This window comes from Struthio camelus, chromosome 1 (genome assembly GCF_040807025.1).
Source record: "Struthio camelus isolate bStrCam1 chromosome 1, bStrCam1.hap1, whole genome shotgun sequence".
NCBI lineage: Eukaryota > Metazoa > Chordata > Aves > Struthioniformes > Struthionidae > Struthio > Struthio camelus.
In genome coordinates, this window is record NC_090942.1 from 208,174,703 (window position 1) to 208,444,233 (window position 269,531).

The 269,531-nt window shown below is 38.5% G+C and overlaps 2 protein-coding genes and 1 long non-coding RNA gene across 8 annotated transcripts; 2 read left to right on the forward strand and 1 right to left on the reverse strand.

Annotated features, from left to right (window-relative positions):
* Positions 1–35,720: 35,720 nt before the first annotated feature.
* Positions 35,721–226,912, reverse strand: DYNC2H1 (dynein cytoplasmic 2 heavy chain 1). Of its 6 annotated transcripts, none has more exons than XM_068930371.1 (90): positions 226,454–226,912; positions 224,624–224,794; positions 223,518–223,653; positions 223,043–223,161; positions 222,366–222,510; positions 221,326–221,558; positions 220,943–221,077; positions 220,735–220,848; positions 220,420–220,531; positions 220,123–220,247; positions 218,568–218,743; positions 217,212–217,407; positions 215,875–215,970; positions 215,052–215,204; positions 214,228–214,326; positions 211,964–212,103; positions 211,646–211,874; positions 211,067–211,194; positions 209,948–210,063; positions 208,682–208,809; positions 205,720–205,869; positions 204,780–204,985; positions 203,960–204,115; positions 203,753–203,867; positions 203,155–203,325; positions 202,569–202,951; positions 201,674–201,806; positions 201,459–201,576; positions 201,180–201,292; positions 200,970–201,089; positions 199,399–199,549; positions 197,680–197,882; positions 196,922–197,104; positions 195,893–196,075; positions 195,506–195,729; positions 194,553–194,668; positions 192,336–192,535; positions 191,396–191,660; positions 190,808–191,015; positions 190,327–190,456; positions 188,880–189,035; positions 187,602–187,861; positions 186,309–186,555; positions 185,227–185,378; positions 184,552–184,696; positions 183,212–183,314; positions 181,528–181,674; positions 181,268–181,392; positions 180,659–180,757; positions 179,833–180,081; positions 178,937–179,045; positions 177,734–177,847; positions 176,741–176,883; positions 174,448–174,529; positions 173,945–174,099; positions 171,918–172,055; positions 170,290–170,403; positions 168,846–169,006; positions 168,558–168,681; positions 167,694–167,815; positions 166,903–166,989; positions 165,498–165,624; positions 163,512–163,653; positions 162,867–162,976; positions 160,647–160,745; positions 159,096–159,219; positions 156,105–156,268; positions 154,724–154,843; positions 151,682–151,816; positions 150,457–150,600; positions 148,383–148,472; positions 141,919–141,984; positions 138,368–138,418; positions 134,506–134,583; positions 133,207–133,338; positions 131,180–131,252; positions 124,023–124,183; positions 119,312–119,437; positions 115,889–115,999; positions 113,986–114,141; positions 111,739–111,814; positions 109,526–109,737; positions 107,855–107,959; positions 85,975–86,091; positions 75,588–75,797; positions 71,472–71,561; positions 50,407–50,516; positions 49,981–50,062; positions 40,056–40,172; positions 35,721–37,066 (listed from the first exon to the last, which is right to left on the reverse strand). In XM_068930371.1, the coding sequence occupies exons 1-90, from the start codon at positions 226,640–226,642 to the stop codon at positions 36,908–36,910; spliced, it is 12,987 nt and encodes a 4,328-aa protein (XP_068786472.1). In that variant the 5' UTR covers positions 226,643–226,912; the 3' UTR covers positions 35,721–36,907. The 6 variants fall into 6 exon arrangements, with proteins under 6 accessions (XP_068786472.1, XP_068786471.1, XP_068786474.1 ...); XM_068930370.1 differs by having other exon boundaries at positions 181,528–181,695; XM_068930373.1 differs by having other exon boundaries at positions 181,528–181,695; positions 226,658–226,849.
* A 1,796-nt stretch (positions 226,913–228,708) lies between these two features.
* On the forward strand, positions 228,709–245,409 carry DCUN1D5 (defective in cullin neddylation 1 domain containing 5). The gene is made up of 8 exons (XM_068930377.1): positions 228,709–228,931; positions 231,659–231,750; positions 233,381–233,451; positions 233,818–233,909; positions 239,959–240,067; positions 240,162–240,266; positions 241,311–241,413; positions 242,149–245,409. Exons 1-8 carry the CDS (start codon positions 228,852–228,854, stop codon positions 242,202–242,204), a joined length of 708 nt encoding a protein of 235 aa, XP_068786478.1. The 5' UTR covers positions 228,709–228,851; the 3' UTR covers positions 242,205–245,409.
* Positions 245,410–249,495: 4,086 nt separating this feature from the next.
* LOC138065613 (uncharacterized) lies at positions 249,496–251,263 on the forward strand. Its single transcript, XR_011138713.1, has 2 exons — positions 249,496–249,628; positions 250,635–251,263. It is a non-coding gene; the product is annotated as an uncharacterized lncRNA (long non-coding RNA).
* Positions 251,264–269,531: the final 18,268 nt, after the last annotated feature.

Here is a 269,531-nt window from a genome sequence, read left to right on the forward strand (position 1 = left end):
TCCAGCACGCCCACACCCACATACTTGCTAGGCCAAGACTGCGCAAACAGCTGCTGCCCGCACCTCACTCGCCGCCTTACCTGCTTTTCTTTTGCAGCAAGGCTTTGCAGCCCTGGCGAGCGCGCACGCCACAGACACCGTGCTTGCGACAACCCTCCCCAGGCTCCGAGGCCGCTTCACTCTTCCTGGCCTCCAACAGCACTGGACGACAAGCAAGACACAGCAAGAGCACATACTTGGTTTCGCGTGCTCCGCTCACAACATTCTCGCCAACCACCCGTCTACCAGCACAAAACAGCTCTCCTTCATTAAATTTATTCCCAGCAAATACTGAGCACTCTTGCTTGCGTGAAACCCTGCCCACAGCACACGTCATGTTCCCGGGACGCCAACAGTCACGTGCACCCACCCACACAGCCGACAAGGCGCCGCGCAGGGAGCCCGAATGCTCTCCCTCCCTCCCCACCCCTCCCTCTCTGCTCCGCCTTCTGCACCATGACTCCCTAGACCTTTTCTCAGCCGACACACTGGCCCACCTCTCGCTTCACAGCCACGCCACCTACAACCCCTCCGACACACACACCGGCCTCCGGCCGATTGCCAACAAGCAACAGCCTCTCCGCTACCTCCGCCCCTTCCTCCACCACTCCAACACCTTTGCCCTGAACGCAAGCAACCTCAGCCACAGCGTGAACCAACCCCCTCTCCTTGGCACCCAAACACCTCACGGCGCAACTTTCACCCTTACAACTCGGCCACCCGCTCGAGCACTCCGCCTCACACCTCAAGCACATCTGCCACAGCACCCAGAAAGCACTTCCTCCTGCCCCACTAGCACACCACCCCACTCTCACCCCAATCCTTCCCACACTCCCACCCCACTTCCCTACCACCAGTCTCTTCCACACTAAGCACTGCCTCCACAAACACCTCACCACCTGCCAGCCTAGCACTCCTGCCTCCGCCCTGCCCGCCATCCCAAAGAACATACCTCCCCCGCTACACCCCACTCGCCTCCAACACTCCTTTACCCTCCGCCTCTTCTACCACAGGCCCCGCCGCAAAGGCGCACAGGGCACAAGCAGCTCCTCCAGCATCCCCCTTTCTTCCCCTTTTCACACCCAACACCTCCACTCTCTCACACCTCCTGCTTCCGGCAAGCGCTGGCTCCTCTCCGCCCAACCACTACTTTCGCCTAACAGCGCTCGCTTCACAACGCCAACCCACCTCCACAAACAACTCCCACTGCCACCCACAGCACAAAACACACCACACACCACAGCCTTCTCACCTAGGACCATTCCACAACCTGCCGGCCCGGGCGCTGAGGGGGGGCCACCGGGGGGGTTAGGGACACACGCACACACACACAAGGCGCAACTGGTATCCACAGCCTCCTCCCTTCCCTTCTCTCACACAACCACCCCCCGACGGGGCACCTTCCAACACAACCACCACCAATCACCACCCCCTTCCCTCTACTACTCACACCCTCACCACTACCCAGCAGGCAAACACATCCCCAAAGCACCTCCCGTGCCTACCAAAAGCGCACAAGGCAAGACTGCTCTCCCTTTTGCACCCAGGACCACCCTTGCTCTCCCCCTCAACCGCAAACAACACCTTCTCACAAGAAACAACACACAGGCCCACCTTCTGCAGCGCCATCTCCTAGCCCACAATCTGCCCTCACCTCAGCCTCACTCCTCCAAACGCTGCACCTAGCCTCCACGCCACGGCCACACTGCCTCTCGCTCACTGCACTCCAAACCAGCAGCACGCCTGCTCCACACACCGCGCTCCCCGGCGCTCTACCCAATCTCCTTGCAAGCCACTTCACACAGCCCTTTCCCCCCTGCCCTTGACACGCCCCAACACTACTAACACACTCCCAAACGCCCTTACCGGAACACAACCGGCACCGACAACACCTATTCCCTCCCCACCCTCCAACCCATCTTTCCACACCCACCTTCACAACTCAGCAGCCACTTCACCTTCACACTTCAGCACCTCCTGCACCCGCAACACTTCTCTGAGTAAGCGGTCGAGCAAAGCGGGCAGGAGACCTGCATGGAGGAGCAAGGAACTCCTGCAAAACTCCAGCAGAAAAAGGAAGTCTACAGAATGTGGAAAAGGGGACAGGCCACTTGGGAGGAATACAGGGACGTTGTCAGAGTGTGCAGGGTTGCCACGAGGAAGGCCAAGGCCCATTTAGAATTAAATCTGGCACGGGATGTCAAGGACAACAAGAAGGGCTTCTTCAAATACATCAATAGCAAAAGGAAGACTAAGGAAAACGTGGGCCCGCTGCTGAATGGGGCGGGTGCCCTGGTGACGAAGGATACAGAGAAGGCAGAGTTATTGAATGCTGCCTTTGCTTCAGTCTTCACTGCTAAGGCCAGTCCTCAAGAATCCCAGACCCTGGGGACAAGAGAGGAAGTCTGGAGAAAGGAAGACTCTCCCTTGGTCGAGGAGGATCGGGTTAGAGATCGTTTGTCCAAACTTGACATCCGTAAATCCATGGGCCCCGATGGGATGCACCCACGAGTGCTGAGGGAGCTGGCGGATGTTATCGCTAGGCCACTCTCCATCATCTTGGAAAGGTCCTGGAGATCAGGAGAGGTGCCTGAGGACTGGAAGAAAGCCCATGTCACGCCAGTCTTCCAAAAGGGTAAGAAGGAGGAGCCAGGGAACTACAGGCCTGCCAGCCTCACCTCCATCCCTGGAAAGGTGATGGAACAGCTCCTCCTGGAGGTCCTCACTAAGCACGTGGAGGGCAAGAAGGTGATCAGGAGTAGGCAGCACGGATTCACCAAAGGGAAATCATGCTTGACCAATCTGATAGCCTTCTCTGACGGAATGACTGGCTGGGGAGATGAGGGGAGAGCAGTGGATGTTGTCTGCCTGGACTTGAGCAAGGCTTTTGACACTGTCTCCCATCACATCCTCCGAGGTAAGCTCAGGAAGTGTGGGCTAGATGAGTGGACAGTGAGGTGGATTGAGAACTGGCTGGATGGCCGAGCTCAGAGGGTTGTGGTGAATGGCGCAGAGTCAAGTTGGAGGCCTGTGGCTAGTGGTGTCCCCCAGGGCTCAGGCCTGGGTCCAGTCTCGTTCAAGATATTCATCAATGACCTGGAGGAAGGCACAGAGTGCACCCTCAGCAAGTTTGCTGATGAGACTAAACTGGGAGGAGAGGCTAACACACCAGAAGACTGTGCTGCCCTTCAGAGGGACCTGGACAGGCTGGAGAGCTGGGCGGAGAGGAACCTCCTGAAGTTCAACAAAGGCAAGTGCAAGGTCCTGCACCTAGGCAGGAATAATCCCATGCACCAGGACAGGCTGGGGGCTGAGCTGCTGGAAAGTAGCTCTGCCGAGAAGGACCTGGGAGTGCTGGTGGACAACAAGTGAAGCACGAGCCAGCAGCGTGCCCTTGTGGCCAAGAAGGCCAATGGTCTCCTGGGGTGCGTTAGGCAGAGTGTTGCCAGCAGGTGGAGGGAGGTGATCCTGCCCCTCTCCTCAGCCCTGGGGAGGCCTCACCTGGAGGACTGTGTCCAGTTCTGGGCTCCCCAGTACAAGAGAGACATGGCACTCCTGGAGAGAGTCCAGCGGAGGGCTACCAAGATGATTAGAGGGCTGGAGCACCTCTCCTAGGAAGAAAGACTGCAAGAGCTGGGCCTGTTCAGCCTGGAGAAGGGAAGGTTGAGAGGCGATCTCATCAACGTGTACAAGTATCTGAAGGGGGAGTGTCAAGAGGATGAGGCCAGCCTCTTCTCCGTGGTGCCCCGCAACAGGACAAGAGGCAGTGGGCAGAAACTGAACCACAGGAAGTTCCATCTGAACCTGAGAAAAAACTTCTTCACTGTGAGGGTGACTGAGCATTGGAACAGGTTGCCCAGAGAGGTAGTGGAGTCTCCTTCCCTGGAGATATTCAAAACCCGTCTGGATGTGATCCTGGGCAACATGCTCTAGGTGACCCTGCTTGAGCAGGGAGGTTGGACTAGATGATCTCCAGAGGTCCCTTCCAACCTAAACGATTCTGTGATTCTGTGAACACCAACAACGCCTACCCACAACACCACTCCCGCCACATTTGCTACTCCCTTCTCCCCCTCCCCCTACACTCAAACCTCCTCCCTTTCGGCACTCCTTCCAACATACTCTCCACAACCTCCCGCACCCAAGCAAGCACACAACTCTTGCACAGCTACCTGGCAACAGTTCTCCTGACTCCTATCTCCTAACAAACCCCAGGCACCCTTCCCACTCTCCTACCTTCATCCACCCTCTCCACTTACCTACCAGCCACACGGCCGCCTCCCAACATACCTCCTTCTAGTCCCAAAGCAGAGGGCAACGCTCCTGACAAAAAGCACAAGCCGCCACTGTAAACCTCGCCGGGCTTTCAGGCTGGCCCGGGACATACCCTGAGGCGCGGGAAGCTTTCAGTGCAGAGCACCTTTAGCAACTCTCGTGACCTTCAGCCAAACAAAGCACATCGAGTACACAGCATGCTTTTTGCTTTTTTTTTTTTTTTTTATTTCTTTATTTTTCAGTCCAAACGGCCTTATCACACAGGCTAGGCTACGTTCTGGGTCATCGGAAGATACTTTGTAGTCACTTCTTAAGAACCTCTCGGGCAACAGCGTGCAATCAGTAGCAACCAGCCAAGCTGCTTATCACTTGCTCATGGAGAAGTCTTGGCTGTTGGAAAAATCCAACGTGGCGACATCAAAACACTTCCCGCTCCAGGTCCAACATCCCCTCCTGCACCTTGCACGCTTTCAACAACATCTACGCTGGCATGCCCACAGAAAACGAGCCCCGTCCTTTTGCAGGCTCTCAAACCTTCTTCACATCACAAGTCCCATCACGGAAGGGCACGAAAACAACAACTACTCATGCTCTGTGCCCCGGGCCCCATTTCTCACCCCACACCTCCGACCCCCTGCCCCCCCGCCACCCCCCACACCTTTGTGTTGTCACAACGGGCCAGCGGCCACACGGCCTGCCGTGCCCCCCTCCCCGACCACTGCAGCCGGCAGCCTGCTCCGTGCAAGCACACCCGCTGCGACTCTCACACCCACCTTGTGGTGTTCGCTGCCCATATGGCAGGTTTCCAGGACACGTCCAGCTGGTGTCCTCCCCTCTCTGGGACTTGCCCAGAACCTCTTCCGACAGCGCCGCTCCCCGGGGCTTTGAACTGCTACAACCTTTTTCATCCGGCCGTCCCACGGATCCTCATGACCATTCTCCTTCAGCTGGCAGCAACCAACTTCAAGAAGCAGCAGCAGAGGAGCAACTTGCCGTTCCAAGTTATGGCAGACATCGAGGCAGAGCTTCCAGCCTTCAGCCCTGCCCACTGGACTCTCCTCTTCACCAGACTCGCTCTGCTGCTCCTCAGCGCTGCCCAGGAGAACCTTCCCACCTTCCTCTCCCACCTCTCTGCCTGCGACACGTTCAGAGCCCTGTGAGTATACAAGGCCGCCGGCGCCTTTGCTCTGGCCAAAATACAAAGCGCGGTGCTTAGGAAGCGGCCAAGCCACCTGCAGCGCTCCCTTGTGCTCAGCAGCAGCCCCGCAACACACTACTATTTACAGACGTGCTCCAGCAGGCACCTACGGTCACATCTTCAGTCCCTTCACGCAAACTACGGCCAAGCACAGCAACACGGTTCCTAACACGCTAGCCTCACTTAGCGTCTCTGCCAAACACAACACGGTCCACCTCGGCCGACAACGCTGCCGCCACCACCAGCAACAGGAAAACCTAGCAGCAGCAGAGCACAGCACGTAGGGGGCCTCATCAACTCCATTCAGCTGTACAACACACTCCAAAGGGCAGCGCTGCAACCAACCCGCACACACACTCCCCTCTGCCCCACGCACGGCAGTGAACAATACGCCGCCAACAACCCTCCTGCTTTGCACCAACCCACGAAAGCACGAGCAAAACGCACAGCAGCCTTGGGCCCACAAACAACACTCCCAAGCTCGACCCAGCTTCCCCCCTTGCCCACACTTTCATGCCCGCGTGCGGCCATGGCACAGCTCGCCTTCTGCCACCTGCACCCCACCGCTCTTGCTCTGACAAACGCTTCCCACCCCGCCGCTTCTGCTGCCTACTCAGAAAGCTGCCCACTTGGCATTTGGCAGCACCGCCTCGCCAGCGCGTAATTACCCACTGCCTAGCCTCTCCAGAGCCTTCAGTCACTCAGCAAGCACAAGACTCCAGCACTAGGGCACTTGCACCACCACCATCTCTCAGCACTTCTAACACCACCCTAGAGAAACCTCTGCCGACAGATAACCCTGCCACAGCGCCTGCCCTGCCCTCACCTCTCCAAAGCCCTTGCCAGCCCGCCCTTTCCCATGCAAAGCACACCCCACTTGTAAGAAATGCAAGCACTCGCCCACTTCCAAGCAAGCAGGCCTTCCCGTCCTTCTCCGCTGCCCTCTCTGCGCCCCTCTTCTCCCTGACAAAGCAGCCCTCCCACCCCTAGCACTACCGCCACCACCTCAACAGCAAGAATTACCTCTTTCCCATGTCACTTCCCTCCCCAGCGTGTCCTCCGTGAGCCAGGCATACGTAGCCCTCTTGCCCGGGGAGCTGCAAGGCATCTCTAGCGCTGTCTTCACCTTCCTCCAAAGCCAATGCACCGACGCAGGTAAGACGGACCTAACCCTCCCACAGCCCACTCGGTGGCCCTCCTCGCCTTTCTAGCCAGCCGCAAGGAAAGGCCACCGCCTCACTCTTGGCCTCTCTTCTGCCCCAGCCTCTCCGTCTCCTTTGGACCACGGAACATGCCTCCACTGGCTGCAAGACAACTTGGGTGCATTCGCAGCTATTGCTCGCTATGAAGATCTCCTCACCTTAGTGGCAGATTTCAGTGGGGTTAGTGTGCCTCCACGCTCAGAAAGGACCGAGACCGCTGCGCTCGCACAGCCTTACCAGCCTGCTCTACCACCGCCCTTGCCATGCACGAGGCCAACGCCTCTCCTGCCTGCTCCAATTCAAGGAGGACACAGCCCCCCTGCCTCAGCCCCAGCCCCAGCCCACCTCATCCTCCCAAGGCCCGCAATTCCGCCCACTCCGGGGGGCTTAGCTCTCCCTTTGTCAGCAACCTTTGGCTTCTCTCTCACGGGCTCCCTTTTCCTTTGCAGGTCGATGTCACCGACAACCTCACCGCCACCCAGCTAGCCCACCTAGTTTTTGGCCCCGGAGTCCGGCAGGACATCTGCGTGCTTGAAACCCTCTTGCTCTCCCTGGAGACACGCACACCTTTGCGCCTCTCTGCCTTCCTGGACGAGGTTCTTGCTCTTGCTTCTCAGGTGAGACGCTCACCCCCAGGCGCCTGTGGCCGGCAAACACCACGCTTTCTGCCCATCTTCTTTTAGCCGGAAAACCAAGACTTCCTTTGCACAGACTGCTGCTCGCCCTTAGCCCAGACCACTCGCTGAACGGCTTCCCAGAGCCCGTTGCCCTCGCCCACCTCCAGCACGCCCACACCCACATACTTGCTAGGCCAAGACTGCGCAAACAGCTGCTGCCCGCACCTCACTCGCCGCCTTACCTGCTTTTCTTTTGCAGCAAGGCTTTGCAGCCCTGGCGAGCGCGCACGCCACAGACACCGTGCTTGCGACAACCCTCCCCAGGCTCCGAGGCCGCTTCACTCTTCCTGGCCTCCAACAGCACTGGACGACAAGCAAGACACAGCAAGAGCACATACTTGGTTTCGCGTGCCCCGCTCACAACATTCTCGCCAACCACCCGTCTACCAGCACAAAACAGCTCTCCTTCATTAAATTTATTCCCAGCAAATACTGAGCACTCTTGCTTGCGTGAAACCCTGTCCACAGCACACGTCATGTTCCCGGGACGCCAACAGTCACGTGCACCCACCCACACAGCCGACAAGGCGCCGCGCAGGGAGCCCGAATGCTCTCCCTCCCTCCCCACCCCTCCCTCTCTGCTCCGCCTTCTGCACCATGACTCCCTAGACCTTTTCTCAGCCGACACACTGGCCCACCTCTCGCTTCACAGCCACGCCACCTACAACCCCTCCGACACACACACCGGCCTCCGGCCGATTGCCAACAAGCAACAGCCTCTCCGCTACCTCCGCCCCTTCCTCCACCACTCCAACACCTTTGCCCTGAACGCAAGCAACCTCAGCCACAGCGTGAACCAACCCCCTCTCCTTGGCACCCAAACACCTCACGGCGCAACTTTCACCCTTACAACTCGGCCACCCGCTCGAGCACTCCGCCTCACACCTCAAGCACATCTGCCACAGCACCCAGAAAGCACTTCCTCCTGCCCCACTAGCACACCACCCCACTCTCACCCCAATCCTTCCCACACTCCCACCCCACTTCCCTACCACCAGTCTCTTCCACACTAAGCACTGCCTCCACAAACACCTCACCACCTGCCAGCCTAGCACTCCTGCCTCCGCCCTGCCCGCCATCCCAAAGAACATACCTCCCCCGCTACACCCCACTCGCCTCCAACACTCCTTTACCCTCCGCCTCTTCTACCACAGGCCCCGCCGCAAAGGCGCACAGGGCACAAGCAGCTCCTCCGGCATCCCCCTTTCTTCCCCTTTTCACACCCAACACCTCCACTCTCTCACACCTCCTGCTTCCGGCAAGCGCTGGCTCCTCTCCGCCCAACCACTACTTTCGCCTAACAGCGCTCGCTTCACAACGCCAACCCACCTCCACAAACAACTCCCACTGCCACCCACAGCACAAAACACACCACACACCACAGCCTTCTCACCTAGGACCATTCCACAACCTGCCGGCCCGGGCGCTGAGGGGGGGCCACCGGGGGGGTTAGGGACACACACACACACACACACACACACACACACACACAAGGCGCAACTGGTATCCACAGCCTCCTCCCTTCCCTTCTCTCACACAACCACCCCCCGACGGGGCACCTTCCAACACAACCACCACCAATCACCACCCCCTTCCCTCTACTACTCACACCCTCACCACTACCCAGCAGGCAAACACATCCCCAAAGCACCTCCCGTGCCTACCAAAAGCGCACAAGGCAAGACTGCTCTCCCTTTTGCACCCAGGACCACCCTTGCTCTCCCCCTCAACCGCAAACAACACCTTCTCACAAGAAACAACACACAGGCCCACCTTTTGCAGCGCCATCTCCTAGCCCACAATCTGCCCTCACCTCAGCCTCACTCCTCCAAACGCCGCACCTAGCCTCCACGCCACGGCCACACTGCCTCTCGCTCACTGCACTCCAAACCAGCAGCACGCCTGCTCCACACACCGCGCTCCCCGGCGCTCTACCCAATCTCCTTGCAAGCCACTTCACACAGCCCTTTCCCCCCTGCCCTTGACACGCCCCAACACTACTAACACACTCCCAAACGCCCTTACCGGAACACAACCGGCACCGACAACACCTATTCCCTCCCCACCCTCCAACCCATCTTTCCACACCCACCTTCACAACTCAGCAGCCACTTCACCTTCACACTTCAGCACCTCCTGCACCCGCAACACTTCTCTGAGTAAGCGGTCGAGCAAAGCGGGCAGGAGACCTGCATGGAGGAGCAAGGAACTCCTGCAAAACTCCAGCAGAAAAAGGAAGTCTACAGAATGTGGAAAAGGGGACAGGCCACTTGGGAGGAATACAGGGACGTTGTCAGAGTGTGCAGGGTTGCCACGAGGAAGGCCAAGGCCCATTTAGAATTAAATCTGGCACGGGATGTCAAGGACAACAAGAAGGGCTTCTTCAAATACATCAATAGCAAAAGGAAGACTAAGGAAAACGTGGGCCCGCTGCTGAATGGGGCGGGTGCCCTGGTGACGAAGGATACAGAGAAGGCAGAGTTATTGAATGCTGCCTTTGCTTCAGTCTTCACTGCTAAGGCCAGTCCTCAAGAATCCCAGACCCTGGGGACAAGAGAGGAAGTCTGGAGAAAGGAAGACTCTCCCTTGGTCGAGGAGGATCGGGTTAGAGATCGTTTGTCCAAACTTGACTTCCATAAATCCATGGGCCCTGATGGGATGCACCCACGAGTGCTGAGGGAGCTGGCGGATGTTATCGCTAGGCCACTCTCCATCATCTTGGAAAGGTCCTGGAGATCAGGAGAGGTGCCTGAGGACTAGAAGAAAGCCCATGTCACGCCAGTCTTCCAAAAGGGTAAGAAGGAGGAGCCAGGGAACTACAGGCCTGCCAGCCTCACCTCCATCCCTGGAAAGGTGATGGAACAGCTCCTCCTGGAGGTCCTCACTAAGCACGTGGAGGGCAAGAAGGTGATCAGGAGTAGGCAGCACGGATTCACCAAAGGGAAATCATGCTTGACCAATCTGATAGCCTTCTATGACAGAATGACTGGCTGGGTAGATGAGGGCAGAGCAGTGGATGTTGTCTTTCTGGACTTGAGCAAGGCTTTTGACACTGTCTCCCATCACATCCTCCGAGGTAAGCTCAGGAAGTGTGGGCTAGATGAGTGGACAGTGAGGTGGATTGAGAACTGGCTGGATGGCCGAGCTCAGAGGGTTGTGGTGAATGGCGCAGAGTCAAGTTGGAGGCCTGTGGCTAGTGGTGTCCCCCAGGGCTCAGGCCTGGGTCCAGTCTCGTTCAAGATATTCATCAATGACCTGGAGGAAGGCACAGAGTGCACCCTCAGCAAGTTTGCTGATGAGACTAAACTGGGAGGAGAGGCTAACACACCAGAAGACTGTGCTGCCCTTCAGAGGGACCTGGACAGGCTGGAGAGCTGGGCGGAGAGGAACCTCCTGAAGTTCAACAAAGGCAAGTGCAAGGTCCTGCACCTAGGCAGGAATAATCCCATGCACCAGGACAGGCTGGGGGCTGAGCTGCTGGAAAGTAGCTCTGCCGAGAAGGACCTGGGAGTGCTGGTGGACAACAAGTGAAGCACGAGCCAGCAGCGTGCCCTTGTGGCCAAGAAGGCCAATGGTCTCCTGGGGTGCGTTAGGCAGAGTGTTGCCAGCAGGTGGAGGGAGGTGATCCTGCCCCTCTCCTCAGCCCTGGGGAGGCCTCACCTGGAGGACTGTGTCCAGTTCTGGGCTCCCCAGTACAAGAGAGACATGGCACTCCTGGAGAGAGTCCAGCGGAGGGCTACCAAGATGATTAGAGGGCTGGAGCACCTCTCCTAGGAAGAAAGACTGCAAGAGCTGGGCCTGTTCAGCCTGGAGAAGGGAAGGTTGAGAGGCGATCTCATCAACGTGTACAAGTATCTGAAGGGGGAGTGTCAAGAGGATGAGGCCAGCCTCTTCTCCGTGGTGCCCCGCAACAGGACAAGAGGCAGTGGGCAGAAACTGAACCACAGGAAGTTCCATCTGAACCTGAGAAAAAACTTCTTCACTGTGAGGGTGACTGAGCATTGGAACAGGTTGCCCAGAGAGGTAGTGGAGTCTCCTTCCCTGGAGATATTCAAAACCCGTCTGGATGTGATCCTGGGCAACATGCTCTAGGTGACCCTGCTTGAGCAGGGAGGTTGGACTAGATGATCTCCAGAGGTCCCTTCCAACCTAAACGATTCTGTGATTCTGTGAACACCAACAACGCCTACCCACAACACCACTCCCGCCACATTTGCTACTCCCTTCTCCCCCTCCCCCTACACTCAAACCTCCTCCCTTTCGGCACTCCTTCCAACATACTCTCCACAACCTCCCGCACCCAAGCAAGCACACAACTCTTGCACAGCTACCTGGCAACAGTTCTCCTGACTCCTATCTCCTAACAAACCCCAGGCACCCTTCCCACTCTCCTACCTTCATCCACCCTCTCCACTTACCTACCAGCCACACGGCCGCCTCCCAACATACCTCCTTCTAGTCCCAAAGCAGAGGGCAACGCTCCTGACAAAAAGCACAAGCCGCCACTGTAAACCTCGCCGGGCTTTCAGGCTGGCCCGGGACATACCCTGAGGCGCGGGAAGCTTTCAGTGCAGAGCACCTTTAGCAACTCTCGTGACCTTCAGCCAAACAAAGCACATCGAGTACACAGCATGCTTTTTGCTTTTTTTTTTTTTTTTATTTCTTTATTTTTCAGTCCAAACGGCCTTATCACACAGGCTAGGCTACGTTCTGGGTCATCGGAAGATACTTTGTAGTCACTTCTTAAGAACCTCTCGGGCAACAGCGTGCAATCAGTAGCAACCAGCCAAGCTGCTTATCACTTGCTCATGGAGAAGTCTTGGCTGTTGGAAAAATCCAACGTGGCGACATCAAAACACTTCCCGCTCCAGGTCCAACATCCCCTCCTGCACCTTGCATGCTTTCAACAACATCTACGCTGGCATGCCCACAGAAAACGAGCCCCGTCCTTTTGCAGGCTCTCAAACCTTCTTCACATCACAAGTCCCATCACGGAAGGGCACGAAAACAACAACTACTCATGCTCTGTGCCCCGGGCCCCATTTCTCACCCCACACCTCCGACCCCCTGCCCCCCCGCCACCCCCCACGCCTTTGTGTTGTCACAACGGGCCAGCGGCCACACGGCCTGCCGTGCCCCCCTCCCCGACCACTGCAGCCGGCAGCCTGCTCCGTGCAAGCACACCCGCTGCGACTCTCACACCCACCTTGTGGTGTTCGCTGCCCATATGGCAGGTTTCCAGGACACGTCCAGCTGGTGTCCTCCCCTCTCTGGGACTTGCCCAGAACCTCTTCCGACAGCGCCGCTCCCCGGGGCTTTGAACTGCTACAACCTTTTTCATCCGGCCGTCCCACGGATCCTCATGACCATTCTCCTTCAGCTGGCAGCAACCAACTTCAAGAAGCAGCAGCAGAGGAGCAACTTGCCGTTCCAAGTTATGGCAGACATCGAGGCAGAGCTTCCAGCCTTCAGCCCTGCCCACTGGACTCTCCTCTTCACCAGACTCGCTCTGCTGCTCCTCAGCGCTGCCCAGGAGAACCTTCCCACCTTCCTCTCCCACCTCTCTGCCTGCGACACGTTCAGAGCCCTGTGAGTATACAAGGCCGCCGGCGCCTTTGCTCTGGCCAAAATACAAAGCGCGGTGCTTAGGAAGCGGCCAAGCCACCTGCAGCGCTCCCTTGTGCTCAGCAGCAGCCCCGCAACACACTACTATTTACAGACGTGCTCCAGCAGGCACCTACGGTCACATCTTCAGTCCCTTCACGCAAACTACGGCCAAGCACAGCAGCACGGTTCCTAACACGCTAGCCTCACTTAGCGTCTCTGCCAAACGCAACACGGTCCACCTCGGCCGACAACGCTGCCGCCACCACCAGCAACAGGAAAACCTAGCAGCAGCAGAGCACAGCACGTAGGGGGCCTCATCAACTCCATTCAGCTGTACAACACACTCCAAAGGGCAGCGCTGCAACCAACCCGCACACACACTCCCCTCTGCCCCACGCACGGCAGTGAACAATACGCCGCCAACAACCCTCCTGCTTTGCACCAACCCACGAAAGCACGAGCAAAACGCACAGCAGCCTTGGGCCCACAAACAACACTCCCAAGCTCGACCCAGCTTCCCCCCTTGCCCACACTTTCACGCCCGCGTGCGGCCATGGCACAGCTCGCCTTCTGCCACCTGCACCCCACCGCTCTTGCTCTGACAAACGCTTCCCACCCCGCCGCTTCTGCTGCCTACTCAGAAAGCTGCCCACTTGGCATTTGGCAGCACCGCCTCGCCAGCGCCTAATTACCCACTGCCTAGCCTCTCCAGAGCCTTCAGTCACTCAGCAAGCACAAGACTCCAGCACTAGGGCACTTGCACCACCACCATCTCTCAGCACTTCTAACACCACCCTAGAGAAACCTCTGCCGACAGATAACCCTGCCACAGCGCCTGCCCTGCCCTCACCTCTCCAAAGCCCTTGCCAGCCCGCCCTTTCCCATGCAAAGCACACCCCACTTGTAAGAAATGCAAGCACTCGCCCACTTCCAAGCAAGCAGGCCTTCCCGTCCTTCTCCGCTGCCCTCTCTGCGCCCCTCTTCTCCCTGACAAAGCAGCCCTCCCACCCCTAGCACTACCGCCACCACCTCAACAGCAAGAATTACCTCTTTCCCATGTCACTTCCCTCCCCAGCGTGTCCTCCGTGAGCCAGGCATACGTAGCCCTCTTGCCCGGGGAGCTGCAAGGCATCTCTAGCGCTGTCTTCACCTTCCTCCAAAGCCAATGCACCGACGCAGGTAAGACGGACCTAACCCTCCCACAGCCCACTCGGTGGCCCTCCTCGCCTTTCTAGCCAGCCGCAAGGAAAGGCCACCGCCTCACTCTTGGCCTCTCTTCTGCCCCAGCCTCTCCGTCTCCTTTGGACCACGGAACATGCCTCCACTGGCTGCAAGACAACTTGGGTGCATTCGCAGCTATTGCTCGCTATGAAGATCTCCTCACCTTAGTGGCAGATTTCAGTGGGGTTAGTGTGCCTCCACGCTCAGAAAGGACCGAGACCGCTGCGCTCGCACAGCCTTACCAGCCTGCTCTACCACCGCCCTTGCCATGCACGAGGCTGACGCCTCTCCTGCCTGCTCCAATTCAAGGAGGACACAGCCCCCCTGCCTCAGCCCCAGCCCCAGCCCACCTCATCCTCCCAAGGCCCGCAATTCCGCCCACTCCGGGGGGCTTAGCTCTCCCTTTGTCAGCAACCTTTGGCTTCTCTCTCACGGGCTCCCTTTTCCTTTGCAGGTCGATGTCACCGACAACCTCACCGCCACCCAGCTAGCCCACCTAGTTTTTGGCCCCGGAGTCCGGCAGGACATCTGCGTGCTTGAAACCCTCTTGCTCTCCCTGGAGACACGCACACCTTTGCACCTCTCTGCCTTCCTGGACGAGGTTCTTGCTCTTGCTTCTCAGGTGAGACGCTCACCCCCAGGCGCCTGTGGCCGGCAAACACCACGCTTTCTGCCCATCTTCTTTTAGCCGGAAAACCAAGACTTCCTTTGCACAGACTGCTGCTCGCCCTTAGCCCAGACCACTCGCTGAACGGCTTCCCAGAGCCCGTTGCCCTCGCCCACCTCCAGCACGCCCACACCCACATACTTGCTAGGCCAAGACTGCGCAAACAGCTGCTGCCCGCACCTCACTCGCCGCCTTACCTGCTTTTCTTTTGCAGCAAGGCTTTGCAGCCCTGGCGAGCGCGCACGCCACAGACACCGTGCTTGCGACAACCCTCCCCAGGCTCCGAGGCCGCTTCACTCTTCCTGGCCTCCAACAGCACTGGACGACAAGCAAGACACAGCAAGAGCACATACTTGGTTTCGCGTGCTCCGCTCACAACATTCTCGCCAACCACCCGTCTACCAGCACAAAACAGCTCTCCTTCATTAAATTTGTTCCCAGCAAATACTGAGCACTCTTGCTTGCGTGAAACCCTGTCCACAGCACACGTCATGTTCCCGGGACGCCAACGGTCACGTGCACCCACCCACACAGCCGACAAGGCGCCGCGCAGGGAGCCCGAATGCTCTCCCTCCCTCCCCACCCCTCCCTCTCTGCTCCGCCTTCTGCACCATGACTCCCTAGACCTTTTCTCAGCCGACACACTGGCCCACCTCTCGCTTCACAGCCACGCCACCTACAACCCCTCCGACACACACACCGGCCTCCGGCCGATTGCCAACAAGCAACAGCCTCTCCACTACCTCCGCCCCTTCCTCCACCACTCCAACACCTTTGCCCTGAACGCAAGCAACCTCAGCCACAGCGTGAACCAACCCCCTCTCCTTGGCACCCAAACACCTCACGGCGCAACTTTCACCCTTACAACTCGGCCACCCGCTCGAGCACTCCGCCTCACACCTCAAGCACATCTGCCACAGCACCCAGAAAGCACTTCCTCCTGCCCCACTAGCACACCACCCCACTCTCACCCCAATCCTTCCCACACTCCCACCCCACTTCCCTACCTCCAGTCTCTTCCACACTAAGCACTGCCTCCACAAACACCTCACCACCTGCCAGCCTAGCACTCCTGCCTCCGCCCTGCCCGCCATCCCAAAGAACATACCTCCCCCGCTACACCCCACTCGCCTCCAACACTCCTTTACCCTCCGCCTCTTCTACCACAGGCCCCGCCGCAAAGGCGCACAGGGCACAAGCAGCTCCTCCAGCATCCCCCTTTCTTCCCCTTTTCACACCCAACACCTCCACTCTCTCACACCTCCTGCTTCCGGCAAGCGCTGGCTCCTCTCCGCCCAACCACTACTTTCGCCTAACAGCGCTCGCTTCACAACGCCAACCCACCTCCACAAACAACTCCCACTGCCACCCACAGCACAAAACACACCACACACCACAGCCTTCTCACCTAGGACCATTCCACAACCTGCCGGCCCGGGCGCTGAGGGGGGGCCACCGGGGGGGTTAGGGACACACGCACACACACACAAGGCGCAACTGGTATCCACAGCCTCCTCCCTTCCCTTCTCTCACACAACCACCCCCCGACGGGGCACCTTCCAACACAACCACCACCAATCACCACCCCCTTCCCTCTACTACTCACACCCTCACCACTACCCAGCAGGCAAACACATCCCCAAAGCACCTCCCGTGCCTACCAAAAGCGCACAAGGCAAGACTGCTCTCCCTTTTGCACCCAGGACCACCCTTGCTCTCCCCCTCAACCGCAAACAGCACCTTCTCACAAGAAACAACACACAGGCCCACCTTCTGCAGCGCCATCTCCTAGCCCACAATCTGCCCTCACCTCAGCCTCACTCCTCCAAACGCTGCACCTAGCCTCCACGCCACGGCCACACTGCCTCTCGCTCACTGCACTCCAAACCAGCAGCACGCCTGCTCCACACACCGCGCTCCCCGGCGCTCTACCCAATCTCCTTGCAAGCCACTTCACACAGCCCTTTCCCCCCTGCCCTTGACACGCCCCAACACTACTAACACACTCCCAAACGCCCTTACCGGAACACAACCGGCACCGACAACACCTATTCCCTCCCCACCCTCCAACCCATCTTTCCACACCCACCTTCACAACTCAGCAGCCACTTCACCTTCACACTTCAGCACCTCCTGCACCCGCAACACTTCTCTGAGTAAGCGGTCGAGCAAAGCGGGCAGGAGACCTGCATGGAGGAGCAAGGAACTCCTGCAAAACTCCAGCAGAAAAAGGAAGTCTACAGAATGTGGAAAAGGGGACAGGCCACTTGGGAGGAATACAGGGACGTTGTCAGAGTGTGCAGGGTTGCCACGAGGAAGGCCAAGGCCCATTTAGAATTAAATCTGGCACGGGATGTCAAGGACAACAAGAAGGGCTTCTTCAAATACATCAATAGCAAAAGGAAGACTAGGGAAAACGTGGGCCCGCTGCTGAATGGGGCGGGTGCCCTGGTGACGAAGGATACAGAGAAGGCAGAGTTATTGAATGCTGCCTTTGCTTCAGTCTTCACTGCTAAGGCCAGTCCTCAAGAATTCCAGACCCTGGGGACAAGAGAGGAAGTCTGGAGAAAGGAAGACTCTCCCTTGGTCGAGGAGGATCGGGTTAGAGATCGTTTGTCCAAACTTGACATCCGTAAATCCATGGGCCCCGATGGGATGCACCCACGAGTGCTGAGGGAGCTGGCGGATGTTATCGCTAGGCCACTCTCCATCATCTTGGAAAGGTCCTGGAGATCAGGAGAGGTGCCTGAGGACTGGAAGAAAGCCCATGTCACGCCAGTCTTCCAAAAGGGTAAGAAGGAGGAGCCAGGGAACTACAGGCCTGCCAGCCTCACCTCCATCCCTGGAAAGGTGATGGAACAGCTCCTCCTGGAGGTCCTCACTAAGCACGTGGAGGGCAAGAAGGTGATCAGGAGTAGGCAGCATGGATTCACCAAAGGGAAATCATGCTTGACCAATCTGATAGCCTTCTCTGACGGAGTGACTGGCTGGGGAGATGAGGGGAGAGCAGTGGATGTTGTCTGCCTGGACTTGAGCAAGGCTTTTGACACTGTCTCCCATCACATCCTCCGAGGTAAGCTCAGGAAGTGTGGGCTAGATGAGTGGACAGTGAGGTGGATTGAGAACTGGCTGGATGGCCGAGCTCAGAGGGTTGTGGTGAATGGCGCAGAGTCAAGTTGGAGGCCTGTGGCTAGTGGTGTCCCCCAGGGCTCAGGCCTGGGTCCAGTCTCGTTCAAGATATTCATCAATGACCTGGAGGAAGGCACAGAGTGCACCCTCAGCAAGTTTGCTGATGAGACTAAACTGGGAGGAGAGGCTAACACACCAGAAGACTGTGCTGCCCTTCAGAGGGACCTGGACAGGCTGGAGAGCTGGGCGGAGAGGAACCTCCTGAAGTTCAACAAAGGCAAGTGCAAGGTCCTGCACCTAGGCAGGAATAATCCCATGCACCAGGACAGGCTGGGGGCTGAGCTGCTGGAAAGTAGCTCTGCCGAGAAGGACCTGGGAGTGCTGGTGGACAACAAGTGAAGCACGAGCCAGCAGCGTGCCCTTGTGGCCAAGAAGGCCAATGGTCTCCTGGGGTGCGTTAGGCAGAGTGTTGCCAGCAGGTGGAGGGAGGTGATCCTGCCCCTCTCCTCAGCCCTGGGGAGGCCTCACCTGGAGGACTGTGTCCAGTTCTGGGCTCCCCAGTACAAGAGAGACATGGCACTCCTGGAGAGAGTCCAGCGGAGGGCTACCAAGATGATTAGAGGGCTGGAGCACCTCTCCTAGGAAGAAAGACTGCAAGAGCTGGGCCTGTTCAGCCTGGAGAAGGGAAGGTTGAGAGGCGATCTCATCAACGTGTACAAGTATCTGAAGGGGGAGTGTCAAGAGGATGAGGCCAGCCTCTTCTCCGTGGTGCCCCGCAACAGGACAAGAGGCAATGGGCAGAAACTGAACCACAGGAAGTTCCATCTGAACCTGAGAAAAAACTTCTTCACTGTGAGGGTGACTGAGCATTGGAACAGGTTGCCCAGAGAGGTAGTGGAGTCTCCTTCCCTGGAGATATTCAAAACCCGTCTGGATGTGATCCTGGGCAACATGCTCTAGGTGACCCTGCTTGAGCAGGGAGGTTGGACTAGATGATCTCCAGAGGTCCCTTCCAACCTAAACGATTCTGTGATTCTGTGATTCTATGATTAGATGGAGAATGAGAAATTTTGTCTTTCAAGAAACTTTGAAGTACTTATATGTAAGGAGGAAATTATTAAGAGGGAACATCATAAAAATGTATAAAGTAAAGAACATAGAAAGAAAAATCTGAATTTTTACGGGGTATCTCTTGGGTCTAAAATTTTGGAAGACCAAAGAAGGATTGCACATATATATATGTACATAGCAGGAACATGCAGATATATAAGTTAAAATAAAGAGCCTTGGAAAGGAGGTGAGATCTGCTCTTCTGAAAAACTAAGATGATCTTTTATTTGTAGGAATGAGATGGAAACTTATACACCTATATTGTATTACTTTTGTCTATTCCTGGGTGTATTTTCATTCTTCTGTAATATCTGATACTAGCCACTTTTAGCTTCAGTATATTGGAATATAATTCTGACCCAAAATAGTGATGTTCACGTTCTACCCAGGGCCTGATTGTATATTTCCTAAATTTGACTCATCTTTCCACATTCTACTGTAGCACAAGTTTTTCCAATAACTGAAGACACATCACTCTTTAACAAGTTGGGTTTTTTTTATACTGTGGATTAAATTCCACTCTTCAGGGCAGCAAGCACAATGCTAGTGGAAGACTAGGTCCTCAGGCAGTTGCTACATCACACTCAGGCAGTGAAGACCCCTCCACTATTCCTTAGCAAACATGATACATTCACTCACTGTAATTCTTTAATTATTTTTCTTTTTTTTTTTTCATTTCACTTAGCTTTGATGTTTTTATCTGATTCTGCTTCTCTGTCTACTTTCATTGATTTGTTAATTGTCAATTTTAATTTGGTTTTTTGAAGTTGTAGGTCAAATTTCTGGACTCCAATTTAGAATAGTTTCTAGTTTCATTGATTTGGACCTGTTCATTTCCATGCAACAAAGGTATTAACAGTAGAATAAAATATATTTCAAATGCCTTGTTTTAGCTATTTAAAATGAGCTATATTGGGATTGATTACACTGGCAACATAGACACAGGTCAGAGTAATTTTGATTTGCCTGTGGCAGTACAAATTTCACATCTCATCAGTTCATGCCTAGAAGCTGCTTTGTATTAGGAAATGATCAACTTGGAACTTTCAGGTCTGTTTCTTGTTACTTCAGAAGTCCATCAGGAAGTGCAAGCAGGATACTTTTATTCATATTAATTCTTAAAATTATATTGTTACTGCTCAGGGCAATACCTAGCAGGCTAATGCAGTCTATTCTTTTATATGAACTGGATCATAGCTGTCAATATAAAAAAAAAATTATTCATTCTCCCCTAACAATTACTACAGGTAAGTTTTCCCTCATTTTAACTTTCCTTAATGGCCAGCCAGATATCTGACAAGTTAGTGGAGTGAATACACGGATGAAATGAACACATGGGTCTATCTTCTTACTGTGAATATGTGATCAGCAGCACAGAGTCTAGTTGGAGGCCTGTAGCTAGCAGCGTCCCCCAGGAGTACTGGGTCCAGTCTTCTTCAATTTATCCATCAGTGACATCGATGAAGGGACAGAGTGCCTCTCAGCAAGTTTGCTGATGAGACTAAACTGGGAGGAGTGCCTGACACACCAGAAGGCTGTGCTGCCATTCAGAAGGACCTAGCGAGGCTGGAGAGCTGGGCGGAGAGGAACCTCCTGAAGTTCAACAAAGGCAAGTGCAAGGTCCTGCACCTAGGCAGGAATAATCTCAGGCACCAGTTCAGGCTGTGGGCTGACATGCTGGAAAGCAGCTCTGCCGAGAAGGACCATGAGCCAGCAGCGTGCCCTTGTGGCCAAGAAGGCCAATGGTCTCCTGGGGTGCGTTAGGCAGAGTGTTGCCAGCAGGTGGAGGGAGGTGATCCTGCCCCTCTCCTCAGCCCTGGGGAGGCCTCACCTGGAGGACTGTGTCCAGTTCTGGGCTCCCCAGTACAAGAGAGACATGGCACTCCTGGAGAGAGTCCAGCGGAGGGCTACCAAGACGATTAGGGGACTGGAGCATCTATCTCTCCTATGAGGAAAGACTGCAAGAGCTGGGCCTGTTCAGCCTGGAGAAAAGAAGACTCAGAAGGCATCTGATCAATATTTACAAATATCTGAAGGGGGAGTGTCAAGAGGATGAGGCCAGCCTCTTCTCCGTGGTGTCCCGCAACAGGACAAGAGGCAATGGGCAGAAACTGAACCACAGGAAGTTCCATCTGAACCTGAGAAAAAACTTCTTCACTGTGAGGGTGACAGAGCATTGGAACAGGTTGCCCAGAGAGGTAGTGGAGTCTCCTTCCCTGGAGATATTCAAAATCCATCTGGGCACAGTCCTGTGCAATGTGCTCTAGAGGACCCTGCTTGGGCAGGGGGGGTGGACTAGATGATCTCCAGAGATCCCTTCCATCCTCAGCCATCCTGTGATTCTGTGATTCTGTGTGATACCGTTCATATGTCTTTGTAGTGATTATTCAATAAAGCAGTGTCATATGCAAAGCAAAAATTGGTTGTTCACCTCAGTAACCCTTCAGGATGATCAGTTATTCAGGATTAGAGAGAGAGGCACAGACAGTACAAAGGATAAAAGATAACCTACCCTTTGGGGACAGCGTGGCTGAATTCCAGTAACACTTACTTAGCGGGCCTCTTTCATTGTAAAAGTATAAAAATTCTTGGGGCTATAGTGTGTCTGGATTAGTGATTCTAATTGAATGATCTAACAGAGGCAGTAAAATTAATGCAGACTTCTCCTTGAAGTAGTATGCTATTGTACTGAATAGGGAAAGTAAATATCCTGGCCTGGGATTCCTGTTTTGGCAGAAATACATAAGAAAGTGGGGTCAGATCTTCAGCTGGTATAAAATGCCACAACGTTCCTCTCTTTCTCTCTTTCTCTCTCTCTCTCTCATATGCTTTCCCTTTTATAGCTTCATTCCTTTCTTCCAACATCTTCCACATTTTGCAAGTCCCTATACACTGTATCAAATGATTTTCATGACTACTTCAAAGAAGTTTAAAGCTTTTTGTAAAAGTTATCAATAGTTCCTCTAAAAAATCATGCTGACCTTTTTTTATTTTAAAATACTTCAGTGTCCAATCTTATTGTTTTATAGTTTCAATAAATTTTGCAAGCATGGAAATAAGCCTTTAGAGAGGACTATTACAAAAATGATGTCTCACTGGTTACCTTTCACTCTGCTAGGACCACAGCCCATTTAAATGATAGATTATACATCACATTGAGTAGGGAGGCAACATAACACTTCAGTTCCTTTAGGACTCTTGGATGAAAACCACCTGGCCCTGGTAAGTTGTTGCTATTCATTTTCTCAATTTGTTCTAAAACTTCTTATTTTGATAGGTCAATTAGAGATGATCCCTAATGCTCATTCTCTGTTAAAAGAAAAAAATATTTTAGTGTGGGAACCTCCCTCAGTTTTTCTGGAGTGAATACTGATGTATTTAGTTTTGTGTTGTGGCCTTACCTTTCTTGAGTGCTCCTTTTACGCCTCCACCATCTAATGACTCAATATTCTTCTTGGCAGGCATTCTGCTTCTGATGTGTTTAGAAAATTTATTTTTATTTTTATGCCTTAAGTGCACAGTTTCTCTAAACTGTTTTTGGCCAGCTCTATTATTGTTTTACACTTCATTTGTCAGTTTATTATGTGAACTGCTTTGTTTTCCATTGACTTACTCCTGAACATGTTGCTAGCTTATGAAGCAGCAGTAAAACTGAAGGATTGGCAGGTCCTCTCTACATAGAACACAAAGTGGAAAGAGCAGAGTGCCATTATTTTCTTCCTGTAATTTATAAACCGTTTTGGGATAATAAACATGCAACTAATCTGCCATTCTTTTGTACAGACCAAGTCATACAATAATTCAGTTAGAAGAGACCTTGGAAGGTTTCCTGTCCAAACTCCTGCTCAAAACAGGGTCAGCTCTGAGGCCAGACCAGACTGCTCAGCATTTTATTCAGTCTGATCTTGAAAACTTCCAAGGATGACCCCTACACAGCCTCTCAGAAAACCTACTCCAGTGCTTGATTGTCCTCACAGTGAAAATTTTTTTGCCTAAATAGAGTTGGAACTGCCCCCATTCGCTGTCCTGTTGCCATGCACCAGTGTGAAAACCATGGCTGTACCTTCTTGACAACCTTCTCACAGGCAATGGCAGGCTCCTACTACATCCCTCCCCCAAGCTGTCTCTTCTCCGGACTGCGCAAGCCCAGTTCCCTCAGCCTCTTCTCACAAGGCATGTGATCCAGGCCCCTTGAGCATCTTGGTGGCCCTCCATTGAACTGTCTCCAGTTTTTCAATGTCTTTCTTGTGCTGGAGGACCCAGAACATTCTTGGAATATGCATTCCTGTCTTGTCCCTACAAACCACCAGCTTGTACCAGTCTCTCACATCAGTCACCCATATTTTTGGTATCTGAACACTGTTCCCTTTCTGCCACTGCAATCTCTATGTTGTCCATGGTCTTTGCCAAAAATGGTCATGGAAACCATGGCTATGTGTAAATTAGAGGAGCTAGAAGTGCTCCCCAGTTACTACGTCCACAATCCCACTCCCTAACAGTGAAACAGAGGTAGTGCATCAGGCACTCTCCTTTCCTCTTGATTTCTACAGAAAAGAGCAATGAACTGCAATAGCAGGTTGCAATATGGCATACCTTATTGGGTAAGTGCAGATTAAACTCATATATGAGAGTATGGACTCTCCTACATACATATGAGAGTATGCAATTCCTCCTGTATGCAGCTGCTGGAAGTACAACTCCAAAGGGTCTAATAACTCAGTTAAAAGAGAATGCTAGCTGCTTGCTAACATCCTTGCAATGCTTGGAAGAGCAGTCACAACATTGCTTCCTATGCTTTTATTCAAAAATTTTCATTGTGGGTGCTTAGCTTTAAAGTGTGACTACCAGAAGTGAAGTGCTTTCCTTAAACAATCCTACTGATAGCTTTCTGTGTTTTTACATGTTATTATGAAGTATACAAAAACATGATCCCATTTACTCAGAAGTTCATTTGTTTCTGCTGATGATTCTTCATCGAACTCTGACCATAAGAGGAATTATCTGTGGGAAATCTTGCTTTAGTGTACATATACTTTTTAACAACAAAGAACAAATCTCAGCATTTAACTGCAGATGCCAAAAGGGAAAAGGGAAAAGTATAATCTCTCTTCCCCATGAAGAACCTGAGAGGATCGTGCTTCATGAAGTCCAGCACTCCACAAAGTAGCTAACCCATGAAGTTACTCTAAAATAAAGGCTTGAGGGAAAAGTTCCTTCATTCTCTCCAAAGAAAAGAAAGAAAAATTAGAATCAAAAAGTTATATAAGAAATCTTATATAGATTATATTGAAATACAATTGGTCAGTGCCTGCTTTCATTTAAACTTTATTGAAACAGTAGCAGATCACAGTAGTGCTTATGATAAATGTGACTTTTACTCCTTCACATCCCATTAATTCCCACCCTTCTTTTTAACTGTTCAGAAGAATACTTTCCAATGTTCATGTAGCAATGAATGAAACTCCTTTTTGAACGGACATAGGCTACGTTATCCAATGCATAACACTATGTTCAAAGAGTTGAACAGAAAGCATTCCTCGATAGAAGACAATCAGGCATGCTCTTACAAGGGACATTCGGCAGTTTCTACTGTAACACAGAGCTTCCAGCTTGTGCCCAGAAAGTCCACTGACTCACAGCCATGCTGCTTGAAGTAGAGAGTCAAATCCTAATCTGCAAGGATTAAACAGTAAAGTTTGCCCAGCCATGCCTAAGGGTGAGTAAGCAGGAGCTATTAGCAATAAAGAAAAGTAAAAAGGCTTGATCCACAGTCAATCTCAAATACTTCTGAATCAATTGGACATTCTTCTATGCCAGCTCAGAGATCACAACACCTATAGGCATGGTCATGACATGCTGCAGAGCATGTTCCCCAGTGGCTGTTGGAGGTGCTGCATCAGCTGTGTCTGAGGCTTCAACCCAGACAGACCCTCAGACAGCAGATGCAGCCCTGCAGGTGTCAGGCTGCAGGGAGTGCCTGGGGCCTCTCTGTGGGGCCTGGGCTGACAGTCAGCTCTCCTGTGCGAGGTGTGCTGTGGTTGACCAGTTGTATCACGAGATAAAGGAGCTGTGGGAGGAAGTTAGTAGGCTGCGTAGCATCTGAGAAGATGAGCAGGAGACTGACAGGGTATTCTCAGAGACTGTGCAGCTCCAGGAGCCCCCAGCCCCCACTGCAGTGGAGTTGCTGGAGGGCTCAGCACTGTGTGTAATGGTACATCGTAACGCTGTTGAAGAGGGCTGGAAGCTGGTGACCTCTCATAGAAGGAGAAAGGCTCTTGCTCCTCCTCAAGATTTACCCTTGAAGAACAAGTTTAGTGCCCTCCAAGCTGAGGAGGAGCTGGGCATGGCTCCAAGGGAGGCAACTGGCCTGGCAGACCCTGTGCCGTGCAGGAACACCTGGAAGAAGCAGCGAGTGATTGTTGTGGGTGACTGCCTGCTGCAGGGGACAGAGGCACCTATCTGCCGACCTGACCTCTTGTCCAGAGAGGTTTGGTGCCTGCCAGGGGCTCGAATAAGAGATGTCATGGAAAGACTGCCAAGGCTTGTCCATGCATCAGACTGCTACCCTCTGCTGATCTTCCATGTGGGCACTAATAACACGGAAAGATGAGGGAAGGGGAATGGTATAGTGGGATGGTAATCAGTAAAACACCACTCAAGTCAGGATGCCTCCAGTGGGTGCATACAGCCAGGGGAGACAGCATGCAACATGGCTATGGAGGATCCTCTTGCACCTCACCTGAGAAGCTTACATACTCGATTGGCTTGCTGAAATGCGTGTACACCAATGCGTGCAGCATGGGGAATAAGCAGGAAGAATTAGAGACCTGTGTGCGGTCGCAGGGCCATGATCTCATGGCAGTGACAGAGACATGGTGGGATAGTTCACATGACTGGGATGCTGTCATGGATGGCTACGTGCTGTTTAGGAAAGACAGGCCAGGAAGGCGAGGTGGTGGAGTTGCTCTTTATGTGAGGGAGCAACTGGAACGTATGGAGCTCTGCCTCGGGGTGGGTGAAGAGCAAGTGGAGAGCCTATGGGTAAGGATTAAAGGGCAGGCTAACACGGGTGACACAGCTGTGGGGGTTTACTACAGGCCACCTGACCAGGAGGAAGCCGTCGATGAGGCCTTCTGCAGACAGCTGGAAGTAGCCTCACAGTCACAGGCCCTGGGTCTCATGGGGGACTTCAACCTCCCTGATATCTGCTGGGAAGACAGCACAGCTAGGCACAAACAGTCAAAGAGGTACCTGCAGAGCACTGAGGATAATTTCTTGACCCAGGTGGTGGAGACGCCAACAAGGAGAGGTGCAATGCTAGACCTTGTACTAACAAACAAAGAAGGTCTGGTTGGAGATGTGAAGGCTGGGGGCAGCCTTGGCTGCAGGGACCATGAGATGGTGGAGTTCAGGCTCCTATGAGGAGGGAGCAGGGCAATGAGTAGGATTGCAACCCTGGACTTCAGGAGAGCTGACTTTGGCCTCTTCAGGGACCTACTTAGGGGAATCTCAAGGGACAGGGCCCTAGAAGGAAGAGGGGTCCAGGAGAGCTGGTTAATATTCAAGCATCACTTCTTCCAGGCTCAAGATCGGTACCTCCCTCTGAGTAAGAAGTCCAGCAAAGTGGGCAGGAGACCTGCGTGGAGGAGCAAGGAACTCCTGGCCAAACTCCAGCAGAAAAAGGAAGTGTACAGGAGGTGGAAAAGGGGACAGGCCACTTGGGAGGAATACAGGGACGTTGTCAGAGTGTACAGGGTTGCCACGAGGAAGGCCAAGGCCCATTTGGAATTAAATCTGGCAAGGGATGTCAAGGACAACAAGAAGGGCTTCTTCAAATACATCAATAGCAAAAGGAAGACTAGGGAACACATGGGCCCGCTGCTGAATGGGGCGGGTGCCCTGGTGACGAAGGATACAGAGAAGGCAGAGTTGCTGAATGCCGCCTTTGCTTCAGTCTTCACTGCTAAGGCCAGTCCTCAGGAATTCCAGACCTTGGAGACAAGAGAGGAAGGCTGGAGAAAGGAAGACTCTCCCTTGGTGGAGGAGGATCAGGTTAGAGATCTTTTGTCCAAACTTGACTTCCATAAATCCATGGGCCCTGATGGGATGCACCCACGAGTGCTGAGGGAGCTGGCGGATGTTATCGCTAGGCCACTCTCCATCATCTTGGAAAGGTCCTGGAGATCAGGAGAGGTGCCTGAGGACTAGAAGAAAGCCCATGTCACGCCAGTCTTCCAAAAGGGTAAGAAGGAGGAGCCAGGGAACTACAGGCCTGCCAGCCTCACCTCCATCCCTGGAAAGGTGATGGAACAGCTCCTCCTGGAGGTCCTCACTAAGCACGTGGAGGGCAAGAAGGTGATCAGGAGTAGGCAGCACGGATTCACCAAAGGGAAATCATGCTTGACCAATCTGATAGCCTTCTATGACAGAATGACTGGCTGGGTAGATGAGGGCAGAGCAGTGGATGTTGTCTTTCTGGACTTCAGCAAGGCTTTTGACACTGTCTCCCATCACATCCTCCTAGGTAAGCTCAGGAAGTGTGGGCTAGATGAGTGGACAGTGAGGTGGCTTGAGAACTGGCTGGATGGCCGAGCTCAGAGGGTTGTGGTGAATGGCGCAGAGTCAAGTTGGAGGCCTGTGGCTAGTGGTGTCCCCCAGGGGTCAGTCCTGGGCCCAGTCTTGTTCAACATATTCATCAATGACCTGGAGGAAGGCACAGAGTGCACCCTCAGCAAGTTTGCTGATGATACTAAACTGGGGGGAGTGGCTGACACACCAGAAGACTGTGCTGCCATTCAGAGGGACCTGGACAGGCTGGAGAGGTGGGCGGAGAGGAACCTCATGAAGTTCAACAAAGGCAAGTGCAAGGTCCTGCACCTAGGCAGGAATAATCCCATGCACCAGTACAGGCTGGGGACTGACCTATTGGAAAGTAGCTCTGCCGAGAAGGACCTGGGAGTGCTGGTGGACAACAAGTTAAACATGAGCCAGCAGTGTGCCCTTGTGGCCAAGAAGGCCAATGGGATCCTAGGGTGCATTAGGCAGAGTGTTGCCAGCAGGTCGAGGGAGGTGATCCTGCCCCTCTATTCAGCCCTGGGGAGGCCTCACCTGGAGTACTGTGTCCAGTTCTGGGCTCCCCAGTACAAGAGAGACATGGCACTCCTGGAGAGAGTCCAGCGGAGGGCTACCAAGATGATTAGAGGGCTGGAGCACCTCTCCTAGGAAGAAAGACTGCAAGAGCTGGGCCTGTTCAGCCTGGAGAAGAGAAGATTGAGAGGGGATCTCATCAACGTGGACAAGTATCTGAAGGGGGAGTGTCAAGAGGATGAGGCCAGCCTCTTCTCCGTGGTGCCCAGCAACAGGACAAGAGGCAATGGGCAGAAACTGAACCACAGGAAGTTCCATCTGAACCTGAGAAAAAACTTCTTCACTGTGAGGGTGACAGAGCATTGGAACAGGTTGCCCAGAGGGGTGGTGGAGTCTCCTTCGCTGGAGATATTCAAAACCCGTCTGGATGTGATCCTGGGCAATATGCTCTAGGTGACCCTGCTTGAGCAGGGGGGTTGGACGAGATGATCTCCAGAGGTCCCTTCCAACCTAAACGATTCTGTGATTCTGTGATTCTGTGAAGTGAAGCACGAGCCAGCAGCGTGCCCTTGTGGCCAAGAAGGCCAATGGTCTCCTGGGGTGCGTTAGGCAGAGTGTTGCCAGCAGGTGGAGGGAGGTGATCCTGCCCCTCTCCTCAGCCCTGGGGAGGCCTCACCTGGAGGACTGTGTCCAGTTCTGGGCTCCCCAGTACAAGAGAGACATGGCACTCCTGGAGAGAGTCCAGCGGAGGGCTACCAAGATGATTAGAGGGCTGGAGCACCTCTCCTAGGAAGAAAGACTGCAAGAGCTGGGCCTGTTCAGCCTGGAGAAGGGAAGGTTGAGAGGCGATCTCATCAACAAGTATCTGAAGGGGGAGTGTAAAGAGGATGAGGCCAGCCTCTTCTCCGTGGTGCCCAGTGACAGGCACAATCTGAACCACAGGAAGTTCCATCTGAACATGAGGAAAAACGTCTTTCCTGTGAAGGTGCCAGAGCACTGGCACAGGTTTCTCAGAGAGGTAGTGGAGTCTCCTTCGCTGGAGATATTCAAAACCCGTCTGGAAGTGATCCTGGGCAATATGCTCTAGCTGTCTCTGCTTGAGCAGGGGGGTTGTACTGGATGATCTCCAGAGGTCCCTTCCAACCTAAACCATTCTGTGATTCTGTGATCGTCTGCCTGAGATGGGGATACATGACCATGCAATTCTCCTTGCAGTCCTGACAGTACAGCGTCCTTTTGCGGAAAACTTCCAAGACCTAGGAAGAGCCCAGAAGACCTTCTCTTAGCTCTTGAAGCTGCTGCTCTGGGTGGAATTTCCAAGGTAGTGCCTCTCTGGCAGCTCCCTTGTGTTTCCAGGAGCAGCAACCACCTACCGCACTGTAATGCACCACTAGAAGGGCGTCCGAGATTCTTTTGGATTCCGGGACTAGTTGCACTGAACTGAAGAGATCATCATTTGTCAGATATAAGAATTTATTAGAGCTAAGCAGTTCTACACATATGACAGACACTGGACAACACTAAACAATGAACAGCAGACAATCTACAAGCAAAGCTAGAAAGTATAGTAAAGAACTAAAAACAGAATACACATATCAGAGCTCTATGGTTAAGACATGGATGCACAGTACAATGACTGCTCTAGGATGCACAGTATAATGACCGTCCTCACTCCCTCCTTGTCCTTATGGGCCACCCCTCCGGTATAGTTTTCCCCGGATTGTTCTCACCACGCTCGAGCTGCACCAAGATGATTCACGTTCTCCCTGGCAGTTGGCATCAGAGGCGTCCCTGCTGATGGGTGGGTTGTCAGGTCCACAGGCCAGCTGACGGTGAGTCCAAGTTCCCACAGAGGTATGTGGTTTACTTTCTTTTATCCTTCCCAGGCTTAGTTCTTTATTCAGTTGATCAATGCCAGACCACAGTTGGACAATGGAACAGATGGCCTCAGTCGATAACTATGGATACCAACAGGATGTTCAACAATGCTCAGCCGTAAGGTCAACAGCTATCAGTATGTATAGTCAACATCTATCAGCATGAAACTCAACAGCTATCAGTACGCATATTCTACATTACCTAGATGCTTACGGTGTGAGTCTGCAGTGGCACTTCTTTGCTGACTAGGCTTGCTCAGCACTTGTGGGGGTCACTAGAGGACTACAGCAACCCCGCAGTGTGGTGGTGTCCCAGTCCGACCCAGAGGGGTGGCACCCCAACCAAAAGGCATGGTGGGCCGCGAACTAATCAGATTCGAGGTGGCGGTATAGGTGTTTGTGTGTCAATGAATGGATTTACAATACCGATAACAAAATAACCCTTTAATGGCAGTTTAACAATTAACAATAACAGGAACAATTAAAACTAGAAACCTTGAAACTTTGATACCCAAATATATGCACAATATTTACAGCAGGGGTGGATACATAAAACAATATAGGGATACACATATACAGGGCATAACAAATCAGTTCAAAGGAAAAGCTGAGGTAAAATATATATAGGGGTATATGTACTGCTGCTACTACTGCTACTACTACTACTACCAACAAGGGCATCCAAGAGGCCGTGCAGGGCAAACGCGCCTCCCCCGGTAGCTGTGACCGTGCTGTGGATCCGGCCGCACGGGCGGGGGTGTGCCGTCCCCTCCACGCCACGCTCTCTGGTGCGCCATCCCCCGGTATTTGACCCATTTTGGCTCTTACGTGTCCGCTGGCTCTGATGTTGCGGCTCCTCCGGAGGCTCCTTCAGCAGCTCCTGGTCCACTGTCACGGATCAGGATGGAGAACCGCAGCCCCAGCCTCTCCATCCGCTGTCCCGCGGCTTCTGGTGAAGGCCTTGAAAAAGGCCACTTGGCGCCTTCCAGCCTTTAACAAGGCTGCTGAGCTGCAGTGATCCAGCTCTTCTGGCTCTGTCCCACTCTGCCGTCGTTACCACCACACACACACACACACCATGCAGCTGCAGCCCTTTTGCAGGCAGCCAAATGGTGACTGTAGGCAAACCTTTGGGCACGTGGCGTGTGCTGGTTGCTGATCCTTCATTTGAATGCGGACCTGTTGGAGGGCTTGGATGTAAGGTCCTCCAAAATAGCAGAGCACCCGGGGTAGCCCCTTGGCCAACTAGGTTGGAGATACTGACCCTGGGGTCACATAAAGGCCAGTGTGATTGACGGCCACAGTTACTGGAACCGTCTCTGGGCTGTGGAGGTTAAACAGCTACAGGTGGCTCTGGCTGTTGGCCAGAGTTCCTAAACTCTGGGTTGGCTCAGGGTTCCTAAACTGTTGGGGAGCACCCCAGAGCAAACCCCTCTTCTATGGGCTGCACCATCCTGAGTCCCGCACTTGCCTGTGTGGTGCCTATCACATGCCCCTGATTCAGCCCAGCATTAACAGCAGTCTGTTATTCCCTGTGGCTACTGCCCCAAACAGAGCTTTTATGCAAAGAGTCCCTTTTGATTAACACATGTACATCTAAAGGGACTCCTTAAGAACAAATCTAAGCTTTTCCTATGAGTATGCATTCTGCACATAGCAAGACACAGAGAGAGAAGTAGGAAAGAGAAAGGAAAGAAAGCAAGCACGTCCAAACCTGACAATAGGGACCTTGATTCCACTCACCGTAACACTTAAGGACAAGTACAGTTCTCACTTCATTCATGTGAGAAAGTGCACACATGCTCTCTCTCTCTCTCTCTCTCTCTCACACACACACACACACATACACTCACACATACCCTCTCATACTCTTTCTTTCTCTACACTTCCAGAGACTTCTGTCTTTAGTCAGTCATCTTTGTTTTAAGTTTCTTTCCTCTAAATTGTAACTTGGTAATATTCCAAATTCTGGGAGAATTGGCACCTCAGGCACCTCTGGAGATGGTCTTGTCCAACACCTCTCCTCAAGGCAGGTTCCTTAGGTTTATGTCCAGCTGGGTTTTGAATATTTCCAAGGATGGCGACTCCACAACCAGTTCCAGTGTTCAATCACTCTCACAGTGAAAAAGTGTTCTCTTATGTTCAGATGGAATTTTCAGTGTTTCAGATTGTGCCCATTGCCTCCTGTCCTTTCAATGGACAATGCTAAGAAGAGTCTAGCTCCATATTCGTTACTGCTTCCTATTAGAGATTTATACAGATTGATATGATCTTACCTGAACCTTTCCTTCTGCAGGCTGAGCAATCCCAGCTCTTTCAGCATCTCCTTGTAGGATAGATGCTCCAGTTTATTATATCATCTCTGTAGTCCTTTGTTGGATTCGTTTCAGTATGTTTATGTCTCTCTTGTACTGGGGAGCCTAGCACTGGACACAGCACTCTGCATGTGGTCTCACCAGGGCTTAGTAGAGTGGAAGGATTGCTTCTCTCAACCTGCTGGTGATGTTCCTCCTAATGCAGCCCAGGATACCATAGGCCTTCTCTGCCACAAGGGCATATTTTTACTCCTTGTTGTTCTTTCTTTAGAATAAAGAGACTTAAAATCTACAGAAACAGCTGCAAACACGTCAGAGCGGTCAGTCAGTGCCTTATGCACTTCAACAAATAAGGAATCTCTCAGGTGGCACTGAGAAACTCATTTTCACTTTTTTATTTCTAAAAAGAACTACATTGCAACTAACTGTAAGTATTTTTAAGATATAGCTGCTTATTCAGCAGTGCTGATAAGAAAATTTCCCTTGGAACAGACTGTTGATGCAACGTTATATATCCTATAAATTGTTGTTACCTTCCCTCTCCAACATTTCTGACTAGCTGTGCCAGTCATCCCCAAGATTCTATGTCACACTACCATCTAGTGGCATACATTCATATGACATTTGCCATCACAAAGTTGCTGTTAACCACTGACATTTGTTAGCAATTTCAGTTGAGAGATGAAAGTGTATGAAACAACTTCTTATGCCTGGAAATAATCCCACACGGAAGTGCATGAAAAGAATTTACCTTGCCATTGACTGAGATAAGGTAGACATCATCTGACGATGAAGCTGCCTATCTGGTACGCTTTAAGCATGATTACTACCTACTTTTCCTAAAGGAGAATGAAACTGTTAGGAAGATTCTTTTTTGCTGCTCTGAAGAAGGTATCCAAAAAATAAGTTAATGTTAACAGTGCACAAAGATATTAAGAATATCTCTCATATAAGGAAGACTTGTGGAGCCTTGGACTTTCGCCTGAGATGCAGAGCCAGTAATATTTCTGACATACTCTTATTTAGCCACTGCTCCCAGTGAAAGGATACAATATGCATCTGATTACTGCTATTTAGGTAATTTCCTTTAACAGGATCATCAAAAAAAAAAAGAACAATGGATAATATATGTTTATGTGCTCAAATTAAATGTACTCTCAGTTAACTTACGTGTTGAGTGAGAACACAGTAATACAGATGGGTTTGCTAACAAAACAATAGAATAGCCATGTATTGCAACATTATGAAAAGCCCTTTTTTTTTTTTTTTTTGCATTGACTAGTGTCTTTAAATAGTTGTTTCATACCTATAAAGCTGTTCTAGAATCAGACGGTACAAAGACCCTGTCAGGTAAATCTGTAAGCTGGAACTATCCCTCAGGCAAACTGCAGTCCATACAAACAGTTATTGTCATGAAGCTATTCAAATAAATAATACCAATTTTATTCTTTGATTTTCTAAAACACAGTAGTGAAAAGTTTGTCTGTTTCTGGTATATCAAATATGATGAAATCAAGAAAAACCTGTTCTGTTGCTTTCCTGGCATCTTATATACAGGTTATGAGAATGAGAAATGAGAAATTTAGATCTTTAACAGAGGCATTCCTTCAAATATACCAGCTTACTGAGTTTTTCTGTAGGCAACCAAGAAAGTACATTTTGTTATGAAATCCTTATTATAAGAACTATTTTTCACCAAAAAGCAAAACTAAAAACAAAGAATGCTTTATAAAAAATATACTCCTCTGAGGAGATAAGAAGAGAAGATGGGCAAAGGAATCAGAAAACAGTACCGCAGTTTCAGTGGCTGAAATGAAGAGGATATAGGAAGCTGTGCTGAATGATGTAGCCTCACACACAATAGTCCATGAGTTGAGGCAAAAGAATACGATCTCTCAACAGGCAGAGTTTCCAAGAAAGTTACTCATGCGTGGAGGACTCAGGCACACTAATGATGTTATGTACATTTAGAGGTGAATAAAGAGCTTAAGGACTCATACAGCATCAGCTTATGTTCTCAGCTGTGACTCATTTTTTATTTGTTTCTTCAGACTCTTTCATTCATACCTTTTGCTTCAAAGTATTAAAAACGCATTTGTAAAACTTCTGAAATGATTCAGTCTAAAATATAAAACTTTCTTACCCTAATCAAGCTTGCACTTTTTCAGTACAGTAACTGTTATTATGTATATTTCATGCAAACCTGTTTCTGTGGATGAAAGATACTGTATTAGTTTAAGAGGTTATATAATGATTCATATGCAATGCTATTAAGCATGGAGTTGTACTTTTTTCCCCTTCATTTCCAAGAATAATATAGGTGTTTTGGAAGAAATTACTGCTATTCTGAGTAGTGTTCTCTGAAAGGTGAAATAAAGAAATGAGGGCAAAAGACTGATCTTGCAGATCAGTTCTATTTGCACATGTGATAACTTCCCTTCCACAATAACTTTTGGCATTTTGTGAAATTCTAAGCCTGTTCTGGAAAAATTCTTAAATCAATACAAGGTACAGGGTTTCACCTTATTAGTACAACAATTTGATGCATTCTGCTGCAGCCATAAATCACTTCTTTGGTAAAATAGAATACATGCCTTTAGCCATGTAACCTACTCATATGACTTTTTCTATTCTGCAACTTTTTAACTAGGAATTCAGTAGTCCGTGTTGAGGTTATAAAAAGAATGACGAAGAGCAAATATTCGTCTTCTGTTGTAAACAACAGAGCATTTGAGAACAACTGAAATGTGCTTCTTGTTTCTGAAAGCCAGTTTATCCCAAATAACAACAAAAAAAGACTGCAGTGGGTTTGACTCTTCAATAAACATATTCTTCTATATGGGAACATAACAACCTCTGTGACAGTTGACTTGTTTTTAACTTGCTAGATGCACCAAACAGCATGTCTTCTGCCAGATGACAGCACCAATAAACACTTTACACTTTACTGCTATAAAGCGTAAAAGGAAGAAGCTATTTCCTGTAAACATGATAAATGCATTTGTAAATAATTTTTCAATTAATTTATTTGTTTTAAATACATTCATATATTACTGTACAATCTCAGTTATTTTAAAAGTTTTTATATTTATTCATTTAAGGTTTATTCATTTTACATTTTCTAATTTTGATTTCTAATGATAGCAATTTGTGTTTACTCAAGATATGCCTCTTTTTCACATCTTTAAGAAAGGGAATTTATAAGGAAGTAATTTGTGTTTTCTGCACTCTCTCTTTTCTTCAATCTTTCAAGTTTTTGTATCCTTGAAACTGAAGAGCAGAACAGATGAGTTGAAACACCGGTCTGAACACTGAGGCATTTCTGCTGGTTTTATTTCTTATGTTTCCTGATATATACTTCTCACTGGCCTATGCATGTGATACAGCTATGCTTTGATGGTAATAAACGTTCAGCAGTTGTCTTTTACTATCAAAAGTATCATTCACTTAGACTACAACATTGCATAGAAAGAAAGCACATCATGGAATTGAGACAATAAATCGTAAAGAAAGAGTAATCTCTCTTGGTGATTATCTAAAGGCAATCTCTCTTGGTGATTATCTAAAGGCATTCGAGATCTGAAGACTTCCAAATATCAAGATTATGACTACAGAGATTTAAGGAAGGAAAGATTAGCAAACCACTTTGCCAAAACAAATATCAAACCTATCGCTTAATACTCTGTAAACATATGATCTAGATAATATACAGCTCTATAATTTTTTGTGATATTACATCATTAAAAATTTACTAGATTTCAAGCTGCTAGACTTGCTTGAGATATATTAAAATGAATTTTTTGCCCTCTGCTAAAAAAAATGACATACTGAAAAATCCAATTAAAGACTAGATCCTCTTGTCCAACCTCCTTGCTCAAGCAGGGTCACCTAGAGAACCAAGATGGCAATCTCTTTGAATTATTAACCCATATGAAGTTTATGAACCTCCTATGACTTAGTAATAATACAAAGAAATTTGATTACAGGTAAAAACATCACTAAAACAAAATGAAACAATTGTCCTGATTTTTAAGTTCAGTAAAAAATTCAATTTCAATTCCAAAAGGCAAGCTTTATCATTTTCTTTTATTAAATAACTGAAGTGTGAACAATAACAGTTCAAAAATAATATTGAAAAAAGAAGAAAACTTGCTGGATTTGCATTTATATTCAATATCTATGGAACTGCAATAGCCATAACATAAAAGGTTGCAAGAAATTAGGGAAAGAAATATACCACATTGCAATCTAGAGAAATAGCCTAAATTAACAGTTTTCTGAATAGCGCCATGTTAACTTTTACAACATCTCATAAAGATACAATGAAGTTCCAATTTAAGTAAAATTAATTTTATATACTTTAAAAAAATAAAAAAATGGGAATGTATAAACAATTTCTTTAAAACTATATAATAAGTAATGAGACTAAAGTTGTTTATTAAGAAACAATTGACATGTTTAAATGATTCTTAACTTAAAGAGTTAATTTAATACAGTTGTAGTTTACTGATTTTTTAAAAATAAAGCAGCTCCACATTGAATCCACTGGTCTTGGTTTCCTCCACATGGCACATCAATATTTGCCACCACATGGTCTCTCTCCACACTAGTGTAGACTGGTAAAGATATGCATTCCTCTGGAGAATATGGACCACATGCATCCTGTCAACAAACCACCACTTAGTTACCATTTTAAATGGGAACAAAATAGGAGAAAAGAATGATCTCCAGCGATATAGTATCCAAATTTAGACACTTTGATAAACTGCAGAAAATAGTCTCTCTTGATCCAGGCTACAAAGGAGAAGGAATACCAACCAAGTAGAGGCTTTAGAAAATTCTTAAGAATACTACATAACTAAGCTTCTACATTTTCTATCCAGTTGGTTAAAATGAAAACAGAATACAGTATGTAACAGAGCATACTTCCCAATCCTATGAACTGCATACCAAAATCTTCACACAGCTAAAAAATAAAATCCCATTCCACACGCTTCAGAGAACCGTGGACAAGGACACTCTCAAACAGTTCCCAGCAGGGAGAAGGGTCCTGGGGAGTGGCAGTGCTGTTCTGCAGGGCGCTGCTAACCTGCCATGCTGCAATCCCAGGAGAGTCTGGGGTTTCGGCAACCTCTGCCAGCTCACCTCCTCCGTCCCTGCAGATTAGCCCTGCTGCTCCTCATGTAACACAGCCTGATTTGTGATCTGCATCTGGGCTCTTTGCAAGGGGGATATTTCATCAACTGCACTTTGGCTATCTCTGACATAGAATGATCGCATCAGAGATCTAAAGTAGGTAGAATGACGAATCTTGCCACACCTATCTCAGTTTGCCACTACAGACTTTCTAACCTTTGTTTTTAGTACAGTTTGTCTTATTTAAGTCCTTTTAATAAAAAGATTCACTCATATACGTTAACTGGTGTTATTTAAAAATTTATTTTCTTGCCATGCATGTAGCTAGAAACTGGAAGAAAAATTAACTTACTTTAAAATGCATGGATAGTAATTTCTATATTGTGACATATAGGTGAACAGCATGGTACTATGTAAGAATAACAGCTCAGCCTTCAGCTGCATTAAATGGCTTCACTCCTACTTTGGCAAGGACAATGGCTGGAACTATGGCTTTACCTCTCAATCTTTATCCTGGAAGGATGCACTCGGTTGACAAGTATAGGCTTCTGTTTTAAAATAATTATATTTTTTCCCACACAAAGACGACTTCCTCTGCTATTAATTTCAAATACGAAGTATATTGAAGGCAGTTTAATTAACTCTCACTTGCCTGTGTTTTCAGATAAATCTCTTTACTGGTGTCACATATAACATCTGGATCTTATCTCTGAAGAGAATGTTATTCAGAAAAGCACTTTAAGAATTTGTTTGATCTCTAATATAAGATAAATGCTTTTCAAAATAAAGACAGAGTTACTGATAATTCTAATCTTGAGGATGCATTTGGTGTTACCATTACAAACAGCATATATTGCCATTCTCCTCCTCCCACCTCTGTGTATGTATATAAAAATGTCTGATAATTTCTTATTTATTTCAAGTAGCACCTTTTGGGTAATTAGGAACCTGTTTATTTCTCTGAACAAAACAAACCTTCTAAGCTATTAAAGAACTGAGCACTCTTTCATTGGTCTACTTTATAAATGGTTTTGGTTTTATTTTTTAGTTTCCAATTTCTTATGATCCATCAAAATTGGGAACAGTAGTGCAGACATTTGCTATTATTTAGCTGCTGTGCTCTCAGTCTAAATCTGGACCATTAAACTTGTAATACACCAGTGCTGGAAATAACAATGAGAACTCAAAAAGAGTGCTATTGGGATACAGCAGTGTGGTAGCAATGGAGCTCCTTGCATAATATCTATCACAAATTACCACAAATCTCATCATTACTGTGTGCTTGAAAAATAAGGATATATTATAATTGAAATGTCAATTACTTGGTCTAGTGTATTTTTTTCTTTAATAGTCTTCTAAGTAAACCTAACATTCTCAAAAGCAAACTCTGAGAGTTCTCTAGGTTACTGACAGGCACATCACTGTTGCCAAACAATAAACTCCTCCAGTTAACAATTTCATTTGTTGGACGGGAAAATGTGTACGGGACCAGATAAAAAGTGGCATCATTTTTCATTTTTTACATACTGCTGATTTTATTTGTTGTAATAGAGAAGTGAAAAAAAAAATGCAGCCACCCGTACTTCTCATTTTCTATATATTTGATTTTTGATGTAGATATTTTTTAATATTTTCTTTTAGATCTCTATGTGGGATTCTCCTCACCTAACTTTATCTGTCTCAGTTTGTGGTCTAGGCTCTCTCTACAGTCATGTCTGGTCAGAGGTTGATTCCAGCTACCTGAGGATGGAATTAACTTTTTGAGATGCCTATCTTTTTCTGAGACTAAAGAAGGAGCTAAAATAAGTAATTCATAATGTGCAATTAACTTTTAGATAGCTACATTTAGACGAGATGAATCCTACAACAAGTTTTCTTTCTAGCTATACAACTACATGAATTGCTAATGCTACACATACTTGAAGAAGCTGCTAGGCAACTTTTTCCTTTATTAACAGAGATTGTTGTTGTAATCAGAAAACAGTACCAGGAACAATTCTTACCGTTTGGATTACTTAATGACACTTTCATCTAACACCATTTACCAAGTAGTGGCAGGAGAGGTAAGGCTTTTTTTGCTTACAGAACACATCATGTTCTCTGTATCTCTTTACTGATGTGACATTTTAATATATTTCTGTTCAAAATTTGAAGAAAATATATTCTATGAATGAACTTCCAAAGTCATGCATATATTTACTAAATATATTTTTGAAAATATGTTACTTTTTTATTTTAAAAAATTAAAACAAGTATATAACTGAAATAAAGCCCTTATCTTTACCTGCAAAATAATAATTAAAAACATATTGACAAAGTGACAAAAATTTCTTGGGTTACATAAAAGAGGCAACTGCTTTTCCTAGATTTTTCCTAGGAATCCCTAAGATCATAATTTTTATTTTAAAATGAGGGGGGAAAAAACAGTTCAGTAACATCCTATTGAAAAGCTATTACTCAGAAAAAAAGAAAATTATGGGTCTTGAATGTTTAGGGCTTTTTAATAATTTAGTACCTGTGGAATCCAGGCCATGTAACAAGGGAATACAGATGACACACTGGGAGAATCATGTAGATTTTCTGAAAGTCGATTTCCATCAAAACTGCAGCCTTCCAGTTGCAAGCCACTGATCTGCCATGGAAATATGGAATATTCAAATATACACTCCGTCCTGAAATATCAGTAAAATTACACTGTGCTTTAACTAATTATGATCCTTTTCACTGTGACCAAATGCTTAAATTACAGGAAACTAATTATTGTAATGTTATGTGCGTAGGAAATATGATTTAAAAGCGATACCTGGACCATGCTTCCACATACACTTCCTCTGGTTTGTATTCACATTCTTTGAAATGTTAGAGAAAAATACCTGTAAATGTCATAATTTATGAAACTGGAGTTGCCTGGCATTAGACTAATGGAAATATAATAGCAACAGCCAGGTATACAATTATTACAATGTCAAGAAGAAGAAAAGAACAATCACTGAAATAAGCATGACTTCCTGCTTGGAAGTCTGAGCACAGCTTTCAAAGAATGGAATGAGCAATTACATATTTTCTGCAGAGGCAAATAGAATATGTTGAAATAATGTCAAGGAAAAATGTTATTTAATATAGTGTAGGATTTCTTAGTTAAAGTATTGCTTGGGAAAATTAAATTAATAGAAATCACAAATATTTCTATAAGTAACTATGCAATACTTTATGCATAATGTTTTAAATGCTTACTTTTAACAAGTTACAGTCCAGTGAATACTTTCAGCCTCTAAAGTAAAAAGCATTCTCCTATTTTTAAATTGAAGTCCTGAATAAAATAATGACAAAGATATCTACTCTGTATTTATTCAAAATGAAATCTTCAATATCTGTTGATCATTTTATTTTGCCACAGTAAGGAATTTATGAGTATGAGAAGAACAGCACTCTAATAGTTAATTTGGCCTGCTAAAGTGATGGCTTTAATTTCAGTAAAAATAAAAGTTAACTCAGTAATGATTTATTGCAGCTCTCCAAAAGGATGAATCTAAAAATGGAGCAGATGTCTAACAAAACCTACTTTTATCTAAAAACCACCTCTTACACTATCATACTAACACACTGAGGTAAATATATAAAATTGAAGAAGGCTTTCACAAAACAGAAAGACCATAAAGTGGAACTAGGAAATACAATGCTGTTGGAAACCCGAAGAGCGACTGTGCAACCAAAATCAGACACAAAAAATGGAGAAAGAATTCTACTCTATTTTCAACTGTCAGAAGTATAACAGTGTATGGGGCACTAAAGAATTATGTTAAAATGCAAGTCTGTAGTATAGAAGCTGTAATAGAAAGAACATGCTTAGCTAATTACAACGTTATAAAATTATTTATTAGCCAATTTAAGAAAAGTTGCAGTTAAACAGTGAAACAATGGGGGTTCACTCTCATGTTTCAAAGCAATCTGTCTTCCCTTTCAAGAGTTTTAAGAGCTAATACTCTACCAACTGAATACTAGCTAAGGTTATGTTTTGCATTTTTAATAAAGAATTATTGTCTTCATTGCAGACAGACATACTGTAGTCTTTATTTCAAAAATCTGCTCCTTTAAACTCATATTTGTTTTAACTCTGGGCTGAGGACTCTTCCTTACAAATGCACAAGGTACATATACATACAATATATGTATATGATACATATACATAAAATAAAAAAGGTTATAAATGACTGCACTTAAAAAAGCAATTCAGAAAGCTGTATTTCGCTTTGGATAAGATAGTGACAGAAGAGGTGACAACACTCTCTGAAGCAATCTGCACTACAGAAGGGACAGAACTCTCAGTCAAGCTTTCACAGCTGTGGGTAACCAGAATGGAATATACTTAACCAACAAATACCCCAAACGAAAATCCCAGAGAGCAGTATGACTTTTCTCTAACTTTGATAGTATCTACAAATTAACATAACAAGGCCTCTTTGAAATGAATTAAAAATTTCAGACTACCTACTTGGAACCACAAAAACTTTTTTCCTCCTTCAACCACTTGTCAAAAGCTTAAGGTCTTCGCGCTTTGTTATGAAAGTATGATTCTCTTCTTTCTCCTGCCAGCTTTTTCTGATCTTTCCTCTGAATCTCACCATTCAGGTCTGTAACTTTTAAAGTATAGTGCTAACACTTGATATTTTGTTCTGTTTCCACCTTTTCAAGCTCCCAAACTTCTCCAAACAGAGACACTGGAGGAAGCTGGCTTTATTTAGGGAAAGACCAATTTAAGTGACCACAGTCTCATGATAGCCTATAAACTTTCCAGTGCCATTTCTTCTGCCTTGCAAGGACAAAGAATATGAAGAAAAATATTGTAAAAGATACAAAAGGAACAAAGTCTAATGAATGACTATACTGAGGCTTTACCATACACTCCTTCCTACTGCCTGCTGTTGTTAACATCAACACTTAAGGCCTCACTTTAAAATACACACAGGTCCTAGATTATACGTTATTCCACTACATTTCTGACTGACTGTTTTCAAAGCTCTTATTTATCCCGATCATGAAATTATTAGAGAGACTCAGGCCTCCTGCATGTTTTTCTTTCTGCTCACAGTCTGCAGGGAGTTTTGTTATGGAATTTCATTTGTTAAACATGTGAGTGTGACGAAGTTGCTGAGGGAAGGTAGATCTGATGAAGTTGTTTTAAAATTTACTGTTAGGGTGTACAAATATCTCGCAAACCAGAAAATCTCTAAAAAAAGTTTCTGCAGAAGTCAGCTATTAAAAATTCTCTACTGCATACACATTTCTTCTTTTGATATTGGCAGTTTCTTTGATATTGTAGTTATGTAAAGTAACATCATCTGATCTCCTGGAAAACTTCAACCAATCAAAGGAACTCCTTTGAAGAAGACGACCAAAAGTTTGATTTTGATTCAATATTAAAAGCCACTGAAAAAAATAAAACATTGGCACAATGTACTTTCAGACATCAGTTAGTTGAATAAATTCATAGCTATGTTCTCATCTAAAATTCCATTCTATGATAAACAGTGTTGACAAATTACTACTGCTACAAAGGACAATTTTCACAGTAACTATAATTAGGGTGCATAGTATTTTTGTAACCAAGTTCTAGGTAATGGCTGGAGTTGACTGTGGTTTTTGAAGTCTTAATTCTTACAAAGTAAAAGCACTAAATATTTTGCAACTATTGGTACTAGTATTAGTTTCAAACAAAGCTATTGTTACATATTACAGCTCATGTTTCTTTAAAATACATTTGTAGAAAGTGTGCTGATACCAAGGTCCAAAGCATCTCTGTTTCCAAAAACTTCCAATTCTCCACAATTAATTTTTCCTCACTATTTAATGTTATAATTTCCCATGGAATGATGCAACCTACAACAGACTTCAGGAAGTTAAGTTTTTACTTACTACATTATCTCCACAGGCCTCCATCTTTAATTTCTTGATGTTTAAGGATGGAGGTATACTGTTTAAAAGGCCTCTCTGGATGCCTTATATTAGTATTTCTGTCAACTGTTAAGAGCTTATCTTTGATATTAATGCTGATATTATGTATTTGAATATGACACTCCTGCAATAAATTTTTGGTTTTGACTATTTATATTAAGCTCCATCCAAGTTTGTAGCATTTACTTCCCAAAAAGTCTCTCACCACGTTTCTTTTTTTCTTTCATTCTGTTCTACAACAACTGAAAATGGGATTCTAAGTCAAAAGGAATAAGACTACCTGTTTTTGTATGACAGAGCAATCAGTACACACAGCAAATAGGAGAGACATATTTGCACATCAATATGTAATTATACCGTAGTAGCTATATATTTTCAGCACCTTTTGTTAAAGCAATCCTACATATTGTTATGGAAGGTGTAATTTTATGCAGATTGAATCTACACCATTCATCACATCCTATTAGGAAGAATCTACTACTCATCATGTCTCTAAACTATCTGCTGAATTAACACTGGTGATAACTTAATATCAGTTTTGATAAACCACCTAGATCAATGTGTATTCTTGGCTTGACTAAGAGTTCCTCTGTTTACTTTGCAGCTAAATAGACAGCTTTAGCACATCATATCATGTTTCAGAGGATTTCAGGGTATATTATTTGAAATTTCTGGCACACAAAGATTATTCCAAGTGGCTACAATTGCTGAAGCATGATGATCTATTTGTAAGTACAAGAAGGCTGAAAAAGCTTTTTCATCATACAGAACATAGTGAGAACTCAATCTTATTTTCCTCTTTTTTTTTTTTCCTTATCAGGACAAATTCCAGGCCTTCTAAAACTTTTTAAATTAAAGATAGGAAAAAAATTCTCAAAGAACCTCTTCAAAATAGTCACTAACTAACTGTGTGACTAGAGGGTTATATATGTGCGAATCTAAGGTTTAAAACCTATGTTCATCCACACTCCTAATTGTTCAAATCTTTCAACAAAGGTGCACTAAAAAAATAATTAAATATTCATTGATTCAGGGACTTCAGCATGACTCTCCCACATTCCAAAACATAGTTCCCTAACTATCGCAACAGAGAATCAAGCGTTGTTGGAAAATGTCACATAAAGTAAACCAGCTCCTTTAGCATATTTTGAGATAGATAAACCTTAAAATAGCCAATATCATGATCTGGTTCTTGTAAGTGATACGGGAGATCCAATTTCAAACCTGTAGCCTGAACCATGTAAAGAATGATACGCAGCATCAGTTCCAACAAATCAATATTTTCTGACCTCCCCAACAAAAAAGGCATATTTACCAATTCTACTAATAATTTTATCATAAGATTTCTGAGAGTTTGAAGATGATTTTTTTTACATGAGAACAGAGTAACTTGACAAGGAGAAATCCAAGCTTATGCAACTTTGATAATATAACCTAAAGACCTCAGAGGCACCAAATGGGAAGAAAACAGCAGGAAGTGTACAGGAGGTGGAAGCAGGGACAGACCACTTGGGAGGAATACAGGGACGTTGTCAGAGTGTGCAGGGTTGCCACGAGGAAGGCCAAGGACCATTTGGAATTAAATCTGGCAAGGGATGTCAAGGACAACAAGAAGGGCTCCTTCAAATACATCAACAGCAAAAGGAAGACTAGGGAAAACGTGGGCCCGCTGCTGAATGGGGCGGGTGCCCTGGTGACAAAGGATACAGAGAAGGCAGAGTTATTGAATGCTGCCTTTGCTTCAGTCTTCACTGCTAAGGCCAGTCCTCAAGAATTCCAGACCTTGGAGACAAGAGAGGAAGGCTGGAGAAAGGAAGACTCTCCCTTGGTCGAGGAGGATCGGGTTAGAGATTGTTTGTCCAAACTTGACACCCACAAGTCCATGGGCCCCGATGGGATGCACCCACGAGTGCTGAGGGAGCTGGCGGATGTTATCGCTAGGCCACTCTCCATCATCTTGGAAAGGTCCTGGAGATCAGGAGAGGTGCCTGAGGACTGGAAGAAAGCCAATGTCACGCCAGTCTTCCAAAAGGGTAAGAAGGAGGAGCCAGGGAACTACAGGCCTGCCAGCCTCACCTCCATCCCTGGAAAGGTGATGGAACAGCTCCTCCTGGAGGTCATCACTAAGCATGTGGAGGGCAAGAAGGTGATCCGCAGTACTCAGCACGGATTCCCCAATCTGATCATGATTCCCTCATCTCATAGCCTTCTGTGATGGAGTAACTGGCTGGGGAGATGAGGGGAGAGCAGTGGATGTTGTCTCCCTGGATTTTAAGCAAGCCTTGTGACACTGTCTCCCAAGCAAGCTCAAGAAGTGTGGGCTAGATGAGTGGATGGTGAGGCGGATTGAGAACTGGCTGGATGGCCGAGCTCAGAGGGTTGTGGTCAGTAGTGCGGAGTCTAGTTGGAGGCCTGTGGCTAGTGGTGTCCCCCAGGGCTCAGGCCTGGGTCCAGTCTCGTTCAAGATATTCATCAATGACCTGGAGGAAGGCACAGAGTGCACCCTCAGCAAGTTTGCTGATGAGACTAAACTGGGAGGAGTGGCTGACACACCAGAAGACTGTGCTGCCCTTCAGAGGGACCTGGACAGGCTGGAGAGCTGGGCGGAGAGGAACCTCCTGAAGTTCAACAAAGGCAAGTACAGGGTCCTGCCCCTCAGGAAGAATAATCCCAGGCACCAGGACAGGCTGGGGGCTGAGCTGCTGGAAAGTAGCTCTGCCGAGAAGGACCTGGGAGTGCTGGTGGACAACAAGTGAAGCATGAGCCAGCAGTGTGCCCTTGTGGCCTAGAAGGCCAATGGTCTCCTGGGGTGCGTTAGGCAGAGTGTTGCCAGCAGGTGGAGGGAGGTGATCCTGCCCCTCTCCTCAGCCCTGGGGAGGCCTCACCTGGAGGACTGTGTCCAGTTCTGGGCTCCCCAGTACAAGAGAGACATGGTGCTACTGGAGAGAGTCCAGCGGAGGGCTACCAAGATGATTAGGGGACTGGAGCATCTATCTCTCCTATGAGGAAACACTGCGAGAGCTGGGCCTGTTTAGCCTGGAGAAAAGAAGACTCAGAAGGCATCTGACCAATATATACAAATATTTGAAGGGAGGGTGTCAAGAGGATGAGGCCAGACTCTTCTCTGTGGTGCCCAGCAACAGGACAAGAGGCAACAGGCACAAACTGAACCACAGGCAGTTCCATCTGAACATGAGGAAAGCTTCTTTCCTGTGAAGGTGACAGAGCACTGGCACAGGTTGCCCAGAGAGGTAGTGGAGTCTCCTTCCCTGGAGATATTCAAAACCCATCTGGAAGTGATCCTGGGCAATATGCTCTAGGTGACCCTGCTTGAGCAGGGAGGTTGGACTAGATGATCTCCAGAGGTCCCTTCCAACCTCAGCCATTCTGATTCTGTGATTCTATCTTACTCTATTTGACTCCTATGTACATTCTTCCACTGCTGAATTACGCTCTCTGTAAAAGGCTGAACACTGATTCTAGTTGGAATTTCCCAAAGAAGCATTCCTGCTATTTGATTTTGTTACACTTTTTCTTTCTAGATAAAAGATCTGTGTATTAGAGGAAAGCTTCTCACCAGCACTGATACTTTTATGTAATGATGGCATCATCTTTAATAAAGTAGATAAATTGTGATCTTAATACACAGTAATGCATAGACTTAAAATAATTTTTGTATAAAATCTAGAAAATCTTTAAGTCTTTGCCCAAACCCCATGAAACCTCTTTATTTAAACTTGCAAAATGTGATAGGATTAAAAAAAAAACCACAAACTTTTAACTTGAGGCAATTGAGCAAAATTACTATGTTAGGAGCACAGTAACTGTAGGTTCTCTCCTGTCAGTGGACAAAGATATGGATCTCCTGAAAGTGGTTTAGGTCCTCTGAAATTTGAATTGTCTTCAAAAGGAAGGTGCCTGTCTGTCTTTATTGACAAAATGAGGCTGGTAAACCCAGAATTCTAATTTAAGCATCATAAGTCAGATGGCATACAGTAGGGCCTTAGCCACCTCACCACAGCATGTTTTTAATCATTTATCCATTTTAAGTATCGTTTCTTTTCTAAATTTTTTTCTCAGTCCCCCCTTTCCACAGTATAGTTCCTCATTCTCTAAGTGTAGCTTGAAATCTTGAATGCTATAGATACAATATTAACTTTACCTGCATTAAGATTCATATTGCTCACGTGAACCAACCTTCATCTGCAATCTAGAGGATCCTTATCCATCAAGAAGCACTTTAGTGGATGATATTGCTGTATCACTGACATTTTTATGCCTTAGTTACAGGGCATGTTAAATAAACAAGATGCTTTGTATTTAGCAAAAATACTAATGTAAAAGTTTCTCCCCAGTTTTTCATGGTCACATTGGGAAGGACTCGCGGAAAAGAATTTAAATGTTCAGCACAGCCAGAGGTTGCAAACCTTGCTGTACATCAAAGACTTGATGGAACAGTGAATATACTGGTGAACACATACTGATGCAGATTCACTGAATTTTGCTTCTTACTGAGGAAAGGTAAATAGTCAGAAGGAAGCGACCAATCCTGAGAGGATTCTTACCTTTTGCTAAAGGTAATCACTCTCCTAACTGCTTCAGCTATTCACATGGCAGGAAGTTTGCTCTTAAATAAAATTCTCTTTTTATTTTTGATTCCTTTTGGAACATGACATTCAGTCTTGTACAGCAATAGTGAACCTCTGTTAGCCTTTTTGCCTACAAATGATTGACTGCTAACAGTGTAACCTAACTAATATTTCCAGAAAAATCTTAAATCTATACATAACAAAGACTTTAAAGCTCCAAAACACCTAAACAGGAGTGTTGTTACAGAATTCTTTTCTCTAATTACCCTTTAATTCTGTATTTTCTAAGCAGCTATTTCAATCTAGCAACAGTAAAATACTGTAGTAATATTTAGCATATAGAAAACACTTAGACATTATCATTCACAAATAGAGTTGAAGCCAAAATCAACCACATTTTTGCATTATTTACTAGACACCTGAGTTTAAGGCGGTGGCTGTTACTCTTCTGAAGAAAACAAAGCTAAAAAAATCACATCTGCTTTTACATCTTTCACAGCTTTGAGACTGGTTTCTGTAGAGGTGGGTATATGCACTTTATTATTTCTGTTTATGTAGTTCAAATGAAAGGAATCACATTGACAGTACTGGAGACAAAAGCCTTCTATTTAGCCACAGAACAGATGCACTGCAGGCAGCACTTAGCTATAGCATGCATTTATTTAAACATCTACTTTTTGAGAAAGTTATTCTCCAGTTCCAATAGGAATTAATTCAAGAAAGTTCAACAAACTGTATTCTATACAGGTCAGACTGGATGATCACAGTTACCTTTTCTGGCCTTACAATCTGTTAATATTTTACAAATATGAAACTTTCATACATTCTATATTAATAATTTTAAGTAGTGTCAGAAGCTGGCCCAGAACTCCAGTATCTCACACAGCCTTGCATCTGCCTGCATTATCAGATTAAAAAAGCTGCTCTCCCACTTGCTTTCTCTCTTGTAGAGAGCAACAAAGCAGTCTCTTGGTTTTAGCAGCACATCAGCATCTACTCAGATGTGGCCTGCATAATTCACCTTTGTTTCCAAATGAATGCAATTGTGAGTGCTATACTCTGGGCTGAACACAGAACTTTCAGCTGTGTAGTATTATCATGGGATCAACACACTTATTGGAAGATATGTCACAAGTAAGAAAATTTACTTTGTGAACTCCCTACGAATTTTCGCACAACATAGGTGCAACAGGTTAAGTGAAGCCAAAATTGCAGTGTCATCTGAAATGTTAAGAAGCAAAATTAAACCATTTGCGGATTCATTTCTACCTTGCTGTCCAGGGAATCAGTAGGGACTTTATGGCTGTTGCAGTAGCCCTAAAATGTCCATTAGCAAACTGTTGGGTCTTAGTCATAACAAAAGCTATCAGCTATAGTTTAGTTTTGTTTATTTACTTCCTTAAAGTCTCATATCAGTGATTCAGGAATTGCTACCACATGGCCTTGACTTACAGTTTTATATATCTATTTGATTAGGTGCCACAAGTCTTTTAACTATTTTCTAGACAACAGTTAGATATTAGCTAATGGAATAGCAGCTTCCATTTTTATCTGAAAGGCAGATGAAGAGAATGGAGCAAAAAGAGTTTTAAATTTTAAATAAGCACTGTAACTAGAGAAAAGTAAAAAGATATCCCTTTTCTTCCTTCAGGTACTGTAGAATTTTTGCACTAACTTTTTTGTAGTTGTAAACTGTTAACAAACATTTATATCTCAGGTACATCTATGCATATACAGCTCAGTTTTCTGGAAAGTTTATGAACAGATGGTTTGGACTACGCTAATAAAACATACTAAGGAAGTTCTATAATATCAATTACAATCTTTCTTTTTCCTTTTTATACGTGCAACATATGGGAACTCAAGAAATGCAGAGAGAAATATTGCTACGCACAATACCTTAACTTGGAGTTTGCCTTCCTGTATTCGCCCTTTCCATGAAGCTGTAAATTTAAGGCTGTCCACAGAACAGCTCATTACTCTGCAGGGGAAACACATATATATTTAATGTTAGGGACATTTAACAACAAAAAACTGAAATACAAACCTGAAAATAATGTATTTACAATATGTACCATATCACATTAAGTCTTACTGTGCAGGAAAATATAACATTTTGAACTTCTTTTAAAGTTTAAAAAAATGTCAGGATTTAAACAAGTAACTCCTAACTATTCTACTTCAGTGCAAACAAAAAATAATAGATTACTAATGAGAGAAACTGACATAATTTGTTAGGTCTGTGTCCTGAAAATGAAGTAAAGGTATTCATAAAGAGGACTAATGGCATGTTAGCATCCTATTGGTAGAATACTTTTTCCTCACCTTGCAGTCTCCTGGCGTAAGGCATTGAGAAAGGTTTCTGGATGAAACAGGTCTGAGAGGTCAAGGGTGTCTGACAATAGTTTCTGTTTTTCTGCTTTTTCTACCCAGTTCTAAAATAGAACAATGGGAGAACAATGAATCATGACATTATTGCTTGATTATCGACGTTTTCAGTTGTTGTGGACTTGTCAACTGTTGTGATTAATGACAAATGTTTGCTTAAACATACTATAATCTCCAAGATGATATTAATTTCAATTATTTCAAACTGGTAAACAAAAAATTGACCCCATTTAAAAGTATGAGGTAAACCAAGAGTTTATTTTTGTGTAATGGAACACAAGCAAATAGACTATGCAAGATTCTTTCCCAAATCCAGAAAACTTGGAGGAGGGGAGGGTACTCAAAAAAACCCAGCCCGCTACATAGAAATGAATATCGTTTATTCAGAATGAATACTACATCCTACTATATTCTAGGTTCTACTACATTCTTGACTTTCTTGGGCAGAAACTTGCAGGAGTTGGCTGGGTTTGAGTTAAGAGCATGTGATACCTGCACACTCTTGCGAAAATGTTAAGCATTAAGTGTCTGTATGAAGCAATTGTAACAAAAATCAATGTATATAGAAAAACCACGTCATTTCAGTTTGATGCTTTTCATTTGAAGTTTGGTCTTCAATTTGTAAAACATTCACTTAGCACTAGCTATCATTTTCTCATATTTCATACTGTCACTCTCCTTTTTTTGAACAGTGTTATCCTCAAAAACACTAATAACCTCAGACTAAAGAAATTACCTTCTGAAGAGCTATTTAGGTACATGACTGGTACACTCAAAATCCTATGTTTTGCAGCTTTGAGTCTTACAACGCACATCATTCAATACAATTTCATTACGCAGTATAGTTGCAGCCTTGACTATGTTACTGTAGTCCAAATATTAAATTACTGTATACTCCACTCTGTAAGTGCAAGCTTTTGCACAGAAAGATTAATACTTAATACTAAGCCAAAGAAAACTCAGAGACTAAGATTCCTCACGCTATCACTGAAAGAAGACGACAAATCATACTCCTTTCTAAATATCATCTACTGTAAGATTATAAGTCTACCCTCAATACTAAATAAAAAACTTGGAAGCTGCACTTTCACTGCAGAAAGTACCTATCATATATCTTGTTGGAAAAGGATTTTATTGTATTCTTTGAATTGCTAATAGATTCCATAAAATTGTCTCAGTAGTGAGAAAATCATTCAAAGTACATGGAAATATCACTCAACAAATTTTAGACTTTTTCTTTGTCAGTATGTCAAACACAGCTGCATAATGTTTCTACCACACTCAAACATTTAATTGGTGACCTTTAAATCTGTCACATCACAAATTATGAGCCCTCAACCCAAATGATTAAGATTCAGCTAGATTTTTGCTTTCCATTTTCATTAGCTAAATGTAAAGAGTTAATTGCTCTTGTCTGCATGATTCTTTCAAAGCCTTTAGATAGCAATAATCCCTTGTATCATACAATAGTTACTATGTACTCAGGTTAGGACAGATTTTGTAGATTGTTTAGTATAATACAAGCAATCACAACCATTTCAATTTGCATCTAATACGATCAATTTATTTTTGTCATCAAATAAGCTTTTAATTTAACTGTTAAAGAGTAATACTGTCAGGAACATAGTTGCTTATGTTCCATCCATTTAAAAGATTGATATGGCTGGTATTAATTTCTGAATTCACATAATTCAGTAATACTAGGAAACTCAAGAGCAAGTTTGCACTTGCTACCTACTGGTCTACTGAAGACACAATTCTTTCACATCTTTTTAATAAATAATTTAGATTTAAATGCAATAAAAATGCTAATAAAATGTATTTTACCACAGCTGTAGAAATAGCTTTCTTATCTTTATTATCCTTTTCCTCTTATATGACCACGGGGCAGAAAATCAGCGAAGTGACATGGTCTGGTCTCAGCTCACAACAGTACTCTTCTATTATATGTTTCAGTTGTCACAAGTACATCCACCGACATAACACTTAGAATAGATCAGTGAAGGGCAAGAGCCTTAAGCTGAGCTATGGAAAGACTGAAGTGATGTTTCTTGAGAGGGAGAAATCCTTTAATAAATCAGATATAATATTTTCATTTCCCTCTCCTACCCTATTCCAGTAAAGATATGCATTGACTTCACTTGTCAAATTGATGTAAAGTTGTTTGATTTCTTATTGATCTTGGATGACCATGCAGCATTTTAGTCTAAAGTACCTTCCTCCTTCGCCAGCTCAGTAGAAAATGTTGCCATTCCTGCCAGGCTGGCCAAAATAATCCAAGCATTTGCCACTTGCCAGCTGGACCACAGTAATTCAATGATTTTAAGGCTGAATGAGAAGACAACATCAACTCCAGGACAGTGTACAACTTAGCTACTTCCTTCTGTGTGGCTCAGATCAATACCTATGCTCTCCCTGCTGCCTCCTCTCCTTTGTTCCTGCAGTAAGGTCTTTTTCAGTTCTGTTGCATTTAAGGATTTGTTTTTCATCTTCAAAACAGTTAATAGTCAAGATCTAAATTATTAAAATCAGTTTTCAGCCTATGCTATAACCGTGATTTACTGTGTTAGATATAGTAGCTTATAATAACCAGGAAAAAGCATATGAAAGCTGAAATCAAAGCATTATTGATTGATAGCATTTGCCTATGAAACAAAATTAAATGAATCCTGACTCTAACTGTCTTGGAAATAACGTGTAACTTATTTTTAAAAATGCCTTTCCATTATACCAATAATGTGGTTTACAAGTCCAAAGATCTTGCCTCCAAAACCATTTATATCACAAAACAAAAAAAAGTAATCTATACTGCACTCTTCTTTGTAACTGTTAAATTACTAATATTTTAATTTTTCCAGAATCCTTCTCACAATGTTTAGTTACTATGAAGCTAGAATTTTAGGTTTAAACAGTTCATGATACATTAATTTAGCACATGATGATTATAAATATAGTATCAAAACTTATCAGCAATACCAAAGGAGCTTTGCAAAGCAATTCCTAGTAGAATACGTTAAAACTTTAACTAACGTGAGCTTCTTCTTGGTATAATAAAAGGATTTTCTTTTTTCCAAAATAAGAGCTCAGGGCAGTAAGTATGGTCTCAGGTGGTTCAGGCTGTACTTTTTCACGTATCTTAACATCCAGGAAACTTCCAGGTATGTTTTCCTTTTTCAGGAAGAAGTTTTCTTTATCTACTATAATCCCAAAGCAAACTGAGCACCTTATATTGAACAGTGGAAAGAAAAAAAGAGGCTGCTGGATTTTCACATTATCATTTATACAGCTTTAGGTTCAGAGAAGTCCTCTACAATGAATCAAGTGCTTTCCTTCACCTGTTTTAATTCATTCCAAATGTATTTGCTTCTATAGTATTTTCCCCTTAGTGTGGTCCCAGAAGAAATTTTTTATTGAAAATTATATAAATCACTATAGAGGTGATTTCATTTTTATGCCTATACAGAAAACTGTATTCAGTATTATATGAATATGCAGAGCTAGAAATCACATATAGTAAAATTCTGTTTTTCCACTAGTTTTCAATGGATTCAATGTTACTAGAAAAAAAAAAAAAAGAAGGACATTAGGTAAGTCCAAGAGCAAACAATGGTGAGTAATGCTGCTAAGGGAGTAAGTATTCAGTTAACTAGAGTTTAGATTAAGCAAAGGTCAATTAAGCAGTTATACTAGAGTCTTGTTTTCCTTCACGATGCAGCAGCTGCTCCATATGTATGTGCTTAAGCTATGTCATTTCGTGGTAATTGCAAGCTAGAGTACTTGTGTTATAATGCAAGGAAATGAAACAGAGGTATTTTTTTATGGCACTAAGCGGAGGGTGCAACATGTAGTTACCCAGCAGCAACCGCCATATGATGACTGCTGTCCTGTGGTAATTTGTTTGTATGTGAAATCCTTGAGATATTGTAGTTCAATGAACATGAGAGTACCACTGTATTTCAGGTATACGATAAGGTGTGCATACTATCTTTTAAATGGCAAATCATACAGGAATTAAATTTGGAGATATAAACTTATTTTTCTTTAAAATAGTGCTCTAATTTCATTTTGTCATTTTAGAGCATTTAGACCAAAACTGCTCAGTGCTTTAAACAAAATACTATTTCTTCACTTCAGCTTGACATGCCTCAGAAACTCCATGTTTGCTCAGTAAGTCTGAATACTAACATAATAGCACAGTGTTTGAGCATATAAATTCTGAGTCCATTAGGATCAACATGTAGCTAACAATGTACCAGAAGCAGATGTGCTGTAAGGCATAATCAAGGGAAGCATTAGCATTAGCATGAGTAAAAATGTGATCTCATTTCAATTACTGTATTCACTTATTTTTATCAAAAGAGGAACTTAATTTTCCATGAGTTGTTCTTTCCTACATTCAGTAAGGATAGCAAAATGATGACTCTGCGTAAGAACTGTAAGTATTAGAGAAGCTATTCACTTTAAATATCATACTAACAGGTTATAGACTAGCACATCCTAAATTTCAACTTTAAAATATTTCCTATACTACCACTGAACAAAGAAAGCAGTTAGACAATACTCCTTTGCTTTAGGTGTTTCACTCCTTTGTTTATCCTCAACTAAATATACCAGACTGTAAATAGACTGTATTTGCAGTTCCGTAGAGCACACATGGGTAAAGATGGGTTACAGCTGGAGCTATTCTGTGGTAGAACCAGGAATTACAAGATGTACAGAGCAACAGTAAAAACTATTTAAAGAAATTTTAATGTCCTTCCGTCCTGGCAGAGATTATGATCATACTTCCCACTTTCACTGATAAGAGGCTGCAGAAAAAGAACAAGGAAGACAGTGGCACATAACACTCATTCATGGATAACAGACAAGACTGCCTACCTAAACCCGAGAAGGAGTCCTGACTTTGTCAGTCATAATTCCTTTGGAGGAGTCTGGAGCAGGGTGGTACTGAACTATATGGAGGTGTAATGGTGCCAGGGGGATAAAACAGCCATGTAGAATAGTCAATATAATCGGCACTACTAACGCTGGGATGCACAGCGGTAAATTGCTATATAGTACCACCTTGAATGCTGTGTTAAGATAAGGGGAGCCAGCAGAGAACTGCTTCCTTTGCTGCTAATGGTTCATTTTCCCTGGTCAACAGTCCATGAGATCTGGAGTTTCCATTTAGCATCTCCCTCCCAGTCCTTGCTCCTCTTCTGAAAAATGACACCTTGGGTTGCAGTCATCACTCTCTCATACTTTTTCTTACCAGTTACTGTGACAGTTACTACAGTTATTTATTTTCTGTTAATACCCTCTCTTGAGGCTAGTAAAATATAGAGAAAATCTCTCAACTATGCCTGTGTAAAAAACTTTTCTCTACTATTATGCTTCTTCCCAGCCACGACTAACCTAACTCTCAGATATGCACGCAGTGTTTACCAGATGCAATAAAGCAGTCTAATAAGAAATTGTTTATTTATATGGGAGATATATCCTAAAACACCCCACAATGGAAAAAAGGAAAATTTCTTTTACAAAGAAAAAGAAATCACAGAACAGAAACAGAGGATGATGCAACCCCACTCTAAACAAAGGAACTAAAAAACTGCATGGCCATGTCTTGTGCCACAGCATCCTGTGACATACCATGTAAGCTGATGTTAAAGCTCCTGGACTCCACAGAGCAGAACCTTGCACCATGAGATTTCTGCTCATAATATCAAGTGGTTCATTCAGCTGAGTAAAACTTAGTGTAGACACGACAATTAATTAAGATTTTTTTTTTAAAGTTGGTATAATAAACTGGTATGGATCAATATTTCTTCTACACAGTAAAGTCAAAGTCTTTAGCGTAAAGATACCCCAGTTACATCTTATAAGCTATTTGCAGCTCACAAAGCCTTTTGTTTAAATTAGGAAAGGATTATCTTTTATTGTGGCTAACCCCAACAGAATATGCTGTTCATCCAGCCTGCAGGCTGAACAGAAGATCTCTTTTAGCTGTCATGTTACACTTGAGGGCAAAACTCCCTGGCATACTTTTACTTACTACTAGGTATCTCTCCAGGTGGGACAATGCTAGGAACCTGGGAAACTGAAAAAAAGACAGGTTTGGAACAGTCTGAGTGTTGTATGCTTTTTTAACCATGTTACACCCATTAAATGAATGAAATTTTGGGAAATCTTACCACAGAACAAAATAGACTGGTGAAATGTCACCCTATATATGTGATTTAAGAACACTCACAATGTCCTAGTCATAGCCAGCGCAGCTCCAGTAAAGATTAAATGCCAAAGAATCAATTGAAAATAGAGGTATCATTGATTTACCTTCACTGCTTCTTTCTAGTATCATCAAATTACTGTTTGTATAACATCAGCAGCTCTTTAGCCCTCACTACTGTACCTTCCTAACATACATAATACCAATCCTGGACTGGATGAAGATGGCCACAAAAAGAAAATGTAACTCATCTCCCCTACCCATGTATCTTATCCAGATATTATATGAAAATTTTCAAAAGCAACAATGTGCAGTACTAAGAACCCCCTAAAAGAATGCTGAAGAGAACGGGCATAGCATCACTTCATTTCAAATCTGTTCTCAGGAAGCAACCTGGAGAAACAGACATTACAGAGTAATTTAGGGAAAAAATATTTCAGTTTTTTTTTTTTTTTTTAAAGAGAATGCATTTTTGTTTTTTATTTAAAATATATTTTTGTTTTCTTTTTAAATCCAATATTATTAGTTTTAAAATGATTTCTGCTATATATATAATTCATTCCAAAAAAATATTTGGTAGCAATGATGTCTGCGTGATTCTGATACCTACTGCATGAAGTTTTAAAGTGATTTTGGTACCTACTGCATAAAATTTTGAAGTGTCTTATCATAGAATAACTAGAGTTGGAAGACCTGTGGAGATATTCTGGTCCAACTCCTCATCCTCAAAGGAGGGCCAACTTAGATTAGTCTGCTCAGGGGCGTGTTCAGTGATATTTTAAATGCTTCAGCACTGGAGATTCCACAGCCTTCTCCAGCTCACCTATTCCAGTGTCCAACCACCCTCATCATGACTTATTTCTTCTCAATGTTTAAGCAGCATTTCTGTTGTGGCAACTTCTGTCTGTTTCCTCTTGACTGAGCTTATTAAGTGCCAATATATATGCTTAACTAGTACATGAAACATTTGAATTTTTCAGGGTATATAACTAGAGAGCACAGCTAGGTATGCCTTGTTAAATATTTAATGCTTAAGACCAGAAGTACAACTTCCAAGTGGTACAAATAGAGTGCATATGTATTAGAGCTGATCTGACACTCTCAAACAAAAATTATAAATTAAGAATTCAAGTGACTGATTCACTAGAGAAAAATCCTTTCTGAACCACTAATTGGATGATCGTTTCAAAAACGGGCACTACAGCCAACCAAGCAGCAACTGTGCAAAAAACAGACAGTCTCTTGTTCAAAATCAGTTGGTGCTGCAGTTAAAAATGAGTTTTTAAATGAAATATGCAAAAAACCCATCAAGGTACGATGGACAGGTTCTAAATCATAAAATCATAGAAGAATTTAGGCTAGAAGGGGTCTCTGAAATTCACCCAGTCCAATCCCTGCTCAAAGCAGGCCTAACTTCAATGTCAGACAAGATTGCTCAGGGCTCTGACTAGTGTAGGTCTCAATATCTCCCAGGATGGAGATTCCACAATCTCTCTGGGCAACCTGCTCCAATGTCTGACTACTCTCGTAGTGAAGAATTTTTTTCTTCTATTTAATTAGAACTTCCTGTGCTGCAATTTGTGCTTGTTGCCTCTTGTCCTGTCTTCGTGCACCTAAGAAAAGGTCTGGTCCATCTTCTCTACAACACAATCACTAGGAGCTGAAAAGAGCAATATAATCCCCTTTATATGGGGCTGAACAATACCATCTCTTTCAGCCTGTCCTTACACTCCATTTGTTTAGCTACTAATGACTAATGTTAGTGACATTCCACTGGACTTGCTCCTGTTTGTCAATGGCTTTTTTTTTTTTTTTTAAACTTAAGAGCCCCAAACTGGACAAAGCACCAAACGAACTCAGAAGTACAGAACAAGAAGAAATAATAATTCCCCTTGACCTTTAATAAGGTCCTTCAGAATTTTGTATTTCTATGATATCATGGATGGCATATATTTTAAAGAAATTTAGTTACCAAGCAACATGTCATTTATTCTACTAACATCTGACTGTATTTTTTACTTGACAAATTCTTCTGTTGATATATTCAGACCATCAATTTTGACTTCCACAATCTGATGAAAATGAAATACATTAATATAAATGACTGAATAAATCTTTTTTTTCTAGTAACTTGATAAGCTACACATCTAAATAATGAACTTTAGCTTTAAATTACTTGTTACATTTTACTTGCTATGCAAATAAGTTCAGTTGATTAATTTATTATATGGGATCATGGAATAGTAGAAATGACATGGAAAATGGCAATAATATAAAACATATAAGAGGAAGGCTATAGAAGACTGTATATCAGTACAAACCTGATGGAAATTTGAAACTCAAGCCCAGATGAAGAGAATAGATTCCACAGTGTATTCTAACAGATCATAATAACTCTCCAAGTTCACAGTTGACTATATGGAAATAACAATATAAAAATATCACTGCCTGCAAACAGGTTCTTTGGCATTTTCCTCAATGTTATTACACATGTTCTAACTAATTCACCATTTACATTATTCAGTTAAATAGACTGAGAAATCTGCTATAGGCTATTTAACCCTTCTATCTTTATGCATATCATTCACATGCCTAAAATCAGGATCTAAGCTTCCTATCACTTTTAAGAACTCTTTTTCTTTGACGTAAATCATTTTTCCCAATTATATAGCTTGCTGAACATTCAGGGAAAAAGGCCACACCAAGAACTGTACTAAAACAAACAAAAAAAAAGAACCTAGTCTATTGAATAACACTGCCTCCTTGTTTAATGAAGTTTTTATATATTGTCATGATAACAGAGTGGCTAAGAGCACCTGCAACCTGCATTAGTTGCTTCATTTGAATTTGAATCCCCTAGAGTTGAAGTACTGCACATACAATAAATAGTGATTTAGGCGAGACTCACTCTCATGAAATTCAACTTTTTCTTCACAAACTAAATTCTGAATGAGAGCTTCTTTATATCTGTATCGGAACACAATATGAAACTATGCTATTTTTCAAACTCCGCTGTATGGAATCCGTTTCAGAAAGGGAAAGATAGGCCAATATGCAGCCTTCTCCCAAAGAAAAGCCAACTAAACTGCTAATTAGTGGTGATGCTTCCTTGTGAAATGGCAATGTGTCTCTATTAAAAAGTGGTGGAGTTCTTCTTTTAAATATATCTGCAAATACCATCTGAGGATAGTTATGCCATATTATATTGACCAGTAAAAATCTCAAGCCAAGAGATGAAATACTTTGCAAACTTCTTCATCAAACCAATTCCCATCAAAATATCTACTATTCAAAACAGAATCATGAGCAAATCTATTTTTAGTTACAAAGTTGTCTTATGACTGTAAGAAAATTATTTCTATGTACGTATGAATATGAAATCAAAATTATAAATAAAACATTGAATTATTGCCAATAAATTGCTAATTAGCAGTAGAACTAATATTTGTGTCAATACAACGATAACGAGAAGAAGAAAAATTAGTACAACTGAGCTGTATTTGAAAAAAGAAAAAAAGATTGATGGAACATATCTGCCAATTGCTATACGAGCGTTTGTTGCAGCTTTCTCATTTACTAATGGCTGGAAATTAATATTATCAAAGGATTTGAAAGTATAACATAAGGGCAATCATTTTCCTGTGCAAATATTTAGAAAAGTCCTTTTGACTAATGCTACTGTAATTAACCTTCTTTCACTAGAGGGTTTGTCAGACAAGACTATCAGTTTTACTCTTTGCCTTATCCTTTGCAGAACAAATTTGTCCAAGATGAAGGAGGAAGATACAGTGAAAAATGTTATTCAAAACTCAGCAACCTACACTTTAAATTTAATAATTTAAATACATACAGTTTAGTAAGAATGGATTGTTATATCTTTTCAGATATCTTCCTGTACATTGAAAATGTATATAACAGCTTAAAGAGAAAACCAATGAATGTTGATTATTTTTATTAGATTAAATAAAATATACAAACTACAGCTTTAAACCACAGACATATATGATCTATGGTACAGTTTCTTGTAAGCTATGGAGTATAAAAACAGTAACTTGCATCCCCATAAGCAATATAGAACACTAAAACTTGTTCCTTTAAATTAACTAGGATGAAAAAAAGATTAGTTTCTTCAAAAATACAGTAATTTCTCAGAATGTGCGTACAATGATGGGCTTTTTTTCTGTTTTATGCTAATAAAAATCTTTTTAACAGTGATTATCTTCTGCAATCAATTTCCTACAATCACAAAATTGAATGACTATTTAATGGTATGATAAAGGATGACTCTCAGTCAAAACTCTGCTTTCAAGGTGGTATTTTATAATTAAAAGAAACTAGCCATTTTCACAAAATAGGTTTAGAATTTTGACAGTTTAATGAAGAGGAGCTGAATTCTGTTGGAACAGATTACATTTCAAAGCACACTTACGGCTGAAGTTTACAGAAAAAAGCCTGTGGATGCCTCAGTTAACAGGGCATCCAAACGTCATTGGGATTAAACCTCAATAATTCACAAAGAAGCCAAAAGGATCTAAGTAATAGAAAGGAGAGATTTCACTACTTCTGAAAGATAAGGTCTTGAATTGAAGAAAGGAAGAAAACGTAACTTGAGGAAAACTTAAGGAATCTTTTCATCATGGCACCCACGCATCAACACAGCTTCCTGTAAGTTACAGGAGTATTTGAATTCTCTGAGTATGGGAAATGCTTCAGCTTCCACTTTAGCTTCCTTATAAGCTAGACTTTTTTTCAGCCAGGAAATTCCTACGACCATACAAAAGCCACATACTCTCATCTTACACTCTGTGGCACCATGGTTCTCAGACCTTCTGCTCAGACAGCATATCTGTAAATCACTGCTACCATGTACAGGCCACTACTTAAATTTATATAGTGTAACAGAAACAGTGATTAAAGAGGGCCAGAATATAACAGCAGGATCTATCAGTGCTTCAAATATAGATCATAGCCTACTCCACGAAAGAGAAAGAAAACATCTAAATTTTCATTCTGATACTTACAAATTTCCTATTCTTACAAAGCAGCTACAATTTAGAAAAAAATTCTTGAAAGTTGTATCATGGCTGATAAATTCTGAACAAAGTGAAATCATGCTGCAACATGATGAGAGCTGTGGGAGCCAGTTAAGATCATACACAGCATACTCAGTTTCTTAGCAGAGAACGTTAGGCTGCAGTTGTACTTTTGATATTTGTGAGAGCTGAAGAGAGGAAGCCAAGAAAAGGGACAGAAAAAAGAAAATTCTTCAGAATAAAGTGGATACTTCATAGCATTCTGAATTGTCATTTAAAATAAAGGAATGAGTGGTTTTAAAATACAACTTTTTAAGAATCTATGTGCTTTAATATTAGAATGTTAAATCTGAAGTACTCTGTATTATACAGATATCTGTATAACAGCTATTCACATATAGAGGTAGTGATGAGAGGAACACGGGCAAGGTGGCAAATGTGGCCAACCTAACCCACCTTAATCAACTATTCTCAAAACCATAAAACATGAAGCTATTGTCCCTGCTGTGAAATCCACTAGGGCAATTCATGAGAAGAAACTCTCTGAAATGCTATGCAAACTAAGGGGGACTATTATGCAAAGGGGTATAGGACTTACCATGGAGTGCCTGGGGGAGTGGACTTAGGGACTAAATGAGTGAATTTGGGATTGCATAAAATTTATTACGGGATGTTTAGGGGAAGGGTCAAAAGCAGGAAAAAGAGGAGTTAAGGTAGACTGGGGAAGAACAAGCATGGGAAGATAAAGAGAAGAGCTATAAAAGAAGCAGGTCATGTGTAAGGAGCAACCGCTAGTCAGCACACCTGTTTTGCCAGCCTTGCACCTGATGCCCAAAGTCTGCCCTATCTTCCTAGTAAGCTCTAGTTTTAGTTATTTTTTTTTGTAAGTGCGCTCTCTATTTAGGGAGCGGGGGAAACCAAGAGTAAAATCAACCCATACTAGGCAGTGGATAGGATGGGAGATCTGGAAGCTGCAGGCTGCAGAGACTGAGGGATTGGAAGCCAGACAATGGAGAAACCCAAGCATTTTAATAACATTTATAGGGAATCTACTTTTTTTCCTTCTGTTTCTCTGATTTTATCTGTATGTCATTCACTGTTGCATCAAGCCTGATTTATAGTTTGGTCCTCAGAGTTCTTGAGCTCAGTGAAAACTGAGGGGAACTAGTTGGCTTCTTCGGCTTACTAAATGCAGACTTGCCCGTTATTAAGGCATGAAAATTGAACCGCTTTGCCTAGATGCCTTGGGTCTGAAGGAAGAATCTGGGGTTCCCTACTTCCAGAAAGTTCTCTGGTAGCTTCAGCATGCAGTTTCCAAGAGTTCAAACCTCATACGTCACGTATTCAATCTACCTCTTCAGGCAGTTCATAGATGAAACAGAGGTACAGACTTTACAGGAGTTCAAAAATTCAGCCTTTCTACCTCAAAAAGAATAAGAGTAGTAAAATAGCAAAAATCTTATACTAAGGAGTCAAATGGGCACTGAAATTAAATATTACCAGCCTAGATTTCATTCAGCCTCGATGGGAGTGGACAAGAAGGAACAAAGTCACAGAGAGATACATACAAGTCTCTGATAAAACATGAAAGATAACTTTATATTATACCATACTATTAATACTATATAGACACAAACATTTTCAATAAATACTTTCATAAAATCAGTATTCATAAAGCGTTACCTCAATTATAACACTGGAAGTAGTATTTAGGATTCAGAGATCAAAGAGAGTGATTTTCAGTAGTTGTTGTAAGCCTTCCAGCAGCTGTCTGACCACACAACCATTCCAATGGACGTACTGTTTTTACAGATGACTTAAAAGAAGCATAGCCCAAAAAAATAGTTTCTTTTTATCATTTTCTGCACTGGCAGCAAACATCTGGACAATGCAGCCCTTTACTGACAACCTAAGTATATAGTTACTGCAGCCTTACTAGATGCAAACTTTTAGTACAACTTTGACATTGTAATATTTCCAGTGGTGAAGGTAAAAGTCAATAGCTGACAGTGAAAGAAACAAGGGAGCGGTATGAGTAATTCCATGTAAAAAACATTATGATGATGGAGGTGGTCATATAAAACTAAACCAATCCGAAATAGGACCTTTATTGAACAATAAATCTGAAGATAGTTCCCAGAGTGATGAAAAAATCTATGTGCCTTTATTAAGTCCCTTAAAAACTAAAGCTACAAGTAACTACTGAAGAATTACATTTATAAAATTAATAATGAAAAGTCACAAAAAAGGAAAGTTAATTAAAAATAATTAAGGCAAATCAAACTCTTGGTGTAACATGCACAAACATGAATTGGAGTCACATTTAAGGAAAATATGATTAAACTGAGATGCATAATTAGAAATAATCAACATTAGCTGGTAAAATTAATACAAGAACAAAAAGAAATTGCATTTCAGATGTGATTTTACTAGCTTCTTGAGGAGTAAAACAGTGATAATTTATTATTAAGAAATGTTTCATATACAATAGTATTATATATTTAATATCACAAACTCATTTAAAAAGATAATAGCCAATATTCTGTCACCTGTCACTAATTTCTATTGTCACTGACGAAAAAATCAACAGAATTTACTGCTTATGGATGCAATTAAAGATGTACTGTAAAGCTCTGCCTTAATAAATCTCTCTCCTACAATAAATTAATTTTTAAAATTGTAACTGATTTTATCATAACTTTACATAGTAAGTAATCTATATGCACAAGACTGTCAGTAGTTTGAAAAATGACAGAGAAAGATTACTGTTATAATAATATAATGCAGTACATTTATCAATAGTTGACTGGCAGAATATATGGAAATAAAAACTTTTTGAATATGCTCAGTTTTAAATAATCTATTACTGTTGCCTAACACAAATTTCATCCTGTTACACTCTGCTATACATTATCTCCACTTCGCATAGAAGGCACACTCCATATAGAAGCTGCACTCTAATCTTAATTTTCTATTTAAAGAAAATTCTCATAAGTGCAGAGAATGGTATGCAGTTTGCACACAACCGAATAAAAGTAGAAGTCAGAAACAGAGAAGGAACACTTGAACATAACAGTTATCATCACCACTCATAGTTAGATGATCAAGTTACATCTGTACCTGTAGTATCACTTCTTGCTACATATTTTTACACTTTATTATTGAGCTTTTTCTACAGGAAAAAAATAAAGAAAAAATAAGCATTAGTCCAAATAAATGGCTTTCATAACAAGAATCTATTGAATGAATCTTATGAATACACTGGAAACATCTATTAGATTATAGATTATTTCTTTAGCACATCTACAGAAAAACATAGTGGAAAAGTAATGTCAAGAAAATACGTTCCTCTCAAATCTTCCTTTTGAACATAACAGTCATCACTAATCTTCACTGAAATCTTCTTCATATCCCACTGGGCAAGACTGCATTAATCAAGTTCAGAAATAACTGCTCTCTATTTCTGTCCCTCCTAAAAAAAACTATTGTCACATCATCTCTGAAAGGTTTTCCCAGTTTCTTCTCTATGTATCCAACATACTGAAATCTGTTCCCTCAGATAGTAATTAATTGAGATAAACGACTTTCTTATTTGTCTGCCTGTTAGTTTATATACACCTCTTCTGTTGATCATAGCATGGATTTACCTTAACTAAAAATTATCTTCTTCATTCTCAGACTGTAGACTGACAGATTTTGCCAGACGCTGGACACACCGTTTTATCCCCTTGTAAAAGTGCAGAATGCAAATATTTCCCTTATTTGCTTCAAAGACTAGTTTTCCGTTAACATCTACACTACCTCCAGCAGAATGACTTCTCTTTTTTCCTTCTTCTTTTACCATTTATTTTTGGTCTATACATAAGTGTCTTAATTTACGGGTATGTATCTCTTTGTACTTAGCTCTCTGCACTTAAGGAATTCGTTACCTCTGTCTAAAAAATGAATGTGTAAGTATTCCAGGATTTTGAAATGTAACATGGATAATGAACCATTCTCACAAAGGTACACACACAGTCTTCTGTCCTGGAAAAGATAATACTCTTGATGGCAGGAGTAAATTCCAAATCAAGATAATTCTTTTGATATCTAAAATACTATGCAAGGAAGATGACAGCCAGTTTAAGGAGAGAAGTACATGCACTGCTCCAAATATAACTGTCCTTTGAGTTATTAATATGTGCAAATATATATACAATGGCCCGTAATAAATTACGTTCTCCTTTTAATAGAGGATTCATTTTAGAAAGCTGACATTAAGTAATTTAGCAAGGAATCAAAATGGATGCCTGAGGTCTTGGATCTAAGAAGACATTTAGAAACAGATTACATAGAAAGACAATAGATTATACTTAGAGTAAAAGATGAATGGATATACAGATATATAGTTTAAAAAATAAATGTATTTTTAGTCCTCTGGAATGCCTAATCTGGCAACAATAGATCTCAAAGTTACACCTGAACGTTGGCTAAGCAAAATTTGAATAAAGTTTACAACGAGTTATTATATTATCTCACATAATATACGTAGGCTCTAAAAAGTGGTCTTTAAAGGAAATGAAAAAGTCATTGACGAGAACAGTACTGTTTGTGTGGAATAACTAGAAAATACAATCGGACATACACTAGTAAAGCTACATTGAGTTTAATACCATGTTTTCATCCTTTTTGACAGAACTGCTACCATAATTCAGAGTCTGATAAGCTATTAGGACAGTTAGCGCTGGAGTGGGACGAGGATTGTTAATCAGCTTGGGAATCTGTGATGGAATTCTGTTTGTGTCCAGCAACATGCCAGCCCTCTTTTCTCAAGGACTAAACACACAAAAAATTTGATCTACTTTCCTTGCTTGCAACCATGATGCTTTTCAGTCAGGATCCAGATGCAAAAGGCCTCTCTCTGTGCCTTTCTTAAGGCGTCTTATCTGCCCTTGTTCACAAGATCCTATAACATCCACCCTAAATACTTAAGTATGCTCTCTCCAATATCCTCCTTTAAACTCCCTCCACTCTTCCCCAATCCATGTTTAGGAAAAGTCGTTCCTCCTATGATATCTGGACTACTGAACATGGTATTGTCTTTATTTTAGGTGGAAACATATGCTTAACCATACTGTATAGCTATGTTAAATTAATGGTGGTGTCAATCACAATAAATTTAGCCAATAACATTACGTTCATAGGTATACATATACATGTTATCTTAGCCACCTACAAATTGGTATCTTAGGATTAATACTCATATGATGATCTAATATACGTCTACAAATCATGCTATACTACTTATCATTACAATGAATACTAGTTTGCAAAAATTGCTTCCTCTTATTCTTCATGACTTTGAGAAAACTGGATAACATACAATTCTCAAAAAGTTAAGGTAAGTTCATGCCAAGATTTCTAGTGCTGCAATTCAACTCCTTCTCATAGATCCATTACCTGATACATGTATTACTTACAGGTAATTTGACTTGTGAGTTAAAATTCTTATAACTTGCAATTAAAATTCTTGGTTTAAAAATGCCTATTACTTTCTTAAAATATGATTACTAATACCCAAAACAGGTAGTGAATAAACTTGGGAAGAATTTGAAAATGGACAAAGACAAAGAACAGGTACTGACAATGAAGCTTTATTTAACCTTTGAATGTGGTAGGTTACCAAAGCAAAAATAAGTCCTCTCATATCCAATGAATATTTATGGCAGGATATGAAAGCAGATAAAATGTGAACTAAAAAAGTCTTAGTCTGGTAGAATGTAAAGCTAAAACTCTCCATTTCTGACATGAAGTAAAATATTACTGTTTAAAGTTTGAAAAAAGCAAGGGAAAAGCTGTAGCAGACTCGCAAAATTAAAGAGACTTCTAAAGGATAATGGACTGAGAAGCAAGAACACAAATCTCTGAATCATTAGAATCAATGAACATCTGAGTCTGGTCATCAAGTATGATCCTGCATATGCCAAAACCTGCAAACAGCAGATAAAAGAATGTATCTGTCTCCCAGATATACTGTATCTTTCAACCTGACTGAATCACAGAGTGGGCTTAATTGTATCTCAATCAAAATGAAATAAAAGCACAATCTCTCATCAGTTGTTTCTGCTGAGAAAAAACAGTTACAATTGCTGATAGAGTTGGTTCACACAGTTGTAGACACTGGATGATAACGGACTTTCTCAGGCTATAGTATCAAGATATTCTTGTTTTGGGACATATGCTCTGAAGAGAAATTTATGCAGAAGATTATTGGGAGTAATGAAGTAAACAATCAGCCTCTGAAATACACCCATCCAGGGAAAATGCATCTGACTAATAGCAATTCATCCCCTGTACACCAGTGTCTGTTGAGCCTGAGAGCTGTGGCGCTTTAATGCTTCACTAAGTAAAACAAACAACTTTCATTACCCAAAGTGGACAAGCATGTAACAAAGCTCTATTCTGGGCAATATCTGATGAACTGTATTGAAATTACTACTGTCAGAGAATTCAAGACATCCAATATATACACGCTGGCAGTGTTCAGAGGATCACAGAACCATTCCAGGTGAGAGGGTACCTCAGGAGATCTATAGTACAACCTCCCAGTTAAAGCAGGGTCAACGCTGAATTCACACAAAGTTGCTCAGGGCGTTATCCCATTTCGTCTTTAAAAGATTCAAGGATGGAGATACTACAGTTTCTCTAGGCAATCTATTCCAATGCTCATTCTTTTTCCTTATAGGGAAAAACTGTTTTCCCTATCTCCACTCAGAACTGTTTCAATGTATAGCCATTGCCTCTAACTCCCCCACCATGCACCTCAACGAAGAGCCTGGATTCATCTCCTTTGTAACTTCCTCTCAGGAAGCAGAAGGCTGCTATTAGGTCCCACATAGTCTTCTGTTCTCCAGGCTTTCCTGAACTGAACTAAAATTGTATTTTTAATTCCTCTTTCCTTGTTACCATACTACTTAGGGGATGATGCAATTCATTGAGTGTACGATATATAAACATGTATAAAAATAAAATGAGTAAAAATCTACAAAAGTTCTTGGGTTATAATTCGTTATGTAGAGTTATCCTCTAGTATTCTGTTACTGTGGTAGTGGTGAAGCCTGAACTGGTCAGGAATAGAATGCATTGATGCTGCCTGACTTTTAGATTTTTTGTTAGCTTTGTGAATAATATAGAAGATGCAGCTCAGAGGCTAAAATGGCTGTAAGCCAGTTTTGCCCTCTCTTAATCCTAGTACACGCCAGTAGTGTAAATTCAATAGCACTTGTGGCTTGTTAAATTATATCAATCATTACAGCCTTTACAGGCCCTTCATTGCCATGTAGCGCCCCAAATTCCACTGTACTTTCATGTAAAGGTCTGGAAAAGGATTTTGAAGAAAAAAACATTATTGTCCTCATAGTTCCATATGTGTCCATACTGAGAATCTGCCCACTAACTCAACAGCTAGTACTTTTTGTGAGGAAAGAAAAAAAAAGCACTGTAAATGTACTACTGTTTTACAGAAAAAGATTTACAGCATAACCAGGAACACTTACTTGATACAGAACTCTAAGATAATAACTCATATCAATAGCTTGAGGAAATTTTTCTTTTACTATTCTTATTTTCCAAACTGTAAAAGGGCTTTCATATATTAATTAAAAAAAAGAAAAAAGAAAAAAACAGAAAGAGTTGCTAGGCATACAAAGATTTTCAGCATTTTTGATAGCTGTTTTTAGTTAAATATTCCCCCGTTAAATAATGCTCAAAATCCAGTCACTGAGAAAGCTTTAAAAATAAATTTCCTTTTAAGCAGCTTACCGAATCACTTTCAGTAACAAATCCACATGAGAAAAGAAATACTTACATCGCATTATACATTATTAAAAATATTGTAAACAATTTGTTCCTGCTATTTCTTGACTGCTAGTCACAGATTCCATGGGATATTCACACAGCAGCACTCATTAATGGCAGTATATGTTTTGCAAGAAAGTTGTGCCTCCTTGATGAGCCCTATAGCCCAGTCCCCTTGATGGGTCAAACAATTTTTACACACACACACGTGTTTATATATGCACATATACACACATATCTACATATCTATATATAAATATTTATGTATTTATATAAATAAAAGGAATCAGCAGTTAATGCTTATTGTATTGATATAACGGATAAAAGTAAATATACATGCAAATAGACTCTGTACTGATAAAAGAAATACTTTCAAAAGTGCCAAAATCATACTAAAGGATTGCCTCAGCATACACTCTTTCAATTACAGCTTTCAGTCTAGGACTCTTAATTGGTCCTGCCTGTTGTTCATAATTTATACCACAGAATTGAACATAATTCTCTATACTGCAGAGAAGTCATTACAATATCACTGATACAGGTACAGTAAACTATAGTTATAATATCCATGTGTTCAAGGGTAGCTGAATAAAAGCAAAACTGAGTAAAAAAATTAACCATAGGAAAAATTAAAGTGAAGTTTATACAAATATGCTCTGTGACTAATGACAAAAATTTGATGGAAATTTGAAAAATTACACTTAAACATGAAAAATAAGATAGGGAAAAAGTACAGCTAACAATAAGGTCTCTGTTCCTTTTCTTCTCATACATATATACATAGAGAAACATATATACAAATATATATGTATTCAAAGCTCTGTATCTCTGCACAAACTTCTATTATCTTACCTGTACATTTAACTCTATGCACTCCCCTTTTGTATAACATGTAATAGTCTAGTCATCTGTTAACTGAACACTTGAGCAATATTTAATGCTTACATGAAACATAACGGTTAAGTGACCCATGTTAGCATTTTAATTTAAGAACATCTTCAGAGTCATGTGCCATTTCAAAAACATGCCAGGTTATATGATACACTCTGAAAAAGAAAACCTAGAGGTCATGCTGCAACTAGAAATAAATCGACAGTTTAAAGTGATTTTTTCTTCAGTTCACTTTTCGCTTGGGCTTTCTTTCAAAGCAAACAGTACAGAAATTAAAGATGAAATTAAAAATAAGATTTTGAAGTCACATTTGGGAGAAACAGATTACATTTGTCCAAAGAAAACAGTAGTACTCTTCTCAAAATCATTGCATTTAAAAGTTGAATTAAAAAAAACCCTACTACCTACACAGTAGTGTCACTGCATAGGACCAAAATGACAGAATTTTTTCCCCAACTTACCCATATATTTTACTCAAGCATCACCTTTCAAAAGAATCTTGGAAAGAACTTGAAAAAAATTTGAATTTTTATATAGATACACTAACTGAAGCATAAATGAGAACTGTTTTTCATCAATTTGGTCAAAACAAATTCCAAATAAAACTAAAATTTTGTCAAAAACTATCAAATATCCCACTACAATCTATTCTTCCCATACAAGAATATTCTATGTTACTATTGAGGCTACCCCAGATTAAGAATGTGACAGAATTCTTAAGGTAAATCTAGGTAAATAAATCTAATTATCTTTTTTTCCCTCAAAGTTTGTCAGAAAGATCAATGACTAAAATCTAGCATGTACAGCTATTGCAGTAAAGTAAATATGAAAATTACTGCATATTAAGTTACTGACTTCAAATTGTTCAGTCTGCAGTCTTTACCTTATTCATTCACCCACAGAATTTTAGTAGCCTTTTTGCGTAACTTCTAAAACTCTTTGGGACTTTGGTCTACTATAGTGTAATTGCACACAACATACTGTGTCACTGAACATTAAAGTACGGAGGAAAAATGACTGTTTAAAATTACCTGTATAGCAAGTGCTCGAGCCACAAGACCTCTAAGATACTGTAAAGGATCTTCTGGACCTTCCCATTTGCTTTGCCACGTGAGGGGACACTGAAACAAAAATGTATTTACTGGAAGTATCCATTTCAAAGTCATCATCACTACATTTTAATCTGTCAATTTGAATGAAATTAAAAAATCTATATATCAAATATATCTACAAAGAAAAAAGACAATACAAGTAATGTAACAATCAAAGCATTAAACCTCTAGTGGAATTCCTTACTCTGCTGCACATTCTTTATGTAGCCTAGAAAGATACAACGCTGATGAAGAACTTATAAGAACCTCTGCTATTCAATGAAGACACATAATGTAGGTCCCACAAACACTTCGGACAGGCCTAACTTGACCCTTTCCCTGAAAGCCACACTTTACCAGCTCTTCAACTACAGCCAAGGCTCCCGTGCCTTTGCTACCACCTCCTAGAATATGCAGCTGTGCCGCTCTATGGTGAAGTGAATCTGCCACCATTCCCCTGCAAGATTATATTTCCCTTGTCTTTGTTTGCAGAATAACATCTGAGAATGGCCTTCTGCAAGACCTCCATATACAGATTTCTCATCGACTTCAAAAAGAAAGGTTTAAAGGATCCTTTTGTTAAGTTTCCTCCTTTTAAAATAAGCAGAAAAGCTTATTAATTGTATCTACAACACAATAATCTGCAAAGCATACTGAAATTTGATTCTGCAAGAAGTCCCTACTTACGCAAAAGAGAATTGAAGTAATTCATTACCAAGGCAAATATCACACAGTACAGAAGAAGCTGAGCATCTCAGTTTATACTGTTCAACATTTATGGTTAGATTTTCAAGGAAGCTCACAATCTAATAGCATATGTGCTGAACAAAATTTCAAAATCTGACCATAGAAGTTCACAAGAAAAAATGTCTTTCAAAGTAAGATGTATCTTTCAAAGTAAGCCCCTCCATGGCTACCTTTTATGGATAAAAAATAGAAAAGTTTTGGATCTGCGGAAATTAATCAAACATGAATTGAATAAAGTAGAAAATGTTCAGAACAAGTAAATAAAGCACAGTTAATTGTACACTTTTTTGCAGAATTATGAAACTTTTTTGAAAATATTTTTGAGGTGCTGGTAATCTCGCTGAATTTAAAGTGCTTGAAATTCTCAGAACATAGTGGATATGACTACACAGTACCTGTGGACTGATTCTGAATAGTCTAAAAACCAAGTCTGCAGTTTGTAGAGACAATGGGCCTGGAAAAGATGAAGTCAGAAGATGTGCAAGAGTAGCCTTGTCAGACACTTCAGGAATTTACATATCTCTGGTTAAATGTAGATTAGTTTTATCAGGTACTGACAGAAACTTTCTACTAATTGCAGAAACTAATGAGGCTTTGAAATGTGAAGGACACACTTTGAAATAACAAGCAAACATGTTCATATCACAGACTAAGATTTTCACAGAAATGGAATACCCATTTACTGACAGCTCAGCGATCTACCGCTTAGAGGGCATTCACCTAGAGATGCTAATATATCACTGTAGTTAATTGTTAGTATGGAGGCATATGTTGGATGTACACTAACATACTGATTTTGCACAAATAAGGTACATTCTTGAAACCATCAGAAGTCATAAATATGTATGTCGCATTTCTATTGAAATTCTAGTAGCTTCTTCAGGAGTTATAATATTAAAAGAACTATAATCTTGGCGCTTTCAAAATTTAAATATTTAAAAATAAGCACTTTATTACCAAATATATGACCATGTGAAACTAAACTAGAATAACGTATAGAAAATACCTGAAACAAATAACTTTAAGATAATATATATGTTAAGGTTTAGCTGCCACGGTTATAAGAGTGCAGCATTAGCCTCTCCTAAGGGTTTCTGAAAAGACTGCTTTACGGCCACAATCCAATAAAGTGACAAGATAACTGGGTAAGTAAGCAAATGAGATGCTAGAAACACTTTGCTCAATGTATCAGGCAGGCATCAAACTGATGTTTTTGAGAGATAAAAACACACAGAAACTTTAAATACATTTTTGTGATCATGACTGGCTTCATAGCTCCTGCTGCTCTAAATGTAAGTGTATTGCTTAAAGCACACAGGCGAGCCATATTCTTCTGCTCAGTAACAAAAAGTCAATTAGATTGCTAAGTCAAAAAAGCTTAAAAAATCAATTAGATTGCTAATATGAAAATGATAACTTTCTCTAATTGTACTGAAATTTTGCTAACAAAGAATGTTAATTCTTATTTTGATTAGAAATTTGATAGGTCAATAAATGCATAACAATAGTTGAAATAGTACTTGTTCCCTATATTAATATATAACAAATATGTTAACTGAGTTTCAAATTCATGTTTGAATCCAATTATCCAGCCATTTATGAAGAAGCATGTACATCTGCAGTCATTAATAGCACTAGTGTATAAACACACCCAGTTTGATACTGGAAAATATGGAGAAAACCCATGTAAGAATTTTATTTGCTTTTCTCTTACATCAAGAACATGCAAAAACTCATGCAGTGCAATGAGTTTAAGTGCCATCTTAGATAGCTAATACCAGCTCCCAATATGGTTAGACACCTCCCAGACTGTTGTTGCAACCTTACCACTCTTCCTTTGTGGAAGGACTGGAGTAGAAAAAACAGAAGACTGCATATTCAGTAAAACATTAGAAGTCTCAATTCCATTCCCAAGTCTTCAGGGATGCCTTCTTCAAAATTCATCTTGCCTATGTATTGGCTTTCTATTTGATAAACAGCTACACTAGATGTTTATCAGTATTCAGCAACTTAAGCTTTATTTTTGAACCTATTCACTCCATCATAAGAGTTTGGTTGTCAAAAGAAAAATAACCCGCCTATCCTATTTATTCCAGAACAGACTTCAGTGCAACCAGGGGCCTAAATCCAAACCACGCCTTATCAAGGATACCTCACTCAAAGGACTGTACAGTTCAGTAATTCTAGTATAATAACTTAGGGTCATGACTGTAGTTAGGTGTTGAAATGGATGTTCTCATACATGATCAAGAGGATTCTATCCTGAGCTCTCAAACACCTACACTCTGCTGTGATTCAGTGATGAAAAGGAATGCACATACAAATTCTTCCTTAGTTCCTCTTAAAAAAAGTGCGTGATTTGTAATACTTGTTACTTCCTCATCATTGGAGGTAAGTACACCTTGTCTGGTATGCTACGGCAATAACCCGTACTGAATAAATGCAGAGTGCAAATTGCTGTCATTACTACTGCAGCGAAACTGAAATTTTAAAAAACTGCAAAAATGGAGAAAAGTCACAGATTTACATGTTTTACAGGCTAATATACTTGACTTATCTAACATGACTTGGCTTTTGAAATGGAAATACTATTCCACAATTTCTAATTTTATCGGATTTGTCCTTAAGAGAGCTTGATGAAAGTATATAATACACTCAGAAGCTTCTGCAAGTACTTGAAGCAAAGTTCTTCTGGTTTTTCATTCTAGAAAATACTTGGTTCAGTTATGCAATAAATTAAAAATACACATATTAGATAACTGGGGGCTTGTTTTAAAGATTGTCCTTTCATTCCAATATCAAGAAAGCATTCTTATTACTCAACACGCATTCAGAAGGGTTCCAGATGACGAATTTACTTAGCCCGAAACAACATGTCTAGCAGCAATTTGTCAGGTATAACAGCTGCACAGCAAATGTGCCTGAATCCAAAGCTATAAGAAAAAAGCTTTGTTTTAATATTTGAAGCTGCTTGTGACTACGTAATAATAGTTGTTTGTAACGTAGGCAGCCCTCCACTGAAGATGACACAAATAAATTTCTCTGTACAAAGACTGTTGACTGGCATTTAGACACTAACAATCTTTTGTTTGACATCTGAGAATTAGTTTTGAACTCTAACCATAATCACCCCCTGAAAGATTCCATTAAAGATTAGGATCCTCTGGAACTCATTAATCTATGTTAGACTCACTATCAATAAAGAACTTAGAACAAATAGGGATATGAAAATATGTATCAGTATTTTGTTCAATTTCCTCATTTTCATTCTTCATTGCTTATAATGTTAATTCATGAAAAACTACTTACCTTCTGATTCAGCAGAGCACTGGCTAGTCTTTGTACTTCAGAACTTAATAATGAGGTGCCTCTGATAACTTTACTTAAAGAAGCAAGTGACTGATGGACACTCTGAACAAGGAGAATGGCATTGAATTGTTCAAGAGTAATAAAAGATAAGATTGGAGAGCCTTGTCGCTCCATAGGAGGAGACACCTTCTGATGAATCAGGTTAGAATTCTAGAAAAGAACAGCAATGTCCCGTTAATGAACTCAGGGAAACTACTATGATATACCACATACTCCTTGTTTAATTCATAATACTTCACATGGCCTTGCTGTCTTTGAAGCAAGTAACATATTCCCCCATTTTGACACCGAATCACAGCTATAATGATAGTTTCAGCATCATCCCTGAGATATTACAGCAAAGGCATCACTCTTCTGAAACTGTCTACCCTATTATTTTAGAAGTAATGGAATCCCTGAAAATTCTTCATGTAGCCGAATGAATCATTGCTTTTAATATTTGTGCTAGTGCGTCAGCACAATAAGCAGTAGTATACTTATTAGAGCAAGACTGTACTGGGCACTATAAAACATGTTGCCAGATACAGCTCTTGCTTTGATGAGCCCACTTTAACTAACCACTTCTGACAAAGGATACAAATTACTACTCAGTGGTATCATTAGGTTATGGAAGGCAAGGCAGAGAACACATACGCCTCATTCCAAAACTAGTATCTGATTAACTGGACCAGGGCATCTCTTTAACACAAGATATTACACACAGCTAATTCTATCTTAGGTATATACAGTCCTACATGCTTTATTTTCTTCTCATGTTCATTTTAACTTGACATCGGACTTTTATTACCTTGCTAGAGAATGAAAAGTTTTATTTAAAAATTTATTTATGGTAACATTAAAAAAGAAGCAACCTTTCTTACAGCTAACAGTCCAGATAGTGGGGCTGTTCTATTAAGAAACAAACTCTGCCATTCTTTTCAAAAAGTTCAGCATCTTCCAAAAACTAAGCTATTACTGATTTACTTTTTCTGTACTCCCAGTGATAAGCATGTACTGATTATGAATTTTTTTTTTATTACCAGTAATGATTAAGCTAGTCCAGTTAAACACTGTATTCATCTATACCAAAGGGAATAATAAATAGTAGGAGGGCTTATATTACCAAATTGTCAGACAGAAGTATTTTATGTTTTGAGCTGTCAGTTACTTCACGGCTACATGACAGAAGTGGAAAGTTCAGTGATGTTTCAAGAAGAGTAATCCCCTCTCAAGTGATGAAAAAGAGCCACTGATATCAACTGCTTAGTAATTTTAAGAAAAACTGTTTGATGAGTTATTAATCAAACATTAAGGGAGAAGAAAAAAAAAAACTTCTGAGGGACAGAAGCTAAGCAGACTAAGCGTAGATGAATACAGCTTTTCTATTACTCATACAATTGCAATAGGGATTGCAGTTTTAGCAAAATATTTCTCCTTCTCCTTAGCTCAGCTCAATTTGAAACAAAAGGACAAGCTAGGCTCAAAAGTATTTATTCCAGGGTTGATGGTCTTCCACCGATCATGGTATTTGAGAATGTTTCGATTTGAAATTTTGATCTTAAGTGTGATTGCAGCCTGCACTTCTTTTTACTTTTTCCTCCTGAGACTTTTGTAGAGTTTTCTAGCTAAAGATTTCTGTCCTTGAGTTACCACAGTTCACAAATACAGCTTGTAAAAGCAAAATAAGAAAAATTAGAGAAACCCATATCATGAGAATTATATGCTTTAAACTGCAAATGCAGATTTGAATTAAAGCAGGTATTTCAAAAATGTTGTTTTAAACAACTCATTTGCTATTTCTCCTTGATACTAAACTTTCTTAAAGTTGGACCTTAGCAAATCACTCTTAAGTAAACATATTAGCAAAAATTTACTCTGACACAGTTTTCTAAGTATCTTGATTTTTTGAATTATGTCATGAAAGCATATTACCAGTGAAGAAAAAGTAGAAAATGGAAATAGCAAGTTCAGAAAAAAGCTAAATCGTAACATTATTTCAGTTGGAATGTTATCATCTAATGTGCAGTTACAGGTAACAGCAGATATTTTAACTAGCTAACACAGTACACAATCGCTCTAGATGACATATATCTGTCCATTTCACTAAAAACAATATGTTTGACTGACTATCCAAGATATATTTGAAAAAAAACACTTTTTTTAAAGTTTGCTGCATGACTGAAGAGCTTAATCAATCTTGAAACATTTACGGTTCACTCATACAAAAGGAAATGTATCAGTAATAGGGACATAAATGTATAGGATTTTATAGCTTACAACATGAAACAACATATATAAGCAGTTCATTGCATTATACCAAAAATATTTAAAATACTACATTTTATAGAACTATATTTTATAGAACCGACGTAATCCCAGTTAGTTATCTTTTCTTTAGAAGATGAACAAATCTGTAATCTCAATGTTATTTTCAAACCTAGCTTCCATATTATATACAAAGAGTAAATATTTCTGATATAGTACTATGTGTAAGTTCTGAATCACTAAGACTCTAGAAGCTACTGCTGCTCTCCCTTTCCCATTGTCATTTTTATCACATTCTATTCCTTTACAACCACTGAAAATCCAAACTTACTCATTAATTTAAAAAGATGGTATCCTGCAAGATGTTGCAAATGCTAATCACAGCTTATTACATAAATATATCTAGCGTGTATTCTGAAACTGCCAACTAGACACGCGAAAACATGCTGCAATGAATTTCAGCTATGGGATTTACACCTTCACTGCAAAATTCTACAAGTTACATATGTCAAAAATTCCTATTTTTCAGAAAAATGTTTTGTCGTTTCAATTGCTAGTAATTTATTAATGGGAAATCAGATTTTACCTTCTATGAAATATCTCTTCTTAAAACAACTGATTTTGATTTTTTTCAGATTTAATGAACTTCTGATTTGTTACATAGCATCTTGCTTTCCTGAACACATAGAGTATTTGTCTCCATAACCATGTACAGACACTAAGTTTGCCAGAACTTTCAACTGCTTTTCATTTCAAGCTCATACTGCACTCACCTACCATGCAAAAATATGGGAAAGGCTAAGTGAAAGGCCATGGCCAAGGGCTGCGCGGTAAGAAAGCAGCAGACTATAAGACACAGGCTGGTTGAACTATTCTGATGGCCCTGCCCTGGCTTACAGGCTGCGGTGGGGCATCCATCCACATTAGGGAACATGGTCATGACATTTGTTTGACAATTTATTCAGTGACAGCTTCATATTCTTCAATAAACAATCTTTTGTGCAAGCTTATACTGCATATCTGAGAGGATTTTTTTAAACTTAATGGTGGGTTCATGCAAGTTTAATGTTAATCTGTTATTAAATCATGCTGAAAGGCACTGCAGAAGCAGTTTTAGGACAGCATTCATTATCAGGGTGTTCTTTAATGGCAAGATTTAAAATGTGTATTTTCAAATAAGGCTAATGTACAGTAAAATCTCAAGAGATTATGGAGTTTTGGCTTAGTGCAGAACAGCTAAATAGACAGGGGAAGTGTGCTTGTGTAACTCTGAACACATCAGTGTGCTGATTTGAAGCAGATTTTAAGTACTTATTTCATTTAAAGTAAAATTCAAAGAAAAATTCCAGTCTGCATTCTGTTTGGATTAATAAACAGTGAATGAAAGAGAAGCAGCTTCCATGACTATGCTGTTACAGAAAGACAAAGAATAATAAACCCTATCTCAGCAGTTTCAGATTATATGAATAATTGGTTGTTACATTTAACAGGCCTTTATACTATGTGTGCCACCGAAAGGAAAAATGAAAGTGTTGAAAATGTTCAGAAATATCTTTGTAAAAGTTAAAATATATAATTCCTCATTATTAATATATAACCATTATTTCCCACTTCAAAATATCTAAAATGAAAATACTTAAATTTCTAACAATTTTTCCTGTTCGGCCACAACGATCGTGATAGCTCTGAAAACTGGGCAGGAAAGAGTACTGTTCACAGAATCACAGAACAGCTGAGGTTGGAAGGGACCTCTGGAGATGTTCTAGCCCGACCCCCCTTGCTCAAAGCAGGGCCAGCTAGAGCAAGTCGGTCAGAGTGCAGCTAACAGCCACAGCAGTTGGGGCAGCAGTTTGCACCGAAGGGTGCATAGAAGTGCCCAGCAACACTGCTCAGGGCAGTGTTCTTGTTCTCAGCTATGGTAGTACTTGCCACAGGGCACGGTTCCTGACAGTCGTTGGAGCATGCCTGCAACATCAGAGACTTTGACTGAGATAGGAGGACAGAGCTCTGCAAGTATCAGGCTGTAGCGAGTGCCTGGGGCTTCTTGCTGAGGCTGCAGCAAATGGTCTTCTAGACTGTAGGAGGTTTGCAGTTGTTGCGGAGCTGTGCTGCCAAGTGAAGCAGCTGCAGAAGGAGGTCAGCAGAAGGCATAGCATCAGAAAGGATGAGAAGGAGATTAACTGGATCCTCTCCAAGACTCTGCAGCTTCAAAAGCCCAAATCTCTAACTGTAGTGGAGGAGAATCTGTGCCTGTCAGGGTTGGAAAGTGGAAACTCCCATGATGGTGAAGGCTGGAAGCCAGTGACTTCTGGCACCAGAAGGAGGGCTCTTGCTTCACCTGAAGACTTGCAGCTCTGGTATAGGTTCACTGCCTTCATAGCTGATGATGAGCTAGGAGCACTGTCAAAGGGAGCATCTGTGCCAGTTGAGCCTGAGCAAACCAGGAGCACTGGGAGGAAACAGTGAGTGCTAGTAGTGGGAGACTCCCTGCTGCAGGGACAGAGGCCCCCATCTGCTGACTGACCTGTCACTGAAGAAGTTTGCAGTGTGCCAGGGGCTGGTATGCAGGCCATTGTGGAGAGGCTATCAAGGCTTATCTGGCCGTCACACTATTATAGTCTGCTGCTCTTCCAAATAGTACCAATGTTATTGCCCAGGGAGACCGGGAATCTATTAAGCATCACTACATGGCTCTGCGGTCCAGGCAAAACTGGTGAGGGATATGAAAGTCTGAGACAGCCTTGGCTGCAGCAACCATGAGATGGTGCAGTTCAAGATACTACAAGGAGGGAAACAAGCAAATTGCATGATCATAACCCAGGATTTCAGGAGAACAGACTTTGGCTTGTTCAGGGACCTCCTTTGAAGAATCCCAAGGGATATGGCCCTGGAGTGAAGAGGGGTCCAAGAGAACCGGTTGATTTTCAAGGAACACCTCCTCCCAGCCCGAGAATGGTCAATCTCAGTCTTTAAATCTTTGAAAAGTTATGGTGATTGGGCAAGGTTTCTAAGGGCTGGAAGAAAGTAAATGCCACTCCTTATCTTCAAGAAGGAGAAGAAAGGGGATGTGGGGAACTACAGGCTGGTCAGCCTCACCTCGATCCCCGGGAAGGTCACGGAGCAAATAACAGTGTCTGTATTCCTCCCAGGTCATTTGTTCCTAGTTCCACCTCTTGTATGCTTCCTTTTTATGTCTGAGTTTTGTCAGGAGCTCCTTGTTCATCCATGCAGGACTCCTGCCACCTTTGCTTGGCTTCCTGCAGGTTGAGATTGACTGTTCTTGAGCCATTTAGTCACACTTCATACGTTCCCGGTCACTCCTGGCTGCATCATTGGTGCTATGTCAAAAAGCAGCAGCAGGTAATAGTCTGAGGGCTGGACAAGACTCAATAGGCTCTCCACAGCGTCCCAGATCCAAGTCTCTGCAAACCTCCCCAGACAAGAAGTCACGCCAGCACGGGGCCTCCATCCCTCACAGCAAGGAGTCACCCACTAATATCACTCACCACTTCCTGCCAGTGCTCTTGTGTGGCTCGCTCTTGTGTGGCTCAGGTCTAGCCAGCTTGGGTGCTTCAGTGCTTTATCAGACAGTGCCCCCAGTCCCTCATCAGATGCAAGGGCACTGAATCTGTTCTGTAATTGCAAATCTTGCGGTGGAGCAGGAGCCTTCCTGCTGGTGCCAGAAGTCACCAGCTTCTAGCCTTTGCCATCATGGGATTCTCCACTTCCCCCTCTACCGCACACACATGCTCCCTGCCCTTACTACACAAAAGTTGTGCTCTTGAAGCTGCAGGGTTTAGAAAAGATGCAGTAGATCTCTTTCTCACCATCTCTGGTGCTGTGCAGCCTGTTAATTTCCTCCTACAGCTTCTTAATTTGGCAGCATAGCTCCTCAGGGAGCACATATCTCTTGCAGTCTAGAAGTCCATCATCTCTCACTGCCTCAGGCTCGGCAAGAGGCCCTCGGCACTCCCTGCAGCTCAAGACCTCCATTCTTCTGGAGCTCTGTCTGGGTAGAAGCCTCAGATGTTACTGTTCCCAGTAGCTGGGAAATGTGCCCTGTGAGGCTTTACCACCCTTGCTGAGGATGTCCAGAGCTAAGCAGAGCTGCTGGTCCCCTTCTGTGCACCACTCTACGTGAACTGCTGTGTCAACTGCTGCATCTATTCGCTGCCTGTTAGCTGTGCCCCATACTATGGATCTAACACACCGTAATTTGCATGCATGAAAAAATATGAACATTATTTTATACACCTGGATGTGGTGCAGTTCTTCAAATGGGCACGCCACTGAGAACTTAAAATAGTCCAAGTGTATATTTGTGCAAAATTGGCTAAATGGGGTAAAATATGTGTTCTATCATTAATTTCACTGACTATATAATTCTACAGATGTTCTGTCAATGCAGCCACATTATATGCTCTAAACTATGTATATTGATTTTACAGGATGAAATATTGATATTCAGTTCAGAGAAATACTGGTATTTATTGTTTTATCTAAACTTGGATATTAGCATACAAAATACAAATGTGATCACTGTATGGAAGAGTGTACAGATAAACACATGCCCACATTTAAAGATTCTACTGAAATAATTAATTTATAATTTCTACAGGACAAACCTATGACACACAGTAAATTTTGTTATGCTTCAGAATCATCAGCACTTAGGTGATGAAGAACTATTCTCAAGGCATCTGTAAGATAATTCTTTTTGAATTAAACCTTGATTTATGTTCTTAGCATTGGAAAAAAATGTTTAGAAACTTAGTCAATCTCTGTCTACATTCTAGTTTTCACTAGCTTCTGAGGCTTTCTTGCTTTTATAAGCAGCACTGCATTTATAAATAATAGATACATCAGCCAGATTCCACCTAGATTTATAGTGGATACTTCCTGAGTTTCAGCAGTTTTAATACTTCACCATAAACACATTTGATAGGTGGAAGACTAAATTTGCTTCTTTTAAATGAAACGTAAGGTATTGCCAGCATCTATCCTATCTGCACCTACTTTACTATTATCTGTAACCAACAGATAATTGAAAGAATATAATAATAAAGAGTCTGCAGCTAGGTATAAATGATATACTTGCAATGATGTACATGATTTTACTTCTTCATAAAAAGTATGGGTTTTAACTTGAATAGTAGTCCAACTATTTTCTCCATTCCACTTCCTAAGTCTCAAAACAAACATGATACCTTCACTGAGCAAGGAATAAGGAAAGAAAAATAATTTTTAAATGGCCTAATCTTGCCAGTTTTGTCTACGTATATTTACTGAGTGAAGAGCTTTTGCAATATTAAAATTGCAAATCTTAAAAAACATGTAATATTATTCTCTCTAAATCAGACCTTTCTCTGGCCTTACATCAGGCCAGAGGCCATCCTATTTTAAAGCAGATCAGCAAATAACAAAAAATGAATCTGCTAACAGCAAAAAAATGCTAGAAAACTATACAAAGTTCAAGATAAAACAAGGTCTTTTTTTAAGATATTACAACCAGGAAAAGGTAAATCAAGTACAGATTCACTGCTAGATGCATATAGTGACACTGCAAATACTGGGAGAGGAAGGAACACAGAAATATAGCAGCTATTTTTCGTCTGAATTTAGAATGAAGCTGGAGAATAGATAGGCATCACAGGCTTGCCTAAAGATAGGCATCTAGTGACATTTGAGATGTCTCACTCTGCCTCTAGATGCTGCTTCAGCAGAGCACAGGTCTCCAGCAGGTTCCTTGTTATATCTGCCAGGCCATGAATATTTGATGGTTTCTGAAATAGTGCTGGAAGTCTAATTTCCAGTCAACTGAACTGAGCTGTTCTGACAGCGCAAACTGAAGAGAATGTTTTACATCCTTAAGGAGGTTCTGAGGCACACTCTAGTTAAAACAAAAATTTTCAAATCAATAAATCCAAGAGTCCAAAAGAAACTAGCTGTTGAGTTCTCTGAACTAGACAAGCTCTCTGGTAACTCACACTGAGAAGCTGAAGAATGGGAGAATGGTCAGTAGTAATAGATTCTCCAGAGATTACCCAGACATTATTAATCAGTCAGGCTGATGCTAATCCTTACTGAATAGTATATTTTTGTAGCCAAAGCAGAGGTCTCTTGCACCCTCAGAAGTAGTGCACACTAAGCAGGATTTAACGAATACTAGCTTGTTTTGAACTCAGCTGTAACTACACTAAGTACAGCAATCAATATATAACATTTTTGTAACCAGTGGCTCCAAAAAAATAAAATTTACATTGCTGAGAACAGGCCACACTAACTACACCTTATGCTAACAGTGCAAGGTCTCAGTACTGGCCTTACAGGATTGTTACCAGCTTGCTAAGAGAGCTTGCTGTGTGAACTGCAACTTCGTACCAAGTGTCTTCTTACGATGTACAGATGAAGCATGGGATAACAACCAAGGCCTTGAAATGCTAAAAAAGAGAGGCTCGAGAACTACCAACAGCTAGCTGACGGTCACCTGCTGGTCACTGAAGAAGGGCAACCTTAAGAGCTGGGAAGAGATTACTTTTGCTTTAAGACAGGCAGATGAAGCTAAGCAAGAAAGAAAAACAGCTGAGAAGCACAACACCTGCCACAGCCTGGAAAATAACCCCTCTAAGCATCACGCAGCTTGTAGTTCAGGGGCAGGGGCCACAGGCTAAGAATTACCCAGAGAGTGAAACCTCTTACGGAAGGAGGTGATCTCAGAGGGGAGGGGCCAGGGCAGGAGGCTGGCCGCCCTTGTCAAAGAGCTCTCAGGCCTGTCTCCCTGTGCCTGGGGGACTCAGGCAGACCATCGAGGACCAGAGCTATCAGCACTGGCTACGTGGCACTGTATACTCACAGCTAATTTAGGATGTAAGTTTCAATGATTAACTGCTTTGAATATGTAGTGCTAATGACTAATAATGATAAAAAAGTAACCATCAGCAATGTGTGCTGTTAATGAGTATTAATGTAGTACAGTTGTATTTTAAAGTTTACAACTGGCCTCATTTATCAGTCTTCCGAACATAGCTAATTCCCTGATACACATGTATACACCCTTAGTTTTAACAGTTTCCTCAGACCTCTTGCACGGAAGGATTGCAGGCCTAAAGGGATGTTTAGCTCTAGTCAGTATGATATAACAGAAGGTGTCATATTGAAAAATATTGTCTTTTCTTATAAGATCATAGATGTGGTTTACACTAGCAAATGTTCAGATGACTCAAAATTAATCATAAAGTTATTTAGTACCATGAGATATTTTGCCAAAAAGTTGGTGTTAGCGTACACTTAGCATGGATTAAAGGCTGATTTAACAATGTGCCACTTATGTCACTTCTTTGTATAGTGTTATTTAAACAAGGGAAAGGTTTCTCCCATTCTAGTGCTGTTGTCTAAAAGATACATTTTTAGGCCACAATGTCTCTGATCTGTTTCTTACCACTGAGCAGAACAACAGGCCAAATGTCTAGCTAGATACCTAACATTAGGTGAGAGGAATCTTCCCCTAGCAGCTGCATTGCAAAAAGAGAATGGGCATATACCACAGTTAAAAGGAAACCCGCAAAAATATTTCAATGGTTGGAAATCAAGCCTTACAATATACATTAAAAACATCAAACCAACCGAGAACAACAGAGCAAAACAAAAATCCTCAAAGGAAAAGATACTGTCTATTGCAAATTTTGTAGCAAGGATTTTTATGAATCATCAATTTAAAGCTAGTGTCTTATTTCAATATCATATAGGAAAAACAAAACTAAAAGCCTTAAACATTGACTCATGCATACTAGAGAAATGAACAGACTAAGTTAAAAACTAAAATATATTTTTGCTCTTTTCAGAAACACATACAAGATGTCAGTCACGTGTCCTTGGAGAGTGCTCTCACTTCTAAATGAAGAAAAGGATTATTATCCTACGTATAGACTGCACAGCTAATTACACACGGTATGTACTTTCCACCACAGATGCATTTCATTTACTTTTCCACTTCTAATCTTTCAAGATAATTTATTAAACATTACTTTTAATATAGCTAATGGAAAAAAAAAAAGTTGTCTTTTCAAATTAGCTACTTTCCTACCTGATTAAGTTTTTTCCATAGGTTGAGAACAGGAGAAAGTTCAGTAGACCATACTTCTCTGTCAAATTTGCAGCCAGCAGTTACTGACCTACTCAGGATCCGAAGCTGTGAAATGACCTGTGTAATGAGAATATAATATAAGAAGGTGGAAAAATATATGCAAACACTGAAGAAGGATAAACAAACTCCTTTCAGTAAAAAAATGCATTACTATAGCATCCACTTTCTGATTTAGCTATGGACTCTACTTTTCTGTATGTCTAATTATTAATCATGTTCTATTTGAAACACAAACAAACCTATATCCACATATATTACACACTTGAGCTTCATTCATACTAAGCACAAAACCAAAAAACTTGCAAATTTTTCTTATCTTCTTCAGTCACTGCTTGTGTTCCACTGTAGTTTCAAAACTAATGAGGTGTGTAATTAATTAAAAAGACTATTTACTACAGAATCTATGGAAAAAAAGTAAAGCTCTACCTTTAACTAAGTTCCATCAATAAATTAAAGAAAACCCAGAATATGTTACTAAATAAACATAGCATCTATCAGGCACCACACCTGTAAGACAGCTATAACCAGTTCACTCTGATCCATTACAGAACCAAGGTGTATGTCTACACTGCAAAATAAAAGAGGGAGCAATGACTGCCCATCTATTCCATAATAATCTAAAGATGAAAGGATAAGATTTTGGTCCTTGAGTCCTTTTTTAACTTCAAGTAGTTCAACTATTTGCTTTAATTCCCTAATGAGTGCTTTTACTTTCAGGTAGGTAGAGATTAGTTTTGCACAGTTGCATGGTTCCTGCTCCTTACCCACTCTCCCATAAAAGACTTCATATATACACACACACACATATTATGAAAGTATATACATTAAGAAAGAATACTGCAATTAAACTCCTTTAGTGACATTGCAGTATGTATGTTTCTTAAACTGCACATAAAAAATTGCCATGTTAAACAGAATTTAGCTTTTTTTAAAGGTATACTTTTTGCAAAACTTGTTAGAGAAGTGCATACTATTTCCATGCTCTTTTGCTTAACTTCAAAGAATTAAGCTTGATAACAAAAATACATTAATCTTTTAGAAGGACTGGACTATTTAATTATTAAACAGAAAAAATCAAGCACTTGAAGTCGAGTTCTTTCTGCTGTTTTTGAGTTATTTTCTAATCTTGAAAGATGTTCGATGATGTAGTGTTCCCTTTTCTTTTGTTTTCTGATAAATTATTTTCATTTTCTTTAGCTGAAGTAAATAGCAGCTTCTAATTTATCAGCCTTGATAGGGAGTACTAGATGACAGCACACTGAACTGTTCTTTTAAAATATTCGCTATCATTTATTTTCATACTAAATGTGTCATACAAGACATAAAACAAGATTTTAAGATATATATATATAAATAATATTTACATTTATAGTAATATATAAAATATAAATATTTATTTAGAATAACAAGTTTCAAAACAATTTTAATTAGGCTAAAATAGTTTTGATTTTCATGACAAACTCATTCTTGATATAATGTTAATTCTGAAGAAAAAGACAAACACTTCACCCAGGGATTTTATATAGTGGCTCTGTGAATGCGGAGGATTGAAACTATTGAGGATTTTCCTCTATTTCAAGTGACTTCATAGGTATAAGCACTTAGCTCCATAGAGCTGAAATGAATTTGAGAAGTAGTGATCGCAAAATCAAGAACTTAAAGTGATAAAGTATTTTCTAACTCTACTGTATAGGGTTAGTTGTCCAGTTCTAATTTTCACCCTAAATTTATGGCCAGTATATACCAAGTGTTCTTAGTGCCAACATTGCATTGTATCCTAAATAGCGCTTCTCCTCCCAAAGTTTTTTCCAAACATTCTTTCACTTTAAGAGGCTCAGACATGTTTTCCAAAGTTCAGTGAGAGCAGTTCATCTCATATACCTCAACATATACACATCCGATATGTTGCCAGAAATCCTACCAATATACATGGAGAAAGCAACATTTGCAGGGTTAATAAACTTAGATATCATTTTGCAGTGGGTCTGCTGCCATGCAAAATAGGCAGATTTGGGTGAACTACATCGTGATGAAATATCTCTCAGTAAACAGGTAGGGTGAAAAAGGGTAAACTGAAGGCACTGCAATGATCATCAGGACTGTAAATTAGTAGGGACTCTGCAACAAACCTGCTGTAATTACACTCCCCTCAATTTATTAGCAGTAGCAAACTTCTGAGAAAAACTGCTGAACTCAAACTTCTCTTGCTTTTGAATCCGTTTCTGATGATGAGTTGACGGGACTGGGGACTGTACTGATAGCTTCCATTCTGAATCCCTACTTAAACTGATCTGCTGTGCTCAGCGACAGCAGTAGTAACTCCGTCTTTGAACTCCTAATGCAAAAGAGGAGGAAGAATTAGAAGAGAAGAGTAAGGAGCGGCAGAAAGAAAGAGAAATAAAGGAGGATGAGCTGCCAGAAATGCAGAGGAGGAGTGAGAAAATACAATATTACAAGAAGTATTTTAATTTAGCGCTCTGTTCAACAGGTCATAAGAAATCAGGACAAAGAGATAAAAATATATGAGAAAGGATATAAGTAAAAGTGTCTAAAGTAAAAGTATCTAAAGATAGAAAACTGACAGAAGAATAGACTGAGTTACTGTGTAAGCAGACTCTCTCATCTCTTTAAGAGATCCCTATGTTAAAGGTCATACATGCTTCAAGGTGATGTTTGTTTCTAACTCAAGCCCCCGCCTTCCTCATCAATTTTCATCATTATCTACTTTTCCAAGCTCGCGCTTCATTGTCGTAGAGTTTCTCTCAGGACATTATCTGCCCTAGCCTGCTTTTCTGTCATCACAGATAAAAATTCTGCCATTTTATCCTTTTTTGGAGGAATGTTCCCCACCCAACCAAAATGGCTCACTGACAGTTATTTTCACCCTTAATGAAAGGTCTTAGCTTCTAAACTTTTGGCTCTCAGAAACATTTCCGCATCTACTGTGAAGTTAATTTAAACTGATGCAATGAACCAAGACTCTTAGGACATATTTAGAAATTCAGCACCTACATTCCAGAGAGATCAAACCCCACTGTTTTTGTCACCTAACCTCATTTTTGAGACCATCTGTGCCTAAGATTTTCTGAGATGACTAAATTTGTGTTACTACTGAAGTGCAGCTGTCTTGGCTGAGATGATCATCAAGGCATCCATCTCCTGTTTTAAGTCTTTTGGGATTGAAAAAAGAGTAACTCTTTGGCCACATCTCATGAAGTGAACTCTTCTGACCAGTCCTTTTCTGTCCCTCCAGCTGAAGTGTAGGGGCAACCCTTTCAGCTATTAAAGAGACCATTATATGAAAGCAAGTGAGAGATCCTTTCTCTACGTAAAAGTACACTCAGAGCAGGTGGAGACATAAATGGGTGCCTTCTCAAGCTGACAAGGTTCAATCCTGCATCTTATACTACCTACATAGACAGATCTAAAGTGGACTAAATTGTCCTTCAGAAGTCTTTCCTATTGATTACACAGGGAGGCTAAGGCCCTTACGTAGGTACGTCAGATAGATGGGTCTGTATTGTGAAAACCGGAATGACAGTTTTTATTTCTTAGAAATCTAACTTCAAACTTTCAGTTCATCTTACTATGCTATATATATGTGAGGCAGTTACTATCAGCTCACATTATAGTCAACATACAGAAAAGATAATTTTAAGGCATAATTTTACATGTTTACTTCAGGATGAGATTAATTGTGCCTTGAACAGAATACTTCACTGACCATGAAGAGAGACTAGAAGTGACCAGAACAGATGCAGACATCTATGTTAAGTCAGTTCAGTTGTATCCTTTGCGCTCTGATTTGGCGACATATTAAGTAGCTACAGCTATAGCTATAATATTAAGCAATTTGAAAATCTAATTAGATAGTGAAATAAGGCTATTCCAAATCAGAGTACTTTTAACATACGTAATTTTCAAATGCTCCCCTTGGTTATCTTAATATACACTTTTAATATATTACACGCTAAAAGCTCTTATACGCTGTGCTAGTCCAGTCCAAATACACATCTTAACATTTTGAATAAATGATAAGAGGGCAAAGATTACCGTAAAGCAGGAAAACAATGCCATGACTAAAAATATCACAGAGAGATGGAAAGAAAGTTAATCCAAATACAACTTAATCACCAATAACATTGTTTTAACAGGAGTGAAAAGATTATTCAGAATCATTTATTTTCATACAAGCAACCTGTTTTAGGTATGGAAAACTAATCATAACAAGATTTATACTGAAAATTCAATACAGTAATTTATTTGTGAACAGTGCATTCAATAACTGTGGACAGTATACAGAAACTGCTACTAAATATTTTTCCCATTCTTAGCAAGAAATTCTTACACTGTATGTATCTTTGCATCGTCAGCACTGAAAAATGTAAATTGAATATATTAATAAAGGTGTGGCAATCAAACTTAAAATGTCAATATTTGTTTATACAGCTATTAAAACTAACTGCATCTCAGCTTTTTCATGTACTGCATACTTCATTTTATGGGTTTCTGTAGATATATACCACAGCATTACTTTTAAAGAAAATACAGTTGGAAAAATTAAAAGAGATAATGAACAGAATGGAAAAAATAACAAAGATAATGAATGAGCCCATGTGGCTCTTTAGACTTGAAAATTAAAATAAATAAATAATTGAGGAATAACTTTTCTTTCCCTGGAGTACTGAGAAAAACAGAATTCCAGGATCATAAAATCTGTTTCTATTCTCCACACATGCATGGGATGAACAAGAAGGCTTGGCTTCACTGACTCACTACTACTGCAAAAAATGCTACTTGACCAATACAATACATAGCAAACACAAGCTAGTATCTAAGTCCTCTATTTATTTCATAAGTAATATACACTAAAAAATTATACAACATAATCAAATAGCACACACAGTTTTGCAATTCAAGACAGAGTAAAGAAATAAAGCCACAGATGTTTTGTGAAATTCCGTGTTACTGAATCAAAAAAAGCTAAACAAAAACAAGACAAAAAAATTTAACAACTTTCCAGGATTGGTTATTTCTGAACTATTTCTGTTTATTTTTCTAATTTTAAGAAAGCAAAACAGAAAAGATTTGCCAGTCAGATATCTACTATTTTTTTTCAAAACTATAGAACAGATAACAAGATTTTTATTTTTGAATAAAAAACTTTCAAACTCCCTCTCAGTAAATCTATAGAAAATATCAAGCAGATACTCTACTGCCATCTACCAGTTTTAGAAAGACACAGCCTATTAAGAGAAATCTCTTCTTTGTTTTATATTCTCTGAATGAAACAATAAATTCCTTTACAAAGCTGTTGAGGAGATGTTTCTGTTTTTATAAGACTTTACAGCTTAAACTAAAATATGAAGCCATAGTATAATCACGTTAGTAAATATCAGCAACTCAGTGTATTGCAAATGATCTTCATTGACCTTAGTGTGCCTAGACAGAGAACGGACTTCCATTCTTTTTGACATAACCACATGCTTCATATTGTCCCTTGTAGTTTGGCTGCAGTAACCCACATTGCCATATAAGCAGCCTTAGACTGAGCTGCCAAGAGAACCTTTGCGTCAGTCTCTCTGTTTCCCCTACCGCCTCTGCAAGAACAGGATCCATGGAGCCTGTTACGAGAAGGGTACTTTTAAGGCCATTCATGAGCAACCCATTCACACTGCACGTGCATGAATTTTTGCTACGAAACAGTACGGGTCTATGCTTGCTCTTTTGTTGTTCTCTCAAGGTCACCTCAAAACTGCACATTCACACAATAAAGATGTGAAGTAGGACATGACTCATTCCAGAGCTATATGCCTCCTTGTGCAAAACACAGAGAAGAAGAAGGAATTACATTGACACCACCAGTATCTTTTATATAGAAGAGGATCATGCACCTTTGACACCAGGAAGATTCTTTTGTAGAGCAGGGGGTTCAACAGAGGAAGAGAGAAAGATCAGCAGGATGCTGTAGACAGATAGACTGCACAGGCCCAGTACTGACCCAGCAAGTATTCCAGCTGTGCCTTTTCCCAAAGGACAGCTACGAGTTTGACTTTGCAGAGGTCCCTAAGATACACATTAGCTGGAGAACAGGAAGGCTAAAGGGAAGGGCAAAAGATGTGGATGACCTTAACTAATTACACACCCTGAAAAATTTAAGAAATCTGGACAACTGCAGCCTGTTCTTGGAGGAGAATAAACTTCTCATACACATAGCACCAATATATTCTCATATAGGTAGTGCCATTCCAGCAATACACTGCAATTGCAAAGGGCTATGTGTCCCATTACAGCACATTGCTGTGGGTTCTATTCCATTACAGTGGCACAACATATTTCTTTTATGGGTATATAACCAGCATGGGTACCCAATGGATATATAAAACAAGGTATTGAATACTCTCCATATTTTAAAAAATCTTGTTAAGTTTAAGCACTTAAATTGCTTGATCGCTGGATAATAATAAATACATTTGTACATAAGTCATCAATTTCTGCCGGAGCCTATTAATCATGTATTTGTGATGTTGGACGCGCTTCGTAAATGCCAGTTACTATATACTCTGCACGGTTGATACAAGGGATATATAAATGCTAAATTATTTTAAGGAAATAAATTTACATTCATTCTGACATCAATAGCAGTAACTTAACAAGTTAAAGGAATAATTTCAATTGTATGCTTGCAGTGCTATTTTTTCAATAATTATACCCATATTATTCAATGGAATGTAATTAGAATTATGGGGGAGTGGGAGAGATTCTATTAGATATCAGTGCTGCAAACCCCATTAAAGAGCGAGGCTTTGAAAAGGGATAATTTGGTCTGTTGATGAATACATGGGAAACTACAGCTATCTTTATATTACAACTGCATCTTAAAACATAACCACAAACCTCAACTCCACTATTCTATATACAGTAAAAACACTGCAGACAGATGATTGTAATATTGGGCGGGCATATTCACACTAGCTTCACTGATTTGGGCAGTAACAGCTGCGGGGACTTGGTGTATAAGCTTGAGTGTGATCCAGCAGTGTAAGCGTTCCAAAAGTCCTTGTACACTCTCCCCTAAACTGCTTAACGTGGTATCTCCACAGCTGTCCTGAACAAGTTAAAAACCAGCATAGGAACTGTGGCATAACTATACATCTGACTGCAATTTTCAGCAGATGGTGAGCAGTTTCAATCTAAGCAAACAAGATCTGCAAGGAACAGCAGGAAGAGGTACAGATTCACTGGCTTGCTGAAAGTAAGAGCAGGTCAGAATAAATCTGAAAAAAGAACCCAAGGATAAAATTCTATTTTATTGAAGTTGATGAGATTATTGCAGTTACCTTTAATGAGGCAAGATACACTTTGAGTTTCTTATTCTTGATTAATACCTTGCTTGTCCTACTATATTGCTTGATATTGTTTTCCATTATTCACCCACTATCCATTTTAACTCAACAACTATTAGCCACAGAACAAAAAAGTGGCTATAATAAAAGATAATAGCGGTTTTCTGTACAAATTTCTAAGTCTCAAGCACAAGCAGACAGCTAAGCACCAGTAATTATTTTAAATAAGTACCACATTCAGCAGCCATCCGAAGGTATGATGAGCTATTCCTTTTCACTTCTAATGGATTTTTTAAAAGAAATTGTTGCTTCTCTTTAAGCAATCACATATATAAGAAGAAAGCATTCAATGTGAGGACTCTGTGCTTATACAATTTTTGTAGAGTGCATAATTGGGCAACATGATTTTTGTCTAATTTTGTAAATCGCTGTTCAAATATCATAATTTACTGAAGTCATTCTGAAAAAATGTATGAATACTATTTCTGTATGTCGAGTTTCTGCTAGAACAACCTATAAGTTTTTAAATGAGTCAGCTGTCATTCATGATAAGTAAAAAATATCATAGTATGAATATATGAACATAGATATGACATACAAACACAGGTCATTTCTACACAGTTTTAAATACTCTCTGTGTGCATTCAAACTTTTAAGGCAGTGTTTTTGAAGATGAGATTTTTACAGAGCATGAGAAAAAAAATACCCAAGCTTTATACTAAGTCAAAGAACTACATCAACAGATTTGTCATGGGAATTCTATCTTAAAAACTTAACAAAATTCATGAGGGACCTGCTAGCTTATGCAATTTTAACTTAAATTAAGTTACCTTTCAGTCACAGAAGCCCTTTCCATACCATCATTTGTAAATATGCATCCTTATATTTCAAAATGTATGGGAAAAAAGTACTTGCTACACTATATTAATGACATTACCAAAGGGAATTTCTAAAGATCTGGTTAATGGCTAAATTTGCAAATGTAAGTAGGAACTATTATTTACATTTATGTACACCTATGCTGAGGATGGGCATTAGGCAAACAGTGAGTTAAAATTTTGGACTTTAGGAAAGTAAACATTAGTTTATCCAGGGAACTTAGCAGAACTTAGCCTTGGAAGTGCGCATGACTAGCAAAAAAGCTGGCTGATTAAAAGGAGGAAAATAATTTTTTTTTAGAGCTTCAGAATAAACCATCTTATTGTGAAGAAAGACCACAACTTTCAGCAGAGGGACTGTTTGGGTGAGCAGGGAGTTTCTCAATGGACTAAAACACAAGAAAAAAGGAGCATACAAGAAGTGAAATCAAGGTCAAGCAACAAACAAGGGAGGATTAAAGTACTGCTTGTGCACTTCAGGATGAAATCAGAAAGGCCAAGTCCAGCTGGAGCCAAGGAACAATTCAGGGTGAGATGGGTTTCTACACATATGCAAAAGTTAAAAAAAAATGTAGGACTGTTGATGAATGGGAGAGAACATAATGAGGGATGGTACATAAAACCTGAAGTCCTCAATAGCTTTTTGCCTCAGACTTCACAGGCAAATCCTCTGCGGCATGGTTTAGGAAAGAAAGGGGCAGCTAACAGTGGGAGAGAAACAGCTGTAAACTACTTAGAGAAGATGAACATATTCAAATGCATGGAATCCAGAAGGAATATACCCAAGGGTGCTGGCCAGTATGATAGCAAAGCTGCTCTGTACTACCCATGAAAAATCATGACAACCAGAGAAAATCCTTACTGCTGTTAAGAAGGCTAATACTATGCCCTCCTTAAGAACAGGAAGGAAGATTCAGAGAATGACAAACTATTCAGCGTGACCTCTGTCCCTGGAAAGATCAATATGGAATCCACTTACAAACACATGAGGGAATAGAAAGCAGTCAGGAACAGTCAACATGGCTTTACCAAGAGCAAATAATGCTTGACCAACCTGATTGCCTTCTGTAAGAGGATGACACGAGACTATTAGAATCAGCACAATAATACTGAAGATATACCACAGAACACAGTCCCCTGCACTCGCTGGAGTGATCACTCCTGGCAGGTTAGACACCACAACCCAGATGGAGCTCCTGAACGGGGATGCAGCCATCTGGATCATGGGCTTCATGGAGTTCCTGGTGCTCCTCCCTAAGGCCAACATTTTCTCATATGCAGGAATTCTATTCTGGCCAAGTCATTGAGGTGCAAGGTAAAGGAGCTGAGACAGGAAGGTGAGGAGGCTACAGAGCATTAGGGAAGTCCAATAGGAGATAACAGACTCTTTGCAGAAACCTCACAGGATCAAAAGCTGAAACCCTACAACGCATGGAAAGAGGGACAACTAAAAGCTGTGCACGATGGAGGAGGCTAGAAGTCTGCGAGTTCCAGCGAGACTAAAAAGGCTCCACATGCATATGTGCAATTGCAGAATAGGCAGTAGCAGGTAAGGAGGAACAAAGTCTATAGGGGAGGCATCTTGGGACACCTGAACCTGATCCATGGATCAGAATCAGTGCCATTAAGGAGAAGTGGCAGATGAAGTGGATGGGGGCTCAGGTGGCGCTCTCCCTGATTCTGCTAGTGAAGGGGATGGGATAGGAGTGGATGCATCTCATGGGTCAATGCCTGTTGCACAGCTGGGATGTTGCAGGCAGGACTTTGGCTTTTCCTGTGGGACCTTCTTGAGGAATAAGAACTGTATTCTTCTGTATCTTCTCTATCTTCTTAGGGATAGATACAGTTCATCCAATGAAATGAAATAAGAGTATCTTTGTGAACAGGCTTACTAACCTAGTAAATAGGGCTTTAAACTAAGTTTGTCAGGGAATTATAACCAAAGTCCAAAGAGAACTGGAAGGACAGAGGGCAGGAAAGGAACATCCACGGTACAGATTGATGGGAGAAGCTCATGCATTTTCCCTGAGAAATCTGTGTGACTGGAGGCCCTTCTCAAGTGTCTGTAAATGAACACGCGCAACATGGAAAGCAAATAGGAGTAATCAGAAGTCTGTGCGCAGCTACGTAGCTATGCCCTTATTGAGATCACCGAGGGACTGTACAGCTTGCATGACTTGAGTGCAGTGGTGGATGGTATAGGCCCTACAGGAAGGACAGGCAGGGAAGTCAAGAAGAGAAGGTTGTGCTCTATACAAAAGAAGCCTGAATGCATAGAGCTTTGCTACAGAACAGGTGACAAGCCAGCTGAAAGCTATGGGTTAGGAAAAGCCAATAAGGGGGATCCCACAGCGGTTGCATGCTGTAGAATGCCTCATTAAGAACAGGAAATGGATAAAACCTTCTTTAAACAACTGAAAGAAGCCTTATAATCGCATGCCTTGGCACTCAGGCAGGACTTTAACCATCCTGACATCTGCTAGAAAAGCAACACGTTTGGGGAAAGCATTCTAGTACACTTCTAGATTGCATCAAAGACAATTTATTCATGCAAGTGCTGGATAAGCTGAATATAGGAAGCAGTCTATCTGATCTGCTGCTCACAAATAATGAAGAACTGGTCTGGGATGAGACGGATGATGGCAGCCTTGGCTGCAGTGACTATGAGACAGAGCTGTTTAAGAAGAACCTCAGAGAAGTGAGGAGCGACCTGAGTGTCGTAGAATAATGACACTGGTATTCAGGAGAAAAGACTTTGGCTTGTTCAGGAGGATGGTAGATGGGATCCCACGGGAAGGTCAAAGGGGCCTGGACCTTAACGTTCAAGGAGAACCTCCTCAAAGCACAAGAAAAGTTCATTCCAATTTGTAGGCTGTCAAGCAGGCCTGGCTTAAGACTGGCATGTACAGGAAACTCCCGACTGAGCTCATATCCAAAAAGGAAGATGGTGCAAGCAGGGATAAACTTACCTTAGAGGAATATAGAAATATCACCCAGGCAGGAAGGAACAGAATAAGGAACAACAGAGCTTATATGGAGCTGAAACTTATGAGGAAAGCACAAGGCAACGAGAAGGGCTTCTATAGATACACCATCAACAAAAGGAAGATCAAAACTAAGATGGTCACACTGCTGAATACTGAACAGAGCTTATATGGAGCTGAAACTTATGAGGAAAGCACAAGGCAACGAGAAGGGCTTCTATAGATACACCATCAACAAAAGGAAGATCAAAACTAAGATGGTCACACTGCTGAATACTGATGGGGCAACCTAGGGACAAAGATGTAGAATGGATTAATTTAGATCCTTTTAATAAAAACCAGAAATACAGTGTTTTTCTATATATATTACATTATCAATTCATTATCAACAATTAATAACTGACAGTCAATAAAACTGATAACTATTAGCGCTATGACATCAATTACTTCCATTTATCACATACAGCGATAACCTTTTTCTTAGGAATAACACATATTGCTATACACTACATTAGAAAACTCAAATTTTACAATAGCCATGTTATCCTAACACTATAGGTTCAGATAAAGTTCTGATTACAGAACAAAGACAAGGAAGTTTTCACGTAAAATAATAAATAAAAAAATATTTAAGATTTTATTCAATAGAATGGAGACCATTAAAAGAAAATTAAATTAATAGAAAGAGTAGACTTTCAAAATCAGTTCTTGTTCTTTGGAATTTGTACTTCTAAATCACTTTTTACAATTCCATAGAATATGGTAAAAGGGAAAAACATTATGATCGTGATCAACTGGAAACTAAATTAGCACCAAAATATTACTAATTATTAATTAGCACCACAACCTCTAAAAACTAGTCACATCCAGAATAGGAGAATTCACATCTTTAAAGACAGATATAGAGAATTCTAATACATAGGACAGACAGAGGTATCTCTGCTGTGCAGGGAGTCATCAAAGATTGTTTTACATTTATAAAATGTAAAGCCCTTAAGCACTTTGAAGAACTTTAAAAAGCAACAGTTTTAATTATGCATGCACAACTTCCTCCACCGGTTCTAAAAAGTGAACTGTAAGGCCACTGGTTTGCCTTCCACTTCCCATATTTGGGATGGTGGACACAGAGGAATCAAGACTTTGTGCTCGTATTTAGAGAGACTGAAATTACCCTTTATCCTTGCATGATAAGCAGGAGAAAAGAGCTCGTTTGACCATGAAAATATCAAAAATAACCTATTTTTCAATCTCACTGAGATTTATATATCTCATATGATCAAGTCTAAATTCTTTCTGTGAAGCATTATAAAATCATATATGAAAAAAAAAAAGCTGAATGCCTGATGCAGAGGCATCATTAACGTTATCATACATACTATTCTGCACAAAAATTAACATTATGCTAGCCATATTGACTTCTACCGGCAGTCACATTTGAAGAGCCTTAGATTTCCTGCCAATTACTGAACAAACAGGCTTCTTCATAAAATGCTTTCCTATATTATCGGAAAACCCTTACCTGTATCAGCTGGCTGATCATACGTAGCTACTTGTTATAGGCTGCAGTCATTTGCAGGCATAGCCGTTCACCAGGATTTGATGGAATCACACAACAATAACAGAAGGCTCTAAAATGTTACTCTCTCTAAGAAGTGCCACAGGCACTTCTGTAATGAGTAAGGTTTGCTGTGCAAGGAGAGGAAGAAGACAGAGCAATGGTTCTATATTTTCATTTCATCTTCTAGGGTGGTAACTAGGCATGCTAAGTCCTGCACGGAACAAGATAACTCTTACTGCTTTGCTAAGGTGTAAGAATGCATACATAGGCCTGTATGTTTCAGTCTGGAAAAACTCTATTTATCATATATGTTGTGCTGATTAAGACACTTTATATATATATGTAGTTCTATTAAAAATATAATAAAGAATGAAACAGGTTCACAGGTATACCTAAAAAATAGAAATGTAATCCCAAGAATAAGAGACAGTTCTGTATACCAGAGTCTACAGCCCACTCTGCAAGGTGACTAGAGAGAGATCTAGATTATAGGCCCTTCGCATCAAAAGTCTAAAGTAAATCTCCACATATTCTAGTAGACTGCTCTAATCACTGGGTTATCGGCTAGGCTGGGAGATTAAACCACCTGAATATAGGTCAAGATGCAGGCAACAGTACAGTGTCTATCAGATCAGAAGGAAGGAGCGTGATTGTAACTTAGTGGCAGGGACACTTGCTTAGAGTGGGGAAACTTAGGTTTCAGCTATACAGAACATCCCTGCCTGGTGTAAAACAGGCAGGACAAGCTACTTTGAGCCCTGTAGCTGCACTGTTAGCTGTATTCTCCCTGCACTGTTCACAGAGAAAACACAGCAAGAGATGTGAGATTATTTATGACCATATTCAACCTAAGGGACATTATGTCAAAGATATATCTTGTAATAGTAAAGGCAGAACCAAAGTCACAGTGAACTCTACAAATAGGATCTCTAAAAATTTACCAAGCTCTTCCTACATAAAATGATTCTAGACAAAACCTAGAAAAAATATAAGTCAAGTTACTGAAAAGATCACATCTATTTAAGCTAAATATATTCTTAAAAAGAAAATGACTCTTACCAGTATTTAGTATGCATGCAGTACTAATACTCTCTGAGCTGCCCTACATAGCATCTTGGAACATAATTTCTAATGATTCAATTAGTAATTACCAGTACTAAAATAATACAAGTAGCGGTATTTAGCACTTAAATTAGAACTGAAGAAGTTCTCTGTGAAAAAAGAAGCTATGAATATAATATGAATCAATATTGGTGTGTTTATTGGAAAAAACTGTTTTCTTTTAGTGCTATGCTTTAGGCTTACACCAACATTAGCAATGCAGTAGGTAACAGAACAGATCTCTGCATGACTGCAAAATACTGCACTGTGCTTCAGCAAATCTCTGCTACAGCACAGAAACGTCATGCTGCAGCAATACAAACTTTCTATCATTCCAATGAATGAAAAATAAATAACATTCGCAGAAAGTCTATATACAATCTACACTTCTGCTGATCTGGCTGTCTTGTGTAGTGAAACAATTTCATAAAATGGAATCAGATTTCTTACAAAACAATTTTATCACTATAACTTCATGCTTAGTTAAACAAATCACAGTATTATCAGTTTAATATCTATTTTAAAAGATTTTGAAATGACAGAAGACTGATGAAAATAATTTACTTTAACTTAATGTATATCTGAATGATTATTTTAAATCTCTGAGATCTAACAGAAGGTTTCCTCAGGTTTAATACATGATTTCAACGTACGTATGTTTTAAAAGAACTCCTGCTTCCTCTAATTCTGAGTTTAGCGGGGGACACAGTAATATTTTGTGACTCCCTGCATAAGGAAGGAGATGTTAGTAAAAAATGCAGACTGAGAAAGGATAATGTCTAGTAGGTGGGAAACTATATGGGATAGCAGACATAAATGATAAGCGTAAGAGAATATACCACACATTTTCCACAGACTCAGTGAAGCAGTGGACATTACAGGGTACTAAATTTGATCTCTCTAGTGCTAGGGACATGGTGAGTGTTTGAGCTGGTGGGTTCCCACTTTCTCATTCATTCAGCTTTTTTCTGCTTTGGCCTGGTAATGAACTTAGGAGAAGAAGTGCTGTCAGAAGGCAACCATTCCATTTCAGACTGTGAACCACGGAATCATCTACGGATCTAAGACTGCCAAATTGTCAGTAACTGAATGGAGGTAGGGTTCATAGTTAGAGACTTTATGAAAAGATCTCCCATTTATGCTACATAAATTGCCACAGGCGCTTAAAGAAGTAATGCAAGCTACTATTGGAAGAATGAGGCTCTCTCTTGTATTATAAAGGCATATCACAGAATTGTAACAACACTCATATTTTCAAGATTCAGATCCACAGTTTAGAGTAAAACACAGCAGTTCAGTAGAGTGTGAACCTGCATGTAAATGAAAAGTTCACCATGCATATTCCTTCACGCTCTCCTGAATCTCTTCCGATTTTGTGCAAGTTAACTAAGGATTTATTTCCAAATACTAGCATTTTTAACAACTTCAACTCTTACTAGATTATGTAAAGTGTAGATTAAATACATAACATACAGTAATCAACATGGTCTACATTCCAGAGTCTACTGTATGAGTATCTGACAAAGATAAAAACAGTTAAAGTAAGTTCATGTTTTTGCCAAAGGATTGTAAGAAGTTTTTAAAAGATAGAATATATTCATCGTTAAATACAAAAGAAAAGAATAAACAAGATATTTAGAACATTTAGACAATTTTTCACTGAACTGAAGAATGATTGAGGTTAAAAGGGACTTCTGGAGATTGTCCAGTCCAACCCCCTTGCTCAAGCAGGGTCAGCTAGAGGAGGTTGCCCAAGATCTTGTACAGTCAGGTTTTGAATAGCTTCAAGGATGGAGACTCCATGACATCTCTAGGCAACCTGTTCCAGTGTGTAACCACCCTCATGGTGAAAAAGTGTTTTCTCATGTTCAGATGGAATTTTCTGGCATTTGCCGGGCACCACTGAGAAGAGCCTGGCTCTGCCTTCTTTATTCTCCACCATAGGTATTTATAAATATTGGTAAGATCTTGCCTGAGCCTCCTCTCCTCCTGGATGAACAATCTCAGCTCTCTCAGCCTCCCTTCATATGGCAGATGCTCCAAACCTTTAACCTTCATTGAGGTCCCCTGATGGACTCAATCTAGTATGTCCATGTCTCTCTTGTATTGGGGAGCACAGCAATAGACACAGCACTACAGATGTGGCCTCATCAGCGCTCAATACAGGCGAAGGATCATCTCCCTTGACCTGCTGGTGTTGTTCTTCCTAGCGTAGCCCAGGATATCATTGCTTTTCTTTGCCACAAGGGCACAATGCTAGCTCATGTTCAGCTTGCTGCCCATCAGGGCTCCCAGGTCCTTACTGGAGTTCTACAGTGGCATCAATTTTGACTGCTGCCATACGCTGCTAATGACAGCCCTCTAGCTGGAATTCATGCCACTGATCATGACCCCCTGAGCCTGGCAGTTCAGCCAGTTTTCAGTCCACCTCACTGTCCACTTACAGAGACTGAACTTCATCAGCTTGTCTATGAGGATGTTATGGGAGACAGCGTCAAAAGCCTTACTGAAGTCACAACAAACAGCATCCACTGCTCTCCCCTCATTCACCAAGCCAGTCATCTAATTGTACTATTAGGCTGGTTAAGCATAATTTCTCCTTCACAAATCCATGCTGACTACTCTCCATCACCTTCTTGTCTGTCCTGCATCTGGAAATTTGACAGTATGTTTACTGCCATTTTGCCTTCTTTACTGATGACTACAGACTACCTCATTTTCAAGAAGTTTCATTAGAATCTAAGAAATCAGCTGAATCAAGAAACTTTCTTGATGCAACCTCAAAGAAATGTATTTGACGCTTGTTTACCTAGTATTGATATTAAAAACTAGTAGCTATTGTAATATGACTTTTTTGTGTATAAAAAGAACCTTTCGACTCATTCTCGTCAAGGGCTGTCAATAGAAGCAGTTATTTCAGTCAGTGTATTTAGAGGAGCAATAATAATTAGCTGAAGAACCAGTATTTTTTCACTTTTTTTTTTTTTTTTTTTGGAAGATAGGCAAATGTTACAAATACCATAAATTCTGTGCTTCCTCAATACGGCATACCTATTCTGAAACTGATCCAAAAAGCTCAGGATTGAAAGGCATTATGAAGAAAAATATTCAAAGTTGTGTTACTATAAAGTGACATTGAACAAGCCATTCAAAATCAAAATAGTGCTAGCATAGTTGTAATATACTAGTGTACACTATACTATTTAGGGCATGGAACAGTGTTTTCACAGGTTTTCAAATCTGATCGAAGACTAACATTTTCTTTCATCTTGTATGGAAAATATTTCAAATAGAGCAAATATTAAGTATGCTTCAAAACAGCATGGATATTTGAATTGGGTATTATACAAGCAAGTATTTTGAAGTTATTGACTCTTTCATCAGATCAACAGAAACAGATTTAAGTTGAGTCCTGGTGCAAGCTTTGGCTTTATAACACAGGAGTCCTTGAACTCCAAGTTCAAGGTGCCTATGCACCTTCATCCTACTGATACACGTTCATATTGTGTTATAGGTTCATGTGGTAATAATAGAACAAATCATTTGAAAATATAGGTATGCCTATATTTTCAATATTCTGAACGCAGAACCATCTAAACAAATCTAAACAAATTTCCAGTATTATATTTGACATTCAACAAACCCAATATTCAGAGGTAAGAATTTCTACAGAACAACGGTCTCACATCAAAAAGAAGTTTTTTCCATTAAGCCCTTTCTGGGTGAGTGAGAGCATACATTTTTTAATAAAAAATACTGAACTTCTATTTCAATTCTTGTAATTATAGTGAACCCACTGCACTTCCAGTTAAATTAATCCTTTTTCTCTCCTTGTAACTTGTTCCTTTCTAAGGCAGCATGATAAGGCTGGGCAGGCAATTATTAAAGTGAGTTCCACTTGATATATGGACCAGTTCATTACACCACTGATATAAGACTTGCCATTCAATCAACTTTTATGTCGTCTGACACAATTAATTTACTGATCAAATAAACTATGCTAATCACTGGTTAAAGATTTGTACTGTTTAACTGTGCTTATCCAGCGTTGTGTCCTCTCACCCAGACTTTTTTAAAACTAAAACCAAAGAAAACAAGAACTATTGAAAAAACATAAAGAATTAAAGCTTTGCCCTAAAGTTCTAAATTGGCTCCACAAGACCTAAGTGATGTCAGAAATCCCAGAGAGCAAACCTAAACAAACAAAAGGTTTTCACCTGCCTGTGAGCGTTACCTATTTTCAACTCAGGCTGCAGTACAGTCATTCCTTAGTCCAACTTAGTCAAACTCCTCCCTAGCCTCTAAGCATTAGTGGCTCAATTCAGTTGCCATACATAATGCCATTTGGCATTATGTACCTATGGATAACCTGTAGGGTATCCAAGAAAATGTCACAGATAGGCATATATGACACAGGACTTCCAGCAGATCCACACTGTACTGGACTAGGTTACACCAGCAATGGGAATCAACTGCTTAAACACTGGCATCTAGTTCCATTTTACCCCTGACTTCCAGCTGCTGGTCCCAAGCAGAAAATGAATTCCCTTTGATCATGTGTCATATCTGCTAGATCCTTGTAGACATCCTGAATACACTAGGACAACTCAGATGATACAAAATGCCTATTTATAGGCATCTGAATTGACACCTAGGTGAAAAGAAATGATAAAACATTATCAACTGAAAAGCTTAGTACAACAAACTAAACAAAGTGTTTATATTCAAGACATCCACAATTCAAATTACTTCACCAATCCCCTTCTCCGACTGACAAAACAGAAGTTACAAGAGCAACAAGAAACATTTCCCAAGACAGACACTTAATATTTTCTGGCTCCACAAAGCGGAATAAGAATAGCTGTACCAGAGAATCTGTTAGCTGTACCATTAATTAGGTTCAACAACAGTATTAGAAGCAGACAGCAGATTGTTGTTGTACTGAACACAACATGGCATTCACCCAAGTCGGGGCACACATGACTCAGACCAATATGTGACAAATCTCTGATCATCACCTGTTCTTGAAGTACTACAACAATTGCATTCTCACATATAAAACATACAATCAGATCTGAACTAGACTGCAGTTACATGATAACTGAGAACTCCCAACTATAATATAGCCATCTGTCATATCTTGCTGCTACAGCAATAAGTGAGATATTTAATACCAGTGATTTTTTGAACAGAGACTGAAAAAGACCCCAGCACTTTATTTTCATTAAATTGAGAAACAATTAATTTCATTATTATGACATACTTAAGTAGACATATGTTACTCTGCAGTGAGAATAACTCTTTTTTTTTTTAATTTCTCATCTCTAAATGGCAAAGATATCATTTTGATGACTGAGAGAAATTAAGAATTCTTCAAAAGTGTTCACTTTCAGAAAAACATAAGCACAAAATATTACCCATCTTCTCTCTTCTAAACTATTGGTTTCGAATTTGCGGATCGAACTAAAACCTTAACATTCAGTGAATAGCAGCTATAAAAACTATCGCATTAATAGAAATTAGATTAACAATGCAAACAGAACTAGCTGAAACTACTTGGATGGATGATAACCAACATCAACTGAGTTATTTGATCAAAAAAGTCTCTCAAGAATTTTGTGTTTATTTAATTCCTAAATGATTATATTTATAACTGAAGATAATCATCTGAACAAATTTTTCTTACTATTTCAGTGACGATACTAAAAATGACTTTGGCATAGAGCAAGCTGGGAACAAAGAAAGATACCGGATAAGGTACTAGATTTCATGTCTTCATGCCCTTTAACATAGTGCAGATTCTATATTCAAAATAAGTATCAATGGTAGAAAAGCATATTTTACTTTCAGTGAGTCTGCATGCATCACTAAAAAGTAAAAAGCTGTGAATACAGAAAAATATCTTAGTATTCTAAAATATTAAAACACTCTATATCCATAGGTACTTAATTCATTAAACATATTATGGAAATTTAACAATCTAAGATCAAATAAAATATTGTCTCTTCTCTAACGAAACAACCCCAGGAATGGGAAACTGAAGAAAGTGTCAATAAAATAGAAAATAATAGGATGAGATGTGTTCTGTTCTTAATCTCAGCATCTCCCGCAGGTCTATGACAGAAAATTATGACAAATCTTGAACATAAATGAAGGATAGTGAAACATGCTGACAAGCTTTGATTTCTTCCAGAATAGGCTCATAATGTCTGTTTTGACCAATTCCAAAACACACAGCTTACAATGCCAGACCAGACAGACTGTTTGGATGTCTGAAGACCCTACCAGTAGTATAAAAGGACATAACCATAGAGGCTGAACTTCAGGTCTTAATACAGAGCTGTATTGCATTTCAAATCATTGTTACGGGTTCAACAGAAACAAAGAATCCTTTTTGTAAAGCACAGAAAGAGACCTTCCCTTCTATTAGAAAGGAATGAGAAGTCCGTATAACCATAGACACTGTAAGGTCTAGTCTTAGTTAGATAATTAATTTTCTCCTGAATTTTTTTGTGTATAATAAAGCAGTTCTCCTAAAGTAAGTCTGTAAGTTCTCTATCTGTATCACAGAGAAAGGTAACTGTTTTTGAAGATCTCCAGAGGTACAGCCTATCCACTAAAATTAGATGTGTGAATTTAGGCAGATAAAATCTTCCATTACTCTGTCTTCATGGCAACTGAGGCACATACATTATGAAAACAATTTCACCAGCTACCTGAAATATAACAGCAAATGAAATATCCGAATTTGAAGGCTTAAATACCATTTATAATTATGTCTCCTCCTGAAAAAGTTGTTAATTCTATGATTCAGAGAACATACTGAAGGTGAGACAAACTGACAATTCAAAGAGATGGTGGTGCAAGACTTTAAGGATCAAAGGTAAGAAGCTAGCTGGAATTTTGATCAAATGAATGTGGTTGCTCTGAGAAATTCTGATACATGAGGATACTGGTAAGGGATCAGATGATTTTATGTGAGAGATATTACCAACGGCTGACACGTGACATACGATGACGTTTCATTATAACCTTATCTATATAGTCCTGAAAAAGGACTAAAAGAACTGGAATTCCAGAAACCTTGTTACTTCCATTTTTGCTAGTACATACAAAACTGTAACCAGACCCAGGAGTAAACTTTTGCAGTTGAACTGCAATAAAGACAATTCTTCTTACGAATCTATGTGTATTTATGTTCCTTCTCTATAACAATCCTGTTATTGAAAACAAGCTGGATGTGGATGAAAACAGGAGTAGTTCACTGAAAGCATTTTTTGTCTTGCACCATTCACTATTGGAAGTGGACTATTTTAACGCTTTCTGGTCCTCCAAGTTTCTGTCTTCAAAGAAAGAAACAGTTGTGTAAGATCTGAATCTGGCTGACACGTATTTGCCTGTAGTCCTCTCACCTAATTCTTCATTTGATAGGACTTGTATGCTAGAAGCCATCTTTTGAATACCAGAAGCAACGCTAACCACCCCTAAGTGCTACCGTGGAAACTGAAGTTTTAAATGTAAGCTGAAAAAGTGACTGTGGTTAGCACAAGCTAAGCTGAACTAACAGAAAATCAACAGAGTGATAAGCATACTGTATCTCTTAGAATTGCTGGTAATGCAAACTACAGAAAATCAAGTATCAGAACACTGCAAAACAATATATTAAATTTATTAGTAATTTGATTTAAATAAAATATGCAAGAATGTCTTGCTGTTAATTAAATTAAGTAACTCTAGCCTGTATCAGAGATACCTGTAGAGTTTATTTTGAAATTTCTTTTACATCCTGAAATTGTAATGTTTATTACAAAGAAGTGTTCCACAGATAAAAGTCAACCTATTCCAAAAATCCCTCTGTTCAGACTGACTTTTGTATGCAAATTCATATTTCTGAACAGGTGCTTCAGGTCTCCAGCCAAAAGATTCAGAGGTCAATGCAAAATATAATCTTACCTGGGAACTGATCATACGTTGTGATGAACGAGCAATATTAGCGGGTAGGCCAAAAAATTCAGGTTTATCATCTTCTGGAAGGCTTTCAATAATATTACGATAATCCTACATTAGAAGAAAAGAAAAAACACAACTGAAAGAACTCTTTCTTCGGCTCATGAAATTAACAGCATACACTGAAAAGAATTTCAATAAATGCACTGCATGACACAAAAATTAAAATGACTATATAACACATCTTGGAATTCTATTTATAAATTTATAAATGTTATTTTAAAAAAAAACTGCAGTAAAAAGAACAGAAAGCTGAAAGGGCAAAAAGCAATTCTGATTACAGTGATGTTATCAGTTAGGAAAAAAAATACGCTAAGAAGTTTTCTCTGAAAAGTAATTACAACACTTCAATTGAATAGATAAAAATAAGATTACCTGTAATATAACATACAAAAAAAAGGATTTCAGCATTTGGGATTTGAATAGCATAATATAATGTATGTTTATATAAGGAATATAGGCTTCCTCTCTAGGAAGATATTATTATATAAAAAAAATGAAATTGTTTAGCTAAAAATAGGTTTGCATAATTATTAGAGACACAAAATAGTGGGTCTAGCGTAATAATCACTAGTGAGGCTCTTCTCATACGAAATAGAAAGAGGTCTTGCGGACCAGGGTACACTAATGGTCCCAGATGTCTCTTATTGTGGCTCTAATGGCAAAAATATTTGGTATATGAAAGTTTGGCTGCACCTTAATGCATTATACCATGTGCACTTTGTCCTTGATCCTGAACACATTCATGTTTGTGCTCTTACTTACTATCGTGAGTAATCTTATTGAGTGTTTGCAAGATCAGGTCCCAAGGGTATATGACATACTTGGACATGAACCCTTAGTTCCAAGGTAACCGTAACAGCAGATCACCTCACTGAACACTGAGGGAACACTATTTGGTGAGATATATTATGCCAATTGACTTAAGTAATTGCAAATCTAGCTTTATTACTAGTGTTCTATTCAATAACACTACTAACAGAAAAATATTTAAGACATATATATGGAACTCTTACAGTAATAATCATGAAAATACTAGAAATAGAGAGATACTAATAATATGAGAAAGGATAGATACCAGTTCTTCAGACTGAGCTGAATGCCCTGTCATTACACTCTTGAATACTAAAGGTGAAGGAGAATCTATATTTACCTCCAAATATAATCACATATAACATTGAGAGCAAATTAGCAAATTTTGCCAGAAGGTTCATGTATTTCACAAATATGGACAAATATTTAGATTTCCCTGTTCCATCTACAAGATAAAGAATATTCAGCATTCTGTACAAGATTACTGCTAGGTTAATACACTAAGTTACTAAAAAAGTAATGATGCCCTCCTTTGTCAGAAGTAAACTCAAGTTATTTTATGCAGTTCTTCATAGCTATACCATTTTTCACCATAATCCCATCAGATAACATAAAATAAGGACACTGATCAAATAGTCTAGGAGAATAGTTCTGACAACGCAGCAATTACTGTTCCACACAAAAGAATTCTCAGAGAAACTGAGGTATCATTTGCATTGCATCTCCGGCTTTGTTTGTGGATATAATGCTTCTGGAAAATAGCTTGTATCATTTTCTATATTAGATAACGAGATGCATACCTACCAAAATACTGCAGGAATTTGGTAAAGAGATGGAATATGGGAATCTAGTCATCTTCTTGCCTCTACCATTTAAACTGCCAATGATTCTTGAATTGAAAAGCTGCTCCAAATAGGACCGAAGAACTCTCATATCAAAGTAATTATCTATACGGCCTCCATAAATTGCATTTTCAAACAAGCCATGCACAAATTCCCACTGAAAATCTTTGGAACCTGTAAATTTATTAATATTAGTTTTACATCAATTGTTAATAGTGCATTATAAGCATTGCTTGTTGTCAGCACAGGTATTCTTCAGTAAAATACAATACAAACACACCCAATAATTCATTTCTAATCGTTTTTCTTCTCTATTACCAAATAATAAAAGTTGCAAAAGCTTCACTGGATTTGTAAATACTTTTCAGTGATAAAATTAGTAGTTACTGTGTTTCAAATCAAAGTGAATTTTCAGAAATATAACACAAATCTTAAAGAGCTTTTTATTGTAGATATGCCAATGGGTTACATGCATTTCAGAGAGGATGCAGTAAAAAGTTTAATTATGTCCTCCTTTGTCATGAACAGGCAAAATTTTACATGTTCAAAATTGTATACAGTATTTTGTACTACATTCCCATCTGATCTCAGAAAATAAACTAACCGATTGAAAAAAACTGGATAATGCTCTAAATATATAATATTATTGGAAATGCCATCTTTCAAATACAATGAGGTCCAGGCTATACTTTGTGATCATTACAGATCACACAATGTAGTTTATAAAATTAAGCACTTTACTATTAATTTCCTGGTCAAATTCCTGTTTTGTAATTACTTGTTTCTGGCTTATCAGGTTTAAAATAACTTGTGTTCCCTCCCTTCTATCACATTTGCCCAAAATAACTACACTGGATTAATATCCTGTTGCCTTCCAGTGTAGGTTAAAGCTTGATCAGAACCAGCTATTCTAGGAATAATTGTAGTAGCGATCAGATCTCTACTACTAAAAGTCACTGGATGAAAGGAAGCAGCAACTGTTTTAAGGCTTTTCTTGTGGCAACCAGTGTATTCCAAATGCTTCTATCATTCCTTCTTAAGAAAAGTTATCTTCATTGCAATAGTTAATGATTAGATTAATGATTAACAGTCAATGATTCAAAGCTCTTTACATCATCCAGTATGTTTCAAGTCGGTATAGCTAACGTTCAATTCCATAAAATACTCATTTATACTCATTCATAAATCTCATTTAAGTCAATGATCTTAAATTTTCTCTGAATATCAGTTTCTAACCTCACTGTGAAACTATATAAAAGGCAAACATTAAAAAAAAATCTATCTTTTTTATATTTACTAAGGTTAAGTAAACTATTTACTACCCTACTTAACAGAACAATGAAGTGGGTTCAACCTAACAATGAATTTCAGTATGAGGGAGCTCATACTCAACTCGTTATTCAGTATATGAGGGAGCTCACACTGGGAAGGAATGGAGGCAGAAGATCTCATCCACCAGGCATTCCTATATTTCCCATTAATTCTGCTGGGCTCAGGAAGCCTAGAAGAATAGTTCCTGGCATACACAAACTACTGGTTTACCTGACCCAAAAAATTGAATCATTATGCACCTCATATTTCTGGCTTGGCTTATGGGTGACAATACTTGCAGCATCTCAGCTGTTATCTAAGTGTTTTAGAAAGATCAACCTCTTCAGGCAACATTTCTACCAACAATAGAGGCCCCTTATTAGAACCTAAGGTCAGGTGGCACAAAACAGGAGAATGCCAATTGGCACAGGCCAAATATAGGAAAAATAAATCTGATCATGGAACTGTTTTGAGGCTGTCTACTGCCCCAACCAGCTTACTAATACAAACATAATGTCAGAGTCTGTATCTAAGTTCAGTAAAGTCTGATAAGCCTAACATGGCTGATTTGGGGTCAGGCTAATTCCCATATTAACGCAGTTACCCGGACACCTGGCCATACGTATATATATTTGTGCAAATCTTCTACAAGTGCTCCAGTGAAGATTCAAACGCAAAATATGAATGCTTTGAAAGCTGCCATGAAACAGAACAGGCCTACTCCAAACAAAGCAATCATTCAAAGTAACTATATATTTATAAAAATCACTAGGAAAGTATTTAATATACAAAAATTTTAAACGAAAACCATTCAGAAAGGTTATGCTACAGAGATGGGTAAGTTTCCCTTTAAAAGTGACTTACCCTCAAAGAGTCTATCAATAATGTCAAAACCTGCACGGAGATCAGATAAAGAAAATTCATAAAACTTGGTCCAACCCTAAAGTTTAAAAAGAAATCAAAAAAATTTAGTCACAAAACGATGGTTATGAAGTACAATGAAAATATTAAGTGGTTCCTGAAAAATGTAAAACACTTAGCGCTGAGTGAAAGAAGAGACATCCTAGCTCCTGTAAAGCGCATCTTTAGAAACATTCGGTTGAGGTAGTGCAGCAGAAAAAGCTCTAACAGTGTATTTTACACAGTTACACAAGTTAGAATCCACTGAGTATGAGGAATGTGAACTTAAGATTCTTTTCTTCCCTAACAGTGCTACTGCAGCTAAAATTTGCTGACAGCTGTGAGTAGGTCACTCATTGAATTCTCATTTTGTTTCCGGTGGCTCTTTCGTATTGCAGTTTCCTTTGGATTTTGATAAATAAGTCTGCTTTTTCAGACTTAATATAGACGATATTATACTTTGATCAGTTTAATCCTTATTTCCTGTCACTTCTACACTGACTGAAAAAATCACAACGAGAAAAGCAATTATTTCTACTCTTACAAGAGGAACACTGAGTGCCATATGCATGTTTTAATCATGTTAGTTTACATCTCCTTTCTGTTTCAGATGGCATTATTCTTTATGTAGCGTTAATGAGTACTACAAAATTCTTGAACAGATAAGAAAAGAAAGTGTTCTTCACAAAAAAATTCCCATGTAAATGGATAAATACAAATAAAACCTGAGATATGATATAGTACTTAGGAAATCCAAATGTCAAAGGTATCTCTTTTTGCTATATCTTCTTATGTAAGACCTAATAGGGTCATGTGGTAAGAATGTACCTTTGCATATGGATCATATCATATAAATAGGTACATATGGGTCATGTGAGGAGAAAGATGCATACGGGTCAGATAATATGCACATATCCAGTTTTACTGGAGCGGTACTGCCACAGGTCAAGACTGCAATTGGTCAGAAAATTACCATCAAGCTATGTGCCAGCTGCCAATCACCATAAAGATCATAGATTGGGAAGACGTTGCAGCCTCTCCAAAGTGTTACTGTGTTTGACTTGACAGATCTGTACCTGCACTCCAAACAACCCGAAATTCATTAAAAAATAGAAGAGTTTCTAGCTGGCATTAATTACAGTCCAGCAATGGTAGAAACTGATAATCTTAAGCAAAATATAAAATCATCATTGTGTAAGTCTGCAGACGAGACAAACACAGTTAGAGTGGAATTAAAGAGGAAGAAATATCCTTATCTCAAGTGATGCAAGTCACTTGCATAACTGGTGGCAAATTAACATGAATTTGAACAGAGCCAAATGGCAGGTCATGCATCAGATCAGTACTTTAAATGCTTTCACCTGTTCCACTTCTTGAACACCATATTCAAAATTAGACTTTTTTGTGGAAGAGGCAGACGACTCTACATATCACAAACTAAAAAGAAGTAAAAGCTCTCAAAAGTTCCAGTCTCTATCAGATCAAATCAGATCTATCAGAAGGCAAGTTATTTTCATCACTAGTCTAAATAAAAAGAAACAAGCCACAGAAAGAGTTTTCATTTCTGTTAGTTTAAGTGTCCACAGCCAGAAAGTATTTCCTTTAAACAAATATTTAGCTAAGGAAAAAAAAAAAATGTATGGTCTGGGAAATCAATTTTAATCCTCATATAAAATGAGCAAATTCTCTTGTTCTTCCTTTTCCTTCAACAGGATTTGGATCTAGAAGGAGAGAAGACAATCTTGCTTCCTCCTTCTCAAAGAAGCGTCTCTTCTTTTGTAAGGCTTCCACCATTTAGAAGGCATAGTTGTTACTTGCTATCATTCAACTACGTATATTTCCAAAGTATGTTTAGAAACCAGTTTCTACCTTGCTACCTAAAGAGGAGGTTCATTTTTTTCCCCCGTTTGGAGCAGGAAAGATTCAAAGAATCTTTTCCACGGAACCTCACTCCTGCATCAGGATGGCCTAAGAGACAAATCACACAATATCCACAATGGCAGGCAGCAGCACTTTCCAAGGGGCAGGAATTCCGGCTATCAAGATCTCATTTTACAATGAGTTCAGAAGCGATAATGAAAGCAAGCAGCGGAAACACCCAAATCTTTCCATGTCTGAACATGATCAAACATATACATGAAAAAAAAGTCTTTCAAGTATAAAAGCTACTAAATGAGGAAAATCAAGAAAAAAAAAGTGAAAAAAAATTACCTGAGGAATATAATTTCTTCTTTCTTGGCATACAGCATGAAACCATGCTAAACAAAAGAGAGAATGGGCTCGAGACAAATTGCCCTTTTTATTAATTTGCTCTGGCATCCAAGATTCATAGGTTCGTAACAGATTCTTTTTGAGGCCTGGAGGTGCCTGCATTAGAATGAAAAATAGTTTGTTCTGTGCATGCAATTTTATATTTTCATTTATTGTTTTCTTAAATTTTAACTCCTAAATGACAAATAGTATTTAACTCTTGAATCTATCAAATGAAAGTGAGCAAACATGAAAAATATCAGCTTATTTTAAATAGCCTAACAACAGAATGATCTTATACTGAAAATAATGTAAACACACCGAAGAAAATTACAATCAGAATCAACTGTTAGGAGGACTTAACTATATAGTAAAAGTATTTAGTGAAGAATACTACACGCTATCAAAATATTTACATTTAAAAATAAATCCTTTTTTCATTTTATTTTTTTGCAAACGCATGCATTTTTCTTCTGGTTTTACAAGCTCTACTACCAATTATTATTTCTGTGATCAGTGCCAAATGGCCCTGTGCCATCACAGCACTCTGTTAGCTGGTGAACAGATACAGTAGATATACAGAATAAAATATGAGTTCTCTGATTTATTGCTGGAAAGAGACAACCAGTAGAAATAACCACAGGTAAAGAGTACATAATAACAGAGATTACGGTACTAAAAAGTAAAAACAACTGATTAGATACCCAACCATTTTCAAATGATTTGCAAGTGTGAAGGCAGAGATAAATTTTAAAGAGATTTAATTCACATTTTCATAAGAGTATTTTTCCTTTCTTTAGAAAAATGTTTGTTAATGTTTCCACAGGATTTCTATAAATAAAATAGAGTTGTAAAACTAATCTTACAACAAATGTAAAACTGTGTAATCAATGATCTTCTTTTAAATAAATATCTACTTCTTCATCAGTAACAGTTATGGGGCATATCACAACCATAAAATAATCAACTATTATTAGTCAAGTCATTGGCTATCATTGCTTTCTCATGATAATGAAGTATTTGCTTTACATGAAAAGATAAGGAAAGGAATTAGAAAGCTGCATCAGTGCAGAGTTCCAGTTATTCTGAAGACAGTGGGTCCAATAATTTCAAGGAGCTAGACGAAAAAAAAGCTGCAAACCTGTATAGTCCTATAGTTTTTGCACTACTGAGGACCTCATTACAAGCAAGAAGGTTAAAAAAGCCCTCTAGTCAATATAAAAGTGTAGTAATTTTGGCTTCTTGAAAGTCAGTAACATTGGACTCTTAAAATTATCACACTTTCTCAGTTTAGCTATAGGCAAACTAACAGTACACTCTGTGGCCAGCGGGAGAACAAGAAGCACCCCTACCCATGATTTCCATAACGGACAGAAGCGCATAAACTTAGAGCACTTAAGAACAATCTGAGAGAGCATGGTCCAAGTTATTCCTTAGTCATTTTGAAAGCAAAAGCTTTTAACCATATGTTAGGTGGTATGGGAGGATAGCTATTTTTGTTGAAAGGGTCCAACGAGTATAAAGTTATAGGACCAAAAGGAAAACTCCTTGATAAATTTATGTTCTCCATGATAAATTTATGTTCATTTCAGGCTTTCAATTCGAAAAGATATCTAGAAGGAAATCTCAACCTTCCATTTAAAGCACAGCTTCAGCAAATTTCAACATATAGACCACAAACGATCACTAAAAATCTTTCAAGATAAACTGTTAGTATTTTTATTCTAATTAACAAAAAAGGCAAAATCAGTTATACAAATGGTCCACGTTATCTGAACTTTATTCTAACTAGACGTATAGTTCACTATGCATTGAAATTCATTTTTTGTAAACATGCAGTAAAAGCTCTCCAAACAGATCTTACTTCATAAGTTATTTTCAGACTTGATTGAAGCAAAATTGGAGTAAATTTTGGATGAACTTCTGCAGTAAGCCAAAGGCGGAAGTTTGGCTGAGGCTGTAGTGTATTCAGTTCCTATTGAAGAGATGTTATATACTGAAATATTTTTTCAAATGCACAGGTCAGAATTTACAAAATGATATTCCAGCTAGCACATAGCAGCTTCTCCTTAAGTACAGGATGCAAGATCTCAAAAGAGGAAGGGTTGGACTGTGGGTCACATAAGAACAACAGATTTCAAAGAATTTGAGCAATGGTACAGTTACACTAATTTCTTTTTCTTCAAGTGTCTATCCTATTCACAAATCAGGATTTCCAGAAAACTGAAGATAGGAACATGGACTTCCAAGAAGTCAAATGCTATTTCAAATACAAAAGCTTCACAAAAAATATGAAGTCATTGAATATAAGAAAACATACTCCAGGTGCACTATGTGCATCTGAAACAGACATTTTTTTCACAAAAGCTGCCAAAGCTGCTTGACAAAGCTGCTTGACAACTGACTTGAGAACAAACTCAATAGCTTTGTGGTTATGACTCTTGGGAAACACATACCTCAAAATGCTCACACGAGATTTTCACACAATCTATTCACTTTGATTATCTCCAGGACATATTCATGTTGCTTTCAGTAGTTTCAGTAAACAAGTAAATAAATTGTGCGAAGACATGAATGGTTCTGTTCTATAGGCAAAATGTCAACTGTATCTGGTATACAGAATGACAGCTGAGGTTGGAAGGGACCTCTGGAGACTGACTAGTCCAACCCCCTTGGCTTGTCCAATCCAGTCTCCAAGGATGGAGATTCCACAACCTCTCTGGGCAACCTGTTCCACTGCTCTGTTACCCTCACAGTATGAAAGCTTTTTCTTCTGTTTAAACACAATTGCCTGTATTTCAGTTTGCCTCTTGTCCTACTGCTGTCAGCCACTGAGAAGAGTCTGGCTCCGCCTCCTTTACTCACCCCCATCAGAAATTTATGGAGAGTGATAAGATCTCCTCCATCCTCTCCTCCTAGACGAACAACCTCAGCTCTCTCAGTCTCCCTTCATACGGCAGATGCTCCAAACCTTTAACCTTCATTGAGGTCCTTTGCTGGACACAATCTAGTATGTCCATGTCTCTCTTGTACTGGGGAGTCCAGCACTAGATACAGCACTCCAGATGTGGCCTCACTAGTGCTCAATATAGGGGAAGGATCACCTCCCTCAACTTGCTGGTGCTGCCCTGCCTAATGCAGCCCAGAAGACTACTGACCTTCTTTGCCACAAGGGCACATTGCTGGGTCATGTTCAACTGGTTGTCCATCAGAACTCCCAGGTCCTTCTTTGCAAAGCTGCTCTCCAGCCAGTCAGCCTCCAGCCTACACTGGTGCTAGTTTAGGACTTGGCACTTCCCTTTGTTGAACTTCATGAGGTTCCTCTCTGCCCATTTCTCTAGCCTGTCCAGGTCCCTGTGAATGGCAGCACAACCTCGTGTGTCAGCCACTCCTTCTGGTTTTGTATCATCTGCAGTTGTGCTGAGGGTGCACTTGGTCCCAACGTTCAGGTCATTAATGAAGACACTAAACAGTTCTGGCTGCTGGGGTACACCACTAATGACCAGCCTCCAACTGGACTTCATGCCACGGATCACAACCCTTTGACCTTCAAGGGTCAAAGGTATCTCAAGGGAGGGTATCAAGAGGATGACGCCAGACTCTTCTCCGTGGTGCCCAGTGACAGGACTAGAGGCAACGGGCAGAAACTGAAACACAGGAAGTTCCATCTGAACATGAGGGAAAAATTCTTTCCTGTGAGGGTGACAGAGCACTGGCACAGGTCGCCCAGAGAGGGTGGAGTCTCCTTCCCTGGAGATATTCAAAACCCGTCTGGGCGCGATCCTGGGAAATACGTTCTAGATGACCCTGCTTGAGCAAAGGGGTTGGACTAGATGATCTCCAGAGGTCCCTTCCAACCTCAATCATTCTGTGATTCCGTGACCCCAGCAGTTCAGTCAGGTTTCAGTTCGCTTCACTATGGTACTGTTAAGTCTGTACTTCATCAGCTTGTCTATGCGGATGTTATGGGAGACAACATAAGATATGAAAAGGATCTAGAGTCTCAGAAGTAGGACATCAAAAAAAGAAAACCAAGACATTTACATGCTGGTTCAAGTAAAATCAGCTGCAGTGTGTGTCCTTAAACATACCATGTTTGGCTAGAAGAGGGCTAAGAGAGGTCAGTTGTAAACTATGAGGCTTTAATCTTCACGTGAGAACTAAATTTAAGCTCCTGGATGGAACTGGACTATAAACAGGCAGATCTCTCTTAAGAGGGCCTTTAAACCCATGAATTACATAGCCCCACAGCGCTAATAGCATGCACAACATGCAAGAGGATGGGATGAGTCATACATCAGCAAACGTTAGTCTCTATTAAGTTCAGCAAGAATTTTAACACCTTCAGTAGCATGTTCTTGGGAAATAAGAAACTTCTGATACTTATCCACATTGTTGATACTTACAAGATTTTAAATTTTATCCTTACAATTATTTGCATAAGACGCTTACAGTTTCTTATTGTTTGGAATAGATGAAACAAGTCAGTGTTATCATGCTTTGCCCTTCCACATTTTCAAAATGGATTGTGCGAATGTAAAAGGCACATGCAGGCCACGTGGTCATTGCTAGACAGAAGATTCCAAATTCATCTACACGGAGTCCACTTTATGGACAATCATTAGAACCAGCAGAAATTAGATTGCAACAACCATGAACAAGAAACCTGCAACTTTCTATTTTTTACTTAGTCTGCTTTGTAGATTTCTCAGTAGTATATTTAGAAAGTCATTTTGCTCTAGTTAGTAAGCTAATGATTTTACACGCAATAAGTAACAGTGCATTTCTATTAAAAAACCAGACATTTTACTTTCAAATTAGCAAAAATTTGGTGAATCAGAAACTGGCTTCACTTAAAAATAAAAGGAGAATTAATTGAAATGAAGCCCTAGAACTGTAAAACTGAGTAATTTAAAAAAAATCCATAGATCTGGAGCTCAGCAAACATGGGCAGTATCCCATTAAGTATCAGAAGTCCTAAATAGTATAAGAAGTCCTAAATGGATCATTTATTCCTTCATTGTGCCAAAAATAATCTATACTTTATAAAAACTAAACAGTTCACACAAAGGAGGAAGCTGCTCTTAAATTTGAAGAATTTCATCTTATTGATGCAAAGTTTTGGTTTATCATCTCATTTTTTCAATTGTTGGAATTTTAAAATATCAGCATTGAAAAGCCTGAATATTTCAGAAATATTGCAGACTAATCTTGTCTAGTTTCTGATTCTAGACAACAATGTCACAATGATTCTGACAAGTAGACATTCATGTCCAGTTACCCTCACCTTTTCCAATACAGGAAGCCAAGATATAACAAGATGCAGGTTCTTTAAACACAGCCATTCTCCATTGCGTGCACATTCTTTTAAAGTTTGAATGGCTAGCTCAGCTTGGCCTTGGCCCATTGCAATCTGAAAAGAAAGAAATAGTTGTATCAGGAATTTATCATACTTTATTTAACAGCTAAATATAATATTGTTTTCCTAAGTTAGACTGCATATGTAAAACAAGAAAGTGTTTTAATTGTAACCAGAATTTTCCATATGTTTCTCCAATGTGATAGGCTATACTAAGGTAGGAAAAAAACAAAAAACAAAAAACAAAACTTTTCTTTTTAACATATCTGACTAGAGCTTTTTTTAAAAACATTATTACTAAATCTTGCTATGAAAAGAACATATATCACTTGCTGACAGTGCAGCTATTCCCTAGTAACTCACAGCAGTAATTTAAATATCAATGCCTGAACTATATTACTACACAACTGCTGATACAACAAAAATAAGAAAAAATGGAAACAAATTTCCTTTTAACTGTAAATTAGGAGAACTTCCTTTGAAGAGAAACCATCAAACTATCATACTGAGATGTGAAGAGAACTGTTGTTCTCTTTCCAACTGGCAGATATGAATAACTTAGCAAACATTTTTCTAGCACCATAATGCTACTAACTACATTTGGATCTCCAAACGTAAAGACAAAGATCCAAAACTGAACTTTCAGAGGAATTAGTGAAGACTGATAATAAAGAAAGATCGCTTTCTGTGGCACCATTAGTACAGCAACTCATTTGAGAGCGCATTCACCTTAGTTCTTCCCTAAAATCTAATTGGAGGGCTGTATGCAACAAACAACCCTGCACCAAACCGGCTGAAAAGAAAGTGATCTTAAGGGGTCTGAAAAGTCCACTCTTGGCTTTATTGCTATGACAAAATAGAAGCAGGCTGTAACCATTCTTTTGTGATTATTATGACTTCACTAAATATTCCTTAACAGGAAAGCCCTTCTGTTTTTTTATCCTAGTACTCTAATGAATCAAAGACATTTGGGGCCTTAGCTTTATAAGATGATGAGAGACGTCCTTTGCTTGAGCCACACTTGGCATACAATCTTCTAATAACTAGAATGGCCAAAAGAAGATAAGTGAAAGAGAACAGAGGTAGCAGACAACACAGTCATACACAACACAAATTCAGTGGTCTGGTTTTTACTCCATATGAGAACTGATTCATCAGAGAAGAAGAATATGAGAGTGTGTCTGTTCTACTTAAAATGCTTGAGAAAGATGAGGAAAAAAAAATACTAAAATATTCTCATTAATGGTAAATCGTGTGAAAACTGTCCTACTAGAGTATGGCTCCTTAATCAAATACCTACCCTGTTACATTCTATAAAAAGTCCAATACATGAAGGACCTTTACAGATAACCACAAAAAGATAGTAACGGCAGTGTCAGAGGAGGTGGCACGAATAAGAAACATGCATTCTTAAATATTCCCAATTAGATAGGATGGCAATAAGATCTAAATCTTTATAATTTGATGAGAAAAATATATTATATTAGTGCATATTCAAAGAAAGGAGCAATTTCAAGGACTGTTTACAAGGAACATTTGAAAATCACTTTATTTGTAGAACTGGAAGGGACCTCCAGGGCTCTCTAGTTCAACCATCTGCTCAAAGCAGTGTCAGCTATGAGAAATCAGACCAGAGGCTAAGGGCTTTGTCCAGTGGAGTCTTGGAAACCTCAAAGGACGAAGACAGAAAGATTTTTTCAGGGCTACCTATTCCACTGTTTGATCGTCCTCATGGCAAAAAAGTTTCTCCTTATATCCAGTCTGAACATCTTTGGTTTCAACTTATGTCCATTACTTCTTACCATGCAAACAGTTTGGCTCCATTTTCTCAGCAATCTCCTCGTAGGTATTGAAAGTCTGTTGTTAGGTCCCCACAAAGGCTTCTTTGCTGCCAGGGCACACTGCTGGCTCCTGTCCAGCTTGCTGTCTACCAGGACTACCCAGCTCTTTTCAGAGCTGCTCCACAGGCAGTCAGTCCTCAGCCTTTGCCACTGCAGGAGGTTATTCCTTCCCAGGGGAAGAACTCTGTCCTTGCTCTTGTTGAATTTTGTACATTTCTGCTGGACCTTTCCTCTGGCCTGTTCAGGTCCCCTCTGAGTGGGAGCCCTGCTGACAAGCATATTGACCGTTTCCCCTACTTTGATGTCATGTACTAACGTGGTGAGAGTGCACTCTTGTCAATACCTCCAGGCCACTGATAAAGATCTTAAAGAAGACATATGTCAGGACAGACCTCTGCAGAACTCCATTTGTCACAGGCATCCAGGTGGAGCACAACCCATTAACCACTATCCTCTGAGCCTGATCACCCAGCCAGGATTTTTACCTATCTAGTTGTCCAGCTATCTGGAGTATAATGTCCTGACTTGGATACAAGAACATTATGGGAAACTGTATTAAAAGTCTTGCTAAAGTTGAGGTGAATGACATCCACTGTTCTCTCCTTGCTCACAAATCCAGTCATTTTATCATAGAAGGCAATCAGACTGGTCAGGAAGGATTTACCCTTGGTATAAGAGTACCAGAATTCTGTGTACCTGATCTCTGAAGATGAATACTTTGAAGCAGCTGGAGAAAGGCTCACAATCACTGGCTTTGGTACTCATGGGTGAATTCAACAACATGGGTGTTGTATACCTCGACTTTAGCACAGTCTTTGACGCAGTCTCCTATAATCTTCCTATCTCCCATAATCTTCTTAACTGGGGACATATGGGCTGGATAAGTGGACGATACACTAGGCAGAAAAACAGGTGGACTGCTAGGCTCAAAGGGCGGTCAGTGGTGCAAAGTCCCGCTGGCAGCCAGTGGCATCTTCAAGGATCAATACTGGGAAAAATACTTTTTAATGTCTTCTTTAATGACCTGGATGATGAAACTGCATGCACTCTCAACAAGTTGTCAGACGATACCAAATTGTGGGGAGCAGTCAATATGCTGGAGGGCAAGGCTACTCTTCAGATGGACCTGAACAGGATGGAAAAATAAGTTGGCAGAAACCTCATGAAGTTCAATAAAAGCAAATCAAAAGTCCTGCATCCGGGATGGAATGACCCCCACAGCGCTACAGAATAGGAGGCTGCCTAGGAGGAGCTCTACAGGAAAGGATGTTCTGGTGGATAACAAGTTGAACCTGAGCCAGGAACGTACCCTTGCAGCAAAGGTGGCCAAGCCTATCCTGGGCTGTATTAGCAAGGATGTAGCGAGGTGTCCCAGGAAAGTGATCCTTCGCCTCTGAGTGGCACTTGTGAGACCGCATCTGGAGTACTGTGTCCAGTTTTGGGCTACCCAGTACAAAAAAGATATGGACATACTGTAATGAGTCCAGTGCAGACCACCACGATGGTCTGGGACTAGAGCACAGGACATACAAGAAGAAGCTGAGGGAGCTGGGTTTGTTTAGCCTGGAGAAGAGAAGGTGAAGGGGAGACGTTGTTGCTGTCTTCAGCTACCTGACTGGAAGATACAGAGAATATGGAGCCAGACTCTTCTTGGAGGCACACAGTGATAGGACAAAAGTTAATCGGCATAAGTTGGAACATGGGAAATCGTGACTTAATGTTTGGAAAAAAAATTCCCGTGAGGGTGGTCAAATACTGGAACAGGCGGCCCAGAGGGGTTATAGGATACCCATCATTGGAGGCATTCAAGACACTAATGGACAAAGACTTGAGCAACTTCATCTAAATAAATCTGCCTTGAGCAGCAGGTTGAACTAGATTACCTCTGGATGTTCTTTCCAACTTAAGTTCTTTTATGAGTCTAATATCTATCTATTTCTTTCTTTAAAAACAAGGAGTTGTTTTCAACACCTCGGAATATATCCAATTTGAAACAAAGAGATATAGATACTATAAAGTGATTTCTTCACAGTAAAGCTGCTTTTTAAAATCTACTTAGAAAGAATTATCCTCACCAAAATCAGTTCTGTGTTGAAACCTATGGGAAGAAGTTGCACACAATGAGGAAAACCAAACGTTAAATTGGCTGGGCAAATACTTTTGGTGATGTATATGTACTCCTGAAATCTGAGGGCTTTGCCACATTGTCAGTCTTGAATATTTTTAAACAGACTTGAAATATCAAATTTCTGTTCTAGATCTCCTATTACGTATTAATTATTTAACATTTACTTGTAAAATTTTTCAAATCTTTTACTGAAATTCACAGAATACTAAAGTATTCATAAACACTGAAATTCTGATTTTTTCTGTTGAAAAAAGAAATGTACAAATTCTCTGAGCACAGGAATTATGAAGTCCAGTTTTCATTGGCTTTTTTTCTCATGTTTGGATTATTCCACACTCAAATGATAAAGAGAACTATTATGAATGCCCAAGTATTTTTTTTTCGTCTCTCTTCGATTTACGTTCTTCTGTTTCCCTTTTCCCAGTGAGGGGAATCCCCCTTGGAGGGATTCTGTTTCTGTGTGGACCACTAAGTATGTTTCTTCCCCATCCAATTTTGACAATAGGTTCAGAAGTTAATGGCGAGAGAGGTGGGAATAACAAACACACAGACACCAAACCATGCTTTTACGTGTTAACTTCCTTAAAAAACAACGTAAAAAATAGTTGATTCTTTTAACATTTTACATTACACATTGTTTTTTCTATCATTATGCTTATCTAAGACTGACCTGATGATAGCATTCAGTATTTTTTTCAATACTTGCAAGTTCTTGCAACTCCTGAGAAGGATCAGCACCAGGAGAAATAATTATCAAGATGGGTTCAATTTCCAGAGTCTCCTTATAGAGACGTTTCAGATTCAGAGGCGACGGAGATAATTCCTTTATTCCTATAATGAGAAATATCATGGTAATGGTATGTGTAGGATGGAATGTTCTTTGGAAGATTTTTTCCTAGTATTCAAATAACATCATAAACTGCTGGAATAAAATAAGTTAAGCCTAAAGACTTATGCTGTTTCTGCTGTGGCTTTAAGCTTAGTTTGGTTGTGGGTTGTTTTGTTTTGTTTACAACTGACATTAAAAGCCCTTAACATTGCTTAAAAAGCAATTTAACATTTAGAATGTTGACCTGGTATAGGCAAGGCATTTATACACTAGCTCAAAACTACGTGTATAAATGTATCATAAATTCAAAGAGTTTTAATCACGTATTTTCAATGGCTTTTTAAATTGGTCCTTAAAGATATCAGTGACATCTGTGCCATAGATATTAGAAGATGCAATACACTTTTCCTTGTGGGCACGGTCTGCTTTCAGACTTGCATTATTATCTCCACGCAGAACAATACTATGTAAAGTGGATGTAACAGCTCAGGTTGGCAAAGGTTATTATGAGGTCTGAGATCTCTACATCAACCTGTACAGGGACCCTAACAGATGCAACTAGACACCAGATAAAATCACTATCAATCCAAATGCTTAACAAAAACTGAATTAACCAAGACTAATATTGGAACATATTTTCATTTTGCATTCATTAGGAGTGTAGAGATTCTGGTAGTGAAAGTGCAGAAAAATACTTAAATTGAAGCCAAAAGACATTTGATCTGGGCAGCCTCCTTGATGAGTTCTGCTGCTCACTGCCAACAAACCTTTAACCCCAGTGGAACCCCAACACGCAACCGAAATGAAAAAGGGCTGTTCAGCACTGGACTGAAGCATGCTTAGTGAGGATAGACTATTCAGGGACTCTTAACTGCTAGACACCTGACAATGACTGATAAACACACACGAGTTGTTTCTCAATGAATCATGCAATGGCCAAATTTGGATTCATTTTCACAAGCTCCGGAAAAAGCTTAATCTTGCAACAAAAGCTGCCCAACAGACTAAATTTATAGTGATTCCTCCAGAATGTGCATATGGTAACATTTTTCATAAAGACAAGTAACTTCAGATTTAACATTTTTTCACTAATACAATGAATGGAAATAGCTACGCTGTTTTGGCCAAAAAGGAAAAAATTAAAAATACACAAACAAATTAGCCAAGATAAAGAGTGAAATTTGATATATATGTAGAGATTGTTTTTCTGTCCACTGCAGCCCTACTTCAGGCTGGTTTGAGTCAATTTAAACAATAAAAGAAAAATAAATATTAAAAAATAGAGCATGATAGCATTCCCTAGAGTAAGAATGTTTATGTTAGTTAAGTTTTTATGCAAGAGTGCCTACAATGCTGAAAATGGAAGACAGTATTATTTCTGTGATTATAAGATCTAACATCAAATGTTTTTCTTTCTGTAAACCAAGGTCACAAGGAAGAGCTATATGTGACGCATTTTGGAACTGGACCATACACCAAGGCTTTGCAGCTTAAGCAAGTTTCATATTTTCAAATCCCTCCTTACTGATTTTTATTCGCTGTAATTATACTTCACTGATGAAATATCAAAATGCAAACATTTTAGTATGAAAATAAATGTTAAAATATTATATAAAGGATTATTAGAACTTAATCATTACCTATCTAAATGCTAAAGACTGAGAATCTAGGATCTCAATTATTAATATGATTAGTAATATTAATGAGAATCTTAATATCAAATTTCAGATTAAAAATGTAATCAAAAATAAGGTTTCAGAAAGTAAAATTTAAGCTTTATTAAACTCTATTTTATTAAAGAAAATCATTTTGAAATTATTCACTGGTGTTTCAAATCCTATGAAAAATACGTTTCTAGAAACATCAGTTGGAGTCTGAAGGTAGCAAGCACAAAACAAACAAAAGGAGATCCTTTCTGATCATATATTAAAGTTGTGGGACCGACTGTCAGACAATGCTGTGGATACTCATTCTTCATATGAAGCTGCAGAGAGCAGTTCTACCAACTCATGGAAGAAAAATCCATCAGGTCTTTTAAGTATGCTGTCATTACTTCCAGTTGAGAAACCCCGAGACATAAAACACCAGACACTGCAAAAGATATTACTGTAGGCTTGCAATGTTCTTATACCCTTCCATTGGCATTTGTCATTGTAATGTGCTAGACATACGTCTCTTCTTCCTTTGCTCAACTGTTATCAAGTTCTTAGGCCTAAACCTGCTTAGCTTCTGCAAATAGATGCACTAAATATACTACAGCCAACAAACCGGAGGCTACTGGCAATATTATTACTTTCAGCAGTGCGAACAGAAGGATCCCAGATTCCTGAGAAACTTAAGTTTCTTAAGAGTTTTGATATACTATGTAACACCGTAGGCAGATTGACTTTGTATTAACTGAGTAACAGAACAAAAGACTATGATTGCACTTTAGACTTGAAGGCATGTACACTTGCAACTGTTGTCATGCTAGGCATTTTTTACAGACTTCTGCAACGTAAGTTGCAATATTAATGCATTTTGGACAATGATAACGTAAAAGAGGTGAAATTGTAAGTGAGTAACTGATTAGCCAAATATATTGTAACAGTCCTAAGAGACGTGATTTAAGAAAATGAATACACCAAGTGTACTTATATGGGCTAGTTTTGCTCGTTAGAAGGCTGGACACAACGTTAAGAGAAAGCATAGCTATTCTGAAGGTGCTTTGTGTGCTCAACAGAAGGGATACACAGAAAAACTAGAATACAGCCCTGTCTATTTCTGGGCAAGGGAATTAAAAGCTACAGTCAGGATTATATTTAGAGAACTGAAAAAATGACTCCAGCATAAATCAATAAGCACTCATATTCCAGACAACAGCTAATACACCTTTCTGCCTCTGTGTTCCCTTCTGACAGAATACGTTAAATCTTATTACCCCAACTGATGTCCTGGCACGAGGAGAGAAGCGTATTTGAAAGCAAATGACTTTTCACAAAATATCTAGAGCAGAGAAGAAAAAAAAGTTCAAAGGGAAAAGAAAACGACTTGACATATAAGTACAGAATTTGACAGAGTGGACCAAATTTTACATTTGTTACAAACTTATGAAGTTTCCATACAATCAGTGAAAATTTTTCATAAGATTTCTCCACTGAAGTTAATGCAATTAATCCAATTTACAGCAGTAGCAACTTGAATCAAAACACTTTCAAAATTCCTCTGTGGTGATCTGTAGGTAGATAAACAATTCACAGAAGTTCTATAAAGTTATTAATACTATTTATATTTGTGTACACAATTCAAATACAAAAAGCAGGGAAGGTTAGTTTTGGCCTAGATATAGGCCAAACAGTTCATGCCTGGTCTACTTTTTGGAAAATAGTCTGTAAGAATAAGATAAAGTTTTTGTTTAGCATGCATTGATTTTAATTCTCAGTATCATTACTGCTTTCTTGAAGAATATGAAAATGCAGATAATTAATATCAAACCTCTAAGTATGATTTCTCTTGTAGCCAGATTTAAAAAGCTAGTAAGTTAAAACACACACACACACACACACACACACAAAATCAACAAGCCATATGGAATGGTTTGTGATGTGATTTTTTGCTAACATGATGCATTTCAGTATAACATGTAAAATAAAGAGGTAAGCATACTTTCAGTGCCACAAGATACATTTATAGAAAATTCTTATGAAGATAAAAGCTTTCTTTTTCAACTTATTCAAAAAATTAATGATTTTAATTGCTCTTCACTAACAAATTTAAAGAATCAGGTAAAAGATGAAAAAAGAGCAAAGAAACATGTCTGGACAAAGCAGAAGGGGAAGACTTTCTTGTCGTCCACTAGAGCTCTTTTGGAACTTGTTTTTCTCCGAGGAAAACAGCCAAAGGAGATAGGGAGCTTAAAGGCTCCCTTTTTGAACTAAGTGAAGCAGTTTGTTCAAGAAGTTTCAAGAAAAGAGCCCTGAAAAAGGCATGGCACAAGAAATATGGTCATCACTTACAGCATGATCTCAAAATAAACATCTCACTAATGCGCATGAAAAATCTGTGGAGGAACTGGAATCAAGATAGACCAGGTCAACTTACACAATATCTTAAGAGCTGGAAGCCAGCAATCAGGTGAATAAAGTTCATTATGAATTCACATCTTTGCTGGACCGTGACCCACTCATACTGCAGATCACACTTGTCATTTGATTCCAACAGACAGGGACATTCTCATTTTGCGGCCTGTACATTCACCATCATGAAAGCCCTTCTCCACCTACTAATGATGTTTAACAGAGCAGGCTAACCTCACTACTCAAAACACTGGCATTGTTGGCAGACCCGGAACAAATCTGAACTAAAAAATAAGGTCCGAAGGCAGAGCATAAAAAGAGAGTCAGATATACTCACACATAAATGACATTAAAAATATAAGAATCAGAGACCTAAACTTCACGACCACTGAAGAGCTGTTCAGAGGAGCAAGTTGCAGTACACTGGTTCGAAGTTACAAAGCTCACATAAGAACAGACTAGAAAGCACAAGCTTAGTTAGCTGTATTGAGACTTCCATTACCTAAGTTCATGAAAAACTAGTAAATAAATAACACATAAATACAATTTTTTGTGGAAGTACAACTTTTTACAACCTTTCAAACTGCAGTCCACATGTCAAAGAAATGTAGGTATTACATTAAAAAGCAACTTCAAAAAGTGCTAAGTTACTACTATAAACTGCAGACATCAACACTATAAAGGTTAAGAAAATGAGAATGAATTCTCTCAAATCCACAACTGAAAGTAAATATGGAATTATACTGCGACATTATTATCATACTGACAGAGACATACATCAACATTAAGAAAATAATTATGAGAATATGGAATGTAAGAGCAGTACTAATTTTTTCAAGTTTCTGTTATACAACATAAATCAGTAACAAACCAAAAATCTTGTTGGGGATATACATTTTGAACATATTCTGTCTGCTGTCTTGCTGCATTTTTTTCCAGTATTTTTTCAAATAACTTCCCCGGAAGAAATGGAATTACTGCCAGTTCAGTTATTTCCAGATGACTGATAACTTCCATTCTCGAAGCCAGATAGTATTAGCTAGACACAATGAATCATATACATTTGCAATCTAAAAATTTCTTCCGTGAATGGTGGAACTAATAAAGTCCATTTACTTATACATTTTTTCCCTCAACGTTTCCCATTTCAGTGTACACTCAGCTCTTCCTCTCTTCCACTGCTATCTGACTGAGCACATGTTACCACAGGCTCAAAGCTATGCATGCACTTAGCTGCCAAAAAGAATTCACAGGATGAACTGGTCAATATGTTTCCACTTCCCAGAATTGATGAAGACCTGATTTAAAACTGCTTTTCCCTTAGCATAAACACAAATGTAAGTCTCTTCTTCCCAGTTTCTGATTTTCATGAAAACCAGTAATCTTAGTATTTTAAGATCTCTGCCTAACTGCCAACTTTGCTCAAATAGCTAACCAGTTACGAATTACATGCAGGATCAACAAGCAGATAGCAGTACTGAATCATCCTTTTCTTAGATATCAGGCTAAAAAACTTATAATCGAAGCAACTAATATTATTAGGAATATCAAATATCTTATACTAATAAGAAAAAAAAGTATTTCAAGGATTAGAAATTATGACAGCCAGTGCTTTTTATATATGACTCAACTATTGCGTTATCATGCAAGATCTTCCATCTCAAGACCATTCAAACTGCAAATTTTCAGAAGTACTGGAAATGTAAGTCCAGTTATATTATCTTGACAGCTTATGAGTCCGTTTTCAAGGTTCCTTTTCCGCCACTACAGAAACAACTTTTGCTATTTACATTTAAGGTCTTTCATGATTTAGACCCTTTCTCTTCTGTTAATCTCACTTCTGTCTAACATTCTGCAGTCTACTCCATCTGTCTGACTAATATTAGCGTTTTCTTTTACCTGCTTGCCTACTTCTTTCCAAAATACATTTTTCCCATTTTTGGTGGTGTGCAGAACTCTGTCACTGAACTGATTGCATAGCATTGTTCTTAAGTCCTTGACCATCTCTTCAGAAGATCCATCTGTACAGTAAGTTACATTAAACGGCCTAACATTAAGAAATAAAGAAACAATCTTATGGGCGTTCACTAATAGCTATTGTCCTTTTTTCTTTAATGAAAAATCTGAAGTCCCTAAATTAATTGTCTTTAGTTAAGAACACATGTAAGTTCACATTTCTAATGCTAGTGCTTTCTTATCACATTGTTCTGCATGACAATTTCTACCTTGTCCCTACATAAGGCAGAGGGTGACTTTTAGAACTACAGTGTCCACTCCAATAAGACACTTGCAATTCATCTACCATATACATACTGTGATTAACCGCCAAAAGCTAAAGCAAGGCTTTGATGTGCTGTATTAATTAAGATTATTCTGAGTTTAATTGGACCCAAATAATGGATATTATAGATCTCAGAGTCAGAGGAAACAGACATATTAGAACACATAAACCATCATAATAGTGAATGAACCCAAATCATGTGCATCTCTAAAGATATTAAAAATTGTTTTATATTCCAACAGCCTCACGTAAATGACAGAAAATATGGAATGAACTTTTGAGACATAATTAAGAACATCCCAAACCTAAGGGGCTTTGAATAGCCAATAACATTAAATGACATTATCTTTTTTCAGAAAGTTTAAATTTTAAACAAAATACTACAGGACAAAACTTGCACAAAACCATCCTTTCTTAGTTACTGTAGTGCTAAAGAATCCATTAAGAGAATCTGAGAAATCCTTCACCATATTTAAAATCACCAGGCAGCATAGGCAAAACCATGTAAAAAGCACTGTGTAACCATAATTGACAAGAACAAAAATAACAAAAACATTTACAGCATTTTTTCCAAATTCTAACACATAAGAATTCCATAAAAACTATAAAATAAAATATAAACACTGTTTGTGTGGAAACATCCCAGTGAAAAATTAACTTACCTAGCGCTTTACATGCAAAAAGGGCCATGGCACTCTGTAGTCTGTCTGGTCTGACAGCCTGGACCACAAGTACCTTAAAATAAAATATATTCAGGGCAGGTGACTATATAAAAGTATATTGTGACAATAAAAAAAGTAAGATTCTTCTAACATAACCCAAATTCTTTAAGCTTCTCTCTAGAACAATCTTATCTTTTCCAAAAATATAAAGCTATCTGACCCTCCTTTCCAAGATAATCTAAAATAATTGCGCTTTTGCAAATAGTCTGTCTTATGAATAGGATCAGAAGACTGTTCTACATCTAATGTCTATTTGTAAGATGGAACTGTTTCTACCCTGTCCTAGGAAAAAAGTATATACTATGTGGGTAGCTGGAATGATAGAAAGCAGACTTAGCTTTATACTGCTCATCTATAATTTACCCATGTATTTAGGCAGTAACTTCTTACCTGAAATACTAAAGGCCCTGTTTATAGTGATGCAATACGGTCAAATAATCAGTTCTGAAAGCACTTCCTTTGTTCAAGCGCATCTTAAGAGGTTTATACCACTTCTAACATTTTTCTTCCTGAGACATTCTGACTTACCCTTATGTTGCTCAAAAGACTACAGAATATGAACAGCTAATCAATTCTGATACAGAATAAATTAGCAATTCCTCTACTAGCTTAGAGCTTGCTCTACTAACTCTTTTTCAGTTAACTTCCTGCAAATATCGAGTGCAGGAAACTGGAGGCAGCTAATTCTTTTTCAGTAATTTGTCAAAATCACTGACCCTTTCTCCCATCCACTTACCTACAGGTCTGTAAAACACAATTCTGAACCTACCACCACATTCCAATTCCCAAGTCTGTAACTATTTTTAGTTAGTTTTGGAGGATACCAGTGCTTTAATTATTTTTTTAAGAAAGTACTACTTTTTAAGTTGAGATTAAGTCTACACCATTTTTAAGTTCAACATAAGTTAGTTTCTTTCAAACTGTATCACTGGCACATAAACGTGACCAGGTAGTTTCAGTACCTTTTTATCAGAGCAAATATACTTTCTATGCAATGAACTAGGCACAGAATATGCTGGTGATTCAGATTTATTTTCCTATAAACATGCAAAAATTGTGATGATGACACATTGCACATGCTAAGAATTGCTGTTCTGCATTTCATCAAATTAAATATGATTCAGATCAATCCTTTACAAAATGTTTTGCTCCTGATTTCTGTGCATCTTTTTCTTTTCTCCACAACAACTGCTAAACAGAGAGCCCCTAAGAGCTAGCCAGCATGAAACTTCATTGTCTCATGCCCCATCCTCTCCTTGGACATGGACGGCCTTAACTTTATTTGGAGCTGCTTCAAGTGAAAAATCACAGCACCTTTTGAAGGTAAGTAACCACAACCTTTCCTCCATAAATACAAGAGGGATGACATTTTTCTCTTCCAGGGGAGAACGATCCCTGGCTGGAAGAAGGAACCTCCCTCTCCAAAATTTTAGGCAGTTCTTGAATCACCGAGCTTTCAGAAAGAGTAATATTTCAAGACTAATTTTCGAAAAAGCAGTGATCACTACAACATTTTGTCGTTTTCAGTCAGACATGTAAGCTTATGTGCATGTATTGCACATTTGCACATGTTGCACAAAATATGTGCATTTAATAATAATCTAAGTTAATGATGCTCAACAAGCGGAGAAATTCAGCAGTAACAAAGCAACCATGAAATAATTTTAATTCCTATTCATAAAATTAAACCTGTGAATATTAATAAGGAGCTTGTTATCTTGCAGGGTATGCTCTGTTGCAGCCAATACACTAACACAAAAAAGACTCAGGTAAGAGAATTAAACATACATTGCAGAAGAAAAATCCTTAAATCAAATAAAATATTTGAGCTAAAAGACAATGCAGATATTACTACTGCTTAAAATTCAACCAGCCTGAACCCTACATCCCTAAGATGTAAAATTTATTTCAGTTTTTCAATGATAAAATCATAAATATTTTTAAATAATTTAGTATAAAAGTACTACCTGCTGAAATAAAGAAATTCTGTTAACAATAGAAGATGGAAAGTCTTGTTCACACACAGAGCTTTGAGAAAAAGTGCGCCACAGATCCACATCTTCAAAACAAAGTGTCCGATAGAGACCAGGGAGAGAAATCTACAAAGCAAATAGTACATATTTAATAATAAAGAACAGCCTTTTGGACACAGAATAATTTAAGTAATTAACAAATACAACTATGACCCTAATCATGGAAATACTTATACATACCATATAACTTCATTAAATTTGATCCTTACAGGTAAAGAATAAAGGTTAGGATTTAAAAATAACCATTTGTCTATTCCCTATAAATGCAAAGTCTATATTTTTCCCATACTTTTTCAAAAAAGTTTTAGGCTCTTTGTTTTAAAACTTTAGGTACTACCCAACTTTAGTTCGTTCCTTCAATCATGACTGGGTTCTTTCTCTCTCAGTACATAGTATCAGTTGACCCAGCTGCTCATTTCTTTTTTACCCCTAACAATCACGCTTGCTATACCATTATTGCAATTGTTCCTGATTCCTTGTGAATAGGAATGAAAAGTAATGATCTCTGGATTTAGCAGCACAAGCCTTTGCCCAAGACCAAGGCTTTTCCTTCTTGCTGCTAAGGTATATGCAGGAGGCAAACAAATTAAGACAGATTTTCAGGGATTTATATTTTCACTTAGTTCTGCTCAGATCAGGGGACTTCAACACCGATTCTTGCAGGATGAATTAACGCAAGAAAATGTTGGTTAATTTTAATATTATTATTTAATTATTAATAATATTAATATTATTGATCCGAGAAATTCTGAACTCTGAAATGCCTGTAAGTAAGGCACAGAAATGTGATACTTTCCCAATTAACCGTCTATGCCATTTAACACAATATAAAGCAGCTTGTGAAAAAGCACGACATAACAGAAAACTGTAACTTAAACATTCTTTGCAATTTTTCTCTCTGTATATTTTTCCATCTATAGAAATTGTAATACCTTGAATATGCTTAAAATACTTCCTAAACTTAGTAAAATAATAGATTCATTCGCATGCATTAAAATACATTGTTATATGGGGTAAAGAACCACATAAAAAGGCTCAGAAAACGGGGATGAAATAAAACTAGCAAGCTGGTAGCTGGTAATGGGTACATATTAGGTTTCTGGGAGATACAGTGAATAAAATGACAACACACTTTCATCTGACAAACACATATTTGAGTTTTCAAATCCAAATGATTATTTGCTAAAACAAAAGACCTTTTGAGCTAAATTGAAACCATTATGTGATCTATACCTTCAAAGATGCTATTGCCCAGGCTCGCTCCTGTTCTATCCAAGAGGGAAGCTGGTCACGAACACCTCTTTGTGAATCCTTATTAAAATAAGTTATATATTATATGCATAAGTCATACAAATTTTATTGAAAATCAAACTCACAATGTGTTCAGTACTAAGATGGCCAAAACAGGGCACTTAATAAAAATAGGGTAATAATAAATAAAATTAAAAAAAAACACACACAGAAAGAACCCATTAACCAATTTGACTGTCTCTGAATGACAGTTAAATAGTTGATAGATAGAACAGTTAAGATTACTTTTGCAGTTGCTCGATAGATGAGAGATCTCAAAGGTTCCAGACAAAAAAATAAAGCTTTCTTGCAAAAGCCCATCTCAGCCACAAGCTATGAAGTTCAAGAAAGAATGAAAGTAGGAAACTCTAGGAATAAATTTGAGATGGATTTGCAAAACATACTCCATTTACAACTGGGGTTGAATCATTCCCGCATTCCTGGTGGATGTTACCTTGTCAGGGAAAAGAAAAAAAAAAAATCTAAAAGATAGATGAAGAAGCAAGCGGGTCACCAGGGCTCGAACAGCAACCATACAGGCACATGTGGTTCAGATTTAATGAGAATCTTTTATGGCCAGGAACAACTTAGCCCAATACCTTAGAAAACAAGATTGGTATAAAAATAAGTAAATAAGTTAAGAGACATCTATTAGAGGTAGAACGAACAAGATGGTCACTAAGTGGAATTTAACAAAGCTCAGGAACCAGGCAAACTATTTTTTGGACAGTAGTCCTGGATGACAGGGAATGATGTCTGAACAAAAGAAGCAGGCCTGAGAGAACAATAAGCTGGAGGCTTGATTCAGTTTGTTAAGCGCATGCATCTCACAGTATGCCTTCTGTGAATATGAAGTATTTCCCACAAAGCAGGCATGTTCTCATAAAGCCATTCAACAGCCCTGCTACGAGGTGGAACATACGCCAGTTTCACTGGCAAAAGCTCGAAAGGTCTGTTTCGGTAGACTCAGAAAGGGAGGCAGAATTCTGCTAGTACTCATCTACGGGTGCAGAAATCCCTGATTCCAAGCTACTTCAGCTACAGGTTTGAGCCGTACGTTCAAAGAAATGAGCAAAAGATAACTTGATACATCCTACAAGGCTCTGTCCAATTAGATATTTTCATAATGGTACAGAAAAGGGATCAGTAACTAGGGGATAAAGTCTGATGCAAGTTGTTCAGGGTAGTTAACAGATGAGCCATCTACAAGGTCTAGGTGGATTTGACAATATGGAGTGCTTAGAAATACAGTGGCAGATGAAATTCAATGCAGATAAATATAAACAGATACACATTAAAAAAAATCTAGATGGTGGGTTCTGAACTCTTTTCTATCAGTCTGAAATAAGATCTTAAGGTTACAACTGATTATTCCGTGAAAATGTCAGGTCAGTGTTCAGTAGCAGAGAAAAAAAAGCTGAAATATTAGGAATTAATACAAAGGAAGATGCCACTGCATGACTCTGTAATGTACCCTGCCACCTGATCCCACTCATCTCCAAAATGAGAAAGCAGAACTGCAAAAGGTTCAAAAAAAGTTGACAAGGATGATGAAAGGCATGGAACAATTCCCTTGCAAAGAATGACTGCATAGGCTAGGACTCTTCAGGCTGGAAAAGAAAGAACTACTGAAGGATATAATAGAAGTCTAGAAATTACGAAAGGCACAGAGAGGAGAAATACCTTTTCCAATATAAGATTTGGGCAGTAGTCAAGAAATTAGCAGTAACAGATGCAAAACAAACAAATTAAAACAAAAAAAGACAAAAAACGAGGTAACTCTTCACTGAACATGTAATTAAGCTCTGGAACTCCTTGCTGCAGAATGCTGTGGATTCAGCATGGAGGCTTGTAAAGGTTTAAAAGTGATTAGAGAAACTAATGGAAGAAAAATCCACCAAGGGCTAATACAATCCCCCGCAAATTTCTGGAGACTGGGAGAGTACTTTGAGAAAACATCATCATATGTTTGACTTCATATTCTCTCATCTGGAGTTTCTGATAATCTGTGGGAGACAGGCATAGATACACGGATCTGTTCTCTGACTCAGTAAAACTATTCCTATCTTCTAATAGCTACCTAAAAATTGACAGGACACTTTGCCTGGGGAGTTCATAATGAACAGTAAGCTTTGCAGAGATCACAAGTACAGTATGACATATCAAATCGTGTTTCTTGGACAGATTGTGGATGTATATCTCTGTTTTGCATGTCAGGTGGAAGAATAGTGTTAATTCCACTATACAATCAGTTCTCACACAGCCTGAAAACGACCTACAGCAAGAAAATACCTGACAGTCACCATGTCCACTGACATCTAATTGAATTATAAAAATTGCATCCAGTTGACTTTATGTTCATATGAAGATGCAAAACTTGTAGGGTTATCAGGGCTACCAAGATGATTAGAGGGCTGGAGCACCTCTCCTAGGAAGAAAGACTGCAAGAGCTGGGCCTGTTCAGCCTGGAGAAGGGAAGGTTGAGAGGCGATCTCATCAACGTGTACAAGTATCTGAAGGGGGAGTGTCAAGAGGATGAGGCCAGCCTCTTCTCCGTGGTGCCCCGCAACAGGACAAGAGGCAGTGGGCAGAAACTGAACCACAGGAAGTTCCATCTGAACCTGAGAAAAAACTTCTTCACTGTGAGGGTGACTGAGCATTGGAACAGGTTGCCCAGAGAGGTGGTGGAGTCTCCTTCGCTGGAGATATTCAAAACCCGTCTGGATGTGATCCTGGGCAACATGCTCTAGGTGGCCCTGCTTGAGCAGAGAGGTTGGACTAGATGATCTCCAGAGGTCCCTTCCAACCTAAACGATTCTGTGATTCTGTGATTTAAAGGCTATGCGGGTCTTTTAATCAGCCAGTTGTCTAAGTAAGGAGTGATCCATTCTGCTTTAAGAGACTTGTCATTTCTGCCAGCAAAACAGTCTGTATCACAGATGTTCTGTACACAAGGTACTCACACTGGCAATTGTCTTGTTCCTCTGGATATATAAGATACACATATTTGAGGAAGGCTAAAGGTAAAAAGTAATCAGGAATAATAAAAACTGCAGCAAAAGCCTGATGGAAATGAACTAGCTTAACTTCAAATGACAGAGGAGCAACATAAGAGGCAAAGACTGAGTAAATGGCTCATGATTCCTAACCACCCCTTCAAAGCTTTTGCTAAAATGTGTGGGTGAAAGAAGGGCCATAATACACAAGACCAAGGAATGCTTAGCGTTTTTCTCTTACTCTTTTCAATTGGAAGGTAATTTTTAAAGCATATTATTTCAACAGAATTGAGGGAGACTTGGAAAACTACAGAATGATCAGGCAGATTTGCCACAGCTGCTTATTAAGCTAGCTTTGTCATCTAAGAAAATATATAACTACGTGTCCAGATGCAGAACTCTGAGGCTGGGGAAAAAAGCATGACAAAGTTTGGAAACTGTGTGGATAAACTCATCAAGCCCTAAAAAAAGTATAACATATATATGATACTGGGAGAAAGAGCGACTTGGAAATACTGATTTTAGTTTTATAAGAGGGCTTTACAACTCTTAAATTTACAGTTGAAACATGTATTGGAATCCCATTAACAGCAACAAAGAAGCAGCAAAGGCAAAAAGTTACGAAAATTAGAAAATGACTTGCACGTTCAAAAAGTTTTAACATATTTACATTACTATGTAAGAAGCTATTTCTTTCTTTCCTGTATGAATACAATCAATAAAACAATATAGTAAGTATGCAAGCATAACCTTTCAGGATTTAATTAATATGCTCTTTGTTTCCACATATACAAATAAATGTAGCTTACTGGTTTTCTTACGGTATCTCCAATGATCACACCTGTAAAAGTGTCCCATTCCTAGGGGAAATAAATGAACAACTCAGAGAAGCCACAGGACATCTTAAAGAACAAAGACTAATATTTAGTAATGCATAGGCAAAACAAAAGGAATTGAGAGGATAAGAAAATTAAACCCTAGATTCTGAAAGAGTTACAAGCCATTTTTAAAATTCTAAAGTAATATTAACAGTATGCAAGTCTTTTTGCAGAATCCAAACTAAATGATTGGAGTACTTTACAAGAAAAGAGACAAAAAGAGACGCCTCATCCTTTCTCAGTAGCCACAGCTCCCAGACACTCATCTAACGACAGACTAGCAAGAACTAACATACTTGGCTGGCAAGGAAACACTGATTGGGTAACAGCAGGTAATATAAAACAGACAGCTACTGAGTTCATGTTTCAATATTGTTTCATGTTATAGTATCCAAAAAATGCAATTACTAGAACAGAAGGAATATTTACTGCAATAGATTAATATTATGAATATTTTGGTTGCATTAAGAAAGGGTAAATGTTAAAGATGTGTACAATTAAATCTTTTAAATTTGGTATATGCATCCAGGAAGAGAGCTTTTAATCAGTTAAGATAGTTCAGATACCTATCTTAAAACATGCTACAAATGACATAATCCTTATACTTAGAGGTGGCATGAAATACAGAAAAAAAATCTTAATAGGACACAAATTTTATGTAATCATTATCATCAATTCCAGATACAAGAGTAATTTTTAAAAAACTTCACTTTTAAAGGTAATAGTAACTTTTCAAATGAAAAAAGTAAATCAGTTATTATTACTGTGATACAGATCACAGCAGTTTTTTGCACCCAGCAGTTCAGTTGAGCCTTGAAACAACTCTTTCAAATATGAACTGAAAATTCTCTTCCAATTATAAAGAAATGCTCAAGCACAGAAAAATGACTGAAGTCTCTCTAGTTCTAAAATCAGAAACTGTGTAATATTTTTTATGAGGAATAGCAAGAGCAGAATATATAAAGATGTGTATATAGCGCCATCAAAATTCTATACATATTTATTCAGAAAGAGAATTTCTCTACTCAGAGCTAAGGCATTCTACAATAGGTATACTGAAGTTGTACCATAACATTTTTCATCACTGTGGAAAAAAACTCATAAGCATGGGAGGTAGGACTCTTCTGCGACAAGGACGTCTACAAAATTCTCTAGCAGCATAGTAAGTGACTTCTCACATCATCATATTAAAAGTTTTAAAACACATAGCTTTAAAAGAATAACTACTTCATCTTCATTTCCCTCAATACACGTTTTGCATGCACCCTCTTTTCCCAATGAACTAATTAAAATAATTTCTATTTTTACAGAAGAGAAATATTGATATTATTTACATCTTTTAATTCCTGAGTACTCAGATATTGCAGGAACGTGCATCAGATGTAACCTAGATTAAGCTGGTTAAGAACTCTAATAGCTGATGGAAATGCATGCTAAACAACAGGAATCAATACAAAAAGTAGTGCTCACAAATACTTAAGTCTATACAGCCAGGTTTTAATTTAGTTAGCAAACTATTTGCTGATTTCTGCCTTAATGAGTTTGCAAACTCAAGGATCGAAAAGATAACGCAGGATACTTTCACAAGCTGAAAAGAATACATATGAGTTAGGGAAGTTCTAACAATGAAAAGTAGCCAGTGTGTGCCTCTACCAATGAGACTCCTTCGAGTTATCTTTATCAAGCAGCTACATTGCACAGATTCTAGGGGATTTCACTTAGCCAATCCATACGTCTGCCATAAAACTACACTGCATTAATAACATCAAAAAGTTTTAATCAACTTTTCTTAAACCTTTTACCTTAATCCCACATCCTTCATGTTCGCAAGTTCCATTACTTCCTTCAAATGTATTATCTGATTTTTATCTTCTCTGCTATATTGGGCTCTATTCTAGCAAGTTGATACCTACAGCCATTTGATATCCCTTCTGGCCTCCAGCTTCTATTACAGAAAATTATGGGTATCCTGTAGGCAGCATCTCTCCATCCCATGCAGGTATTTTGGGTACTCAGAGGTGTCTTGACTGGCACTAATTAGCCATACTTAAGCAACTGCATTGAGTCAATTGTACATATGTTCCACTGCAGGCAGAATTTATAGGATTAATTTCATTATACTGTAGACAACTAAAATGTTGGCATCTACCCCTGAGACAGCTAATCTGGACTACCTCTAAATGCAGTGGAAAGTAGTAAGCAATTTTAGGTGATAATCATCTGTGTGATTTTAGAAAACTCATTTATGATTAAATTAATTGCTTCCTTGAAGTATCTGTTTCTTTCTGTTTCCTGTAAGACAGCCTAGGGTAAATAGTTCAGATTAATGTTATCTCAGTTATCAATTCTGATTGCTCACCACTCCCAAAAGCACCATCTTATTGGAGATAGCAAATTCACTGTGGACTTCTAATTTGGGCAAAAGCGTTATCCAATACCCAAAGAAAGAAGCATGCTTTTACTGAGAAGTGCACTGCACTATGGAAATAGGAGTTAGCAGTACCTAAGCTCTGCTGCAGTTTTTTTGTGAGTACGGTAGCCTCTGTATAACAGCTGAATTCCCCCACAATCAGGCATTTTCAATTAGGGTTTATTCAGACTAATGTCAAACAGAAATGTCATGTGGCATTTCCCTTCTTTTTATGAATAAGCTAATAACACAAGACATACCCAAAAATGGGAGGGACAGCTATTTTCTACTAAATGAGATTTGAATCTACACCAAACACATCCTAGACAACTGCCCAAAAAATAAACCATTCCAGGATGAGACTACCATTCCTGTCAAAGACGGGCCACTATGGTGCAAAGAATGCAGACCGTCTGATCACTGGTCCAATGATTTCTTCAGTATTAAGCACTGAAGAATCACTGGATGAAACGCACAAAAGATAATCTCATTACTTCACCTTCCTGGAAAAACCTTTGCCTTAAGTTTCTGCAACAGTGGTTTGCAGCATCAGACTCTTACCTAATTTCTCCCTAGAACTTGCATTCCTTTTCTGCACTTCAATACTAAGGCAGCATGTGCAAGCAAGCCTCAGTCAAAACAAAACAGATGTGTATCCATCATTTTGTTTATAGAAGAATGTTTACACTTTACTGAAATAATGTATAAATGTCTAGCCACATGACGGGGGGAAGCACTGATATGGTGCCTGCTAAAAACTGCAAGAGGCCTCCATAAATAGATTACATGGTCTGCTCCAATAGAGAGGCAGGTCATGTGAGCATTTTTTTCAGATCTCTGTTTGAAAAGCAACCTTTATCCACCTTTCCCCTGGTAATCTTCACTTTGAACCTAACAAACAGAAATTTAACATCCAAATTATTTGAAAAAGTAATTATCCTAGAGAAATAAAAGTGTATGAATCTCACATCCTGAGTCCTATTTTTCCTGAAAAAGACTTTTCATTTAATTATTTACTCTTCACATGAAGTTGAAGTAAATCACTTGTGGAATTTTCCTCTCTAGCACTTACATTCTCCTGAAAGAGTTCAGGGTGCATTCCTCGTACAAAATGTAGAGCAAACATTAGTTGGTCAGCCTGAAATAAAAGCAGATAAAGTGTATTTATATATTCATCAAATGTCACCTTTCTCCTTCTCCTATGACTAAAAGTAACTAACAAAATTTCAGTAACTAAACACCTCTGACTCCATAGTAGAGGCTTAGTGACACATATCCTAATTCAAAATTGCTACATACCTCTGAAACCTGGAGACAAATGCTAACCCAAACCCCACGTCTAACTACATTCAAATTAGGAGGAAGAAGGAAAAACAGGTATGTGTAATAAACCAAACATGCAAAACAAAATCCATTATTTTTGAAATCACAGACAGAAAATGCTTGAAACATTCAACCTAGCTGCTACAGAAGACAGAATCTGGGAAAACAACAGTTGCACTACGACTCATTCTTAGGTCTTTTGCATCACTTGAATTTCAACCAATCTCTGAGGACTGGAACAATCAATCATGACTAAGGAATTATTGAAAAATCACACAATACACAATGTAAACATTCAAGACAGTATTTTCAAAAATAGTAGCCAACATTGAGATTCTTAGGGCCATACACAAAAACATGCCTGTCCAAAGCACTTGCCGGTAAGCACAGATCACCATCAAGAAGAAATCAATGTGAAACACAAAGTCAGCCTTTTGGAAAACCAGTAATACTCAGAAACCTAGACTGAGGCCTGCACTTTTCAGTTTGGTCTGTAACCTGGAAGATGTATTTTACCTAACGATAAAAATTACACACATTTTCTTTCATTAGACTGGAAAGTAAAAATAAGGAAGCTGGTATGTCTTCTTTTCCATTCATGAAGGCAAAACACAACTAAAAAAATTCAGCCCAAGTGAAAGGGAAGAATAGAAGGAAAGCGACCGCACATGGCATTGTGTTAAATCTCCAAAGCTTCAGCACCTCAGGCAGCTGGTAAACTCAACACCCCTGCACTTCTGTAGAAATTAATTCTGTTCTTGACATCAAATAGACAACATTGTCTGAATTTACCACATCGTGGATTCCCACATACACACGTTTTATGTACCTCAAAATGACAGTCTCATTATCCTTGGCTCAAGGGCATCTACTTTCTCCATGTGACCCTTAAAATGAAAGGGCCAGAGTGTGCACTCACCAATTCCCAAGTCTCTTGTCAGTTATAAGACCAAATCACATAGGCTCCTGCATTGGAATTGTCATCTTCACATTGTGATGGCTCTGCCACCAAAATGAAAATGAATTCACATACTTATCCCTAGTAAACACTGAGAACACAGATCCCACAAGGAATCTGGACACAATCTAGAAACACTCCTGTCTTGGATCCAGAGATGCACCCTTGCAGACAGCCTGCTAGTGTCATAAGGACGTCAATTAACATGATAGCAAGAGTAAGAAATGACACAGATGCTGGCACATACAATTTAACCTTATTTGATTGCTGAAAACTCACAACTTGCATTAAAATACAGATCTCGGTTTTCACTGTAACTGGGATAGTATGACTAATCCTGTGAAACTCCTTTGCATTACTTAATGATCAATGTTCAATGGTGACTTCAAACTTCTAGCTGCAGAATAAACCTTGGGGGTTCTACACATATAACATACCTTAATTGCCTTGATGAAGACGCCTAGTAAGGTCTGCTGTCAGGCCTCCCAGGTCCCTGAGCTTAGTGGCTGAGTCTCAGTAATGGAACATTTCATAGTAGAAGATCAAGGCAGGTACAAGTTCAGAAGCCTAACCCCAGGCTCTGGGAAGGCTACGTAGAAAATTCTTCTGGAAGCCACTGTCAGGGCCCAGAGGGCATCCCAGAGGGCAGTTGGCTAAGTTAAAAGAGTTCAGCTGACTGAATCCAAGCTACTCTTGCCAAAAATTTCCATCTGCATTTCTGCAGTACTTTTATGTCCTTTGTATGTGTTACCTCTGCTGTGCTATCCTGACAGTTTTCTCAACCAATTTACACTAAACTGTAGCCCAGTAAATATGACTTTGCCATTGCCAGTAGAGAGCCACAGGCTCTGCATTGTCCTGATAGCGCAGCAGCTCAGAGAGCTGTTGTGAAGAAAGCTCTAAGTGAGGACCTGCTCCTCCTCTTCCTTGGGAACTTTTAATTGAGGCTTTACCACTGACCTCCACCTGTGCTACATCACAGCTGTGTAGCAGCTATATGTGCACCTGGCATTATACCTCCATGATTCTGACTCTAACCTGGACTTACTGGCTTGTCTTCCTGGCTTGGCCTTGGACCTGCAAGTCACTAAAGATCTTCTGAGTGATTACTGGACTGTGTCTGACCCTGACCACTGTTTCTGGTCCTGATCCTGACCCAGACTTGCTGCTCTGCTTCCCAGCTCCTTGTTGGTGAGGTCACTACTCATGCTTGCCTTATTACCATGCTCTACTCCCGGCCTACCTTCCCTTGTGGAACAGCTGGCCCTCACTGCTCCAACAGCCCTATTCTGGCACATGAAGAACAAGAAAGTGATAGGAAATGTCCACAATGGATTTACTAAGACCAAATCATGCCTGACTAACCTGAATAACTTCTACAATGAGATGACTGGCTCTGTGGACAAGGGGAGAACAGTGAATGTCATTTTACCTTGACCTTAGCAAGGCTTTCAGCATGGTCGCCCATAGTAGACTTGTAATCGAGTTGGAGAGCTATGGGCTACAAAACGGGTGGAAAATCAGCTAGTCCACCAGGCTGAAAGGACTGTGAACAGGCCAAAGGTCAACTGATGACCAGTTATGGCTGGCACTGCCCGGGGCAATGCTTGGGCCAATACCGTTGAAAATTTTCATTAACAGACAGGGACAGAACACACTCTTAGTAAATATACAAACAAAACAAAATTAGGGGAGGAGCAGACACACTGGTGGGAAGGGATATTTGGAGGGACCTCAACAGGTTGAAAAAAAGGAACTAAGAGAAACCTTCTGAAGTACAACAAAGGCAAATGCCAAGTCTTGTACCTGGGACAGAACAGCCTAACGCAGAAAGCAACTTTGCGGAAGAGGACTTGGGGGTCCTGGTGGACAGCAAATTGAACAAGAGTCAACAGTGCTCCTTTGCCGTGACGAAGCCCAACCATAAAGTAGGATGCATTAAGAAGATGGCAGACAGCATGTTGAGGGAAGTGATTTTTCCTCTCTGTTCAGAACTTTCAAGACTGCATCTGGAGTACTATGCCCAGATTTGGGATGTCCAGATTGGAGAAAGACAGACACTGTGGAGCAGGCCAAGTGGAAGGTCACCAAGATGATTGGGGGCTGGAGTACAGGATGTATGAACATACTCTGAAAGAGCTAGGTTTGCTCAGCCTGAAGAAGAGAAGCCTAGGGGAGACCCTATTGCCTTCTACAACTATCTAACAAGCGGGTATAGAGAAGATAGAGCTAGACTCTTCAGGAGTACACTAAAAGAACAAGAGGCAATAGGCACAAGTTACAGCATGGGAAAGTCAAACTCAATATTAGGAAAAAATTACTCCCAATAAAATTAATGAAGCATTACAGCAGATTGCCTCCATCCTTGGAGATATTTATAACTCAATTAGATGAGCAACCTCATCTAAATTCAAAGTTGGATCTAACTTCAAAGTTGCCCCTGCTTTGAGTAAGGTTTGTGCCAGATAACATCCAGCGAATCCTTCCGAACTATACTATACTATAATTCTATGATCTTCCTCACACAAACGTAATTTTACAAAATCATTCCTACAGTCCAATTATAAATGTATTCCAACTACAAGCACATATTTCTTTGGTGTTTTTCTGTCATAAAAGAGGATATAATTTCTGTGATAAGCATGAAAATATAAGATAGAACAGAAACATGGAGGATGAATGTTAAAGGTGTTCAACAACTTTGGGAGGTTTTGTCATGTGCAGTAAAACTAACTTCAACTGCATCTGTACTTTCGTATCACCTGGTGACTAGGTTCCAGGATTATGGTTGACTGAGTAGAGGGACACAGGTAACCAACCACCTGTGAGATACCATCTACAGACCAGATCCTTCCTAGCTTCAATAGCTCTTGAGATGAGTGATCCTAGGAACTACCAAGAGGCTATGCATAACCTGACCCATCTGGGCTGCACCCAATTTAAGATGGATTTAGGGAGGGGTTCCATCGGGAATCACTCACCTTCACATCATAAACTAATACGCTTATGAGGGTTATTTCTCACATTATTGGCCAGTCCTAGAAGTAAAAGATCTAGAAAGCTTATAGATCCTGACCAATGGCATGAACCAGGAGATATATGGAAAAATCTCGCAGGTCTTGAAGAAGTGGTGTGGACTGCCAGAATTTTTTTTTTTTTTCTTTAATCCAATACTACCCACAACTGGATCAAAGAACTTGGAATCTCCAAACTTCTTAAACGTGTGATGGCAGCCACATAATCACTTGGAATCATCTGTACCTATATGCATATAATTCTGGTTTACTAACTTTTTTGATCACAAAACCATACTGCACCAAATATTTTTAAGGATACAATTAAAGCAAGTAAAGGGCACTAGATCTGATTGTTGCATGTGTTTAGTATGGTTTACTTCCTATTGTTTTTGTAACTAGCGTATTAGTGGAGGGCAAATAAACCCCAAAGAGGAATCAAGGTCAAACTGTGCTAAGCACTAAAGTTGTATTTTTATTGGTAAATAAAATACACCATAAACGTTATCTGACACCAAGAATAACTGCCATGGATGGCCAAAGTACACCCCATTAAACTCTCAAACAGGGTCTGCAAACACATCCAGATCCAAACTGCCTATTAGAATGGCATCTGGATGATCTGTCCCCCAGAACTTGTATGTGAATTGTTTAGAAGAATGCTAATTGGCCTGTGCCACACCTATGACAGGGACCATTCTGATAAATTAATGGTACAGATCATCTAGTTCCAGTGCTCAGGACTACCTCTTGGTACCATCTCATTTACTAGCACAGGTGAAGCCTATGTAAATACACACATATAAACATATGAATATTAACCATAGACAGGCAAATGAAAACCTCTTACTCAATTCTAATATATGGCAACAATAAGCTTAAAAGAATAAACTAGTATCACCTGTACAATTTATGAGACTCTACTATAGGCCTCACTGTTAGAATAACCATTACAAATCTGCACAGATAAAAGGCAAAATTAGTAATAGACTGCTGATGGAATGAGAAGTTTTATTTGTTCTCTCAAAAACCCATTGTCAGAACAAGATACTAGTGTAGATGGACCACTGGTCTTCATAGTATACTTACATTTTTAATATCTTCTAAATTCCAATCTGATCATTAAAATTAAAAATTTTTCCTATTGGAAATCTCCTATTTTCACTTTGCTTTTGAAATCTTTCATTTTTTCTGATATACGTAAATAGCTTGTCTTCCAATATTCAAAAGACCTGATGACTTACTGGAAGGCTTCACTGACTCATGACTTCAAATATAGAAATTAAATTATTAGGAATCTTCCTTTTTCCAGTTTTATGAAAATCCACCTGAAGTTTGACAAATTATGATGGTCATAATCATTATGATGATCATAATGCTACTTTTGTATTCTCAATATAGCGTAGCTAGATTTTGGGGGATAAAATCTCCCAAAAGTTCTCCATCCTCATTAATCACACTCCAGATCTGTAAGACTTCTACTACTGCCTAAAAGATCTATGCAGAAGACCTACTGAGCACTCTTCAGCTTGCTGCTAACAAGACAAATACTTCCTGCTATGACCATTCTATGCAAAAGTAAGAATTAAAATTGGAAGGGAGAAGCATATCCCATCCTAGGCTTTCACCAAAACAGCAAGAAGCCATCTAATTTGAATGCAGGGCAAACAAGAAATACATTGAGAACATTATATGGAGGAACAGGGGAACAGAAGGAGAAAAACACACCAGCAGGCAGAAATTTGGGGTAGGAGATTAAAAGAGGAAAGAAAGTATTTCCATGTTCTTTTGATTTCCTTTTGAAAAAAAGAAACAATTAATCACACAAAACTTCATCATGACTGCTAGGTCAAACACTCTTATTCAGGAAATGCTAGAAATAAGATTGAACAGAATGAAAACTGCTCAGAAGACTGAGAAACCTGGGACTGTCTGAATAACCAGAATGAGACAAAGATGAGGAGTTAGAGGTCAAGCAGAGATAGGTCTAGACTGACAACAGTCTTTGTTCATTTAAAAACTGCACTGTAGAGAAATATGCACAGGAAGTCTTAATTCTGTCATACCTTAATTTTCAATGCTCGGTTTTAAATGTTTGATTATTGCCATTGTAATTTTTCACATGTATTATGTAAGTACTGATACAACATTGCTTATCTGAAGTAGACCAAGTTTTGGTTGCTGAAAGAATAGTTTCAAACACAGTGCACTGTATAAAAGCCAGGAAAAGTAGAATCTTACCTTAAACAAGCAACGACAAACATATTCATAGACCATATACTTCAATGATCCAATAAGGGACTTGATTCTTTCTTCAGTATTAACTGAATTCTAAAAATAAAGTTTGGACTTAAAAAAAAATCATCTGAAAGAAAAAATCATTTTACGTACTTTTTCTTCATTTGCTCATTGTTACTGAAAAATTACTGGAATGACACAAAACCTGGACTCTCTGTGGCACCCATTATTTCTGAACATGTACTTTTCTACTAAGCTCACCTGCAGTTCTCCATGAGAAGATAAGTAGTTCATACTCAAGCATTAAGAAGTGAACATTTTGACCTCGAACATTATGTCTTAAAAAAACCATACTGAATCTAAAAGATTTCATGGAATCTGAGAGAACTTTCCACCATCCAGGCTTTCTTTGAATGTTCCGAAAGCTACAGAAACTGGACTGAACAAACAAAATAGAGCCTTTTTTCTGGGACAGGGAGAGGGAAGGGAGGTATGCATGCCTGTAGAGCAAAAAAATATATCAAAATTGTAACAATATAGATTTCTGCATGCTGCCCCACCTTATAGGCTTTATTTCTCTCCCAGAGGTATACATATAGAAGATGAGAGAGGTAAGCATATACCGAATGAGATAACAGCTCCTTTTCCAAACCCATTAAATCCTTAGCCTTTCGTAGTATTCTCTTGGTAAAAAGTTGCCTATGTATTGAATTATTACATCTAATACTATTAAACAGGTATATTAAGTATTGTTACTACACTTTCAGACAAATTTGGCGCCACTGAACTAGTCACTGTAGAAAATAGTAAATATACTGTCTCCTACAAAGTTTACAGACTAAAAAACTAATTATAAAAGGAGGAGAAAACTAAAAGAAAGGTAGGATAAGAGAAGAAGGAACGGGAAAAAAAGGGTAACAGGAACTATGAGATTTATCAGTAACAAGTTCCTTTCTATCTTGCTGGAATTTCAATCCATGAGTTTATAAAGGAGAGCAATTCGGATTCACAGACTGACTATCTTGGCTAATACCTTTCCTGTGCTTAAAAGACAGCTTGGGAAAAACGTAAAAATGGACAGAGGAACACACACCAAAAAAAGAAGAAAGCAAAGAAGTTAACAAGACTAGCATAGGCAGAAGTTGATCTTTAAATTGGATAACACAATAGCCAGGAGGGGAAAAAAAATTAAAGGGTATGAAAGTAAGAAAAAGAATTTAGTATCTGATGTTGTGGAAAAGAAAGAACAGGTGAAGGACTTTAAAGAGCGCATGTTTACATAGTCAGAACCATGTTCCTGGTAATGACTAGATCAGAGTTGATGGCAACCTGTAAGCATGGATACTGGAAAATAAGGGGATTACAGTAATCCAGAGGCGATATGATGAAAGGTTGGTGAAGCACTTTTAAAGTAGAGACAAAAAGAAAAGAGATGAATTTTGGAGATCAAAATAGCGACCACAAGTTGAACAAAAAGAAGATGTATCATTTCTTAGTGTGAATTTTTACTTCTAAAGAGCAAGCTGATAAGGGATAAAATCAAAACTGTGCTTCAGTAAGAAGAACGTCCTGGCCATCAGAAAACAAAATAGTCAAAAGGATATGGCCTGCATACACGCTTACAAACTATATAAAACAAATAGATAAAGTTTTGATCTTCCTTTCAAATAACTGAACCATGTAGAAATATAGGTCTTTTCTTATTCTACCCCTCGCTGACAGAATCAGCTTTATTTGCGGATTAGCTCATTACTGAAGGCTTTATTTAAATAAATTGAAGTTATAACCAATCCTGCTTTCCCTATTTTGTTTTAATCTTAAACAAATAAAAAGCAGGAAATTACAAATAGGAATTACTTAGTTTTCAGATGCTGCAGCAATTTTATGATTCTTATGTAGTGTAAATAATATAATCAAATAATGTGCATACATTCTGAATATCTAAATCACAACAGTTCAGCATCACTGCTTTTTCTATGTTATTCTCTAAAAATGCTCAGAGCAAATACCAAATTCTAAAGATCAAAGGAGACTTCTCTTTTCCTGAAGCTGTGAATGCAGCAGAAAAATCAAATACCTGCTCACTTTGCAGGGCCCTTTGGAAAAGCCGTAGGAAAGCCGCCAAACTAAAACGGTACATATTATTAATTTTGGACAAGTCAGAAATAATAAAGTACATCTTGCTAGCACTCTCAGCTAAAGGGAGATAGGCATCCCGCTCCTGTGGATAAAAGGAAACAATAATCATAAACAGTATGTTACTGCCATCTACTGGTTATTGCATATTTATTCAGCCTACCCCCAAAAATTTTGGATTAATTCCACTGCTTTAGAAAACAGAATCCTTCCAGCGTCTTCGAAGACAAGGACAAACACTCCAGGCATTAACGTTGCCGTTATTATTTTTAGTTAAAAAAAAAAAAATTAGTAAAAAAAAATTGTTAGTAAAAAATTATTTAAGATATTAAGAACATTTTGCAAAGGATTTCTTGGGTCACTGAGGCTCGTTTCCACCACACAATATTTCCCAAAACTCAACAGCAAATTTAAAATTTAACAGATAGGAACAAAATGCAAAAATTTGTAATGCATAACAAAAGCCAGTAAGGTAAAGGAATAGCCATCATCAGTGCTTTAAACTTCTGCACCAGCAAGGGATTTGTTACATAAGAACATCCATATGAACCTTGAAAGTCAACCTTGCATCAGCAGAAGGAAAAAATAAAAACAAAATCAAAACCCGCTATATGCCAATAAGCCCTTGTGGAAAATTCATATAATTCAAACAGGCAGACTTCTTTAAATTGTGTAGATACTCATTGTGTGTAAAATAAAGGAATTTAATTACTGAAAATGTTTACTGTACTTGCATATCTCAAATACCCCTTGCTTCAAAAGAGAAATTTCGCATGTTAGTAATCTTATAAGTCTTAGAATTCTTATAAGACTTATAAGATTTATAAATCTTATAATTACTATAGCTTATAGTAATTGAGAGGAAATTTTTGGTTCACTGATGTTTATGGCAGAAGTTTCATTAAACCAGTGGAGCCAGGATTTCACTACTTACTTGTAGTGAATTTTGCAAATCACATATGATTACTCTCATTTTCACCCTAAATCCAAAGCAAAGCAGCAGCATAATAACTGGAAATATAAATTGGCCAAATAAATCAGGAAACAATTTATTCAGGGAAAAGCTGTTATTACTCTTATTACTAGGTTCATCTAGTAATGCACACAGAAAATGGCTATTTTTAACAAGAGAATAGCAGCAATATAAGATTTTTTTTTTTTTTTACCTGATCAAGAAAACTCTGAAGTCTGTGAGATTCAGCAAGTGATTCTTGGATGAGTGCACTACTTGCTTTAGTCTGATTCAAAGATTCAATCAGATCTTTATTTTCTAATATATTGCCTTGTGATGTTGCAAGTGTCTGTAACAAGAAAAAAATTACTTAGAATGTTACAGTCAAAAAAAATTGTAACCGTTTTGGAAGCTGTCCTTCTTTCTAGACTCTACGTATTTCTGAATCACTGAATGGATCAAAACAGTAGAGAAACAGACGGTAAGTCCACAAGCTCAGGTAAACTAATGAAAGTTGGTAAAAGAAATAACCCAACAACAAACTCTCAAAAACCAGAATGCCAAGTTCTGAATCATAAGTTTTCAGTAAGTTTTTGAGAAATGATTTCTATGACAGATTCTTATGTACTACCATCACCAAGGTAAACATAAACGTCAGATGAGGGTGTTTTTTTCTATCTAACTATCAGCTTAACCTGAAATGGACTACTTGTAACAAGCTGTTGTACCCAGCCAATCATAAACTCATTTTCCCTCCAAAAAATTCCAATATCCCCGATATGATTTGCATTTGATATGATCCCCTATCTCATTTGCAACTGAGATGAACATTCAGAATTACAATTGTTCCACTTTAGCAATTAGAGATCCCCTTCAAAATCCTTGTGACTATCCTTCATTTCCTCAGTTCTCCTGTGCAAACATTTTTACTGTAGTTAATCTTATAAGAAATGGGAAAAGCTTGAATAATGCAGTCATTTAACCTTTGTTACTAACTTTCAGTAAAGACAATTGCTTCACCTGACTAGAGCTGAAAGTGAAAACCAAGTAAGTTTGATGCACAGTACATAGTTACTTTATTATCTTTCTTTCTGAAATTACAGATATACCTGTAACTACATTAACGTAATATTTAATGCTATCAAAACATTTTAATAAACAATATTTCCAAGGACACAGTCAATTTATCCATACTACTTAAGCCTTTCTAAAAGGCTAGACACAACTATGGCACTTTTTAAAAGAGTGAGTGATTAATAGTTCTGTTACTTATCTAGTAGTGTTTTTTAAACTTTTCTTTTTTAAATGGATTAAACAATTGCATTAAAAGTCTCTACTCAGCTCTACCAATAATTCTATACATCTTAAGAGGATGTAAAGAAATTTGGGATGTAACTGAATTAGCAGAACATGAAATTAATACACACAGAGTCTAAGTTCAATAGCAAAGTTTTCATTAACATACTGACGCTATACCAGATACGTTTCATCCAAAGCCCATTAAAATCAATAGAAATACTCCCTTTGATTTTAAACTGCACTGAACTAAAATAATCTAGACAATAAAATAAATTCTTTGCTTTGACTAGTAAGTAGCTCATCTTATAACTACTTCCTATGGAAAACATTCTCATGAAAGTGGTTGAGGAGACCATATTCTTGTACACGGGAAACAAAGCAAGCATACTCCAGAAGCACACAAATACTTCCTAGGACAGCATGTCAGGGTAACTGGAGGCAGATATTTACCAGTCAGCAACATTAGAATGCGCTTATGTAGTTGAAAAGAGATTAGAACAAGATCATCAGTATTTTCAAGGAATCTCATAGTGCTGAGAAGAATCAGTGTGCGCTACGAAACAGAGTATGTATGGCTTACCCCAATGCTTTGGGAAGAAAACCAGTAAAGTGAGTACTTTGAACGGAATTCCAATGTCACTTCAGGGATTAACTTGAATTTAGCTAGATTATCCCTTCTTTGTTGACCAAAAGCCAATATAGCACCCGTCTGCTTCTACTGAGCTTTATGTTACAGCCTTCAGTTTCAAAGAGTATTCTGATTTCAGCGCTAAGAAGAGTATCAAAATTGAAACCAGTCTTGGTATTAATACTAGTTGAAACCAGCCTTAGTATTAACATTTTGCAGTCTGTCACCTTTTGTTGCAGACATCTTAGGTATCAATTGTTTCCTGGACTTTCACACTTGACAATTCAGACTGGACAAACGTGCGAAGCTTTGGAGGTCTCTTCTTTTAGAATGGATTTAGGTGGATTTTTTTGTTGTAACCCTGAACTTTCATTTTCTAGTGGAGAATAAGATGCTAAACAATGATCAACTTGGAATATAACATTTTTCCAGAGAAGAAGCTTCTCTCTACCCATAACAGAAATCTGCCTTCTCACAGTAAACAAAGGTTTGACTTGGCATTTGAGCCTTCTGTTTAACAGGTAGTTTGCAGGATAGTAAATGTGAAAATTCAAATTAGATTAGACAATTCAGTGCAAAATTCTAGAATTAAAAGTATTTATGGCCAATCTAATAGAGCTTAGATTATTATTTTTTGAGAAATCCGTAAAAATGATTAGATTATGCTAAAGTCCATTGGGCTGGATGCTGCAAAGTCTCATGACTCAGCTACAGACCGAGAGTGTTTAGGCAGCATGTACATTGCCCTGCTTCTGTGAGATTCCACATGGGAAGAAGGGTTTGAGGAACATAGCTATTAGCATAAAATAGCTATGACGACACACTCCTGGGGGTATGGAGTACAGCTTCTGTGAAATCCATGACAAGATGCAATCGAAAAAGAAAACTGTCTTCTTTCTTCAAGGCCACCAATTCTTTTACAGAAGTACAACTGCTTTTGGAGCATATTTACTTTCATCAAGTATTTCTAAATATTTTTAAAAAAATTTAACTTGAAAAGAAATAGTGCAACTTCTAACAAAGTTCTTTTCCTTTTTTTAATCATTAAAATAAGTGAAATGTCTAGTCTCTACACTGTACACTACTCTAGCACTCTACAGCTATCCCAACAATTCGAGTATTTAATTTTGACAATGTTTAATGTATTGCAATGCTGTAAGTCATAACAGTTGCACATATTTTCTCTCTTATGTCTCCAATAACCCCAGACAAATACTGTTTTCATTTCCTCAAATCAAAAATTCTGACAGCTCATTATTCTCAACACTTTCATCATCTTCATTTAAACACCTAACAGTGTTAAATCTTATTGATCTAAGCTTATTTTACCTCCAAAAGAGATTCCTCAAGTTTAGCTAACTGTATCTTCTTGTCTTCTTCTTGCTGTAACAGTTTTGTCTTCTGCTCTTCCAAATCCGGTTTTTCGTGCTGAAGAGTTATAGCCAAAAGCTAAAAATAGAGCAAATTATTTAACGAGATGGAAAACATTCTAATGTTTCATAATATATATTCATTAATTAATTAGCAGTCTGTAGTCTAACATTTGAAAGCAGAGTTCTGATGGTTTATTCAGTTGCACCTGACATTCAATACCTTTCAAATGCACGTAAACATCTAGGATACTCTATAGTGGAAAATACAACCCAGGAACTACTATGACCCATGCCCTTGTGGAACAGCAGCTGCCAGCCAAGTTCAGATACCCTGGGGCATCTCAAAAGGCACTAGATGACTTTATTAAGGACCTAGATTTATACTCTTTTATGCCAAGACCTACACCTTCTCACCTCGACCTGAATCCCACCTGATTTTAAACTTTATTGGCAGTCTTTGTATGTGTACATATTGTCAGACATTAAAAGAAACAGGAGAGAGAAAGCACAAATTGGGAAATGGCAGTGAAGATCTAACAAGTCTGTAACAAGTCAAACCCCTCTCAGGTCAACAGAAAGAAAACAAACAAGAAAGAAAACAACAACTTTTTTTTTCCTCCACTTAAAAAGTGGGCAAATTTACTTGCTAACATTATATGATGCTTCCCTATCTCCAGTGGAGGGAGAAAAGTCACATGGCCATCTGGGCTTAACATTTTGAATTACATCTTACTTCTTAGTGTCTTATTTACTTCCCCTTTTAAGCCTCTGTTAAAGACTTCTTTCATGCCAAGTAAAAACATCTTTTCCCTTAATTTTGCATTTTTTCTATCTGTATTCTACATTTTGTTTCCTAAATATTATAGATAAAACCTCAAAGTTCCTAGCATTTTGGAGGAAGTGAAATATACAGCTTTTTCATTTCACTACATTTTTCTTGCACGAAAGTATCCTGATATGAGCAATACTGTATAACTAGAACACTGGAGAGCAGTAATACTAACATTTCCACAGTGCCAGAAACGCACTTTGAACAGAAAAGAAAAACTTAGAGAATAATCTGTTGCAACTGAAGTCAACGAGATAGTTTCCATTTTCTTTATTATGTACAGAACGAGTAAATTTTGTTCCAACTCCTGGAATTACTACTTGGTTCCAAAGTGCATAAAAACAAAATTTAGAAGTTCAATTTAATAATAGTATTGATTTTACCATTTACATTTGTGTTCTAGAAAATATCTCCATGACCATTAACCCAAACTGGGCCACAGGGCTCCTGCCAGAAGCTGGATGTATCTATGTAACATTTGTCCACCGTTATTATTCTGAATGCCTACCTGTCCTCTTAAGCCACTTCCTGTTGTGGTAAAGTTTACTTCAGTAACAATAGAAGAAGCATCAGGTGGAATGAAGGGATTTGGGTTCCTTGTTGATAGAAAAAGACGGAACTCTTCATTATAATCTATCATTTTGTCACCTATTTGTACAGCATAACGAGGTCCTGTAAATAATAAATATAAATGATAGTTATTCTGATTCAAATATCCTACAACTATCTTAAAATATTTTTGGATATAATAGCCACAAAGTATTACACAAATAGTATTTATTTTATTAAACTTAATTTATAAATTGCTCATAAAGAAAAACCGAATTATAACTTTTTAAGTAATATAATTTTGCCTGCACTGTTACATAAAAAGAAAGATACAGCATAGTACTAGCGTGTGAAAATTAGATAGCAAAAATATTTAATAGACCAGCCTAGCTTACTTATCCAATATAAAAAGCATAAATGACAAAAAATGCTCTCATTGTAAAGTAATACTAATGAATCTTTGAAAACTTCCAACAACAAAAAGGATACAAAACACCACAGAATATGCATTGGAGAACCCCCTTACTGTTTCAGAATCCTTTTATAACATAAATAGATCTATTTACCTTTTCACATAGTTACATCACTCTATCAACACAATAAATATAAATACATATTGACTAAGATGGCTCAGTATTTTCTGAGTGTGATTCAGACAGCCTGTGGGAGGTTGATGCTCCTGACTAATAATACCATGCTGTATAATAATTCTACTAAAATAATTATTCTATATGATATTGTTACGGAGAAAGATGCACCATAAAACTAAAGAGGCTGGAATATCTAGTTATTAGATTAAAAGAGAATTATTTCATTAAGAAATATTCCATAAATTAGTCTTACTGTAAAAATGTTACTTCAGTTACACTAGGCAAGAAATAATTTATGCAATTTTTGCTATCATGGTTTTAGTCTCTGTTTTCTCCCTAATACTTTGATATTTTTCAATATGCCTGTTCTAGAATAAAATCATATTTATGACCTCTCACCATCCTCCCTCCATTATGGAAGATTTCCGTTCTAATTGTGTCAATAAAAAAGAATAAACGATTAAGGGATCACAATAAAATTTTCTCCTCCTGATACCAAAAAAAATAAATAAAGAAAGAAAAAGAATTATAACATGAATAGTTTTGAAAACAGAATTCTTTTCCAGAGACATTTCTGAGGTGGACACAGCTGGGTGCTTCTCTTTTTTTAGCATTCGAAGCAGAGAATCAAAAATGCTCTAAGAATAAATCTCTTGCTAAAACACTGGTACAGATGAAAACCATATACCAAATTTGCCTCTGTGCCAAAGACCAACATAAATTTTAGGTCTACGCTGTAAAAATGTCAAACAGAAAATGGAAGCTGTAGAAGGACAACATTATTCCAGTATATAAATCCACATTTCTCTTAACAAGTGATGAAAAGATGTACAGCCATCACAAGCAAAATAATGCATAGAGGCCTGTTCCCCCAGTATGACCTCCACATTTTGGCAAGCAGAAGAGGGTGCTTGCAAGTGAAGTGACCAAAGAGACTCAAACAGCCACTACTTCTCCCTTATCAAAAAGCAATTTCCTAGTTAGACTTGTATAGACCTTGCACTGACAGACCAAAGAGGCCACCTGAGGTATTATGAGCAAATCCAGTGAATAAAACAGTATATTTAACTTAAACTGCTTTCCCCAGAGTTCTTCAGATACCGTCACCTCTTAATTTTATTCCTTCAGTAAAATCAGTTGAGATGCATGTAATACTCTGTCTCTGCTTTCCAAAGTCTAGCAGAAGCTAGTGGAATTAAATAGTAATAAAGATGTCCTAGGCTCCTATAGACCCTTGAAATCACCAACTGGTAGTGCTCTCCTCTTCTACTGAGGAGAAGGAGAGAAGCACAACCATAATGGGAGAATGATTGATATTTGAATTAAAATTCTCTTTTTAACTATACAAATCTGTCCTGTATAGGGGATAAGTGTATTTAAGATGATCTAGAGTGTTTGAATTTATTTTTATTATGTATTTAAAATTACAGATTTACTGTTGCCTCACACACTATTAGACTGCAATATTTTACTGGAAAAAACGACAGCAGTAAGGGGTCTTGAACTATTTCAAATTACATGTACCAGCTGTGCTACATGCTGAGTAATTAATGTTTGAGGCAAAATATATTTACATTATCATGAGTAATTATATTTTAATTATTATAATTTGGAAAGTACTTAAAGACACATACTGTATCTTTTTTCCTCATCCATTCAGTTGTTTAGATATAATTCCAAAATAGCCAGCCTAATTCATGCCAAGATACTGATATTCTTACTATTTATCTTAGCTGAACTTTTGACAAGTTTTCACATCAGCCTTTTTAAAACAACTGAATCCAAAGCAGCTTTTCATGGAGATATCGTAAAATATATAGATGTTTTTACTTCTTTTCATTGCATCAGGGGAGATTTCTTTCACTGAATTCCACCACTGTGCTGATATCTGTTGATCCTCCCATTCCAAAATAATCTCAGAGCTACATCTGTGTGCCTTGTTTAGCATTCAGACAAATGAAAGAGGAAGAGAAGCACTACCATCCTAAAACACTGATTCCTAATTGCGTAGTCAGTCCTGTAATTTCTGGTCTATTTAAGGCCCAAGCTCCTAAGAAAAAGCATGTGTTTGAAATTACCGCTAGAAATTAACTTAAAATTTAAACTGTGCAGAGATGATAAAAATATCCCATTTTAATTAAACTTGAAATATCTTTAAAAGCTTTTCAATATTTCTCCCCTAACAAACAAAACCATATCTCCAGCGTATTTCATGCCCTAAAGTGTTAGCAGCAGGTTAGTATTAAAGCAGAAAACTAAGTAACGCTCATGTTTTCAGCAGAATTAGGTTTTATATGACGCGTATAGATCTAACCTACACATGTTTTGAATAAACACTTGTAAAGATCTTGGTCATTTACCTTCAGCAACAAGATCTTTTCTTAACAACGGATAAAAAACAGGCTCCACTCTGTCCACTTCCTGTATAATAAGTGTTTTCCCAAATCTCACTGCCAGCTCAAGAGTAGTTAGGAAGTTGGTGTCCTGGGTAATAAATAAAAATAATAAAATCCTTTGATCATGTTATTTCTAAGTATTAACAGCTTGATGACTTAACAGTGAAGAAATGTACCGAGGCTCACGAATGGTTTTAGCAATGAACAGGAAGGCATAATACCAGGAGTACGAATCTAAGTATTATAAATACTTATGTTCTTCTACAAGCATTTTTGCCTTCAGTCACAAGTAAGTGTTTAATTTAAATAAGTTTGATACTAAGGGCTCTATTGAGCTACTGACATACAGGCAAGCCATTTAAGATGCTTAGTCTCCAACTGCTGCATCAGAAGAGTGCAGGTCTACCATAGGTCCTATGTCATATCTGTCAGGCCCACCTGGAAGTTTTGGTAATTAGTGTATCACAAATGTCACTAGTTAGCTCTGTGTCCAAACTAAATCAAAACCTATTGGTACTGAGACATCTAAATGAAGGTGTTTATCCGTACATGCCTGAATATGCATTTGGTCTTTAAGATCCCACTGTTATCAACGGGTATCCTAGACAGCTCAATTAGCAGAGCCTAAAAAGCAATCAAGCCAATTGGCTGGCAGGGGGAGCATTCAATTGACCAAACTTAGGTATCCAGTACCATACTAGGGTATCCAAAACATCCACACAAAGCTGGCAGGGATCTGTGAAAGACTACATTTTGTTGAAGGAAAAGCTTGAGGCCAGGTGAGATTCACTAGGGGACCTTAAATGACACAAGATATCTCTGTCTATGTGTGTGCAACTAAAACAAGGCTCCAACACCCATGTAAATAGCTATGTGTACACAATCTTAGGGATCTTAATCTCAGACTGAAATCCAACCTAACATTTACACAGTATATAATCCCAGGAAAAAATTACATAGAAAGAGCATATAGAGACTCCTGAGATACAGGAGTGGTTCATACTACAACCGAGAATATGAAAGATCTCCCTATTTAAAAATATTTTAGTATCTCCCTCTCCTCAGAAAATATTGACAGTCTTGGAGAGGGAAGCACAGAGAGGTAAACTTGTAGAAGTAACACTAAATGTTGACCTCCCAGTTTTAAACACACTGACCTCCTTGTTGAGTCAACAAATTATGAGTACCATGTTCAAAAATATAAGGGATCAAGTTTTTGAACTGTATAAGCACATACTTTTATAATAAAATAGTAAAGCAAAATGCAGACTGACCTTGATCATTTTGAATACAAGTTTGTGATCTTACGCACGGTTAAAAAGGATCTCAGTATTGCTGAAAGAATGAGCCCGCATAACCATTTTAATCTAGAACTCTGTGAGAAATTATATGGTGCATGGAATACAACCACATTTTGGTAACTGCTATCACATCCTTTAATAAACTGTTCTCTAGAGTTTGAACAGGAAGTGCTCAGGCAGAACAGAAGAGAAAGATCAAGTGTAAGTACTGGACCTGCTGGTTAATAACTTCCAAACGTGATTCTTTCAAATGTGTCTTCAGCCATTCGGTAGCCCTGAAGGAAGGATCTATCAAAAATGGGCAAACTGTACTCTAGGAAAAAGAATATATATATATATATATATATATATATGACTATATAAGTAAATATATATATGGTTATTAAATCTTTTGTTTAAGAATAAAATTTAATGCTTTCTTCCTTTGAATAAAATTTAATGCTTTCTTCCTTTGTTTCTCCAAACCAAGGTTTTCATCATTTTAACATCTTTTTCTTTTAAAAAAAACTGTTGAAAGAAACAATACAGTCTAATAACAAAATTACAACAAACAACAGTAGCAGAAAAAATTTTCTATTTCTTCTTGTAAAAAATTAAATTGTTAGGTGTTTGGCCTACTAAAGTTAGCCAGTTCTGTGGAGACTCCTATTTTTAAAGGAAAATACAAAACCACTATAATCTACAGCTTTTGTTAATCACAATCACTTTAAAACTTAGAAACGTAGGTATTATTTTTCTAGTTTTCTCTTGTAGTGGGCAAAGGTATGGTACTTATCATTTTTGCACTCCAACGCCTTTTAGGAAGAATAAATAATATAAATATTTTGCAGACACATATATAGATCCAAATAGTTTTTTTTTTTTTTACTAAAATCAGAAACATATCCAGATCCCAAAACTACAACGTATAATATTTTGTATGGTGATATCATCACCTATTAACAATATATACTGATGAGATAAGCAGGGTTCCATTTTAATAAAAACCTCATTTCATTAATGCATGGTTCCCATAACAGTTCTCAGTAAAGATTATTACATTATTACATTAAATAAGGATATGTTATGCTGAAAGAATGCAAACACACACATACATAGCAATCTTAATGCTGAGACTTTAACAATTGATATACTAACCAGGTGAGGGCTCAGAACTGACATAAAGGCCACACACACAGTGTCCACTAAGATGACAGTAGTGTGGTAAGTGAAAAGAGACCTCCTACAACCGACATGCATTTATGATATAAACACATTTTCAGCAATTCTTTGATTCAATCTAATAGAAGAACACGTTATTTTTTACATTCTGAGTCTTCTGTTCCAAACTGAATGACTACACAGATCTCAAACTGGAACAGCAGCAGTGCAGAGAATCATGGAATATATCCTGGCTTCAAGTGGTGATAAGCATAAAAGTTTGAGAACTGTACTGTACATAACATTGGTAAAATACAATGTCCTATTCTGGCTTTAAAAGGATGCTAAGCAAGTTATACAGGAATAGAATGATTTGAGCTGAGGAAGGGCTTGGAAACAATCTTTCATTCACAGTGAGATTTTCAAGAGCTCAATCTGTTTAACTAAAGAAAAAGATGAAAAGAAGATTTGATTACATCATGTAAGGAGGATACAAAGTAGTATGCATTGAAGAACTCTTAAATCACACTAAGAGAGAAATAACTAGACAGAATATCAAGACGGTAAACCAAGATACATTTAAATTAGCGTAAAGGCTATAACTTATTTGTGAGAATCATCAGTCACTCCAACAAACTACCCAGGGTAATGGTGGATTCTCCACTTTGGAATGGCATTAAAACTTTACTTTCTAACAAACATAGCAACTACTTCAAAATTACAATATCACATTACAATTGTATAATTGTATAGTATGTATATTTATATACTATAGTGTTATAACTAAATTCTTTTCTCAAGTACTCATTTATTGGGATTAACTGAATGGCATTTTATATCCTCCACCATAGAGCTAGTGTGAAGATCCTTTAAAGATATAAAATATACATATTTAGAAAGGTATCTGCACATAGCATTTTCCATTTTTACAGGAAAAAAAAGAACTTGAAATGACATGTCAAAGTGCACATTTATAACGCATAATCTTGTCGTGATTATGTCAGTGTCCACAGTTATTCACATCTTACGTCTGAATAGACTGATAACAGGTTTCTTTTGTAGGACTTTGGGAAGAAAAGAATAAGAGCAAAATAGAAAAATGCATATTTTCTTAAACTGTTTTGTCCCTCTTATCTGGAAATATAGTCATGCACGTTAAAAATGCTATATTTTTTTCTATTTATGTGTTTGGCAGTGCTAACAAAATAACAAAATGAAGGAGTCCAGAAAGATATGTTATAGAAATTTGTCAAAACTGAAATACTTTCAAGACAAGATACAGAAACAAATTTACCTGCAAAATAACAAGAGCATTTTCTATTGAAAGGTCATCTGAGGGTAAACCTTCACTTTTCCAGACTAATTCCTCACTTTCTGTACACAGGAACCGCCTTACATCAAACTCTGGCAAATGAAAGATGTATTTATAGGTTTGTGTGACTATTTATAGTCCGCATATTTTTTAAGCCTTCAGCACTTTAAATGCATTAGAGATTCTGCCAACATAGTGCAAACCTGCATATTTCTCTTACATTTTTTTATTTTGTTGCTTGGAAGTTATTGCTATTGGCTGATGTTATAAAAACATTTAATGGTGATATTAACTCATATCGCATAAAAATAATTACTGAAAAAGCAGAAGCATACAGAATCCATAGGCAAATTAACAAGAGCTGATGTGGAAAGATTCATTCATAGGAACTTTTATTTCCAGTAAAGATTGTGGGGCTAAATCTTAAGAGTTTATAAGAATTAACAGAACTAACATAAGAAATAGTCTGTTCGTATGTACAACTACTCCTTGAATAAGAGTGGATGTTGTTACTTTTCATTTGGGAACACCAAGACAAATGAGGCTGTTCATTAGAACTCACTGGCATTTCCCACTTACTTGATTGAGCTATATTGAACTATATGCAAAAAGAAAAAAAAAAATTACTTTCAAGGTCTGCTGATTTTGTCCATTCATCCAAGCTGGCTTTTCTCTGGTCTTCTGGAGCAGCAGAAAGATAGGTAATAAATGCAGCTGCTAATTGAGCTCTTTTAGGCAATGTAGCCAGTTCATCCGTTATCTCTGACACCTTTAAGACAAAAGCTTGTAATGTTTAGGTGTTTTACAAAAACCAAAAACAACAGCAACAAAAACTATGTTAAAATTGCTCAGAAGTTATAAAAAGTTGGAATTGAATTTGCCTGTCACTGACAATACAACCTGCATTTCAGGCTTCTATACCTAGCTAACCCACTGTAATACAGACATGAAAGTGTAGGAAAAGTTCTTTCTAGCTCTGTGCTGAGGCATGGATAGATGTTTCTGAGAATTTAGCCACTAAGATCTATGAATCTGATTTCAGTTTGCCACTTATGAGCATCTGAATAAATAATAGTATAATAGGAAATTGGAAACCCTGTAATACCAGCTAGTTAACACCACTTACGCAGATACCAAATCCTATATGAATCTATTCTACTCAAAAATGTGATTTGCTGCAGACTCACGTGATAAAACGTATTTATCATATTTCTGAATACCTTACCCCCGCTATATCACCTCCGTTTTGAAATATTCAAATATTTTGGAAAAATTTAGGGTATATCAAAATAATATAGAAGACTGCCATAACCGGCTTGGAAGTACTGCCACTTTTTTGTTTCCTTAAATAGTTTCCTTAATTTTTTTTTCCTTAAACTGACTTTAAAAAGTCACACTTCTGTGTCACCTTTTTTTGTGACCAAAATGACTAAAAAAGTTACACTTAAAAGTTGACAGTTAAAGAAAAAGCAACATTTTATTACTTCCTCCTTATTTTGAAGTGAGATGAACTCAGCTTTTCTCCTCTAAGCTAAATGCCGCCCTCAGTATGGTATCAGTACCTGACTAATACATCTGCTAGTTTGATCTATAGCGTACCATTATTACGATATCCTGAAATTTCACAAGACAGGGGTGATGTACCAGAGTAAAAAACTATGAGAAGTCATTTGGGAAGTGTTTAAACCTGGGGACCAACTATACCCAATTTCTACTTCCTAGAGCAGACGAGGTATCTGTAAAAAGGCTTGCAGCTTCCCAACTATAGGCTCATACCTTCTAGCAAGGAAAATCTATTTCCTTCCATGAAACTGGACACGCTATGAGAAGGATTCATCTAACCGTAACTCTTCAAAATGTAAGCATTTAATCTAAGTTCTTTAAGCTTCTTCTGATGTCAATGAAGAGAGTAGACACTCGTCTCTCAGCAGGGAGATTTATCCCTTTTCAAGGTACTCAAGAGAGCTAGGTATCACTTTCTGGAAGCGACAGCTGTTTTCAACTTGTACGTAGCTTGAAATTTGCCTGTTCTGTTTCAAACCGAGGAACGGCTTGCGTGCCCAAAGGCTTGCCCGAATATTATTTGAGCTAATAAGATGTACTCTCTTTCCCTAATTTAGGGGCAGAAAGATTTGCAAACACATAAATGAAGATTTCAAAAGCAACATAAAATTTTGGATAGCTGTGTATTTGCATTTCCAAGATAAAATAAATCACTTTTATGGTGTCCAAGATAATGACTGCTCAGTGCCTTCTAAAAACCTGTCTCTTATAACTGTGTCACAAGTTAGACAGTGCAAATGCTGAAAAGTTCAGCCATCTTAAAAAGTACATTATTATTGTGATTGAAAATGGTCAAAAAAACATTAAATGTTCTACCCTAAATAATGAACTTTTTCCATATTCTGTATCTATCTGATACAGGTAAGACAGCTTGCAGTCTTGTAGGAAGAAAATTGTTCATTTCTGATGAGTAATCAGACAAATGTACACTTACAAGATCAGCAGAATGCTGATAACCTACAATCTACAAACAGTGAAAAAACTGTCATTTAAAAAATATCAGTTATAATATGTATTAAAATATGTATTAAAATGAAAATTGTCACTAACCTGGGTGCTCCATCTTTTGTGTTCCCTGTCTAGTTGACTTATTAGTACCTCTGCAGCTTTCAATGTTTTCTGAGCTTTACTAAGTTCTGCTTCAAGTTTTGCTGCTTCTGTTGTTCTGCACTGGAACCTGTAAAATAATTACTGTTTGCAACTGCTGTCAAGAACTACCAAACTGATGAAGAGTTTTCAGGGCAGTCTAAGTGTACTTGTCATGAACTCCTCCCTAACTGTTAACAAAGAACACAGCTACTACAATTCCCTTTTATACTTTACGCTTCTTTGGCGGATGAGTACCTTAAATTTTTCACTAACAACATTTAGAGATACAGGTGAGATTTAAAAACGCATTTGCAATATAGAACATAATGTCTGGAAAATCATTTCTTCTTTCATTTAAACAGCGTGATGAGAGTGGTTGATGTCAAGCCTTTTTCTGTGCCTAGGCAGGACAATGGTAGGCTCAATGCCATAATACAAATTTGTAACTTTTTGGTAAATTGCCACTACTAAAGCTTTAAAAGGGAAAACTACAAATTTACATATGAGCCCAATTCAATGCACAGTACTCTATTTTGTAAATTACTATGAAATAAGAACACGCACCAGTCAATAAGCAGTGTTTTGGTATTCTTTTATAATGTTTAATGCATAATTAAATTATTGGGTTTAATAATCTAGCTTTTAAATTTAATATATCTAACTGTAAACAGACACAGTATCTAGGTTTTCAGAGACATCACCATACATTATCTAAATAACAAGAATTTTCCACTTTTGTGGACTACAAAACATTACTTTTAATAACGTGCACGTCAGGTTGTACTGATTACACTTAAAGTACCCAAATAGAAGAATCAAACTAAAAGGTTTGGATTAAATTGAATTTGGAAAAAATATAAAAAAGTTCACCATAGCAATTTTTACACCACTGTGTGCCAATACTCGATGAGATATTGAAAGAAATGACGATAGCTAACTAGCTAACCGTCAGAAAAGTAGACCAACCTAAAAGAAAAAGAACAGTCTTTCTTCATGCTGCGACTAACAGAAGTCTTGTACAGGAAAATTTCCAAAGTCCTAGCAAGATACTAAAGTCCGCTTAGAGATATGAAGGGTGGGATTCACACTACTTTTTTATGTCTGCAGTGTCTACACTTAAAGTTGCCAGCATAGTCTGCAGTGAGAAGCAGGAACTTTAAAGGAGCAATTCGTCTGACCTATGAGATGAACTGCATTCTAAAAGTATTTATATCCACTGATTATGTAGACAGCCTAATGTGGCTACTTCTAACGTATATATCCGCAGTGTAGAGAGCTACATTTGGTCAGAAAAATCTCAGAGTATTCAAATTGTAAAATCATCAATGTTTTGATTTACATCTTGAAATAAACAAAATCAACATACTTATCTTTCAGTTCTGACACTTTTTGACCAACAGAGTTGAGAAGATCTTCTAAATTCTGTTTTCTGTCTTCGGTTTTCTTGAGATTGCTAAAAAAAAAAAAAAAAAAAATTATGTTTATTTTAAGACTAAGAACACAAAGGGAGAAAAACGTAAGTGTAACAGAAAAACTAATACACAGAGAGAGCCCAGAGACAGTTCTTTTCTATGATTACAACAACAAAAAAAAATCATCTTTCATTTTTAAAAATTTTGACTTTGCAAAAGTTTATAATCACAAAAAATAGCTTTGAAAATGCACACCAAACACCACATTCAAATGTATTCTTAAAAATCAGGGATTCTCTAAATTCCTCCATTACAGAACTTTACGACCTCACAAGACAATCAGTATAGATCCTTCAATTTATGGTTGATGAGAAGATTATTTCATGTCTTTACGATTCTAAGAACAAGCTGACTACACTTGGTACATCTGAAAAAAAGAAGAGCATGGGTTTCTCTGACAAGATACGTTTTAAACATATTTAAGATACTCATTTCTCCCACACACATTTCAAGTGAGACTGGTAACTTGTGCTTGGCCAACAAATATACAAAGCACAGCTTCCAGGGTAAAAAAAATATATATTGCACACTTTGTGTCCTTGCATGAACGTTCCACCACCTGTGGGCCAGGAATGGTTTGGGATTTCTTATATTTTTAAGAAACTTGAATTCCTCCTCGTTGGCCTTAGTCTAAACCACCACTGTTGGAATAAGGACATTTATTTTGCAATGGTCTCTAGCTTACGCTTCCAAGCCAGCCTTTTCCTTTTCCAAAGGTTGTATTCGTTCTAGGACATGGGAATACTGGACATTGGCATTCACCCAAGAGGCTAATGGAGCGGCTGCAGCACTGGCTCGTTTAGCGTTCTGAAAAATCAGAATCAGTTACAAATAAGTCCTCTAAGTAAAATACAATTGAGACAAATATAGAAAAAAACAATTGCAAAGATTCATCAGTTACCAACACAGATATGCAGATTAGTCAGTTCCTCTACAGAATAGACCTTTTAAACTATTACAAAGAGATTTTATTGTAGGCCACCAATCTATGTAAAGAAAATAATGGGTATCTTTACAACTATGGAGCTTCACTGAAGTCATAAATTTCTAAATGATTCCAAAATCTGTCAGTGTTCTCCTTCAGGGAATTACCACCTTCCCTGTAAAAATAAGGAACGAGTATTTTAGGATTTCTTTTAGTAGGTACTGCCAAATTAGGTCTCAAATATCGATCAATTTAATTATCTTTTTTCAATTAAATGTAAAGTTGAAGACTCTGACTGCTACAAGGAGGCCACAGGGAGCTAGCTACAACACTTTGACCTGAGTTCTGATATATACCAGAGACACAAGATCTCTTGAGAACTTTACTGCCTAATGATTCATCTCATCCCATCCCTCCCCAACTTCCAACAATTCCTTACTGTTAGAGGTAGTATGCAACAGAGTAGCCTCTGCTACATTTTTCTCTCTTTTTATTGACAAAGATTTTTCCTTTGTAAGTAGGATTCATCATTGTTTTTCTCTAATTTAAGTCCATTATAAAAATTATGTTTGTAAATCAGATACTTTTTTTTCCCTCATTTTTTGCATTATATATAGTGACTACCTTTGGATCAAAAGATGTTCTGTTCTTGGAAAGAAGTTCTTCAACACTCTCTCGTATTTCTTTTGGAATGTGACGGGCATCAAAGGTTGCTATGTCTTCTCTCACTCCTCTTTTGGCCAAGAAACTGTAAAAGGTATTAAATAGTTAAGCAAAGAAGAAGTAAATAGTAAAGATGTTATTTCTCTATGAAACTAAAGCATTCTGCAGACACATTATTACTGCATATAACAGAAAGCATTTCATGTTGTTAATTGCTGCCTTACTTCAAAGCTTAAGTAAAATCCTCACCTCTTCATGCTCACCCATGATGTATCAAAAATTCCCATCAGCCGTAAAACTCCTTCTAGTATGTCTCTGATTATGTCAGGGGGCATCCGTAATGACCGGATTTCTGATAAAGACTCTGGCTTTATATTTCCAACAGCTAGTTTAGCTTCATTAACCAGTGGCTTAAAATATAAAAATGTATTAAAAAAAAAATGAGGATTCAAGAAACTGAATAATTGACTTCTCAGTGCTCATACTATTTCCTGTTCTTTTTTGTGTCAAATATTTTATTACCTAACCAACCACCTTCAATACGTATCTATGTAAACACAGGTTGTTAAAAAAATTGTCATCTATTTATTGGTGATATATTTCCATATATCACAGCATAGTATCATCCTGACATTCTCTAACTTTTAATTCAGCACTTTAATTCACAAATGTTATATAGACATTAGTATTGATCATATTTACTTTTTCACTGCTAAAAACTTCACTGTAACAACGTTATGTTTTAATAAGGATGTTAATTACCCTTTAGTGGCATGCCTATCTCTGCAAACATACTTAGAAGTACCGGCCACAAAAAGCTTGCTTTTTTGTAGGCAGCTAAACAGAAGGTTGAAATCCAGACAGCCTTCACCTTCACTGACAAAGCAACAAAATGATGAGAAAGCAAAGAAGGTCATACAATCCCATCTTATACTATTCTATAGAAGGTTATAGATGGGGCATACCTTGCACATGCATGAAAGACCAAGGGACTGACCCTAATCCTGTATTTCTAAGTCACTCCCAATACAAGGATATGATTCCTGGGTACCCACGATATTCAAAAGGAAAAGAAAAAAAACAAGCTGCTGTATTTTTCCTTATTCTTTAGGATAATTTCAAAATGGATGGGATGAACAGTAGAGGATGAATGCCCATGACTGAAGGCACACACCTTCCCCCCAAAAAGATGCTTAACGCTGCAAGGTTTTTTTAAACAAGCAGCCTGCTATAGTGCCGTTAATATACATAACTTCCAGTCCTAAGACGTTATAGAAAAATATTGGTCACTGAACTATTCCACTTAAGGTGATAATGCCAAGCCCTGTGATATTACCAGCTTCTCCAAGGAGAAGCGATACAGTTTGTCTAAAGAAGACTTTAGTGAAAACGACAGATCTCAGCTGTAGACTGTCCCAGCATGGAAGTAGTAACTGAAGGTAAGATTTGGTCTGAAAAATCTTAGTATAATTAAGATAAATAGAAGATAAATTTGAATGGCGAAAAGATAAGCTAAATATGGCAATTAGAATAAACTGCTTTCTAATACACGAAGATTTTTAATATCTAAATAATTGAGTGTAAAATTTTAGAATTAAGAGGATAAATCCACAGAATCGTTTTGCGTGGCAGAACTTGAGTCAGTGAAATAAAATCAGACTGTAAAAGATTACTTTTCCTTATTAGTTCTTACCTGAACCTCTTTAAGTTCATCTTCAATTTTTCTTTTTCTTTCTTCTATTTCTGCAGCCTCTTCTGCTATCCGTTGTTTTATTTTTTCCATTTCTGTTTTCTGCTCACTAGCACTCTATAAGAGAGAGAGATTATCTTGAGTAAGATTCTTTAGTTTTCAAACTTAGACAAATTCTATTCTTTTACTTCTCTTATTTCTTTTAGTCTTAATCATAATATAACTTGCACAGGACCAGTCACACTTAAATATTTGAAAATACTTGACAATAGGTTAATTAAGAAAAATACATAAGCACTCTGGGTTTAAGTGTACATTTATGTGACTAAATTAGATGGAACTTAAGCATGTGTTGCTTTTACCATGTCTCCTTCCCTTTCTTTACTGTACCATGGACAAGATTTATACCTCTACTTTTCATGTTCCTATGACTTACATAAACCGTAACATTTGAAGTGACATTAGAACGTTAGAGGGCATTTACATGTTCTGCAAACCTAAATAATCAGAATTCTATAAACACTTTTTTTAATATCGCTGGGTCATCATGCTTCATTGTTTATGGCCTACACTTTGATTTTGTCCTACAATGCAATATCTGCTCTCTGTGCAACATGTAACTCTATTGGACAACAGCAAACACAGACTTAAACACGTATCAGGGGAAATGGCATAAAAATTCTCTGAGGCCAGCAGTGCATACAGTGCAGCAGTCAATCTACCAAACCAATCACTTTTTCTATTATTCAAATACATGTACACTAAGAAGATGGACAACATATAAAAGTATAAAAAATAGCTAAAAATAGTAAGCAAATTTATAAAAATGGGAAGTGATGCACTTTAACAGAACTGTAAATCAAGGGTTTTGAGAGAGCAGGCATCTACTGCATACAGAAAATGTTTTTGCCTTTGAGCTTCTTCATTTATGCTTGTTTGAGTTGATTAGATTAAGCCAATGACAAAATAAATGCAATGCAATGAGAGCAGATTCATTATGGCTTAACCTATATGTATGATTTCTGGAAGTATCAATTTAGACATGCACTTTCCACACAATTCTTTTACTTAAATGAGAAAATACTATTGAATAAATTTACTTCTTCAAAAACAGGTCTACCTCTGAGCTGAAGGATAAAAGTTCAAGGAGTTATAAGGATTAAGATATTACCTACCCTTGTTTGATACTGATCTCAAAGGACTAAATATCAGGAAATAAGTACTTTCTAATAGATCCACAAAATTACTTTGTAAGATTTATTAGTTAAAATACCGCACTTCATCAATATCTTCTTGGAAGTTCTTATTTGTAAGAGATATTACAGAATGGATCAGCTTGCATGTATAAAGTTCTAAGAAACCGTCCAGTGTAATCTACAGTAGTAAATATTACTCAGGTGCAAAAGTGATACTGATCTCTTCCTACTCAATCAATTCAAATATGATTTAAATCATCTAATCCTCCTTGCCCTGTTGCAAATTTTTTCAAGCCCCAGCACTCATTCCTGGCAATTCCTTTGGTAACTTTTCTTAAAACAAACAAACAAACAAACAAACAAACCCACAGTTATGGAGACCAAAAATAGAAAAAGATTTATTTTTTTCACTTCTGATGTGACCATATACAACACCTGCATAGATACTGTAATTTCCTGGAGGGCAGCATCAGCCTCATCCTGCTTAGTTTTAAGTAATACGCTTTGTTCTCCAGCTTTTCTGTTCAATTCATCCACCAGGGCTTTAGCTTCATTCAGCTTTGAAACACCTGCCTATAGAAGTTCGTAAGAGTTAATTGCTTGGCAGGAAATTGTAAACACACTTAAACAAACGTTCGTTACAAGCAGTATGCAGAGACTAAAGGTCACATAGACTAATATTTTTCATTTTTCATTATAAAACAGAATGCAAATTCCAAGCCCGCTGCTGTAAACTCCGAGTCACAAGCATCCCATTGTCTCTCACACTTGCCATCCAAGTTCTGACTCCCTATGATTCACTTTCTGATCATTTCAATTGAAATCTCAGCAGACTTTACTGATAGTTCAATTGTCTTCTTTGACTTCGCATGAAACTTATGTTCCATGTTTTCTCAATATTATTTACGACATTTTCTTAATACTATTTAACTCAAAAAGGAAATTTGATGCTCCTAAATGTGTAAGCGTAAGGTCTTTTACTGTATCAAAAAGCTGAAAACTAAATCCTCAAATAATACATTTTTAAAAGAAGAGTAAATGGTATAGCATTTCAATTGAGTTAACTGATATTAACTCTCTATATTATTTTCCCTTTAAAAGCAAATCTACAAAAATTAAACAAACTGAAACAAACTAGACTACCCTATTCTCCACATCTGTACATTCTCTAAGGAACACAGATGTATATAATCTAAATCCTCAAATAAATTTTAGATTAACAAATTTCTTTATCAAGACTTTCTAAATAATTTGCTTCATGATAACCAGATGATAAAATTATTTCAAAATCTATTTGAAAAGAATATTAACTGGAAAATGTTTGCTCTAGGATAGATGTCTCTAATTTTCATGCAAATGACTACTTCTATTTAATTAAATAAGCAAACAAGGACAAGAGTGTTTGCCACAAACAAATCACACTCCAGTTGCAGTTATTTTCCAAATAACTAAAAGACAATTTCTACCATTACAAACTTAAATCTTCGCAAATTGCTTAAAACAGGGATGGAAAAATATTAGCAGGCAGAATAAAAAAAGCATACAGCACAAGGCAAGGAAGTGATATGCTTTTGACAGACGCTTCTCCTGATAGCTCTTTTCTTTAAGAACAATTACAATTTGGCAAGTGGGTTTTCAGAACAGCAGCAGGGGTCACTGGGAAGAGGAGCTGAAAAGCAAGGGAAAAGAGGGAAGTTACATGCCTAAAGGATCGTATAGATTTTTCTAGAAATATGTTATGAAAAAAAAAAATCCAAGGATGTATTGATGGAAAGATACAAGTGAGTTTCAAAAATAAGCAAGTTATAAATATAGGACAGGAATAACAGGTAGTGATGTATGTCTGTGAGATGAAGTGTATTTGATCTATAGTTGCATAAAGTTCTGATGTGTGAAAAAGGAGTTTGAAATAGACTCAAAAATATAAAGTGAGGGTAAGTTACAGAAAAGAGACTCTTGGCCAAAGCTACAGAAGAGCACCATGAGGCCAAAAAGAACAGCATGTTGAACTAGACAGATGCAAGAATCACACAAAGAAGGAACTTGTAGTACAGATAAAAATAAAGGGATGGATTATGGAGTTACAGGGGGAAAATTATGCAAGCAGAGGAGCAGAAGCCAAATTGAAGTAAAGATGATGGGTTGACTGCAATACAATTCCACTACAAATGGCTGTAAAAATTCAAAGTACTTGCAATTACTATCAAAAAAGCATACCCATTCTGATATATATGAGAAAAAGTTAATGAAAAAAGGAACCATCCTTCACTCTACAAGGCATATGAACAAAGATGTGCATTAAGACTCAAGGTATTCCTCTCCTGAAACCGCAGCATGAGTATACGCAGACACAGGAAAGCCCACACAACCATGCTACTAGTTACCACTCCTAATGCACAAGGCATTCCGAAAGGTGAAAGTATTTTGGAAAGCTCTATGTTAAAAATGTTTTAAATACATACCTGCAAGTGGTTCTGCCTTTTTATCAGCTCTCTTCTTTTACTGCTATTGATGGTACTATACGTTCGAAGAAACGTCATGTACCTGCTGGGGGTTGCTCCATACGTTTTACATGATTCATGGATTGTCAAAAATGACTTCAGAAAATCAGAATCACCTGTATAACATATTTGATAGACAAAAAATAATATAATCATACTTATCTCACATAAAATAACTAAGAGCAACACAATATTTTTTTTGAGAAATGAATAATCAGTTTATAAAACTGAATACATGCAGCAGTGGCTTATGACAGAAGACATTGGGCTTGATGACCCAGCACGCACTTTCCAGACTAACGTTCCCAAGTGAACAATGCCAAAGTCTATGAAACTGCTTGCAAAACTTACTCAGAGTACTTATGCTATCATCCATGCCCAACACAGCACTGAAATAGTGTGTTTAATAATAAGTAATACTAACTAAAGAACAATCATACTAATTTGCTCCATGAAAGTACTACCTGAATGTTTTTTCTTAAGTTCCTTATGTGCCTTCCCAGTCTTTTCCTGTTCATCCGAATCATTCAAAAGCATTTCAGGTATCTAAAAAGTAAATATGATTCTCTTATACCAAAGATATGTACAAAGAAATTTTAAGATTAAAAAAAAATTTAGTTGCTAATCTGAAAAGACTGAAAATGATAACTTTATTCAGAATAAGGGATTTACAGAATAGTTATTGTATTGAAAAGATCAATTCCTCCATTCTCTGTAACTGATGATTGCCTGTTCTCTCAAGCAGAGCAGCCTTACTGGCTGTAAGATGGAGCATCTAATTCCCAGAGGACTCTTAAAATAACACAAATGCCAAATAAGTAACAAAGTGAACAACTCAACAGGAAATCAGACAATCTTAAGCAAAGCTATTGTAGAAAAAACATCAGAATTAAATAAATCTTAATTCTAAGTCTTTAAGGTTTTTTTCATGGTCTAAGATGGAGAGTGGGCTTACCTTCTTATGTTATCAACTATATGGTGCTAAAAATTAGCGAGTGCATATTCAAAGATTTGGTCGCATGACGAAATGACAAACACTGAGTCATTGCCCAGTCTCCACATGAAAAAAAATTTCATGTGTGAAGTAAAGTGAAAGTAATGTTCTGAAAAACATTTTTTGACTGTGGGTTGGTTGAAACACTTTTACCAAAATCAGCTTTCAGTAAAACCCGACATTTAGCACAGGTATTTTAAAATTTACTATGCTTTTTCAGGAATATTTTGGAGGATTAGAGTTCGTTTGTCACTCCTGATCATAGAGGGAGGCAGAGAGATGCACAAATTTAAAACATGAGCGTTAAGTTAAAAAACAGTCCCTTATAATGTATTTTCCTTTTACAAGAAGTTATGAAAGACTTTATTCATGATCTAGGAAAGAAGTTGCACCTGTTTCAAAACCTCCTTGAGAGTGAAAACACCTTAAAAGTGACCAACCTGTAAAAGGCTCATCTCCACACACAGGAAGTAGAACAGAGGCACAATTGTAGGCAGGGGAATCTCAATAACCCGGTTAGAGAAAGAGACACCATGCTCCAGCTGCTCCCAGGACTGTCACAGGAGAGCCATCACGCCATGATCCAGGTGTGAAACCCATCACAAGGAGTAAACTGGAGAGGCCAGTTTACTTTACACACTGAGGGGGCTACTGCCTAAATGGTATGAGGCTCATTAGAGGAATATAGACATTGTATATATGTACACTTGTACATATTTCCCATTAACTGACTTTCATTCTGATCAGTTGAAGAGGAGAACAAGATGAGGTCACTGGTACTGTTTGTGCTTGTCCGAGTGTCAAGCGTCTCTGCCTGTGTTGTTCTTTGGGGCTGGCAATATGTGTATAAAAATATATATATATATATATATATATATATATATACACATACACTTGTGTGTGTGTAACGTGTATCGTATACATGTATTTGTGTGTGTGCCTACTGGGAATACATGCTAAGCCTTGCTACTGGTTGGACCTTGGGGCACAGACCTGTGGCACCCTTGCCTTCAACAGGGGACGAGATCTGTCAACCTCCTAACATATAAAAGTACTATATATCTCCCTCAAACCTACACTGTGAACATCCTGAAGTAAGTAGATTTTGATCCTAAAAAGAACACAATGCCACTATTCCAGCAAGCAAAACACTTTACAAAGATTGAAGAATAACATAAGGTTTAAAAGCATTAGCATACAGCATACACATGATAAACCTAGTTTTAAACTAGCTGTCATGTACACTAATAGGGCATACCACCAGCATAGGCTGGTTGACCAAATCAGTTTGCTTACAGTCTATCTGAACACTTTTTGTGTTTAAATCCTGCATTTCCTCGAAGCAGTGAGCACTCTGTTCAACTCAGCCCACAAAGAAAATGAAATACACCATAACTGGTGAAATAACGGTGCTTAACTGTTCTATAGAATTTATTATCTTTATAACACTGCATAAATTAACTAAAGAAACATAGTGACAATTGTTCCTTCACTAACTTAGAAACTTTTTTCTTCATCAGAGCTCAATGAGATAGAGGTCTTCTTTTAAACAAATGATAATACAGGTTTTGATTAATGGAATTTTTACAAAATATCAGCAGAGTATATAAACAAATACACCTTCTAAAATTATTAAAGAGCTTTCTTCAAACACTGACTTTACCCCTGCTTTAGCTGAAAAGTATGCGAATGTAGAAAGATGGCATTCACAAAATGAAGCTACTGATGTTCACTACTTTCCTTCTGCTGCTTTCTTTATTTACCTTTTTCATACTGTTTTCAGACCAGCTTTCCATCCACAAGACCTGACATTTCTTGTACAGTGCTGGATTACTTTCACAATTTATTGTGAAATTTAAATTGGTAGAATCCATGATTAAGACAACATGCAGATTCTGTTGGATCCCTAAAGGAAATGCAACATATTAAACTATTTAGTACATAGCAATTTGACTACACAATAGACTTATTGCAAATACCAATAATTTTACTGACTGTCATTCAAATACTCATCATAAAACAACTTCTGAGAAAAGAGACTATTGGACTACACACTATGGCAGCAATGTTTGTAAATGTAACTTTAGAAAGAAATCAATTGAATGTTATGTACTGTCACTGTGTATATCACAGTGTCTTTTTTCTTTATAAGACCTGGCAGTACTCTAACGGTTACCACTTGTTTACTTTCTAAACAGTTTAGAGACAATTAGAAGTAATTCCTGGGCCCTTGAATATGGCCGCTATTTTCTGTTTCAGTCACATTCTTCTACTTATTTCTGAACTATTTTATCTTCCTATTGGTCCAAGAAAGAAGCACAAATAATTAGAAAACCTCTCTGCAAACATAAACTTTCTTATGACATCTCAAAATACAAAGTGCTTTGTAGGCATAATCATTTTTCCTGAACTTAACTGACAAATAGAGGGAGACTGTTATTAGATATGCAATCTAAACAAAGCAGAAAAGAACGGAGACGCATGTTCCTTCCTTCGAAATGACTTGCAAGGGCAGAATTTGTAACAGCTTTGCAGAATATGGATACAAACGTTCAGATAAAAGAGCAATTTCTAAGCTGAGGGTTGTATTCCCTTAAATATCACACTGCACTCATTCCCTCCTGTTTTTTAATAACTTCCTGAAAGTTAAAAATGTACCCAAAACAGGGGTCACCCTTAGCAATTATTTGTTATTATACCACTTTTGTATCCTCTGTAATTAAGAACTTAAAAATTATATAATTCTGATCACATACTGTATGTGAAATAGTTGAAAATAGGCCCTGTAAACCCATCTTGTGAAGCTTGATCCTTCAAAGGAGATAGCAAGGGTTCCAGTTCTTCTATTTTATACAGTCCAGGAACTTCTCCTATTTGAAGAATGAATTTAAAATGTCAGATCAAATACACTAGAATTCTTAAAATTCCTTTGAGCAGTCAGTTTAGTGAATTTCAGTGTGGCAGTATTTACCTCCATACTTTCAACAGCTCAGTCAAACCTACCCAAAAGTGATCCAACACTGCATACAAAACACACCCAAACAGACTTCGTTATGCATCCGAAAATAGAAAAAACGAAGCAGAGTGGTTATCTAGGTCCTCTCAGGTCTGAGACTCAGGCATAGGGGTTTAGCATTGAATGACAAAAATCTGGTCCTGTAAGAAGACTTGGATTTGCACCTGTAAGGCAGGAACATCCAATGCTCCTGTGAGCCAACTTCTAAACTACTATTGTCTTCCAATGAATGCTTCATCCTAAATTAATTTTAACTGTGATTGACCCACCATACCAGACTGAAAACTGCAAAACAAAAATTGTAGGGCTTTTATCTTTTTTTCTTTTGTTTTCAGAGGGGGATAGAGAGACAAGGCAAGCAAAGGAGATTCACAGAACAAAAAATACAGCCTGTTCAAAAAGCATTTAGTAAGTTAGATTCAGTCCTTCCAACGATCTCTCTGTTCAAGCAAGAAAGCTAGATACAGAAATAAAATCACTTTTTTTTTTTGTTACTATTATCTTCTTACTTTTGGAAAAGAGGAATCTGTTGGTGCCAGCTTAACTATAGGATTCCAATCTGCATCATATAGTGAAACAGTGGGACACCTCTAAATTTTAACAAAGGCGGCATTACCCATTCTTAATTAAAAAAAGGACGTTGTAGATCTGACTATATAATCATTTTGCTATTACAGTACTTTAAAAGACTTTTAAAATAAGTTACTTCATTCGCAAATTTGAGGATTTGAAAGCAACCCTACCATAGGGTAGGCTGAAGGATAGCTGAGTTGTTTCATGTACAGGAAACATTCTAGCTACAACATCACAGAAAGCTAATTAATCCCTCTGGCTTGACTATTTCTAGTATGGACATAAAGTTAGAAACATCATCTAATTCTGCCCCACTGAACTAACTCTGTGTAGTAAAAATAACACCATAATCTTTTTGCACTCGTCTGACCGGAAGATAGTAAACTGTTGATCATCTCAAGGAACGTGGAGTGAACAAACTGGTAGTCCTCAAGCAGTAATACCACTTGTTGTGCTTCAATGCCAGCAAGCTCCATCACCTAGAAGCAGGTAAAATATTTTAATCTCAGTATATGGATTAAGGGTACTGTTTCTTAAGAGAATGATAATCTCTCCATGATCATATATTACATGTATATTCTTCTTGCAGCATCTAAGTTGTTATGCTTATACATCTACAAAAGATTACCTCACTTATCTGATGTATCAAATACAAAGGACACTCTACCTGGATGCATAGCTTGGTAATGAAAAAATAATTAAAGCAGACTCTTTCCTGGAGTATACTAATGTTCCAGATGTGGAACAGTTAAACAATTGCATCATCCTTTTGTACGGGCTTAGCTCTGGAATTTTCTTCAGCTGTTCTGAAAGCACTGGCGACTCTTGATTCAAAATTTCCATTACTTTTCTAAATAATGTGTACACTTTCATAAATCATTGAAATTATACTTGAGGCAGCTACTATACCAGGTAGACTCTATTAGGGACAGAATATGAAAATACATACCCTCCTCCCCCCCCCCCCCCCCAAAAAAAAAAAAAAAACACCTTTCAAATTCACATGGGCTTTGTTTTTATAAAGTGCACAACACTCAGAACAAGGGTTCAGGGATTCAAAAAAAGAGAGTTTGGGGCACTTACTACAGAGAACAGTATGCACATCTGAGCACTGATAACGTTTAAAAAAATCTGTCTTTTCATTTAGACCATTTGCATTATGCTCCTACATACAATACCTTTTTTGGGTCCTGCAAAGTTCTCATAACCAGTTTTTTTTAGCACAAGCCTACAAAACAACAAAATGAAAGACAATGAGTAACTTACATGTTTAAGATCATTTTTGAATTGCTTCAGCTCATACCCTCTGGAAATTTTGGGAGTAATCAGAACAGCTCCATGCATATGACTAACTAAAGATGTAACTGTTCGACGACCTACACCACTCCGTCCTGCCAAAAGGAGCGACCCTCCAGGAAAACTTAGCACTCTGTCCACTCTGGATATATAATTGATGACTTCTTGGAACAGTAAAATCTCAATCTCTTTTTTGTCTCGCCCATAATGGGTAATACCCTATTAAAAAAAGAAATAAAGAAATTTATTCATTCATAAATATAAGCAACAAGATATGAAAACATCTAACATTTAAAAGTCTACAAATGAAAGGTTTGAAACCCTAAGAGACAAAGCTAGCATTCTTTACAAATAATTTATTTATATGATAGAATTTAGATACCTTGCTTGACCTTAGCCAACAATGAACAGAGCACATTATTTTAGTAAGGGAATTGTACAACATCCTCAGCACCAGGTCACCCTAGAATTCTTTGATATATTGAAATAGGAACCTACCACTCAATTAGTTAAAAGTAAATATAAGACTGGAATGACATCTGATCTGTGGCTTTGATTACAGATTAATACTGTCATAACTTGGAACACTTTGAGGCTACTCATGCCTGCATAGTTTCAGATTATGGGATTTCCTAGCCAAACACATAATATCGGATCCCAAGATTAAATTCTGGCCTCACTGTACTTAACTAAACCTCAGCTTTGAAGTGCATCACAATTGTGCAGTTAAAGAAAAAAGAAACTCTCCGATTACTGAGGCTACTGAACATCTTCATCGCTCATATAGTCTACTGACCGCAACCGTGGAATTAAGGAGAGAGGAATGAGTTTCCCATCTGCAAGAGCAGCCCATCAAACTTAACCAATAAATGGCAGATGACCTCAGATCTCTCATCTGAAAAATCAGATGAGATTAGTAGAGAGTTAATATGCTTGCATTTCTTCCTCAGTTTCATTTATTGTACTTTGCTGTTTAAAAGCCTGACAAATCTCCAAGCTATCCATCTGTATCTATTTAAACAGAAATTACTTTAAGAAATTACTAATTTATAAAGCAAATATTTCATAAAACATTTAGACAGTCAAAACAATGTATAAATAGAAATACATATCAGTGTTTCTCAAAATGTTGTCCATCAGACTGCAGTAAGTCACCAGCAAATGAGACTTAGGCCCTTCCATTAAAGCAAACTTGCTACATGACACTTCTTCCTGCATGCCACATAGCATCACAGACTTTCTTTCATTTGACGAAACACAAGAGATGAATCTTCAATCAAGTAGCAAACTCTACCCTACACCTGGTGTCTGCATGTTACTTCCTGCGAAAAATGTCTTTGAATTGTTGCTGTATATTTTTGAAATTAAAAGTTGTATTTGTACATATTCCTTAATCTTGGCTCACTTTTTTAATAATATCTTTCAGGTCTGTTGAGTTTAGCCTGCCAAGTGGCCTCCCATGTGGTGGTAGTGCCTGTCCTGGACCAATGAATGCCTCGTGATAAGTTCCCCAAGTTACATAGAAGATATCTGTGAAAATAAAAGGAAACATTTAGAAGCTTGGGTCCTCAACTTATATATAGTACTGATTTTATCAGATTGATCTGATTAGACAGCTCCTTCTCAAATATTTCAAGTTTACGTAATACGTCTTAAATGATTTACCTGCCATATTGTCCAGAACATCTGAGCCCCAGTCACCTTGAAATACTTTCATTAAGACGTTATCAAACACAGAGAGTTCTTTTATGCCAACAATTTTGTCACGGAACAAACGATGTGCTTCATAAGCAACAATTTCCAATACATAGTCTACAGTTTGTGTTGATGATCCTACAAAATTTTTATAGAGAGATTTAAATTTATATTTTTATAATAAATTCGACGTTTCTCAAATTTTCCATTCCAAAATTTGAGATCAAAAATGAAAAAGTGAGATTACATACCACCAGAAGAGCATCAGTATGGAAGAGATAAGAGAAAATAGTAAACGTTATGAAATGATTTTTAAGAACATTTGAATGCATCATTAGAAGATGAAATTAAAGACATTATTAAAACAAGCTCTCCAGTTTCGTGCCAGCATTCTATTGCAAAGGAACAAGGCAGTGCACACAGAATTAAAATAAACAATGACAAAATACCTGGTAATAAAAACAAACAAACAAACAAACAAACAAACAAACGGGAGACTCTCTTAAAGGAGCACGAGAAAGACTGATAATAAATAGTACAGTAATAATACATCCTCCAGTTAGTGTCTATTATAAAAGGCCTCTAAAGTACATAAAACCTCAACATTCCTCTCAGAAATAAGAAGCAGCAAAGCGAGAAGAATTTCAGCAAGGAGTAAATGACATGCTGTATTGTTCATTACTGGAAAAGCACAAGTATTCATCACCTTCAGATACAACAATGGAGTCCTTAACAGTTTGAGATTACCTATTCATTGACTGTCAGTGTAGCTTTTCTGCCATCATTTGAGCTACACTGATTTACACCATCTGAGGATCCAAAAAAATGAATGGAATATAAGCATAGTATTCTTACCAGTTTTATATGTGTTAAGCCACCTTTCTAGGTAACCCTTTGGTCCAATTAATGTAAAAAATTAAATATAATAAGGAGCAATTGTTCATGATCTGGTAATAACATCAATTTCGAAGGAAGGATGAAAAGAAAAGAGAAAGAAGCCTAGGCTGTCTATTTGGAAAACCACTCAAAATTAAACACATTTTGCCTTTCCCAAAATTAAGAAAAGAACTTTGAGACTGGACTGTCATTAACCAGCATTCTGAAATCATAAGAATATTTAGGCTTTATACAGATATTTATAAATATCTATATAGATGAGTTCGATTTCTATATGCTTGTGAGTGGTGATATTCCTCTTTTGTTAAGTAGGTCACAGAGGGTGTTCATCAGTTGCAGTTCCACATTCACCTCACCAGGTATATACAACCAAGTGTGTAATGAGAACCATCAGTGGCAAGCCTCTGAGAACCCAGAAGCTGTATCGTCAGAAAAAAAAAAAAAACAAAAAAACAAAAAAACAAAGAAACGAGAGGGAGTAGTTGGGAAACTACAGGTTCCTACAGAAAAGAACACAATCCCAACCTACTTCCTTCCCTTAATCTACAAACAGCTCCCATATGTATTTACAACACCATACTGGTTTTTGTATTTGTTTGCTATATGTTACGGAACAAATTGTTAGACGAGTTACAGACTGTTCATGGTTTAAAAGGAGTACAGCAAGTGAACAAGCTGCAACACTAAGATCGACATCAAAAATATCTTGGGACATTTTAGAAATGCTTTATCATTGAAAATAGAATAGGTGACTTACCACCTGCTAAATCATATCGGAATAAACCAAGAACCCACTGAGTAAGAATACACGGTGTAAAGAGGTAATGACTGTGATCATCAACTGTGAATTTCGCCCGTACCTAAAAACAGAAGTCAAAAAAAGATGTTTTAAATTGTAAACCATGTGGAAATGTAGCTTTAATTTTTTTTCTAAAATACTAATTACTAATGCACACTTTTGGTCTTTTGAAAAGCGCAAAGATGAATAATGTAAATTCTGTTTTCTGAATATAGAAGAATTTCTCAGAATTAGAACATTTCTTCTGTACCATTTTTGAGGCAAACAACAACCACGTAGGTCACCTGAGACTTTTAGTGTAGCATTAATATACTCAACAAATAATCTTTTCAAAATAATAAATCTTACCAAGTATAAGATGCAAAAGAAATATAAATGGTAATAAAAAACTACATAAATGAATAACATTCACTACACTGCATGACTTATCACAGAAATACTCAGTCTTTAGCCAGAAAAGATATTTGAATTTACGACTTTAATTGAAAGAATAGCTGTCATCATCAGTTATTTAATTCTGGTGTGATGAAATTTAAACTTAGATTTCTTAGAATATATTGATAATATCATACGAAACTCAAGCTACTTGGTGCTTACTCACTGGTGGCTATACCTACATCCAGGTCATAAAGACCAGTTTTTTAACATGGTTCTGTACAGATGGGGACATTCTCAGAACATACAGTAAGCTCTTACATCTCCATCCCATCTAGCCCATTAAGACTATTTACAGGATTAAGAGAACTAAGTATTTAAGTGTTTTGCTAGGCAAAGGTTGCTAAAATTTTGACTGAGAAGCAAAAAAGGAACTTGTGGGCCTAACTACCTATTTTTAATTGTGTAAAATTTTAATAGGTAGTCTTTGATGTGCATAAGGGAGAATCCTCATAACTCTCTTTGGTATTTATATAGCATCCATAATACCTGAGCACATAACAATCTTTAAAGTATGTTATCTCCTCATCCAGTGTAATAAGATGAGAGCAGGAAAATACTATTTTCTACATTTTATAAATCCGGGAACTGAAAGTATATATGAGTTAAGATGCTTGTCAAAGTCATACAATAAATTTGTGGAAAAGCAAGAGCCCTTAATGCTCTCAGTTTGGTTCTAATATCTAAGATTCTCTGTAAATATGTAACTTTTTAATGCTGAAATCAACCTTACGGAAAAGATGAAACTTCATATTTTAACACTGATAAAACTTTTTAATCTCATGTTAAAAAGAGCTAACGGTGAAACAACATTTTTATTTCAGAATTCTCCATCTCCACGAAAAAGTAGTAAATTTTGATACCTGCTCATATACTTGAACCATAGATCCTGCTAGCTGATGTATTTTTGCTAAAGAACCCCAGGCAGGGTGATTCTTTAGGTTTTTCTGTAGTACAGGTTCCAAGTAGGCACTATAAATAGTTTGCAGTTGGTCCCTCTCTGGATAGCTACATGGAAAAAAGACAGAAGAAAATGACTTACTTTAATTCTTAATTTCTTTATTAAAAACAAAAAGTTGCAAAATTATATCAACAATTACTGTGAAATTTCAATGAATAAGACCTCCATCCAGCAGTTAAATAACATAATTTCTTTTTATTGCTATAGGCAACCGTCATAAATTTTCTAAATATATCTTTGAACGTGTTCAAACTCAACAAAACTTCTTTTCAGCTTCTCTAATCCTGTAACCAAACAGCACTTTAACATAAAGTTGCAAAATCATCCAAAAGGAAACATATTTCAAACACTTCAGTACAATTAAGTAGCTACAGATTGTTCCTCAACTAGTTTCTAATGCTAAGAGGCACCAGAAACAATATCGAATCTGAAGATCCCAAAATATTAGAAAAGATGAAGGACCAGAAAATGCCAAAAACAATCACAGATCACATCTTTGTACAGACTTAATTCAGCAAGGGCACAAACAGAGGCTAAATCTGAGTTCTCAAAATCAAACGAGTTTCCACATACTTACTCGATTGCACAAATACGAACAATAGAAGTAAACCTGGTAGTAAGTTTGTGCCTTCCTAATGTTCCCCCAGCAGACATGGAAGCTACAATTTGGATGTTTTCTAAACCAACCCATTCCAGATTTTCATCATAAAATCCTTCGTATGTCAGAACCTTTAATAAATAAATAAATAAATATTGTATTAAAAGAAAGTCAACAGGGTATCTTACAAAAAAAAATTGTGAGAAGGAGACTACTATCATTATTTTTTTAACTGCCAGCAGTACGCTCAGTACTGGTGTCTTTTTCCATAATAAAGTCTAAAACGTTAGTTCTCAAGCAATTCTAAAATTCTGTTAACATAAGTGAGTATCACACGTTGTGAGGTCAAGGGAAAAGACAGGGTAGGCTAGAATTGTCTATAATCAGACAAAATCTCTCCCTGGAGATGAGTATCTAACATAAAGCAGGAATATTGGTTTCTTGTCTTAAATAGGAAAGTAGGCAGTAGGCACCAATGGCAGGAAAGCACTGAAAACTCTACTCTGACCAAATCTTAAATGTTGAGTTTTACACCTAAAAGAAATAAATATACTACAAAGGAACAGATTTATAAAAGGAAATGGATAATACATGCACTGTATAAATGAATTTAAAAAAAAAAAAGTGGTGGTGGGTTATGGAACCATGAGCCTCTTAATGAAACGTGAAGGAAAAGAAGGGGAATATGCTAAGCAGGAAAAGTTTCCAAAATCCCCATAAATATATCCTAAATATTAGACAAGGACTTCCAGTCTATACTGATAAAAGAATTATGTCACATCATTAACTTACATTGTCAAACATTTTAGATTATAACTTACTGGGGCAAGCACTGTCTTTTTTATTTTGCATACAAGCCCAATAACAACGTTATCTTAGTTCTGGCTAACAACAATATGTTCTATCAAACGACAAATAAAAACAACGTCACTATAGATGCAGGATGTCAACTCTGAAAATGATCCATGTGTGTATTTACTACCCTAAACTATTTCCAGTTTATATAATTCTCTTTATCTTTGTGGATAACTATTATGTATTTCAAAGACATAAGTGTTCACCTGCTGCAGAAAAGCCACGAGAGTGCTTGTTCCCCATTTATCAGGTTTGGGCAGGTTGATATCCTTTAAGTACAAAACAAGCCTTTCACAGTCCTTTGGTCTGTATACTCGCCCAGTGTTTGTACTGATTATAATGCAAGTTTGACTTAATTTTTGCAGAAGATGTTGAGAGGTAGTTTGTGCACTGCAGTGAACGGTAGCAATCTGCGTGGATCGGAGTTGAGAAAATGCATAACGAAGCAGCATCCTAACAAAGAAAATGTGTACGTACATATAAGCATAAATACATAAAGGTGTTAAAACATACTTTGTATCCAAAGATATTTCATAGTTTTTGAATTAAAATGCATGCATTGCACACTGTTTTAATAAAATAGGTATTGCAGATGCTGAACTAAATATTCTTGCCTTTAAAATGGCATTATTTTCCATTCAAGAAATTCAATAAAATAGTAGTACAGAGCTTCATGAAATAAACACCTAGTCACTGAGAAACAATATATGCAAACTGCCAGATCGTTATGCTTTCACAGAGTTTGATGGAAGTCAACACGCTTTCGCAAAAAAGCCTCAACAGTCTACATACATACCTCAGAAAGCAGGATCAAGACTTAAGGATAAAAGAAGTTCTTAGGGATAAAAGAAGAAACTAGTTAATAACCTTTTCCTCTTAAGAATCATAATCCATTGGAGCCACAGTATAATTTTTCATCCGTATCATTTATTATCAGGATCCCAATGGCAGTACAAAAATAAGCACTTGTGAACAGTGCCTAACAAACAACTTCTCTTCAGATAAGGATCTAAATTCCTGATAAAAATCAATGAATTGTACATACCCCGGAAGGCCAGCAGAAGACTGAACCCACCTAAATAAGGAATCTAAGAGAGGCAGTAGGATGAGCTAAACTCAGTTTCCTGCACCGTGGAATCTAGTGCCACTTGAGATCAGATCAGACACTCATGTGCCTTTCAGATACTGCTCCATCCCGGCACAGGTCTTCCAAAGGCCCTGTTTCATATCTACAAGCCTCATACAGATGCCTCAGATACTGAGGCAACTGTGGCATGTTAAACGGCACTACATGCCTTGTGCAAGCAACTGAATTGAGCCTAAGCTCTCTCTGGAGATCTTCCAAAGAATTTACCTACTTGCTACCATAGAAGGACTGTTGCAGGTTTTCTGTAACTAAGAATCAGAAAATGATCTGAAAAATGCATCGTTACAAAATTTTACATGCTTTATCACATAGGTAGAAACATATTTTGCTTAGAATAGGAAATATTTTTTACCCTTTTCCACATCCTTCAGGACCCACAAGAAGAAATGGCTGCTTATTGTGAAAATCTAGCCAGGGTCTAAAGTAATCTAAACCTCTCTGCATGTCAGGGGTTTGGATTACAGGAAGCGTTTGGAGATTACTGAAGTCATCAGCTGTTAGATTTTCAGGTTTTTTCAGTTGATATGTCATTAGCTCTCCAGTGCCAGTATCATAATACGTGTCGAGGGGCTTCCTGGGATCTGGTGGAGATTCTCGTGCCCAGCTGAAGATCTTTAAAAATAAAAATAAATAAAGCATCTGTTACATTCATATTCCTGATGACAAGGTCTATAATTTCAAGTTCATCCAAAGAACGTTCAAAACATACCTTTGTAAAATCAAGCATTTAGTTCCTGCACTTTATATCCTTAAGTCTGCCTTTGAAATTTTATTCAATCATGTTACGCATATGCTTTATCATAAAGTCCTTAACTAAACAGTAACATACTACTTTTCCACAATATAAAGAATATGAAATTAACTCTGCATTTAGAGAGTAACATTTGTAATAATATTTGTCACACAAACACGATAACTCATTCACATGCATCAATACCTAGTTCTACAGCCTGAGTCCAACCTTTGGCCACCTTAGCTCCCAGACTGCCTTGTGGAAGGAACCATTTCGTTCACCCCAATACAGAATCCAAATGTAACTGGAGATAACTGTCTCCAGGAACAGCTTTCTATAGGCAGTATGGACCACTGTATCCACATAGTTTTCCAACACTGTCTCCGCAGTCTTCATGCCCTCATGTATCTACGCAAAGACAGCACCATACCCTCGCGCATACAACACAACACACACATAATCCTCTACATGCTGCTTTAAGAATACTACCCAGATGAGGTGTTACCACAGCTCTCAGCATTACTTCAGGCATTCTGAACAAAGACACAAAAATGACTCTTGTGGAGTCAGAGATGCAGTATGGACCCACACTGCTCTGGAGGGACTTTGCATAAAACAAGATGAACAGAGGCCATTCTCTACGACTTGGTGTATCACCAAGGGATTGCTGTCTTGGCTGGATGCATTTAGCAGTGTAGATATCATCTTTGCCTGTAATATAGGAAACTTCTCTCTACTTCCGAGATACTTCCCTACAGACAACACAGACTGCAAACAAATTAAACCACAAATATTCTATTACAGTAAATCTGTAGTGTTAGAAGACAGAAAAAAAAAAAATCACTAACCATTCTATGTGTACTGAGAAGTTTTTGGTAAACTTGCTGAATAAATTACCTGTTTTGTAAACTCCTGTCGTGATTTCATGTTGAGATTGCCACTGAGACCTCTTAACAAGTTAATAATAAACTGCCCACGATCAGTGCATCCATGTAGATGAGACAGTCCATTCATCACAGTTCCAACTACACTTGTTTCTACCACATAGTCATTCTGTAAATTTTAAGTGGTAGTAGATTTAAGCATAGTTTTAATAAGAAATAAGATACATTGTTAATAAAGTATTACTCATTAGTCTTTGATATTTCCCCAGCTGATGAAATATCTGAACACTGCTGTTATTCTAGAAAATTTACCTGATGTAAAATTAGTTTTAAGCATTGACTTGAAAGCCTTAATTCCAGCCTACTTATTGACATCATTTTTGATAAGCCCTCAGAATTTACAGATTATGAGACTCTAACAATAAATCAATATAATTGGAAATTAAGTCTTAAAAATCTCCACGGGGGAAAGAACACAGAGGGGAAATAATATTAAAAATACAACAGGACCATTTATATTCCCCAAGAGGAGGTACAACAGGTCTCACAAATATTAGCTTACTATTCACAGCAGTAGGGACTTTTCCTAAATAATATTTCATTGCAATAGATGCCATTTGCTCAGTGCAAATACAGCACCTTCAGAAGATGTACAAAGTCAGGGAGGGATCCACATGCTTTAAGAAAAAAAAAAAGTACATGCAGACAAACAAGGTTCTAAATATGCGCTAGAATCACAGAATCGGGATCATACATGTACAGGGTTTTGGACCAAACATAATTAAACATACCGAAAAATAAAATCCTTTTCTATACAGTTTTTACACCTTTTGCATATTAAAAAAATCATTTTGTTAAGGTGTTGAGCAGAATGTTACAGAGCTAAAGTTACATACTTAAACCCGGGATAGGTTAGTGGGAGTTGTTAAAATTCAGCATTCTGAACAACCAGACTACTTTTTTTAGATATTTCAATATCAGTCTTTTTAGGAGTCTAACATTATATCTCCTTCTACCCTGTTAAGAACTTTATGTTAGTGTAATGTTTCAAATTCCAGCTTTTTTTTGTTATTGACAGTAATTTAAATTGAGGAAAACAATTTTTTCTACTGTTTCATTTTTTAGTTTAGATGTTCAGACCTTTCAGATCTTTGAAAATAAACAGAGAGATATCTGGTAGGGAGAATTAAATACGTATATTTAGTTTGAAAAAGATACATGAATCTAACAAGTTAAAATTGTATTCAAAGTTTTATAACTTTAAACACAGCTATCAGTTTCTGGGAACTCACAGGGATTAGAACAGCTTCAGTATTAACCTTATAGCTATCAAGAAAGCACTATGATTATTTTTTTAATTAAAATTTATCATTACTATGAATGAGCTCTTCAGTGTTAGTCTAGAAAAATGGATTATCTGAATAGAAGTTGAAAATTGATTAAGTACTCGGTTTACTAACCTGCTTCACAACCCAGTTTAAAGCCTTTTCAAAATAGTCTCCAATCCAATTTTCAAGGTTATATCTGCATTCTTCAGGCTGACTTCTTAGCCAAGACTTTATCAGAGAATTGAGATCTGTATCTTCATCACTAACTCAACAGAAAACAAAATAAGATTCAAATAAAAATGAGACAGCCACATCTTCAAGTAGATACTTTCCAGGAGAACAACAAAATAAGAAATTCTAATCAATATTTGGGCCCTCTGAGGATGACACAGAAACAAATAATCCATCATGTTTCTTTCAAAATGTCTTGATATATACCAGCCAAACGGCTGTGAAAGGATGACTTAGGAGCAACATAAAACCTAAGGCAAATTCTGTCAGCGATTGCTTCGTAAGTATAAGCAATCCCTCCACAGTTTAAATGCCCTTTCAAGAAAAGAAAGATAAGAATACTTGCCTACTTTAAAAAGTATGCAACATTCCTCTGACTTACCTCAAAAAGATCATACCCATTCGAGATATTGTAGCAGGAGAGGCACAGCTAAGATCATGAGTTTCAAATATAAAGTTAACATTTGAGCCAAATTGGATTCTTTCTCCACTGGGCATAGTCAACAATCTGTTGTCATCCAGAACAGAATTCAAAGATTCAATCCATTCAGGATCAATGTCACCATCACAAATTATCCATGAAGTAATATCTATTTCCAGACACAAAACCAGAATATCAAACCCAAGAAAAACACTTCAAGAATATGACTCCTTGCTATGTTAACATTGTTTATTACTTTTTATTCATGATTTAAATGTCAGTTCTTTAAAGATACTCCTTGCGTTCGTCACCTTATGATATCTATTTGTACTTGCTTTCTTATCACAAAAACTTGGAAAGTACAGATCAATGTTCTTCACAATAATTGTCACCAAAAGTCTTTTTTTTTTTTTTTTTTTTTTTTTTTACCTTTTACCTTTACTTTTTTAAACCACAAATTTAAAATAACATAATGTAAAGATATAACTGAAAATAAGCAATTTTCATGAAATTAAGTATAATGATACATACACTCTTTCATAGACATACCTCGGGGTTCTCGTACCACTTGTCGAGCACTGTTTGTAAGCATGCCATCAGACCATTCTCTGGTATCCATGTCAATATGGCCAAGTAACTGATGTCGAGGCATAGCTTTAGGATTCATAGTGTACTGTTTCACTACTTGGCCAGTTTTGCCAAGTGCTGTCTTTAACATCCGCCAAAGTGTTGATTTACCTGCACCACTTGGACCTACAATAACTACACCCATTCTTTGATGCAGTTGTTCATACAATTCCAAAGCCTTCTTGACCTAAATATAAAAAAAAATAGCTATGTGAACTTGTAAAGTTGAATTAGTCATGTTCTTTCTTTAATGTTTTTCTACTTTACTTCTCATGTAGCCATTTCCTTTCTATAGTTTTATTTTTTTGAAATTATAGGTAATTGCAATTAAAATTATGACATTAATTTTATTTTTCATATTATAAACACTTCACTGAATTACTAAAACAAAAATATAAGCCCTCTTCGAACATATTTTTTACTGTGAAACTAGAAGAACCTTCAGTCCCAAACTTTCAGCTAACCCTAACATAACTAAATACAGCTGAGACACGCAGTTGCTTGATAAAAACAAACGCTCACATAATTAATTCTTTTATTGTCAAAATGTTAATAAGAGTTTGCACCTGGCTTGAACTAAACTATGCACCATATGCTCACATCTTATTAATAAATTTTCTTACATTATTTTCCATTCAATTATACAAGTGATTGGGAGATGAGTTCGGGCCACAGATGTTGTGGCAACACACGCTTATTATTCATATACATTTAATTAAAATCTAACTTTCAGTTATTCTTCTCATTCTTTTTATAACAGGTTTCTTTCAAAAACAAAAGGAAATTAGTCAAATGCATGTAAGACTCATTATGCCTAATTCAGAACAACTCATTTTGTTTTGTAGCTACAGTTGATATTTACCTGGGTCCTTATAATTTCCAAATTGGCTTCTTCAAAGGCTTGTTGTAAAGCTGCAGTTAACTCGGCATATTCTACATCTTTAAAGTCAATGCCAGGGAAGACATCTTTAACCAGCGCATCAAATCGTGCACAGTCTGCAAACGTAAGCTTTGACATGGTATTAAGCCGCAAAGCCTGAACCACCATGCGACTTTCATTAACTGAAGAGGGGGAGGAGGGGAAAAAAAAAGAAACAGGTAAGTTTAAGTTTATTTTTCTTGGTTGGACTATATCAGCGCTTGAACCCATACTAATAAAACATCAAAGGCAGAATCACCACTCGGACTACAATCCAGAATCACCACTCGGACTACAATCCAGCCTAGGTACTGCCCTACTTGGAAGTTAGATGGCTGCTTTACTGTAAGTATCATATGTGTTCACAAGTGCTTTCTATGAAGACAATGCATGGTTATGATGCTGCCCAGCTACTACATAAAAGTCTAATAATTAAATCAGGAGTAGAAGTAACAGCACATGTTAGCCTACTTGTTAAAACACTCGTATCAAAAATGAAGGACCTAGATTCTACATCTTCCTCAGCCAGAGCCAGTTTGAAGTCATGTCATGTTTTACATGAGAAAGTCATTTGATCAAAAAAGCAAAAATGAGAAATTAGAGCCCTCTGCCTTTTTCTTCATGAGTGTATCTATTTTTTCAGTAGAATAAATCTTTCTCGTGGCTGTTTTCCTTCTTGTCCCATGACTCTTGACTCTTACGTTTCCGTGATACCTCAGATTCTGTTTTGGAAGATGTTTACTTCTAGAATATTTTGTAGTTAATTAGGACACACTTCAGAGATATGACTTTCTCATGTAAAACACACAAATTCCCAGAGAGGAGGCTTAGGAAGCACAGGTGACAGTCATCCCCTATTTCTGCCTTCCTTCTGAGTGCACAGTTGCCCCAAACCAGAATGCACAATACACCACATTCAACCCATGGGACAGAAAGTCTCCATTCTCAAACTTTCCTTTCCTCTGTTTTTTTTTTTTTCCTTTTTTTCCCCCTCCTAATGTCTAAGAGTCTGAAGATTAGTATTTCGGGCTAGGATTCGGAAAAAAATTCAAGACTCTTCATCTTAAAAACGCCTTAAGTACAAATGCTTCCACAGGCAAGTTTTCTCACTAGTATGATGCAAAAGCTATGAGGAAAAATATCAACACTTAGGAACGTGTTTTCAAAAGGCTTAATTGCTTTTCCAAAGCAAGTTGTACAAAATTAACGTAATATTTAAGAGAACAGGCCAGCTTTTTTACATGACAAAAGAAAGATTTTGACTCAACAGCACAAGAAAACATAAAGAAACAGGAAACTGAATTTTTTGGAAAGGCCAGACTAAGCAATTTTCAGAAATTTTCACATATTCAAACATGAAACTGAAAAAAAAGCATAGCTAGGGACACTGATGGGAATGCACCACAAAATATATTGCTGGTAACCTTTCTTTGGCAGAGCCAAAACGTCAGCTACACATCTTTTACAGGCCATTCGCTATGCCGCAATTTGCAAACCAAGGCTGTCTCTAAAAACTCCCACTATAGCCAGGACAGACATATGCTGTTTAAGCAAATAAAAAGCAGTAGCAGTTGTGTCCTAAAGATCTGAAATGTTTATATACCTTACAATCTTAATTACTGCCCATTTAACATATAAACAAAAAATTACAACCATTCATTTAAAAACACCTAAAATATTATAGCACTCCAGTCCAGTCCAGTCCAATACATGTCTATCATTTCTATCTGTCATTATATTTGTCTATATCTAGCAATCTATATCTAGGTTATCCGGTTCATATTTTTTGCCATGTGATAACAAACTTCAAACAGAATCAAAACGGTAAGAAGACTGATGAATAAGGACAGCGTCAGAGGCTGGACATGCCTGACCAAAGTCAAGTGAAAACTACAGGCTTTGGGAATTATTCTAAATTACCCCAGAATAAATTCCTGTATCTTGCCATATAAATGATTAGTCCAGAACCTGACAACACTACAACACTCTTTTGTGATCTCCTGATGAAGGAGAGCTCTCACGGAATTTTCTAGAGGCTTTTCTATATAGTCTCTAGATCCAAGACATGGTTTCTCAAAACTCCAGTGAACAAGAAAGCTGTAGATAATTATTTCTGTACCATACTCTGAACAATCAGAAATTTGGCATAGTCAACCTTACTTTCTTCCTTTGTTTCACACTTCTTCAGCTGACGAAGGAGACTGCCACAGCCTCTCAGAGCAGTCTTCAATGCTCGTAAGCCCCAATCATAGTGCTGCTGTGGTGTCAGAAGTTCCCTAAATTTATAAAAAGCAATGTTGAAATAAGCTTCAGGTGACAGCTCCAGAATTTGTTTTACCTGGCCAGTGAACATGCTCACAATATGTTCTTGGACAAAACTACGTATGTATTTGTAGCACAATCCATAACAAATTTCAGAGATATCAGCAACGATGCACTGAAGTTTTCAGAGGGAGTACATTCAACAACTAATGTTTTTATTATTTTCCCTAATAGCCTTAATTAACATCTCTAGTAGCTCACAATTTTGGCTTCTCTAACATGCACACTTATAACCAAATTGCATTTCAATCACTCGAGAATCAAAATGCAACAGAATGCTTAACCATGCCAACAGTCATATGCTCACATTCATTGCTAACTACAAATAGAAAAGGAGGAAATAAAGAAGGTAGTAGAGGAACAATACTTTGTCATCTTGAGATTGTAACTACATTCCACATCTTTTTCTACCTGAACCTCCTAATACATTGTAATATTTCTATTCTGGAAGTATTTTAAATTAGTAACTACAGAGATTTGCATGGTACACCAATCAGATTTAAAAGAGCTCTGTTGAACGTAAAACTTCAGATGACTCCAAACCTGTAGTTTGACGGCCAGTTTTGCTTTTGACACATAGCCTTCTGTAATATCTAAGTGATAAAATATTACAGAAAACTTATGGAAATTGTGTGTAGATTGTATCTGTACAGTCATCATTCGGCATAGACTGATGGAGAAGAAATAAGATTTCAGTGAGATAACCACATGGAGCAATGCACAATAAAAGTAGGAAGAAAGAGAATTATAGATAGAAATATAACTAAGTAATATCTTAAAAATAAGCTTACCTGGCTAGATTAAAAATAGCCACTAATTTTCTACCCAGTGTTTTAGCATCCTTAAAGCCTTCTGAATACAAAATCACTTCTGCAATGAGTTCATTGTCCGGATGGGTCATAGCAACTGGCCTAAAAAGTTGTTTGAGGTTATCTGGCAGTTTTTGTCTTCCTCCATAACCCTTTCCAGCAGGATTCATAGTGATAAAAATTCCAGAATTATGATTCATTTCAACCTGGCATTAGAAGTACATTGTCATACTATATCGTAATATGAAGCAGTATCAAGAAATGCTGGGTGGATGATGTTTAATTGCAGTAGTCAGTTTTTGAGTTAGCGGATATCCAGTTATTTACAGACTAGCTTTACAAGAAGAAGATAAATACGTTTTGCTGTACCTTTTTGCCAAGCAATTCACAAACGGGACTGTGTTTCTTCAAAGCATGCTGAATTGTCTGAATTTGCATAGATACTGCGGACAATACAGCTTCCTCAAGCCTATTGAATTCATCAAAACAGCCCCAGGCACCACACTTGACCAGGCCTACAAATATGCGCCCCATTGACTTCACATCAATGCCCTTAAAATAAAAAAGAATTCTGTGTTAGAGAAGGAAATCGTAACTGACTTAGCTTCAGCTCTTTTAGAGAAGGAAACTGGAGCCGATTTAGCTTCAGCTTAGCATAAGTCTGCAGATGAAGCCTGCAGGCCTCAAGGCCAGACTGTCAATGAGCTCAAGAAACATCGCTGACCATGTAACGTTGCCCATGATGTAACATCGCCCACGATGTAACTGCAAAATCGATTAAAACCAGCTAATAAAGATACAAAACTAGCTAATGACGATACAAAGCAGAATGCAGGCAACAAGATGGGATGCACCTGGGTTGTGGCTGACCTTCAAGAAGATAGGGACTGGGGGAAACAAGGACACGGCAACCAGCCTGGGATGAAGCCCAGGACCAGGCAGGAGGAGAGGGACACCAATCAGGAGGAGAGAGACCACCGACTCAGTAAAAAAGACCGCAGGAGACCTTCACTGGCAGGCAGCGAAAGAAAACCGCAAAGGGTATAATTACCCCAGAATTTCTTTGTTCAGGGTGCCTTCACGGAAGCACCCAGCTTGAGCTCTTACTATCCTGTACGGTCATTTAAATAAATACTTAATTTTGTTGCTATACATGCATGAGACTCTGCTCCTCGGGAACCTAGGGTCAAACTGTTCCCATAACGTTCTGTCAAAATTCAAACACCAAGAAAGTAATGAAAGACTGCCTTCCTAGCTATTCAAAAATACGTCACTGGAAATATCCCAAAATTTCTAAGTAACTAACTATGGGAAACTGATAAATTATCAAACATACTTCCAGAACGTTCTTTCACAGTTCTTCTAGCCATCTCCTAAATTACACCAAATTATATTCACCTCATCACAGTTAAAGACTAATACTTGTCTTCCAAGAAGTCCACCCAAGGCCTTCACTGATTCTGTCTTTCCAGTTCCAGCTGGACCATAGGGATTTCCTCCAAGGCCCATCCTCATAGCCTGAGTAAGAGTTAGGTAACACTTATCTGTCAAAGGTGTGTAAACAAGTTTAGGGGAATTACCCTGGAGAAACAGAAAAAAATGTATGGATTGGTACACAAAAATTAGTTAAGATGCCATTTTATCAACTTCATTCATTACCCATTAATTTGTAAATACAGGATAATAAAATTGTCAAGTTTACTATCTTTTTAAGTATATGAATTTGTTTACAGCTATGAAGTTTTACTGATTTTATATTCATAAAGTCTTCTGCATATCACTGTCAAACCACTATGCATTTTTTAGAACTACAGAAAGTGCCTTTAAAAGGGAGTGAGAAAAATGGACAACTCAGCTGAAACTGCACTCAAATATGCAAAAGTAGCAAACTTCCCCAACCGATAAAAAAAAATTTAATTATATGATACTGCACATGCTTTCTATACAAGTTACATTCACCCCATTAATCTCAAGAACAAAAAGGATTACCTTATTTTTTAGCATTTTCTATGAAATAGCATGCTAAGGGGACAAACTGGAAGAAAAATGGCACAACACTAGAAGAACAGTGGTGAGGCAACTAGCAGTGTGCATGAAATAACAAACTATTTTACATATATTTAAAAGCCACCAAGTAAGAATTAAAAATACCAGACCTGATACTCATAAGTATATTGGAGTTCTGCATCTACCATTTGAACATAACACTTTTCATCTTTCATATAGAATCTCAGTTGCTTTTTCCAAGCCCAGTCCTCAACGTTGTGAACCTGAGCTTGATTTAGCTGCTTGACCACATCAATGTTATGAATAATATCAAGAATCAGAGCTTTAAGCTTGAGCTCAAGGATTCCCGATTCTGCAAATAACCACAAAAAAAAATTACAACAATGTAATAAGGATACGTATTAGCCATTCTCAAGTTCTTTATGCAGCTCGCCATTATCAGTTGATTTTATTTAGATTTCATTTCAATTATGTGTAGAAAGATTACTAATTATCCAAAACAATCAGCATAAAATGAGAACCTCTGAATCATCAGGTGTCTTCAGTCCTTTAAAAGACAGGTGGCTAGCCTATTCCAAGTTATTTTGTCTGCCTCTGCAACTCAACAGAGTAGAGTAACAGGGTACAGGCTTTTCCAGAAAGCCAGTTTATTCCAGAATTTTATAATGCCTGTGTTTACAGCAATGTCCACATTAGTAACCAGCAAGGCACAATCTTAAGCGAAACAGTTGATAATGAGGACCTGGCAATCATACCCATTCTGGAGATTTTACTTCAGACTAACTAAGCTGATACTGTGGACTGAACTGTCTTTCACCAATAGATTACATTACACATATTCTGAGAGCACCTCTTTTAATTTAGTTTCATCTGAAAGCAATCCAGTTTGTGTGCTCTAAGGCCTTTCCATGACGTTAACTCAAGCAAGGGATTTCCTCCAAGTGCGGAAAATCAGGAGATTCACTTCAAAATCACATCTATTACCCAAACTGAAATGTTACTGTAAGTGTATCCTACAATAGGTAGAATGAACAGTCCCCTGTAAGTGCTGATATTTCTTCAACAACTATCGGAAGAGCATCGAAAAGTAGCTTAGATAAAACGCCAAACTTAGAGATGGCTAAAGGTACATGAAATGAATCCTATTCCTAACTGATATATCAGATGTTAACAGTTCATACATTCTAAACTAGAATTTAGAAGAGCAAGCAGTTATACAAATATAATGTAAAAATTGTCACCTGCATGTCAGGATTGAGTCTTTTTATACTTACAGACTAAGAGTCACCTCATGTAAAATTCTACAGAGTAGGTTACATCTGAGCTAGTCATCCAAAGCTCCCCTTCTAGTCACAAGAGAGGAACATGTACTCTAAGGCATAATTCATCTAACCTGTTTGGACAATATAAGCATCAGAACAATCATATCTCAAGAGTAACTAGTTTCTAGTATTTGTTATAGAGGCGCTTAAGAATGACTAGTCCAGCTGCAGAAAAAGAGAAAGAAAGTCACCTACATAGCTGTAGAGAACACAGTGGCATGGCATTATGTACTTCAAGTGCTGTCTGGCCAGTTCCAGTGGAACATAACATGGGAGCAGACTTCAGCAGGTGAAGACAAATTATTAGTATATACATAAAATAGTAAATATACAAAGTTACAAAAAAATTAAAGTGATTGGCAAATATATGAATGCTACAGGATAGTTTTGTACCTAAATAAAAATCTATTATTCATTCTGAAATATTAAGTATGCTAAATTTGTCAATAATATTACATATTGCCTGCTTAAATAAATGCAATGTTAATTACTATACAATTATACATTCATTGTAAGTAAGTATATATATGAATGATCACTTTATACCTGTACTCCCAGTGTCTTCTATACTAGTATCTATGCTAGTATAATGCTCCAGTTTAGCCATGAGTTCTAACTCTAATTGTTGCAGATTACGCTCTTTGATAGCATTTTCAACATCTTCAGTGAACTGAATTTGCTCTGCCAAGGAAAGAATCTTTGGAAGAGAAAGATTCAAATTACACTTTATAAAAATAGAAGACAAAGGAAAAAAGCATTTTAATTTAATTATAACTGCTCACTAAAGCCACAAATTTGCTATGCTTTTAATAATAAATATAGCCACCTTTTAAAACCTGATAAAATTTAGCAAAAATTTGAAAGTCCCTTTGCCACCTTACTGAGTGTGGTGACAACACTTTTAAAGCATTTTTTGCCTATTAACTGTTGTGTAAGGCTGAAACTGATATGTTTAGGCACACCGAGGCAACACGCTGAGAATTTTTTTTTGCAACAATGATCTGCTAACACAGCCTTTTGCATTCTAGTTTCTATATTCCACTTATATTCTAATTACTTTAAGTTCACTAGAAAAGCATACTGTGTGAGCTATGAAGTTACAGTCAAACTGGTCACAGGAGAGATCTGTAACAAAAAAAATCCACCAACGATGCCGAGATTAACAGAAGCTAAATTTACTGGTTGAAGTTATAGAAAAGGATTCCACTTTCATCACTGTTTCTGCTTATAGTTCAAAGTTTTAGAAACAATATTTTAATCAAATGCAAAAAGTATATTTTATGTTACTAAATTCCAGCAGGCCCACATCTAATTTTCACTACCAACTAAGAGCAGCAGAAAGGCATATATCAAACGTCATAGATAGATAGAGTTTGGATCAGATGTCCTGTAAAAGAATTCTGTGTTTCAGATGTCAGCATAAGAATTATAAGAGTGCCTATTTTTAAGATTTTTTAAGAATTTCTCTATTCTTAAAATCAGGACAACTCAATGAATAGACTGAATTTGTCTGGGGTTATTTTTTCCAAATCCATACATATATACTTCACAGAATCACAGAATGGTTGATATTGGAGGGGACCTCTGGAGATCATCTATTTCAGCCCCCCTGCTCAAGCAGGGTCAGCTAGAGCACATTGCCCACGATTGTGTCCAGGCAGGTTTGGAATATCTCCAGGGAAGGAGACTCCACTACCTCTCTGGGAAACCTGGTCCACTGCTCTGTCACCCTCACAGGAAAGAAGTTTTTCCTCATGTTCAGACGGAACTTCCTGTGTTTCAGTTTGTGCCCATTGCCTCTCGTCCTATCACTGGGCCTCATCCTCTTGACACCCCCCCTTCATATACTTGTAGACATTGATCAGATCCCCCCTCAGTCTTCCCTTCTCCAGACAAAACACGCCCAGCTCTCTCAGCCTTTCCGCATATGAGAGATGCTCAAGTTCCTTCATCATCTTAGCAGCCCTCTGCTGGACTCTCTCCAGGAGCTCCATGTCTCCCTTGTGCTGGGGAGCCCAGAATTGGACACATCCTATCCAATTTTTGAGAAACCTTCAACAACGTTTGTATTCGGTAAATATAACCGTACACAGTGGTGATACTGGATCATATACTACCTGAGCAGGAAAGAGCGATGGATCAATTGAACCTTGTGATTTTTTTCCAGTAGTAACACAATCAAGTAACAATTTTTTCAGGGTCTCCTTCATCTCCAAAGCCAAACTGCTTAGCCACACCTGACAAAAAACATAAAAACCACCGCAAAAGTTACATTAAAATTTAATTCTCAAAGATTCTTGAACTATATTTGGATGTGATTTTCTTACCTCCACATCATTTGACAGACGAATTTTGTTATTAAGTAGCACAGTTTCTCCTTCTACTGACTTCATGGCAATTATGTATTTAAAATCTTCATCAAAGCTCACACTATTAATGCCTATTAATCAGAAAACGGCTTTGAAATTTTTTGTTGTTAAAATTTTAAACATTAATTTATTGAGGTCTAGTAGCAGTAAGGGATAAAAAATCTGCAACAGACTACTCAGCTTTGAAGAAACTTATTTCAAAATAAGTACACTTCACAAAGAAGACAGATGCATTACCAGCAAAAAGTTTCTTAAGATGAGACTGGATGACCAAAGGATTCATGGACTGTCCTAAGATTTCTAATAAATCATCATCTCCAATGAAATAGAATCTAGGGAACGCTGAGCGTTTTTCCTGTATCAGACAAAAGAAATCATTTTTGTTAATTTAAATTCAAATTTAGTTTGTTTTTTTTTTTTTTCATAGAAACCTACATTAATGTCAGCTGTACCTCCAAAAATTCATTCAAAGATCTCTGACACCTCTGAAGCTGGTCAAGTATGGTAATTAAGGTATTTCTTAATCCTGTCCGGGCATTTAGTGACGTTATCCTATTATCCTTCTTGATATCAGACATAATTGATCTTGATAGAAAAAAAATGAAAATAATTTACAAAATTACCCTTCCTGTTTCAGTCTGAATATTATATATGAAATTATCTAAAAAAATTAAAGCATAGACAAGTCATTATATATATATTTTCACATATATATGATATATAACTTTCAATTTTCAGTATCTATGATGAAACTTCTCAAAATTTACATCAATAGATCTCCAATAAAATTGCAATGACTCTTTCTTGCTACCTCTATTCAAAAAGAAGAAAATTCAGTACTTGACCTTTATTCCCTTCCAACAAGCCCTTTCAACACAAGCCAAGACAGCATATACCAAGTCAACGGCATATATCATTCAACATCTCTAAAATCTCCTCCCTATTTATCTGCATGGCTGCTTTTGAACAAATAAACCTAAAATTCCAGCTCTGTGATTTCTTGGGGAAATATAAGTGCTTGTCTCGAGCAATAAGTGATTCTTGATACTACATTACTTTTGTTAACAAAAAGCATCTTCTGTCTGCCTTGTTCATAATCTTTGATACGTCATGTGATTCAGAATATTCCCTTCTCCACAGGTACCCCATTACATGAAATCTACCCATAAACCCCTCTGTTCAGACTTACGTTACTGCCACTCATCTATGTTTACTGAATTCCTGTTGCCGACCTTCATTTCCATACATATTGCAATTGTTCTTTATACTAATTCCCTGCGAAGAATGTTTTGGCGTAACATACGCCAAAAATATTATGAAAAAAAAGTTGTATTCCATAACACTAACCTAAAGTCTTCATCAACTCTGTTAAAACGAGCCTGCTCTTTGGGTAGAGCTCCACGACCAAATATGGGTTCCAAATAGACCCATTTCCTTTGAATTTGGTTTAAACTCTGCAGATACTCATCCAGCTCAGCCAGCTTCTTTTCCCAGATGGACACTTTATCTTCAAAACCTTTGTAATATGGGGAGTCCTTGAGGGACTGCAGAAGACAACGATGATCTCCAACCTGATTGACTATGTCTTTCCAGTCTTTAATAAGCCTGATAGTCTTGCTTTGGCTGTCTTCGTAATCTGTCAATGTAAAGACGGCTCCAGCTCCCCAGAGTTCAAGCTCACGCAATGCTTCTCTGATTGTGACTTCACCTTGTGCCCGACAATTCAAATCCTATTTAAAAGCATAAATACATTTTGTTTGAAAGCATGGAACTCGTAATAAATTTTCCATTCTTTACTTCTATAATAAGAAAAAAAATAAATAAGCACACAAAAATATATATAATATGGAAAAATATGACTGCATTTACCAAAGAAGACTATATAAAACATACAATTAAAAAATATAGTAACCTTACTTGTTATAATCCATACCTTAAGTTCTGTTGCTTTTTCTATAATGGCATCAGTCACTTTAAGCAGATCTCCAAATAACAAACCCTCAAGTGTAGTGCCTCGGGGAAAACCCAGAAGTCGAAAAAGATCCAGCCAATGATCTGGAGAAAGGTGTTCTCCTCTGACATATTTTAGGAGCGGAATTATCATCTATGGGAAAAACAGATATGTGAATCTATCCAGCCTTTATAAAAATTGTATCGGTTTGATTACAGTTACATCTTATCACAAAAAAAAAAAAGAAAAAAAAAAGAAAATTAACATTTCTAAGCAGAAGAACATTTTTTCAGTTCCTGCATTTAATATTTAGGTTGTAACTCTGAAGAAGAGTCATTGCTAAGTGTGTGCCCATGAAAAATGTAATGACCCTCCTGTCCACTGTAAGGAACTAAAGGCCTCTGCAAAAGATAAAAGCAATGTTCAAAACAGTATCAGGAGACATTTTGTTAAACTTTAAGTAACTTAATTACATGAAGTGGGTTATGTATGAATTTACATAATGAAGTATAATACCCCAAAATACCAGAATGATTTTGTGATTTTCATTTTATATCCCTTTTTATAATTAGGATCTTACTTTATATTTGTCTACTTCTTTCTGCAACTTTACTGTCATTATGGTATGTTCTTCTATCTTCCTCATTTTGTCATGCCAGTTGAACAAAAACTCTTCAAACAGGTATATTTTACTCCTACATGAAAATAAAATATAGAAAAGGTCATCATAAATCAGTACTGCAATCACATGTACATGCCCGTGAGAGATAAAGTAAGAAAATCGCACCTAAAAGTAATCCAGTCTTCTTTGGCTTTTTCCTGAAAACCTTGATAAAATTCTTCATACAACGCCCAAACTTCTGAACAACTCTTAATATCTTGACATACAACTGTTGACAAAGAGAAGTCAGGCTCTTCTAATTTAAAATGATGGCACTCTTCACTGAAAAAAAAAGACGATTGCATAATATATTATATCATTCCGTTATACAGTTATGGTCTAAGAGATGCTAGCGTATAGAAATAACTACACTCATTTAAGTAAAGCCATTGGCCTCATTGAGAAATACTGCTGCCAACAGCAATTTTGTTCTAGTCTCCTTCCCAAGCAGAAATAACATAGGAATACAAGGGACAACTGTCCTACACAGTGACCTTCTCTAGTCACCTGGAGGAAAAATCCTCCCGGATTGCACAACAGTCTGTCGGATAGGATGCTTATTTAAGAAATAGGAAAGGTGAGACCTAGCTCACTTCAGTTACAAGAAAACTGAGCTCACAGTTCGCCATTCTTAGACCAGTATCTTGAACCTATTCTTACAGCGAGAATTTCAGAAATCAGAATCAAGCCTTTAGTGTATGCATTCCCGTATTTCAAAGCCCAAGAGACTTTTAGAATTTTTCATTCCACAAACTTCAAAAACTCAAGAAAGTCATGTTATGTAACATGAGGAAAAAGGAAAAGCTTAATGAAAAACCTGTAGCATAAAGAAAACGGAATTCCTTAAATTATCGATTTTAAAATTCAGTTCACTTTTTCTAAGATGCTACTACTGCAGAAGATTTGTACAGTTTTATGAGCAGTACAGAGAAAGAAATAAACATACATGAGTTTTTCCTTCGTGGTTTCGAGTTCATCAAATTCTTTCTTTTTTTCCTTTATAATCTGAGCACTTTTCTCAAGCACATCCTGATCACCTGTTTCAATGACATCATCACTCGGCTTTAGCTGATCCCAACGAGCTTTAAATTTTTCCAGGTCTTGGAGATATATGTTAACACGTGACATCACGTTTCCTTTCATTATTTCAATCTGTAAAGCAAAAGTTAAAATAGCATTGCTTTCGTAGTTTCTAACTACAATTAGCATCCAATCAAAAACAAAGTTACCACATTGTTTCAATTTCTTGAACAATATTCTAACAAACAGCTTTTCTTTATTCTTCTATGTTTTAAAAAGAGGGTACTAACATTTTTATGCTGCTATTTAAGATTTATTTATTTGGCCTATGCTACTATTAAGCCTGCAACTAATAGCACATAGAAGAATTGCATGACATAAGATATCTTTGGTGCTACTTCAAATGAGTTCAGCAATCTGCCTATGTACTGGCAATTACAGGACTGCATACAGTTTAGCAGAGTTCTCAAAAAAAAGATATTAAGCACCTATAACACTAGGTGCACTATAGCACCTATAGCACTAATAACATGATAAAACGATAAACATATGATTTTTTTAAACTGCCATCTTGTTTTCACTTCAGTTAAGCGCATTAAGCCATGTCTTTCTTCTGAAAGCTCTTCTGAGACACAAGTACAGCAATGTAATGCTTTTTTCTACACAATGCAACAGTTCTACACAAGCTGCACCTAGGTTTTGTTTGAATAGTTTAAGTATTCTTCCTTTTAAGGCTCTCAATCATAACATTACCATTGCTGTTAACACTGAACTGAGAATATTCATGGCTTTTATGCAATCCAGGAAAAACATTTCTCCAGACTTATTCAAACTAATATCAGCATAGATTAATCTTTCACTGTTACCTGCTCTGTAATCATAAGCTGATGGCTTTCCATCATTAATTCAAATTTATCCCACGTAGCTCTTAGGTTACCGATAGTGTCCAAACCTGTACCAGCCACAGTCCGCAAGAGTTTGTTTCTATCTTCAGCCTCTTGAAATAGAGGAAAAATCTAAATTCAAATAGATTAAAAATATACATGTGTATAAATAAAAATTCAGCAAATCCTGTTTACCCAAACTATTTAAATAAATATATAAGAATATATATTAACTCTGTACGCACAGATTATTTAAAAGGCAGCTATATACAGGCACATACTCTTTATATAATAACAGTAAAACATTGGAAGAAATAATATCCAAGATAATTCAGAGAAATTCTAAATCTCATTTCTGAAATGAGATATACAGAAATGAATGCTTGCTATGAATTAAGCAAACTACTTCTTATATATTACAGAGATCTACACAACCAGATCTGGGAGCAACATCAGAACAACAGAAATTCAATAAGTATGCATATACATTGAAGCATAGAAAGCAGGACCAGAGATACTTCAAATAAACGAATAATATATTCACACGAAAGATCGTTTTCCTCCTGATAATGGGAAAAAATTCAAAAGTTTTTCTTTATACATACCAAGAGCCAACCAAATTAAAAAACAAAAATTAAAACTGCTTTGGAAGTCAGAATAAACTGAAATAAATGCACAGTTTTACACATCTTCCAAAAGGTCATTATGTATGCACTCATTTAAAAATGGTGACAACAGGCACTAATGATGAGAAGGAGTATTTTTTTGCAGATTACAGAGAACTAATTCTCTGCAACATCCAATATATCTCCTAGATAATTATTATAAAATGTAAATCCTTACATCCAACCTCTTTTTGAGTTAGCAGCCAAATAGTAAAACTCAATTCAAGATAAAGCTAAAATCAGATGTCTGTACATGGATGTCCGCATATGTCAAGTAAGCATCTAAAATCCCATTATTGTCAAAGAAGATCATCGACAATGAAGTCAAAACACTGATGTCTTGATTCATCCAGCAACAGAGGTTTCCAGCACTATTTGAGATCCCCTGCTGTATCACACCTGCCTTCAAGCTGCTGCCCCCAAAAGGTAGGGGTCTTCCATATAGCCTGTGTCATATTTGCCAGCTTTGTATGGATCTCTCAGGTACCCCAGGACATGTCAAAAAGCAGTAGCTACCTACGTCTGAACAACTGAATTGAGCCAAGAAAGCAATTTAGGAGGTTCAGCCAGAAGGTGTCTTACTCTAGGGCGAAGATTGCTCTCCAGGCTACACCTGACTACATTCACTAGAGACTTCGTGCAGTTTCCAATGTGTACAGGCCTAGGGCCATTTCAGATTTCCATCCAGCTATAGCTACAGAGGTAAAGGTCTCCCATAACTCCTTTGTTATGCCTGCCAGTCTTGTGTGGATGTTGGATTTGCATCCCAAATAACGCTAGAATTGTACATGTGGGCAACTGATTCAGGTTCCAGTTGAGTATATTAATACATGACTGCAGATACCTGCATACATAACCTAAATTCAGGTGCATTCAATTAGAATTGAATTCTACTCTGGATAAATATTATCTACTTGGGAAGAGGCAACATGGCTTTCGTAGAATTCCAGAACTTTGTAGAACCAGAATTCTTTGAAGACACGAGTAAGAATATGGTATGGATAAAAGGACTGACATATTCCAGCCTGGGTTTCCAGAAAGCTTTTAATACAACTCCTTATCAAAGGTTTTCAGGAAATCAGGTAACCTGGACCTAAGAACAAAGGTCTTTGCACAGATAATTAATTGTTTAAAAGACATGAAACAGACATAGGAGTAATGAGTAGCTCTCCTAAAAGAAAAAGGTCATCCCTTGGAGTTCTGTAGGTATTTGTGCTGGGCTGCTCAAGGATTTTATAAAAGAGTCGGAAACGGAGACTAGGCTCTGAGATGGCAATCTCTACTGATGATATTGTTATTCAAAGCATTAAAACTATTCATCTGTGAAGAACTGCAGAAAGACATTAGAAGAAATAGTGACTGACAATAACAAATGAAATTCAAGGAGCTAACCATGAAGTGATACTTATGTGAAAAAAAAAAAAAAAATCCTAATTTCACATGTAAAATGTTGAGTTTTGAACTAATGACTGCAGTTCAGGATTGAGATCTTTGGGTTATGATAGCCAGTTTTACAAAAATGACAGCTTAATCTGAATAGTGGAAAGTAAACTAAAATTTAGGAATTATTAAGGAAGGAAAAAAGAATAAAAGGGATAATATTGTTATGTCACCATATAAATTAAAGGCTTGTCTACATCTTAAAAACCATGCAACGTTCTGCTCCTCCTGCAGGAAAAAGATTACTGAAAACTAGAAAAGACTTACCAAAGGGCAACAAGGATGATCAAAAGTATGGGTAGACTGACGTATAAGGAAAGATAAGATAAACTAAAATTCTTCAATCTAGAAAAGAGATCACTGATGCAGGATATAACAGAGAACAATACGATCATCTGTGTCACCTCTTCCAACATAAGACATAAAGGGCATGAAACTAGGAGACGGAAGGGGGGAAAGAAAAGGTCCTTCATGCAATGAGTACTTGATCCATATTTTACAAAAGTGTAATTGCTTTCAAGAGGAGAATAGATAAGTTTGTGGAAGAGAAACCCAGTGAGGGTTACTGTAAATACAGAAACCACATACAGCTCAAAAAAGTGCTGAGCTGAAAATGGTTGGAAGCTAGAAGAGTACTAAGGGAAATTATTAAATAAGCTACCCTGATCTTATATTCTTTCCTAGGCAACCACTTGGAGACAAAATACTGTGCTACATGGATCAGTAGCCTGACAGCCATTGTCTGTTCTAAACTAATGCTACTAAATATAATTTTCCATACTAGAAAACAATTACATTTTTGAAAGTTGTACTCTGGATATGATAAAACAGTATCTTACCCCTTCTTTTCCTTCAAGTAGGTGTGCATATTTTAAATTGTCTTCTGCTATTTCCTCTATAGTCTGGGGCCTAACTACTAATGTTTCCATGGCATCAGTAAGAAATGAAGAAATTTCATGCAAGTGTGCTTTGTAAAGAAAATGGGAAAATAAAGTTATTATGGAGAAAATATTTATAGTAATACATTTCAAAGATAAATACACTGTGATACAGTACTGTCATGAAATATTATATTATTCACAAGACGTTTGCTTAAAAAATTGGAGATGCCAATTTTATATGCTGCTTCAATTATAGATTATATGTGTGGGTTTACGCGTAAATTTTTAAATGTAATACAGTGCTTTCAGTGTATGATTTAGTCCCTAAGTACTAACGTCACTCCCAAGACTCAAACATAAAATCCTAAGGCATTCATTTATACAGTTTCAAAATTTGTATAAGTCATTTTTGGGTAAGTAGAGGAAAACAGATATTAAAACTTAAAAAAAAAAAAAGTTAAATATATAAAGCCACCTCATGTTAAATAGTGAAAAAAAATTACAAGCAAAAGCTTGATTAAGCTATAATACTGTATTTTCCTAACAAGGTAGATCTCCCTTTTTCATACAGTACTGAGCAAAGAACTGTACAATTTGAAAAAATAATTCTTTTCCAGGCTTTGAAAATAATTCACTTTCTGCATAACCGTGGATCGAGTTTGCTGTGCTGACTGTAACATTTAAAAGCTTTGGCCTTACCTACAACTTATTCCACTTTCTATCTGTCCCAGATATATACAGACCATCCAAGAACGGAGAAATATTTTGCACTCTTTAATCCTCTGCCTTTTGACTACCTAAGTCACAAGTAAATCCATGGAATAAGTCTGAATTATTTAAGACTCCTAGTGAACTAAATACTTCCGTTTGTAATATGAAAAAACTAATTATCTCTGAATTGCAACATTTCCTTATCCCATTCAACTACCTTCAAACATTTTAGAAATTTTCTTCTAGATGAAAGAAACAAACAAAAGAATGATCATATATATTCTGCTACTTTTGGAATACCTATGGCCAAAATAGGTCTTTGGTGACCCTTTGTGACCCTCAGTGAAAAACTAGCATCAGACTACCCTCTCTCCACAATGATTTGTGCAATTCACTAAGTCCAAGGGTAAAATATTTCTTAAATAAAAAGAGTATTTAACAAATATATGGGCATAAATTTCCACAAACACAACAAATTTTTTTTTTAAAATGCTGTTCATGAAAGTTATTTACCTTGTATAGATTTTCTCAAAGAAAAGACAAGAACATCATACAAAGTCTGGATAAAATCATCAATTACAGTTTTCACAGGATTGCAATTAACAATTAAACAATCTATCTTGATGGTGCTTCAAGACAAAATTTTAGAAAACAAGAGAAAGATACAGCATTAGATAAATATGTATTCATAGGTATATGTGAAATATACACGTCTCAATAGCTCTAAAATATAGATTTATGTCCATAGTTTCTGAATTGCCTCTAATGAAATCACGATTTTGTAGCCTAATAAGAAGAATCTTCTGTCTATAAATCTACAAATAAAACTTTTTAGTTTTATATTTACAACCATTTACAACCATTATGCACATATACGCAATGTTATAAGCACTAAGGTCTCAGGCTCCGATCCTCCAAACACTTAGAAAACTGCTAATTTTTATATAACCTGCACCACTCAGTCTGTCCTTGAACCTTTACTATTAACAATATAATTTAGCCAACAAGTCTCACAGGATCTTTCCTCCCGCATGAAATATCACTTCTATTCATTCATTCTGAACATGACTCCCACTAGTTTCACTTGATAACTCTAATTGTGTTATTACACACAATTACACATTACACATTGAATTCCACGTGAATCTCATAAACGTAAAGGCCTACAGCAGCAGATCTTAAAATATAAAACTTAATTATAAGAGCTACAAGAGTTATAAGAGCTAATTATGTGTTTACTCATATGAATTATTTAATATGTACAAATGTGCTAAGTCTGTCCCTAACGGCACATATACTCGAGACATATAGGATTTAGCTAAAAGAACTGTTAACGTACACTGTGTCTTGTGGTATTCCAGATTCAGCCCTTATTTTCTAGGTGGCTCCACACGGAGCCTTTAAAAAGGGAGCCTTTAAAAGTCTTCAGTGAGGGCTGAGTGGAAAGAATTAAAGTCTACAAATAAAACCGAAAAATAAAAATCTAAAAATTAGAAAAGTTCAATGTGTAAAAATCACTTTTGAAATTCTACTTATATCTCTGTATGAAAAAAATATTTTAAGTTGATCACTTTCTTCAAAATATTTAATAGAATCCATTATTCGAGCATATGAATGGAGTTAACACTATACCTTGGAAGACGTTCGGCTTCTTTCCCTCTCACTTTTAATGCTTTGAAGTTTCTTTCCCAGTCCTGTTTGCTAGAAAGATGTTTCTTCACCAGAGCTTCCATATCTACTTGGCCAATTACAATCCATTCCTTTTCAACATCATTTTAGATTTCATGGAAAAGAAATATTTGTCAGATCAAAGAGCACTGCTTCTCAATAATATTAAAACGCTTTTTAATAACGTTCTTAAGCTATATTTGCTTTAACCTATTACTTCAATTACCTACAGATTCCCAAAAAACAGGAGGTACAGAATGGTCTGACATACCCATACTTTTAAGGATAATCAAAATAGATTTTGGGCAAGGGTGAAAAGACTTCTATAACACTGAGATTTCAGTGGAAATTGTACGTATGCTTCAACCTAGCTACGTGCTTAAGTGCTTGTCTTAATATGGATGGACTTATTAAACTTTTGTGCCTTGAGGAACAGGACCATAATGCTCAAATATCATTGCTCAATTACTTTTAGAATATTTCAAACATAAAAGAATATAGAACTGTAAGAAAAAGTATCAGACAGTCAAATATTGAAAATACCTTAAATTGATTAGAAACTTCTGCCAACCTTCTGAACAAATCCTCTGCCTTAGAGAAAGCAGTCAAAAATCCATGTGCATTTCTTTCAGTCATAACAGTGAAGATAGACTCTTCCTCTGTCTCACTTACTCCCCTAAACTGATTTGGAATAGAGATGAATCTCTTCATTTCTCTGTAATATCTAGCTCGTACTTCTTCAAAAGGAGGTCTGAACTGCAACCGGCCTTGCCTAAAAAGTGAAACAAATCATGCAAAGCTAATATTTGAAAGTAATTTGAGCCAGAATATTTTCTCAGGAGAAAAAAAACAAAATCTTACTTGAATACTAGATCAATATTTATTTCCGGTAAATTCTCATTGAGTGCTTCCAAGCCCATCTGGTACTGATGCTCCAGAGCTTTGTAAAGCTGATGATTCCAGTGCTGTCTCCAAGCTTTCATCTCACATGAGTTGAAACCCTAAAAATTAACAATGCTTATTTTAAATATTTTTTCCCTCAAATTATAATGATATCGTGAATCTTGAGTGCAGTACAATGCCTGAGCCCAGGATCTTAGTAAGATTCAAAGAAGAACTGCACATATTGGAATATTGAAAAGATCTAGAGTTACTACACTATTCCAAACGAACACAGGAATAGAAAAAATTATCCAAATCACAACCGCTCTCTATTGTAGTTTAGGATAAGAACTCCACTGACGTTCATCTCTAATTGGTCTATTATGAGATTCTTTAATATCATTCTAAAATATTATGTATAGGCCTCTGCTAGAAATAAGATACAAGGCTAGCTGGATGTGAGGTTTGAACCACTTCTTACGATACGTAAGCCATCTTTTGAATGGTATGTCAGAAAATTCTCATGTGTTTCCACAGATAAGCACTAGTTAATAACTAGTAATTAGATTTTTCTCTTAAGGAATTTTGAATTTCATCGGAATATGTTACACTGCACCATGGGAATGGGTACAGCAGTATCATACACTTAAGTCTGTAAAAGGTCACTTGTAAATCACCAGAGGATTTTCAAAAGTGCAGTACAAGTCAAAAAGGAAATTAAAAACTTCTTCCAGCTTAACAAGTTATCTTCTTTTTAACTGGATAGTGATTTTTATTCAGGGCTTTAGAGGCAGTCCAAGGTTGCTGCAGAAAGCTACATGATTAAGCTTTACCCTGCAATTCCAGATTTTCCAGATGAACTCTTTAAACAAAAAGATTCCAGAGATTAAAAAAATTTGAAATTGTCTCAACTAAGGTATATAAGGCAAATACTAAGGTATTTATAAATATAGTTTTAAAGAAAAATGTAAAATTGTTACAAATTGACACTTGTACGCCAACATGAACTGCTTAAGAAAGAAACTCACAGAAATGGAAACTTCCCCACATGGACCACTGCAATATGGTTAATTATTTCTAGCTCCTTTCTTCCAAATTATGCCTCTGAAGAGTTAACACAAACCTGTTTATAATTCTTCTGAGAATAAATTCAGACCCTTATTTTCCCTATGCTACCACATATACTGCGGACAGAGCCCCGTAAATTTTGTCAGCTATTGTAGACTTTCAAGATCTTGATGACAACTATGACATCTTGGCATTCTGCAAGACCTAGACTGGCACTTCTGGTCTACGTCTTGCAGTATCTAGAAAAAATCTAAAACATTTTAGTTCATTTTCCACATAAAATATTCTGTAGTAATAAAACAATTTTCATACAGCTCTTAAAGCAAATACAATCAGAATATTAATTTTTAAAAAATATAAGGACTTGAAGATAACTGCAAAGCTTTGCAAATTAAATTTCAAAAAAAATGCTCTAGTAAAATATGCATAGGCCTAAAAATGTGATTATTTTATATTAACTTCAGTAGACGGCAAATTTTGTATGAAAAATAAAGTAAAAATACTGTAATTATTTGATTGGCAATTATCAACCAGAATAATCCAAGTTTGCACCAGAAAGGCCAAAGACATCACAGCCCTCTACAAATATAGCCCTATAACTGGTGAAGAAAACTGGAAAAATTGAATTGATGTAAATGTTATCTCAAAATACTTTAGGCGACAGCAATATCAACGACCCTTACCCTGATAATAGGCTATTCCATAATCAAAATTTGATAGGTGAATACAGAAAAACATGGCTTTTTTCATTACATAAAAATATATTTCTACATTTACACAAGTTTATGTGTTCATTCCATTCTATCTGGGAATCTTTCATTTCTGTACCAATTTCTGTAATTCACTTCATCTTAAAGGCTCAGATACAACTGACCTTTTCACCAGAGATTTAAGGATTTCTCATTTTGTCATCCAAGTCCTGCTAACTGACCAAGTGTTTTTTCTTCAACCATTACTCACGTAACATAAAAAAATACAAGTGTCATCCTCCTCAACTAAGATTTTACCTCCTAACTGGCATCAACTGAAAAATGCACAGTCAGTTTCCCTGACCTAGCAGATATAAAGTAACTCATTAATCAAAATTAATTCAATCATAATATGATTGAGTCTTAAATCTTGATTACTACTGAAAAGTCAAATTTTGAGTTTGCAGTATGGTAATTAAACCTTGCCTGCGACTCGAGGTTGGCAAAACCAGTTCTGAGCTCCTGGACTCCTTCTTTCCAACGTTGTTGCTGCCGCAGTAAATCAATATTCATGAGAGATATAACCTGAAAGATTAAAGGATAATATATTCATCACCACATAAATGAAAGAAAAGGTAAAGTAAATTATACAAAACTGTTAGAGAAGGAAACTGGAGTCGATTTAGCTTCAGCTTAGCATAAGTCTAACTCTTGCTTAGCATAAGTGCCTAAAGCAGATGAAGCCTGCAGGCCTCAAGGCCAGACTGTCAATGAGCTCAAGAAACATCGCTGACCATGTAACGTTGCCCATGATGTAACATCGCCCACGATGTAACTGCAAAATCGATTAAAACCAGCTAATAAAGATACAAAACTAGCTAATGACGATACAAAGCAGAATGCAGGCAACAAGATGGGATGCACCTGGGTTGTGGCTGACCTTCAAGAAGATAGGGACTGGGGGAAACAAGGACACGGCAACCAGCCTGGGATGAAGCCCAGGACCAGGCAGGAGGAGAGGGACACCAATCAGGAGGAGAGAGACCACCGACTCAGTAAAAAAGACCGCAGGAGACCTTCACTGGCAGGCAGCGAAAGAAGACCGCAAAGGGTATAATTACCCCAGAATTTCTTTGTTCAGGGTGCCTTCACGGAAGCACCCAGCTTGAGCTCTTACTATCCTGTACGGTCATTTAAATAAATACTTAATTTTGTTGCTATACATGCATGAGACTCTGCTCCTCGGGAACCTAGGGTCAAACTGTTCCCACAACAAAAAACACTACTTCAGTTTCACCTGGAAAATATACCTTTTCAATGAAGTTTTTGTGCCACTTCCTTAGTTTTCTATTTTCAGTGGAAAGTCGTTCAGCAGCAGCTTGCAGCTTCAGAATATAAGCTTCCAGTTCCCTAGGATTATCCCATGTTATCTGAGCTTTTCCTCCAGGACCAGATTTTGAATGCTTGAAAAAACAGACAAGCTTTGTAGGGTTTAGTGACAAATACAAGAACAGATTTCCAGCTAGAATATTTGGCTGTATGCGGGAATATGAGAAAGATCTTTCTACCTCCCAGTAAAAAACAGAAGTCAATCTCTCACTACTGCGCTAGAGAGGTAATAAGTTGGCATATCGCAGACACCAGGACATATCTTTACAGATATGCACTGTGGAAGGATTAATGTCAAACTTTTAACCACAGTTGGAAATAAATCCCCTTAGGCTGAGACCACTGCCTCACACATGCAAGGAGACAACTTAAGTTGAGGAGACATCTTAAACTCCACTCTTCCCCTCTCTTCTGCACAGACTAAACAACAAAATGGCACACTAATAATTGCTTATTCAACCACATATGTTTTTCATGAAATAATTCTTTAAAATTATCCTGTAAAACTTTACTGACTCATAAACAAAAAGCACAAGTTGGGAGCGGGGAGTTCCTTCTTTTTTTTTTTTTTTTTAAGTCAAGGTTCTGGGTCCACCAATTTCAAAATAAATGCTAATGAAACAGATGGGTTTGCTTGTATCGGAAGACTGAAGCAAATAAGTTCAGCAATAACTACAGAAAAAGCAGCATAGAATATACACAGGTATCACTGAATTTTAAAATAAGATAGAGGGATTATTTCACCTTAATTATCTGTTCAAATGCTAGAGCAGATTGTAACATCATTGGCTTCTGACTCGCAATCATTTGTTGATCAATAGAATTATAAAAATGTGCCACCTATAAAAATGAAGAGATAAAACTAATAAGAAGAGATAAAGACATTTATATGTCAGTAAATTTAACTCACAAGATATTCCTGAAAGTGCTGTCTAGCTGATATCGTTAAGGAATGAGAATTACAACACAAAAATTTTTACAAGTATATATACCATGCTCATGTGATCATGTCTTCCTCTAGTGCCTAACTCTAATAGCAAAAAGACTGCTCGTTACACACATCTGAGGTGATTACACTTTGCCTTGAGTGAAAAAAATCAGGCACTGAACCTATTACTGGTGGAACATTCAGTTGTTTTATGCAAACATAAGCATCCAGTGATATTTCAGATGCCTTTAGGTATCCAAGATATGATACATCTGGATATACCACAAGACCTAAAAAAGATCCTTCCACACTGGCAGCTGGAGCATGAGGGACACCCTATAACTTGGTTCATCCATCCACACATAGACATCTAGTGTCATCTGAGATGCCCACTTGGGCCCCCAAAAATGAACAAGATGGCATAGGTATCTTGGAGGTCTTGTGTCATATCTGCCATAGCTGTGCTGGTATCTCAGATATCAATGACATCTCATGTCACGCTCTGCAATTGAATTGTACCTACGTGTCTACATATGCATTTTTACTAATACTATGCATTTACATAGGCATTTTTAGATATACACACATTTTTTTCTTGCATCAGATAATAATAGAGGGGAACGCGATATGGTCTTTCAACTGAAATACAGGTAAGGGCAGAGGCCAAATAAAAATTATGTAACATTGATTACTACCAAAAAAAAAAAAAACCTTAAAAAAATCAAACATATATTTGCATTAAAACATTTCATATCTTTTCAGCTGGGGGCTAGCAACGGTGAGGACAAACTTGTCCACTTTATCACATTTTCCTCAGTTATAATAAAAAAATTAAAACTAAAATACCACAGGAAATAATGAATGATTTGTCTTCTTTTTTATATTAATATACTAACTTCACAGGGCTTTAATACTATCATTCATGCCATTTCAAAAGAAGACACTTTTAATTAAATGCTGAAAATGTATGGTATCCCTTTATTTCTGTTCCCTTTTAAGGATTTAGTTAATTTATTCAACAGTCACTTTCATACAGACAAATGCATCAGCAGTTTACCAGCCACAGTGAAACAGGGAAGATAATAATCTAAAATGCTCTATTATAAAACATGGAAATAGAAACAGAAAGTCATTATGGCTTTTAATCTTATACCTGTTTGAGGATGACCGCTTGCTTACAGAACTTCTGTGCAGTATTTGCAACATGTTGTATTTTAGATGGAATAGAAAAACCAAGCGCTGATAGCTGACGTACTTCTCTTAGGAGAATTACCAAATGATCTGAATAAAGTATGTTTAATGTTCCAGAAACGTGATCCAACTCCATAACAGGACTATTAGCTTGTATGCTAAAACAAAATTAGTTTAGACATATTATTAAATATAACTTGATATTGGTCCTTTCTTAGGTGCATTTTATAATAATGCAATAAGCAATTCTAAAAAGCTTGATGTATTATTTTTCTATGTTTATTAACATCCTAAATTTTTGAGATGTTGTTCTAGTAACTCTTAATTCACAACCAGTGAATGCAAGTAGAAATGGACAGTGCATGTGGCTTTTGCTCAGAAAGTCTTACAGACATGTTATTAAGAGTTAACATTTTATCAACAGCTAGATAGTATTTCTCAGAACCCCTGGATCCACTATATTCTCTCGAGTTGGAGCTTTACAGGCCCCCAGCATTCAAGACTGCAAAGGAAAGAAATTCCCTGAGAGAACTAATATAAGAACCAGGACTTGGGTTAGTGGAACCTTTTAGTACATATAGTCAGATGCTAATAAGAACATGCGACTATCTTTAGCTTTTACTCTGATTTTTTTTTCACTGGAGTAATACTTCTACCATCCCCCTTACAGGGTTCTTTTATAAACACTTCATCTTTACTAATTTTTTCTCTTTTTTTCTCATCTTTTTCTTGCTTCTATGTCCACTGCACCCCTCTCTGCAGTGCTTTCTCCTTTCTTTTCCTTTTAATTAATCTCTTCCCAATAAGATAAAAAAATCTGTTGAAATATCACAAAAACAAAATTCTGTGGTACTAACAAATTAAATGGTTGCTATACATTGTAGTGCTATCCTGGAGAATTTAATTCATAAGGTTTTAATAGATCTTCTTACCCTTCTTCATTATAAATAGAGCAGACAAAAGTTTCTTGTGGATACCAATTATTTGTTACTCTCTCTGTGTCATCAGTATACCACAGTTGTACTCCAACGTCATTTGGTTTCTAGACACCACCACAATACGAGCAATAAATAGTAACAATAACCAAATCAAACGAGACATGTATTTCATTCCATGTTTCAATAGGAACTTAACACTGTCCTGTATACGTTACGCTACCAGCTAAGGATCCACAATCGTGAAATGATAACAAACTCTTCCATTTTATTTCTCCCCTAATGCTCAGTTCTATAGTTTTGCATTTCCTTCATCAAGTCCTACTAAATTACACTGTACTACAGATTTCAGCATAACCATTATTTAACAAAAATGTATTTACCAAAGTCCTGACTTGGGATTTGATAACTCCGACTGAATATTCCTAGACCAATCATCAAATTGTTCTTGTTCATATACTTTAAACTGTTCCAAAAGAGAATCTGCACTTCGATGAAAAGTTTGAAATCCAGACAAGTCAAACAGAATAGCCTCCGCAAGCTGGATAGCATCATCCACCTTAAACACAATCACAGAGAAAGGAAGCTTAACTCCCCAATTTTCAATTTTAAAAATCACCAAATTAAATATTAATGTTTAGAAAACATCCAAGTGCGGTTCAAAAACCAGATTAAAAAAACAAAGTGAATCCTGAATTATGCCATATATGTACAAATTCCTATTTCAGTAAATTGAGACATGGTTTGAATCAGTTGCCCACTACAGCTCTCTACCCCTATTTAGATTCCCTAGGATATGCCACCTGGTCTTTAAGTGCTTCTCCAGAAGGGTACAGGTGTCCCATGTGTCCTATGTTATATCCATAAGGTCTATGCCAATGTCTTGGATACTCAAAGGCATTCAAACGGGATATGAGACCTACATGTGGACAAACTATTCAAGACCCTAGTCAATACAATCAGTGGGGACTGGAGAGCAATTCAGAAATTCAGCTCAGCCTCTTTAAGTAGATGCACAGTCATTTTTGTCAGCTGAAGTGTTCTTAAGATCTTCAGCAAAATAAGCAGAAAAAATAATTTTGAAGCCCAAGCTGCCGCTCTTCCCTCTGTGGGCACACCTATAAAAAAAATAATACCTTCAAAATCCCTACCCTTTGCCACAATCAGCTGAAACGGGCCCTCAAGTTTTCTGCAAATCACAGGTGAATATCATAAAATCTTCGCTGATGGTTATTCTGGGATGGATAACTTCTCACTCAATTTACCACATGGCACTTACGTTGACAGAAAGCATTTTGCTATTAACTAGTTGATGCTTTCCAACAAAAAGTTTCAGAAAGTTTCCAACTAAAGTATAAATACAAACTAATAAAATAGCAGAGGTTAAAATAGAGTCAAACATGTCTTAACACCATTCCTTCGTGAGAGAACATGAAATTTATTTTCCATTTGCTTTTACTACAGAGGAATAAAATTCAGTCTTTAAATTAGCACTGCAAACCCACTGGCAGGCACTGACTCAAACAAGGGCTCTCAAGAAATCCCTTTGATATCAAGGAGACACTTTGCAGGTTAATAATAAGAAGTGAGAAGTACAATGTCATAACCTGGCTAACTGTGCATCTGAAATAGAATTTAAAAAGGCAGACTGAAGAACGCCGTTTAATAGAAAGCTCTACCACTTCATAGAATTTTGGTTCCTTTTTTTGCCAAAAAATGTTAAGTCATAACAGCAGACTGCTCAGTGTATAATGAAAAGACAATCTTCTGCATCAGTTAATAAAACTACTTAGTAAACAGTCCCACTGATAAGGAATCCTTAATACATAACTCTTAAGAAAGAGACAATTTTTATAAATATTATTCTCTCCATAATCTTATATAACATGTTTTATTCATATGATGGTATTGTGTCTAAATTGTAACGGAATCTGTTACCTTCAGCTCCAGCTGCCGTACCCATACAATATTATTGACAACTTCAGAAAGGTTTTTGCCTGAAAGCGGTCCAGAAACATCACCAGGGACACCGTGGCATCGAGTTTCAAAGTCTATCTGATAGGCTAACATAAGAAAACAATTCATGTTAGACTAAACCTACAGAATAAAGTTAAATTAATTATTATTGCTACACAAATGTATGACGGATATCGATATTACTCTAAAAGTAAATAAAAAGCTCTAGTATTTTCAAAAAATAATAATACACTGGAAGGTTTATAAATACATTTTTACCTTTGACAGAGTCTTGAAGTCTTGCTAGCAACGTTTCCCTTTCAAAAAGCAAATCTTTGCTAACATTTGGACGTTTTACCAGTTCTTTATATTTCTGAAATGTTTGAAGAAGCTGGAATATGAAATTTAAGAAAAAATTATCTCTTTCTCCTGAAAAAAAGAATCACATATTCCAATACTATTCATCAGTGTTGTTCATAAGTACTTTCTACTTTCTTTGGTCTTATGTAATTATTCCTTTGCTGTAACCTGACTACTTAAGAATTCAGTAATTTGACCTAAAGGAAAGTTTTCAGACTATAAAAGTATCCATACCTGTTGAGGACTACCTTGAATTTCTGAAATAAATTTCTTCAATTTGCTTGCTATTTTTTGTTCTGCTGGGGCAATAATTCTTTCATACTGAGAGACTGCAGCTTTCCATAATGGCTAGAGATAATAAGCACATATGTTAGTTTAAGACTGTTCATATGCATCAAAAACAGTGATAGAAAGAATGTCAATATAAAAATAAGCATTATACCTCTGTGTAAGGATTATAGTGTACAGGATTTAAGCCAGCAAAAGGTTCAAACACCTGGGCAAGATGTAAAGCATTTTGTTCTCCAGCTGACAAAAAAAAAATAAGTTTTTCATGCAGTGTTCTAACAGTGAGCACCTACAACAGAAAAAAAAATGTGATGTATCCAACATATTTGTACATAAAACTTATATCTAAAAGCAAAAAATGCAAGCAGCACATACCATCCCCCTCCTTTGCACAAGAAAGATGCGAAAGGCTTATGCAAAGATATGCATTGTGGAATGTTATCTTACTTTAAAATATTTTACATGTCTTTCTCTTTTGTAACTCCAAACAATGTTATTTAATTCTAACAAAATAAATGTGAATAAAACAAATTTTACCTCATCAAGACGTTTGCCAAGTTTGGCTAATGATTCAGGGAAATATTTCTCATTTTTCCATGGATGTAGAGTATAACGTTGCCACAGTTGTCCAGTCAAGTACTCACAAGCTGATACCCACTGTTCGCAAATCAAGATGCCAGCCTTTAGATTTTCTTTAACAATGTGAAAAGCATCCTCCCACAGATTCAAAGCTGCCAATTTTCTCTGAACAAATCTACCTAGACAGCCACCTAGAATTCCAAAAAGCACACAAAAGCAATATGCTAAGTTTGTTCAAAATAATTCCTTTAAACTCCACTCCAAGTTCCAATGCAATTCACATCCATTAACCAGTGTTACGTCCTAAAAATCAAACCACATAAACGTATCTATATCTAATCAGTCACTTTCAGATTCAATAAAGACTCTCTCAGATTCTTCAACATCTCCAAGTTAAACCACTCCAACATCAGAAGATGACAGAGTAGAATTCTGGAATCCACATACAAGCATCTCTCCCTATCAGCACCTGGTTACCTCTAGCCATGAGGATACAAACAGCAATCCCCTCATGCAGATAGGATACAAACAGCAATCCCCTCATGCAGATAAACTCACTTTCTTACATGGGTCCCCAAACGTGGGACTGCTGTCATGAAAATGAGAGAAGCAACCTCTCTGCCTCTCTTGTTCTTACCTCCCAATAAGCTGAATCAACTTTCAAGCAGCGTTCTAGTGCAAGTAACTACTCCTTACCTCCTCTGAGAAAAAGACAAGAAGTCAAACAGAAGCAGACAAATCCAGTCCACAGACTGAAATTGGTACAACTCTATTAATCTACCGTCTTCCCAAGGGCATGTGAAGGCATCCACCAAAACTGCCTGAATCACTGGCTACTATAAGGTAAATAATATTCTTGCATCATTAATTATAACAAGCAAGCACCGTAACCCTGCAGGTTTTCAAGGACGCCTTCAGGCTGAAGAAGGTCCCTGCTCCAAGGAGTCACTGTCGTCTTTTTTAAATGATCATTTAATACAGAGCGCATAAAGATTTACCTATTACGTCCAAGAGATTATGCATGCGTAGCTGTGGATAAGGATCATGTTCTGTTTGTCTCCACACACCATCAACAGTATCTCTGGTAGTCTCCACTAAATCCACAACTTCAAATAATGAGAGACTATCCAAGTTGTAATAATCCTACAAAAATATATTTTTAATAAGTTCACTTTGCTCCTAGTATATTAGAAGTGTTTATACTTTTCTGAAGCTGGTAACTGACATAATTTCGTGCTGAAAGAAATGCTATTTCTTTATTGCTTAATGGAATATGACAGCATCCTGTCAAAAAACATTAAGCATTCGTGTAACTTTATTCATGCGAAGAATGCATTGATTTCTATGGTGCTATTTTAGTACGTACTGTACAGGTGCCTAAAATTACAGGTGACAGAGTGCATTACTATCACCTGCATTTTCAATTTTCCTTTTGATAATTTCATGAGTCAATTTCCAGTTCCAAATTGTAGTGTTTCCGAAACAGGTCTTAGGATTTAATGGCCAAATCTGCTCCCAATTACATTTGGGCATCCCCCTGCGCTATTGTCACTAGCAATTACTTAATATCATTGAAAGTAAAATTTCACTTAAGAAGAATAAACCTTCACAGAAAGAGGGTTTTTTTTTTTTAAGTCTACAAATATATCACTGACTATATAAAAGAAAAACATACTTTTTCAATGCCCTCAAATAGGCCTTTAAAATGAGAAGCTCTCTCTTTACTATACAATTTACTCCCATGATGAGCACGTTCTATCCAGAAATGAAATTCATCTGTTGGTGTAAGTATAGCTGCAAATAAAAATGGAAAATGTTTAACTAGGAGACACATGAATGGTCATGAAATATTTTCAGTTAAAATACACTTTTAAAGGAAATTTTTACTATATAGCTATACAAATACTCTTCAGCTTTTCACTCTGATTAAAGTTCATACCGAGAGACAAGAGACTAAGTATCAAATTCATACTACTAAAAGACAAGGGGTTGATTATTACCAGTTCTAACATGCTAAGCATAACCTGTTATATGTTATATTCTGCAGTCACTGGGATCATAGAGATAGAAAACTAGGCCTACATATCAACCTGTTTTACAAAACATTTTAATTTAAAATTTTTTACAAAAGATGTAACCACAAAACAAACCTCGCACATCATCTTCACTGAATTTTGTTCCCATGTAGTTAGGATCTGATCTCCTCAGAACAGTACTTAAACCAGCCTCAAGTTCACTTAGAAGTTTCTGGAGTTTGGGATCAAATGCTTTACTCCATCTCTCATCCTAAAATGAAAATTTTCAAAAAATGTGAATCATATGATGGAATCACTATTTAAATATTTTAAACTTAAAAAAAATTAGAAATTAATAGCAGTTATGCACATGATGAGACAATGAAAAGTCAAGGAAAAGCATCTGACTTTATTCACACCCTTCAAATCAGAATCATATCACATGATATTTTTATCTGAAATTCAAAAATTAATTGCTGGATTTATAAAAGGACACTGAGCACATGTTCAGAAATTATTTGTTAAGTAATTCTCTGTTAAGTAAAATAAATCTGGCATCTCTTTCTATAGTAGAATCTGGAAATTGCTAGAATTAAATATTGAAATATATTATGATTTTCTAAAATTATTTTGTTAATGTTGTTACACACAAGAGATTAAAACTATTTAAATGTTGAAATTCTGTTCGTTAAGACTGTGAAATCGAGCTTTGATTGTGGTTTCCAAAGAAAAGTCCGCAAAGAAAATATGTTCTGTAATGGAACAGAAGGAAAAGCCTAAGAACATTTAAAAAAATCCAAACCATGAAAAGTGAATTTGTGCAAATTAGTCCAGAATGCAGCACACCTATCTGTCATCTGCGACAGTAATCATGGTTTGTATAGTACTGGCCTACACATTGAGATAAAATCTAAGAATATTCAGAATAGGAAAAGTACACAAGACTGGAATGACTGGTGGCAAGGAGCTAAGGAGCAGTTGTCTCCCACTAACTGCAGTCCAGTGTATTCCATTTTTCTAGTCAGGCACACATATGACCAGAAGCCTCCTCTCATCTTGCTGACATGTCGTGAGTAAAGTGCCTTCCTTAGCTTATAAATTAGAATTAACTTTCATTATTCCATCTCTTAGAATATTTTATTTTTAAAACTTAAAACACATATCTCAGAATAGTTAACACAGACCAGGGAATTTCAATGTCCTTTTAAAACTATAAGCATTTAAATCAGGATATTGCTCACCCTCAGTAATACAGGCGCAAAAACTTGTCGAACAGCTTGATAAAGGGTATTAATAGGTGAATCTAACATAGATGACACAAGAATATTACTGTGAAGATTATCTTCTGTAATTACATCGGGCCGCAGCTTAAAAAATACCAACACGTTGTTCTCTGAATCACTAGAGTCAATCTGTAAAGATCGAAAAACAGAATTTTGTTTTAGAAAATTATTATATCGAATTATATCGAATACTGCATATCATACCAAATTAAATATTCCATTTATATAACTGATTTACAACAAGAAAATAAGTATAAAATACCATATTATCCCTTATGGATATTGACAATATTCTAGTAGTATTTGATTTGCACAGAAAAGTAAAACTTTTATTATATTCATTCTTGAGTATCTACTTAGATAAGGAACCTGCAGTGTAAATTCCAATATCAAATACTTCATGACTTTTTCATTATAGAATCTCCATGAATATTCTAGTCACTTATGCTACCTGGAATTTGAAACGTCCACTTGCCACTTCCTAGGTGCAAGCCTGAAACTCTCTCTTGTGCCTAGAGAAGACTAAGCATGAAAAATATATGCTTTTTTCTTTTTAATTAGACTTTTATAGTGTACATTTTCGGAAATGCCTTTCTAAATATTGTGTTGTCCTCCTGACTCTGCAGATACATAGCTCTATCGCTGTTCACAGATTTCTTAAGCAGAGAGAAAGGTATGCTTCTTCATCAGTAAAATCATCGGTTAGAACATGTAATTCATATCGCCTTTACAGTTCAGCTTATAGGTAATGCTACAAAAACTGCCACAAAATCAAGTATTGAAACTGTTAGTGGTAGAGATGATTCTAAAACAGAAGAAAAGCATAAAACATTTAATAAAACAGTAACTGAAAGACACACTAGCTGAAATCCTAAACTCTGTGTGATTGTAAAGACTTTCTAAACATCAGGAGAAGGTTTTTACCTCTTAAAAGAAATAAAGGCCCAGTGAAGGACAATTTTCAGTTTTGCTGGACGCTCACTGGACCGTGTTAGTCTTACTTTCTCACCAGGTGTTAAGACCAATGCCATGAACTTTCCCATGTTTCACTGACAAAATAGCTGTTCATTATGGCCGCTATATGCACCTGTTCTTCCATCTTATGATGTTGCTGAGACTGTTAGACAGTGGCTCAGTAGCACACCCAAAGAGCTGGTACACATAAACGTTCATTCTTGCATGATATAGCATGATATACAGTCTACATAGTTGCTTACATCACGATATATATAAGTTACTGGTCTAAAGAGAAGCTTAACATTTTAATAGCTCATTACACCAACTCTTAGCAGACGCAAAACCTGACACTGATATAACAGCCACCATGCTCCTGCTCTCAGAGCAGGATGACAGGATGCACATCAAGCCCCATGATTTGCCTGTGCATTCATAGGCACCGTACAACCAGCAACACACCATGCTCTGATGAGACAGTTACACTTCACACTTCATGGCATGACTTGTATTCTCCAGGCTGCATTACATTGACACAAGGACTATACACAGCACACTAAACTGTCTGTCAGCATGGACACAATTCACTAACAAATATATCACACAACTGACCATGTGGTCTTTGCAGACTCTTGGGACAATACTTCATACAGCAGACTGAGACCAGCACAGCTTTTTTCAGTAGGATATCTCCACATTAGACAGCTGAGTTTTTCACAGCCACTCACACCGGGTCGGACCCCAGGTGCCGCATGCCCACTCACACATGGGATGCCACGGACACACACAGGACCTCAGGGGTGCCTGCATACACTCTGCCGGACACTGCTATACCTTGTTAGAGGCCGTGAGCTGGGTCCCCGAGTGCTGCACAACGAGGAGGAACTCGTTGCCATCGTCGAGGAAGTTGGCGAGCTCAGGACTGGCACAGAGCCCCGGGGACAGGGCCGCTGGATCCAGTCCGAAGTAGTTAGCAGCCGTGGCTGAAATAAAGCGCTTCCTCTTGTCTCTCTCCCCGGCCATACTGGCAGGACTCACCCCCGCGAGGCAGGATCAAGGCAAGGACGGACCTAGACCAGCGCGGGAGCACACGGAGGAGCGAAGGGAGACGGCCCAAGGCAGGGCCGCAGGAGGAGGGGCGCGACGGAAGGGGGCTGCCGCGGGGGGACAGGCCGCGGCCTAAGGCCGCCCGGCGTCCCCGCGTTGCCAGGACCTGTCACTATGGTGACCGAAAATGGCGGCCGCAGCCGCGACACGCTCGCGCGCTCCGCCCGGGCACCCGCAGGCGGGGAGACGGGGGGGCGATCGACACGCTCGGTGATCGGCAGCCGTTCCGCGCCAGGGGGCGGGGCCCTGGCAGCCGCCGCGCCCCCGTAGGGCGCCCGGCACCGCCGGGTCCTGCCGCCGCCTCCGCCCTGCCCTGACCGGGCGCCGCCCGCAGAGCTGCGGCAGCGCAGCGGGCGCCCGGGCACCGAGCGCCCGGCGGCGGCGGGCTCAGCCCCGAGCCGCGGAGCCGCGGAGCCGCGGGCAGGGAAGCCCGTCCCTCGCCGGCCTCGGCCTCACCGGATCGCCTTAGCTGGACGCGTTGTGGCCCGAAGGCAAATTTACTAACCGAAAACGTAGAAAGGGCGGGGGGGGGGGGGAAGGGAGGAAGAATCTGTTTGCATCGCGGCATCTCCGCCTTTATGGCATTTGGTCAAGAGTCTGCTCAAACAAGTTTGTCGTTTGGGTTTTTACTTTTGAAAATCATGCTGTCACCTATAGTCCAGATTCTTAACCCAGAAATTCTTTACGGCTGTTGTGGCCATCTCGGAGCATAACGGCAGGCTGGGTGTGTAACAAGGGGGGAGACGTCTTCGTAGGTCTTGACAGTGATTCCCGTACCCGTCCTGACATCTGAATTTAAACTCGGCTGCCTTGCGTTACTGCGCTCCTGACGGGACTGCCCGACTGACGTTTTCCAGCTCTTCCCTTCTCCCTCAGCCGGTCGCAACGCAGACGCGAGGTTCCTGGCGTGGGGCTGTGTCGGTACCGCAGGCGTTCCTGAGGCCCGGCCGGCGGCCAGCCCCTGCTCCGAAACATCTGCAGACCTCCGCTTACCGCTCGCAAGGAATTTGCATAGCACCAGGAATACGCGTACCACGATTTCTGATTTCCTGGCCTAGATTTGACTTGTGAGGTCAAAGGGAAGCGGCGTGCACGCGCAGGGCGTCCCGTGCCCGCCTACGGCGAGCAGTGAAGGCTCCGACCTCGGACGTGAGCGCCGACACCAAGAAGCGACAACATTGTGGAGTGAATACCGATAGCTACGTGCCAGATCTTGATCAGTTCTGAACAACTGGTGCTCCGGTGTACATTTCTTTGAAATAATAGGGTCTATGCGACGAAAAAAAAAAAATCTTTCCCCGAGTAGCTGTTCTCTAACCGGGCCCCCAGCCACCCCACCCTTCGTTCAGTCACTAATTAGCCCTGTCTGCACAATTTCACATGCAGGTGACGTGGCTTCATCACGTAAGCTTTGTAACGCTTTGCACCGCCGCAGTCCACGCGCGGCGGCACTCCCATACGGATCAGCACGCTTTCCGGGATTTCCGGCATCTCCCCGTGACGACGTCCCTTCCCTCCTCCCGCGGGCACCCACCGGCACCCTCCCGTGCCTCGCCTTCCTGATTTCTCCCCCTTTTTCTGTTTTTTTTTTGGTGTGTTTTTTGGACACCTGTGGCGTGACGCTTAATTTCGCCGCGAGCCCGGACCTCACGAGCCGCCTCGGCGGCCCCCACGGCGGGACGCGCGCGCGCCCCCCCCCCGACCTCGGCCGCGGGCATAGCTCCGCCCACGCAGGGGCGGAGCCGCCGGGCAGGCCCCGCCCCCTCCTCCGCAGTCACTTCCTGCTCCCCGGCGACTGCGTCCGGGTCGTCCCGCCGTTCCCCTGAGTGGCTGCCGCCGCCGCCGCCCGGGACCCCCCCCCCCCGCGCTCCCCGCCCCGGGTGCGACACTCGCTTCTCGGGCCGCGGCCGGGCCTGCCCTGCCCTGCCCGCGCGGCGAGCGGGGAGGCGGCAGCGCGCGGAGGGGGCGGGCAGGGCAGGGCCGGGCCCGGGCGGGACGGGACGGGACGGGGCTCCTCTCTTCCCCTCACCCGCAGCCTCGGGAGGCGGCGGCCGCAGCGCTGAGCCCGGGGGGGCCTCGGCCGAGGGCCCCGGCAGCGGGGCGGGCCCCGCCCCGAGGCAAGACGATGCCGGTGAAGAAAAAGAGAAAATCCTCGGGGGCGGCGGCGGCGGACGAGACCGGCCTCAAGAAATGTAAACTCGGCAGGTACCGTGTCGCCGGGTCGGGCCGCGCCGCGCCGCCGCGGGCGGCTGTTGCCGCTGTCGCGCCCTGGAGAGCGGGCGGGGCGCGGGCCCGGCCAGGCCCCCGGCGGCCCCGGGCCGTGCGGAGGCTCCGCTCCGCGTGTCGCTGGCCGCGGGGGGCCGCTGGGCCCCGGGCGGAGCGGGTGTTTCGGAGCCGTGTGCTGCCGTGGGACACGGGCCTTGCGGGCCGCAGCCCCTGCGTTTGGCTCGGTCGCCAAAAGCCGGCGGGGGGGGTGGGTGGAGGGAAGACGTTACAGAACTGCTCCTGTTTCCTGCTCTTGTTGTCGCCTTTCGTTATACAAGTGGGGCCGAGCCCCGCGTTTGTCCTGGTTTTCCTCCTGCTCTCCGGCTTTGTGTAGGCTGCTCTTCTCGATTTTCAAGGTTGCCACCACTCTGCGTGCATTTTAAACTGTCTTCCCCCCCCCCCCCCCAAAGTGAAATAGAAAAGGTGATCAGCACACTCCAACACAGAATCAAGGAAGATGTCAGTAATAAATACAGAAGTTTAAAGTGTCTTGTTCATCAAGTAGCGTAAAAAAGACCCGTTATGCCTTGGTACCTGAAAATTACCATTAGAACGATAACATGTTAATATCGTGTAGCAGGAGCTTCCAGTGCAGCCTCCCTAAGGGCAATGCATGCCTTCTTAATCTGTCAGAATTTTTTGTCAGTAAAATAGTGGTTATGGCAAACATCCTAAGGACATAAGAATAGAAAGGACTTGCCAAACCGTCACTGCAGGAACGGCTATTGCCAGAAACTGTAGCATGTGGTCTTTTTTACAGGTTGACCAAATATGAGGTTAGAAGCGTTTAGGCTTTTATTTTGCCATAACTGTTTCTTTTGGATAACTGTTCTAGAGCTCACTTTTGCAGTACTTAGTGATCTTTTAATTTCAGTGTAAAGTTATTTATGACCAGTTAATAAAAATTCTTGTGCCAGCATTATCTACTTCGTAGTGAGTGTATTTGGAGAGAGCACTTATGTGTTTTCAAATATTTTACTTTGTTAAATTGAACAAGCTAAATTCTTCGGGTTAATATACTGAAAGATAGGCTTTCTGTTTCCCTGCTCATCATAACCCTTCTCTGCATCTGTGCTAGTTTCAGTTCATCTTTCTTGAGCAATGGTGACTGAAATTCTATCATCTTAACTTAGTTTTCCTTTTAAAAAACACTTTTGAAAGTCCCTTTGAAAAACAAAAAAGGGTCTGCAGGAAACTACTACTCATTGGGCAAAAAGTATGATGTTAATAGAAGTTCATATTAGCTAATCATGAAATGTTAATGATATTCTTAATATAGAGCTCATATTCTTTAATAAAAGCAATTATTACAACTGTAAATATGTTGAACTAGATAAAAACGAACAAAGAACAACTTATTGTATGGCTTTGTTTCTTCATGGAGACAGACTTGTGGTTTTTTTAATGTTAATTTAATGGATATTTGTCTGTTGTACATCTTTATTTGCAGCTTTCATCGCATAAGGCTTCATCTTAGTGTTTCTTTCCCTGTGAATTGTAAAGCAATACATTGGATGGTTTGTTCAGAATTTCTCAGAATTGAACTATTCTTTTCTTGCTCTATATTTTTCCTTTTAAAATTGCCATGTAGGAGCTGCATAATTGTAGATCCTCTCATACAGTTAACTTTCACCTCACTCTTTGAAATAATCTTAGCATGTCCTTAAAGATATCATTTGTATTTGAGAGGAGTGTGTATTGTAAAGGTGCTGTAATTCTTTACTGATTAGAAATGCTTTCATGTGGCTGGTCTTTTTACTTGAAGAAAACAGTTATTTTACGTATTCTTTCAAAGAATGATAAATTATGCAAATTCACTTCCTAGGCCAACTGGGTTTTATGTCTCATAATGAGGTCAATAGGGGGAGACTGTGTGTGCTGAGCAGTTTTGGTCTTTCACAGATTGTGTGTTAACTGCTCCACTCGTGTACGTGTGTGTTAACTGCTCCACTCGTGTACGTGTGTGTTAACTGCTCCACTCGTGTACGTGTGTGTTAACTGCTCCACTCGTGTACGTGTGTGTTAACTGCTCCACTCGTGTACGTATACCAACCATCCTTAAACATCTACAGAATTTACAGAGATGTAATTACATATTTAATGTAAACAAATTAATTGAGTTTTCATCCCAAATTTGGATGCTTAAATATAGATAGCCTGACTTTCAAATATGTCAAACTCTGCAGCTCCTGTTGACCTAAATGAGAATGGTGTGTATTCAGCACTCTTGAAGATCAGGCTTATTAGACACCTAACAAATGCCTGTATGTATAAATGTAAGTAGATAAGCAGGCACTTGAATTACTGCGTAGTGATATTTTGACCATCTGCGATCTGCGTGTGGGTTTTTTTGGTTTAATGTCTACAAGGTAACAGTATGTCTACATTTCAAAAAAAAAAAAAAAAAAAAAAAGGTAAGAGTTACAGCCCTTTCGTGATCTAATTTATTTCATTCCGAGCTAATTTTATTCTATGAACAAGTGTTGAATTATTATGACACACAGTTGCCCCTTAATAATTTCAGCTTCATTATTTATTGTGTATTGACTTCATGAAATAGTTAACATAGTTTGAACTAATAAATAAGCCATTTGGATTTCAATTATAAATTATTTCCGATTTCTCGTATTTAAAATAAAGCTTCAATTATCCTTATGTTTCTATAAGCTATTGCAGATCACAAGCCTCTGGTAAAGTAATAAGCGGAGAGGAACATTTTTCAAGCAAAAAGTGCCTGGCTTGGTTTTATGAATATGCAGGTAATATATAATACACTCATATTTAAAACTAAGTGTTACTTGCATTTTTGCTTTTCATACTGTTGTAGACATAATAAATGCATCTATATTCACATAGTCATAACATGTACTTAAATTAGTATAGCTTTTACTATTCACTACTCAGTACCTATTCTTTTGCACACTTTTTCGCTTTATGGTTTATAACTTACTATGACTTTCCTTAAAATAAAATAACTAGTATTGCCCAGTAGGCAGCATTGAGTGAGATGAATAGTTCTGCTTCTTGATTTAAGAAAAGCAATTAGAATAAATTAGGACATGGAAAGGTAGCTTAGATAGCAGTTTATTTACCTACTCTAAATAGATTTTATTTATAATAAAATGTAAAGGATAATGAAGTAGTTCATGATTCAAGCCTCTTGTTTTTTTTCCTCTCTTGCAGACACTAATAGATGCTTTTATTATTTTGCTATATGAGAACCTTTTCCAACACTTTTGATATCCCGAACAATGTTTCATTCAAAAGTGTTAGAAGTAGTGTCTTTTAAATAAATGACAGTTGCTACTGAAGTAAGGGATAGTGTCAATAAATACCCAATGTGTTTTGTAGAATTTATTGAACAGTCTATAATTTATGTGCAAGTAGCAGAATTTGCCAAAAAAAATAAATTGGTATGTTCAGAAAATACAGCCTTTACCTTTTACACAGGTACTCATGTTAACATATTTATCCAAGACACATCAAAATAGCATGTCAGCAGGCCTTCTAATAATATATGGTTGTGCAGTAGGAATCATCTTTGGAATAGGCTTAGCTCTAAAGCCAGGGAGAGATTTACAGAAACAATTTGGCGGATGAACTGCAGAATGTCTGTACGTGCTTTTTAAATATGCCAGTTCTGCTGCTTTTTGGAGGACATCTTTGTATTAAAATGGAGAAGAGACAGCCCAACACTATCTGTTGTGTTAGTCAAGTTTATCTCAATTTTAGTCATAGGCCTTTCTTCTGCTTTGTGTGTGTTTAATGTGCTTACCAGTTTTGGGATTTTTCTTTATAATGCTAAATAATATGGGGAAAATACAAGATTAGGGTTTTTTTTAAAAATTTAAAGATTCATCCTCTCTGTTTTAGCGCTAATCCGTAATGTTAACAACATTTAAAGATAAGAGTAATACCTGTAGTACTAGCACAGATAGAACTCTTTTGTCGTTGATTTAAACAAAAAAAAAAATTACTGGAAAGATATTATGCATATGGTAACTTCAGCGTAGTGTTGAGTTGGCTGAATTGTCTTAAAACGGATTGACTGCCACAGTTACTATATTTTAGCTATGACGATATAAAGGTCAGTACAGGCTTAAACTCATTTAAGCAAAATAAGCTAGCTTGTGCGCTGTTGTGAGGAAGCATTTCATAGCCTAAAGTTTGGTTTTAGTTTTGCTTTTAGTTCATAGCACTACTTCGTATGTGGTACAGGTGCCTTAACAATTGCTATGTTGGTTGCATTTGAATACAAAAACTGCTTAAAGCTGTAATTTAGTTGGGTTCTTTTTAAAGACAGCTGTTGCAAATTGTAGTCTTAATTTTTACTTGTGCAGAATTCAAACATTACTTATGTTTTGATCTGGTCCCTTTTTGGTTTTGAAGGTCCTGATGAAGTTGTGGGGCCAGAAGGGATGGAAAAGTTCTGTGAAGACATTGGTGTTGAGCCTGAAAATGTAGGTTTCTTGCAGGATACTGATATCACTTTAGAGGGGTTATTGATTAGACTTAGTTTTATGTAAAACTCTAACTTCAGTAAGCAAAGAATTGTATATTTCCCTGCTTCTAGGAGGTTTTGCAAAATTTCAGCTGGATACATAAATTATATTTTTGTTTTTTAGCACAGTGATTGCATCTTCAGAAACTTAAAATGAAGGGGAAAATTGCACGTAGTTAAATTATTAATTGATATCTTTAACTGATATAATTGATAATAGACATCTAGAAATCAACCTTTTATATCGCTTTAGTGTTTTCTTCTCATATGCTGACTTTTTCTTCCCTCCTTCCCTCCCTGCCCTGCTTTTTTTTTTCTCCCCTAGATTATTATGTTAGTTTTAGCCTGGAAACTAGAGGCTGAAAGCATGGGATTTTTTACCAAGGAAGAATGGTTAAAGGGGATGACCTCATTACAGTAAGTGTTTTTTACATATATAATAAAATGTTCAAATTTTTTTGAACCAGTAGCTTTAATTATTTTTGCCCTAATTACTTGTGGATTTGTAATAAGATGCAGACGCTGTTGCCTTTAGCTCTGGTTTCAGTCAACAGCTGGAAGCAGCTACTGTTTTTGATCAAGTTGTTAATGTAATGAATTTGCTAAAATGGTTAAGATTTGGTTAACTTTACTAAATCAGGTTTGGGTGTTTTTTTCTTACAAAAGGTATTTTAAAACGTCACTCTAATTAGTGGACAAAAATAAGTAGATTTGTAGATACCCACAAGTATATCTTATCATTGGTATTCTAGAAAGTGATGATTATTGTGTTACTTTATAATGAAGACTGATATCTTTGGTATCTAATAAATAATAGTAATTTATAATAAATCAACAGCAACACTTAGTGCTTAGGTTAAATAAAGCTTTTATAATTTATAAGTTACCTTCTTTGAGACTCTTCTCACATCCTGCTGTTTGTAGGAATTTCTGATGGGATAGCCCTCTGGTTAAGATATGGTTTCTTTAATGAAACTCAATTAGCTTTTGCTGAGGCTTGATTAAATCATTAATTTCTGTTTACTTTGTTCTTCATGAAAGTTTTCATGGTACAACAAGATAACAAGTCCCCCATACACCATTCATGTTATAATACTGACGTGGAATATTGAAAATGTCAGGGACCTACTGCTGTAGCTACAGTATGCTGGGAAAGAGGCGGGGTGATTTAACTCTTAGACATGGCATATATTTGCCTGAAGAGTTCTGAATAGGTTTAGAAGATTATAATGGGCAGCTACGCTTTGGTTATCTATCACTACTGAGGAAGTGAGCCTGGTCTGACTCTTTTGTGAAATCTTATTTCATTTGGGAGTAGGCTTCCAATAGGTGCCTAGATTGTTTTTTGACTGTCAGAAGTGCTTTCACTTACTGACTGCTGGAAAGATGCAATTGCCTGAATTTCAGGACTTCAGGGATTAAATTCTAGGTGCACAGCCCCAGAGTGGAATCAGTTTAGGCGTGTAAACTTTTAGGTGCAGTGAATGGATATAGTTGGTTCACTTCTCTGAAGTACTTAAAATGTTTATGCTAAACTGGAAGCTCTCAAGGGCCAGTCAGCCTAGCAAACACGAAGCATGAAAGATGTATGAAATCTGGCAGCTCTTCAGAGCCAACACTACAGACTTTGTTTCTATGTCTGCTTTGTTTCAATAACTTGCTAAGGTTAATAATTTTTTTTAAGAGTAGAGCAGGTCATATTAATTAAATATTTTAAGATAGAAAATGCTGTAATGGTGTGCATTTTTGTATAAACAGATTTGTGATCTGAGCACCTGCTTAAGCTCAAAACAGTTAAAAATCTATGTTTTGCCTCCCATGAGTGTGATCTAGTAACAGTCTGTAGACTGAGCATCTGCATGAAGCAGTGATGCTTGCAGAAAAATTCAAGATTCATTGGCCTGAAAAGAGAACATAAATCTGTAGATTTGTGCTGTTTGGGCTTACTGGGAAGGGAGAATCATAATATGGGATTCCATCTGGGATGAGGAATCTAGTTCCTCTTTGAAAGGTTTGACTATCTTTTGAAAGACAAGGATTTATACTCTGAGAGCAGCAGAGTATTAATATGTTCCTGCACAGCAATTTCCTTTTTAATTTTGCATGAAGAAATGACATTACAATGTAAAGTCTAGTGTGTGCTTTAAGTCTGATTTATATCACAGAAACCTTATTTCAAAATAGGTGAAATGCGTAATGTAGTTGTATGAACAGGGCTGGGTGAGATTAGCTCCAGAGTAAGATACGTAAAAGTATGGTGTATATGCAAGAGCTGGATTTCTTAAGCTCTTACTGAAATCTGTGGAGGTCTATTCAATACAGTGGAGCCTAGGGAGATAGTCGGTTTACCCTCAGGCAGACGCGTAGTGACTTGTCATCTGAATTGCTCTTTAGGCTGGGTTGGCTACCTCTCTACCAATTATAATGCGAACACCTAAAGCTTAGACACCTAAGTTTAAGCTATCTAAATGCAGATACCAACATTTTGGCACCTGAGTTTTGAAGTTAAATCCTTCCTCTTTTTTGTATGTTTTTGATATGCTGATGAAGCTCTTTAGAGAGGAGGAGAAAAATAAATGTGATGAGGTATACATTGTCAAAGCTAAGGTTGATCAAGCAATAGGGGGTAGCAGTTTTCTGCCACTTAAATAACTTGAGTTGCAAAAGTAAGGATTCTAGTATATCCTGTTAAGTAGGGTGAATCCTACCTTTTACATATGTAAAAGCTGGTTGTCCGAATCTAAATTAATCAGCTGAAGCTCCTTTCATAGTCAGCGGAGAGAAGCAAGTACCTCTGCCTAGCAATTTTTTAGCTATTTTAGACACCTTGTTAGGATTAAATGAATAGCCCTTGGGAAATGATTGTTTATCTATACTTGCCTTAAAGGAAGTGAAAGGTAAATAACTTAAAAGCTGAACGTTTACCTTTCAGGTATCTAAGTTAAAGGAGATGAAACACACTCATATATTTATCAATTGTAGGCTCTGTAGACCTACAAAGAAGAGATGCATCTATACAACTGAAGTGAAGGAAAAGTCATTAAAATTGAGAATTTTCTTAAATACCGTACAAGTCAATGTCTCAACAAGACAAATGCAAACAAACAACTTAGCATGGAAAAAAGTGAGGCTTATGCAGCTACTGTCTGAGCACTGGTGTCATGGCACTTCCCTCTGGTTGTGTTTTGAACTTTGGCGTTTGAGCCAAATTTTACAGGAAGGTTGAGCTTTTAAAAGTTACTCTGTATAAAATTGTTTTGAAAATAAGTGTCCAGGTAAAGCGAAGAGAGCCAAATTAGATCCCAGCTGAGGGAAAGTTAGTGGCATGACCTCAATTATATTTTAGGTACAAGAAAAGCCACAGGTCGAGGCAGGAAAGTAGATGTTATACCTTGTGCAGTTTGCAGGAAAAAAAAATGTATTTGACTTTTTCAATATTGTTTTAATAAGCTAATACCAGCTCCTTTTCTACTTTTCAATCTTTCTCCCTGTTATCCCCTTTCTTCCCTTTCATTTCTGTGGTGCTAACAGGAAGTATAGTGTAAATACAATTTAGTGCTAGTATAACATTCAGTATATACTACAATATAAATAATTTCTGGAGTCCAGACCTGTAAATCAATTGACATAGTGAAATTATAGCACTGCTGGGGCATAAAGATGTCTTTTTGTGCTCTTAAGCTGTTACTTCCTTGGACCTTTAAATGTTCCAATTTTAACATGGAACCTACATTTCAGGCGATCCTATTTCAATGCATGAAGATGAATGGGTGGGCAAAATGGATCTGTTTCCTTTGATCCCTTCAGAGGGCTGGAAGATGGGGGGAGAAACTTTTGTAGATTAAAAGACGTTACAATTAATTATGTGCTACCATCAGTAGAGGTTTGTGGCTTAATGTTTGGTTGACTTGGGCCTCATTTTTTTGATAGACATTTGATACACTGGTGTATATATATATTACTAGTTTCTCTTTTTAGTAGGAGAAAAGGTAGGTATATATGTGTAATCCTGAAATGCAAAACATTGGAATATCTGAAAAGTGGTTGATGTGTCATCACTCTGCCCATGTTGCCTATGCCTCAGATAAGCTATACCTCAATAGAAATTAAAGTAGTACTAATTTCTGGTGTTAATTTTTCTGTATTCCATATGTATATATGTGTATGTATAGATATATACATCTCTACATGTAATATAGGGATGTGAAGAGAATGTAGTAAGCTTATGTCTGGAATAGCTTCGTTGCTTTTCCGATAACTTTCTGTCATGTTACTTTTCAGGAAAAGCCAGTTCAATAAATTGTTTCTTGTTCTAATTTCTGTATAGCAGTTTACTGTCATTTCAAATCTTAATTAGAAGCTTGTCCTGTCTTTTAAAAAAACCAAAAACTTTGAATTTACCCATACTTTGTTAGGAAGATAATTCTATCATCTTCGCTATGGAACAGCCACACAAACAGCTAGATCTCCGTAAAGAAGTTTGCCAAACTTCTCAACACACTAGTGTGAAGGAGGGAATCCATGGCCAGGTGTGGGAATGTCTTAAGTGGCTGTGATGTTTTGTGTCAGTAACCCTCTGTATTCCTACATCAGGCCTCAGTGATGCTTTTCTGTTTGAATGTGATCCATTTGACTGATTGATTTTAAATAGACTGAAAATACCTCAAGAGTCTTAAGACTTCGTAATTGGCACACTTTCATACCAACCTTGCCAAGATCATGACTACTGCATTGCAATATGTATATAGCCAATAATATAATGGACAATTATAGCAATTTTACTGTGTGCTTAAATTTCTAATCAGTATTTTAACAAAATATTGTAGGAAATGTAAATATATTGAAGTGTGTGTGTCCATGGCATGTTAAACAATCTCAGGTCATATTTGAAAAAAATGTGGTAAACCCACTTTAGTTTATGTAATTCATCACATATTAACAGTTCAAGCATTTAGATTTGTGCTTGATAGGCAGACATCTTCAAGAGTAGAGGAGAATGTTATTGCACTGCAAAGGTTTGAACATAGAAAGGAAAGATATGTTTGCTGTAATGGCATCTCATTATTTATATTCATTACACTGATAGCTGCCAGTTAGGTGGCTGAAGACAAAAAAGTGAATATATTTTTAGGACTGTAAACGTACTCTAAGCTTAATGAACAAAACTTGTTTTCAATTTAATGCATGGATTATAAAATATTTTAGTTTGTCATTTAAATGTGCAACCTAATTAGCTAATTGTTTTATTTATTAACGTTAATTTTTAGCATTTTGCAAGATCTTAGCCCAAGCTGTATTTCCAGGGTCACAATTGTTCAGAGGCCGAGAGGCAGCTAGTAAACCTAGGAATAAAGTACTGGCTGTGGACAGAGTACAGCGTCTTAGCAACGCATTCTGCAGTACTTCTGAAGTCCTTTTCTTTGGGATTCTCTGACAAGTCCATAAGGTGCTGTTAAACGCAAAGATACAAATGCATTCCCTGAGAGGCAGACTGCCAGAAGGCTGCCATGTACACCAAAGGAAGCATCCGTGTATGCCTTCTCTCTGTTTCCCAAAGTGTTGCTTTTGTCACATAGAATACAGGGCAAGATGGAATGTTTTGGGGTGTGGGGGTTTCAGGGTGTTGCGTGTTTTTGTTTTTTGTTATTTTGGTTTGAGTCAAAACAAGCCATTATTTTCTAAGAACAAAACTTGATATGACAACTATTCTTTTGAGTGAGTCTTTCCTGGAGGAAAAGACTTTCATGTGTAGATTACATTCTCTTGTGTTGGTGAACCTAACCCATTTTCTACATGGAAACAAGAATCCTTTCCAAGTGAAATATGTAAAAAGTTGTAGGTGTTCTTACCAAAGGGTTATCACGTCAACTAGCAGACCTGGAAATTCGCAGTAGAACCTGTGAGTTTTCAATTTAACAGGTACTGATTAGTCCAAGCTATAGGCTTATTGGAGGTTGTATTTATTAATCGTAAAACACTAGCAAACTTCAGTAAGCTTTGCACAGTGCCTGCTTAGCTCTACAATTCATAACTATGTACAGTCCTGAAAGTTCTTTTTGTGCAAAGGGATATAACATGGAGCACTTCCTGAAAGCTGGCCTTTGTCACCTTCCTGCATATTGAATAGTGTTTTCTTCAAACTTCTGGAATGATTGAAAGAGAACGTATTGCTAGGCATAAATAAAAATTGCATAAAAAGACTACTTGAGAAGTAAAAGCAGAGACTTTGTATTGCATAGCTGATACATCTTAAAAAATCCTGCTTATGGAACCCAAACATTTATCATGTCACTAAGTTGCAGATGTTGAGCATGTTTAACGTTCTTTAAGTCCCTTTCGTGGTATTACTCCTCTGCAAATCTGATGATTGTGTTTTGGTGATTTTTAGTTTTTTCCATTTCTTGGCACTGCTTTCTCTGTCCAAAAATTCTTTCAAGCATCTAATGTTTTTTTCCTTTATTTTAAGGTGTGACTGTACAGAAAAATTACAGAGTAAATTTGATTTCTTGCGGTCACAATTGAATGACATTTCATCCTTTAAGAATATCTACAGATATGCCTTTGATTTTGCAAGGGTAAGACTCCTGGAATATCGGAGTTCTTTTTTCAGTTACTGAATGAGCTTGCATTCAAGTGTTGTTTATGCTTTCCTTGTATGTTTAATCTTAGGATAAAGACCAACGAAGTCTTGATATTGATACTGCAAAATCCATGTTAGCTCTTCTGCTTGGAAGAACTTGGCCACTGTTTTCAGTATTTTACCAATACCTGGAGGTACACATTTCCTTGACTTTCTGAATGATGGCATACTGGCTTGTCCTATGAAAAAGTTTCAGGGTTTGTTTTGTTCATGAATGTATCCGTGTTGCTTTTTTTCCCCTTCGTTGGCATCGTTATGAAACAGATATTCTTGTATGTGTCATAAATCTTTCTCTGCTTTTCCCCCGCCCTGCCCTGGTTTCTGTTATCAAAAGCAGCTATAATTTCATCATTATCGGGCTATAAAGGTAAACCTAGAATTAAGTAGAAGAGCCCTAGCAGTTTTCTTCGGTTACGTCTGTGCTGAATTTCAAGTTTGCCTTGAGTCTGTATTAAGGTGACCTTTCGGGATCCTCTGTGAGGAGGAGATTAGGCTGGTGTTTTTCTTTAGTTTTTACATACCTACATCGCTCATGAGAGAGCGCAAATACCTTTATCTCCTTAACCCTTGCAGCTGCAATATGTGACTGCAGTGCCTCCCTTGAAAGGAAGATGTGATCTATGTGTGTAGATACAATGTGTAGGTACCTTGAGCTCTGGTTATCTATAGAACATTTAGATCTTCTCAGCTAAGCTGCAAGTGATTTATAACCAGCAACGAGGATGTGTTTAGTTGGATTGTGGAGCATACTAGGCTAGAGACCGTTCCCTCTGGCTTCAAGTCAGTACAATGAAGCAATGTGATCATGCTATATTGTACCCTGGAGAAAATAAGGTTCTGTAACTGATCATTCTGGAAGTGTATTTGAGCTAAGCATGCCCTGTTTCAGGGCAAAGTGAAAATTACCGGTTTTTGAAGCACCAGAGTAGTGACTTCTGTAGTCATCTGGTATTTTAATTTTGTTCTGATCTTCTTCCAAAAGACTGCTGAACAGTTTCAGAACTGTGGAAGTAGGTATTGTGTAGTCTTAAGATTGGAAAACCAAGGAAATAAACAGCAGATATTATTATCCATTACATTATTTGTTAGGAACTTACTCAGGATGACACAAGAAAAACCAGAAATTATCAAATGTCTTTTGACATTTTAATATGTTTAAATTAAATTATTTTCCCTAGCAATCGAAGTATAGAGTTATGAACAAGGATCAGTGGTACAATGTGTTAGAATTCAGCAGAACTGTCCATGCAGATCTTAGCAACTATGATGAAGATGGTGCATGTAAGTATTCATAACATTCTGCTTATTCAACTGTTGTTCTGATATTTTCAAGATGCACAAATGAGCACATTAAATTATTGTAACAGAAACAATATTGTAAAGTGTAAAATATTTCTTCTTCAGCAATGCTTAGAAGAGCTGTCCTGTTAACATCTGCTATTTGAAGGTGGTGGCTAATTTCAGTAGAGTTTTAGTGGTATGATGGTATACTTTTGCCAGCTTATGTTCAGGTGAGGATCAAGTGAAGCTACTTGATATATGAAACTGTAGACTTGCAGCAAACTTGCATTCTGTAGTGATACATAAAAGATTCTGGTTGAATTATAAGGTACCTTACCTGCCAGTACTTGGGAAATGGTTGATGAGTCTAAACTCTATTCTGGCTGATAGTCAATTACAATAGAATTGTATTGCATTAGGCATTGGATCTTGTCCTGTGTTTAATTATATGCAGTTTTTAAAGCTCTAGCAAGAAGGAATTACTTCCTCCGGTTTACAACATAACCTTATTAGTTTTCTATGTGGTTCACTTCACTTGTCAAATGCATCAGGAACATTTTCTTCATAGTTCCATATGAAGTGTGTTCAAGTAGTTCTTTGACACCTTTGGCTTGAAATGATTGTAGTCATATTTTGAGGTTTCCATAAGTTTTTGACCATACGGATTGACCTTCATATATTAAGAGAACATGTTTTAAAGACGTTTTTAAATATAACTATTTCATGCGTTTGCAGGGCCTGTACTTCTGGATGAATTTGTTGAATGGCAAAAGGTTCGTCAAGCGTCATAGCAAGAACAATTCAGAAGAAAATGCAAAAGTTTTTTTTGATGCCCACCTCTACACAAACTAATGAGAAAAACAAAGGATTGCATTTTCATTCTTATGAAAGACTTTACAGTAATTTTTTTTCCTTTTCTAAGGAAGTTTTCTTGTTACATGTGATATGGGCATTGAACCACACCTCTTCTGAGACTGAAAGTTGGAGTTTTTGTTTTGAGTCTTATGTTTATAGCATTTATTTCAGAACAATAAAGATTCAGATTTGTGACAAAGGCCTAAAAGTGAAGAATGTCCCTTGAATGCGAGTGTGGTGTCTGTTTTTAAAACCAAATCTTGAAGATATCTTTCTCAGAAGTGTCCTTTGCTAGGAATTTTTGAGACCTTAAAAATGCTTAACTGGCACTGTTGCTTGCTGATAGTATGACTGTCTTGTGTGACAAACGTTAGAAAGAATGACTGGTTTTTTGTTTGTTTTTTGAGCCCTGGGTGGGGGCATGCTAATTTGCATATTAAGTATTGATCATGGGTTATGCCACAGTTCTCGGCTCCTTGTGGAGATAAAGGCCTTAAATTCATTTTTTGTTCGGTACCCACGCAGTGGTATGGCATTTGATGGTAGACCCTCTTAAAGCAGAAAGGTATAGAGCATATGGCTGCATATGCAGTATGGCTGAAAACTAATTACCTGTACTTCAGATGGTTAACATAAATACTCTTTAGTACAGTAAGGCAGCTTCAAATTTTTATTACAACTTAGACTTTGAATTGCTTTGTATAAGAAGTGCAATTTATATTTTAAAAGGGAAAGCTGGAAAGACTTAGTTTCAAGACTACCTTTGCTTCTTATGTGTTTTAGACTGGAAGCATTCACAGCATGATTTTTTTTTTTTTTTTGTAAATCACCTTGGAAGTATTTCATAATGTAAGGCCAAAAGAGAAAATTAAATGATAGGTGTTTGACCTGTATGTAACACCTATAAATTTTAACCTAGTTACTCATGTATTGAGTCCAGTAACTGCTGTGGCTGCCCTTTTAGGCATGCAGTATTAGCGGCAACCTTTAAATGCAGTAAAAGTTTGTTACTCTACCCTCTTGCCCAAGAGGTTGAATACCGCTCTTGAGGAGGAAGGAGATTTCAATGAGTAAGTAGAAAATCTGAAATAAAATAAGAAAAACAAGCATTTCTAACTTCTACTTTATTATATAATTATGTTAATTAGACTGTGATAATGCCACAAGACTCCAGTCACTTATCAAGGCTTTGATGTGCCAAATGTTTCAAGAGCTTGAAAAAAACTAGATAGTATAAGCTAGGCATGACTTGAAGATCTTTGCCTCAGGGAAATGACTTCTATTTTGCACATCCCTTATTCAGACTGACAAGTGTGAGGTTTTCCTGTTCTTAAGGAAAATTTATTCCCAAGATCAATAATTACTTCACAGTGAGGGGGGGAAGGGGAAGAGTTGAGGAGAAAGAGGAGGGGAGAAATAATGGAGGAAGTGGGACAAAGTAGTGGTGTGTGTCCATGCTCTTGTTGTACTAGAGAGAACTGTTCTTGCTACTCTCCAGAGTAGGTTGCTGTTCAGGGTGCAGGAGGTAATGCCAGTCAGTGGTAAAACTATCCATGGATAGTTTTACAAGTCACTGAATATAGTGCAGTTGAACATGGGAAGTTTGATTCTGTCCAAGTGGGGAAAAAAAACCACTGAAACAGAAATCAGCTCAGATACTTTTAGATCGCTGTGCTTGTACAGTGGCTAGTGTCTATGCACATGTAAACACATGCGCTAAATATTTTTGCAGTCTTTCTCGAGAAAGTACTTAATTTTAGACCTCATGTCAACTACAACAGTTCTCTTAAGTGTTACAAGTTATCGATTTGCATTGCTGATAATTCTGATTTCACCCTTAGCAAGCGTGCCTTTCATTTGGAAATTGCCCTATAAAACTACAGGAAAATCAGTGCCAGAATGAGAGTAACTTCAAGAGTCCCAAGATCCACTGGTAGAATAGGCCCCTAAAATGCACAGGATAAAGATGCACCAAATAACTTGCTCCAAGGAAAGTATTCCTGTATACTAAATCACTGCAAGGGCACTGATTCTGAAATGAATGCCTAAAATTCACTGCAATGGCTATCCTTGCTTAGTATAGTTAGCCCCTGTTATACTGGGAAATTCTCTTTCCGGAAGTCTTGAACTACAGGTTAGAAGTTAAATGTTTTATAGTGTGATTTAAAAAAAAATCATTTTTTAGGTAATTGCGAACTGTTGTGAATTCAATTTAAACCGGTTGGTCCTAGAGGATGGTATTGGTGTCTGACAGTAGGAGTAATGCATCCACCAATCCAGGTGGTCAAGAACTTACCGTTAAGGTATAGGACACTGTGTGATGTATCATTTGTATCTCTGTTAAGGTTTTACCAGTATTCCTATAATAAATCCATGTTTCAGGGATTTATGACTTGGTTGTGTGTGTGATTGAAAATCATCAGTTACTGTAAAGCTTTGACTGGGAGTGAATGTATTTAAACTACTTAAAATCAATATAGTTTTTCAAATTTGAATGAAATAGGATTTTAAGTTATGTTTATGTGCTCAAAACTGCAATCAGATTTATTGTTTAAATGTGAACTAATGGCTTGTACAGTTTCATTGTGAGCTGATCACTTTTATTAGCTGTCTTTTATTAAACCACCTTACAGCTTACTGTGGATAAGTGCCAAAAGCTATTTATTTTTTTAAATTTTTGCATGTCCACAAGCCAAAATCAAGTTCAGCTAAAAGCTTTCTTTAGCCTTTGAATTTTAATTGCGCTTTGCTCAGGTGCGTTTCAGTTTATTGAGTTAAAGACACCTTATTTTCAATATTTTAAAAAGTTCACTGGTGAAATATGCTGCCACAGTTATGACAATAATAAAAGTGAAGGTGAACTGTCTTCCAAAACAAAATGATAGTGGTGTCTATCTTGATGTTATAAATTTCACTTAAATCTCATCCTCATTTCTTGATATCAATTCTCCTTAACATAGCTAATTTTTTAAGACAACTAAGTTTGAGGTTTTTGTTCTTGTTTTCTCTCTCTCTCTCTCTCTTGCTCCCTGAAAATACCCATTTGTTCATGGAAAAAGCCATACTGGTAGGTTGGAATGTAATATTTCTTCTATGTAAAAATGTGATTTTTTTTTTTTGAATTAAACAGTCATGTATGTTTATTTGTTTGTCTTTAACTATATATATATATATATACACACACACACATATATGGTTCCAATCTAATTTATCTTTATCATTTAAAGATCTAATTCTTTACTAACGGCTGTAATTTCACATTTCTATATAGTTGAGTTTATTTTTTGCATTTGAGATTCGTATAGACACAAACTTGGTACCAATCACAGATGGTCCAAAAGGGGGCACTGTGGTCTATATTTGAATTGTTAAGATTTTTCACCTCTGTCAAAAGCTTTGAGCTGATATATTGATACTGACTACACAAAAATTACAAAAGGGACCATAAGTTTAATGTTTCTAATGTTTTGTTCATTTCTTTTTAAGCTAATGAACAGTTCTTTCAATGTGAAGTGTACAACCTTGTACAAGTTTAGCTTTAAGTATCGCAAATAAAAATGTTATGTAATAGGGCAGAAAACTTATGCTGCCTCTTTTAGTTTTTTTTTGTATACACATAATTGTTTGTAAAATCACTGAGACTTAATTACCGCAGAATGGGCCAATCTGATTTTTAATACAACCTTACTGAATAACTTCTTTGCTTTTCTGCATACTTTAGAAAGTAGAACCTGATCTAAACTGGGATCAAACAGGCCAGCAGCATCCTTGATTCTGTATTATTAGATGTTATTAATATTTCATATTATTAGATGCTGATAGAACTTACTGGTTCTAGTAATTAACTTGTATGAATAATTCATTGGGTCAGCCCTGTTCCAAAAACCTATTGCAGTGCATGGGAATGAAAAGAGAAGGATCTTTTTTCCTACATCTCTTGCATCATTCATCACTTTTGGGGAAATGTCATGGCTAACTTGGTGTTTTCTAGTGTACTCTTCCATTTGTTCTTTCAGAGCCCACTACAGAAAGGATTAAAGCCATCATTCCTGCCATGTTTGAGTTGATGCCACTGTTACCTTGTAAATATCACTTGTTCTGTAAATTGACATTTCCTCGTGGCTGAGGTCCAGTACCATACTTGCATCAGCACACCCATTTCTATCTAGAGAGCATCAATCCATCTCAGTCCTAAAGTAAGGCAGGTTTGTTGTCTCCGCAGTTCTGGTTTCGTCCTATTCTCATAGTGAAGTCCCTGTTGTCCTCCTGAGTCAGCAGGATGTTTAGGTGTGGGCAAACCACACATCTCATATCTGAATGTGTAAGAGATGGCAACAGTTCATTTAGCCCTATCTTCTGTACTATCTGTTTTGTGTTGAAATGGATTTTTTTCTGTCCCCGTGATAAAGGAGGACACTTAGGTGGGCGTATTAAAGACTGTATGTGTACTCATTATTTTGTATATCAGTTTATCTGAACTCCTAGTTACATTCTTCCTGCAGTTTTTATCTTAGTTTACCAGAATATGTCATTTCCCAAATATTAGAATCTCCTTGTCTTCATTTCCTGATCAAAATTATTCTCTTGAACAGTAACTCACCATCAAAGCAGTGATGGAAGATGTAGGCTAATGAATCTGTCTGTTTTATAGTTCTTATAGTGGACAGAATTTTATTTAAATCATCTGAGTCCTTTATCTTGATCAAAGTTGTTTCTTTTGAATGACTTTATAAAAATCTTACGGTTGTGTCTCCTGCTGTGGTTCTTGAAACTGCGCCAATTGAGAAAGGCGATTCATTTTTTAAATATCGGGTTATTTGAGAAAGCTTTACTGTAATTTTTGTGGTAATTTAAATTGGAAAAAAACTAAATGGTGGATATAATTTGTTGCCTACTAACTGTTAGGAACTTACTGTGAAATTATGTTTCGCACTCAAAAATCACTATTCACCTCTGAATCAATTTTCCAATGTAAAGGAAGATGAAATATTAGTATCCTATGATGTAATGCCTTTTAATAAGTACAATTTATAAGGAAATATATGATAAGCTTCAGCATATACTATTATGTTGTCTCATCCACCTGGCCAATATGCTTCAATTTGAACATGGAAAAATTGCTGTCCCTGATACCTGAATGAAGAATTCAGAACACATCTGAATAAATGATTATTCTTCCTTAGGAATATAGTCACTTAAAAATTTTGCAGAAAACAACCATTTAAAGAGTAATGCTAGCTGTATACCGAGTAGGTCCTTTACATAACTGTCATTTGTCCCCGATTTATTATCCTTATCTATAGTAATTTGAGGTATTGATTCTACTTCCACAAATATACAAATCATTATAGAAAACAATTTACTCTCTAACAGGTTTTTGACTTTTGCATCAGGCCTGAAGAAGTGATAGAAAGACCAATGCTGGGGTTGCAAGGAATTGGCATGGATACTGACACTGTGATTTTTGCCATAATGTGAAATATCAATTCTTCATAGCATACAGTGGGAAAAATGGGAAATAGATTTGAAAGTAAAATACACTCAAATTCTGCCACTTTTTTCGTATTATTTCCCTACTTATTTGTTTAACCTGGGGAAAATTCTGTTCTTTCTGGAGCAGTGAGTTTAAGTAATTGACTATTAGTGATGAACTCTTAGGGCCGCACAGGATGATAAAAAGCAGAACAGTAGTGTGTGCATATGTATGTGTGTACTACATGTATGTGTATATAATGCCCCATCTGATGTTCAAGCTGGTAGAAATTGCCCAGGAAGAGTTTGAGAGTGGAGAGACAATCTGGGTCATTACATCTTCCTCTCTCCACCCTCCTCCCCATGTTTTTCTATAAAATATGTACACTGACTAGTCACCTTTCTGACCTGTGCAAATCACAATCTCTGTGGAGGTTTTCCCGCCTTTGAAAGGGTCTGTCACTGGAGCTCATTTAAAGTTTTGATAGTGAAATGCAGTTCCCTTCCTGTACCTTCAACAGGTTTATTCAAGACGCATTGACTTTTAAGTACCTCTTTTCCTATGTATCTGTGGGTTTTTTGTTTTCTTTTTTGGGGAGGGGGAGGGTGTTAGTGGCTAATTTTTTCCTCCTTTTCTCCCTGGGATGACAATTACTGGCATGATAGTCTACTGTAGAAAAATGTTTGCATATAATCAGAGATGCCAAACCTGATGTTCATAGGAAGGCAGTACTGATGCTTAGGTGAAGCATGAGGGTACTTCCATGCCAAGACCCTTTACTCTTTGCCAATGTTTCTGATGCTTTTCTTAATTGTTTATAGAACTGTGAATTTCTGTCATGTATTAAATCATGCAAGAATATTGCAGTGTCTCTCCTATACACCTGTATATATATGCTGTACTGAAGTTCATTACAGTGTATAATTGTTAAATGAAATACTTATGACTTTAAAGATGCAAGGTGTTGCAGTTTCTGGAGCTCTTGCATGTATTTTTGCAATGACTATGATGCATAGCTAAATGGAAAACTACTGGTCGCTCCTGAAATCATAGGAAAGTATCTTAAGTGTCTGTAGTATTTTACAAGCAGTGAATAAGCTTCAAAAATGGTTTCATTTACCCTTTTTTTTTTTTTTTGATGGTCATCTTCAATTTTCTGAAATATCACCTTTGATCAGGAAACCTGTGCATAGTCCTTATTTAGTAACAGAAAGGATATTATTTTTCTATTGGCTTGAGAGTTTGGGGTGGGTTGGGCTGGTATTATATTAGAATACAAGGCTTCAGTTTCATTCTACCAGGCACGATGTTGCTAATAAAATTATGGTCGCAACCTAAAGACCTTACTGCCTTACAAATAAATACTGTGCTTATGCTTTGCATGGTGCTCATCTTTTAAATAGAACATTCCTGCAATCAATACTAAACGTATTTCCATTTAAATATATCCTCTCTAGTTGCTCAATATTCTTTAAAAATGTGATCTTAAACTGATGACTGACTTTCCAGTATTAACGTTACCAGTACAAGAGAGAAAATCACCTCCTTGTTCCTATTTATTACTCTTTGTTTATATCTTTCTTGAATGTTTGGCCACCTTTGCCTCAAAGATTTGATTTCTGTTGCCATAGTTCAAATCTACATATGATTCCAATCAAGTTGTACAGATGTATTGGTTAAATTTTGCCCCTTTATAGCCCTTTGGAAGTAAATAAGAGGGGCCCGGTTCTCCAAACATACTTTAGATTTCATTCTCACAGAATTAGGTTCCTTATCATAGACAAGACATTCATTTTAGACTCCTCTCATGCAGATCTTGAAATGGTTGCTCCCTGAATTTTCTGCTATCTCTGAAAATGATGATTGCCTTAATTACAAGCTAAAACAGTAAGTACTCATTCATAAGCTGCTTCTGCCTCGAAACACCTGGTGGAAAACAGAGGGAGTGCTCATATTTAGGTTGAATTGATGGCCAATTCTGTGTGCACTATTTCAAGCTATAGTGTAAGTAATGTAAAGTTGATTATATTTCTGTTAAGTTCTTCTTTGTTTTATCTTGTGGGCAGTAGAAAAAGAAAGATTACTGTAGATTGTAGGAAATAGATTGCCTTTATGCATAATTGCAAAGATTTGGAAATCGTGGTGCATAGTAAACTGTGGAGAAATGTAAGAAAGCCTGTGGGAGCATGAGGCAGTGTCCGAGATGCTTATCTTTTGGCTGGCATCTTACATAAAGAAAATTACTTGGTCTAGATTTTCAGATTTTGCATGTATCTTTATGTGGATGCCTAACATGCTACACAGAGGGACATATGCTACATAGTGGCATATGATCCCCAGAGATTATCAACTTCTGGCAGAGGTGATGTAGAGTTAGGAACTGGCGAGCAATGCATATGCACCCAGCAAAAGTTTCTTCCAGTGTCTCTGGATGTTATGGCAATGTGACATGGCAATGCTTGCTAGTTAATCTGAAAGGAAAAAACATTGCAGCAGCCATTTCATATGCAAATAAATCTCTGCTTAAAGACCCTGACCATATGAAGTAGGACTAGATTTAACCAGCTTTAGTAGATTTTAGGATTTTTTTGTAAGCTGAAATCACCTTTTAACTTGGGACTTTTTGAGCTGCTATTTGGGGGTTGCAGTTAGCATTATGATTTTTCAACTTTAAGTGTTTTCATGCAATATATAACCTATTTGGTAAACAAGGAAGTCATCATGGTTTTCCATAATGATGTGGTGACAGTAAAATATAGTTGCTGGAAAACAGAAGGGTATGTTTTTTATGTCCAAAACTACCACTTCTGTTCTTAAAGCACTTTATAATCATTATTAAGTGAAATTTCACTGTGTACTATTGTAGTTACAAAGTTATTTTTCCTTTAAATAGGTTGTGATATGCCAGAGCCTACAAGGCAAGTCCCTGGCAGATCGGGAGCCTGTAGCAGTCACCTGCTCTAACCTTTACAGTCCTGTCAAAGCTTGGATGGGTTTTATGCTTGCAAGAAGGTGAAATGAATGGACTTTGATACAGCTGTACAGATGGGATTGTGCTGCACATTTATCCACTAATTCTATAGTTGACATCGCGCTATACATAATTTATCTAAGAAAGCTTTGCCTAAATAGAGATTTTGGCTAGAAAATTGTTTATTGGCTTTTTCAAAAAGCAGAGGGAAGCTAAATGTTAAGATTTGGGGGAAAAAATAGAATGTCAAAAACATATGTACTTATTGTTGTTACTAAATGTTCCTTATTGGTACAAACATTGCCTACATTTGTGTGTAGATGAACTGTGGTGAGTTAGCAACATGTCAGAAAAACTAAACTTACTATTTTATACAAACATCTCTTTGTCTACAAACCTGTACAAATATTAGAAACAACACATGCCTACTGAAGTCTCCTCCTACCCCACATTTGCTCAAGTTGTGTATTTTTCTGGTGTATAGCTATTGTTGAATGGAAAAATCCTGAAGAAAACCTTTGGAAGACCAAAATAAAGATGAGAAACTGTGACTAGAGGCAAAAGTGTCTTATTGTATATACCATTCTACTGAAGACTTTGGTTTGAGAATTATATAGTTGAAAGTTAAGCTTCAGAAACAAAATACAATGAACTACAGTACAATATTCCAACCCATGTAGCACTGTAGGATGTTGTGAACATCATGGTGACATTATCCTTGTACAGTTAATAGGAAAATCCTATTTCTTTCCCTCGTTTCAGGAAAAGACATTAGTGGTTCAGTAATCTTTCAAGGAAATGTTTAAATCTGACTACAATAAAAGCTTAAAAAAGAATAGAAAAACAAATGTTACATCACAATTCCACCTTGGATCTAGTCTTTCTCATTTTCTCCCTGCGTAAAGAATCTAGTGCAGAAAATGTGCAAAGCCAGTACAAAGTAATGGTTTCTCACATGAGTGGCAAAAGTAAATCTAGCTGTGAAAATCTTGATATATAGATTTCAAGTAAAGATATCCGAAGAAAGAGACTAAGGGCAGAGACGGTATTAACAAGTTGGTACTTGGAAGAATATTGGATCAATTGGTTTCTAGCTAGAGTAAGAAAAGTTTCCAGTTGGACTAAGAATCTATTATAAATGTTTTGAAGTATTTCAGAATTTCTGCTGGTGGCATTGATTTGACCTTGAACAATAATTTCAAATTTTTTTCACAAAAGTGAAATGACAGATATGTTAAGCTGAAACAAAATGGAAGTTTTTGTTTTGAAATAACCATTTTTTCTCTTAAACTATTAATTGAAAAAATATATTTTGTTTAGAATTGATTCACGAGCCCAAAAATTTCAGTAAGAAATGTAAATTTTACATTAAAGTACTTTCTCATGAAAAATTTCTAGCTGGGTAGAACCATATTCATCAGTGAAAATTTGCATTGGAAAAAAATAGTTTTAATTTTTAAGGAAATCGTGCCTATTTGAAAATAAATTGAGTGTGAACTTCGCTAAATCTATTTGCTAATATCAGCAACAGGCTCTTACCAGCTTCCAAGGTGGAACTTGCTTGGCAGGAGAAGCTTTCAAGATTAAAGTTTCAGAGAGCAAGACAGATCGAGAACTTGAAGAAGGATCTAGCTTCAGAAATCACTTGTATAAATTTAACCACAATATAGCAGGAAAGCTTAAAATTTAATAGGGCTACCAAGATGATTAGAGGACTGGAGCACCTCTCCTAGGAAGAAAGACTGCAAGAGCTGGGCCTGTTCAGCCTGGAGAAGGGAAGGTTGAGAGGCGATCTCATCAACGTGTACAAGTATCTGAAGGGGGAGTGTCAAGAGGATGAGGCCAATCTCTTCTCCGTGGTGCCCCGCAACAGGACAAGAGGCAGTGGGCAGAAACTGAACCACAGGAAGTTCCATCTGAACCTGAGCAAAAACTTCTTTCCTGTGAGGGTGACTGAGCATTGGAACAGGTTGCCCAGAGAGGTAGTGGAGTCTCCTTCGCTGGAGATATTCAAAACCCGTCTGGATGCGATCCTGGGAAATATGCTCTAGGTGACCCTGCTTGACCAGGGAGGTTGGACTAGATGATCTCCGGAGGTCCCTTCCAACCTAAACGATTCTGTGGTTCTGTAATATATCATGTGGTCATCAGTAATCAAAAGCAAATTGTGGACTACAGTACAGTGTCTGGAAAGAAATATTGTATATCATTAAACACAGCTTCAGAAGGATTTTCACTATCTAAATAACAATCAATTTCCTGACTCACCATTTGGTTCATCAGTATCAACCAAAAAAATCCTCACCTTAGAGTTCTTGTAGATAACAGCATAATATGGACAGCAAAGTGTTTTGCAGTCAAATTCCTAAATTCTTCTCATGTCATGTAACTGTGGAATTTGTTTGAAGCTATTTCATTATAGTAGTTTTGCAGTCAAACTTGATTATCCTTAGCAATCTGCCCCTTTCTTCTGATTGAATGAGAAAACATTCTATATGCAGCTTCAGCACATGCTGCTCTGTCACTGACATTATTACAGTTTATCACACAGAACGTGGATTGTTTTAAATTCAGTGTTTCTTTTTGACAAAGAAATGTCATGGTTTTGACTAATTTGTCATGTGTAGAACATAAATTATTTTTTTCTGTATGTCTGTGAATCACAGAATCACAGAATGGTTGATGGTAGAAGGGACCCCTGGAGATCATCTAGTCCAACCCCCCTGCTCAAGCAGGGTCACCCAGAACATGTTGCCCAGGATCGTGTCCAGATGGCTTCTGAATATCTCCAGGGAAGGAGACTCCACAACCTCTCTGGGCAACCTGTGCCAATGCTCAGTCACCCTCACAGTGTAAAAGTTTCTCCTTAGAGTCAGGTAGACCTTCCTGTGTTTCAGTTTGTGCCCATTACTTCTTTCTTGTCACTTGGCACCACGGAAAAGATTTGGACTCTGTCTTCCTTACGCTCTCCTTTTCATATACTTATACACATTGATAAGATCCCCCATCTGCCTTATCTTCTCCAGGCTGAACACTTGCAGTTCTTTCAGCCCTTCCTCGTATGAGAGATGCTCCAGTCCCTTAATCATCTTAGTAGTGTATTAAAGGAGACCAATTTTCATGTCTGTCTTGATTTCTACAACGGGCTTTTATTATTTCTGCCATCAGTGCAACCCACTATAGTAACTAAATTAGAAATCATCGCCCTCCTCTTTCATATTTTCTTCTTCAAAGAGGAATGTGCCATATTCTAGGGTACTAAAATATAACAGGTTCTTTTCAACTTTAACCAAGAGTAAGAATTTGGAACTTTAAATAAAGCAACTTAGCAAATTGACTTTTAGGGAAATCTAACCATAAGAGTTGCAGTGAACACAGCTATTGATTAGCTGATTAAATAATGTTCATTCCATATGCTTTTTGCATTTGCTGCAGTACAGCAGCAGGATTTGCCTGTCTGCATTTTTTATACTATGAGTAATTTCTTTAACAATTAGATTCACACCTAAATTCTGGTCCATAGAATCTTTTAATGGGACAAGAGCCCATCTGTCTTTAGGATTGTCTCCTTGCAAAAGATATCCCAGAAAATTAATGATGATTAACAGAATCCTGTTACAAACTCCAAGAAGCCAAAGTCAGAGACTTCCTAGAAGGAAGGATAAGTCTTTTATATATCATTTTAGAAAAAGATATTGGAATGCTGTCTTTAGGCTGTCATGGATATGCAGCTATATCCAAAATCAGATACACAGGAAAACATTCGGGGCAATATTTTCAAACACTCCTTCTAAACCTATTGATAAAAAACTTGCACAAGGCACACCTAACTGTGCAATTAACATGAGAAAATGTAGAGATTGAGAAAATGGGAAAAGCAAAGCCTGAGAAAGGTTCTGCAGAGAAAGAGAGGCTATTATTCTGAAGGGCTAGCTTTACATAAACATTGTGCTGTACCCACAAAGAAATAGTTAAAAAAAGGAAGAAATAATGTCTCACAGTACTTACAATCAGAAGATTTTAATATCTCTTTCTAGCTCTCTGAGTAGGTAAATTTTAGTCATTACAGTGTCTTAAAGAGTGTAATGGAAGCAGATCTGCAAGGTGCTGAGATAGTGCAATAGCAATCTAGTTTGTTTTGCCCCTGAATTAGACCTTAAAGCTCTTTGTGTAATTGAGAAAAGAAGCTCCTTGTTCTTTCCTGTAGCTATTGGCCCATGAGGCATGTTAGGGAGGCCTCAGGAAGACAGCGCTCTCTGGGTATGATGATTTGATATTGCCATTGGAGCCAGCATCTAGATTCACCCAAACGTTTAGGTTTACTTTAGATACCTATGTCCAACATCTAACCTTACGAATGACTACAGCTCTAAAGGATGCAAGCTTCTGCTCGTTCCAAAACTGTCCAAATATCTGATGATGGACATTCCAGAACTGCTCCATCTGACAGCGCTGAGCAAGCAGACACCTAGATCATGCCTAAACTCTGTGATGGTTCTGGCAGTTGGCACCTATTTTGCTCATAGGTAAAATATGGGAGGCATCTCAGATTATAGCTAATTGTTTGAGCCATACACAGAAGATGGTCATGAATAGTGAGAAATACTGGTCTTTCTTTTGTCCAGCAGCCTAGTAAGCAAACGTGGCTTTTACAAGAACCCAAATAAACATCATAAACTTAAATATTCATTTTAGTAGGGCTGGGATTTCAGATGAGTGCCCTCTCCGCCAAAGGGAGTATAGATACAGTGTAAATCAATTCTTTCCAAATTCTCTTAAAATTCACTTTTTACTCTGACTCATAACATCTCCAGTTCTGTAGAAGAAATAAGATCTTAACTGACCACATTCAATGTAGTCTGTCAGCTGACTTAACAGACTGGGTGTGAATCAGTGACACTGATATAGTTCATCAGCCTATTCGAAGCTACTATTCAATGACATGCTGGCTCTGTTTATGAAATACAGCCCAAGGCCTGCACAATTCAGAATCTGAAATAAAAATGGAATTAACAGATTAAAGTAATCGTCACAGCCAGGGAAATGAACTGAGAAGCTAGACTATCAGAACTTGCACTCATTTTTTTTTACTTGTAGAAAAATACTGAGAGTAAATCAAAAGCAGGTTACATATTTTCATATGAGGAATCATATCTTCAAAGTTAGCCCACTTCTGCTACTTAAACTAGCCTATTTTGAGCTAAGTTGGATATCTCAACACTTTGCTGCACTGTGAATGTTGCTGAAGTGTGAATTTTACTTTCTTATCCGTGTAGGACAAAGTGTTGAATGCTCCTATGACTGCAGCTGATACGTATGATAAGAGCTAATTTCAAAGAGACTCCTAACTTCACATTGAGCCCTTTTCTCTATATCATCTGGAGCATTTCACCCATGTGGCTTCCCAATAAATATAAGAAACAAATTGTTTGTCCTCTAAAATGATATTAGTTCCTTTATCTCATGCAGAATTCTCTCTTTAAAGTAACCTAATTTTTGAAAAGGTCTTTCTTTTTCTGTTTAGAAGGTGAGTCTTCCCCATTTTTAAAGCAACCATTGCACACGGATCATTGGTTTTAGCCAGGAAGGTCAGGATTCCTGCACAGATTGTTTGGGTACAAGCCATTGTTCCAGCTATAGGTTAAAGGGAGACTATGGAAATGTTGTCCTTGAGGTCCGTAGCCTGTTCCTAAGGGAATTTACCCCCTCTCTTTCTTTTTGTTTCTGTAGAAGCCACCTTTATAACCTCTTCTCCTTGGTGCCCAGTGACGGGACAACAGGCAATGGGCACAAACTGAACCACAGGCAGTTCCATCTGAATATGAGGAAAAACTTCTTCACTGTGAGGGTGACAGAGCACTGGCACAGGTTTCCCAGAGAGGTAGTGGAGTCTCCTTCGCTGGAGATATTCAAAACCTGTCTGGATGCGATCCTGGGAAATATGCTCTAGCTGGCCCCGCTTGAGCAGGGAGGTTGGACTAGATGATCTCCGGAGGTCCCTTCCAACCTCAATCGCTCTGTGATTCTGTGATTCTGTGATCTGAAATGGATTTTATGCCAGAAAAGGCATGAAAGTTATCAGTTACTTCTTAGATTTTAAGTAAAAAATACAATCCCTTTTGAAATTCTTAACGCATATGGAGATGTTTCCTGACAATTTAAACACTTAATACTTTTTCCCAATCTTGATGTGTCACTGATGTGGCCCATCTGTCTTTGTTTTGACTAAGCATTATGTAATGGAAAGTATTGTTTAAGTCTCTACGGTGCATCAGCCATATGACAGGCAAATCCAGAAAACTCAGAAGGCTGTGGCCTCTTGGAAAATGACTTTGAGATTTTGAGAGGAGACCTCTACAGCAAATGCTACAAAACATACACCGTTTAACAATGTGCTCTATTAAATTTCCAGTGCATATTCCTCGTTACCTTATACGCACATCTGCTTTAAAAAAAGGTGCTTGGTTTTCTATTATCTACTACGTCACAGAGGTTCTGATTCAAAAGTCACAGTGTAAGATCGTGTGGCCCTAAATAAAATAAGCTGATCACAGCATTCCTTCTGATTTTAGAATACTCTGTATCTATGAATGCAACACTACTGCAGTTTTGACATGCTTGGGTGCTGTATACTTTTGCTAAGCATTCTTGTGGTAGTTGCCATTTTTTCAAGGGGGGATGATGTCTATGTAAAGTTTGCTGTAAGAAAGAGAGTTGTTTTGAGAAGGTGCAGTTACACATGTCAAATCACCATCGGTAACAAAGCTGTGATTTGTAACACAGCATTATCCCCTGACAGATTTTAAATAATTTTGTTTGAGCAGTAGTACCAATGAATGCACTTGCAAATCTAAACAAATATAGAATTATTTTTTATCTATTTGGCAGTTTTTTTTGTTTCAGAGTAAAATGTGGGTGTTTGGTATATCTCTCTATGCTTCCAAATTTTAACCTTCCATATTCTGCCCTGACCTATTCTTCCACCTACCAAGTGTCTGTTCTCTCTCCTGTCCAACTTTTGTCTGCCTTTCCGTCATTTCTTCAAGACTTACTTTGACTACTGCAAATGAGACCCAGGAAAATTCACCTATCAGTGGTGCCCATTTTCTTTGTTTAAACCACATATGAAATTCTTCCACTTAACCCAAAAAACTTAAGACTGCTGTAGGAAGCTGGTAAGCTTGTATACCTTTAGAATGTTCTTTAACCACAGGAAGAGCCAAGCCTTGTCTATGAAGCACTGAAACGATACTGAACTTGATAAATATTAGCTGGCTAAAAAGCATGCATTTCATACTTTTTTCCATGATTTCCATGATTTCTTCTTTTGTGTATATATCTTTCTTCCTTGAGTGAGTCAAATACATTCAAAGGATAGGAGCAACCACAATTACTACGTAGTTTTATTCTTCGGATAACACTAGCAATAGAACTTACCTAGTGATTCTTGATATTCTCTGATCTAGTACTATTTGAGAGCAGTATCTTGTGTTAAATACATTTCTGATATGGGAATGGTGCTGAACTGCTGTAAATATTTTCAATAAATACAGTTTTGAAAACACTTTTTCCGATGTAACACAATAACATTGTAATTACTGTGGAAAAGTCATGTCCCGTGAAAGAAAATAAACAGCCCCATTCCTCCCCAAACTTATGCATACCAGTATATCAGGAGTCCAGACATGACAAACTGTTAACTTGAATTATTGATATTGACAGATATTGAAAACCTGTTTCAGATATGGCAGACCACTACCACTAGGGGTCTCCTTGACTTCAGAGTTAGAATTCAACACACCAGAGCAACTCAAATTTAACTACCGCATAATTAAGGAAAACTCTGTACTCTCTCAGTGCCAGCAGATGATGCCAGTGACTGCAAGTAACCTTCTTTGCAAGTCATTATTTTTCCCCCTTGTAATTTTAATCTAAGTAGAAAATAGGCATAGCAAGGCTAGGCGTAGCAAGACCTAAAAGCCTACTTCCGTCTACATTTATTGGAATATTTATTTCAGCAAAAGGCCAAAACAAACAAAAATAACCCATTGAATAATATATTATGTGTAAGATAAACATTTCTCCAACTCTTGCTCAATCAAATTGCTTGATCAAGTCTCATTTTCAAATGTGATCTAGACATTTATCTTCGGATTCACAACCTTATGAAAGCATTTGATTCCCATCAGCCTCAGTAACAAAGTATGCTAGCTTCATGGCTTCTTTAGGCTATCAGAGGCTATGGGTAAGGTGGATCTCTGTATCATTTTTGTAGTTTCAAGTGCATAGCGTCAATTGAAAGCCAGTAGTCTCCTATGATCCAAAGTTTTTAGAGCTAAACTACACAGAAATGGATGTTTCCCAAAGCATCTTGGCACCTAACTCCCTAAAACATCTACAAATCTGGCCCTAACACAGAAAACAAAAGTAGAAGATAAGATGTAGGATGAAAATCAATATCAATGTTTACCTCTAACTGAATGATGACCATGTAAGAAGGAATAAAATTGATATTCTCTTTTGTGGAGACAAACTGTAGGATCTTGACACATTGAACTGGGGTTTTCTTCATACCAGTACTGGAAATGCTGAGAATACCAAAGTAACAGCTTTTATTACCATTCATCATTTTTTTCTTATGGAATATCAATGTGCACTAGACATTTAAAAGAAATCAAAGTTCATGAGCTCAAAGATCTTAAATGTTCCTGTGTTTCTTGTGGAACTCTACCACAGCTGCTAAAATAAAATTATAATGTTATGAATGCTTGTTGAAAAAATATAGCTGAAATATAGTTAACAGTCACCTGGATACTTAAAAATTCTCGTACTTCTGCAAACTTCCTAGCAGACTACGAGTGACACTTCAAAGACTTTATTGTTTTAGAAAACATTCTGTAACACACTGACTCGCAAACTGATGGAAGTGGTCAAACCGAGCTATAGTAGACAGAATTTCAAAGGAAATGGAACTCTATTCTTTTCATTGCTGTTGATGCTGCTGCTGAGCCATGCAGCTTGTGATGAAAATACAACTGATTCCTGATGAAACTGTGAAACAGATAGGAAAGTTTTGTACTTTACTGTCGTTTCCTGGACAATAATCAAACTTACCAAATTACACCTAATGGGAGTAATTTGGCTAGAAATAATGATATTTGTATGATAACTCACATGTAGATAATAACAATCAGCTTATTTAATTCCCTCCTCCCTTTCCCTAGATATAGTATATAAACACTTTATATGTATGTATTTGTATGTATTTGTAAATGTATGTGTATTTATAGACTGTTTACATATTATGGATATAATAAAGCAAATATAATAATATTTTTTCCTAATGATTTTAGACTTGATCCAGGAAGCAGTTTAGCATGTGCATGACTTTATATATGTATAGTCTCACTGGAATCAAGTTTTTGCAGACTCAAGGCCTAAGAAAAGATGGAATACTGATTTAGAAGTGGTTAGAAGGCTTAAATCCTTAATATAGAGAATAAATATTTCATTAATAAGATTGAAGTGCTATATAGCTGTGATAAAACTGAAATAATTCCCGGAAACACATTAATAATATTTATTTTTTGTCAGATGTTGACATTGTGTCCTGCACTACCAGTCTGACCCAAAATAAGGTAACTCTGGGAACAGCCGAGACCAGAATTATGTTCTTTGTTTCCATTTAGAAATATTACAGACAAAGAGGTGGATCCTGCAAATAGAACAACACACTAGATCCTTCTGGACTCCCATCAATAGTTTCCCAAGGCAGAGTAGAGTTATTTAATAGCAGCACCACTAGGCAGCTCTAAGCATACCCGTAAACACACATTTTAAGATTTTAAACTGTTAGTCTTAGATCAGAATTGAGTGAACGTTTATTTTTTAATGCAACCTCTGAATTCACTTCAAAAGTAAATCTTGGGATATGTGATGGGAGCAGATTCCAGACAAGGAGCAAACAATGGAAGCTTTCAGCTTAAATGGGCTGGAACTAGGGTAAAATCTGTTTGAATACTCACTGCTAAAAAATGGAGTTCTCATTATGACTCTCACTTATTGAACAATGCTATAGGTTGATATTTGGGAGAAATGTCCCTATTGTACATCTGCCTTTTGTATTAATTACTTTGAATGACAAATGCATTTGAGAAGATGAATTAAGGACTGATCGTTGAATGCACATTACGAACTGCATGCAGTAGTCATCATAAAATATACCATAAGGATGATAGGCAAAGCTATTGCATGAAGCTGTATGCCTTGTCAATCCTTCCTACAAGTAGTTTTGAATCGATGTCTATGAATTTTAAGAGGTGAATGATGAGAAATCCTAGGAAAATTAAAAAGTCAGTATTTTTGTTACTGATATATTACTAACCCAAAACCATTGATTAGCTCACAGATCGCAGATTAGTTTGATTCATATAAATAGTTAGACCTTTGTGCAATCCGGGCAAAGAAATTTATCCTAAAATGAAATGCCTTGCTATTTCCTGCTTGAATGATGTTAGCAACAATGTGGAATCTGTGTAACTAAAAATGAAAATCAAGCACCAGTGACTTCCACAGCACAATGAGAGAATGCTGGGATCATCATTTCATAGAGCTGGCTTGCAAGTGCAGCTCAGCACACTAGAGAATAGAAGCCAAAGGCTGTTTTTGCAGACACTACAGTCCTGGACAGAAAATGTCTTCATTTCACTATAAGTGGGAGTTTCTGAGAGGAATCATTCCATGTAGTCATTAGTTTATTCTGGCACAATAGATAACCGCATATTCCTGAGTGAATTGAGTGATGATGATTTTAGAGGTGTATAGCAGCCTGGCCTGGTAAAAACTTAAGAAATCCAATAAACCAAAGTCCATCTGCACATTATTTCATAAGACCCCCCCTCAAAATGCCTTTGGGAAGATTCACAAATTGCAAAATAAGGGAATTTTCATCATCTTTTATATACTGAAGAAGAGAGAGTAGCAGCTCATCATTAGTTAAAAAATCCTCCTGGCAAGAAGCCGCACAGCAGATCTGTCCTTTGCCTGTGACTCCAACTTTGTCTTCAGATCTGAGATAGGAGCAGTGACCAGAGCACACACTTCTGCCCATGGCCACCATTCCAGTATTCCAGTATTGTCCCTAACTTGAGTGACCTAATACAGACATGCTTTCAGTTCAACAGCTCTAGCCTATGTAACTAGCTCATTCTGTCTCATCCGAATGTACATATTTTATGAGCCTAACTGGGAGTAACTAGTATCTGAAGCACACGTTTACTGGTAAAATAAAACGTTGTTTGGTGATGGATTTTATCACTAGGTACGTGATGACATTTATTGCCCAGAGGTCATACAGTGCCTTACTTATCTTTACACTCATATTAATTACAATTGTATCAGATATGTTTTAGGTTTTAACTAAGAACAGCAAAACAGCACTTTCCAGTAGTAGATGCAACAACATTGATGTTGTACCCTACTAATCTTTTATTGGTTATTATTTGCTACCAAAAATAGAAGCTTAGACACAAATGTGCTCATCAGGCTGCCAAATCCTGCAGCACTTAAGGTGTTTCTGTACATTGGCTTTTGCACACTTAAAAGCAAAGAAGCACATCTGAAAAAACAATCAACAAAACAGAAGATGGTGAAGTTCCTTGACTCAAAATCTGGAGCATAAGGCATCCAGGACACACATGAGCATGTGTAGTTACATATTCTGTAGCGCTCCCCATTCCTCCATCCAGCTTTTGATGAAAATATAGAATAAAACCATATCCAGGCTACCATTTGAAATTCATAGTTTTACCTGATGATGCTTATACATTGATGTCCTTCTCTCACCCTGGCTCCTCACCTGTTCATCTGTTCCTTTGTCTTTCTTTAACTTCTAATTTAACTATATTATCTACACTTGTTGCTTTACGTGTCCTTCAAAAATTAAAACTGATTTCATGTCTTAACCTTTGTCATTTTGTGCTGGCATGCTACTGCTATTATTTTATATTCTTCCTTAATAGCGTTTCCACTTTTTATTCAATTCCTTCTTATTTTCAGGTATCTTGAAGTATAATGGTATCTTCTCCTTTTTTGACCTTTCTCTTGCTTCAAAAATTGCCTTTACACAGCTTATGCAATTTATTGCTTCTCTTAGAGGTTGCTCTCTCCTACAATTTTTAGTCCTAGATTATTTTCTCAAAAGACTGCACCTACCACTACTTTCCTGAAAGCAATTATTCTTATTCTAATTGCACTCATCCTTTCTTTCTTTCCAAAAGCAAACTTGTTATTTACACAGAAAAGAGAACAGAAAGCTGTGTCAAACAAAACAGAGTAGCTACAGTTGCTAGGTAATGACCTAGATGGGTAATAGTAGCTATGAGTAATTTTCTAGCTGTCTTTTAATTGGAAGCTTTTATTTCAACATCATTTTCAGTTACACATATGTGGATTAAACAATATATTATCACTAAATTATCTTAACAGTAATAATTGTGATGTTTTATTTTTATTTCCAAAGGATGTCGAAAACCTTTAAAGCTATGCAGAAGAACATTGTAAAATTTAGAAAGGATAAAACCATTAGAGCTCTATGAAATTGATACAGCTGAGATGCAGATAAATATTTATTCACATAAATCTGTAAGAAAAGAAACAGTGATGCTCTATCTTGTTTGTAAAACAATTGACGAATTATATTAAATAATTGAATTACTTCTATAGAGTGCTAGTGCTTCTACAGAATGCTAAATAGCAGATTAAAAGTATTAAAGGGATGGAGTCTATACACAAAGAACTTCTTGGAACACAGCAATCAGATAAAGTATATGAGCAATATACTCTGCATTATAAGGAAGGAAGGAAATATTTTGAGCAAGAATACCAAAAGTCACTCATGGTCTTCCGAAGGCTGTAACAGAATTTTTAAGGATCAGAGGAAATTTCAGTTCTCAAGATCTTAACTACAAGAAAAACAAAAGAAGAAAATTGCCTGGAGTGCAACTTGTATGTCTTGGAAGGCTGAACAGCTAAAATGTGCTTTGCTGATTTCAGGATATAGTTGTACTGGATCCTCCAGGTTTGACTCGAAGTCACAGAATCACAGAATCACAGAATCACAGAATCACAGAATGGCCAAGGTTGGAAGGGACCTCTGGAGATCATCTAGTCCAACCTCCCTGCTCAAGCAGGGTCCTCTAGAGCATATTGCCCAGGATCACACCCAGACGGGTTTTGAATGTCTCCAGCGAAGGAGACTCCACTACCTCTCTGGGCAACCTGTGCCAGTGCTCTGTCACCCTCACAGGAAAGACGTTTTTTCTCAGGTTTAGGTGGAACTGCCTGTGGTTCAGTTTGTGCCCATTGCCTCTTGTCCCGTCACTGGGCACCACAGAGAAGAGGCTGGCCTCATCCTCTTGACACCCTCCTTTCAGGTATTTGTAGACATTGATCAGATCGCCTCTCAGTCTTCTTTTCTCCAGGCTAAACAGGCCCAGCTCTCTCAGCCTTTCCTCATAGGAGAGATGCTCCAGTCCCCTAATCATCTTGGTAGCCTTCCACTGGACTCTCTCCAGGAGCGTCATGTCTCTCTTGTACTGGGGAGGCCTCCCTAGGGCTGAGGAGAGAGGCAGGACCCCCTCCCTCCACCTGCTGGCAACACTCTGCCTAATGCAAAACAGGAGACCATTGGCCTTCTTGGCCACAAGGGCACACTGCTGCCTCATGCTTAACTCGTTGTCCACCAGCACTCCCAGGTCTGTCTCTGCAGAGCTGCTTCCCAGCAGGTCAGCCCCCAGCCTGTACTGCTGCATGGAGTTATTCCTGCCCAGGTGCAGGACCCTGCACTTGCCTTTGTTGAACTTCAGGAGGTTCCTCTCCACCCAACTCTCCAGCCTGTCCAGGTCTTTCTAAACGACGGCACAGCCTTCCGGTGTGTCAGCCACTCCCCCCAGTTCAGTAGCATCAGCAAGCTTGCTGAGAGTGCACTCTGTGCCTTCCTCCAGGTCATCGATGAATATGTTGAACAAGACTGGACCCAGGACTGACCCCTGGGGGACACTGCTAGCTACAGACCTCCAACTAGACTGCGCCACTGACCACAACCCTCTGAGCTCGGCCATCCAGCCAGTTCTCAAGCCACCTCACTGTCCACTCATCTAACCCACACTTCCTGAGTTTACCTATGAGGATGTGATGGGAGACAGTGTCAAAAGCCTTGCTGAAGTCCAGGGAGACAACATCCACTGCTCTCCCCTCATCTCCCCAGCCAGTCATTCCATCAGAGAAAGCTATAACATTGGTCAAACATGATTTCCCCTCGGTGAATCCATGCTGACGATCCACTCCTGATCACCTTCTTGTCCTCCACATGCTTAGTGAAGACCTCCAGGAGGAGCTGCTCCATCACCTTTCCAGGGATGGAGGTGAGGCTGGCAGGCCTGTAGTTTCCTGGCTCCTCCTTCCTGCCCTTTTGGAAGTCTGGGGTGACATTGGCTTTCTTCCAGTCCTCAGGCACCTCTCCTGATCTCCAGGACTTTTCCAAGATGATGGAGAGTGGCCTAGCAATAACATCCGCCAGCTCCCTCAGTGCTCGTGGGTGCATCCCATCGGGGCCCATGGACTTGTGGGTGTCAAGTTTGGACAAATGATCTCTAACCCGATCCTCCTCGACCAAGGGAAAGTTTTCCAGACTTTCTCCCAGATCTGCAGGGTCTGGGATTCTTGAGGGCTGGCCTTAGCAGTGAAGACTGAAGCAAAGGCGGTATTCAGTAACTCCACTTTGTCTGTATCCTTCGTCACCAGGGCACCCTCCCCATTCAGCAACGGGCCCACGTTTTCCCTAGTCTTCCTTTTGCTGTTGATGTATTTGAAGAAGCCCTTCTTGTTGTCTTTGACATCCCTTGCCAGATTTAATTCCAAATGGGCCTTAGTCTTCCTTGTCGCATCCCTGCACACTCTGACAACGTCCCTGTATTCCTCCCAAGTGGCCTGTCCCCTTTTCCACGCTCTATATACTTCCTTCTTCTGTTGGAGTTTTGTCAGGAGTTCCTTGCTCATCCATGCAGGTCTCCTGCCCGCTTTACTCAACTTCTTACTCAGAGGGAGGCACCGATCTTGAGCCTGGAAGAAGTGATGCTTGAATATCAACCAGCTCTCCTGGACCCCTCTTCCTTCTAGGGCCCTGTCCCTTGAGATTCCCCTAAGTAGGTCCCTGAAGAGGCCAAAGTCAGCTCTCCTGAAGTCCAGGGTTGCAATCCTACTCATTGCCCTGCTCCCTCCTCATAGGATCCTGAACTCCACCATCTCATGGTCCCTGCAGCCAAGGCTGCCCCCAGCCTTCACATCTCCAACCAGACCTTCTTTGTTTGTTAGTACAAGGTCTAGCAGCACACCTCTCCTCGTTGGCTTCTCAATGCTCTGCAGGTACCTCTTTGACTGTTTGTGCCTAGCTGTGCTGTCTTCCCAGCAGATTATCAGGGAGGTTGAAGTCCCCCATGAGACCCAGGGCCTGTGACTGTGAGGCTACTTCCAGCTGTCTGCAGAAGGCCTCATCGACGGCTTCCTCCTGGTCAGGTGGCCTGTAGTAAACCCCCACAGCTGTGTCACCCGTGTTAGCCTGCCCTTTAATCCTTATCCATAGGCTCTCCACTTGCTCTTCACCCACCCCGAGGCAGAGCTCCATACGTTCCAGTTGCTCCCTCACATAAAGAGCAACTCCACCACCTCACCTTTCTGACCTGTCTTTCCTAAAAAGCACATAGCCATCCATGACAGCATCCCAGTCATGTGAGCTATCGCACCATGTCTCTGTAACTGATCATGGTCCTGCGACTGCACACAGATCTCTAACTCTTCCTGCTTATTCCCCATACTGCATGTGTTGGTGTACAGGGATTTCAGAGTGGCAAGTCTCCAGCATGGTCAGATGGTTATTCCACACACAGGGCTCAGTTCTGCACAATGGTGAACCCTGTGGATCCCCCTGCTAGTGTATGCAGGAGGTCCATTAGCACCCTGCAAGCTCTCCTGCTCAGCACCATGGCAGGATTGTACGCACAAAGATGTATTTGTAAAATCTACTCTCTCCCTAGCAGTATTGTGTATCTTAAATCAGACAGAAAATAACATAGATCTGAAGTAATGTTTAGAAACGTGCTGATTCCTCCTACTTTTTAATGTTTTGGGTGCTGGTGTGCTTTCCAGTTTCCCATAAGGTCAGTTTCTTTGTTATTGGTTAGGATTATCCAATGTAGCTACTGACTTGTTCTGCTATTGATCCTCACTCTGATGTCCAGACTGGGCAAAGTTTGCTTCTGAGGGTTTATTTTTCAGTAAAACCTTAGTGTATAACAACACAAGAAGACCAAAAAATGCTGTGTTCTGTGGCACTCTGCAGTCCTTACCGGCAGCAGCAAAACCACTGCTAGTGTCATGTTCCTTGTGGTGGACTCTTCCCACGCTAGCTCAGATGGCCTGTCACCTCCTCACTAAGGTAACCCTAGCTTATTTTCTTCTTCACCCTGACAAGAAAGAGACTTTCTGTCTGTCCCATCTGAATTTGTGATGCAAACAACAATTTCTGTGGTTATTGTTCTTGGCAAAAACGATGTTTCTAGGAACAATTGCCTCGAACAGGAAAGAACCGTAAGAGCCAGTTAGAAGTCTGTTTTATGGCACCCATGTTGTATTGATTTGAAACCAATAAGGATATACTATCACTTAAAAAAATCTACAGTTCTTAAGAATGAGAATATGCTTTACAGGGCCTAATGTCTTTGCTCCATCTCCCTCTTCGCTAGCTCAGTATATTTTATTACATTGTGTGCTCAAAAATGCAAACAACATACTCCATGTAGCTGATTATACTTCATTTCAAGATTTAGCTATAACTAGTTCAATGATTCTATTACTAACACTACAACAATTAGCAACCATTACAGAAATCTATGTTTGCTGATTTTCCTCTAAGACAACAATCTAATAAAGAAGGAGGTAAGTTCCCCTCCTGCTCCGCGTGCTTAGCTCACGCTTGGGAACACCCTGCTCAGCAGTGGCGATGGAGATGCCAGTTTGGACATGTGGGTTTGTGGCCCGCCCTGGCACTGACCTGAATGTTTTTCTCTCTCTTTTGCAGGCTGTCCAGGAAAAGGGCTGTCTCTGGCTCCCCTGGGTACAAGGAGAAAAACACGTTTCATAAAGAAACCCTGCTGGATGCTGCTGCAGAGAGCTGGGTAATTTATGAGGGCGTTTACTCTCTGGTGAAAAGTTCTGCTGAGAGAAATGTGTGGCTATATATACATCAAAGTGTATTCGAGTGACTGATGTTTGCATCTAGGAGAGGAATGTATTCCTCTCCCCACTAATTCTGAGAAAACCAACTTTTCTGCTTACATTATGTTAGAGCTGGAGATCCAGTGGCTAGTGCTGAACGGGGGCTGGGGAGGGGAGCCACCACAGACTGGCCCTCAGGCTGGTTAGTAACAGAGAGGGAAAGAAAGGAGAAATCAGGATAAAAGCACTAAGAAATGCGTCTAGAGCTCAGGTAGAGAGGTGCATTTTTGTGCTGTAGTGTGCTGTGAAAAGTAGGTCACCGACTTCCACACGGCGATGTCAGGAAGCAGCACAAATAGCTGTGGTTTGGCTCGGGCCGCGCAGCAGCCCGGCGGCGCACCCCAGACGGCCGGCAGCGCCTTCGGGAAGCTTCTGCCAGCCCCGGCCGGCCCTGAGGTGAGGCCTGAGCTGCCCGGGCCTTCCCCACTGAGGGGCACGAGCTGCCCTGGCCTCCCCTTGTGAGGGGAGCCCGAGCGGCCCTCATCTCCCTTCACCAGGGGAGCCTCAGCTGCCCTGGTCTCTCCTTGCCTGGGGGCCCGAGCTGCCCTGGCCTCCCCTTGTGGGGGGAGCCCGAGCCGCCCTCATCTCCCTTCACCAGGGGAGCCTCAGCTGCCCTAGTCTCTCCTTGCCGGGGGGCACGAGCTGCCCTGGCCTCCCCTTGGGAGAAAGCAGCACTGCCCCTGGCTCTCCTGCCACATTGCACTGGATGCCAGTTCCCTGTTTTTTATGGCGGTGTTGTCTCCATTTTGTGCTCGGCCAGCCTTTTCTTTGCAGGACGCATCTTGGAGAACCTGTGAGGCATCTTTATAACACTCGGTGATTGAGCACCGGCCCCATGGCCATTCCCTCCATCGGTAGGAGACAGAGGAGTTCGACCTGGCTTTAGCTGACCCTGAAAAAACTGCTGAAATTCTTGTTCATTCACCCTTCACTGAGCAGTTGAAAATCTTTCGATCTCTGCAGAATCTCCTCCCATTAATCATGCTCCCTCCTGGTTCCAGCCTATTATCTCTCCTCACTGTTAATTTTCTTAAAAATATAGTTGATAAGACTAAAAAAAGAGTGTGATCCAAATGACATCCTTATGTATGCACAGGCCTGAGTTTCCCTTCAACTAGCTCTGACTTCGCCCAGATTTTGTACACAGCTGCTGAATTGCCGCCTGCTTAGCAGAAGGCAAATAATTTATATTTAAGTGACTGAATTGTTTCAAGGCAAATATTGTATTTACAACTTACTGAGTAAAACTTCAATAGTTTCTATATTCCAAGGAAAACTGGGCAGGGAAGATCTAGGACTTTCAATGAGGATGTCTTTCTCAGTCATTTCAGTTAATCCTGGAGAGTTTTTCCAAAAACCCTGTTATCAATTCAGCGGAAAGAAGTTGAGCTGGAGTGAAGGAAGCGTTCACCCCAGTATCTAATGACACCTCCTGCCCCTGGCCCAGCTGAGAAGCATTATAAATGAAGTCTAATTCCTTCCTTCCCA

Excerpts from the sequence above, each read along its gene's own strand:
- DCUN1D5 (XM_068930377.1), top strand. The coding sequence starts at position 228,852 with ATGCCGGTGAAGAAAAAGAGAAAATCCTCGGGGGCGGCGGCGGCGGAC. Across the intron at positions 231,751-233,380 it reads TTGGTTTTATGAATATGCAG|GTCCTGATGAAGTTGTGGGG; the intron begins GTAATATATAAT and ends TTGGTTTTGAAG. Across the intron at positions 233,910-239,958 it reads AAGGGGATGACCTCATTACA|GTGTGACTGTACAGAAAAAT; the intron begins GTAAGTGTTTTT and ends CTTTATTTTAAG.
- DYNC2H1 (XM_068930370.1), bottom strand. The coding sequence starts at position 226,642 with ATGGCCGGGGAGAGAGACAAGAGGAAGCGCTTTATTTCAGCCACGGCT. Across the intron at positions 190,457-190,807 it reads ATGGGTATGATCTTTTTGAG|TGATGAAGATACAGATCTCA; the intron begins GTAAGTCAGAGG and ends CTGTTGAGTTAG. Across the intron at positions 109,738-111,738 it reads TATTGATAGACTCTTTGAGG|GTTCCAAAGATTTTCAGTGG; the intron begins GTAAGTCACTTT and ends ATAAATTTACAG.